Here is a 250,559-nt window from a genome sequence, read left to right on the forward strand (position 1 = left end):
TGCTCCAGTAAAGTCTATTTTGCTATCATTTATAAAGCTTTAATTAAAAGACTAATATTAGTAATAATAATAATAATAATAATAATAGCTTTGCTCAGTTTAGGCACAAAACTACCTGGTTATGGTTCGGAAAAGATAACCGTTTTGATTGAAGAAAAAACCATGCAACTGCAACAATAAAATAATATTTTGCAAAAATGGCGCTTGGACACCCACTTTATTAAAAAAGATCACACCTGAGCACCATTATGTTCGGTAGGAGTCTAAACTTTGCTTGTAAAGTTATGTTACAGCACTGAAATCTTGTCGATACTTCTAAAAAACAGCAGTATTTGACATCATGGGAATGACTGATCAGTAATAAAAAGGTTATTATGCACATTTGGCCAATATTCAAGTAATAAAATATATCAAATGCTACCTATGTTAATGTTGTTCAGACGTAATTGTCTCTCATCAACTATAAAACACCAAATAAGGCAATATGTAATTAATGAAACAAATCTTAGATAAACTGCATACATTATAAATATTATACTATCATAATCATTTAACATGAATAATAACCAATAATAATAATTCACTTAACTCACAATTTGCAAATGATGGGTACTGATTTATTTCATTATTAAATATTTAGCCAGTCATTAAATCTTGAGGCATAAAGCCTCTGATCCTGGGGAAATGTGGTCCAGGTATTTACACGTCAATGCACAAATATACAAAGATAGATTGAGAAATAGATACCTGCAGCAGATTTGCTTGAATATTAATAAACATTACAAACCCCAAGGGTCTTTTTTATTGTCACATTCTGAACCTGTCAAGTATACATCACTCATGTATCACCTACCTTATTCATCTTTAATGTGTCACATTATACAGGATTCATATGCTGCTTGTAAATCATTTACATAACAGGAGGAAAACGATGTATTTGTCACTTACAATTTATGATTGTGATCCACTTGAAAACATATGCTTATCTCATGCTCAGAAATAGTGATTTTTATGACTTGATTGCCTTGTGCAACGTCTGAGCTGTTAGGCAATTTGTAGGGAAAAAAGGGTCTTTTTTTTCCCCCTTCTGAAGTGAATCTCTGATTTGCTGTAAATGCAATTGATGTTTATTTTTTTAGAAATGAGTTATTGGCATATTCTCAAATCCGAGCTTTCCCAATCCCCCTTCTACAGCTCAGCTCAACAGCTAGGCGATCAATCACTGGCAGCTCTCCTCCTTCCTTCCCTGCTGTATCCCCTATGGTGTGTGAGTCAGCCTAGATTTTCAAGAATTAGAAACTCATATTATCTAGGCTGTGGATACAGAAATGTTTGCTTTGCTTTACTTTTTAAACACCTAGAAAAAAGTGGGCAAAAAAACAAGTTGAAGCGTTTCTAAGAAGCTGTGTTTGCAGTTTGAAATATGTGTCTTTAAAGTCATGAGGGTAGGTCTACATGCTGATAGATTAATTTACATTTTGACTGTTTATTATCTCATATGCTTGCCTAGGGAAAAAAATAGCAGCACATGCCTTCTGATAGCTCTAGAAGGTGATGAAAAATGGTGCAAGGGTTGAAATTATTTTCTTTGATTCTCCAGACCATTGGGGGATTTCTCTCAGCAGGCTGATGAAAAGTTAGACTAAAATCTATTAGGAAAGTCTCCAGTCTGATACCCGTATGGTATGAAGCTGCTGAAAATCATTTGTAAGACTATGTCTCTCTCACCCACTTCCAACTTTTACGACTTCAAAATGCTCAGCATTTTTCTTCAAGTGTGTCAAATTTGAATGAGGACATTATTCGGCTTTCTGAGCCCGTTCGTACTTTTCCAAAAGCAACGGAATCAGCTTTAATGCCTTATTAGGCTTCGCGAGAATTTCCCAAAGGATAACTATCATATCAGCCAGCTGAAATAGGAGGACAGTGCAGATGAGATTTATATCTGCCCACATGGGTTCATTCACCAGCAATGGAGTCGATAATGAAACGTTGCCTTGTCATTAAGGAAGCCGCAATAAAGTTAGGGCTTTTTTTAGAAACGCTTGTTAAGATACATCGATGTACTCATAAAAACATCCATGTAATCTATTACTATGTATTTGCAAATATTTGTTGAACTATTATACCAGTTTAAAAAAAAAAAAAAAACCATATAAACAAAGTAAATCAAATCAAATCCAACATGGTTTCATGAGCTAATGCTTACTGAAAGTTGAAGTAAATCCCATTCCTTACATTCTTCAATTCAGTTCAATTCAGCTTCATATTGTAAGGTAGACCCTACGATAATGCATGCAGAGAAAAAACCCAACAATCATATGACCCCTGTGAGCAAACACTTTGGAAACAGTGGGAAGAAAAAACTCCCTTTTAACAGGAAGAAACCTCCGGAAGAGAGACAGATTAATAACAAGTATGATTCAGTGCAGAGAGGTCTATTAACACATAGTGAGTGAGAAAGGTGACTGAAAAGGAAAAACTCAATGCATCATGGGAATCCCCCAGCAGTCTACACCTATTGCAGCATAACTAAGGGAGGATTCAGGGTCACCTGGTCCAGCCCTAACTATCTGCTTTAGCAAAAAGGAAAGTTTTAAGCCTAATCTTAAAAGCAGAGATAGTGTCTGTCTCCCGAATCTAAACTGGAAGCTGGTTCCACAGAAGAGGGGCCTTGCATTGTTGAGGATAAACAAATTAGATTTTCAGGTGAGGGGCAGTGTAGGCTTGGGAGAGAGTTTTTTTTAAGGGTAATCCTGAGTGAAGATCTGCCAGTAACAACTTTGAAGGGTATGGCAAGGACAGAGAGGCGGGTGCCAGCAGTTAGGACCATCCTCAAACAAACGCCTTTACCAGAGAGGGGATTAAGCCTTGGGCTTTGAGAGTAGGAGTTGGATTGAACTGTACAGGAATGCTGAAAATACAGCAGAAGTACCTTTTCCCCCCTGAATGTTACAGATGCCTTAGATTGAATGAGGTGTATGATAGGGGAGGAGAAAAAACAGCCCGGTTTTGCTGAATTTCCTGCATATATTCAAGTGCAAATGTTTCTATCAAGTAGATTACTCTGTAGAATCTCCCTGACCTTTCTCATGGCGTAGTAGGCCCAACCTGGAGATTTCCATCAATCTCACAATGGCTGCAGCTCAACAAATAAATCAAGAGTGTCATGCATGCAAAGCTGCAGAAATCATAGCTATGAGGGTAAAGAGAAAACATTCTATAGCTTTCGCCCAGAACCTCTCAACGCAGAGACTAGATTAACACAAGCTGTGCATCTGCACCATCTTATTTTTCACTTTTTGTTCACATCACACTGAAGGACCTTGCTACAGTGCAAAGCTGTGGGGAAAACTGAATGAACAACCTTCCCTGGGAGACTAATAATATCATGGATCCTGAGTGCTTGCTCTCTGTGATGAGCCCTAACAGAAGGCTTGACAGGAGAAAATGATGTGTTGTTCTCTGCTGGGATAACGGTCCAGGTCCCCCTCAGACGATTGCTGCTGAGATATGAAGTGTACATAAACTACAGGTTTTTTAGATCCTCGAGGGTCCACGAGGGAAGAGAAACTTGTAGAGCAGGGGAAATGAGTGACACCGAGGAGTAAATGGAGCTGCTGAGAGACCCTCAAGTACCGTGCGCGCATGTGTGCGCTCTGTCAGTCTCTCAACACATACAAACAGAGACAGCACACACACTTCAAAGCATCTACAAATTCAAGACACACTTGAAATGAAGTACAGCAAATGACTTGCCGAGTTGAATCCTTAACACTTCTGCAAATCTTTCATCACTGAGACAAACATCTCCTGCATAAAGCACAGGGGTGCACCGCTCAGAGGCCGTCCGAGGCTCTTACTTATACTTTAAAGGTATCAGTGTTAATTTGAAGCCTTAATGAAAATATGCAAATATGCAGTAACAAATAATTGATGCAAAATCATATGACTAGAGTTAATGGTGTTCTTAAGTGTCATTTAACTTCAAAAAATAACATGAGAACATAATAAATTACATTTACTTCTTGGATTTATGGCATTTCTGACTTATTTAACACTTTCTACGAATAAGACAATTCATTGATTGATTGAGGAAATAATCAGAAGATTAATTGATACTGAAAATGATTAGTTTATTCAGCCATTTTTAGTGTAATTTCATTATTAACATTAACACCAGCTGGACACCAAATGTAGCATTTGGTGTATTGGTTAAACAAAATAGTATACACTTACCAGACACTTTATTAGGTACACCCCTTTAACTGCTCTTTAATAAACATATATAATCAGCCAATCACATGGCAGCAACTCAGACATGGTCAGGGTGACCTGCCAAAGTTCAAACTGAGCATCAGAATGAGGAAGAAAGGTGGTTTAAATGACTTTGAATGCTGGTTGTTGGTGCCAGATGGTCCTAGTAACAAGCTTATTAAAATTAACTAAAACTAGAACTGGCTAAAACTAAATGTGAGGTAAAATAAAAGCTAAACTACTGAAAAGAAATGTGATTAACTTAAATAACTGAGTGAGTTTTGAAAACTATCTCAAATAAAATGAAAGGTTTAATATTTGTTACTTTGGTTTAAATATGTAAAAAAAAAAACACCCAAATTATTACAAGTTGCCTGATAAGTCACTGAAAGACTGCTTTTAAAAACTTGTGTGTTTTTATTGAAATGCCTGTATCAAAACTGACATAGGCTGATCTGCTGGGGTGGCGTGTGCCACACTAACATCATCTCTCGCCACCCTAGTTGTTTATTAAAATAAAATAGCGTTAATACAAAATTAACATTGAATATTAAATCTGAAATTCTGATGTTATGCATAACGTCTCCCTACCCCCCTGAAGGTGGTTCAGCCCATATGTCCCCTTAAAACTGCTTTATTTCTTGTTGTCAGTAGCAACCAATGCCTACGATTGGTGCCAGAGCACATTTTTTAAATCAGCACCACGGGGATTTCAGATCTCAGCACAGCTTGACGATTGTGACACTCTGGAAATGGCATAAAGGTGCTATTAGTCCCAGAAATCATGAAAAATATATGATTTTGTGACTACAGATTTCTGCCTTTTTGCGTAAATTTAAGCATGTAACACATTTTTAAATATATTTATAACAAACATATATGGCACATAAGAGAATGATAACTTCTGCAAATAAGTAAAGAAACGCCTTCGATTTTGCCATAAATGCCCACATAACTGGTTCCTTGACTACAACAGTGAGTACACTGTACTCAAATAGCACATTTGTGCTGGACCAGGAGATCCACATCACCGATCTGCAGCAACCATGTGATGCTAGCATTGAAATATGGATCAACATCTCTGAGGGACGTTGAACCTATGTTGCAAAGATTGAAGCAAACTCTGAAAGCAAAAGAGTGCAACTTGTTTCCAGCAAGGTTTATCTAATAAAAGTACCAGTGAGTTTAAAATCTTTTACGAGGCACATAAGAACAGAGGACTCAGTATTACCTTTTCGCTGCAGTTATTATCATTCTCATTACCATTCTCCTCTACCTCTCGTATTCTACCTGTGCACACTTTAATAACTGTGCAACATGATCAGCTTTGACAGTGCACAGGTGAAGATGAGTGGCACCATCCCTATATGACTGACCTATTTTTTTTCCCTCTCTAGATACAAAGGAGAGCTCCCTTTCCAAATCCGCCCGAATTACACAGAGAAAGCCTCCCGAGAGGTCTGTTTGAATCCACTCCACCTAGATTCACAAGTAAAAATAAAAAAATGTGAGTTCTGGATATGCAGATGTACAGTTTGTAACTGTGTAGCAGTAATAATAACAATTTCTATATTTATATAGCACCTTAAAAAAAGAAAACAGGTTACAGAAAGTATCACGGTTACATAAACAGATGAACCTAATGATTTTCCCTTCAGCCAGCGCTTGGCAACAGTCGGGTGGAAGAAATATTTTAACGGTGAGAAACCTCAGACGGAACCGGGCTCGTTGTGGGCGACCGTCTGGCTCAACCGGATGGATGGATGTACAATAGAGGAGATGAGAGAGAAAAGATGTAGGTGGTTGTAGTTTCAAATTTTACTGTAAATACTGCGAATCTATCATTATATAAGACAATAATGCATCACAGATCAGCGATCCGCAAACAAAACCATATGTTTATTTGCTGCTAATGATGTTTCAAAGCTCTATTTGCTGTTGACGTTCTATTAGGGCACATTTCAGGATGAGCAAGGGCAAGAAAATCTAAAGTTTGAGCTCTGAGTTATTGGCGTATACAAATCTCCCAACTTGTAAATTGGGCGACATGGGAAAACCCTTGGCAATACATTAGAAGGATGTTCAAAGCCAAAGCATCCCATCGATTTGACCTGTGTGGGCCTCGCAAGCATGAGCTATTAGTATATTCTCAGATGCTGTTTTCAGATTTGTTTGTGTAAACGAGGTCCCACGACATTTCTGTGGTAAACAGCTCCAGCTATCAATCTGCTAGATAGCAGGGACACAATAACCTGTCCTTGGGCATTCACTCTAGTCTTTTTTTATCCTGCGTGCTACTGTAATAGCCCTCATTTTCCTGTTTCTGTTTTTTTCCCTTCCGAGTGAAATGTTCCAAACATTCACTGGGCTTGTCTTCTACAATTAAATTCTGAACAGACTTGTGGTGAGTGTTTCAAAGGGCCTTTTGTTACAGACATAAGAGCTGCTTTACTAACAATAACCATTACCGTGGAGGAGAGCTACATATTTACTTTACAATAGGCCAGTGATGAGTGGAAGGAGGGCAGTTTTTCTTCGAGGATCCATGTGAGGTTTGATGTGTGGATTTATTGGTTAAAAATATCGGCTTTTATATCAATCTCGAGGAGAAAATAAACATTCCTGGGGGTCTCATTAATAGATTGTTTGATGACTTTCTATTTGCTGTACTGATGTTCACTCCAAGAACATCGCTGCTTACCAATAAATAACGAAGACCGATTCTACGCAGATTTTTTTTTTTGGCCTTCTTTCTTTTGATTGATAATATTGCTGAGCAACACAGCTGTGTGTGCAAATCACTTCAATTGCATCAGGACTTTTAGTGCATCTCTAAAAGTGAATTAAAGAGCAAAAATAAGCCTCACTGGCAGCAGGCTTGACCTGTCATATTTTAATACTCCAGAGAGGAATCTAATATCCCTGTCCACGGGATATCAGTGTTCCAGGCTTTCAGAAGTGGAACAGCACAGGTTGTAGTTGTACATAGGTTGAATATTTCCATTTCATGCTATGTTATGTGTCAGAGTGAAATATTGCATCATTGCTATACATAAATTTGACAATGACAGAGTTAGAAACACTGAAAATGACCAGTTGTTACCAGTTACAGTGGAAAAATGTTGCTTCCTCAACTAATACATTACACGTAGGTGTAGTTACTTTCAGCTGCTCCCCTATTTCCCAAGAGGTCACCACTGCAGATGGATCCACGTTTGATTTGGCACGCTTTCTAACACAACCCTCCCATTTCATTTGTGCTTGGGACCAGCACAAAAAGAACACTAGCTTGTGGCTGCCCCCAACGCTGGTTTTGGCTTTCCATAGGGTCTCAAACTGGGGATCTCTTAAGTGTAATGCAAATGTGCCCCCCCCCCCCCATTGACTCACTATATAATCTTGCATAAAAAAAACACTGATTAGCACTTCTTGTTTATCAGTTATGAGTTGTATGACTTCCAATATGTAAGGAGAGTTTGCATAAATATATTTCTACCTTTCATACTCCTACCACATATGCCGTTATTGTTCTACATGCAAGCATGTTATCCTGAGCGACACAGGTGTGATGATTTGAAAGCACCGTTGCAAAAAACATATGGCAGAAATGCAAACAAACAAGCAATGGGTAAGAAAACGGGTAACGCCAATAATAGAATATAACAATTAGCACAATAATGTAATTACACATATCAGTCATGGGCACTTCATTAGCAAATTCAGACATGTTTTTAATTAACTCAGTGAAGCCAGTTTTCCCTATTTTTAAAAGCTTTTTGTGTCATTTTGAATGTATTCAGATCCATGAACAGGATTTTTCTTCAATATCTTTGGAACAAACTTCACTGTAGAATTTCTTTCCTTCGTATCCGACCAACACATGGCCAAAAAAAACAAACTACCTTTAAGGCTATTTTGACACTCAACAGTCAAAGCACCCTCTGTTCCTCACCTGAGTACTGGGTCCAAATTGCACACAAAGAGTACTGCAGTAACTCGAGGCTTTCAGAATGAGGTTTAGACAGACTCATTTCAATTTGCTTCTACTGTGTTTGCTGTGTAGGAAAAAAAGGGGCTGTGTGATCACACTGTTGACAAAGACAGCGACATCAAGCGATCTACATTAAGCTACATCAAGCAAGCAAGACAGATGGAGTTTACACAGTAAAACAAAAGATTTTGGTCAGAGACCAAGAGACACGGTGGATAACACAAACTGGAAATAAGACCCATGTGCCTGTTCTGATCTTTTGTTATCTTTATCTCATGAATACAGCTCAAAAACACAGCGATGTGCAGAACTACCCAAGCTGATTAGTAACTGCCGGAGTATTTATGAGAAAACTTTAGATTTGATTATACATCTTCTTTTAAATTAGGGTTGCTGAATACAGAAGAACCCTGATAGGTATTGGCTGAAAAAGCAGAGTTATTGGACTTCATATAGGAAATTTGCTGGCTGAGTTTGCACATCTCTCCACACTCTGCTAGGTTCTGAATCTGAATGCTGGATAACAAGCAGAAACAGTACAAAGTGGATAGCCGCCATGCAACAACAAACCTATGTGAATAGAAGTCGAGGGATTAAATTTTAATGTCTATTTGGTTCTCATTATACTTAGATGGCGCATCGCGAAAATACAAACAGACCTGTTACAGAGACGGCTTCAGATGTTTGTCTTAGCCATTTCCAAGCCAATTTCCAAAGCAGTTGGCATTCATCAACATTCTAACAATGTGCCTTGGCACCCAAAAGCCATTTGCAATATTTCAGAGCGGGACAAAAAAAAAACAAAAAAACACAAGCGTCTGCTGTTTTTAGTTTCATTCTGTTCTCAGACTGAGCATCTGGAGTTTCTTTTTGAGGAGATTCAAGAACAAATAAGACTATGAGGGCTCCAGAGTTTCAGCAGGTCTTTGAGAGAGCCGCACCTCTCTTCCTCTATAACTCCCTTCCCACCATGCTGTGTGTGGAGATAACACTCCATACATCATACTTTACATTTTAGGAGATGCATTTATTATTTCTAAAATACCGTATATACGTATAGCGGTGAAATATTAATCATAATGCGTGTAATTTTTTCCTCACCCACCACAAAACTACTACGACAGCAGGCATCGTTCTCCCACCGCCTTCTTAACACTTTCGCTATTGAATCATTAAGATCTAGAAGGCTCGCACGCTCTCTTAAACCATCCCTTATTTGCAATGCTAATGTGACCCCAAGTCTGAGTGAAATGGATTCGCTTGAATAATATACCTGTGCTTACATCCTCCCACCTAGTTCCACCAAATCTCCACAAAAAGAGCAGTTTTGCATAAATGTGCCCCCCCGTGGGAGTGGCTGCTAACACAGAGACAGCCCTCTGAAGCCTGCTCGTCTTGATCTTTCAGTAGGGTAATCAGGAAGGCGAGTGCCACAAAAACTGAGCAAACTTCAGAGCAGAGTTTTTAAAAAGTCGACGTTTCTGCCTGAAAAAAGTTCAACATTGTAAATATATATTTTTTCCTTTTCTTTTTTTTCGCTGTGTTTAAGAAAAGTAAATTCCAGCTCCTAGAAGACAAAGACAGCATCTGATTGCTTTGCCACACCTTGCCACCTCGCAGTAAGGCTCACGTAACTTTTTAAAATCGACTTCGACTTCCCATTTTACTCCCCCGGTGAGATAACAAAAAAGCAGTTTTCGCCTTCTAATTCTCAACATTACAATTGCTTGTTTTTTCATTCTGACTCCCCGCTTATCACCTAAAACCAATCACAGGGTGGCCTGATAAAAGGGATATAATTAGAAAGTGGAAAAATAACACTTCTGCTCAGAGTGTAAAATGACTGCTGAGGGGACGCTTTGAGACGAGGGCAGCGTGCAGTCTGTTATTGTTCCTGTTGCCAAAGTGGGCCACAAAAACACACCTTGGAGCAATAGCGGTGCTGTGTGGAACCAGATGCACCCTTTTCCCTTTGGTGCCACTTTTACTTGAAATATGTGTCTGTGCGCTGTCCTACTCAGTGCTTTAAATAGGAAGTCTTCTAATTTCATTTGTGTGCATTATTGTTATGCATGAAGCCATTTGTGTGTGGGTGTATTTTGTACATGCCCATGGATAAAAGGTGGTAACATCTGTGGTTACATGTGGTGTCTAATACCACTAGATCCAGGGTTTTAGGGCAGCAAAACTACCACAAAATTGTAACTGGTGTTCCTGTTTACCAGTGAAACTCAGTCGGCAACTGAATGCAGGGCAGGAACTGCAGACACTAACAGTAATTACAAAAAGATTTTAGTTAAGGTTGTTTGTGAATCTTAGAATTTATAACCTTTTATGTACTTCTTAGCATTTGTATGTTTTTCATTTCATTTCATTTTGGAGAAAAATAATATTCACATTTTTTTATAATACTTTCTCTGTACATTATATGTTTTACTCCACATCTCCACATCTAAGGTAGGGGATCGATCTAAATATCGGTAGTATCGACCCAGCACATTTAAACAACAGACATTTAGACTTCATGTCTCAAAAAAACCCAGCATCAAAATACATGAAAAGCTGAAAAGTGTGTTTTAATGTATGAACTAATTATTGTGGCTTTCTTTGTAGGTTAAAAGCTCCAAAATTCGGAGCACAGAGCTCCAAATTCACACAGCACTACTCCACACATGCCATGAAGTTGAACTTACATTTATATCGGTATATTTATGTAATTTGAATTTTTATTCTGCGTGTGAAAAAGTATTGCCTTAATGTTATTATGCATGCCTATTAAAAATAATATATTAATAAAAAGTCCTTGAATATTTGAATCTGGGACATAACAGAGCTGCTACCTGGAGCTGCCTGCTGTAGATCCATTTCTTCCTGTTTTCTTAACCTTTCTCCTTGCTTGGCAATGTGCTGCGACTGGCTGTTAATATGCATTACTGATGTACAATATTTATGGTAAAGGAAAAAAAAGTGCATTTGTACTGTCTCTGTGAATGCTAGTAATATTTCAGTGAGCCAGTGCCAAAATCGTCCAAACTAGATGGGACATCACGCGCAAACTGACTCCATCATCTCTCTGCAGCAGCTCAGACTCACACACACACACACACACACTCACACACACACGACATGCTGCCTGTCATGGCTCACGGACTCGTGCAGAAACTTTGACGTATCCTTTCATTTCGCTTGTACTGGTGAACAATCCACTCAGATAGAAGGCTTTTCCTCACATCTTGCAGGAGGTCTCCTCTCTTCAGGAACTCACTCTGCAGGAGGGGGAGATATAGGACAGGTGGAGGAAGATCTCAGCGTCTATTGTCTTGTGTAGTCTGGAAGATGAGTGGATGACGGGGTGGGTGCAGTTTCCTCTGTGGTGGGGTCGGGTGGGCTGTCCCGGGCTCTGTAAGGCCAGGCGGCGCTGCCGAACTGGGCCCCGGTCCGGATGGGCCTGGGCCCCCTTTCCCTGGCGGGTTGCAGAGTATTGGGGTGCCTACTGGGGTTAGCGGGGGAGCTGGCCCCAGGGAGGGGTCGCATGCCCCTCCCTTCCTTCCCTCCCCATCTCCAGCTGCCTCCCTCTTCCCGTCACAATCACCCACACACGCAGGGCCTTGGGGTAAAGGTGTGTCACCAGAGTGCAGGGGAGGCTACCCCCCCTCTGTCCCCTTCTGGCTGCCTGTGCCTCAATTTTATCTCACAACTTAGACGTTCACATTACTCACACTCTCATAACACATACATATAGGATCTTGGGGGTGGGCACGATACACGGAATCCAAAAGACCATCAGGGTGTACACCTCACCCCCGGCATCGTTGCCTACCTCTCAATTTTAAATGCATGTAGACATTGAGGGCTATCAGGAGGGGCTATGCGCTTACCTGCTGCTCTCTGGCAGGTAGCTCCATGCCCTCCTGGGTTTTAAATGCACCTTAGAACACACATGCATCAAAACTACAATGAGCGGGTGGAGGGAGGTTTGGAGTCTTCTCTCACCCCCGTTCTCTGCGACCTGCTGGAGCGGGGGGGGGCTAGGAGGAGGAGTTGGCCATCGAATTGGGGTCTGGAACGTGGGGCCTCCCTGCTGCTGCCGATTCGGGGCAGTCTGCTTCTCTCCACCCCAGGGAAAAGGGTAACACCACCTGGGTCTGGGTGCAGTTTCCCCCTCCAGGGACAAGGGGACGTAGACCTAGGGTATAGAGTACGCTTGGGGAGTGTGATTGTGTGTACAGTGTCTCGGCTGCTAAGTGACCCCTCATCTGGGGCTCTCCTCAGCTCTTACTGGGACAGTGGCGCGGCTGCCCCTCTGTTGGTCTTCCTTGGTCTCTTGTGTTCTGGGGGCCTCTGGATGTCTGGAGTCTTGATCTCCTCCATACCTGCTTCATGCCCTGGAGGATGGGGCTGTGGCCCCCCCACACCGTCTAGCAGATCATTACATGAAGGAACCTTTTAAAAACAAGCGCGCTCATGCTCACAGGTGTACACACGGGTGATCACACCCACAAACTACACCCTTTTTGGCTCCTACCTCAAAGCACACTGTGTGCTGTCGATCCTACGTGCTGCACAATAATGTTTAATATTTAGTATTTACTGTTATATTCACATACAGTGGGGCAAAAAAGTATTTAGTCAGCCACCGATTGTGCAAGTTCCCCCACTTAAAATGATGACAGAGGTCAGTAATTTGTACCAGAGGTACACTTCAACTGTGAGAGACAGAATGTGAAAAAAAAATCCATGAATCCACATGGTAGGATTTGTAAAGAATTTATTCGTAAATTAGGGTGGAAAATAAGTATTTGGTCACCTCAAACAAGGAAAATCTCTGGCTCTCACAGACCTGTAACGTCTTCTGTAAGAAGCTTTTCTGTCCCCCACTCGTTACCTGTATGAATGGCACCTGTTTGAACTCATCATCTGTATAAAAGACACCTGTCCACAGCCTCAAACAGTCAGACTCCAAACTCCGCCATGGCCAAGACCAAAGAGCTTTCGAAGGACACCAGGAAAAGTATTGTAGACCTGCACCAGATTGGGAAGAGTGAATCTACAATAGGCAAGCAGCTTGGTGTGAAAAAATCAACTGTGGGAGCAATCACCAGAAAATGGAAGCCATACAAGACCACTGATAATCTCCCTCGATCTGGGGCTCCACGCAAGATCTCATCCCGTGGGGTCAAAATGATCATGAGAACGGTGAGCAAAGATCCCAGAACCACACGGGGGGACCTGGTGAATGACCTGCAGAGAGCTGGGACCAAAGTAACAAAGGTCACCATCAGTAACACACTACAACGGCAGGGAATCAAATCCCGCAGTGCCAGACGTGTTCCGCTGCTGAAGCCAGTGCATGTCCAGGCCCGTCTGAAGTTTGCCAGAGAGCACATGGATGATACAGCAGAGGATTGGGAGAATGTCATGTGGTCAGATGAAACCAAAGTAGAACTTTTTGGTATAAACTCAACTCGTCGTGTTTGGAGGAAGAAGAATACTGAGTTGCATCCCAAGAACACCATACCTACTGTGAAGCATGGGGGTGGAAACATCATGCTATGGGGCTGTTCTTCTGCCAATGGGACAGGACGACTGATCCGTGTTAAGGACAGAATGAATGGGGCCATGTATCGTGAGATTTTGAGCCAAAACCTCCTTCCATCAGTGAGAACTTTGAAGATGAAACGAGGCTGGGTCTTCCAACATGACAATGATCCAAAACACACCGCCCGGGCAACAAAGGAGTGGCTCCGTAAGAAGCATTTGAAAGTCCTGGAGTGGCCTAGCCAGTCTCCAGACCTCAACCCCATAGAAAATCTGTGGCGGGAGTTGAAAGTCCGTGTTGCTCGGCGACAGCCCCAAAACATCACTGCTCTCGAGAAGATCTGCATGGAGGAATGGGCCAAAATACCAGCTACTGTGTGTGCAAACCTGGTAAAGACCTATAGTAAATGTTTGACCTCTGTTATTGCCAACAAAGGTTATGTTACAAAGTATTGAGTTGTATTTTTGTTATTGACCAAATACTTATTTTCCACCCTGATTTACGAATAAATTCTTTACAAATCCTACCATTTGGATTCATGGATTTTTTTTTCACATTCTGTCTCTCACAGTTGAAGTGTACCTCTGGTGCAAATTACTGACCTCTGTCATCATTTTAGGTGGGGGAACTTGCACAATCGGTGGCTGACTAAATACTTTTTTGCCCCACTGTAGATCATTGTGATGTTGGTTATTATGTTGCTCTTTTTTTTTCTTCTGCTTGTTCTTTTTTCTTTCTCAACAGGTGATCCAGGTGATTGATATATGTAATTTTTTGTCTGCTTATTTTGTTGGTTTTTGTTTTTTGCCCTTTATTCCCGTCCCTCTTCCCCGCTGTTTTTCTATCCCTCTTTCTTTCTCCCCTTTCTTTTCCCCAGTCAAATCTGTCCCGTATCTAGCAAGTGAAAAGGAAATAAAATAAAATAAACAATAAAAAAAAAAAAAAGGTGAATCAAATAGACCATTACGGCAAGGCTGGGATGGTCCATTTGGAAAAGTAAATCCGTTGGGCATCTTTCTTCACCTCTAGACAATAATTCTGATGGCAAAAGAACCAAACGGGACAGGCAAGAAAAAAAAGGCGGCTTTTCCTCACCGAGCGCCCACAGTGGCAGACACCTGGTCCACTTTTTGGACACAGCAGGACTGCGCGTGTGTACTTTGTTTTCATCTGACATCTGTGTGAGTTCATAAGAGTCTAAATGATATAAAAATGATTTTTGACTAAACCCATAAGCAATAAAAAAATATTTAAAATTGAATGAGTTTTATGGCAATTTTGTACAATATAGATTATACAAAGAGTGATGATCATTTACTTATTTTTGTAGTGAAAAGAAGGGCCTAAAGTTCACATGTACATTATAGGTAGCTATTTATAACCTGATAATGAGCGATTTCGCTTATGTTTGGTTGGCTGTAATAGCACAGTAGTACATCGTTTATCGCAGGAGTAACGTTCTAAAAATAACTGGTGATAGTTGAAACCTGCGAAGGAGCCAGCTTTATTTTTTTAATAATAATAATAATAATATTAGAGATGTTTTAAGGCTGTAAAATCCCTCACTACACACTTTAGACACTTTTCTCAGCCAGACATGAACATTTTCACACTTTTCTCTCTTCAAAGTTCAAACCTTAGTAGAAAAATAAGTGCAGTATTATAGAATGAAACCAAAGATCAAACCCTGATTTCAGGTCCAGAACATGGGAATAGAGCAGCTGCCAGAGAATTCAACATTAAGGAATCAACGGTACGGAAGTGGAGGAAGCAAGAAGAATGAGTTGAGTAATGTTTGACTTGTTCCGCTTAATGCGCCTTATAGTCCGAAAAATACAGTATCTTCCTTTAGCATGTCCAGAAGTCCAACTTTTTGTGCGATAGTTAGCATCTTCCTCTGCCTTTTGGGTGCTACAGCAGGTGCCTTTCCTGGGGAGAAAACTTACAAACATACAGTAGTCAGAATCACACTGCTAGCGATCAAAGATTTGACAAGCTGAACACATTCTGTACTGTACAGGAAACACGGCACGGACGAGATTGATTGACAATGGTCTACAGCCAATCAGGATGCAGAACACAATGGGCTGTAAAAAAATAAATAAATAATTGCTTGCGAAATTGCAAAAAAAACAAAAAAAAGTGAACCAGCGAGGTCGCTGAACCGTGTTATAGCGAGGGACAACTGTATTTTGATTTCACAACAGTGTCACACATTGGCGAGGAAGGTGAACTGTTTTTCAGAGGAGCACTTATTCAGTAAGAGGTCAAAAGGGCAGACGCTCGAGTCCCACGGGAGGGTTACCTGAAACATGACATTATGTATACTATTTAGATGTAGAGCAGTGTAACTGATCACGGTATAATTAGTCATAGGGCTATTTTAAGAATTTTGTATTGGCTCTTTAAAGGGCCTGAGTATTTTTTCAATCAATGTAGATGTCCTTGCATGCCAGTATGGATGCAAGATAGATTGTCCCACTGCCAAGTTAACATCCCTTTGAGCTGCTAGCCATTTTTCCTAATACATCAACCTTATGAATAAGTCACATCCATAGATTTGAGTATGGAAATAGGTGAACAGAGGGTGACGGTGGCTCACCGCCAAGTGAAATAGGCTATACAGTGCTTAAGCATGATGGATTGGTGGCACTAGCCTGGCATAATAGCCCTGTAGTGGACCAGACCCTTGTGTAAAGAACAAGCTTATATATTATGATACTGCAGGCACCCAGCTAATAACCTCCACACCCCAACCCTTCATGCTACAAAGCTACTGGTTTCTAACTCCACAAACTTGATGGATTAAGACAAACAGGGTATTTACGGACCGAGCAAAGCTTTAGGAGCTTGGTTTTGCCTTGCCCACACATCTGTTTGCTGAAGGGGAAAGAGACTGGACAGTGAGCACCTCTGAATCTAACATTACACAGAAAGCGGCTGGCATGAAACAAATCCAAATCAAACGGCAAACTGGAGTTATGTAAAGTTGCTATGGAACAAAAGATCTGCTCTTTTTTTAAACTAAAAAGATCTTTTTCTTTAGAGAGAGTGTGTGGGCTAGATGAGAGCAGTTATAGGTGAGCTTGTTTAGACTTGAAAAGCTGAAGGGGAAAGTTATATTTTACTTTCCCCTTACTTTGCCTTTGCAACACATACAGAACAGAATTAATACTGTGCATGACAGGGAGCTAGCCACTGTTTTTAGGTCTGTTCAAGTTTCTTCAACGAAGATTATAAAGGAGTACTGACACTAGATGATATGATTGCAAAGCTACCTGTAATTTGTGTGGTCTTGCTAATTCTCCAGGCTTCTTCAAGGTAATTTGAATATAATTTTAACACATTGCTCATTTTAGCAACTGTTTGTTTTCTTAAAACCTTCATCAGAACCAATTTTACATTTTGCCACTTTGTCAACACCAATTTGTCCAAAAAATGCTCATAATTTTTCCAGTTCATTTGGTAAAACCTATGAAATACTAACAGTAACACAGTATGGGAGAGGATTTCCAAAATGCTGTTGCCCATTAGCTGGGCGCATCTTTGCATGGTGTGCAGTGTTAAAAAAATGGAGGAAACTTCTATTGTCAGCTTGATAATGATTCCAACAACGCTCCCAATGTCAAAGCAAACCTGGATAGGAAAACACAAAATGCCTTCCCAAGAGCCCGCACCTCAACATTATTGAAGCAGTGTGGGATCATCTTGACAGAGAACGGAACAAAGAAGAAATTTGAATGTCCTTGAAGAAGCCCGGAGGACTATTCCTGAAGACTACGTAAAAAAACAACAAGAAAGTTTGACTAAGAGACTTCAGGCTGTGTTGAAGAATGAAGGAGTTCATACCCAATACTCACTCTTAAGTGTTCCATGCATGTTTGCACATGTTTTAGTAAATCATTGCACATTTATAGCAAAATTTAAAGAAATAATAGGTGGCTTGAGACGTTAGCACAGTGCTGTAATTACAGTATCTTAATCACATAAGCCCTCTGGCATATTTTGTTGATTAGAAAATATAATGATGCATGAATCAAAGGCCAAGATGAATTATCTGAGCACTGTGGATAAGACCTACTTATCCTCATCACCGGGTCAGAATGAGGTGTGAAAAAACAGAGATTTATATTTCTGCTTTATCAAAACTGTAAATCAGCCTTAACGCAATGTGTCATGCTATTGAATTGGTGCTAAAAATGAGCCATTTTTAACACAAGAAGGTGAAGAACAACAAATACTGCCTCCCATTTACTGATAGTGTATGCATCTTCTTCTCTGACCTGTATTACTGCAGGATTGCTTCCTTCACAAACAGCAACCTATATCTTCTTGCATGCTAGAGCTATAGCTTCATCCTGTTTTGATATGAAATCCCCCCTTTGCACTTGTGCTGGCCAAAAATAAAAAACCTCAATAAACTCTGGATGGATTGCCATGAAATTTGGTGCAGACATTCGCAGCCCCCCAGTGGATAAAGCCTACAGATGTTTGTGATCCTCTGCTTATTTTTCCAGTATTGCCTTGAGGTTGACATTATAGGTTCTTAATGAAATGGCTCAACAACTATTTGGATAGATTGCCAGGACATTTGGTCCAGTGATTTATGGTGCCCAGAAGTTGAATCCTAATGGTCGTGGACTTTTCATCTAACAGCAGCAGGCCTAAAATGTTCACGAATACACTCATATATATACACGTGTAGTAGTTTAGGTAGTTTAAAATATAACAAATCTAAACATCAGCTTGTCAACATTATCAGGATGACCATACAGTTTGCTCAAAGCACAGCTGTACAATATGGATGCTTAGCTATGCACCAGCTAACCATGCTATGTTGGACCCATCCAAGTCAGTCAGCCAACTGGATCATAAATAACAGAAAATGAGGGCATAATTTGGGACTTCCACCCTTTTTGCTACTGCTGTTAATAGTGGTTGTCAGAAATGTTAATTTTAATAAGGGCATTTTCTATGGCCTGCTACAACAAAATAAGGTTAAATAAAAGAGTCATTCTGACAATAAATGTGGAAAAAAAATGCAACATACTGTTGAAGCTGTTTATTTTCTAAAGGCTACTCAAGCTTTACATTATGTGACTTATAACTGGACAACTCAATATATTAAAAATGTCCACAGTCTACTCTCATTTTTTTACACTAAAAGAAATATAATTTTATACTTTTTATTTTAATGTCGTAGCTGATATCACGATATGTTTACTAATCTGGCCCACTTGGGTTTAGATTGGACAGAATGTGTCCCACAAACTAAAATGAGGTTAACACTCCTGCAGTGTTGTTTTCAGATTTAAAATTGAAATTAAAATTAGTTTTTACTCAAAGGAGTTCCTGGTTTTATTGTTTGTTTGTTTTTCTTTTTCAGAAACCGTGCACTTATTCACATGTTCCCCTGCCAACGTTGTGCACATATCTATTAATTATTTGTAACTCTTGTTACATGTGAACACATGGCTACAGAAAGACATGTTGTTACCAAGCACAGGTACATCTCTGACTGATTGGTTAAGTAAATGGGAGAATATTAATATGTCAGAGGAAGCCTGATTAAAATTAAAATTGATGGGCGAGTCCGTATTCCTCTGTGCCGCGGCTGTGTATTCACAGGGTGTAATCTTTGATCATAGATCATGCATTATTGGTGTCATATTTAGAGCGCATTAACTTCTAATGCTTCACTTTGAAATTGGGGTTGCCTCACTAAGCATCCTAAACACTTTACGATTATATCCTCATTATTGATTGTTTTTGACAAATTATCCGAGGTTCAAAATCGCATATAACCGTAACACTGGAGCGTTGAGCTTATGGGGGAAGACTTAACCTGGAAATTTTTCGGAGGTGTGTTCCTTTTCCCCGAGTCTCACATTTGATTAAAGTGAGACTGCATTACTAATTTGCGGCACACACATTTCAATGGCATTACGTTTGAAGTGAGGAGGAAAATCTTCAGTTCAGTTTAAATCTCCTGGCTTGGTAACCCTTTTGTTTTCTAATAATTTCCACACCAGAGAAGGTGGGTTGAATACTCTAATCTCATAAGCGGCTTAATTCAGATACTGTGACTTCATTACATTCTCTGCTGTTTGTAAACTATTCTCCTGAAAACTGCAAGTTGCTAGGGTTGACTGGAAGACAGGGTATATAAAACTTGAGAGAAAGCCTTTGTTTCTTAGACAATGCAAGGTGTGTGGGAACACCATACTCTAGAGGCCCAAGGTATATTAAAAGTTTGACCAGGGCTGGTAATAAAAAACCTTTGGCTCCCAATGTGCAATTAAGCAGTGGCTGAAACTATTGATTTGATCTTTTGCTTTGTCCATCCACCCACCTGTTACATTACTCACATGGGAATCATCACCAACCACAAACACAGATGCCCAGAGAGAGAGGAAGAAAAAAATATGGTTGTGCACTACACACACACACACACACACACACACACACACACACACAAAAATCACCCTTTATCCAACATGGCCTATAATTCAAACTTGTGTACATATGTAACTTTCTATCCTTTCAATACCACATTATCTTGGGGATAAACTAAATATAAGAGACACCGCAGAAGAAATATAGTAGAGTAATCCAACAGCATCACAGCACAGCCTGGCTATAGGGTACATTCTGACATAAACGGTAGTATCCAGACCGAAAAGCAGCGCACATTTTGGTGCTTTTTTTTCCTGAGATGTCATACACTTTGGATTCCAGCCATATATTTTACCTTTGCAAGCGTAGTAGGCGGGTCCAGGTACGTACGTTCTTTTAGAGCAGAGCTACAGATTAAAAATGCCCAAGGCTAAGCGGTCAAAGTCTGGCTGTACTTCACAGCAAAAGATGCAAACTCAGCAGCCTGCAACAAGTGCTTTAAGGTGATACTGTGCAAAGGAGGCAACACCTCGAATCTGATGAAACACCTGGCGATGCATAGCGTTTTTTTAAAAGCCAAGAAATGCACTGTATTTGATAGCTTGCTGCGAGGCCTCACACCGAGCAGCACATCTACTGCGGGTGTGGTGCCTGTTATCGGACCCGGAGTTAGCAACATCCCCCAAAAACCCGAAGAGGAGAGTCCTGGCCCCTAGCCCTGCCAGTGTAGCAGAAATGATGACGGATGATGATGGCAGCAGCAGCTGTTCTTCTCTGCGTGAGTAGCTAATTTACGTTGAGTAGGCTAACCACATCATTAAATTAATGCATGTAAGGTGAACTAGCAAACACCGTCGTAGTTACATGCGTCTGTCCTCTTGTTTGATGGCAGATACTCCCTTCACCCTGGCCAAAAAGGCTAAAATGACCAAAGAAAAAGTGGAAAACAGTTAAACCATGAGAGGTTTTTGGACAAAGTTTGTGTTTTTTCCATTGATTAAGCACTGCTTCCAGCCAAGAGTGATACCATAAATCCCCTATAGCTGCAGAAAAGGCTAACATTGTTATCTTTTTTACAAAAAACAGCTAAACATGAGAGGTTTTTGGACAAAGTTTGTGTTTTTTACATTGTTTAAGCACTGCTTCCAGCCAAGAGTGATGCCATAAATCCCCTACAGCTGTAGAAAAGTCTAACATTGTTATCTTTTTACAAAAAAACAGCTGAACATGAGAGGTTTGTGGACCAATTTTGTGTTCTCCATTCTTTAAGCACCGGTTCGAGCACCGTTTAAGCACCGGCACCGTTTCAAAAGTACCGGTTTGGTACTGGTATCGGATAAAACCTAAACGATACCCATCCCTAACTATGACCACTCAGTTCAACCAACATCTTTAAAACATCGCCAACAAAAACTGAACATTAGAAATGTGATGTTTTAATGGAATGCACGAGTTACTGATATAATGGGTTTATGAAATGCCATGGTACGGAAAGTGATGTTTATTTTGTAAAACACAAGTAAAAACAAAGAAAATGCAGTAAAGAATTTCACCTCCTTTCTTCTGCTGCTATCCATTACATTTATTAGCTGGGTTTCAAATTTAAATAGCAATTAAATTTTATTCTCTTGAAACAAAATTTTTTTTTCCAGTATCTATAATTTTAACCTGTTTAATCTGTTCTGTACTTATGACCTACTTATAAACATAGGAGCTGCCTGTGACAGGGTTAGGGTCCTACCTTAGTAGGACATTAGGGGCTCGGAGCCAGTTAGGGGCATCACCTCCCTAAGCTTGCTCCACCTGACTCCACTCACTCCTGCTTGAAGTGGCATGGATGATTCGGATTAAGGAAACCAAATAAAAACAATAAAAGCCACTCTTTTACTTGTTGTTTTGTAGGACTGTTGCGTGATTGTTGGACGTAAGTTAGTTTATAACACAACGGTGACAAACGCTGTTTGAAGGGTCTCCCTGAAAGACTCACAAATCAACAAAACCACACATAATTTACTGACATCAGCAGTTGTTATGCTTTTCAAAACAATGGATCCTTTTCAGGTTAGTTTTTTCCCCCATAGACCCATTTACCTAATTACATGACCACACACCTATGCCAGCAGAGCTGCTATGTAAGGTACTGGCCTGCTAACATCAGGAACTCACAGTTGAGTGTCGTGCCCAAAGAGGATCAAAGCATCAACCCTGGGATTAGTGGGTTGCCCAGAGCAGCTGACAAAGCCCTACTCATGTGTGCATTTACTATGGGATTTTATGACAGCGTCTGCGTGTGATTTATTACCATTGATTCTGTAGGTACAGAAATATATACTGATCATGGCAGTAAAGCATTTAGCCACCAATACCACAAATATTACAATTAGAGATATTCACAAATAAAAGAATTGCTAATGTAATACTGTTTTGTAATAACAAGAGCAATAATTAAAAACTTCCACTGGTGCTGCCATACCCCTTCATGAATCGATACCTTATGATGGAGGGGTTGGTGCATCCCAGGGGCTATAGGGTCTCCATGGCAAATTGACCCTGGGTGAGAGACCAGACAAAGCAAGATTCAAAAACCACTATGAGTGTGAAACCCAGGAAATAGGGTTCCTGTAGCCAGGCCTGTGGAGGGTGTCAGAGGGCGAGTGCCTGGTGGCGGGACCTTAGTCCATCGGGCCAGGCTAGTGACAGCCCAAAGAGATGACATGGGCCCACCTTCCTGAGGTGACCCCATACAGTGCACTGTAGGGGTCAGGTGCAGTGTGTGCTGGGCAGAGGCAGAGACAATCCTGAGTTTATTGAGACTAGCGAGTCTACCGAGACATTGAACGTTACCTCTCTGGTGGGGAAGGAGCCTGAGCTACTGCATGAGGCTAGATATAGTCGGGCTCACTTCAGCACACGGCTTGGGCTCTGGAACCAGTTTTCTGGAGAGGGGCTGGACTCTATCTCAGTCTGGAATTGCCCTTAGTGAGAGGCAGCAAGCTGGGGTGGATATCTTTGGAGTTCTTCCCTGTCGACGTAAGGGTTTGTTCCCTGCGCCTTCAGGTCAGGGAACTGGTCCTGACTGTCATCTGCGCTTATGCACCAAACAACAGCTTAGAGTACCCAGCCTTCTTGGAGTCACCTAAGGGTGTCCATATGTGCACGTGGCACCAGGAGACCCTAGGCCACAGGTTGATGATCAATTTTGAAATTGTATCATTAGATGTGTGACTGTATGTTCTGGACACTCAGGTGAATAGAGGTGCTGACCTGTCAACTGATCACCACCTGGTGGTGAGTTGGAACAGGTGGTGAGGGAGGATGCTGGACAGAGATGGCACACCTAAACATATAGTGGGAATGCCTGGCAGGGGCCCTGGTCTGCAAGATCTTCAACTCCCACCTCTAGCAGAACCACTAGAGCTACTCCTCCACATCGAAAGGAGCCAGTTGAGGTGTTTTAGGAATCTGACAAGGATGCCTCCTGGGTGTCTCCTCGTTGAGGTGTTCTAGGCATGTCCCACCAGGAGGACATGCTCCTTACCCTCATGACATACAACTTATACTTATAATCTACTATTGTAACGGTTTGGCCAGAAAGTACATGACATTTCATCTCAGCAGATTTTAACATCACATATGAAAGAACCAGGATCTAAGTCTGAGAACGTAAAAAAACAATATTTTGTACTACACATGTTTGTTTTCTTTGATGTTTAAATTGAGAATATCGTTTGGCAGTATTGAATAAGAGTTTGAAATCCTAGTGTTTACAAGGAGAACAATAATCTTAACTTTCACCTGCTGAGATGAGAATGTTTTGTTTCTCAAAGCCCAACAGTACAGCACCCAAGGCTTTTTATCTGCCAAGAATTATATCAGTTAAAGAGACTGCTGTATAACAAATTGCGTACTCCAGTATAAAATATGAAAGTGGCACAAGTGTCTGCAAAAGCAACCAAACAATCATAAGGCAGTCTCAGAGCAGCTGTGCCTGATGAGGACAGATGCCTGCGGCAGGTTGTAAAAGGCTTCTTTAGTGTTTACAGCATGAGCCTGCTGCCTCCTCGCCTGCCCCTGTCATGCATTTTGATTAACTCTGAATGTGAATTGAGTCCTGCCAGGATTACTGCAACAACCCTAGCAAAGACCCCATGAAAAGAATAAACTGACAGTACTCCACCAATCACTCCACTTTAATTTGTCTCAATGGCAGAGGTCATCACTTAGACAAAAATACAGTAGCTCATGCTACTGTGGCTTTTCTCTGGCTGTGTCTCCCACACAGTTTGGCCCCACTGAGCTAGCAAAGCTACTAAAACATGATATAAGGAAATTCCAAGATTCATAATTGAACAGTTTGCACCCAGCTTGATAGCTCGAAATCTGCTTCATTAATCAACTCCCACGGAGTTATGAAGCCATGAGGAGGAAAGCTTTATGCTGGCACAGAATAAACATAATGGCACTGGATTGCTTTATGTCCACAGACTGCACCCAAACCAGAGTGGCCGAAGCCCCATTATGACGAAGGTCAAAGGTGATATCTGTGTTAAACACAGCCTGTGTACGTATACCTATGCATTATGCACAAGACGACATTTTTTCCATCTCTTACATCGTGTCTAAGAATGTGATGTTTTCATTTTTAGCATCAACCTGAACTGTTCCAAAATATTCTCGACACTTTGTAATTGCTCTGCCGTTTGGCATTCGAATACACGTTTCAATATGGAGTGATTCCTGTGGTTGTCCTGTAATTAAATATGTTTCCAGCTCCCTTGGATCAAAAATTAAATACTAAAATCACTCATGTTTAAGTGTGTAGAAAAAAAAGAAAGAAAAAAAAGAGGGGAAAAAAATCTGTGCTCTGTCCAACGAAGCCAATTAAGCTAGGTCATCTGTTACACTGCTGCTGTTCTGCCAGGAAAGGAGTTTTACAGGAAAGAAAGTATTGCATGCACTCATGCTCTGTGAGGATTTTTGATACCACTACTACAACCTGTTTTGCTTCTTGGCACTTGTTTACTGATGTGAAGTCAGGGAAGGATGTGACCTGGCTGCTGAAGCAAGAGCATATATTTCATCTAGCTACTTGCAGTCAGTGACTATCTGAACGAGGCATTATGAAAAGTGAAGGTGTTCTTGTTGCCAAATGTTAATAGAGGTCAGGAAGGAAACAAACAAGCGTAAACAGATTTAAATTTGAGGAGTGACAGTATGAAGGAAAAATAAAACAGCTGGGATTCCTAGCCAAAGCTGAACTGCATCAGCAATTTGCTATAAGAGGGTTTGACAAACAAACATGATCTAAAGTGCTTTATCTCCATTCTTAAAAGTTTCTGATACTAAGATATTCCGATAACGTTTGCTTTGCATTTTTTACTTGGAGGAAATTGGAACTGACATATATGTGTGCATGTCTTGATTTGCAGTCAGCTTCAAATGCTGCTGACAGAAAGCAGTTTCTGCAGGACCCATGAGGTTGTAAGGGGCACACTAACTCAAAGCATAGTTTAAGAGTTTTGGGCTGCTTTATCGTAAAAACTGAAGTCTTTGGTGGTGAATGCTGAGCCAGAGATGGGTTGGAGAGCCTGTGAGCTGGTAAGGCTGTTTGAGCAGGTGGATAACAGCAGGGAGAGAGCAACACAGAAGCTGAGCAGGTGGGGTGAAAACCTCCGAGTGGCAGTGGAGAGTGAGCTGGCAGGCGGAGGTTTGGTAAAGATGGTGGATGGTGAGGGGAGTGGTGAGGATTTGGGGTGAAAGCATAGCTGGAGATGGGTTTGGCACAGAGAATTATGCTTTAAGAACAGTGAAAACACAAAGAGTGAAATCAACCACAATATTAGCCTTGGTGTGTAGCTACCCCTGAGGGCGACAGATAGCTCTGACGAAGAGTTGAGCACTAGAAGGTGCGGTTGATATATTGAGGGCATGACTAACAGGTGTGCAAGCTGCAGGTTGTGGAAGTGGCCATTCCCAATCAGCTAGACCTATTTTCTTAACAAAATGTGAAACAAATACAAGACTTCAGTTCAGGAAAAGTTCATGACTAACAGGATAAGTTTGTAAAGGGCATTTGCGGTAAAGAGTGAGTTGACCTGGAAGGCAAAACTTTCACTTGCTAGGCAATCAAACCCTAACTCCAAATTTGATGACTAGCCCTTATGCTTTTCAATGATCACAGGACGATTGTGGTGATAGCTGCTATACCTGAGTTTTTTCTGATTTGGACCAAACGTAGCAGGCACATGCATCCTGCTTCCTGCTTCCTGGATAGACATGTACACTATGGATCAGTAAGCAACTTTCATACAACTGACAGAGCCGCCTACTTCACAGCAGTATCAAGTTACATAACGAAAAGTGTGGCTGGAGACAGTTAAAATTATTTCAACCACATACAATGAACTTGCGGTCTCGTTGCCTTTGAAATGACTGCTTCAAAGACGGGGACCTGGTCTGCAAATGAGTCGCAATCTGGACACATCAAACCAACTTTGGGACACCAGTGTGGTGATGACACGGAAAAAGACAAATCAATTCAATTCAATCTATGACTGAATAGACTACTCAAGTTTCAAACTCCTCCATAATAGTGACATAGTTGTTCCAAGGGGGCAATTAAACAGCAAAATGACAGAAGCTCATACAACCAGAATACAACCAGCTGGCAACCAGTTGAGTCAAGTCCCATATTGCAAAGAAACACCTTGCAGGTGGGTTGTGGGCACTGGCACATACTGACCCAGACTGATTGTAACACAATCTGCCTACATTTAGAAATTAGATGGCAGTTCTTGCAAGTCTATGCCAAACTGTCTGAGAGTGAAGTTTGAGTTACACCGCAACTGTTTGGATACAGGTTGACTCCCATTACCTGAGCAATCACCTTGTGATCAAAAGTGGACACTCTCCTTTGAATCAGAGTTTTTTCCAAATCACAAGGAGGTTGCTATTCTAGTGCAATTGATCCATAATATGTCATCTGTAATCTGTGCTGACATTAACAAGATATCACTATATGCTTTATGCAGGACATGAGTCCACACTGCCACCTGCTATCTTCAGCTTTTTAAATGCATGCACTCAAAATACATACTCAACACATGATGCTCCTTTCAAATGCTGTGTGTTAGTGTGTTATAGTGTGGCAGCTCACACTTGATGGTCAACAATGCTGCAATAGACTCAATACTTGAAATGTGCAATTCACTTGTATTTTTATTTTTTTTTCCTATTTATTCTATTTATCCCCTTTGTATATTTTATTTATATTTGTTTCTGTATTTATATATATGTGTGTGTGTGTGTGTGTGTGTGTGTGTGTGTGTGTGTGTATATATATATATATATATATATATATATATATATATATATATATATAAAACAATTCTGTAACTGTAACTTCGGTCGTTGCTGTGCTTTTTTTGGAAATCGAATTTCCCAGAGGAACCCACCCGAGGGATTAATAAAGTTCTATCTTATCTTATCTTATCTTATCTTATCTTATCTTATCTTAAAAATACAGGTGAAAGCAAGTAATAGAAAAAAAGGAAGTGTCTTTTGCAGTAGAAAAAAAATGTCATGCGGTGAGCAAAGCATAAGTGTGGAGATCATGTGGCTGTAGCAATGTGTTTCCTTGTCAGGTGCAGCGTTGAGGTTAACAAGGCCAGACTTTGGTGCATGTGAATCTATGCCTGTTGCCATGGAAGCCAATGTATGCCTGTTGTGAAATGTTCCCCTGAAATGCTACCATTAGGAGCATCCAATAATAGGTAAAGTTGGTGTGGTTTCAGAGTTTGTGAAAGAACTATCCATTTTTCATGAGTAAAGAAACCTTCTCATTTTGGAAGTGGGTCACTATTCACCAGGAAGAGTACTGTTTTAAAGATGGGGAAACATCATGAGTAGTACCAGAATAATATTTTTGGTTCTAAAGACATTTTGATGATATCAGATTGTTGTTTATTGGCTAGAAACCGCAGGATGTATAGGAGGGTTCACAATATTTTTAAGAAGGTTGTCACGGCAGGAGAGGCAGGCCGTGTGAAGGTGAAGTGAGGACCCAAGTGCAAGCAGAGGTTGGTATGAGGAGTAAGTTTATTTAAGGTGGAGATGGCGAGGACAGGGACTAAAAAATAACTAAACTGGGAAAACTTAAATGTATGAAACTGAAACCAAAACTCACAGAGTAACATGCAAATGAACACAGGAAGGGCCACAGGAAGGGCCACAGGAAGGGCCACAGGAAGGGCCACAGGAAGGGCCACAGGAAGGGCCACAGGAAGGGCCACAGGAAGGGCCACAGGAAGGGAGACTCAGGGTAGACATCACAGACATACCAGCAACAGGCAGGAGAACACACAGGGCTTAAATACTCACAGGAGTAATCACAGGATGGGAGACAGGAGGGGAACACACCTGGGAGAAATCAGGGCTGACGGGACACAGACGTAAAGCTGAGAACACTCACATGAGACAGAAACCTGCAGAATAAAAACAGGAAGCACAACAAGTATGCACAGACACGAGCTTAACACAAGACATGGCAACAGGGAGGCAACACAAAGATGTGGGACCAGGGCAGACACAGAGACACAGAACAAAAGGAGCTTGAAATACAAAACAGAAACAAAACCTGAGAACAAGAAATTCCCAACAAGAATGAACCTAAAATATAAGACAATAATCAAAACCAAAACCACTGAGTCCACAGACTCAGGACTATGATAAAAGTGGTAACCTGTACATCCTGTGTTGTCCCTTGAAGCATCTGTATCTTTGCAACTTTGCAAAGATAAACACACACACCAAAAAAAAAAAAAAAAAAAAATACAATTTAGCACATTTTTCACAGTTGCCATGGCAATAAAGGTGAAACATAACTAATTAACTGCATTTCTGCATACTACATGTGTGTGAAACTGTATGCTATGTTGATATTTAGAGCCAGCTTGTTTCTAGAACCACATTCAGTTCATTACTTTACATAAAAGCTGTTTTCCTGTGGGAACTTTTATCTTCCACCCTCCAGTTGAGATTTATAATTTGGATCACAGAACAGGAGATGTCGAGAAGTGAAGAAAGAAATAGAGGAAGGAGTGTGGGTGTTTAAAGACAGATAATCCATTTCAAGGCTTCCCCATAGGGAGGTTGTGTTGTGTTGTGCTGCTTATTTGTTTTTGAGAAAGAAGTTGCACTGCACCTCTTGTGGTTCCAGCTATAGGCTTGTAGTGAAAATGACACTAACACAGTCGGCTTTTGATTTGGGAGAGGATGGAGGATATAAATTCTGCGGGAGAACTGAGGGGCTTTTCTAAGTGAATGTCCCTGTCTTCAAACGTGCTTGCTTGCTCCACAAAGCAGGCCATCTATCATTTGGGACACTCATTGACAGCTGTTCTTGTTGGCTCCTAGCAAGGTGAAAATGACCACTGCATCTCACACTGTTACAAACACACATGCAATAGTGAAGGCGTATGTGCTGCTGTTTATAAGTGCACTTGATTAGTTGAAAATAACGTTCAAGAATGTACAATAGATTTGAGCATGAGTAATTAAATCCCACACGAGTGTGATTTAATTGCTATGATATTATGTTTCAGAGTGATTTATTTCTGCACAAAACACCCCAATCCTGGATTATACCATCCTCTGCTCTTCTACAACTCTTAAATGGTCTTGCTTTTAACCCATAACATTAAAGCAATAATTACGAGAGAGAAGGAGGAATTTTTATTCATGAGATCAATCAAGCCCTGTGGGGTCTCTTCATGCTAGTTTCTTGACCACCCAAATTATATTAAAGATCATATTATAGATACAAATGTATCCATTATTAAGTCAAATTCTACCTCTGAAATATGCTCTTTCATCTGCTGCAGTGAAGTGTTATGGTTTTAGAGGGATCATTAAGGAAAAAAATAACTGGACTGAAAGACTAATACAGATTTTCAGTACATCATCCCAATTTTAATATTGTATTGTACAAATTGCTGTACTGTAGTGAATATTTACATATATTAGTTATGTTTCTGTATAGCCATTTGCTGCTAGTGGGATGACACAAGAGTTAAGAAATGATGACTACATTATATTCTTTTACATATGCTCGTATTTATTGACATGAACCATCTAAATAAAACCACCTGTGCTGGACCTCAATCTTATTATTATCTCTAGACTAATAAAATGACTGGATCGCAGAAAAAATAAATGCTACTTTTGTTTGCTCCTTTGTCAGATTGCTCAGCATGTTTGATTTGGCAGAGCGGTGTCACTGTCTAGAATCAAACCAGTGACATTTTGCATGTTAAGCAAGTGTTCAAACCACTGCAGTATGAACTGGCTGCAACAATTTGATAATTTTCCTTCTCATCTATTGGACATATGTGGCTAGATTACACTTACATGTCACATTCGTGATCTGTCTGAAGCTTTTGACACGATGGATCATACATAGATAGATATGAGCTTTGCTTGCCCATAGAGCAAAGATTTGCTCATAAACGGTTGTCTAAAAAAAACCAGTTGATTGGCTTGGCTAGTTGGTGGGTTGATTATCTTTGAGTCATATCTAATCCATCTCTAATGTATGGGAGGTTAGTGTCTTCATTTTCAGGCTGCAAATCCACTAAATCATAATGAACTGGTCACACTAAATAAATTTAGGGTAATCTGTGGCATTCAAACTCTTAAATTAAGGTAATTATTAATTTTAGTAACTTAAAACCTGTATCTACTACAACCAAATCACATAAATCTCTCATTACGCTAAAACCGAGGACCAATAGCTCTGCGGCCTTAACAACATGACAAACAGCAACAACACTATTACCAACACTGCAATACACAAGTAATTCCCCCAGGCTATTCGGAGCCTGAACCAGGTGTAGGACTGGACTCTCCCAAACACGTCACTATAAGACGGGACTCTCACACACGTCACCACACGCACCACCACACATTTCCTATAATCCTATAATTCCTATAATTTATAATCCTTATCTTTATAATCTCTTCTGCTATTTGCACATTCTTTACTGTAAATTCCTAAGTTAATTTGTAAATTTTTGTAGTAAACTGTAAATTGTAAATATTGTAAAACTTTTCTTCTGTCATTTAATGGTCGGGCATTGTACAGCTACAAGCATTTCACCCCCATGTGAATGGTTGTGTGTGTGTGACAAATAAAATTTGAATTTGAATTTGTAATTAGGGTTGATGATCTTCTCCGTGCTCTGATCCTCCCATCATCCCCCACTGAGACTGTCAATGACCAATAACTTCAAAGCCGTAATTTGGTAGAGGGCAGAGGTTTTTATCTGCAGAAGATGCCAACGTGTAACTAAGATTAAATTTAATGCAAAACGAACAACAATGATAGGATTGATTTGATGGAACAGCTGGAAAACAAACTAAACAGATTGCAACAAAATTATCGTCCATTGGTGCAACCCTACATTATGCAAACAAGTAGATGAGGCCAGTCGGTTCTGTGTGAGTGCATGTAGTTGTGTGATTGTATATAATATTTATTGCAAAGAACATTATCACTTATTAGAAAAATCTGAAAATGCTTCCACCAGCGGTTGTACAGTTAGACTTGTGCAAATGCCTGTAAATCATCCTTCAGCTAATGATGATGATTTCATCATCAGCGTGTGAAAAAACTTATTTTTTATCATTGTTTATTTCTTTATGTTTTCCCAATATCAGGGGAGATTCTGAAAGTCCAGTTAAAGACAATCAATAATCATTGAAAGTCAATGAGGCAGTCAGTTTATATCAGTTATCAGTCACTTTATAGAAGCAATTACACAACCCCATAGTATTCGAGTTTTTCACGATTTTCCCATTTCATGTACCACTGGAGCCCTCCGAATTGCTGCATACGAGTCAAGAGCAGATTGATTACATAGCTGTCACTTTATTTGGATTTGTAAATTGTCTCCTCACACCTGTCATTTCAGGTTCAGTTGCTTGTTAAAAACCCAATCAACAGTTTCGCTATACCGTAATTTGTCAACAATAAGGACACAGGCCAGGGTTGACACCAGAAGCCATTCTTATAGTTGAGTTTAGCCAAAACCTGCAATTTTCTAAACAAAAACTTACATAGTGTGTGCTCCTCGGGGCGATGTTTTTCTTGTGTGAATGGTTTTTGTTGTGCATGTCGCCTGCGTTTTCATGAAAATATGCCATGCTTTGAAACAACACGAATAAAGAACTAATGACCAGAAAGGCTCCTCTATTCAATAGCTTTTCCAGTTGTGCTGGTTTGCATATGTTGAATGAGAAGAATTTGGTGAACCTTCAGCTTGCTAAACTGACAATACCCTGAGAAAGTTTGAACAGCTCTTGAGACAAACCTATGTTTTAAGCGCTAACAAAAGTTGTTTCAGCAGTTTAACAGCCTTTACAGCCAGTCGTTTTGTTTTCAAGTGTTCACTTTTCTCACCTTTAATGTTTCGGTTCAGTCTCCACCAAACCAGGAGAATTTTCTCTTCAAGTTGTTATCTGCCAACATGTTTCCCAAATTTGAGAGGCTGTGATAGATTTTTTGTTTTTTTAAGATGTGAGAAAAAGCAAAAACAGTGCCTTTAAATCAGTGGTTTGCCATTATTTTCATCACGAGGACTACATCTACACGTTTAGCGAGGCAGGCTGGTAGTCATTGTAAAGGCAAGTGAAGCCACTTTAGAACAAAAACTACTTAAAATAAGACGAATATCCTCTTAAGATTTCTCCGGTGACATTGTTCAAACTGAAAAGTGGTTGAAAACTTTTCTCCATCCCTTATCTTCCCAGGAGAGATTTGCACTCAGACACGGGGAAAGGCTGCTGTGGCCCTCCAGGCACACACTACCTGGTAACTAATGAAAATGAAACATTTGTTCTTCAGGGCACTTTACAGGCACACAGCCCAGCCTGCTGTTAGACTCACACTGAAGACTGCACACCCTTTGATAGATTGGCGGGAGGGGGGCGAGAGCTAACTTTAGCCCTTAATGGTTTGAAATATGCTTGCGCTACAGTTTTTTCGCTGTGAGGCCAAATGATATCCCCTCTCTTGATGATTTATTAAGCTCATTCAGAGGCTTCTTGTCAAGGATAAATTGGCTCCTGCCTCATGTAATGCTCTTGATGGATAATTGTCTCATTTTTCTTGATTATTCTATCTATATGGCTGTTGCTTAAAATCAAAATGAATATCACAAACATAATGCCATGGCCATTCTTGCCTCATACATCTTAAATTATTGGATGGAGTTAATAATAGTCAGTGATTATGACACTTCAGATTCCAAACTAAGTGACAGCTTACAGTGGCTGTGTTTGCAGCTTCACCTTTGACAGCACAAGCTCCGCTCTGATCAATTTCAGCTTTGAGGTATAGGCCTGCCCTAAAGTCCACGAATGTAATCAATAATCACACTTTATTCTTTTCCTGCTCAGTTCTGAATTGAGCTGCACTATCACTGTAATTCAGTGACATGTCTTGCTGGCCGACTGGCCAAGCGTCCCCGCAAAGCCGTGAGGTTTGCCGGAGAGGGACCCACGGCAAAATAGCTTCTTTTTTTTTTTTTAAAGTTTATCCATCAGATTCTGTTCGATAAACAACGTTTTTCAGACATAGTTTTGAGAGATATTGCAGACGGTGAAGTTAAAATAACAAACACTGAAAATATTGGAAAGTCTGATTATGCTTAATTGTGTCATTACTTGGCTGTTTTTGTGGACATCCATGGTTTTCAGTCTGCTTCTTGAGCCAGTTTTTCCTGTGCTGTGTCACAAATTTAATAAGTGATGTTAATATTGTTCCTTATCCATATATACCAAGCACCAACATTACATTATTTTATCAGTTTTTGTCATTTTAAAATACAGAAAATTACACAAGACAATATCAGTTAAATTGCTGCTAATTCGTAAATTTGTTATTCTTTACAACTTATTCCACAATTATGTTGTATTTCTAATTTTAGTGAAAAAAGGATTTTGTGGAATTCAGAACCGTGCTTCACTGTAATTGTCACTAAGATGAGTCTGGAGCTTAACATAAATCCAAACTGAATTAACTGGACATAGTTTAGAAAGCCTGTGCGTCTGTACAGAGTCCCACAAATCACACTGACTGTCAGGACCAAAACTGTGATACAAAGTTTAAGGAACTCTATGGAAACTGGTACAATAAAATTGTGGCATGGCATAGATCAGAGCAACGGTAATAATCGAAAGCTTTGAGTGTTCCCAGGAGCACAATGGCCTCAATAATTGGGAAAAGGAAGAGATTTAAAATAAAATGACTAGAATTTTCCATAAAGGCGACCATAATGAGGGTCAAAGCAGCCAGAATATTGTTCAGGAAGGGATCTAATGTTCATGCTAGCAGAGCTTTAGATGAGCATTATAAATCCATTAAACCTGAGCCCTTGAGTAAAAAGCACATTGCAGCCTTATCGTTGTTTGTAAAATACGGAGCCCCGCAAGGGAGAAAAGAAATCCCGAGTTTCTTTTGCAAGATTTTGCGAAACTTTTGTGAGATCCCGAGTTACTTTTGTGAGATCTCGCAAAATAGACTGCATCCTTCGCAGGTCGCATTTGAAGACTGGGTCGGTGTATCCTTCGTGACCCAACCTATCCCAGAATTCATAGCGCGGAGCAGCCAATTGATTTCTAATAATGGCGGCAGCTACTTGGTTTTAATATTACTCTTTCTGGGTCACTAAATAAACTTTTAAGATATTTTCAGGAATGAATGTAGCTGTGTAAACAAGACATCCCATATTTGCCAAAGTGCTCCGACGTTTTTAACTCAAAGGTAACGGGAGGTCGAGGCCCACTACAGCCGGGGAGAACACCGCACTCCCAACACATCATGCCTCGACCTCTTGGTCGGCTTTGAGCTGGCGGCCTCCAAAGGATGCGGCCAAAACATTTGCGAGATCTCGCAAAAGTTCATCTTAATTTTTTTTCTCCCATGTCCCTTGCGGGGCTCCGAAGTAAAGCATCATTTAAAGGAAAGAGAATTTCTTGCTTAAAGGGACAGCCTTCAGCCTAATACCGGCTCATATCATCCTTACAGGGAATCATATTAGTGGCAGCATCATCCTATGAGGAATTCTTAAGGCGGCTCAGAGTTGTGGGAATGATAAAGGCAGTCAAATACAGAAATGTCCTTGCAGGAAACTTGTTCCTGCTCTAGGCTACATAAAAGAGGGGCAAGGGTTCACTTTTCCGCATGTCAATGACCCAAAGCTCAAAGCAGTACTGGTGTGGCTTTGAGACATGTGTCTGATTGTCCTTGAGTTACCCAAGGTCCACACTCAACATCTGTAGAGACTTTCTATTCAGTCTGTCGGTGTTTGAAAGGATCTGAAGACTTGAAGCTGTAATCAAAGGGGCATCTCTAAAGTGCTAATTTAAACATTTTCTAAATACATGTTTTAACTTCATCATTATGTGTTACTGAGTGCAGTTTGGTGGGCAAAAATTACTTTTTTTCTCCTTAAAATAAAAATCTACAACACAGAGGCCAAATCGTCAGAGTGTTTTCCTACTGAAGACCCTACAATCAGACGATCCCCTGTCAGAAAGTGTTTGGTGATAGGAACAGGAAACGTGCTTTGGAAGAAAATGACACAATGAGTCTTAACTCTTTGAAACCAAGGAAACCGGCATTATTTTTGGTTCTTGAAGATGTTTCACTTCTCATTCAAGAGGCTTCTTCAGTTCTACAAACTGATGGAGTGTCCCAGGTATTCAACTCCAAGAGGGGTTACTCCCCTGAAGATGGTTCAGAGACCCTATGACCCACCACATAATCATGTCATTAAGGGTCACATGAGCCCAGAAGGGAATCACAGTGTGTCATCACCTACAGACATTGCCCCACTATCATGTGAGCTGTTAAGGTCACACAGGTCAAGTGTGACTCACATGGGAAGGGAACTCAAGACTGCGTATGGTAGGTAACTGACAGCTAGTGTCATAGGTCAACACCTCTGATAGTCGAACATTGCCTCCTTTGCTCCTACATCAAACTATCTGTCTTCTTGGTACAAAATGTCAACATTCGCATCCTCGAAAGAGTGTCATGTTTTCTTGTTGAGGTGACTCTCCTGTCCATGTGTTTGTGGAGTGATTGCTTGGTCTCTCCTACATAAAAGTCTGAGCATTCGTCACTGCACTGCACAGCGTACACTATGTTGTTTGGGTGCTTTGTCTTTTTGATGAACCAGGTATTGTCTTACTGGTGTTAGTGGGTCTGAACTTAGCTGTGATGTAATGCTTGGAGAACATTCTTCTGAGTTTCTCTAACAAACATGTAGACCTAAAGGATGACAATAAGAAACAATGTTGACAATGTTGTCATTATGTTTCTTCCTGGTTAACGTTTGAGGTGCTTTCCTATGCGGTTTCGCTGATTTAATGAAGGACTCATTGAGCTGCATGTTTTCAGTCACATGATTTAGTGATTATAGAGTGGGTCGACTCTCAGGATCAGGGTATAATCCTAGTAGGGGTTAAATACCTAAGATTCTACATCAGTTTTTAGATGAATTTTTAGCTTGGATGAGAGGTGAAATATCTTCACAACCCAAAAAAATCCAGTTCCTTTCATTTAGAGCACTTAATGCTCTCAATTACCATGACCCGGATGACTGAGAACCTACACAGGCCGGCTCAGTGAGGGGCAGCCACCTGCCGTGACTGGTTGGGGGTGAAGAGAATGAGAAGAGAAAAAGGAGAGCACTCGTAGATCACAATCAGCAAATAAGGCAAAGCTGGAAGACAAAAATTATAGGATGCACTTGTGGTACAGATAAAAAATACTTTTTTTTTTCATGATAAAGGCCTCGAACGTTTTTCGAGATTTTGCGGGACATGCATAATAATAAACACGGTGATCTTGTGACTGGAAAATATTGCTAATATCCTTTCTGTGGAAACTAATGCTCAATAATGCCTACCTTGCTTTTTGAAAAGGCCAGCTTCCCATTGACCTCTATCAAAACATCGCAGTGAACTCACTGAATGAAGAACATCATTACGCTGCTCGGTGGGAGGCATGCAGGATGAGAATATCAAAATAATAACATTTATATTGAAAAACTGATGAAAGTGACATGAGTTTACTTTATTTTCAAAGTCATAACGCAGTGTCTTTCAATTTAGAACACATTAATATCTTATTTCATGCTTTCTCTACCTGTTCCAGTGGGCCGCTTTGTCCTTTCATATATTTGTGTTTTTGTCCCAGGAATATCCTTATTCAAAATAGGCAATTTTATTTTGACAGCTATTTGTATGTAAAGTGTGGAGGGGGGGGGGGCTTGTCGTTGCTCATGTACTTTGCTATTTGCTGAAGCAGCTTTTTTTTCTCCCAGAATAGTCCAAGACATCCTCTCAGTGGATTAGATGCTTTTCTTCACAATACATTCTCAGCAAGGTAGAGACAGGAAATACAAAATAAGAGTGGAGAGCACTTTGTGGCAGCTGACTCGATTTCAGATAACTTTTTCCTCTCTTGCATTATGTCATGTGAACTTTTCTTTATTCTGTGCATGCACCTGTAAACACAAACCAACTCACTATTAGCTCACTCTTTTAGGATCATCGCTTTCATCTTTTACAATAGTGTAAAACTGAAGACAACCTCACTAGTGCTTAGCATGCATTGCATTCAATAGCCGTGTGCTTTTATTCTGAATAAACCAGTTCTGGGAATAATTTAGTGCTGTGCTTCCATTACATGTCTATTAGCAGGTCAGAGTCAATCAACCATTTAATGAAAGGAATTTTATTAGTAAGCTGTCGGCAGATATTAAGATGGAAAACAAGGAATGGGGTAGAGGAGCGGGGATAACTTGTTCTCACCTGCATGTTCAAGGACAAGGGGGTTAGATGCTTTTCAGTGTTATTTTTCAGTAAGTATAAGTATGTGGCTTAGGCATGAGATTGATAGGCAGTGTGTCCGAGATATCTGGAGTGGTTCCAGCCCACACAACCATGAACAGAACCAGCAGTTTAGAAAATAGATGGGATCATAATGGATTGCACTGTTTTGCTGGAGTATTTGTTGTGGTTCTTTTAGGTACTGTGTTTACATTTAAACTTTGCATATTTTTCCATTTCATCTCGTGCCTGCATTACTTGATTTTGAACCAGCCACACCAGAAACACAACACTGGCACACTGTATCACCACAGTGTTGAAGTGAAGTTCTTTAGCATTCACATGGAGTCAGGATTCTGTCCCCCAGTGGGGATAAATCCAATTTTTACCAAAACAGTAAGCTAAAAGATGATAAAATATTCCAAACTGCAAGTTTGGGTGCTAATTAGATGTGGCTTCAACAACTGTTACCTTTCACATTACTCGCGGTGGATTGTTTCATAGTGAAATGAATAAGCAAAACTTTTAAATGCCAACTTACTTAGTTGTGAGATGATAAGATTCCAACACTGAGCAGTGCTATAATCAACAGTTTCACTGATAAGTAACAAATAACTGTCAGAAATGTACCAAACAATGTGAAAATATGCTTAAAATAGGTCTTAACACATTGTTGGCAAGAACAAAGTTCACTCTTTAAAGAATCAGAATCAGAATCAGAATCAGAATACTTTATTGATCCCTGGGGGAAATTATTTTTTGTTACAGTGCTCCATTTTAAACCAACATTAAGACAAGACAGACAATACGCTAACTAAGAATAGTACAATATATACATATATATACATACATACATACATAAGTCACTTATAAATAAATATTTGGAAAAGAAACATGTGTAGTTGTAGCAGCAAACAGTGTGTTAAGTGGATGCGTTGTACAGGGAGATGGCCACAGGCAGGAATGTAAGGTTTTACATATCTGGATTTAATAAGAGGAATTTAATCCTTAGCAAGTCTTAAAATTAGATAAATTCAACCTCGGACGAACTACAAAACACAACATGTCACTCTATGTCATTATTAATTTAAATGAAATGAAAAATTAAGCCAAATGCAGCAGCAGTGTGTGAAAAGTTAAGTACAGCCTAACTGCTTACTGAGAAATTAAGAGGTTAAGTAGCAGCCAGGTGCTGCTAATCAAAAACAGTTGATTAATTGATCACCAGTAAGTGTGAGCACCTCTATAAAAATCTAATGTTTTGCATTCAGGTGTGTGTTAGCATACAGAGGAAACACATCATCAAGGAGCTTAGAGAAGCAATTGTTGCTTCTCATCAATCTGGAAAGGCCATTTCCAAAAAACCTGAAGTCCATCATACTACAGTGAGAAAGGTTATGAGAGTAATGAAGTTTAAAATACTCCATGAGCAAATTCAACCCAAGGTCAGACCGTGCAATTAGAAAAATTAAAAACAATTAGAAAAATTACTTCTTTGGAAGTGATGCCTAGAGAAAGTGTCTTCCCTCTAGAAAAAAACATGGCAGCACAGTTTAGGTTTGCAGACTTCTGGACAGATGAGAACAAAGAGGAGACGTTTGGCACAGGAGTAGATTTAGAGGAAAAAATAACAGACTATGTCAGCATTCCAACTTTCAAGCACGGTGGAGGACGGGTTATTATTTGGGCTTGTAGTGGAGCCAGAGGACTCAGTCATTGAGTTAACCATGAACTCTTCTGTATACCAAAGAATTCTAGAGTCAAATGTGAGGCCATGTGTTACAAATATCAGTCCATCTTCATACAACGGGACAATGATCCCAAGAGCAGCAGCAAATCTCCAACAGAATGGCTGAAAAAGAAAAGAGATAAGGTTGGACCAGTCAAAGTCCAGACTTCACCCCAACTGAACCTGGACAGCTGTACATAAACTAATGTCCTGTCTGAATCATTGGGTCTACTCAGTTTTTCAAACACTGTTTTTACATTTTAGCGTAATTTTTTATTACATAAAAACAATACAGTGTAATATGTCATGTGTTGCTCATCTTAGGTTGCATCTACCTAATTTTAAGACTTGGTAAGTACTAGATCATTTCTAATTATCTTCTAATCTGTAAGATCTCAGAACTGAGAGAGGGTGTGTTTTCTTTTTTACCATGGCTGGATTTTCTAATCATGTAATTCATCATTATAGCCTGTCAGCTATGCTGGTGATCAGGATATCCTAAGTGTTAACTGAACAGATGGCAGGCATCTTAAGGTGCAAACAACCTGCCACTGAGGACGGATGAATTCACAGAAGCAGCAGAAGAAGAAAAAGCAAGCGGTTCCCAATATTGAAGGATTATACAGTAAAAACTGCTTGTATTTTCTCACGGGTATACAGGTTTACTGATATTCTAGAAGTACAGTGATACTGTCAGAGCAGATTAAAGAAACCGAAATTCTGAAAGTGTACTTATATGATTTTGTTTGTTTTTTATTAGATTAATACTATGAGAGAGCTAATACTTATTGTTTGAGTCACTGGTAATCACAAGATTTGCAGAATCAGAATAAGAATCAGAATCAGAAAGGGTTTTATTGCCAGATGTTGAGCAGGTTTACAACATTAGGAAATTGCTGCGGTGCTTCAGTGCAAACATACTGTCATAAATTACGCTTAAATAGACATGAAAATAAAAATAAGAATAAGAATTAAAAGTGCTAAGTAGATAGATATATACATGAGTGCAGGTGGTGATCAGTGCCAAACATGGAATGATGCAGTGAACACAGCGTACCATAACAGTCATATGGTTATTGTTCATGTGTCCAACAGCAGAGGGGAAGAAACTGTTCTTATGGCGAGAGGTTCTGGTGCGAATGGACCGGAGCCTCCTGCCTGAGGGGAGCAGGTCAAACAGACTGTGTCCAGGGTGAGAAGGGTCAGCTGAGATCCGAGCTGCACGCCCCAGTGTCCTGGAGGTGTACAGGTCCTGCAGAGATGGGAGTCTGCAGCCAATCACCTTCTCAGCAGAGCGCACAATACGCTGCAGTCTCTGTTTGTCCCTGATAGTAGCTCCAGCGTACCACACAGTGATGGAGGAGGTGAGGATGGACTCAATGATTGCAGTGTAGAACTGCATCATCGTCCGTGTTGGCAGGTTGAATTTCTTCAGCTGCCTCAGGAAGTACATCCTCTGCTGGAATTTCTTAATGACGGAGGTGATGGTGGGCTCCCACTTCAGGTCCTGGGTGATGGTGGTACCCAGGAAGTGGAATGAGTCCACAGAGGTGATGGGGGTGTCAGTCAGGATGATGGGGGGGAGTGGGGCTGTGTACTTCCTGAAGTCCACAATAATCTCCACTGTCTTCTGGGCATTCAGCACCAGGTTGTTGTGGCTGCACCAGGACACCAGACGCTCAACCTCCCTCCTGTAGGCAGACTCATCCCCGTCCGAGATGAGTCCAATAACAGTGGTGTCATCTGCAAACTTGATTAGCTTGACAGAGTGGTGGGTGGAGGTGCAGCAGTTGGTGTACAGGGAGAAGAGCAGAGGAGAAAGAACACAGCCCTGAGGGGAGCCGGTGCTGATGGTCTGGGAGTCCGAGACATTCTTTCCCAGCCTCACATGCTGCTTCCTGTCCGTCAGGAAGTCAGTGATCAACAGAGTAACAAAAACAAACAAAAACAGTAACAAAAACTGAATATCAACACATCTACAGCTTACTAATTAACATGTTATACATGTAATGAGATGCAAAAAAAACTAAGCCGTGGAGGCAGTCGTAAGGCAAACAGATAAGGCTAGAGGCTATCATACATTGCTACACATAAGTCTTCCACATAACCTGAGACAACGCGTTCTTGTATTCTTGTTTTTCTTTTCCTAGCATATCAAGTTGAGTTTTTTAAGGTGTAGACTGATTTTACCTTTAAACATAGCCAAGTTAGCTGTGCCTCTACTTTCTAGTTTTTATGATAAGCTATGCTAACCCAGTTCTTAAAAGTAGCTAATATAGCCAAACATGTGCTTTTGATGACCCAACAGAGAGTCATCAATTGGCTTTATGGTGATTCAGAGTGAGCTTCTACTTACTGTTTAGCCACCCAGCCCTCAACTCAAATGTAGCCACAGCTGGCCACTTGCTTTCACCAAAAAACAAGAAGAAAACCTACCTGTTTAACGTCTTGATGCATGCTCAATCATCCAGGTAAGTAAATCTCCAAAAGTTGATACTGTTGATCTGGACGTAGCGTTTTCAGTGGGAGAAACGTTCCTGAGACTGAAGAAGTCACTTGGATGAGTGACGAAACGTTTCTCCCACTGAAAACGTTACATCCAGATCAACAGAATCAACTTTTGGAGACTTCCTGTTTAACATTAAATAGCATGTGGAGACAGTTGGAAATGACTCAAATGAATAACAATGTTGTTTGATGAACCAACAACTGTTTCCAACATGTGTGCAGTATTAACTTTAAAACATGTTAGTGTTGGGTTCACAGTAGGGTTGCCAACTCCCTGAAAAATAAATAAGGGACACCTCGTGGCCAGGGCCGGGCAACCTAGTTGTCTTCACCCTTCCCAGTGTGGTAGCTCTTTTTTGTGTGTGTGAAATTATTTTTTAACCATTTGACTTGAATTTGATTTAAGCAGATGCATATTCTTTGTGATATGACCATATGGGAAACAAATGATCATTTAGCTATTTATTTTTAGCTCAAAATGACAACATTAACACAGTAAAACAGGTCTCTTTCTTAAACAGAAGCCTGTCATGCTTAACTTTTGAGAATATAAGTAAATCTTTCTTTAAAAGAACTCTGTCCTGCTTAACTTAAAATTATATAAATTAATAGAAAGCAATAGAACGAAAAATATTCTTGTAACAGTGCACATTTAGTGCATTTAGTACAATTGGCTTCAGTTGAGGTATTATTTCAGCTTTTCTAAAGCTAATCAGCTGCTCCTGTTTGTAAACCCACTTGTTCCCATGATTACGCATCTTAACTCATCATCATTATTCATCTATGTATTACTTTTATGTATTAGTCATCTATTTGTTGTAATCATCTATCCTTGGAGTTGTCTATTACACAAAATAAATTATATTATTACACTTCTGGCCACATAGCGCTGATATTCACTGCACATGCCCATATTAACCTTAACCAGAGGGTTTAAAAAACAAACCAGTGTTTACATACCATATCTGCTTCTGCCGTGGCCTGGTGGACAAGAAATTGGTTAAGGGTTCCCCGAGCTTTCACGCCCCTCATGTTCTTCATGTGCCCACCATTAGAAGCATGCCTATGGAAAAAGTGCGCCGGCACACAGTGCAGTGCGCTTTATGGGTGTTATCGTGCACTTTTCCAGCCAGGTGTTTCCCTTTTCCCAGTCCTCCCTGTACTTTTGCAGCCTTTTTTTCTTTCTCTGAGCGAACAAACATTGCTGCTCTAATGCTGGGCTCACACTGTGCGATCTTTGGTCCATTTTGAGACGATTTTTGAGTCGTGCGACTGATTTGGTGATCGGCCCGATTTTGGCCTTCATCGTGCATCGTGTAGTATACGTGGGGTAACGAGAAGCGATTAACACCTCGAGCAGCTCCCGATCATCAATCGCTCGTGAGCCGCTCACACTGCTCACGCGCAAACACGTAAACGTCGGTGAAAAAGACGGTGCAGCACGGCTGTGCAGCGTGTGATCTGGACACAAGCGATGGAGGCACAACTTGTAGAACTTTGGAATGCTCATCCGAGCCTTTTTGATGTGGCATCACAAAATTATCACGACCACAACAACCGTTAAAATAGTTGGATTTACACTGCTGCTCAATCACAGCTGCCTGATCAATGTTTTTCATTAGCAATTTAGCAAAGTTGATGGTGGTGGTGTGCGTGTCTGTGTGAGTGAGTGAAAGACAGAGAGAGAGAGCGACAGATTTTCTGTTATAACCTTCATGTTAATTCCATAAACATTTATAGACTACTTTTGATTCTCACTGTATTACGGGACAAAGTGCGTCCCTTATTAGCTCAATACGGGACGTGTACTTTTGTTTCTAAATACGGGACGATTCCGTTTTTTAAGGGACGGTTGGCAACCCTAGTTCACAGCTTGTTGCTGTAGCTTCCAAGCTGCCAAAGAGTGTTTTTTAATAGATTTAAATGAAACATGAACCACAATGCAGTGGAAAAGTTTGACTATCTTTGTGTGTGATAGATAAGCTCAGCTTTCATACGTGTCAGTTCTGGCAATTTACAAATAATTTGTTCGGCTGACAGTTCAGATAGTGTCAGTGTAATATGGAAAGTAAGAAGCACAGAAAAGCAACTCTGACTTTGAAACGCATGCATTTTTATTGGAATGCTGTCTGAAAGTTTGTGATATAAGCATCTGTAAAAGGTCTCTGAAACACAACCTTTGCGATAGTCGTCTTCCCCATGTCGGCTATTTCACATTGACCTGTCTGAATTATATTTCTGTTCGGATTTCACCAGACAGTTGACTTTTTGCTCTCTGTCTTACATCTGTAGTTCATCACCATTACAGAATTTGAGTCTCGGGCAAATTTCTGCAGCAGAAAACCCTTCAGTCAGTCAGTCTCAGCCCACATGCCACGAAGCAGTCCTCGGCCGAAGCAAAAGATAAAAACTTTTTGTGTAACTTTGCAACAGCCATTAGACCAGGAGCAGCTGAATAACATCCACCCCTTAATTTTGGATGGCACTTTTCTGTTCCTCTATTTTGTTCATATTCTTGTTTATTTCTGTGGCAGGAAAAAAAAGGTGCGCAGATAAAGAATTTTTTTTAAATTATTTTATTCTTGTTGGTCATACCGTTCACTGTTTGGCTTGAATTATGCATGTGGTTCTTATCTATGAATGTATGATGTTTGACTGTGCAGAAAGCACTCAGCAAGCACTTGTATGAAAAAAAAAGAAAGCTTTGGAGTCTGAGAGCATGCTACTGCAAGACTCATGTGCTGCACAGTCATGTGTATACAATAGGGACCAGCAGTAGCACTTCAGGATTCCACTTAACCTTTTTGGTAATCGACTCATGTCACCTGAGTTTTTATTAATACTTGCAGATGCACATCTGTGATTTGTGCCCTGCATCAGAAGCGGTACCGTGTTTAAGTGCCAGCTGACAGGCCCCCTTCTGGTTGAGGAGCACTATTGGTAATGAGTGGAGTCCACGAATATGGCACAAGAGACCAAACAGACGCTGTAGTGATGGAAGGATTTAACATCTTTGAGACAGAAGAAGGCATGTGTATCATGAGTGTGACCAGCAGCTTGTTCATATCTTTGACATTCACAGGGTTGTGCACTATCCTTACCTTGGCTCAGACAGATAGAAATCATATCAAGAGAGCAGGTTCTTACACAAGCTTTTGGCCATGCTGCTCCATTGTGCCCTGTAAATGGTGAAGGTATCTGTAACAAAAAGGGCTTCCAAGGAGGATTCCAAGTGATGCTGTTGTGTGTTAATGCACACAGCGACTACTTTGCAGTCAGTTGAGCTGCAGCTTTTGCTTTTTGTAGGCACAGTTACTGACCTTTTTGATTGGTGTTTTGCATCAAGTAGCCTGCTGAGTAAAGGGACCTATGCACAGCTGCGCCAACATGTTGTTGTTATGTAGTGTCACCAGAGGGCCGTGTCTAAAACATGAGCAACAGCTGGTCCGTGGGCTATTCCTATTCTTGTTGTAGTTTGCCCTTCTATAGCCTGCCGCAGAGACGACCAAAATCATAATATACAAAGACTTTAGTAGTCTTTGTATGTTGTAGTTACACGAAAGCATTAAAACGTGCTGTTCACTGTAGCCACTGTCTGTGCTTCCCTTTACTCTAAGCTTTGCTATCATTTCCTTTCCTGTACAGGCAAACTTTTCAACCAATCAAAATTCACTGGTAGTGTCTTCATTGGGCTATAAACTGGACATCTGCACAGACAAATACAAACTGACCAAAATGTGGCACCTCTAGTTTAGCCTCTAGTTAAAAGGGGAAATACTTCATGGTTTTCCTTTCTGTGATGAGACTCTCTGTTGTGTGTGCTGATCATTGTGGAAATAAAAATTTAAAAAGCTACCATCATTAGATCAAAACCATTGTTTTCCAGATTGCACATCAAAGAACGTTATCCCTCGCTTGCTCTCCACACGAACTGTTTACCTGCATACAACCAAAGCATACTGCTTGGTCAGTAGATCGTGGATTAACAAAAAGCTTGTTTCTTCCTTTCATATGAAGACATCTGCTCACAGCAAACTTTAGGAATAGTGATGTTTTTGTGCCTGAGTTAGGAAGTAGCACAGTATCTCCTGTTTGTTCCCCCACCCCTACCAGCTAGTGCAGATGGCAGCCCTCGCTGAGCCTGGATATGGTTTCTTCCTGTTAGATAGGAGTTTTTTTTTCCACACCACTGTCATCTGCTGCTTACTTTAGTTGAATGATTGGTGTTCTCTTCAGTATTCCAAACTCAGAGATAAGCATTGTTGTGAATTGAAGCTGCATAAGTTAAACTGAATTGTGTTATTCATAAGTTTTTTTTTCCAGTGCGCCCCAGACATTTATTGATATTACTCAGAGGAAAAGAAAAAATAAGTTTGAAGGAATTTAGACATTAAAGTGAGGCAATAATACAACTGAATTGTCCATGCTTTCTGTGCCTGTGTTTTTCCTGCGCGTAGCCATCTGTAGCATGCACGTGAACACCGACTACGGCACTCTGTGATAAGATCACAAGCGAGCGTTCCAGAAAAAGCATGGATATTTTTGGCATGAATATGGGGGTACGTGAATGCGGAACGGTAAAGCGCTAGCGAGTGCAGACGTGTGAAAAGCACTGAGTGTTTGTGGTGTCAGGTTGAGACACAGTGTCCACAGTGTATTCAGGGAAAGTCTGATGCAGGCAGGGAGGCAGACCCCGTTCTCCTGAAGCACTTCTATGTTTTATTTATCAGGGGTGGCAAAGCAAGCGGTGTGTTTAACTCAACAACAACAACCGCACCAGCAGCAGAAATCTCAGGATACTCCCTTTTTTTCAACCTTCAGCGATTGGTGAACTTTAGTTTTACAAAGTAACGTGCTAGGAAACGTCTGTCCTGTGATTTATTTCCCTCAATGAGCAGTTTAGCGGCAGCTCCGGCGTAACTTCTGCCACAGCACCCACAAAGAAAAAGGGACGAATGGCAAATGTCCTGTTTTCTTAAAGAAATAACACAAGAAATCAGAGTCATATATGATGAATTTGGGTTTTATAGTTTAGGTTTTATAGTTGTATAGTATAGCATGAAGATTGCAGAAGATGTGACACGAAATGCAATCGTGCGCTCATGGACTAATTCCATTTCTATATGTTTACTAAGATCTAATGACAATTACACCACCGGCTGGGATTATTAACCCTACCATCCGGGTTATTAACTTGTTCTTTGATAGCCACCGAAACAGATATCCCAACTAGCGTGGAAAAAAGAAGTCATTTACTTTATAATTAAAGGCAATTAGTGAATCAATTAAAGCTCCATCAAACCTGATGGAAGAGAAAACAAAATGGCACGAGCTGGGATGGGCAGTATTTGCAGATAGGCATCATTATTGTCCCATCAACCTCAATAATTGAACCCAGGGTTAAAGTAAAAAAAAATCAATTTCCTATCATGGCTTGTCATATCCCACCCCCTCATATGCCCATGCCAGCATAGCACCTATTTTTCCAAAAATAAAATCCCTGCCGAGGAGCACATCATGCTGTCTTTGAATAAACTTGTCGATATTTGTCACTTTCAGTCCTTCAAATGTCAGAGACAATGCAGCCAGGAGAGATGTATAGCATGCAATAGATATGAGCCAGTTTCTTCAAGATCCGTGATAAATAATTCCAGTCGCTGGAAAAAAAAATAGTTCTTGAGTTTTTGGTTTGCTAATATAGTTTATCCCTCATCCCATTCTACTCGGATCCCAGTTTCATCCTTTTAAAACATGCTGGTTAATAACCCTAATTTATTAGCATCTTTTAAAAAAAATCGCTTTTGATATTAGTGAGATTAAAGCTATAGCTGAAATGCAGTCAGTCCAGTTTTCCCTGATGGCAGCAACTTTAAAACTGTCCTTATCTGTTAAATCTGATACACTGCAGTGATGTGACAAGGAAAATGGAATAAAGGAAAAATGCACTTTTTTGATAACCCAAACTCTACAGTGAAGGCAAGTAATAGTGCCTGTTGGTCTTTGTGTTGTTTCGTGGGTTTTCTGTTCAAATCAGCCCTCGCACAGCCTCGGGCATTGACGCCGTTTGCTGAAAAAAAAGTATAAAGCTTGAGCTTCTTCTGCCACGTCAAACTTTAACTCTGAAAAATGGGGAAAAAAATACAAGGTTTCATAACAGAAGAGTGAACATCTATCTTTCACAGCTGTGGAAATATTTACATTTTTACACTTGGAGTTAGGTAAAGGGTGGCAAAAAAATGTATATAAAATGCCTGTGCTGATGAAAATTGCCTCTATTTTTATATATAGTGTTATATATAGTCTATGATAGTTTACGTTGATGCAGTTGTTAGAGATGTGGCGTCACAGGAAGAAAGCTTATTGGCTGGGGCCTTTCTGTTTCCTCTCGGTGCTCCAGCTTCCTCACGCAGTGTTAGCACTGTGATGGACCGGTGACTTCTCCAGGGTGTACCCCACCCCTTACCCCTATGATACAAACCCCTCTGATTGCTCAGAATCATCTGTTTCTTTATTATAAACATCAATAAATGGTAATAAAATTATCACTAAATACAATCTGTGTGTCAACGCTTAACTAAGGCATCATTTTTCTGTGTCTAACACGATGTGTTATCAATCTATGGGGCTATAGGGTTATTCCAGGAAACAAGAGGAAATAAGGGTGTGCTCCTGTTTTCATTTCATATTCACCTCTAAGGACCTCAAGCTTATTTACACGAAATAATACATGGTTCCCACTACAGATGAAAAGGGAACTTCTTTAAAAAATGAAAAGCCATATTTTTCATTGTAATGCACTCGCTATTTAGAGCATGTCACGGCGTGTATTGACACATTTTAATAATGTCGGTTACCCCGTGATATCTGAGTCACTTTGCCGGCGTTGTGACTCCTGTCTGCCGGCAATACTATTAGACTAAAGGTTGGGAGTTAATCTTTAGTAAAGCATTGTTTTATATGTTTTTGTTGTGCAAAATAAAAGATTTGAGGTAGATGATCGAATGCTTACACATAAATGTGTTTCCTTTATTGCAGTGGGTGGGTATTCCTCTGTCTCTGTTTCATGAATAGCATATACCAATTTAATCACTGAGTGCTCAGGACATGGGATTTCATTCATTGTTAGATTTAAAAAAAAAGACTGAATGTAATTTTTCATGCTTGAGCAAAGATGCTTTATTATTTGCTGTTTATGTGCTGTTGCAGCCCTAACTGCGTTGTGCTGATATGGTTTCTTAACTTAGAGTACGGAAACTGAGCTATCAAGTGCTGCAAGCGATAAAGTGATAAAATAATATGTTTTTGAAGGTGCTTGTGAAGTGCATAGGCTTACATCATCAACAGACGGTCTCATGCTAGGCAACAAGCTGCTCAAAGTTGCCTGGGTGTGAGTTAATGATTATTTGCTTTTCCAACAGCTTTTGCTGACATGCCAAAAGCTCTTCATAGAGTTTCAAGTAACAAATACAAGAGAACATGAACAGTGTGGCTACTGGCCACCATATGCTGCCGTACTGAATGTGACTGTTCAGTTCACCTGCCATTTTTGCTCTTGTTCTTTGTGCTTTTCTCTCAGAGTTATGATGGCTCATGTTGCTAAAGAGACACATGCAAAAGTCTTAGATGCTTTCTTCAAGTTTTTTCCCCTCGCTTCAAATCTGCGCTTTGCAGCAGAGGGTCAGGCTGTGCAGGTTCATACTTTCCACTTAATGCTCGTCTTTTCCGGCAGGAGCAACATACTGGATGAATTGGATTGAGGTAATACTGACATTGAGGTCAGAAAGGAGCTAAAGACCTCTTCTTTGGGTTTGCTCATTATTATTTTTTTCACCTTGTTAGCCTTAACACATGGCCAAAGCTCTGTTAGCAAGACCACGCTACTCTGATCAGTCCCTGCGGATAGTCTAAGAAGAAGCCATGCGTGGCAGCCAAACAAGGAGCAGGAGGAGTGAAGCACCAACTTTTTTCGGGTGGGAAGTTAGCGCTTTCAGGCATTTTACCCATCACAGCAATGTGAAATAATTGGCGCGGGGTACAACGATTGTTACACTGTTTCAGCTCCTCATCACTCGGCCTTGTTAGATCCCTCACACCAGTGGCGGGTGCACAAAAATGTAAGAATTCTTCAACACCGAGCTAGAGAAATGTAATAAGGGCTCTCATTCACTCTCAGCGTTGGGTGTTTAGAGTCACTTGGTGTGACACAAGTGAATTTTACATTTGGACCAGACAGAAAAATGTGGATTGAGACTGGTTATGAATGAAAACAGACAAGATTTATATAAAAAACATCAAAGTCTGTTGCTGGTGTTCTTGATGATGAATAGAGGCCTCTTCGAACAATGCTTTACATGTAGGCAGGGAACTGCACTGTAGTTCATTGATATAAATGGGGGATATTTACATAGCATCGCAGTCTCTGATGTACTGTGATGTAATTCAATGTGCTGATACATGCTTTTTTGCATCGCTACTATTACAACATTACTAACAATATTCGTTTTCGGGCATTCAAGTTTCATGTCAGACGTTAACGTGGCATTAAAAGAGAAAGGTCATATTTCCACTGCACTACCTACACATGTAATGTTTGCATAATCCATGTTTGCATGATATTTTGTGTGAAAGCCACTCGAACATTAAAACACGAGCTTTAATCAAATGCATGTTTGGCTAAGAGTATAGCAAGAAAGCACAGGGGGAAATAATCAATAAAACAAGATGATCTCTGTGTAAAATCATTCATAAAGATTGTGTGTTTACTGAATTATTGATTGCCTGAGTGATTCTATACTTGTCTTGCTTGGGTTATTTTGAATTTGGGCGTTATCTCTGATGTGTGGGATGTTTGAGTCACGTAACATTACACAGTAGAATGTGTGGATTAAATCTAGTCATGTTCATACATGGAGATGTGTGAGGTAGAGTAACTTTTGTTGCCACTAAAAGCCCATCCATCCGTTTTCTTCCACTTCTCCAATTCAGGATCACAGAGGAAGCTCTGGAGGCCATCCCAGCTGCCATAGGGTGAGAGGTGGGGTACATCTCAGAAAAGTTGCCTGTCACAGCGTCAACACACAGAGACGGATGCTCACATTTGCAGCTACGGGGAGTTTAGAGTCACCATTTAAGCTAACCCCATCTTTAGACTGTGTACAAAACACTGCACCGCCGTGCGTCCAAAACTAACTGTGGCAAATTAATTTTAAAAAGACAGTTAAGACATGACATGAGAATCGATGAGGGCTTCCTGGGGATTCATCCTGGGGTGGCGATGGCGTCATCTGTTGACCGATTTGGGCAATAGGTGAACTGCAGTGGCCCCAGTGTCAGTGGCAGCCGGGTCTTAATGTGCCCCATGACGAACCTCTCGAAGCACTTCTTAATGATGGGTGTGAGTACAACAGGACAGTAGTGGTTGAGGACACTGAGGACTTCTTTGTGGGGGCCTTGAGGCACATTGGGACAGTGGTTAGAGAGAGGTTGAAGATGTCAGTGATGATGTCTCAGTATCAGAATTAATAATCATAGTATCAATATATGGACTCACAGATGTCAGCAAATCCTGGAGAGAGATTGCTGAAAGTATTAGAATGGACAAGTGGGGATGTGAACTACAAAGAAAAATATGATTGCCCCCAAAAAACCTGACCATAAAAAAGAGCCCCAGCATTTTATTTTTTCTATTATAACTGCCATTGCATATTAAACAGTGGATAGTTCTGTAATTATAACATAGCAATCCAAGCAAGGCAAAAATACTGGCAACGGCCCGTACATAGGTTTCATTGTAGACTCTACAGGATTCCCTGCAGAAGTCTGAATCAGGCCTTAGTGTAACCTGAAAATATAGTGAGAATGACTCGCTTTTTTCATTTTATTCAGCCTGACATTTTTCTTTTATGACATATCAATTCCCAGAAACATACATACTCTCAACTACAATGCATTCTGTGTAAAAGAAGTGCTGATAGAGCAGTCGAGAGGAAAGAGAATGTAGAAAAGCAACTGCAACTATCAGCTTTCTGATAGAAATGTTACCAAGAGCTCCGGCTAGATATCAGGTGCAGCAGACCAACTGATCTAAATAACATCCCACAATACTTAAGGCTCAGCTGCACCTTATCTGCAAGCCAATTTGCAACCCACCTCCACCCCAGGTCTTCCTTTTATCCTGTCGAACTTGATCAGCATCACATCTGTTGTTATTAAGGTCTGTTCTGGGCAGTAGTCTTGCTGCACACCAATCTGTAAGGACTCTGAAAAAAGCAATGCATAGTACATAGAGAGTTAAATGCAAGCAAAGCAGATAATCTCACATTTAATTTGAAAAACAGAGACAAATCTAGAAAATAATGAGGTCTGTACGATGGTTTAAGAGAAAAGCGCCTACCTGCTGTCAGGATTTTCAGTTATGTGGGGTTTTGACTGCATGCATAACTGTGTTACTTTTCTGTAATGGTTCCCGACTGAGCGGCTGGTAAAACACATCAGATCCACCCAGCACATCGTCTCCCTGGGTGCTTGTCTAAAAAAAAGAAAGAAAAGAAAATGCAATAAATCTGTGGGGTAAAGGCCATGGTTCATCAGATGCCTCCCCACATGCTTTATATCTCCTCCAAGTTTGTGTCCCTCCTCTAGTTACACCTCATTAAAGTAACAAGTTTACCCCTGGTGATCACGCGCACCGTCACACACCTAACCTTTAAGTTTAAACAAAAAAAATCATCTCGCAACTTGTTTTGGCTGTGGACCCTCCTTAATTAACTGCAATCATATGAATGTGGCATTTCAATGTGACTTAGATCATGTCTGCCTCTATTTTTCCCCCATTGTGAATCAGGGCCTGAGGTATGGAGGGAGCAATGATAATTATGATAAGTGATTTGGGCCCACTCATGCAACTCCTCGAGGTAAGCCTCTTTGATGTCCTTTGCTTAGCTGCCTCACTTATTTTCCTCTGCTAAGCTTGCATTCTCATAAAGACACCACTTACTGCTCTAATAGTGCTACTTTTAATCTCAGGGGATTGGCCCTTTTTCTTTTCTTTCTTTTTAACCTGATTGGTGTTTTACTGTGAATTGGATTGTTTTAGGGGAAAAGCTACTTGTTCCAAACTCTGCAATTGAACTTCAGTGTTTCAGTTTGTTTGACTGAAATATGTGGAGGGTTTTTGGGGGGGGACAATGAGAGTAGCAGCAGCATCAGCCACCAGGTGTCCATTCTAATGGCTACACTCTGCCACCCAGCCCTTCACTTCTCCTGCTCAGTGTTAAAAAGAGGCTGGCGGGCATGCATTTGATATGTTAAAGGTAGATGGCTGAAGAGTGCTGACTTTGCATAGTACTCTAAAGATAGAGGAGGATATATGGAGGTAGAGGGAAAGGGAGGGGGAGGTGGTAAAGAGATGCTGAACTCTCCCTCTCGTCTCCTGGAAGCAGGCCAAGTGTGGGCCTTCAGAAGGCTTGTTAATGATGCAGTGTTGCCAAGTGGCAGATTTTTAAAAGCTGCTTGCCATAAATCTTGCTCTCCATCTGAGCGTACATGTCAGCACAGGCACTGACAGGTGCCATGTGGCGACAAGTGCCATCGTCAACACCCATCTCCCTCATATAGCCACCCCCCATCATCCCCTCCTCCCGGAGCATCACACAGTCCGGTAGCAAAGTATAAATAACACCTTGAGATACTGTGAGAGGGCTGGAACAGTGCAGAATTTGTGTCCAGGTCTTCTAATAATGAAAAGTTTTCGAAGTGTCCCTCAAATTTGGCAGCAATTTCCTTCTCTGCTCAGGTGTCAGCGATGAGGTCTGTGCTGGGATGTAGTGAGCATGTTTGTCCGTACGAGCGCATGAATAATCCATCCGTGTTGTGTGCATGTGTATCCGAAAAAGAGCCCGAGGTACAACCAGTTCCTGCCCTCCTGGGAAAAACGATCAGGTTTGGGAGAGCCATCAAGTTGTGCAGTACACTGAGCAGCTCAGTCAATATTTCCACTGTTAGCGGGAGTGACTCACACAGGTTTACTTTCTGGAGCATTATATTTTAAGCTGGCAGGAAAGCTGATGTACCATCTCGCCACAATACGCTTATTGTCTTGCCATTGTAATTTTGCAAGCACTATAACAACTGCTCATTTTATGTGAAAGAAAGTGAGCGTGTGATTCTCTCTACCACGTTTTCATTTTCATCTCATTGCTGTGGATGTTTGGTCAATCTTCAATAATAGATGTATTTAAGGCAAAAACTGTCTTTAAATTTTCATGAATATAGAATGTTTTCAGATGAAATCACAATCGATAAGGAATCAGATACATGGGAATTCAAATCAGTGGAGTGATGTTCTGATGCTTGTAAGGCCTAATGTTAGCGAGTGGTGTTGTTGTGTCACCAATGCTGCTAATCCCACTTCTTCACAGAAGCAACTTTGTGCCTCCTATTATACAAATGCTGTACTTACAAAGCAATCATTGTTTTACTTCTGCTTACCATTTAGTCAAGTCAATTTAATCTATATATCACATTTAAAACAACTGCATATGCTACCGCAGCGTTTTAGCTAGGTAAAAGGAGTGCTAATATTAGCTCTGACTAGCTCAAAATAGCTCACTTACCCATGATGTCTTAAAATACAGCCCTCAGGATGGTTTATAACCGTCAAATGGTTTGTGTGGAACAATTAATTCTCACCTGTTCAAGAACTGAGACCAAGAGGACACCTGGTGTAACTCAGTGCCAGCGCTAGCTAGCTAATATCAACAAATGCTTGACAGTCATGGTATATGTTACTGTTTTCCTGGTATCCTTGATTTGACAACAGATGCTGTGAATCCAGATATTTAGAAGTTTAGTGTACCTTATGAAAGCTATTAGCAGCAACAGTTCAGCAATAATTATAGCCTCCCTCCTGCTCAATTTAGCTAAACTGTGGAGGAAAAATAAAGAATGAATGACCTCATTTTTATCGAAGTATCTGGCTCTCTGTGAATTTCTTTCCTTTTTTTTAAACAAAACTTGTTTCCAAAGACAGTCAGAGGAATACTTCCTGAATAACTGTTGTATTTTTTGCAGTACCAGATTTCCGTTGCATATGGCACCCTCTGGGATCTGACCGTCTGTCTGCCATTATTGCCAAAATGCACTCAAAAATGGAATCTGGTCACTGGTCAAGAAGTAAATGTAGAGCAGGTCTGTCTGTAAAATCACACTTTAATAGTTTTATATTTATATTCTGTGTGGATAAAACAAATCGAATATGCAGAGGCACCTTTAAATCTGCCTCTGCTCTGAGCTAAACCAGCTGTGTTCTGCTACTCACAGGCTTATGCTAAGCTAAAGTTACTGCCTACTAGTTTCCCAAACATGAGAGTGCATACAGTTGTACTTTCAGGAAAGAATATAAGAAAATTTGCCAAAATTTCACATAATACAGTTTTGCTAGGAGTTAAGCTGTATTATTGACTACAGGCAACTAAAGCTTCATTGCTAAGACGTATTTGCTGTAATATTATATGCTCTGGCTCTATTTCTAATAGCAGGGTTTATACATGAAGTTCTTCCAGACTGCATGCACTCTACACATTTAGTCTGGGGCATTAAAAGTATGTTAAAAGGGCATTTAACCATGCAACCAACCGCTTCCTCTGTAAATGAGAATGTAAACCCGTGATAAGTGTTGGACAGTGTGGAGTTTTTGATAGAAAGGCAGCTGAGAAATGGCTTCTTTACCTCTTCCTCTCTCTCTCTCACTTTTGCTCTGACTCTCTCTTCAATCTCTGTAATGCAGAGAAGAGCCCTGAGATCTTTTTTTTGTGCAGACACAAGCAAAAAGCTGCATTAAGAGGACAGAGGACATGGGAGAAGTAAGCTGATGAGGAAAATCAGGGAAGAAAAATGGGGAAGGATGTCTCCGCTTCACCTTTAGAAAGAGAGTTCTGTAACTGCAGGCATAGGCTGCTCCCCTAATATAACACAGTCTTAAACAGGCTTTTAGAAACAGTAGTGAAATGCACTTCCCTACTCATTTTTTTTAAGATTATAAATCCAGCCAGTTTGATTCCCAGGGAATCAAATAATGCTGCTTTGTCATTTCCCAGATATGTGCATCATTAGATGTCTTGGATTGGGAGCCTGGATGCTCTTTACGTCAAAGTTGGAACTCCTAAAGTCTAATTTGAAAAACCAGCATCGACTGCATATGAAATTTGGATCCAAAGACCATTAGTCAGAAAGCAATGGCATTGTTCTTGATTGGGACTCATGTGTAGCAGTTAGTTTGTGCTTTTTTTTTTTTCAATTTAGGTGCCAAAATTACATGGTTAGGTTGAAGAGTCCATCTTGTTTTGGATTAAAAATATTAGTAATATTAACCTTGCACATAGCAAAATTATGCTTATGGCTACACAGTGACAGAGACTTGTACAGCATCATTAATGTGGGTGCATTAAGGCATCAGCACAAAAGTAAGTATTTGCCGACCTGAGAAGAAGGACGGCCTCCTCTTTTGATTTTTTCCCATATCTGGAGGCTAGAAACTCTGGCATAAGAAAGCAATGCATATGGTAATAACACTATAAGGATGGTGGGTGTTTGTCTGTCAGTGTGTGTGCATGAGTGTGGGTGCACATACTGTATGTACAAGTAGGCATATAGGTGAATCAGTATTTCTGAGTCACCCGCCCTGCCTTGTATTGTTGGGGGACGCGTGGGAGTGATTCACCATTGTGCCTCCGTATCTCTGTTGCCAGCTTGGCTGTCCCTTCACTGCTGATCTGTGAGATTTAGAATTGCTCCCAGAGTGCTTTTCTAATCTTTTCTCGTTCTCTTTTCAGGAGAAATGTAACCTGCAGTCAGAGTATTTCCCTTTGGTGGCTTCATACATGTTTACTGGCTGTTTTTATTTTTTTATTTTCTTTTTAAGTTCAAGGGTAATGGATTGAGATGTTCGTCCGGAGTATAAAAAGCGTTACATTGTTTCTCTTTTTATTTCTATTAAGCTCGCCACGAACTTCCTCCTATTCCTTCCGAACTTGATTTAAGAAACGCAGTGAGGTGCTGTGTCAGATGTCAGTGCAGCAGATTTTTTTAATAAGCTTGTTAATTTCATTAAAACAGAGCTTGAGGGATTTCTGGGAAGAGGTGCTTGACATCTCACAAGCATCACAACCCTGGGCTTCAGTCTGCTCTGTAAGTGGTCTGCCAGCTCATAAAAAATACATTGGACAGTGGGCAGTCTGCTGATGAGAGGCACTTTCTTCTGTCTCTGTTTGCCTGACGTCCAATTAGCTTTGAGAAACAAGCTAACCCATAGCTGCCATTTAGCCCAAACCACCAACAGCGCCTCCAAGATATCGAGACATGACATAATGAATGCAATCAACAATAATTAGGGGGAATGATGGCCTCTCACTTTGAAGCGTCATTAAGAAGGAAAGGCCGGTGCTGCACTGCCAGTGACCTCTACCTCCTTAAACACTCCCCGCCATCAGGAAAACGGACCTCCCGCTGTGTCATAATCTTTCATGTAAGACACTTCACAAAACTAGGAGATTCTTAAAGGGACTTAACACCACAATAAAAATACTACTAATAAAGCTGTTCTGCTAAAGTTGTTTGGATTAATTTCTTAAGCTTAACTGGAATTATTTAAGAAGCTTATAAGTCTACTAGAGCTTAGATAAGGTACAAAACCCCGAAACACTGAAACATACAGTATAAATGACAACATCTTATGAATTCCCTGTTATTGTATTAGACTGGAATGATTTATTTCAAAGCTGCCTGAATGCATAGTAAGCTTGATTTTGGGGGACATATGTGGACTAAAAGTGGGTTTAAAGATGCTCGTTGTGAAAGTTTATTCTTCACAATACACTCAGTGGCCACTATGTTAGTTACACTTTTTCCAGTTTTAAAAGAAATATTTTATCAGCCAATCAAAGTCCAGCAACTCAATTTACTAATGTTATCATGGTCAAGATGACTTAAACTAAGCATCAGAGTGACTTGGATGTGACATGGTTGTTGGTAGTGGTGGGCGGATTGATCCAAATATCAATCCGATACCAAGTGGGCATCAGTATCGGATTGATAATAGCTTGGTGAGATCCATTCTTTACTTTAAGTTCCGCTCTTGTTTGCATTGTTGTGGTTTCAGCAAAGACGAAACAGCCAGGTCGCCGGGCTCGCCGCTCCTGTGTCAGCGCAGAGCAGGCACACTCTGCTCCCCCTCCCCCCTCTTGTGTTTATATGTAGCACCCCATCACATGACATGACTTACACGCTTTGGGGGGATTTACTGGTTTGTGTGCATTTTTATTTAAGATTTTCTAAAATAAAAAATTATAATATAAATTTTCTATAAGCATTTTCTATTTAATTATAAACTTTGTCCTAATTATGTCCTGGGTTTTAAGTATTTAATAATAAAACAGGACACATAATAAAAAAAAAGACACTTAATTATTTACAATTATAGACAATTAATTGAGATTTAGCAATTCAATGACCCATCCACCTTATTTATTGAAAAGTATCGGAAAAAGCAATACCGGCCCATATTTACTTGGTATCGGATCGATACCAAAATATGCAGCATTGCACACCACTAGCTGTTGGTGTGAGATGGGCTGGTCAACTATTTGAGAGACTGCTGGAATTTTCCCCATGCAACCATTTCTCGGTTTTTAGAGAATGGTCGAAAAGCTAAAATATCCATTGATCGTCAGTTATCTTATAGTAAATGTCTTGTTGATGCCCAAGTCAGATGTCAGAGGAGAATGGGAAAATTGCTTTGAGCTAATAGAAAAGAGCCATAACTGAAAAAGCCACTCAATGCAACCAAGGTATGCAGAAGAGCATCTATACAGCAGCAGAAGACCACACTGGTCGCCACTCCTGTTCGCTAAGAATAGGAAAATGAGGCTACGATTCACAGATGCTTACCAAAACAATAAGAGACTGGAATAACTGGTCTGGACTGTGAGACGCTAACATGGGCCGAAATGTGTAGAGGAATATTTCCGGCACCTCGTTTAATCTATGGCACAAAGAATCAGATCAACTGGTTTCCAAATCACTACTAGCAAGTGTGCACTCATACAGTTATTGGAGTGAAAGAAGAAAGTTTCATTTAAGTTAGTTTTTACTTATGATATTTGATCTCATGGCTCTTGTGGTGAAAGAATCCTTCAAACACTCCTTTATATTGTCAAGATGGTTATCTATTAGAAAACATTCTGAGATGGTTAAAATCCATATTAGGTAACAAATAGAAAAAAAAAATTTTTTTAAGTTGAATCGCTGTTTCACAGGCTGAATGTGAATCACGCAGACTGTCCACTTCTCTGGACTGACCTTAACTGAGACTGTTAGTTTAGAAAAGCAGAACAAGGGGGTAGCCAGGTGAGGAAGGCCAGGACACAACCACACTCCACCAGAATACCAAACAGACGGTGTAACCTGTGGGTGAAAAGGAGAGAGCATGTCCGTGAAAGGTGGTGCTTGATGCTCCGCTACAAAGGGTTTCAGGTTGATGGAGATCAATAAAAAGGGGTGCAAAGAGACACCACAGACATGAACCATCTCAGATGTGTCTTGAGACTTTCAGTATACTAGATTATTGTTATTTATATTTTTAGAGCATTCATAAGGATCTGATTTAAATTTCACAGATAATCTTTTAGATGGAAAACGTAATTGATCTTTAACCAACCTCAACCTGTATTGAGACGAGTGACATTTGGAAAAACACACGTATGAGTGAAAGATGTGAAGAACGAGCTCTGATTAGAAGGCCGTGGGTGTATTCTCATGAGCCCTGAATATGAAAGATGTGAGACCGCAACTGTTGTGAAAGAGGGAAAAGTTATTACTTGCTGTCTGAAGCAATTTGTATTAAAAGCAGTTTGCATCTGAATATCTGGCTATGTGAATGCAATTAATGTGAGCAGTTGTGCCATGAAATATGAACCGGGTGGCAGAAAACATTTCCACTGAGATTCACTTCCCACAGTTTCTGTCTTATTTATGCTGAGTTTTTAAAGTCAGGGGTTTGGTGACACATGCACGGATTAGTAAATGTTAAGCAACGAATTTACTGTGGAATACCATCAGTCTGTTCATACTAATGAGATTAAATCACATAATAACTGAAGATTTATGCTGAAACTTCACTTTTCTTATTTAATAACATGAAAAATACATTTTCATGTATTTAGTTGGGGGCTTTGACTTGGCGTGTCAAACGGTACATGTTTAGGTGGTGACAGGGCATCCTGTTTTTTAAATGATTTTTAACCCCTGTTTCTCTATAACAAAAAATAAGACATGATTTATTCATATGTAAAAATAAGGAGTTGAAGTTTTAGGCACATGCAACATAATGCAATTTTTTAAAAAGCACTTCTTCCACGCACCTGCTGAAACTCAGATTAAAAAAATTACTACAAGCATAAAGGCATAGCCTTTTCTTTGCATTCAAGCGCATATGTTTAATTCAATTTTGACTGTATTTAATATTAACATATTGCTGGGAGAGGTTCTTTTCTGCTGCTGCAGACAGCCTTTTAATCAGTTTAATTTTCTCTCCTTCACTAAGTATTTTCCATTCACAGCACAGCTTTTGAAACATGTGGCTCATGCAGCAGAATTAGAGGTTATTTAATTTAATCTGTGCTACATGCCCTCTCCCTCCCCTTCCTGCTTAAATTACCCAAAATGCAACACAAACACCAAAAGTTGGTCTGATTTTTTTCATTATCCTATTACCAGCTAAGCAGCAACCTCCATAGCTAAATAAATAAATAATGCATAAGAAAAATGCCAAGGAGGAAGTACCAAAAGCTGCAGTTCTTGAAGTGACCAATTGAGGTGTTGCAATCGCATGACCATTAATAATAATAATAATGGATTGGATTTATATAGCACTTTTCAAGGCACCCAAAGCGCTTTACAATGCCACTATTCATTCACTCTCACATTCACACACTGGTGGAGGCAGCTACAGTTGTAGCCACAGCTGCCCTGGGGCAGACTGACAGAAGCGAGGCTGCCATATCGCACCATCAGCCCCTCTGGCAAACACCAGTAGGCGGTAGGTGAAGTGTCTGTAGGGTAAACAGAGGGTTAATCACGTGACGTTAATTTGTCCACCATTTTGGACGTGTGACAATTATGGTGAAAATGTAGGAACAAGTAAATAAGGTCCCAAGCACAGAGGCTGGGAGATAAGTCCGTGACCATCTGGCAACTGTCTATTACCCAAAAATGTCTGCAGTTGTTTTCATTCCTAGCAGATTGCAGCAGTTAACAGTAGTTTGCATGGAACATGCTGACTTGAGTATGGAAACCCAAAAATTGACATAGTTTACTTTCAAAGAGGAAGTTGCCCTTTTTGAAATGCTTTAGCGAAAGAACTGAGGCATTCGTTTTACTTTAAAGGTGAGTGTGACGTGTTTCTTTTTTCAGTCGTAGTGTTTCAGGTTGTACCACTGCTCAGGACTACTTGCAAGTGTTTGCAAACAAGTAGCCTTCTTCTGCGCAAACTGCAGGCAACCATTACAATCTGCTAGTGATCAAAGCAATCATGACGAGGTTTTTGATGTGACGCCGTCCTTTCTTTCGCCTCGTGACAGCAGGCAATCAACAAAAGCCAAGAACCAGTTGAAGAATATACATGTTTTCCTCATGATCATTGCCGTCATTGTTATATCATGGCAGACAACTCACTCAAGTGCACATGATTTTACATGAGTCAAAGTTACCATACAAATAAGCAAATAAAGGAACAGTTTACTCTACAGATAATTTTACCCTTCACTACAATATTGCTAGGTGATCTCCTTATAGGTCACCAGATTAAACCTCCTTAAGGAAATACTGGTAATTTATTCAGTAGTTAGCACTTAGTAATTATTTCTTTGTCATAGAAAGTATCAGAGATGGACAGATGTATCGTGATATTGTCTGTGAAATCTCACTGTGAAGTCTCAAGATGAGAATTTCTCTGTCACCATCTCAATCGCAAAAAGCTGTATGTGATAAGGTTGTTAGAAAAATAGTATGCGATTCCATACCACAGCTAACCTTTAGTTTGTAAACATAGTATGATCAAGAGTTAAAATATAGATCTATTTTTTTATTCAGTTTGTCCCAAGTAGGACCAACTGAGCCCATTATCTCAGTATCAGAGTGTTTAATAAGGTCAAGAAATGAAGACTTTTTCCCAAAGATTTCCATAGGACCAAAAATCCTTTTGCATCCAAAGCTATCTGATGGCCTTCAGATGCGTTTCAGGATTAAGGCACTTCTTAATTAGCCTCATTTTTCCAGCATGGAAGCAACATCCATGTTAATACGTCCGCATTCACTGCTCCCTCAGAAGGACACTAAAAATGTTCTACATTTTTTAACTGATTTACTAGCACTCTTCCACACCTGCAAGCACATTTTTACATGTGAAATCAGCAGTGTTACCCTTTAAATAAAGGTTAGTTTAATTGAGTTTCTTTCTTTCTTTTTTTAAAAAGAAACTTCAGCTGACTAACACAACTCCTTTCATATATGCTGCACAGATTCTCATTCAAGCTGAAATCCATTTTTCCCTTTTTTATTAGTCCAAAACCATATGTCTCTCCTGCCATCTGTGTGATGGTGTAAAGCAAGGATGGAGCATATTATTGAACGCTAAAGACATCAAATAAAATGATGAATCTCAAAGAAAAAAAAAAACTTCAAGGAGATTAATTAGGCAGTGCAATGCTGTTGATTGGTCTATAAAAAAAATTGAATGGTATTTAAGGGAATGTGCAGACTCTCAAGCAATCAAAACATGTCCTGCCATTTATGTGCTCAAGTTTTAAAGGATAATCAAAGAAGCCAGCACTGCCAGGGTGCAGAGTGTGCCAAGAAATCACTGTAATGTACTGGGTTTAACATTCAATCATATTTTGCACGAATTGGGTCTTGATCAGTGAGTAGCTCTGTTTTTTGAAAACTGAGTTAAAGAGCCAAGACTGAAATCAATCAATATGCTTTCGAATTATGCAGAAAATCATATAAAACAATGGACAACTGTGTACAACTAACCTTAATGTATGTTTCCAAGTCTAAATAAGGCTTAGGGTTAGACAATCAAGTTACAAGAGAATTTTGCTAAATATACCTCGTGTTTCTTCGCAAAACTTTGTTGCTGTTCTACATAGTTTTGTTAGCACACGTCAGTATAGCTGGATTGTGAAACCTTTGTCTAGGAAGAATGATGCAAAGGTGAGAAAAGAATTAGAAGAACCGTCACAGCCATCCTGTCAGTGCGATGATAATCAAACTGAATTGCTAATGATTTCACATTTGTCATTTACTCAGACATCACTTTCAGCTCATATGAAAGCCATATTAGGAGTGGTTGAAGTGGCACCTCTTTTGAAAAACAAAAACTATTACAACGTATGTATCTACTGGTGAACATAGCTCACGTAACTCAATAATCAGAGCTTGGTTACATATAAAGGACACTGTAGCACCTTGTTCAGCCTCTCATGGCTTATTGTCACTGACTTTGGTGGTTGCAGGTATGTGGATCAGTATGCATGCACAGACTAATTGCTCACAAGTTCATTGTTTAGTGGCTTCTTTCTTACTCAAGCTTGATCCCGATGTTTGTGGGCCAAGTACGCCTCTCATCCCTTGGTGACCTTCTGTTTTGCTGCGTAGTGGTCGACTGGGGTGGGAAGGGGTGCAGCAATTCAGTTTGGCATTTTGGACTGTGGTAGAGTGGGCCCCAGATAACATTTGTTTTTCTTTATAGATTTCCCCGCTGTTTGGCCTTAGGCCTGTTATTGTATTTTTATTTTGTCTTTTATCTGCTGTATCGTTAGCAGTACAAGTATCTTGCATTTTATTGCAGTGTTTTGCTTTGCTGTACCTCTGTTCATTTGATTACCTTGAAAAATTAATCATGTTTGTCCGAGTTATAACTCTCAGTTTTTTATTTAGTTTCTCTCCTTGGTGAGGTGGTGTGCTGACTTGCTGGGGGGGCTAGGTAGCTCTGGTGAGGTCCCCTCCCCATACTTATGCATATGAGCGAAGGCACTGGGACACAAGTATAAAAGGTATTGTTTGCACTGAAGTGGAGCGCACACGGTGAATTGTTGGCAGTACCCGTGAGCACCCCACGGCATAGACTGCCTCCCGAAGTGGAATCTGCCTAGTTGCATTAATTTTTAAGTCAGGTTGCTTTTTGTAATGATTTTAGATTTTTGCGTGCGTGTGTTCTAATAAAGTCACACTATCTGAATTTTTTTTAACCAGTTTACTTTTTCTTAGTAGCTCTTGCCTTGTCCTTGGCTTATCACTTCGTGTTAAATAAACCTTTATAACACACAATATGTGGATGTGTTTTCTTTGACTTCTTAGTACCTCTTAGTTCCTTTAAGGTTCTTATAGCAGACAGCATGATGCCATGTTGCCTAGCAATGAGCTACAGTGACTTTTTTTTGTATTAATGCACCAATATCACTTATTTTTTATGTTTTTTGTGGCCAACAGCACAACCAGACCAAGCAGTACTGTAGCATCAACACGTAGTAGTTTGAATTAACTTGTCAAGTCTCTCCTTCACCACTGTGTGAGAGAGTGTGTGCGTACATGTTTTGCTAACAATTTAAAATCTACATGGTTTGTTAAACTAATATTTCCTGGGGTTCCGTTTCCGCAGGTGGCATTATTTGTCTCTTCTCCATATTGTTCATATTGCTCTCACCACACACTCTAAATCCTGTTACATACAATCGGTTTCACAGTTTTGATTAAATTGTTCCCACATTTTGATTGATCCTGTCTTCATGTTTTCATGTATTCATAGTGAAAAATATGAGCCTAAAGAGTGCTGTGCCTGGTACTTTACTGGAAAAATTTCAGAGTTGAGAAATTGTTTTCTCTATCTAACCAGAGTCAGAAAAGCTCCAACATTTATCAATGTGAGTTGACTGTACAGTGATCAGATCTACTCTTTTAAACGGGACTGCATAGCATTTTAACCCCTCGGCCAAAAGGCTGATAGGGTATTGTCGTCACTCTGGCGAGCGGTAAACGTGGACACCGAAGTTTGTGAATGGGATAACTCAAGAAGGAAGTCACTTAGGACTTGAAAATTGATACCATAGGTGCATCTACTAAAAATGTGGTTGGCCTCAACCTCAGGGCCAAATTTTCTGAAAATCTTGTGAAGATGATAACAGAATGAAGCAGCATAGGATTTTCATATTAATACCATAAAATGGTAGGCCCATTTGTGAAAACTACATCAAAGAAAAAGAAGTGCAAGAGAAATTATGACATGAAATGACAGTGTTTGAGCCATAATTGGCTACAAATTACTGAAATTGTCTGATATGGCTCACAAAAGTTTTCTTATCTCTGAATGTATCATTATTGAAACTAAAATTTGATTACCAGTTTGACTACTAAAAAAATGGTATAAAAACATTTAATAACTTTTATTTTTGTAAGAAATTTGGAACTATTTCCGTCTTAAGCAGCCCCTGTGGCTGTTTTTGGAAGCTTAAATAACCTAGCAAGTGCAGGAAATGTAAATTTCCTAACTTGTTTAAAAGGTAGTGTTCAAACTATTTTACCTAAACCTAGCTAGATAGTTTGTGTGTGGGTGTGTTTGTGTACTCAGAGTGTGAGCAATTGATTTTTTTACATCACTCAGTCACTTAACAGTCCACAATAAGGGATTGCTAACATTAGCTTATAACAAACGGTACCTAGCTAAGATAGCATTAGCAAGGTTGTCTTTTCTAATCTAAATCAAACATTTTTATATACATAGCTGTACTTGCCATAAAATCACACAAAAAACACATTATTTGGTTGGGGGTGCTTCTTCATGTTTGGCTTTTAAATTTGAACTTTCTGCCCAGTTATCGATAAATATGATTTAGTTAATAAAATTTACACTCCTTCAGCCACACCTCTCTCCTGCCCACTTCACTTGAACTAAGAAATGAACAGTTGGCATCAGGAACAAATCCATTTCACTCAATTTACCCAAAATATATATTTGTGTCATTAAAATGTTCATGACTCAGACAACTCTTGAAGCTGCAAATGTATCCTTTCCTGCCCATTTTTAGGTGAGTGACACCATAATTCACGTTACATCAACCATGACAATTCTGATTAGATCCTTCATTTATAAATTACTTCTAGGTCTCATGTCTGGGGATTTGATTTTCTAACATTTATGCTGAGCCTAATCTTGAATTACATCTTTATTCCATGAGGAAGGGTAGAAATGTCAGCCTAGCTATTTTTGCGTACTTTGATCAGCAGTGTGAACACCTATTAGTTTCTTATGTCTGTCTTGGCCTTCTGATCTACATTCATTTTATACTGAATGCCAAAGACATATCTCAACCTTCTTATTTGTGTGTTCGGTGGTTAGTAGACTTTACCTGGATGAGCCCGCAACCCTTTCCCACAGAAATCAATTAAGTCTGCCAATACCTGATTGATCTGCAAGCCAAGGATCGACCCAGTCGTTGGAAGATTAGAGGCGTCGAGGGGAAGGTTACTGTCTTAGCTTTAGCATCTTCATGAACCTTGACATAAATGCATACCATCTCCTCCCAGCTTCCTGGAATAGGGTCTTGTTGGCCTTTGCAGTCTCCAGGAAGCCAGCTGTGCTGTAATTAAATAACAGTAAGGCAGCTACATGAGTGGGGCCCAGGAGATGTGTTCCCTCCCCTGTCAATCCACTTAGATGATAAATGGTTCTCACAAAAGGTTTTTAGAGGGTAAAGCTGAAAGGTTTTGCTCAGTGTGACCAGTGAGAACAAACACTCAGCTTGTAAGATGAGGATTAGCGTGAAATGACAACTGATAAAACAATATGAAAAAGTATATATATATTATCTATCCTTGTGAGGAAGTTTTTTATGATTGCATATTACTTTTGTATAAAACATATAAAATACAAGTAATTAAAAAACAGCTTATACAGTTGGTAGAAAAGTAAAAGTAAGTGGCTGACTGACTAATATTTCATATCTATGACAGGATGTATGTAAGTAAGTATGTAAGCTGCTGCTTTCAGTATATAGAGTGACACCGATATGCAACAGAAACTCCATCTAAATGTATGTAGTAACTATCAATCAGGGCAACATATCAACTTGGAGAAATTTTTGTTCATTCTTTAACTCAGCGATGTTGGTGGGTTTCTTCACATCAGCTGCTGTTATGGAAGATGGTAGATGTTTCTATGACTTTTATTCAGCTGTGTGAAAACTATAACTTTAATCTCAGCCAAACCGATTTATTCACAAACAAATAAAACACTAAAAAAAAGCCAAACAATAAAATGTTTAAGTTATCTAAGTGACTTATTTATATCATGTTTAACCCGAAAGACCGCGGGGGGGGGGGGATTGAAAACGATGCACCTGGAGTTCGCTGTTCTCGCCCCTGCTAGCTATTGAGCTGGTGAGTAACAGACGTCCACGAAAACGTTGGAGCAGATAGTTGAAGTTTACACAGCTACATTCTCGCCTGTAAATATCTTAAAAGTTTATTTTATGACCCAGAAAAAGTAATAAGAGTAATATTAAAACTTCGTAGCGGCCGGCATTGTTGGAAACTGGAATTGGCTGGGCCGGGCTATGAATTCTGAGATACGGTGGGCCACGAAGGACACACCTGACCCATCCTTTAAATCTGGGGGAAAGGAGGACGCATTTGTCGGCTGCATTTGGAGGAGTCTACGAATTTGGACAGCCTTCATTGCGTTGCTGTGATGTAATTGGCCTTCAAATGCGGCCTCAGGAGGATGCAGCCCATGAATTTGGACACCCCCAATGTGTAGTTTTAGTTCATTTCTAAGGGGTTGAAATTTTTTTTTACATACATAAAGGCTAAAAACACCTCATTTTAGCCCAAAGCCTTCTGGTTGCCAGGCACCACAATGATGTTACTCTCATCAAAAAGAAGTCTCAGTACTTTAGTAAGATGTTATAGGCGGCTAAATGCTAAAAAAAATTCATTTTAGCCTAGTGCTAGGTGGTTGTGAGGCAATATAGTGAGATCATATTAAGTGATTTAGGAAATAACTTTTCAGTGTCTAAGATATGCCTGTGGACCAAGTCTGGTTCTCAGTATCTGATGGTCTAGGAAGAACATAGAGAAAACCACAGAAACTGACATTTTTTGTATTGCGATTCCCCTTAACATCATGTTCTTCTGCTAAAAGCCATTTTACTATATCATGTACTTTCTTAAGAGTCACTTCACAGACAGGTCATGACAATATCTTTAATAATTTGCTATTGTCATTCAGATTTCATTGTACCATAAAAAAAAGAAACTATCTGTCCCAGATGCATCAAGACAGCTCAAACCATCATACTCCCACCACTATTTTTTCACAGATGGGATAAAGTTTCGATATTGATGTGGTGTATTCCTTGCTCCAAACAGCACAGTTGTCCTTTAAACCAAACAGTTCTATTTTGCTCTCATTCATCACAAGCCTTGTGGCTTGTCTATGTGATTGTTAGCAAACTGTAGACTTGGAGTGGTATGATTTAAGGAAAAAAGTATCTTTCTCTTTGCAAACCACGCACAGTAGTGTTGTTCAGTGTTCAGAGGCTGAACTCGTAAACTTTAATATTACCCAATGGGACGGCACTCTAGTAGAAGTTACACTGGGTTTTTCTGTGACGTGCTCTGGTTTTGACTTTCCTTATTTTGCAAACAGTCAGATTCTTAAGAGTTGAGCATCAACAGCTATTTGAATGAAGTGCTCATAAATATGTGTTTCTATGGTGGTGCTCTTACATACACGTGCTCTGCACATAGTGCCAACTCCACTGTCATTCCTCTTATTGTTAACATCAGTTTTTACACAAATTCCATAGGTTTACATACTTTTGCTACTCAATGATATGCAATACTGGACCACAGATTAATAAATAAATGGCATTTAGTCAGTGATGCCAGTAACGCGTTACTAAGTAACTACTAAGTAACTAAGTAACTCTGAATATGACCACTTTTTCAGTAACGACTAATCTAACGCGTTACTATTTCCATAACAGTAGTCAGATTTAAGTTACTTGTCCAAACCACTGTGCGTTACTATTTTTTTTTTAAACAAGAAGATTTGGTTTCTTCTTTTCGTCTCGGTGGATGACAAACGCATACGTGTCGTGAAACGTCACATAAGCGACAGGTCACGTTTCCCGCTCACAAGCAGCCAGTGACGTAAAAAAGTGTAAAGAACAATGGAGGGAGAGAGATGTTCGTTCTTTAGCTGGAAATATAGTCACTATTTTGAGTTTCTGTCAACTAAAGATTTCAATATTAAGGTTCGTTGTACACTCTGTGTTGGCGAAAAAGTGTTATCTACCATCAAAAACACTACGTCAAACTTAAAGAAACATTTGGAGTCGCAGCACGGCACAGTCAAACTCATAGAGTCCCACCAAGTGGTCCGAAGCAGAGAGCCGTGACTTCCGCAGAAGGTCCTACACCACCCAAACAACAAAAGTTGGACTTTGGTGCAAAACCAGTAAGTGATGAAGAATTGAAGAAGTTGGTCGCGCAGTATATTGTAGAAGAAATGCTACCTATAAACACTGTTGATTCGCCCTCGTTTCGTGCCATAATAAAAAAGATCCCTACTTCTGTTAATTCCGAGCTGCCTCACTGAACGACTTTTACTTCTTACCTGGAGAAGGAGTTTACAGAAATGGAGAGAAATCTGAAGGCCTCACTGAATGAGATTGACTTTGTTTCAACTACCGCGGATATTTGAAGTGCTAACAACAGAAGCTATATGGGAGTAACGCTCCACTGGATCAGTAGAACCACATTAGAGCGCCACAAGTTTGCATTAGCATGTAGGCGAATTCGTGGTAGACACACGTAAGATGTCATTGGTACAGAAATCGAAAACATTCACTCCTCTTATGGGTTACTCAACAAAGTAGTTGCAACAGTTACTGATAATGGATCCAACTTTGTTAAGGCGTTTCAAGTTTATCATCCTGTCACGGAGTCCGATGATGAGACGGAGGAGGAAGAGTCCACCCCCAAAGACGATGATGTCACTTTTTAGATCTGTCAGAAATCCTCTCGGCTGAGAATGAAAGTGATGGTCAGCTGTCTCTTCCCCCGCACCGCAGGTGCAGAGAGCAGAGCTGTGTATAGGAGCAGCACAGCAAAATGCACAGCTCTTTGGACCAAATCAAGTAGACCTGCACTTGCATCAGAAACAGTGGAAGAAATGGCAAAAGAATGCTCCTCATACCAACATCCACAAGGTGGAATTCCTTTTTTGATGCTGTAAAGAGAATTGCAGAAATCCCCATGGGTGAGCTGAATACTGTGTGCACAAAGCTAGGACTGAAGTGCTTCAAAGATCAAGAATACCAGTCCCTGCATGAGTACTGCATGGCCATGAAACCTCTGACTGCAGCACTGGACATTTTACAAGGCGACTGTCCATATTGAACTTTACTACCAACACTTGAAGTTCTGATGTAGAAGACCCTGGCTGTGAAAGATGACCTCTCCAGGATGACTGCAGGCCTTCCAGATGCCTTTGTACAGGTACGCTCCATTAGTCAAACTTTTTTGCTTCATACAATTCACAAACATGGAACAGAATACTAATTATCATTGCAAAATAATATTAAAACAATTAAAATGTTTAACCTAAAACAAAATTAAATCCATACTACTGATCTCATATTAGGCATGGTTTGCAAGTAATTCAATAACATAATAAATTGTAGGCATAAAAACATTGATTATCGTTTCGCCGGTGTGCTGGACGACAAAGATGCCCTTCTCGCAGCTGCCAGTTGTCCAAAATTCAAACTCTGATGGCTGAGAGATGCAGGAAGGAGGGAGCGAGTAAAACAGCTTCTGACAGCAGAGTGTTGCACCACTGCTCCTGTTGCAAAAAACCCTGCCAGTGTGCCCAGTGCTACTACATCTAGCAGCCAAGGTGAGATGGACTTTTTCACTTTTGAGGCAGAGCCAAAGGAGGAGACCCTTTCTGCAGAAAAAGAAGTTATGGACTACCTGATGTCAGGCTACGGCCTTCAGATTCTGCATGTTTTCAAGCATAAAGACAAGTTTTTTAAAGTATAACACTCCAACCCCATCAAGTGCTCCTGTGGAGCGACTTTTTAGTCTGGGAGGTTTGGTGCTCACGCCTAAAAGAAATCGACTTTCTGACAAAAGGTTTGAGAAGCTTCTGTTAATGAGGTACAACCACTGGTTTAGTCGCTCCACTCTACTGTTTCCCCCATAACATGCGATGACAACATATACTGAAAAAAAGAGAATAGGGAATCCAAATTAAATAACTATTTGCAAGTAAGTGAATTAAGTTTATCAACGTTACTTAATAAAGTTATTAAAGTTGCCAGGTTAATTAACTTAAATCAATTACTTGCAAGGAAGTAAAGCAATTTATTTAAGTTTGACCTGAAGTCTCTTTTTTTTTTCATTAGATTAGTCCATAGTTACAAAAGTGGACAATAGTGCTTACATGTGGATGATATAAAAAGTATCTTAAGGGAAGTCAAGAAAGACTCTTTGGGGGTTTTTTTATAAAAAGTATTTAAGTCAAAAAGGACTTGTTTTTTATTTTTATAAAAAGCATTTATGTGAAATGAAGTCGACTTATTCTTTTTATATAAAAAGTATTTATGTTAAGTGAAGTAACAAGACTCTCTTTATTTTCATAAAAACAAGTATTTCTGTCAGGAAAAAGTTTTAAGTTCGACTTCAAATGTCAGGAGATATATTGTTGACATTACTGTTAAAATACACTTCCAATAAAGTGAGTATTGGCAAAACCGGTTGATGTTTTTATGTTGAGGCAGTGGGGAGTGTTATTGGCAGCTTCTGAAAGTAACTAATAAAGTAACTAGTAATCTAACTTAGTTACTTTAACAACAAAGTAATCAGTATATTAACTAAGTTTCTTTTCGAAGGAGTAATCAGTAGACAGTAATATATTACTTTTTCAAAGTAACTGTTACAACACTGCATTTAGTTGCATTAACGAAATTCGATTCATTTTAAAAATGTTTAGATTTTCAATTTTTTCTTTTCTGGTATTGATGCAAAAACACAGTGCTTAACAAATTTAATACAAATACATATGAGGTAAGTTATATGTAAGGTTTACTCCCTAAATTAACAGTATTTAAATTAACAGTAATTATTGGTAATTGCCAAATAAATTGTTTAATTTTCTGTAATGTTTGCCCACCGGTATCCATAAGATCTTTAATCAAAGTGCTGTTTTTAACACTAAACTATAATTACAGCTGTTGTTCATGAATGTTCAAATGTACAATTTCACAAAGAAGCAGAACATTTTTTTTTTTATTAAGATGCCAAATTACAGTTATTCATTTGAATTCCTGTAGAGAAAAATTAACGGTTGAATGGTACTCCTGATTAATTTCTGACTTCTTAGAGAAGTCCAGTAAAACATGAATTCAGTTTATTTGCATGATACATAAAAATATATCTATTTTTTAGCTTTAACAAGTCGCTGAATGATTTCTAGATTTTCTGTTGTTTTTATTACTTCACTGTGTGAAACGTATACGGCCTCACAAACTTTTTCCCGCACAGGAATATATCATGCGTGCATCACTGCACCACCCAGCCACAACAGAGTCCTTGTGCTAAGAGGAAATTTAGCTTTATGTGTAATTACAATGAACTAAACAACAATGAAAATATATCAATTCCTGTGGCGGGCCCTGTAATTGCAGGCGGTCAGTGCTTGTGACAAAGTAACACTATACCCAAATAAACGACCGTGCGCTCATGCGTGTCAAAGTATAATGCTTTTGGTTCACTGACTGATGAGATCCATTACTCTTAAAATTAAGTTTAATGTTCTTGTAGGCAGCAGGTGATTTTGTCCGTCAGGGTGTATGCACATGCCCGGCTCTGCAACGATAAGCATAATCAAGAAATGATAGACATGAGCACAGATGAACACGTGCATGAATGTACGCAACCATGTGTGTGTGAGCGGGCATAATGCAACCTGAGTGCTGCCATATCTTTATCAAAATAGGGTGTGAGTGTTGTTTATGAGGAAAAAATAATGCAGTAGTGATATTCGAGCAGTGTTTAACTGGAGCATTAATGGAGACAGAGACATTGAACCAAAATGTATTATTCAGCACTTAAAAGCACAGAGCATCTCATTGAAGCAGTTTAAAGGCCCTGTCCAATTACACTGCTGCTTAATATTTCACACACTGATGGGGGGGGGGTGCATTACTTCAGGAGCTAATAGAAAGGAATCATATATTATTCACTCATTGGTGATCTTGACAGAGTCCTCATAGGTCAAGCAAGGTCAAGCTGGAGGGTAGTGTGGTGTCGGTGTGAAAGGCGGTTGTTGTGGCGTCGTCCAGTTTATTTAGCTATAAATGTTCCCTCAGCTCTGCATTAGTATTTTCTTTTCTCTTTGGCAAACACACAGGCACACAGGAGTGATCCACGTTCTTTTGTCTCTGTTCCCAATCTCCGACGTTCCTTTTATTCAAGCCGACCTACAGTATTTCTGTTGGATGACAGAGCAGCAACAGCAAACAGATTGCAGCGCCAGGATGTATCAGCTATCTCTAGGAATCTGACATTTATGGGTCTTGTTTTTCTCCCACATTTTTGCATAGACTCCTTTCAGCTTTCGCTGTCCTTGCATCACACCTGACAGCTGTCAGGAAAAAAAAGTTTGAAGTTTTGACAGAGCTGTTGCTAGATTTGAAGAAAAGCCGGTCAGAAAAAAAAAGGTATCCTCATTCTATTATGTGGTGTTGACCAAATTTGTGCCCTCGGGGATACTACAGGAGAAATGTGCATTTGCACTTGTACTTGACTGCACATCGCCTGAGGCAGACACCTATGTATACCTCCACTCTCAGCATCATCAGACCTGCAAACTGCCAAATAACAACCAAAAGTCTGTGTACAGCTCTTAAGTATTTTTGCTGGAACAAGAGGTTTGTGTTTTTGATTGATTCATTATCAGGTGAGACTGACAAAATGATGGCTGGTACGGGGTTGTTAAAAGTAACTGATTGAGTTATTACAGCTTGTTTACACACACAGGGCAGGACCACGCACCACTATCAATTGTTTAAATGCAAAGAGAAAAGATAAGCTTTAGAAATACCTGCTTTGCATTCTGCAGTAATGTCATGCAAGTAAAAAAATACATTTTGATATGAAAATAGGTTTATTTTTAAAACTTTTTGCACTTTTTGAGTACCATTCAGAGACCACTTCTGATTTTACGAATACAATATGAACTAAAATAATCTTGAATCTTGTGTTAGTGTGTATTGTGTTATACCCAAGGTAGGTACATTAAATTACTTAAAAGATGCCTGCAAGCCCTTACCAGAGTGGAAATAATTGTGTCCGCTTACTCATGCAACAATTATGGTAATGTGCTGCTTTCCCATGGTTATGTTATTATCACCATGATTGAACTCTATGCGTGACTTTGCCTACATCAAGAGCTTTGTAGAGAAAAATAACCTGCTTCTGGTGCTGAAAAATGGTCTAAAAGGTGCAGGAGACTCAGCTGAATGGCAACTAATGTTAGCAAATGACTGAAAGATTCCCACTTTAGCTTGGCGTAGTACTAAGTTCATAATGTCCTCCAAACATCGCACATGAAAACAACATTTTGCCTTAATTGTGTAGTAATGACTTTAAGGTAATTTATGGGTGATAGTGCACATTTACGTACATTTCCGAAACTATTTCCTACACTGTTTTCAGTAATGGTGATAATAACCATTACCTTTTTAAATGCTGTTCAAATGTTCTACTCTGAAACCCAAACTTATCCCCTCACGTTGTTTGGAGTGTTCTAACTTAAGTACAACCAATGATAATCACAATTGTTTTATGAAATACAAACACCCCAAGTCTTTCCCACTCAGTGTGCCAGGAGCATTAATAGGCCCACAGATATTGTTTGAGTCACATTTGACTTTTTCAGCAAAATTTAATTTTACATTAGGAGTGAAAGAAGGTTAGTATTACATCATTTGGTTCAGTCTTACCATCAAAATAACCAATTGCTGAACCTTAAATAAGGAGAAAAGAATGCAGTTGACTACAGCGTTCTTATACTGAGTTACCATTCTTTTTGTTATATTTCTTAAAATTTGTTATAATATTAAAGTGGTCTTGAGCAGTAATTCTCCAGGCTTTCTTCTTTGGAGTCTTTCTTTCAACACTGACTGACTTTATCTGACTGTTTATTAAGCTACTTAATACTTGTGTATGAATCATTCAAAATAAAATGTAAAAGCTCTTTAAAATCCATCTACAGCAGATGAATAGAAGCTGAAAGTCATGTCCTTAAGGAACAGGTAAAAATAACGCAAAGACCTGACACAGGACCTGAGAGTTGATCTGTCTGCTATTCACTGAAGCCTCATCCGAAGTAGTCTCAGTGGAAGGGTGGCTGTCAAGAAGTCATTCTAAAGGAAAGAAAGCAGGGAGAAAAGCTCGAGGAATGCCACAATACAGAAGAACTGGACTAAAACTCAGCAGCAAAAGGTCTTACAGGTTGATGAATCCAAATAAGAAAGCTTTGGTTAAATCATTCGTGTATGTGGAGGAGTTTAGGATTACAGTAGTTGGTTTCTCATCAAAATTGATGAAATTATTAAGACAGAAATTTGGCATTAAATTTTGATCCACCATGCAGTACCATCATCAGTATGTATGGTATGTACATTGGGTAGGGCTGGGCGATATGACCAAAAATTCATATCTCGATATTTTTTAGCTGGATGGTGATATAAGATATATATCTCGATATATATTTTTTTAAAGCCATAAAGTAAGAACAAAAAGAGAGTTCTTAGTCAAAGCTGTGTCCCAGATGTCACACAGGCACTTTTATTAACATAGAACAGATGTACATAAAATTTACTCAAAAATAAATTATGAGCATTTATTAAATAATAATGCTCCATAAATAAAAGAAAACAATGTTGTTTTTGTGCATAACAAAAAGCTCACAAATGTGCAGTCAAAATGTAAACTAAAAGACGCCGAGCACAATAACAAAGACAGATTTCACAGCTGCTCTGTTCCCAACTTGTACTGCGTCACTGACAGCCTGGAGTTTGTAATCCGATTCGCAACCACGTCTCTTAACAGGTGCCATTTATGGTCCTTATACACAGTAGGGTAATATTACGTTGAAGCACAGTACGTATCACTCCGCGAGGCTCAGCCGTAATGCTCCGACAATCCATCAAGCGCTGCAGCTCCGTAGCTTACCAAAGTCGTACTAAAACATTTTTTGACAGATTGCTGAGCGCCGTGTTCCACATAAAATCGGTTCGCGGCCACCAAGCACAACCAGAATTCATACATAAGGTGTGCTGTCAACTTTTGAGAAAATGAAAGGATTTTAGTCCGTGCAGCACCTCTGGGCTGCATGGCGTTAGCGTGGTTAGCTCGTTAGCGTGGTTAGCTAGCTAACACGTTGACGCCGTCCAGCCCCACGCACGGGGCGGTGTGCAGTAACTCGTTAACGGAGATTTGCCATGTCTATCTTGTCGCTTCCTGCAGGTGAAGCGATGGGGGAGGAGGGGGAGTTGTGTTCAGTGAAGGAGAGGCGAGGCCGAGTAACATTGCGTAAAGACGAAAGTGGACGAAAGAGAGGCAAACTTGCGGCTCCACAAGTATAATTATAACGTAACATAGACTATATCGATATAAAGGATATTGTCACATCTTATATCTCGTATAAAAATATATCGATATTTTTTAAAAACTCGATATATCGCCCAGCTCTAACATTGGGTACATACCAAGGGGGTTGGGAAGCGCATCTGTAACCGGCAGGTCACCGGTTCGATCCCCGGGCTCTCTGTCCTGGTCGTTGTGTCCTTGGGCAAGACACTTTACCGCCTACTGGTGTTGGCCAGAGGGGAACTCTATCAGTCATGGATTGGCCCCAGAACTCAAACCTCAACGTTATTGAAGCAGTGTGGGATCATTTTGGCGGAGAACACAACAAAAATGCAGCACGGATCCGAAGAACAGCTTTGATTGTCCTTTAAGAACTACTTCTGATCGCTACCTACAAAAATACAGGTTGTACCCCTCAGCCTCCTAGCACCTGCACCTATGGTGTGAATTTCAAAATCCTACTTTGCCCTCGTGTCAAGTCACAAGATTTTTAGAAAACTTGACATGGGATCCTGACCCATGAGGTCACTGAGATTTAAACTTAGCTGAGATTTCTCAGTAGATACACACTGGTATCATATGACACTTGTAGGCGTCTTCCTTCTCGAGTTATCTTTGAATTGGACATCTGACCTTGACTTTGAAGTCGAGGTCACTGAGATTTAAAGTTGCACGTGATTTTCAGTAGGTACACCTATGGTATTCATTTGAAACTCCCCCATTGCTTTGTTGTCTCATTCACAAACTTGGGTTTCCATGTCGCCTGCCTGGCAGCATGATGACAGTACCCTCTGTGGCTAACAGAGTTCAGACTGTGTGACAATAAAGATGGTCAAACCAAATATTCACCTTCAAAACTGTTAGAATTCTATAAGCTTTTGTCTTTTGCCTTATGTACTGTAAGTTTCCATACTTGTCTGTACACATTTCTATCTCCCATCTTCCTAGCAATATATAAAGAAATGAGAAATTCCTTAAGACTTTTGTTTATACATTTCTGAGCTCAAATTAGATTATAAATCCAATTTGCAACAACAATTTCCTGTTGAAGGCCACGATGTGTGGAAAACTTCATAGGAAAAAAGCAACACTAAAACACTGGCCTTCAAAAACACAGCAAACCATCCAGATTATTTCCTGATGTTCCTGAAAACTAGATTTAGACATACAGATCAGTAGCCTTCGCAGATATTAGTATTAATGCAGTGCAGACATTAGGGTTACAAAATGTCCTCATCAACAGTTTTTAGAGATTTCACCATACACTGTGATCAAATATTAAGAGCACCGTGAGGACTGAGAGCGTAATTTGAATTTTCACCTCTACCCTTAGAGCTCTTCGTCTACTCCATAGCTGGGGAATTCTTACATTAGAGATGGGACAAGGTCAATGTTTTGCAAGGCACAGGCCGTGTTTTTGGCACTGAAGTCCAGAGCTAGGTCCCAAGTCAAGTCCAGGTACTTTACTTAAAGTTTTGAGTCTTAAATCAGTTATTATGCACCCTTCACCCAATGTAACGTCATTTTGCATTTCAGGTCAGCCCTAATCACAAGGCCAGGGCACACCACACAGTGGCACAGCAAAATTAATTCACTTATCTTAATGAAATATTTGGTTTAAAAGCTTATGGTCCTGTGAATTTTGCAGTGAGTTGGTACAACTTTTAGCTCAAATCTTTCCCCGTAGAACAACATTACAAAATCGACTTATACACACAAAGTTGTATTATTGTACATTTCCTTCAGTAGAACTATTACTTCGGTTAGTATTATATGAAGACTTTATATTCTGCTAAACATCATATTTTATAAAAACAGTGGAGTGGCTATCCTCTGAGTACCACATATCCTAAAATAAACAGCTGAGTTCAGAAACTAAGACTATAACAAAGAGGAACTGACATGGTTAACTGTCAGTTTCTACAGGGCCAGAAAACTTTTTCTATCAGCCAATTGTCAGTAAACTTGTTGGCTTTGTCACCTTTGGGACAATAAATCTATAGAATTTATTCAACAATGGGTTTTTATCACAATCACTTAATTGCAGCAGTTTAAAGTACAAATCTTTAAAAAGATTTAAACATTGTGTATGAAGCAGCACGGTTAAAATACATTAACTCTGGCTCTTCTCTCAAACATCAGCACTATCAGCTCCCTGTTAGTCTTCACACTTCCAAGTCTGAGACCGACCAAAGTTAACTTTTCTTAAACAGTGGCTGTTGCACCCCGGCCTAGGCAACCGGGGTGCAACGTAGAAAAACAAAGATAAGGAAAATAAAACGAAGAAAAAAAACACTAAGGCTCTCCACCAAAATCCCAAAACGAAAGTGTCTCAAAACGAAAGTAGTGACAAAACCCATTTACAGCTATTTACAACAAACTATTTATTTACAACAAAACACCAAACTATTTACAACACGGGGAAGATCGCGACCATGACACACTGAAACACAAGGCTTAAATACATAGAAGGAGCAATCAGGGAATGGACCACAGGAGGGAAACACAGATGGGGCAAATTAGACCTGACGAGACAAGGAAACGTAAACTGAACACACTAAGATAACACAGACTTTCAAAGTAAAACAGGAAATACATGACAGTCACGGAAAAACAAAACACTGACAACACCGAATCGTAACAGTGGCATTTTCATCTCATTTTGCCATCAGTTATAAGTCAAGATGGACAATCATTAAGTCAAGTCATCAAACAAAAATCTGACACAAGTCCTTCAAAGTCAAGAGGAAAGTATTTCTTTTAAGTTGTTGTCATTGTTGGCTGTCAGATGATTCCGATTTGTGTCCTCTGCGGAACACTGACTCGAAAATTCCCTTCTACTCTCAGCTGGAACACCGTGCCAGTTGTCACCTTCACTGTGAGTTTCATTCCCTCTAATCAACCACACCTGGCGATACACCTGGCACTTTTGTCATTAGCTGAATTCCCTGATTGCACCGAGCTGCTGGCCTCCCTGCGTTTGATTCAGGTCTTTTGTTCAGCCGAGCACACACAGGATTAGATACAGTTAGAGATTAACTAAATGTTCGGCTTAAATCAAACCAAGGCGGTGTTGCAAATCCATTTTCTTCTTTATAAGAAGTCTTCAAATTGGTCAAACCTGCAATTTCCTCCCTCATTTTCTTAATTTGAATGTAAATTTAGAGATGTGTATTATGTGGGCGCAGTTAGGGGCAAATTAACTTCGGAGCTAACTCACTTACGGATCTCATTAAGGCAGAGCTGCCTGAGCAAGCTGGTGTGTACCGGCTTCTTCCCACCTTCTTTTGCTCTTTTTTTTCCCCCTCTCCTCCTCCGTATTTGCTTCAGTCCTCTCTAAAATGTGTCTTCTTTGTTGCCATTAGACCTAGGGAGTAAGGTGACTTTACTTGAGAAAAGCTCGGAAAGAAGTTAGCTGCAAAAGAGGCCTTGGGGAGGAGGAGGGAGGGAAAAACAATCATGAAATGCTGCTGTGTCTTAAGAGGGCTTCCCACTGAGAGAGAAGAGAATGAAAGGCACGCTCATTCTTCCTCACACTCCTTGACATCCAGGAGTGAAAGAAGGAGGAGAGTGAGTAGGAGGGGAAGGAGGGCAAAAGGAGACAGTGTTTTGGGAAGAAAATTGTGTGCCCTGTGCCCTCATCAACAGGCCTCCTTACCCACTGGGGTCCAACAGCTCCGTTGACACTATGAATAATTCCCAATGTCCTCTGGCCCTAGCAGTGACCTGAAAAGAAGATATAATTAATGCATAGGCCTCGCACTCAACAGTCACAGATGAGAAGGACTAGATCCAGATTTGGATTATTAGATAATATTGTAAGAAAAACTTACATTTGCAGCTGCTTCTTTGTCTCAGTTGTAATGCGTGCAGTACTTCCACAAAAAAGCCATTGTTTGGTATGCACACTGGTAAGTGCTTGCATAGGCACACTGCAGCGGTTAGTTTAACGTGCCCAATGTCATACAGATATCCAGCAATGTCAAGATTTGTATTTCTCTGTGTTTCCAATTTCATGAGACAGTGATGCGTGACAGCGGTGACAAAAACTCCAAGGTGCTGCTGCACTGCCCAGGTATTCACTGAGCAGTGCTGACATAGCTGCTGAATTTTTTTTTTCTTCTTCCTGTTTTACTTTTTCGCAAAAGCTCTCACAAATTAGATTCAGCCTGTCATCTGAGTGCAAAGCAAAATTTTATACGGGTCATCTTATACCAGAGTGGAACTCCTCAAAGTTCGGGGTGAGAAGGGAGTGTCTTCTGTTTTCGTTAGTTCATTATTTATAATAATCTAATCTAATTAAATGCAAAACACATTGTGATTCCTGACCTACAAATGTCACGTACTGCTGCTATCAAATATTTATAGACATTAGTCAACATTCATTAGTGAAATAAAAAGATCTACTATGTCATTTGACCTGCACGACCTTTGACCCTCCTCAGTTTAACTACAGGGATAATTCTTTTCTTCTACGCTGTCTCAGCACTGATCACCCATCTTCTACAACCACCAGGTGAAAATGGTCCTTTTTTTTCCCTCGCTCCATTTCATTTGTTATTATGTTAATTAGATTTTCCTTCCAAAGTCAGCTTTGTATCGGGTATGTCTGTTGGTGATTAGCTTCCCTCCTATTCTGAGCTGTGAGTTGAATGCGATATCGGGCTGCAAAACAGTCAGTCTGAGAAATATGTGCAGTCCAGCCTCCTTCCGCCCTCAAAAGGTTTGCCCTTGCACGTATACTGAAATAAGAAAATTTCACTGATGTTTGAATTATAGCTGACCCATATCTGTGAAGAAAGATCGGGGTTATATTTTCCTTCAATATGTTTTTCTTTCAACCCTCATGCATGCAAATGACGGCCCAGTTGAAACATGCTGGGAAGAAAAAAAAATAAAAGAGGCACTCATTTATATGTTCATTTAACTGCTGAACTCTGACAGTGCAGCTGGTTTTCCCAAGAGAGTCTCGGAGTCTATTTGATGATGTTTTGAAATGTATTCACTCAAATTAAATGCTGTGCTAGTTTTAAAACTTTGGAGGTAGTAAAAGGATTTTTCAAAATAGGCATCTTTCCAATCAGTCCACGTAGCAGCTCTTAAAAATGTACCATCAAATGACAATTTATCCTATTAAAGGGCACTCCACCAATAAAGGTGAATAAAGGTCAGGTCACTTATCATGCTAAGTGCCACTCAGCCTGTGAAATGAGTCTTTTCAAAGTTTAAAAAGGAATAAAACAATGGTGTCATTAGGGTTATCTCAGCATTCGCTTGGAGACTTAGACTTTATGCAGGGTTTTTAAACAGGGGTGTTTACTATGCATGAAAGGAGCAATGTCTATAAAGAGATTGTTCATGAATGTGTTGAATAGGTTTGGGGCAAGCTGTTTGTTCATTTTTATAGTCCACTTCAGGGATGATTTTCTAGTTGTTTATAAAGAAATATTCGACTAGAAAACCTGAAGGAAACAATTAAAATTGAGCACATTTTAAATGAATGCCGTTCAGTGTTAGCTAAACAAATATTTAGCATGTTACTTTGGAAGCTATATGATAACGTTAATCATGCTCCTTCTTAATGAAATAATATTTTAAATGACACTGAAATGTTTTGCACTTTTTGCAGATGTAAAACGTTGCAAATACACATGATATCAGATCAAGTTTGTAGATTTTGGCTAACATTAACAGTGCTAGCAGCATTTGTCTTGGCTTCTCACATGCTAGCATCCTAGTGCAGATGGTAGCACCTGGGCTCAGCACTCTAGTTAGCCGGTTAGCAGCTGTCGTGGCTGTGGGCCGCATTGTAATATCTTTGTAACTGCCATTGTGCATTATATTAAAATAAGAATGATGTGTTGAAATGTTTCACTAGTTGACTGGTTCCAGTGCCAGTTAACAAACGTTTAAAGTGTAGTCGACTAGACACTCGCATGCCAAGTCCCATTGTAGTTCAAATTATACCAGCCCATGATATTTCAGCAGTTTTGAACTACATGTAAACATTACATGTTTTTTTTTAATTGGTCTTCAATGATCAGAAAAAGAAGAAGAAGAAATAAAGAATATATCTATCTGCAGGCTGCATATTAAACCTGGCTGTTGCCTAAAAAAGTTAAGTAATGTAGTAACTTTTGCAACTACCTTAAACAAAAAGGGACATCCAGGGATGAACTGTTAACCTTAATTTGTCCTCTTTGTGCAGAAAAGACAGGCAGCTGTGTGCCTATAGACGTTATTGCTCCGCCACTTGCAGGCAATCCAGATGCTAGAAAGCTGTCGAAACTGGCTTGATCCAGGTTTGGGGTTAATTAAACTTGCAAACCCTGCGGCTTCCAAGGCCAGAACTGAAGAGGACACAAGCTCGAGGTCAGCAGGACCTTGTTAGGTGGAGCACGGGCTTGACATAACAGCGATGGGAAATGGTTTGCAAGGTTCAGAGAAGGGGCAGAATGAGTAGGCCAGAGCTACACTCTGGGAAGGTGAAAAACAAAAGTGTTTTAGCGGAGCTGACGACTAGGTCGCATCGCAAGACAGATGATTGCCAGCGACCCCCTCCTTTCAAGCCGAATGTCGGTGAGAGAAGCATGTTGGATGAGCAGCTGTACGGGAGCTTTCTACTTCCTGCCAGCTTGTTCAGCAAGGTGACCTTAAACTAGTTTGGCGGTGGTCCCAAGGCTCAAGCTGTGAATCTCACAGGAGGGTTTAGTGGCAACAGAAATCACTCTGCCACTCTTGCCAACAATTATGAGGGCCATGTCTGTGAACTCACCACAGTTTTTACTGTCCGCAGCCTCTCAGCAAAAATGAAAGAATACAACCGAGTGACAGCGAGAAATTATACCTTTGGTTTAATCTTCGTGTTGGCTGGTGGAAGATTTCACCAGCATCTACAGCATGTTTTATCACATCACGGGCCATTCCAAGCCTGAAATAAATCATTGTTAAACAAGGGACAGGTGCCTGCAAATTCAAGTGTCATGTGGAAATATATCAGCTAATTTTCACAATCATGTGCCTGTTAAAACTTTTAAAGTGACTTTGTTTGATATACAGTTTCTGTGCAATGGCTTAACATCTGCACCACTGTTGCAGCTGTGTGGTTTTCTCACCTGAAGATCAAGAGGTGTTTCTCTTCCGAGTTGTCTCATTATCACTCGGTACAGGAACATGGGTATGAAGTGACATACTGTGTAGTGGCAGACATTACCATAGGCTAATAGGTCTCTTTTGACATTTCTATGTAATTTCTGGCATGGGGCCATGACTACTGCGAGAATAACAACTAAAAAGTGAGCCTCTGGGACACAGAGCCGATCCGTGCATCACTATGTATCAAGGACCCCTGTCTCAAGGGTGCCCTATTTTTCTCTAGCAGAAAGGTCTTTGTGTTCCAAGTCTCACTTAACACACTGCAGCTCTTATATTTTCCCAGGAAGACTACAATAACTACAGCTAGTCACAGTTAGATATTCTAACATTTTATCATTATCACTTTGGGGTGAGTTGTGTGTCACTGTGCATTTGTCTGTGTGCATTTGTACACCTTATTTTAGTGATGCACTAATGAAAATCTAAAAGTCCTGGGAAGCTGAAGTAAGACTCCTGTTAGGCTCCTGTTCCATAGTGATCTCATAAAAGCACAATATCCTAAAAATGTTGTTTTTAGGATATTGGTTTATTTAGTCAAATAATTAATATGAAGGGAAAATATGATTGGTATGAACTGAATATATACCAAACAAGTAAATTTAAATTGATCAGATTTGCCTAAATTTAATATTTTACGCTGTACTTATGTAACAAAATTGCATTGAAAATTTACATGAAATCAAATTTGCTTGAAGTGAGCATTTTGGACACACACACAGATACATTTTTTTTTTTGTGTGTATACACGCATTGGTCACATAAACACAGTTCATGATACCTATACAATGTAATGTAATTCTACAAGAATAAATCACTGTCAGTGTCCCAGGTTCTGTGCCAGCCTGGGTGTTTGTAGGAGTTCAGGTCTGGTTCAGCAACATTGGGTCATCTATCAAAGTTTCTGCTGACAGCATCTTGGTTTGAGTGTATATTAAAGATCAGTAGTGTCTAAATGTTCCACTGGACTTTAGATCTACTGCAAAAACAAGATGTAATTGTCAATAGTGATGCTAAAAATCAATTCTCAAACCTTGAGTTTTTTTGTATTTACTCTTTTATTTGCTGTAACTAAAACCCCTTGCGACAAACCCATATGGAAAAGAAATAGTAAAAACTTATATGATTTACTCATGAAAGTGGCCACTTTCTCATTACTTTCATACATTGTTTTAGTAAGTATCCAAAACATACAAGTTTCATTATATAATTTTTCAAGGGATCTTATATCTGTTTTCACTCTTATATGCTTTTCATACAAGTTTCACAAAAGACAGATACAAAATTTATAAGATTTATATATATATCTTTTCCATATGAGAAGGATCAGCTAAAAGTAGTTTTGCATTAATAATTTGTGTTTAAATATCAGATTTTCCTGAAATTGTGCCATCAACACTCAGACAGTTGTCCCTTCCATTTCATTTTGGGCAACATGAGAAAATCACATATTCAGTTTTCATTCATGAAACATTCACTGTCACTGTGCTGAATCTGAGAATTTGTGTGTACAGAATATCAGCAGAAGTGTTTCTTTGGAAGATTAAAAAGGTTACCTCTAATCATAATATTAAATCAAACGGCTATTGCGTTCATGTTGACTAAAATACAATAAACTGGTGCCTGGGAGGTGAAAAACACACATCATAATGTTTCCTACTGAATGAATGAATTTAAATGAATTTATTTCTAAACATTTACAGTTTTATTGCACGCATTAAATGTAATTAAAGAGTACAAACAATAAAAAATACATTGAAGGATAAAATGTGCATTAAGGAACACAATAAATAAAACCAATATACAGATACAGTTAATTAAGGACAAAACATCCAGCTATGAGAAGCAAATCAATATAAGCAGGTACAGACAGAAGCTATGTGGTCTGAACGCAGCAGCAGAAGATATCACAGTATTTAGAGTTTACTTAGCTAACAGTCAATAAATCAGTGGTTTTCAAAATCCAGGGGCCCTGACATTCGGGAGGAGCTTTCTTTATACCTAACCTTTCGTTGCTTCTGCTGCTGTGTGAGACAGACAGGCGAGCAGAGGCAGCATTGATTGCTCGCCATGCCAGAAGGCTGCGCGCTGTCCACACAAAAAGAAGGCTGCGGAGCTTGCATACTAAAGGATGTTGCTCAGCCCTGCCCACTCCCGGAGTTTCTTCACAACTACACACAAGTTGGAGATTGTTAGAAGATGTTTTACTCTTGTTTTTCCCTCGTTTTTACAGAAATATTCAGGGCATGTCGAACAGCATTCCCAGCCAGAGGCCCGGAAGTGTTGACGATGCTTGCGGTCTGACCTCTGTTTTGTGTTGCCTGTTTCTTCGTGTCACATCACATCACATCGAACCACTGGATGTTTTAAGGCTCTGTTCCTGATTTCACTGAATGAAGCACCGACCCAATATCAGTCTCATTGCATTTGTTCCTCGTTGCTTTTTTTTTTTGCACACTCTCTTTTCTTTCTGTTGTCTTGGTTCCTGACTGCTGTCCCAATTCCCGATTGCTCCTGTTACCTGTCTGTCTGCTTTGCTTATCAACCTGCCTGTGAGCCTTTGTTTTTCCCTAAAAAGAAAAAAAGAAGCTGGTAATTCCTCCTGTTCTTATCACAAAGTTTCCCATTTGAGCGTACTCACTGTTTAATATTAATGCTCTACTGTATATGGTGGTGGTATAGTGCTGAAGTAGTTTATATTAATATGTGAAATCATATAAATGTCTCAGATTCAGACTCCCGTGTTTGCAAATGTGACGAGGAAGACATTAATAATGCTGAAAACACAAACCATAGACAAACTCCAATGCTCCTACTATTAATAATAAAGTTTAAGTTATAAACAGTCAGTGTCGGTGAAAAGTGGCCATTGTTACCTTTGCTGGATTAAGTCTTGTGCATCCAAACTCAACCACGTTTTGTCAGGTTTGACGTGCACAAGTGTGCAGCTGTGTGCGTCGTGATTGCTCAGCATTGACGTGGATTTGTTTGTGAAGAGAGGAAGTTTGAACTGCTACACAGGAATTATCCTCTTCCACTCTGTTTGGCTTTCCATCCTAATGTGACCTTTAGGAGAATTCCCCATTAGCCAAAAGGAGGCACAGAGCACATTTTGTACAAAGGCCACTGTGAACGAAATGTAGCACCTACAGGGAGCCAAGGTGTCGCAGGAGCCTCACTACAGACACCTTAAACAGTCAGATTGCTGCTATTGATTTCCATAGAAAACATTCATGGCGCTTGCACCCCACCTTTATACTGAATGAGACTGACTTTGCAATATCCGCTCATTTATTTGCAACGACTTTACCGCAGGACGTGAAATTCTGCACTCATAACTATTGTATTATCTTCTTTCTACTATTTGTTTGCATAGTAGCCTATCCTCACATTAAAGAACGAGTGAAAACATTTGTGCTGATGTAAAAAAAAAATGTTTTGTTATGTTCTCTTAATTTCAATTTTTTTTTCATCCACAATCTCGTAGAGGCAATAAAGTGGAAGGTCATTTTGCTTTAACACATCTTCACCGCAGTGGAAAAGTCTTTGCTAGAAGTAGAGATAAGCAAAACAAGCCCGTTTTTATAATTCAAGGTAATAGCTTTTTCGCTTCATTTACATCAGAAAACAACAGTTAAGCAGGGAGTGTGTGTGCCAGTATTTTTCGGGGGGGGGGTGGGTGGGTGCGAGTCGTTTCAGAGTGCGTGCATGTTTCTGAGAAAAATCCACTTAGAAAATAGAGGAGAGAGAAATAATTAAAACTTGAAGGAAAATTGCCATTATAATTGTTGTTTTTCTTCTTCGTGTTTTTTTTCTTGTTATGTTGTTTGGCAGTCAGACGCTGCCTTGCTAAGCGTAAAGCAGATGAATGGGGTCTCTTTTTTTATGTTTTTTTTCAAAAACAAGCAAAGTGTTAACAGCAGCAGATAGATGGGGAGAGAGTGCACTGGTGTTTTGGGAAAATGAATGCCACTGTAAGTAGTAACTGATGAGGTGTCTACTTTTAGTAAAAAAAGTGTGAAGTCTGTTTGATGTGTCCAAGAAATAATAAATCCAATTATACAGCACCTGCAAAGTTCTGTCATGATGTGAAACATGAAAAGCACAACACTGTGCTTCCATGATATACAGAGTATATTTTAAGCTCTACACTACATTGGTAAAAGTATTCGATGGTCTGCCTTCATACGTTTATGAACCACAGCATCTAATATGATGTTGGCCCACCCTTCGGAACTATTAAACTTCAGCTCTTCTGGGAAGGCTTTCCACAAGGTTTTGGAGTGTTTATGGGAATTTTTTGATCGTTCTTCCAGGGCACATTTGTGAGGTCAGACACTGATGTTGGAGGAGAAGGCCTGGCTCACGGTCTCCGCACTAATTCACCCCAAAGGTGTTCTCTCGGATTGAGGTCAGGACTCTGTGCAGGCCAGTCAAGTACTTCCACACCAAACTCACTCGTCCATGTCTTGCTTGTGCACTGATGACCTTGCTTTGTGCACTGATGTGCAGTCATGTTGGAACAGTAAGGGGCCATCCCCAAAAATTCTCGGTATGCTGAAGCGTTAAGTTCCTTTCTCTGGAACTAAGGGGCAGAGCCCAACTGCTGAAAAGCAACCAGACTCCATGAGCCACCCTCAACCACACTTAACACTTGGCACAATGCAAGTATCATCTCCTAGCGACCACCAAACCCAGACTCGTCCTGGTTACATCGTCCAGACTCGTTAAGTTTGATGAACAGAATACCTTCTGCATCCTCTACTGCATTGGCTTTAATATTTTGCATTGTTGCCTCACAGATTACTCAACCTAACAAGACTGTATACTCATTATCCAGTTTATACTTGTTTGTTTCTTTGGATGAAAACTTTCTAATGTCATAAAACTTGCTAACATATCTCTTTTTTCTTTTTTACAGGAGTGTGTATACGTATAGTCGAAATTTAGGGTCGTGGTAGGTTCATAACCCCCTATATATATCATTGTAGGTTTTATTAATCTTTCATTTTTAAATTCTACAGTACTCAACAAACTTATTAGACCACCATGAACAAGTCATAATCAAGAAATCACATATATTTTAGATTTCTGTCAAACACTTGTTTAAGACAGCCTGAAAAAAGCCTAATATTATTAGTTAGTTAGTCAAAACTAATTTCACATTATTATACCAAAATTTGAGCCAGCACACTGGACTTCTCTAAAAAGTCAGAAAAATTAATCAAGCATAACATTCAACCACCGAAACTTTATTTTCTTTTTATTCAGGAATGCAACTAAAAAGCTGTCATTTGGCATTTTATTCAAAAATAATAACATACTATTTTGTAAAACGGAAAATTTGAAATTCATGGATAACGACAATAATTATATTTTAGCAATTTTAAAAAATCTATTTAATTAAAGCACTTGTGAAGACTGTTGATTAAACATTTCAGGAATTTAAAAATGATTTAGGACAGCTGTGGCATAAAGCTTAGATTGTATGTTGGCCTTATACATTTGCGCACGCTGTACATTATAATGTTTTGTTGTGACCTTTACCTAACGGACCCACAGATGTGAAATCTACTGCTGCAGAAATCTTGAGCCAGATACTCAAAGTCAAAGGTGATTATGAAACCAGCTCAACTGATGGATGTAAGATGAGTTTACTCAAGTTTAGAGTTCTTTAGCAAGATTAGGAGTGTAATGAGGGACCCCACTCTGGTATTTAAGTCACTAAACTAACTTGGTTGCTTTAAGGTTGATATATTTTTTATATGGTAGGGTGATGCATGAGCAGTAGTCGTATTATGAATGCACACGTATCTGCATGAACTGGATGTGCTACATTTTCCTGCTTTTGTCAGCTTAAACTTCAGTCTCCCTTTGTACTTGAATCACCTTAATCAAAGACTATTGTCAAATGCACAATGGCAGTCACAGACATTCACACATAAACACGTCCTAACACCTGCTCATTATCATGTAGACTTCATCTAAAATGGAACCACTTTAGCTACATCAGAACACAGTGTTAAGCAGTGGTGTGAATGTGCATGCCTCTGTACTTTTAAGAGGTACTCGCATGGAGCTGTGACTGGAATAGGTGTGTGATTGGATAACCTGTTCCAGCCAGACGGGGGAGGGAGAGATCGAAAAGAGAAAAAGGGGGGAAACGAGAAAGTATGCTGGATGGAGAAAGAGGAAAAAGTTAAAGAAGTGAAAAGTAGATCTGATGTTTCAAGGCCATGTTTGACCATGCTGAGCACATGATATGTGCATCCAATTTTTACATATATAATTTATTTGCATAAGATCTGTAGAGGTTTGTAGGGCCTTTACCTTACAATATAAAGTGCCTTGAGACCACTGATGTTGTGATATAAGTTGATATACAGTGAATCTATAAACTTTCCATAATAATGCATAACTATGTATAACACGACTTTTTTGGAGCTGTATTAGCAACATGCTTTTTTTTTGTTATTGTTATAAATTTTAGTTTTTCATAGGCTATGCTAAAATTAGCAGTAGTGTAAACACATAGCTTTTCTTTCTCCTTGCGACTTGCATGGATGATGCCGAAAGACACAGAATAGCATCTAATTTTTATTTTCTCAGTGCTTAATCTGTATATCTGTAAGTCCCAGAATGCAAAAAGATGCAATCCCATGGAGATTTCCTGAAGATTTCCACATTTATTGCTTTTTTTTTTTTTTTTACCAAGACCATTTATAAATATAAAGCAAAAGTGAGCAGCACTCCTTGTTTTTAACATTAAGAATATATACAATATAAGAGACCTGATCAAAAATGTAGAACACAGATATTTACAGTGCAGTTGATAAATGGTGATATTTTTATGACGACAACACGCGTCTGTCACGGTGTGAAGCGTGCACAGTCTCACATGCTCATTTGTTTTCTATGTTAGGACTCAACGATGCCTGGTTGGTTTCTTTGCATTTATAAATTGTAGATCATTCTAGGATTTAAACTGTAATGCACATTGATAGGTTTAAGAATTTGCCTCAGAGTTTATGCAATACTGGACATAGGCTTTGATAATAAATGTTTATATTGACCTCAAATTCTTCTAGCTCTCCATTTTATTCTTGACTTATTTCTTGTTTGCACACCGAGGGTCGGAGGATGAGGATTTTTTAGTCCTGTGCACAATATAAGCACAGTCTGGATTCTTGATCTTTCAAAGAGGAAGAAAGAGGAGATCAGTAACTTGTGGTGTTTTAACATATACCTCTATTTCAGAAGAATAAGTAAAAGAAATCGAATACAAGATTCAGTTACAGTCCTGATAAAATATAAATTAATTTTAAGGATGTGCACTATAGTCATAGTCTGTGTTTACAATTGCATTACAGTGTATTTCATATGAGTAATGCAATGTTTTTTCCTTATCTGATAAAACTAGCTCTTTCATTTACCGTACATGTTGATTTATTTGTTTCATTTGATTTATTTTGCTCACCTACATACTCTCTCGCTGGGTCATATTTGCATCAGCTTCAGATGCTATGTCGTACATCCGAGGTGCAATAGAAGCCTTTAACTGTGCTGCTATCTGGAGCAAGATTACATACAGTGAGTGAAGGTGTGAGACATGCCCTTAATCTATGTTAATATTAAAAGCCTGATAAATGTGAGAAGGGTCTCAAATGGGAATTGGGATGATTAATACTGTTTTATTTATGGCAGTCATATTCTGTGGTGTCTGAAATATTGTCCCGAGTAGATTACGCCAGCGAAAGATGAAAAGCAGGGCTGCTGATCCAGTTACTTCAGTAGCTGTGCTTTAGTATTTTTCGTTTTGTTTTTTTCTAGTAGTCGTCCATGGGTATTTATCCTTTTTACGTGGACTATTTTGGCTGAAGAAAAGAGGCTATCAACAATGTTTGTGCACCGCAGGCTGACCTCCTTGTGTCTGTGGCGATCACTGGAGCTCTCCCTGAGTGCTGAGCACGTTTCATCATCGGCGCAATGCTTCTGTGAAAACATCTGGGCGAGAAATGATCCATCTCAGCGTTGTCATCCATCTTTCTTCCTTCTGCTGCCCTGTCTCTTTCCATCTTTTCTACTTCATATACTGTTGTCACCGCTGCTTAATTAGGGGTATCAGAGGTGGCATCTCTGATATGCCAGGTTCTGCCTCCCTGTAGTGCCTCAGCAGTCCAAGTTGTGTAGTTTGAATATGTAGCTATGCACTAACAATGAAATGTCTTTTCCAACAGTTTTGCCCTCTGTTGCTTTTTAAAAACAGTTTTTCTGGAGAGTCCCTGGAGTCTTGCGTTATTGAATGAATAGATTTTTTTCTTTTTCCTTACTTTTTTTTTTTTAGATTGGTGACGTTGGCTGGCAACACAACAATTGACTCAGCTGGCAAACCCTCTTTTTTGTTTTCAAACAAAGAGAAGGGGAAATGGTGTGTAGGCAAAGTTATGCGCTGATAGCTCTGACAATCAAGACTTGTTTAAAACTTGGATGAGATAACTCAGAAGACATACAATCACAGTTGTGGGAGTTAAGCTGCAAAATGATTGCAGCATTCTCACCTGAGGCATATTTGTATTGTTGCATGTTGAATTGTTGTTACAGCCCACCTACCTATCACCCACTTTTATTTTTTAATCGCACAACTACCGCAGGCTTTCCAGTGATATCCCATAATGCTTTGTATACTATTCTGTAGTCCTGCTTTATCTATATGATCCATTTTGGCAGAAGGGTTTTGTCCCAAGCTCAAGACTGGCTCTTCAGCGTAAACAAAGTACACCAGTTCGCATGTAGCTGTCAACCAACAGCTGTGTTCTGTCATTACTTAAGACTCTTCACTCCCTCTGCAATTAACGTGACAAGAAAAGTACACTTGCTAATCATGTTATTTACATATTGTCATGATTGCCATTATTTCGCTAAGATAACATCATGCGATGCTTTGCTTGCACTTGTATTTCTTTCTGCACTCACTCCTTGCACTATTAATCTGCTCTTAACATGGTAACTTTTAGGATCAAGAAAACCTCCACAACTTCAAACTGAGCATCAGAATGGGGAAGAAAGTTGATTTAAGTTACTTTTAAAGTGGCGTGGTTGTTGGTGCCAGTTTTTCAGAAACTGCTGGCGTGCTGGGAATTTCCCACATGACCGTCTACCATCATTTACAGAGAATGGTCTGAAAAAGATCCAGTTAGCAGTAGCTCACTGGTACCAACGGAGCATTGTCTAAACACCACAGAGTATTGTTGGTGACCATGTCCATCACTTTATGACCACAGTGTGCCCATCTTCCGATGGCTGTTTCCAGCAGGATAAAGCATCAAGTCACAAAGTTCAAATCATATCAAACTGGTTTCTTGAACATTTGAGTTTACGGTACTCGAATGACCTCCGCAGTCACCAATAGAGCACCTCTGGCATGTGGTGGAACAAAAAATTTACATCATGGATGTGCAACCCACAAATCTGAAGCAACTGTATGATGCTGTCATGTCAGTACATACAAAGATTTCTGAGCAATGTTTCCAGTAACTTGTTGAATGTTGATCCAACCTAGTCCTAGCAAAGTGTACTTAAGATAGGATCTAGTGACTCTATACTGAATCTGTCCTATAGGCTAATCAAATAGTTTCTTCGTTTGTTGGTGGGTTTTGTTTTTTTGTCTATGCAGTCCCTGCTGTAAGCGTGTTTTTGCAGCCAGTAAAGAAAAAAACAGACATAGCCTAACCAGTTTATTTTCCCTTCTGTCTAAATATTCAGATTTATTGACTATTTAGTTCCGCTCAAGCTGAGACAATCACAGGAGATCATTCGGTGAACAAAATCTATGGAGAAAGCAAAAGACTAGGGCTGTCAGCATTAATCTCGTTAAAATGACATTAAAGCCATAACCCGCATTAACGCGCCAAATCTCTGTTAGCGAGTTAACGCGGCTCGCCCCATGCGTGGGGCTGCACGGCGTCAACGCGTTAGCACAGTTAACTTGTTAACAGCTAACCGAGCTAACTGTATCACCCCACAAACGGGGCGATCGCTAACGGAGATTTGCTGCGTTATTTGGGTTATGGCGTTAACGTCATTTTAACGAGATTAATGCTGACAGCACTACAAAAGACATGAGAAGTAAAACAGGTAGTTTCTATAGGTGAACCTGCAGATGCTCAGCAGGTTGGACATGCCTAGAACATTTCATCTGCCTTGGAGGCTTCCTTTTCAAATGTCCGAACCACCTCAACTGGGTGGATTTGAAACAGAGGAGCAGTGGTTATACTCTGAACCCCAACAGAATGACGAAAATGTTAAACCTATCACATTTCCACCACCTGTATCTCGCTTCTTTTGGTCACTATCCAGAGTTCGTGGTCAAAGATGAGGGGAGAAGCTTAAGTGTACCAGCAGAACATCAGCTTTGCTTTTGGATTTTCCTTCATGGTGTGTATTTCAATCACTGCAACATCATCTGCAATACTGAGGACTGTCCCCTCATTCGTACTTGAACTCCTCTTGAACCAGCAACTGATCTCTTTACCTAGAGTGGGGACTCCACAGTTTTCCAGGTAAGATCTATGAAGAAGGAGAACATCCACTAAAAGCAGAAACTAAATACTGACACCAGCAAACTCAGTAATGGCTCTCTTTCACAGCATGTCTGTTGTACTGTCTTCCTTCTCTCACCCCAACTGGTCGCAGCAGATGGCCGCCCCTCCCTGAGCCTAGTCCTGCAGGAGGTTTCTTCCTGTTAAAAGGGAGTTTTCCTTCCCACTGTTGCCAAAGTGCTTGCTCATAGGGTCTACCTTACAATATAAAGTGCCTTGAGACAACTGTTGTTGTGATTTGGCGCCAGGGTTTTAATAGTTTTGCAATTTTCATTAGTTTTTATTTTTATTTAGTTTTGACTTCAGATTTTCAATTTTATATCAGTTTTAATTAGTTTTTACCAATTGTTTGCTAGTTTAGTTTTTATTTTTTTGAAAATCCTTAGTTTCGGTTTAGTTTTGATTAGTTTCAGTTATAGTTTTAGTTGTGTTTGCAATAATTAAGTGCAACAAAATCCCAGTTTCATCACATCAGTCATTCTCTTCTGCTTATCCTTGGGTATGTTGCTATTCCAGCTACCATACCCTGCACTCTGGACAGGTCGCCTGTCTGTCGCAGGGCTAACACGCAGAGACAGACAACTCACATTCCCACCTATGGGTTCTTTAAATAAATAAATAAATTAGGGCAGATGAACAACCATTGATACCAGGCAACTATAAAATTTATATCTTGGCCCCATTGAGACTATTAACTCTTGCAGCACCAGGTGTTCGTAATTTTGCTTCAAGTGAATTGATAAACTTTTTGAAGGCAATTGACTCACACAGTTATGTAGATATCCCCCGTCCTGTTGTCTCAGGATGCATCACGCTGCCTTGCCTGGGGTTAGCTTCTGTTTTCTGGGGATGAGGGTTGAGTGTGCTCCCTTACCTTCTCAAGGTAAGCTAGCTTAGCCTTCTTGTGTGAGCTTTTCAAGTGCACTTTAAGGTTTGTGGGATTTTTTTCCCCTTTAGAAATGTCCCTCATAATTTGTCTCTTTCCACTACAAGACACTTGCTTTATCCAAAACACAGTCATATTCAAAGTAATCCCAAATTGGACTCCGGCGCTTTCTCCCGACTTTTCCTGACATGATTCTGCGCGTGGACGGAGCAGCAACACAGACGACTCGACTAACATACTGCCACCTGCTGGCATAATGAGACACAGCAAGAAAAAAATCTGGAAACTAAACTTCATTTTCACCCTTGACTATTGTACGACACACACACACACATCTACGAAAACTAAACACATTTTTGCTATAAATTCAGTTAATTTTAGTTAGCTTTGTGAACACTCATTACAGTTTTAGTTAGTTTTCCTTTTTTTGTTTTTATTTTTATCTCCGTTAACGAAAATGTTTTTTCACTTCTAGTTTTCGTTATTTCGTTAGTTTTCGTTAACGATAATAACCTTGTTTGGCGCTATATAAATAAAACTGGATTGAACTGAATAAGTTGGGGAAAAAAGGTCTTTTTTGCCTCATTGCAACATAGTCATACACAGTTTTGAAACTGCTGCTTCCAAATGACTAATAAAGTTGCTCTGTTTAAAAGTCGAAGCTTTCATTAAATTTTTAATTTTGATTTGACCTCTCGTGATGTGCTGCTGTGTCTGGGATGAAACAGGTAATATGGGGTTTTTTGATCACTCATTTGGTGCTTTAATGAAACTTTATCACACTCTTATTACAAACTTCTGAACTATCCATCTTCTTATCTGAAGAAAAAAACATTTTCTGTTGTTTTTTTTTCTTCCATGCAGTGTCTGTCTCTCTCTCTGAGTTTACTGACTTTCATTTCTTCCTGTCTATTTGAGCAAGGTTTATATTTAGAAAAAGCATAAAGTCTACACTGTTCCAAAAAATAGTAATGTCAAAGTATCTTACTGTATATATTACAGTTTTGTACTGTCTTTCCAGAATATCATTAAATTTACATAAGTAGACTGTGATTTTACATGTCAAAGGTAAAATAACGTAACTTCACTGTAAATATAATAAAACACAATTTTTTTGTTTTTTAAATATATTTTTTGTACATATGCCTATTTAGATTGTAAAAATACATTCAGAAATGTATCATAATTTCACAAATGTTTGACTGTTATGTGAGAGAATGATCTGTTAAATTCAAATGTAATACTATGGAAAAATATATAAAATGATCGAAATGAGAATGAGAATAATCAATAATTAAAGGAGTATTTGAATTATAAGTTTGCTGAAAATTTCATGTCATCTTGGTCTGATTCAATAATTCAGAGGTAACAAGTGAAAATATAATTAATAGGAATAAAAACAAAAAAAAAACATATACATCATTGCACGACCACGCTGTGCTAATTATCTATTTTTAAAAAATAAATGTAGAGGTAGGAATTGCAATTAATATAAATCTCAAAGTGTTCACAACATTACCATTTTTTAAGATGTTTTTTTAACAGTCTAGTTTGTTAAGCTGCAGGCTTCACCTGACATGAACCTTATGCTATTTCTTAACTTATTAGCAATTCCCATTCTGTTTCTCACATTTGTCAAGTTGAAAAGGGAATTGCAATATTTTAAAGTTTTCTATTTATACAGCTGCATCTTCACATCACTTGCACGTGATATATTAAAAAACGAACTAGAGTGCATGCACTTCTTACTTCAAATATGAATTATTAACCTCCTAGGACCTGGTGTCCACATATGTGGACATCACATTTTAGGTTATTTAGACCAAAATACTAAATTTTGCTCTACATGGGCCTGATATCCACTTACGAGGACATTATACTGCTACTGTTCTATCAAAATTTTAAACAAATATCCTCATATGTGGCTCTTATTTTTATTAAAAACAAAAATAAGGAAAAAAATTCTTTGTTTTTACATTCATCGGGTCCCAATCAGCCCAAATATCAAAGCGAAATTAAAAATGCATGTTGTGGAAGAGTTCGGGTCTTAGGAGGTTAAATCAACCCTTTTCTCACACTAATTAACTCACACTTTTATTGCAGCAACAACTTCTAGATAATTGTGCCGGTGTCCGTGATCACATGCTAAATTTAATATGCAAATCAGATCAAAACTGTTTTCCTTTATGATGTGTATTTGAATTAAATGATTTTATACCCATAATTACTGTATTGTCATTAATTATAACCTGTTTGCATTATTCTTCTTTCACTCCAATTAGAGGCAGATTGTAATGTTTTATTTATCCTGCTTTGAGTAACACTGGCCAAAGGTATGAAAATACAAATTTAATTACAAATGAAATTCTAAAAATCAGGCATACCATGAATCATCTGGAATTTTTTGACACAACAATGTTGTGGTCCCATGATAGTTGATTTTTATGGAAATAGTTCTGGTTTTTGATTGTGGTATTTAAGAGGAAAATAGACCCCAAAAAGCTGCATTTGTGCATTCTATAAAATTATGATATAAAAACCTCGTAACCACACAGAATGTGTTCTGATAAAAAAAAAAAAGACTGTCTTGTGATACACGAATAATTAGTGTTTCATTGGATGTAATATAAAAAAGGAAAAACACAACTGTAAAAAAAAAAGAAGATTATATAATATTGTCTAAAATGCTGTCATACAATTGAATTGTGACAGGTATTGCATTACTTGTTTAGTCCCTCACTATAACCAGTTCAGCTTTCTAGGTCTTACTGTTTCGCAGATTTTTTTGTGTGCAATTTTCCACGTTTTTTTTGTTCTGTTTTGTTTTTTACAGCGCATGTATGTGTTCTGCGTCCTGATTGGCTTGGTCCTGATTCTGTAATACTGGACTTATTTTTCTATGAAGGTTTGAACTTTGAGAATGTTTAAACAAGAGAGAAAAGTGTGAATATGTTCATACCTGTCTGAGAAAAGTGTATAAAGTGTGTAGTGAGGGGTTTTACAGCCTTAAAATATCTATAATAATCGTAAAAAATAAAGTTGGCTACTTCACAGATTTCACCTGTCGCGGGTTATTTTTAGAACTTAACTCCTGCGATAAACGAGGGACCACTGTGCAGCTATTTTCATACTTAACCCTTCATTTTCAGAAGCACAAAAGTGTTTTGACAAACCAACACAGTCTTTAACTTAGAAACTGATTTTAATATGTCCTGTCAAATTCTTTGCAGCTTGGTTTCTTCAGTTTTTACACTTGTGCAGGCTCTTTTAGATTGATTGGCCTTTTAGTTCTTGAGTGATTTTGACCTCGTTGTAAACTGTGTGACGGCGTCTCTTGGTTGTCTCTGATAGTGGTACATTTACGGGCTCGAGAGTGGTCATTGTTTCAGTTAGATGTTGTGAAGCTGGTTGTTTTTAACCATTGAAATTATTCTGCAATCATCCACTTTAGTTGGTTAGTTACAAGTGCGTTCATTCTTTTTAATGCTGCACGAGATTGTCTATTTGGTGACTCTTAACACTTTGCGTCTCTGTCATATTATGTTTTCTTTGGATCTCATGTTGAAATTGATACTTAAAAGCTACCAATTGCAAGTTTAACACTCGAAATCAACTCCAGAGCTTTCATCTGCTGAATTTGCCACGGAATAACGAGGAAACAGACCTCAGGTTGGCTATGAAACTGCTTGTCCAGTCACTTCTGTGCTTCTGAAAATGGAGGACTGTGTATAAAAACGCCTCAAATTCCTAAACAGCTAACTCAATACTATTGTTTTAAACCCCTTGAATTAAAGCAGGGAGTCTGCACTTCTATCATATCTTGTTTTGTTTTTTTCAATGAAAATTTACTGTGGTGCTGTACGGAGGCAAAATTGCACATAACAGAGTGTCGCTGTCCAAAAATGAGCTGGGACTGGAATGTTTAACCTTTGAGTCCCATCCATCTTCAGTCACAGCAGGTTTTTCCACTTTGCATTGCCACAACACATCACTGCTTTTTGTAACACTAAGTCATTTAACGCTCTCAGTCTCAGAGAGGAATATTTATAGATTTATGGCAGCACCAGTCATCGTGTTGCGCCTTAATTACACACCTTACATTTCCTCCGCATGATTAATTTCTTCCTTAATTTAAATGTTGTCAGTGTTCTTTAGCTACAATCAGAGCACTCTGCCTGTAGTAGCTACAACTTGTAATAAAATACTAATTATCTTATTGATTTCCATGTCATGTCATGTATTTACACTTTTCTTTGGCTGCTGGTGAAGCACACAAGAACATTAAAATGGGATTTGTAAAGGGGAGTTATTTACTTCAAAGTTGGGACCATTGTTCCCTATAGCCCGTGGGGCTTGTTATAGGAGGAATATGTTAAAAGTCTCCTCAAACTCTGGGATAAATTTGAATAAGTCCACGCTTTGAAGTGGCAGTTGTAGCAGGGATAAATCTCGGGCATTGGAAGCTGTCAAAGTCGACAGTGAATGCGATAATGAGGCGTTTTGGCAATGCACACCGCTTTCTCTCCACCAACAAGTGATCAGCATCAGCGTGTGTCACACATAACGCATGCATGAACACACAGTCGCAAAGGTAAAAAGGGCAACAAGGTTAACGCGGGAGGAAAAAAACTGATTAAGAAGCGCTGAAGACACAAATGGCATTACTGCCTCGCAACTTCTTTACTCTCAGCGGGACACTTCTTTTTTTTTTGGCTGGTGACTGGCCCTTCCTCTATCGCAATGTCTAAAACCACACCAAATATGGAGATATTCTCACCTCCTTGTTGATTATTTTAATCGAATCCCGACTCTCTGGGATTTCACAGAGGCTTATCAGGCGGCAGGCTGGCTGGGAATCCGTCTTGCTTGGTGAGGTGTAGAGTCCCAGGGACACAACACCTTTCTGAAGCGCCACACAAAAGCCCCCAAGCGCTGCTGAGAGTGGCAGATATCATTGCACCCTGCAGCTCCACAATCATAAATACATACATTTAGTAAAAAATACAAGGGACTTTGCTGTTGGGCAGATAATGACACTGCCAATCCTGTGAAAATGCATGACTAAAGGGGAGTAAAAATAACCAAGGTTATGGAAATGGAAAAAAAGAAAAAAGCTGTCAACAGAAAATATATAAATACGGGTTCTTTTTTCCTATAATCTTCAAGTTTTTCACTGTATTTTTAGTTCTGTGTAAGATGGCCGGTCAGTGAAGGAAGGCTCTTAATCTGAGCAGCAGCACTTATATAAACCAAAATATTGTTTTACTGGCTCATTCAGAGCTTCTTTGCAGACTAAAGCAGTCAGAAAGGAATAATGTACACAGACAAGCAGACACTATAGGCTGTCTGTAGACAGCTAAAAGGAGGAGGTGAATTTTGCTGAGATGTGGAAGCAGAGAATGGGACACAGTGAGTAATTGAAAACATCCCAGACAGGATGTGGTTACAAGGGAGATAGATTACATTGTGTGGAAAAGGATGTGAAGGAAACTAATGAGTCAGTATTTCAGTAATTGTCCTCAGCTAAGAATAAGCATCGACTTAGACAAGTCTGAGACAGTGTGCCTCTCTTTAGACGGCATTTAGATTCCTATGTCACCATACCCTAATTGCAAGGTGACCGTTCTATTTGAGAAACCAGACAGTGACGCCAAACTTGGTGCAGCTTTTAATGAGCTGCGCTGCTGTAAACAAGCTTTCATGCTTTTCACTGGCAATTACAATAAAAGAAAGAACCTTAAGGCATATTTTAATCCTTCTCTTTTATTATTCTCTAACTGATGTTGTTTGTTGCTGCTGCTCCTGTGTGCAAGTTAATCAAAAGTAAGAATAGTTTAAGTACACTAGCTTTAGCTCAGTCGTAAATTAATGCTTTGAACGCAAATCTGTTAAATGAAGATATTAGAAGTGCAACACACACAGAATGTGTCACCTAGCATTGTGTTTCATGTGTCAGCTGACATGCAAAGATGGGATTAAATGTTTCAGTTAGACACAAGAATTAGTGAAGCCAGAGTTGCCTGGACTTTCAAACTTGGGGAGCAGAACTAGCATCTCTGTTCCCACATTAACACCAGACACAAATTTGTCATTGTCTGGCCTTGCATGGAATTAATGGCTGCAAGTTTTTTGATGCATATGAAACGGCATTGAAGAGATGAAGTAATAGAGGATTGTCATCTATTATTTTAGCCTTATTTCCATCTAGCAGCTTTTCACTGAGCAAGCTGTGATCAACGACTCGCCCAGTAGCAAATTGCCGATAGTCACAGTTTTCAACTAGCTGGCCAACATAGTCAAGCATTCTTCAAATCTCTTAGGCAGCGTTCTTGCTATTTCTTAAAGATGTCTTCATGAATAGTTCTCCAGGCTTCTTGAAAGACAGTCAGAGCTCTTCTTTGAATGTTGGTGGCCTTTTGTTTAATTCTCTATCAAGATGATCCCAACTCCGAACTCTGGGGAGGCCTATCCATGACTCATAGTGTCCCATTGTGTGTTAGAATATCCAGCTATGGTTTTACTGCATTGGCAATGTTTTGGGGATCATTGGCTGAAACGCAACCACAAAACTTCACATTTTAATCTTCATTCATCTTTTCATGAAATCCATTGCCTCTGATTTTCAAACAAGTTCTTCTTTAATTTGGCGTACCGCAGCTTCCCCCCCCCCCTTTCAGTGAGGCTAAATGGATTAGCTGAACGGTCAGATGCACCTCTCAAGTCCTGTGTCAGCCCTTTGCTGGATTTTTTTCCTACATGTCTTAAGAAAATGACTTTCTGATACTATTCACCTGCTGTAGATTGAAAATGGGCGAGCCCTCATCTGGGACTCTCCTCAGCTCTTACTGGGACAGTGGCGCGGCTGCCCCTCTGTTGGTCTTCCATGGTCTCTTGTGTTCTGGGGGCCTCTGGATGTCTGGAGTTTTGATCTCCTCCATACCCGCTTCACACCCTGGAGGACGGGGCTGTGGCCCCCCCACACTCCCTAGCAGATCATTACATGGAGAAACCTTTGGAATGCAAGCATGCTGATCCACACAGGTATGCACACATGGGTATTCACAGACGCGGACTAAAGCTTTCTTGGCTGCTGCCTCAAAGCACACTGTGCGCTGTCTATCTTGCGTGCTGCACAATATCGTTTATTATTTAGTAACTATTGATATCTATGACTAGCTAGTTTATTGTGATGGTGCTTTGTTTTCTCTATTATTATGTTACTCTTTGTTGTTTGCTGTCTCCTCTGTTTGTTTTTGTTTGTTTGTTTGTTTGTTTGTTTTTTTCTCCATACAGGTGACCCAGGAGTTTTGTTTTTTTTTTCTCTCTCTTCCCCCCCCTTCTCACCGTCTCTTCTCCCCTTTGGTTTTCTTTCTTTCTCTCCCCCTCTTTCTCTCATTCATTCCCCCTGTCCTATTTATTAAAAAAAAAAAAAAAAAAAAAAAAGATTGAAAATGAACAGTAGAAGTAGCAATGTCAAAAGAAAATACAAAGAAATGAGGGGGTGGCTCAAGACTTTTACACTGTACTATATGAAAATGCATTATTTTCCATTGATAACAATTGTCAAACTGTCAGGATGAGGTCGTGGACGAAAGAAGGAGGACCCAAACGCTGGACTCACAGGTAGGTGAAGATTGGTGTTTTATTGTCAACGGAGTGAACAAACAGAACAGAAGTAGGAAACGGCTGGCCGGCTGGACGACTGACTGAATGGATGAATGAAAGACTGACTGACAACTGACCGGCTGACCTGACGGAACTGAACAGAGGACAACCTAACAGCGGCGAGAACAACATCACAATAACATCAATGACACGACATTGGACTGGTTGAACTGAGGGACATAAATACACAGGCTGAGTGATGAGAGATTAGAACCTGGTGAGTACACAGCTGAACATAATGACCTAATGATAAACGGGAAGAGGACGGAACATAATGCACATGGACCAAGGCTAACACAATAAAACAGGAGGTGAAGCAGACAGAATATAAACAGTGAACATGAACTAAGAATACTGGGTCAAAGACCCAGAAACCCTGACAGTACCCCCCCCCGCAAAGGCCGGCACCCGACGGCCAAAAGAACGAAAAACCAGAACAGGGCGGGCGGAGGGGGCCCAGGACGGAGGGACGGAGTCCACACAGAGACAGTTCAGGAGGGCGGCCACGTGGAAGGCAGCAGTGACCACTGAGCCGGTCCGGTGGGCGGCTGCGGCGGTCGAGACGAGACAGTTCAGGGGGCCGACCGTGCGGACGGCAACGGCGGCGACGTGGACACAGTTCGGGAGGCCGACCGTGCGGACAGCAACGGCGACGATGACAGCGCTGGTCCGGGGGCCGACCGTGCGGAAGGCGACGGCGACGATGACAGCGTTGGTCCGGGGGCCGACCGTGCGGAAGGCGACGGCGGCCACTCAGGCGAAGAGGGTCCGGGGGCCGGCCGTGCGGAAGGCGACGGCGGCCACTCAGGAGAAGAGGGTACGGGGGCCGGCCGTGCGGAAGGTGACGGCGGCCACTCAGGAGAAGAGGGTCCGGGGGCCGCCCACGACGGCGATGGCGCCCGGCCAGTGGCCTAGCCAGCGGTCTAGAAAACGGCCGTTTAGCTCCAGACCCAAACGAGGCTGGGCCAGGCGAGGCTGAAGGCACTGAGGCTGGGCCAGGCGAGGCTGAAGGCTCTGAGGCTGGGCCAGACGAGGCTGAAGGCTCTGAGGCTGAAGGCTCTGAGGCTGGAGCCGGACCAGGCGGAGCTGCAGCTGAGGCAGAGGCCGGGCCGGGCGTGGGTGCAGCTGAGGCAGAGGCCGGGCCGGGCGTGGGTGCAGCTGAGGCAGAGGCCGGGCCGGGCGTGGCTGAAGCGGAGGCCTCTGGCTGGAGATAGGCAGGGCCAGTAGGCGCGGACGCTTCTGGCTGAGGAGCGGCCGGGCCAGCAGGCGCGGAGACCCCTGGCTGAGGAGCGGCCGGGCCAGCGGGTGCGGAAACCCCTGGCTGAGGAGCGGCCGGGCCAGCGGGTGCGGAAACCCCTGGCTGAGGAGCGGCCGGGCCAGCGGGTGCGGAAACCCCTGGCTGAGGAGCAGGAGAGCTCACAGCTGGCTCTGGGTGCTGTGGCTGCAGGTCCGGGAACTGGACGGGATGGTGGACAGGCGACTGGGAAACAGGAGGCAACTGGACTACAGGGCACTGGGCGGCAGACTGGACTACAGAAGAGTGGATGACAGGTGGAGACTGAGCTACAGAAGAGTGGAGGACAGGTGGAGACTGAGCTACAGAAGAGTGGAGGACAGGTGGAGACTGAGCTACAGGTGACTGGAGGACAGGTGGAGACTGAGCTACAGGTGACTGGACTGACTGGAGGGCAGCAGGAGACTGGACAGCAGGTGAGTGAACTGACTGGACTGAGGAGACTGATGGATAAACAGAGGCCGGTGAGGCTAATGGCTGGGCTAAAGAGTGAGCTAGTGAAGGGGACAACAGTGCAGCCTGGACTAATAAAGCTGGGGCCTGAGCAGGGGACACCTCAGCTAGCCTAACCAGTGATAGTGCGAGGGCATGAAAAGCTGGATCAGGAGGTGGATGAAGAGGTGAAGTGGCAGGTGGACCGGTTAGCTCTTCCAAGCCTCCAGGGGGGTCAAGCTGGGTTCTGGTTGCCCTCAACCTGGGCGCTGGGACGGGCACGGAAGGTGGCTGGACACCAGTCACCCCCACCTGAGAAACAGAAGCAGGTGTGGAGGCAGACCGGGTCACAGCTGCCCTCCTCCTGGGGGCTGGCACTGGTGTGGGCGTAGGCTGGGCCCCCATGCTGGTGGGAAATGGCTGAATAATGGGTGTGGAAATAACGACGGTGAGTGATACTGACGGGTTTATTGGGGAGTGTTCTGGTCTTCCTGCCACCGCTATTTACAGTCTTTAACTGAGCTGTCTTTGGGGAAACAGAGCAGAAAAAGTCTACCCAGTCCACATTGTCGTCCAAGAGGGACGTTCCCCATGAATCGGAGAGGCGTCTATTATTTATCTTATGTGAAGAGTCAACTGAGGAAGGTGGCAAACAGTCACTGGGACTCACCGCCGGGAGTGGCTGGAAATAGTCCATGTTACGGTGGCGTGTGTGCCGCTTTCTTCGGGTAGAGGAAGCGGGCGGGGTAAACAGATGAGCCTCTGGCACGGGAGCCTCCATTGAGCCGAGGTGGTAGGCGGAGTCGCTGTGCCATGGTGAGGTTGAAGGTCCGGTGAGTAGAACGGCTGGCGGGCGAGCGAGGAGCGGAGCAGCGGGAGAGCGAGCGGCCGAAGCTTGGCCTGTGACGCCCACTCTCCGCGGCGAATGCTCCGCTGCAGGTGAGGCAGCAGGTGGAGGACCGCGGCGTCTCCGAGGCCCGCCCAGAGCCAGACGAGTCCCCTCGAAGACGTGCTCCCTCTCTGAGAAGAGCCGCTGTTTCCACCTGAGCTTCTCCGCCCAAATGGAGAGCGCTGCGTCCTGCCGCTCGAAGAGGTCCGAGTCCGCTGGGTCCACATCGTGTCTTCGTGGCACGGGTCGTGTCATTCTGTCAGGATGAGGTCGTGGACGAAAGAAGGAGGACCCAAACGCTGGACTCACAGGTAGGTGAAGATTGGTGTTTTATTGTCAACGGAGTGAACAAACAGAACAGAAGTAGGAAACGGCTGGCCGGCTGGACGACTGACTGAATGGATGAATGAAAGACTGACTGACAACTGACCGGCTGACCTGACGGAACTGAACAGAGGACAACCTAACAGCGGCGAGAACAACATCACAATAACATCAATGACACGACATTGGACTGGTTGAACTGAGGGACATAAATACACAGGCTGAGTGATGAGAGATTAGAACCTGGTGAGTACACAGCTGAACATAATGACCTAATGATAAACGGGAAGAGGACGGAACATAATGCACATGGACCAAGGCTAACACAATAAAACAGGAGGTGAAGCAGACAGAATATAAACAGTGAACATGAACTAAGAATACTGGGTCAAAGACCCAGAAACCCTGACACACACATAGTCAAACATACCACAATAATCTTCTCACCAGCAGCAGAAAGTCTTGTTTGCATAAGTTTAGCTTCTTCCAGCAATGAGTCCAAGAGAAATCATAAAAAGACATGGTTTTTAAAAAAAAGAGGGAAAAAGCTCGGACTCTGCAGGCCAAATCAATTGATTTTTATGATACCAGAGAGACAGATGAAGGAATGTGTGCAGAGGATGTAGATACTGATGAATTGCACGGCCAAGTGGATTTCCACAACACCTGACAAGATCACGACTCGAGATTCACCACTTCCAATCCCCGGCAGGTGAAAGAAATTGGCGAGGCTAGAAAAATTGTCCAGTGGTCAAAACGAAGAGATAAATCACAGTGTGAAACCATTCTAATAATGAGAACTGGTTAAATATTATTGGCCGTGAGCAGAAGCCATTAAACGTCTGATGTCCTAACATGACAAATGAAATACTGTGAAATACAGCTGCTACCTGCTGTCATAACCCTGTTAACACATCCTATCACAGGTTTCTCTTGCACAAACAACCATTTGGAGAAGCTGTAAAGTCTTCAAGAATTTTCCCTCTTTTTTTCTCTCAAACCACAAAGAGATTCTTGTTTAAGAAGAAGAATGACATGGTCCTTACTTCAAAAGGTCAAGGACAGCCTCAACGGCCAATCATCCCAGTCAGACGAACAAAATTGCAGCCCAGACATGGAATAGACATAAATGTAATGATTAGCTGACCATACTGTGTACTGTAATCTAACCCATCCAGGTCGGAAAGTTTTCTGCCACGTATACTTCCAGCATGAACTCCAGGAACTCTGGAAGGACCCAAAACCAATCAAAGTCACTGTATTAACTAAGGTGAAGTTTTCAGGCACCTTTTGAAACATTAGCAAATTAGCCATTCAAAGTGTATGCAAAGGTCAACACTGGTCAGGAAGAGGGCGGTCAGCATATAGCATGATTCATGACTATCATTTGTATTTGAAAAATTAATAGAGGCTGCCTAGATAAATCATCATCCAGACTATCCTTTGACAAAAATCACAAAACCGCCATAATCTCCTGTGCCCTTTGAATGGAGACACATGCTGACTGCAAGGTCAAGATGAATGAGGGAAACTTAAGCACTTCTCAGTGAAAAAAAGAGGGCACAGAGGTGGTGTGTCTATCGCTCAATAATGACATTTAATATCGACCACTTGTTGTGGTTCTGAATAGGCCTCTCCTGAACTGGGCCTTAAAGAAAAGTAGAAATGTGTACTCTTTTACTCACTTAACCCACGAGAATGAAAAAAAATCTCACAACATAATGTGGCTGCAAAAAAGTGACTCTACTGCTGAAACAGTATATTGGCTGTATAAACTATATATTAAAAATCCACTGTTGTTAGTATATATTTTCTTTCCTGCACAGTTCTGATGGTTTAGGGTTTAGGACAGCTGTCCTGCACACTTGCTGAGAGAGCAAAACTACAGAAGCTGCAAAACACGGGTTTTTTAACCAGCACAGATGTGCTAGAGGCTTTTTATGCCCAATGCTGCAAATCACGGCGAGGGAAAGCTTCCATTGTAACAAAACGCACATAATGTTCCATGCAGTAGCAGCTAAAGAGCAATGTCCAGCTCAATAACTGCCATGTAACGTGTGATTCCTCTGTTATCCAAAGTAAAAGAAAAAAAAAGCCTGAGTTCTCGGCCTTGACACCAGATTAAACTTCAGCGGTGTTGATGCTAAGATTGAATTCACTGCAGTCTTTTTAGTGCTGGATGATGTTTGATTGCGCTTTAAAATATTGGAACAGCTGGAGAATTGCTTGGATTATCTTGCCCACCACCTGCAAAGTTGGAAACGTTCCTGGCAAGATAAGATGAAGTGTCCTGTAAGTTTTTTTTCTTTGCTTTTTTTGTAACCACTTAAATGTGTTTTTACACCGTGGACTGCAGGACAAAACGAAGAACATGCCAGATAATCATTAATAAGTGCAAGCACACACATACTTGCTAATGTGCACCTGCAGCCTGTCTAAAACATGTGCACAAGTGCGCGTGCACACACACACGCGCGCGCATGAATATGTTCATATTTATCTCTGTCTCTTTCTCCCTCGCTCTTCCTGTGTTTCTAAAATAGGAATATCAGTGATGAGCAGTGCAGCTGGAGACAATAAACTGGTAGAAGAACCAATTACCAGCAGGTGACAAGCTGGTGGTTCAGGGCTTTCAGCATGTCATTATCTGCACATCGACATTTCCAAGAGTCCTGACAGGGCCATTTCTGAGGCTGCCATGACGAGCCACCTTGATAAACCCTGGAAAGAAAAGGAGGGTGGCGGGGGCGGGGGGCACCCATTGCAACGTTCCTAAGTTCACTTACTCACCTTCAGAATACAGTAATGCAAGCATAGCGTGGAGGGAAAAAATCTTTCCACTTATTTCTAAGCGTATGCAAAGATATAAACTTTGCTAAAGTCTTTAGTCATCTCTTATATCTTTGTTTATTTTGCAGGGAAATAGTGACTAAGTGAGGTGATTTATTGCAAATTGCAAACATAGATGGAAATACAGGATATAAGGCAGAAACAGAGTTTATACTCGAATAACCTTGAAAGTTAATCTTTAGTATTACCATCTTTGTTTTTTACCACTGCCTGAACTTAGGCTTTATTGTCATTTCTTTAAGTAGTCTTCGTGAATAGCTCTCCAGGGTTCTTGAAGGACATTCAAAGCTCTTCTTCGGATGTTTGCTTACTTTTTTTTCTGTTCTTTGTTAAGATGATCTCACACTGCTTCAATGATGTTGGGGTCTGGGCTCTGGGGAGGCCACTTCATGGCAGGGAGTAGCAGATTCTCCGTTTCACTTCCTTAAGATTCAGAAGATTCGAAATTCAGACCATTTCTGATGAGGCTTCAGTGAACAGAAAAGGATCAACTGAAGGCAAAGATGCATCTCTCAGGTTTTTTTCTTTATAAGGACACAACTTTAACCCTATAATGCCCTTTTCTCATATTTGATACATGAGTTTCTGAGACCTCCATCTCATCAACATGATCAATACTTGCCATAATTTCAAAATGTTATGGACAAAACTCTTTTTTTGTCTAAAATTAACATTGTTGTTAACAAAACGAGGCCAGAAACGCCCAATGTATGAAATGTGATACAAAAATATATAATAATTATATAATAAAATATATCATACATAACATGATATAGAAAAAAAATGTGGATTTTGTTATAAGGGTTAACAAACATCTCAGTTAAAAAAAACAAACAGGATTTTCTGGCTATTTTTTGATAGGTTGGGTCTTACAGGGTTTAGACATCGTTCAATTGCTGTAGATATTTCTTCAGGTTTTGTTCTCCATTTTTTCAGTTTCCTCAATTTTTTTTATGACACACTGCACACCATGCTAAGATATGCCAGCTTGTCCACTAATACCTCTGTGAATGACCTTATTACAGCAAAAATACTATTTCACTCCTGTCAGTCTATGTTATCTTTGGCAGTTTTCATAGATTCAACTAAAGACACTGAAATAAAAGATGTGTTTTTGCAACAGGCCGCTAGTAACAAAGTACCTAAAGATACTATTTAAAATTAGTTTATTGATAACTTGTTCATTACATCTGTAGACAGAACAATGGTTGATCCTGTAAGTTTGGTGCCTTTTTTTGCTTTCATACTTTTAAAAATTAAAAGACATTCTGGCTTCTAGGAAGCAAAATATAAGGAAATGAGGGGTGGCTCAACACTTTTGCACTATAATGTATATACATAAAAATAATGCTCACTTCCTTTCACCTCCCCTGAGCTGATGAGCGTTTCAAAGAGTATTCCTTTTATATGTGAAATGGTAATTGTATTCTCTAATCTAATCCCATTAGAACCCTGTACCACCTCTGCAAACCGCCCTGAGGCAATTACACAAAATGTCAATGAATTAAGTAATAGCTTGGTGCCAAGCCAGGGGTGCTCACTGTTGATCACTGCTGTCAGTAGAAAAACGCCCCTGTCAACAGTAGCTCGCACACAGACACGCACATACACACAGACATGCAAAGTGTACAGTCACTGGTGTTTTTCCGAGAACCATTTAACCTCTCTGTAGGACACACACTCACACATTGCTGGCACTCTACCACCCATTTAACTCATTTCCAGGTCACACAAGTGTGCGCGCACACACGCACACACACAAAGAAGAATAAAATGCAGCAGGTGAAGCTGAGTGTGTGTTGCTCTTGGCTTGAAATGTGTCTTCTCCCAGCTTTGTGCTGACTTCACCTGTGTTACAGATAAGACCATACAGAAGGCAAAATATTCTCTGGACTTGTTTGGAAGCATGCACGAAATACAAATGTGGGCGATCTCTGTTTGTAACCACTGTATACAATAAAGCCTGGCGGCTATTGAGGCTACTTTACACGAGCATTTCCTCATAGATCATGCTTTCCTAAGCACTCAGCTGGATAAAGGAGGCTTTGTGTAAATGATAGAAGCGATTGTGGGGAGATGAATAGAGTTTGATTTAAAGTGTGCGTGCCACAGAATGTGATGATTCATCTCGGACTGGTAAAATGATCAAACTGAATAAAAATTAAAAGATATCGTGTAAGAGTGTCAAGTGCAGAGGGCTTGATTTATGATATGCAAAGTTTCTGTGAAGTGATTTTTGACCACCAGGAGGCAGAAAGACTGATATTATGATAAGTTATGCTAATATGCTTGTCTGAGTATGTCTCTCAGGCTTGCAAAATGTTTCTTCACTGGCCATCAGAATAAATTCAATTACATCACCAATGCCCACCTGAGTGGGCACTGAAAACCCACACTATTACTCTTTCATGAATGACTGAGTTTCTGAGTTTTCACCTATTAATCAACATAACGAAGATCGGGGTTTGGTTACAAGACAGGATTGGGGTCAAAGTTAAGGGTCAAAGTTTAAAGAAACTTTGCCTTTCAGTTTCTTCTCCTTCAAGCTGTTCCATTTAGGGCTAGATCATCTCCCTCCATCTGATCCTATCAGTACCATTGCACCAACCCTTTGCATGTCCTCCTTCACTGCATCCATGAACCTCCTTGATGGACTTTTTCTTTTCTTGCTTGGCAGTTCCATGGGGCCAAAAACCAGTGTACTCCTAATACCAATACCAAGCCTGGATAAATGGCACAGGGAAGTCCAAACTCTTTGCTAAATCGAGCTTTATCGAAAGCAAACCTGTTTCTCCTTGTGATGGCCAAACCCATGGCCACACTCGAAAAGTCTAAGTAACTCTTGTATTGTATTCTTTATTTCTTCATTTAATATAACACACTTTAGTTTGCAGTATTGATTGGTTTGGATACATTGGTTCTATTTGTAAGCGTGCACATTTAGTTTACTTATGTATTCATACCAGCTTGTGAGTAATCTTTGTTTCTCTTATGTTTCTTACCTGCCATGATCCCTGGGAGAGCCAGACAAAAGGTGGTGGCCAGGGTTTAAAGCACTTACAGCGGTCTCTCGTTTATCGCGGGACTTACGTTCCAAAAATAAATAAATAAATAGGTGAAATCCGCAAAGTAGCCATCTTTATTTTTATACACTTGTCTCAGACAGGCATGAACATTTTCACACTTTTCTCTTTTGTTTAAATACTCTCAAAGTTTAAACCTTCGTAGAAGGTCCAGTATTATAGAATGAAACCAAAGGCACCTGCGGTTGCCTTTGATGGTTCAAAGTGTTTCATCAACATTGTTGTGTTTGTTGGGGAGAAAACTTACAAACATACAGTACAGCACTTCAGAGTCACACTGCTAGAGATCGAGGATTTATGTAAATTTGATCAGTTGAATGCATCCTGCACTGGAGAGGAAACAAGGCACGAGATTGATTGACAACGGTCTACAGCCAGTCAGGACGCAAAACAACGAGTTTGCAGTTCTTCGCCTGAGTTTAGTTTTGTTTCTTTGACCTCTTTTATGAGCTCAACATTTATTACTTTTGCAAATATAATTTTGGGGGTTAGATAAATGAAAACCCTATTTTTCTAATAGTTCCTGTGACGACTCCTGCTTTTTCAACCATCACACTCCTATTGAAGTCCAATGTTTTGCCAACCCATCCATCCACCCACTCAAACATTTACTGTGGCCAGCAGAGGGCATTGTATCAATAAAACAGTAATATGGTTGCTTTTAAAGGAGGAGCGGGAACCCAAAATTTCCAGAACAAAACCTGAAAATCTTCAAACAATATGACTGGGCAATTATTCAAAACAGACAAAAATATCTCTTTTTTAGTATAACAATTCTAAACATGAAATCCTATCGTTAATCACGGGATAGTTTTCAACAGCTTTCACAACAACCAACAAAATTAGTCCACAGAATGAATTTGTCTTCTTTTAAAAAATATGCTAAAGAAATCTGTCTTGTTTTTGTCTTGTTGAGTTGATCAGTTGTATTGTGATGTATTTTAAGTGTAAATACAGTTTCATTTTGGGTGTTTCCAGCTACTGCAAATGCAAAATTCTGTTTTGTTTCGGCGTTTTTGTTTTTGTTTTCTTACAGCGCTATCAAAATTGTAGAAATACATCCAGAGACACGAGTTGCATTGCTGTAGTTCTCCTTTTAAGATTATTGTGATGTGCTTTTGCGAGGTTCATGTGCTTATCCTCCTCAGGTGCAGTGGCTGTGCATAAACATTTGAGTTTCTGCCAGTTTACGGGTATAAAATCGAGTTAGTGGCTCTGTAGTGCGGGCGGAAATAAATAAATAAATGCAACACCACTCTTAGAAAGCTGGAGTACTTTAGCGGTGAAGCTGTCACTATTCATGAAGGAATGATTGGGGCTAAGAGAAACAGAGAGGAAAAGAAAATAGCAAGTGGCGCAGATTCGAGTGACAAACTTTAGGAATTACTTTTCCGTCTTAATGTGGGAGCAGAGTATCCGCTCACTCTGTGTTTATCTGTGAAATTGTCCCGCGAGCAAGTTTCCCCTTTTTTGTCACCTTTGTAATTCTGTGCTTAAAATCTGCATCTTGTTTTCATTGGGAGAACTACTCATTTATTTCTTTTTGATGAAGTGATGAAGGGTATATTTGAATTTTACGGTCTGCTATATGTGTCACATGTATGTCGTTTACTGTATGGCAGTTTATCAACTCGATTTGTTTTGAAACTAAAATAACTAACAAATATTACAATATCAGTCAAATTCCTTGCTTTTCTGAAATTGGCTGAGGTGTGAGCATCAAATGCAATTAGGTGACTATCACAGTGACACTGAGGAGCCTTCAGCTTTCAGGCCCCTCTTCTGTGGAACCAGTTTGTCACATTGTCCCACTTTTAAGATTGGGCTTAAAAGCTATGCCGCTGCAGTATAGCGCTCCTTACTAATGTGTACAGTGAGAATAAAAGGCTATTCTATTATATTTAATTCTAAACTTATAGTTGGAGCTGGATCAGGTGACCCTGAATCCTTCCTTAGTTACACTGCAATAGGACGAGGCTGCTGGGGGCTTCCCGTGATGCACTGAGCGCTTCTTCTTCACTCACCTCTCCATGCTTTCATACACCACTCTGCGTGTAATCATTCCCCAAAGATGGCCGCCCCTCCCTGATCCTGGAAGTGTGTCTTTTCTTACCACTGTCACCGCGTCTTGTTCAAAGGGGGGTCTGATTGTTCGGGTTTTCACTTTAATATTTTAGGAATATAAACTTTGAGGCAACTGTTGTTGTGATTTGGCGCTGTAAAATCAAAACTGAACTGAATTCAATGAGTTGCAATGACTGCAAACCAGGAATGATGAGAAAAATGGTATGTTTGGGCAAAAAAAAAAAAGTTTTGATTTTGCCTCTCCGCTGGATTGCTCGATCTAGGACGAGCATTTAATTTGCTTTCCTGGCTCATTTATTTCACTTCCTGGTAGTCAGCTAATTTTTTGGCCCTCGCAGCAGCAGAGGATTTGCTGTTTAGCGCCGTTGTTTACCATGCCTGCATATGCATCTTTGCCTCTTATTTTTTTTAATCACAGCAAAAATGCAGTGGAGCACAGATGATACCATTTCCTGCCCAGTGGCACCATCTGGCTGTAGAGGATTCCCTTAATTCTCTTTCTTATCCTTCCTGCTCACCTCCTGCTCGCTTCTCTCACCGTTCTCGAAATGCTTCCTCCCTGGTCTCTCTAGCTTCACAAACATCATTAGACGGCACTCACAGTGTGCTTCTAAGTCCATCTTCTGCGTTCTCCCTCTCTCCCTCGCCGCATGCCTCTCCCTCAGTATTCCTCCCCCTGCCTCGCTTTTCTCTTTCTCACCTCGTCTCTCCGTTCGTCGCTGACAGCTCCGCTCCTGAGGAGCACTGAGGGGAGCAGAGAAAACAAAGATTTGGTTCAGTGGCTCTGATCTTGATTTTCTGCAGATTGGATGGAAGATTAGGAGGAGCTTTTATTCATACACCGCACAATCACTTCCCCTGCAACTGCAAACCATGACTGCAGACCACAGGGGTTGCAGCTATCAGCACAAATGTGCCATCTGTGACAAGGCGTCTCTACGTTTCCTACCTACAACCATGACTAGTCAGGGAACACACTGTACCGAACACAGATCCCAAGAAGCCGGTACGAAATGCGAGACAGGAAAAAGAGTGAAACAAAGGCACAACGCGACTCACACAAGCCTGAAGTAAAAACTCTCACATCACAAGAGGAAAGAAGAAATGAATCAATTTTCCTGTAACATCTCTGTTTTGCTGAGCTTAGGCACCTTAATAGCGACAACATTTCATCCTTTTTATGGATCCAGCTGTTCATTTTGGTGCAACTTCAGCATCTATCCGTCAACCCACAAAGGCAACGGAATGGTTAACACTCGGAGGGATTCATGAGCCCAGATCCTCCTGTTGAGAGCTTCTCACTGAGAAGATGAACTCGAGAAATAAAGAGAAGTCAGCAGTAATCTGGCGTTTTAAGGAGGTAAAGGCAGCGGAGGACACTGTCGTGACAAACCAGGATAGATGTGACCTGTGTTTCAGGTCATCAGCAGTTTTTTATTTCATAGTAAATACCCTAATGTGTAATTTTGCCCAAAAGTACAACCAGTGTTGGTATTTTGTGCTGATCTCATGTGACGAGCGAATGCTTGAGAGGGCACGGCAAGTGTAAAACAGTGACCCTAGCAGTTAGGAACCTCATTTCAGTTAAGCACCATCTTCCCAGTGCTTGATTGTGCCTCTGTACTAGCTGTGCTTTACTCTCTACAGTACATTTGCTGGAAAGACTGGAACGTTTTACTTTACATTTTCCCGAGCGGCAAGTGGCAATAAAATCATGACAATTTCCCTTTTCTACTCGAGCAGGAACTGTGAAAATAACAGGAAAGAAAAGACAAAGGAGAGAAACCCGGCGCAGTCATCAGACAGAGCTCTCTGCCTCTCCTCTTTCATCTCTGTGGCATTACTTCTGCTTTGATTTCAGATTTTTCGAGCACCCGAACACATTCTCAACAGCTGGAGATTCCATAGCCTTGGTGGGAAAGATTGCAGCAATAAAGTCTTGTCTTGTAGCACAAGCAGTGTAACCACTTGATTGGCTAAATAACAGAGAAAAAAAGGCGGCAAGGCTGAAGTCAAAAGAGCTGCGACAAGAGCAGTTGATTTATCACCCCAGTTTTTTTCCTTATCTATCCCTCCACCATAAAAGTGCATTAGCTCTAGGCATGTCAGTGCTTAACAACTATTTGATATTTTCACTATGAATTGTTAGACATAAATTCATGGCCCTCACAGGATTAACAGTACTGTATAAAACTGACTTTGATCTTCTCTAAATGTTTCTCTAGCACAATCAGCACTCAGCAGGTTGACTCCTTTTGGCTTTTGGCATATACTTCTAATTAGCAGATGTCAGCACGTTAACATGCTGAATGTGGATTATACTCACTAAACGTCTGCTAATTGTGAACATGTCAGGAATCCGTTCAAAATGGAGCAGAGCCTTAGGCAGCCTCACAGAGCAGCTAGAGGTTGTAGACCTTGAGGGCCAATTCGTGGTCAGCCAGTGGACAGTGGAACACTATACACAAAAGAACTGTTCCTTTAGCTGTCAGGGGGTTTGCCATCATGGTTTCTTGTGGGCCCGAGTGGAATCTGTCTGTCTATGCAGAGTCTGGGAACCCACTGGCTAGCCTGCTCACTTAGCCTCTGGGACAATGGTTAGTCGTTTCTTTGAGATTGTCTGTGTAGCCGGGATGTTCAGAAAATGCATGATGAAGATGTGGTGCAGGAGTTCTTGTTCAGGTAAATTTCCAAAAGCTAAAGGCTAATAAAAGGCTTGATAATTCCCCGACTATGGTAAAAAGTTTCACGACTGCATTACAGTAAATGCAGCCCCTGATTCTGTCTCCACAGTGACTGCTTGTTCGGATGGAAACAAAGCATGCTCATCCTTGATTATTCAGTCGAACTCAAAATAGCTTACCATCCAAAAATGTTGCTCAGTGCCTGCAGACTTCTGTTTGTTTAATAATCAGGTATCTGTTTATAGAGATAAGGTTGGTAAGCGACAGTAAAATTTACTACCTAAATTTTGTATAGATTTTTTGCAAACATGCATGACATTAACTTGTCCACCATTTTGGACATGTGACAATGTTGGATCAGTCACTCAGACCATCTGGTAACCACCGGTCATGAGGGGAAAGTGAGTATTCCCCAACTAGTGGCGAGAGCTTTCTTCAGGTAACTAGGGCTGTATCCCAATTCAGGGTCTGCAGCCTTAAAGTATGCATTTCAAGGCCGATTACGTCACAGCGGCGCACCGAAGGCTGTCCCAATTCAAACGCTGCTCGAAATGCGGCCCTGAAATGCGTCCTTCATTTCCCTGAATTTTAAGGCTGTGGCCCAACATATCCCAGAATGCACAGCGCGGCGATGGGTGTGGATAAATTTGCAGAAAAAAACGGCGGATGAGGGGCGCCCGAAGAGTAAACTTTAAGTACTGAATATTATGTCACTTATTTATGTGCAAATGTTTACTAGCGAAGAACATTAAACATTACTGTTGGCCACATGTCGGCAAAGTTATGTGACATTAGTGACGTTTGTACTAACTTGGTTTTAAAGCCTTTACTTTAAAATATACGCCGTTCAGTAGCTGAGCTTAATCTTACAGAGAATGATCAAAGCTCATGTAGAAACAAACAAACTAATGAACAAAAGATTTTCTCCTTCATTTCTGTCAAACAAAGCTATGACACGTTTCCAGTGGTTAGTATTATGGTTGCTAGGCAACCTGGGCAGCGCAACGGAGGCTTTTTTTTTGTTTTTTTTAACTTTATTGACAAACAACAGTATCAGCGCAACGGAGGCTAGACCGTCCCATTACACAAGCCTCGCACTTCCGGCCTTAGCGGTCTTTGAGTACGCGGCCCTTGAGGATCGTTGAGGCTGCGTACTTTAAGGCTGTAGACCCTGAATTGGGATACAGCCTAGGTGTAACTGGGAAAATGACTGAAGCCTACGGTGGCCCTGAGAGGCCAAACGGACTGCAACTTAAGAAAACAAGAAAAATGCTGCAAAAGAACACAAAACACAACAGAAATAGGAAAAACGACAACAGAAATTGGGGGGAGGGGACAGAATTAGGAAAAACAAAAACTGTAATAGGACAAAAGAACAGAAGTACAAGAGAAGTGTTTCTGGGGAGACAATAACCCGACGGACCAGCTGCAGGAACCAAAACATGCTAGGTAAGTGTGTTTTAATCTCATTATTCATATATAGTGATGAAGGATTTGTAGGCTAGAAGTTAGGCTAACACACTTACTTCACATCTTTTCTTTCCTCAAAAAAACTATAGATCCTCCACTTCTTTTAAGTGTCTCTCAGTTCAAAGTCTCCTAATTCTTAGCATAAATTTCGTTTCTGCAACTGGTCCGGCGGGTTATAGTCTCCCCAGAAACACTTCCCTTGTACTTTTGGAAATCTGTTTTTTCCTATTTCTTTTTTCTGTTTTCTTTTTTCCTATTTCCGTTGTGTTTTGTGTGCTTTTGCAGTGTTTTTCTTATTGCTGGCGTTTTCTTAAGTTGCAGTCCGTTTTGGCCTCTCAGGGCCACCGTAGAAGTCCCAGTCACACAGGCCTACAGATGTGACAGTGATACCCTTCACTGCTTTGGTCGCTAGCATGCTCCTGTGATCGTTTGCAAACACTGGCCAGCTACCCTGTGAGCTGCAATGAAAATGTGAAATGTTGCATTCTTTGAAATATGTTGGTTGCAGTGCTAAGGCACAACAACTCTTACTCTGAAGGCAGTTTTTGAAGCACTTTATTAAATTACACTGCCACTCATTAGTAGTCACCAAGCATTTCCAGACGAACAAGAAAAACTTCCATCAACTGTGGCAATCTGCAACCAAAGGAACTACTTGAGAGTTTTTGATGCACCAGCTTCTTTCCAACCAATTTTATTTTAGCAACAGGTATCTCCACCATTACACACAAAGCTTTTATATACTTATTACAGATCGGACAGGTTTCTTTAAAAAAAAAAAAACACCTAAAAACCTGGTGTAATAGTGACATGGGCAGTTTAATATTGGCATAAGTAAGAAAGTGTATAAGGGCTGAACACTCCAGCTCTGTCAGGACTGCAGCTACCTACTGTGTTTTTTTGGGAAGCAGCCAGCATCACACTTTCCTGAAAAGCCTAAATCAGTTCCTAAGGCACTTAAAATCTTAAACCTCTCAGATTGTGAGGCGAGGAGCACATGGCATGATAATCTCAGTGTTTAAACAGAGGAAATGGACAGGCAGTTTTTGATCCGGGCAGAAACGCTGGAGCCATTTATAGATAGATGAAAAATAAATGGAATGAAGTCAAAGAAACATTGTATGTAGCAAAAGGTACGACAACTGCCTCCTTAGCCCCATGAGATGAGAAGACGGGGAAAAAAATCATAATGCTCAAGTTTGAGTCTTATTTCTTTTCCTGGCCTTGATATAAGACATCCCCTGTACCTGCTGCTTTCATCGTTTCTAAATAACAGCTCAGGCTTCTCACTCTTGATATGATTTCTGGGTTTTGCTTACTTCACTGCAGCACTTGGGGTATGCACATAAGAAAAAACACACTCAACTTGTAATCTCCCTTGTGCCAAGAGCTGTGATGTGACCTTAACAGTACAATATATTTGAGTTTGGAAATCAAATTACATATGCCTTTCACATAAATATACATTCAAATCATGGGCAGTCTGGGAGAAAAGAAATGGGTAATTTACATTTACTGTATTGATTTCCCCAAAAGTGCCCTGGCAGCAAATCAACTTCTAAGCTCATATACTTTTCTTCGCCGTGTCGCCACTTACAGACAAAAAAAAGCAAACTGTTTTGCACTCTCGCTTTTATTTCATTTTGGATTCAGCATTTTTATCCAATTGGGGAAAAGATATTTCAATGGTGCAAAAAGTCATTCTGAAGAGTCAGTCATCTCTCAGTCCTCCCGCCTTCATCCCTGCTTTCTCTCTTGCTCTCTCTCCTCCCTGGCAGTAATTGTGTCCAGGGCTAATAGGTGCTTACATTAGCATGTTTATACATTATTCATACGTCTCTGTTGGAATGCACTGTACTGCTGATGTCTTATGAAATCAACATAACATATACTTCTAAACTCTACCTGAATTTGATTAACATATGGTTCGGGCCAGATAGGGCTAGAAATTTATGCTAGCTGGTGAAAAATAAACTTGAAAAAAAAAGAAAAAAACTAATGGAGAAAATAAATCAATTGGACTTTGGTAAGAGGCCGAAAGAATCCACCTGCCAAGCTCGCACTTGACGACATGAGTCCAAAGCCCGTGTCCGTGTCCGAGTGTATTTACATTAGCACGTACATCTGTACACACGCGCTTGTGAAGCACCCCTGTCCCAGCCTGTTCGCTTGGTACGACACGTCTGACCTTGGTGTCCTCTGCGCTTGGCACTGAGACGAGAGCCCTGTCTAATCACACTGAGCCATGCCTCAGCTCCTGCAGGATTTGGCTCGCCACCACCCTGACAATTTTTGACTCCACATGGCCCTTCTGTGGCTCGACAGCTAAATACCAACACATGCTGCCATCAATAGCGTTAAATGCCAATTACATGCTCTCCCCCAGACTTTACTGGCAATTAATGGCATTGGAGCAAAGCTGTCCTGTTATAGCTTTAATTGATGTATGCTCCGTTCTCTTGTTGTTGTTGTTTGTAACCTTGCCACAGTCACGTTGACCTTATATTTAGAGGCTTGGACAGTACAGCTAGAGGCAGGATAATTAAAGATGAACTATTATACTCATTTCCACCTCCATATATATTTACTTGAGAGCTGTACCAGGGTAGCTTTGCATGATTCCGTGTTGAAAATAATCCCTATTAATTTGACGCCATGACTTGGTTCTGCCCCTCAATTCATCTACTGTCTGAAACAAGCCATTGTACTGTCCTTCCTTCCTACTATTTTAATAGTATATGCAGTATATGAGCAACCTATGGGACAGGCGTTCTAGGCATGTCCTACAAGGAAAAAATCCCAGGACACATCATCAGAAGAGAATACATCATTCAGCTGGCCCGAGAACGCCTCAGTGTTCCCCTGGAAGAGCTGAAGAAGGTGGTTGTGGAGTGAAGTTTGGGCTTCTCATTTCTAGGCAGTAGAAGATGGATGGATGGATGGATGGATGGATGGATGGATGGATGGATGGATGGATGGATGGATGACATAAAATAAGGAAAAGGATTTGCCTTTTCATAGGCTCCAGTGCCCTAAAATTGGATAAGTGGAAGGTATTCTTATATGTGAAAGATATCAAGCTTGTGACCAGGTGGAGACACAAATCCCATCTGAGGGAGGGGTCATCAGCCAATCTACAACCAGTACGAATAAATACAAGGGTTGCATGAGTGTGAAGTCTGCTGTGGTGACCATTTGGGGAATAAGGGAGCAGCTGAGAGTCTCTTCTTTAATAAGTCTCCTTTAAACGTAATATATCCTGGATGATGGTGTAGTTCTTTTAAAACAAAACACTTTTACCTTTTAATTGACTTTTCAAATTCCCAACAAATCACACTGGAGGAATAACAGAACATGTTGCATGAGTAAAACGCTAAAATATGCAGAGCTGCTTTCACAAAAGAGCTTGAGCTCTCCTCCTCTTTAGGAAAAAGAAAAGCTGCGTACCATGCACCTTCCGGATAAATTTGCATTCGCTAAAAACTGTTTTTGTTTTCTTTAAGCATTTACACTGAAGACTTGTCCCATTTTCACTATTATGGCCATCAAATATAGGTTTTCCGAATGAAATTATATAAATGCATTTCTCTATTACAATGTGATTGTAGCCAGCCTCTTTAATGTGCCCTGAAAAAAGGATAAAATGAAAGAAGATCCTTTTGTTTCACTGTGAAACAATGCAGTCCTCCTGAGATTGATCTGATGCTAGAATAACTGCAGGCACGACAAATGGGTAACAGCTTATTTCCCCACTTCATCTCCCTCTCTTTATGGTCAGTAAAGATTGCACTGGACCAAGAGCGTCCGCACATGACGAAAGACACGTGTGTGTGTGTGTGTGTGTGTGTGTGTGTGTGTGTGTGTGTGTGTGTGTGTGTGTGTGTGTGTGTGTGTGTGTGTGTGTGTGTGTATTTGGCTGCCTCAATTGAATTCTACTGGAAATGTTTCCATTGGTTAAGATCAGATTAATGGGAGGCAGGAAAGGAGCAGTGGAGTAGAGCTGACAGAGCTCGAGCAGCTGAGCTAATACAGTAATTTGAAAAGTGCAGGGAAGACAACATTATGCCATGTTGGATGAAAAATCCAGTACGTGCGCTGATGCATTTACCTATGCTTCACTTGTCAATAGAGTAGTGCATGAAAGTAAATTGAAAAATGCTGAGAATGTACTGACCAACTCACCTGGAAATGTTTTCTCAGCACTCGCACTTTCATAAATTTATTACAAAATATCTTTCAACCATGCATTATTTAACAGCACATTGATTTATCTGCACCTTCTTTTCAACGATGCAATCTGGAAAACTAACCAAAGCTGAGGCGTGCCTCTGTGCAATCTATACAGTTTGTCATTCACTCAAAACTGGCTTGATCCAGGCATTCACATAACAATGCCAAACACGGTATGCTGGGTGGGGGGGGGGGTAGAGACAGCTAGGAGACAACCGATGAAAAATATGGGCAGTAATAAGGAACAATAACACATGCTGGAAGGTGGTGCAGACTACACTGGCAGCCAACCTCCACTATTTGCTCGGGGGCCTGGCCGGTCCACTTGCCAACTTATTTTTCTGTCTGTGTTTGGGAGAGAATATCACGTCAAACTTTCTGCCAGAATTTGATGATTTAACACGTCCTCTGTTAGCAGAAAATATGGTTACTTGTAAAACAATGAGTGCTGTTTGATTTTCTGAAACAGACAGAGATAAGAAAACAGAAAGTGCGGGTGATCATTTTTGTCATCCAACACTGATTCCAAGAAAAGATGGAAAGTGGGGAAAAAAAGACAGAATGAAATGATTTTGACTCTGTAATTAAATTAAATTAAAAAGAGTGTTCAGAAATGTTTTTGCTTTTTCAAAATACATTTAAATTTGGTGCCAGCGACATGTTTGAAAATGGCAGAGACAGCTGCATGTTGCATTACCTCTTCTTTAACAATATTTTCTAAGCATTTGGGTTTCAATAAATTGTCACACCCATTTTCGTTTCCCTAACACACTAAAGAAATGATAGGTAGCTGAAGTCTTTTGCACAGTGCTGCAGCACAAGTTGGCCAGTTTTAATTATAAGATACGAAAATTATAAGCTTGAGTTGTCAATGAATGTATATACTAGGGCTTTAAGCGGTAATTAGGGGTGCAACAATACTCATATCGATATTGAACCGTTCGATACAGTGCTTTCGGTTCGGTACGCATATGTATCGAACAATACAAAATTTTTAATTTATTTTATCAATTTTCCTTCTGACAATGCTGTCTGTGTTGAGCGTTCAGTGGATCTGCGTTCGACTACTCCGCCTAGGCTGCACTGTCAAGTGTCACGCTACCCGAAATTGAGCCTCCCCCACCCTCATTCAGATCTGGCGTTTGGAACTATCTTGGTTTTCATGTGAAGCACGACCCTGATGGTAAGCACGTCACTGTTAATACGGTTATCATGATTAACACGATTAACATTTTTAACTCACTCGACCCATCTTTAATGCAGAATTGACGAACTTTGGACAAACTGTCCGAAATGCGTTGACAGAGACATTTCAGGGATTTTGAGCCAGTCTGCGCGATGGGTTCATTGTAAGTCGCGTTAGTTGTGATGACAGCATTAACGCGTTAATGCCGAGTAACCCCTTAAGTCGTTAATGCAGATTTGCCCATTTTAATGCGTTAATGCTGACAGCACTAGTTTAGACCAAATTTTACAGTAATGTGTATTTGACTGTAATCGAAAATTTAGTGTCTCTTATTGAGTGTCCACACAAATGTGATGCTATGACTGTGTTCTCTTGTGTATACAGTATGTAAATCAGATTGCATCAGCAGGTTTAGAGTAACATCACAAAGTTGGACTTTAATGTGTCTTTAACAGAGCTCTTGTAGACCTAGAAGTAACTTATTCTTTTAGTGACACAATCCTATTGTCTTTCAGAGAAAATGTTGCCAATAGCCGGAATGATGTAGAGCTCAGCATTTATAGAAAATACAGTGTATTGTGGCACAGAACTATCTGCAGGAGGTTGTTTGTGATTGTACAGAAGTGCTGCTCCATTTTTATCTCACAAGTTCCTCCAAAACAGCAGTGCCATCTGTCTTATTAGCACATGTGTGAGTTGGGGTGTGGATTCAGAGGAGAATCCACTCAGCAAGAAAATAATGGGGATCACTTTCTGCCTTCTTAGAGATGTTTAAACTCGGGGTAAAACTATGGAAATATCATACAATTACAGTGTGACATCCTAAAAACACAAAAGTACCAAAAAGACAAGACAAGCTGCAAGCTATTAGAGCAGCACCTGCAACTCTAATAGCTTTGACCTGCAGTGCAAATTAGCCAACTTCAAAACTAGCTATTTACAGCGCCAGGCTTGCTGACATAACTCATATTTGTTCTTAGGACGACAATGAGAAGAACAAGATAAGGAGAGGGAGTTAGGAAGTCGAATCCGGATTGTGCTTTTCCACTTGGTGAGGGTAAATTATGGAAAATCAGCTTACAGTAATCCCAGCACTCGTTGAAGGGGGGATCATCCCAAGCGACTTGACACCATTGTGCACTTTTGAAAATGATGTGCTTGTTAGTGAGGAGGCATGAAAAACAGTCAGTCTCGTGTTTGTACCTTCATAATCATTTGACCATATTTCTAATACTTTCTGCCTCACTGGTGTTTATTATGAGCGTTCCACTCATGGGCCACGTTGTTTTCCCCCTCCCTAAAGCTAAAGGTATTGAGCACACGCAGTGCATAAAAACAAGCGATTATTATCCACAGTGATTGTTTGTGTTAGTTGCCATCGAACCCAAATCAAGCAAACATCTGATTTCATTAGCTTTTGCAGCAATGAATGGACAACCTGTGTAAAGATGGCTGCCTCCTGCGCTTCCCCACAGTGCGACCAATAATTCTCAGTCTCCCTAATACCTTCTACCAGATGTTGACGCTTGCTCACAATGAGGGGGGTGGATTGCTGTGTCACATTAGAAGCCCACCATATGTCTACAACTAGGGCACATTTTCACCTGGTGTGTTTAAAGCACTTTGCTAAAAAGCAGCAGCATTAAGAGGAATAATCACTGTTTTGGTTAGAAACATGACAACAGTGCAATTTAAACTTTTGGCTAAACAGTGTAAACACAACGCGGAGTATGAACTAACATGACTGTTGTCCTACGTTTTAATTTACGCTCTGATATATATTCATGTCAATGGCATTCAATCAGGGCAAGCAAGGCAGACACTGCTTGCCCAGTGAAACCTAAAAACAGACATCAATTAAACTGTACCCCAAAAAGCATTCTTGCTCATGTCATTTTAATTCAGCTGTGATATTTTTATTTTAGAAATATATTTAATATAGTTTTTTAATCAACATCTAGTCCTGTGTTTCTTAGCACATTAAAAGCTATTTATTTAGATAGAGCTATCATTTTATAGATTATTATTAAATTCAACAGAGTACAAAGTATTTCAAATGACCTCAACATTAAATATCTGTAGCAATAATAATCACATATGACTGTTAGGGAACATTTTTCTGCAAAATTATAAAAATAGTTGCACTTCTGATATTGTATGTATGATGAGTAGTGAGGTCTATTCGTAGTATTTAACGAATACTTTCACTGCTAAGGAATAATTCTAAAGAATTCCTCCACCACTCATCATTCTCAACTAATAGTAAATATTTTGATGACTTCTGTATCTTGAATATTTTGACTTGATTTTATTTCCTATTTTTCTTTTGTTTCTATCGATTTCCTCTTGCCTGATTGTGGCCACCTGCTCCCCATTGGCTAATATTGTATGTCTGCATCTGTGAGTTTTTATTTACTGTCAGATATCAACACTACATATACCATGAGCACAAAAACATAGTAGGCCTGCTGACCTTCCCTGGCTTCTGTTACTCCTAGCCTACTGACTGGCGCTGCCCTTGAGCTGACTAAACTGAGGTCTGCTACCTGTCTCCCTGCTCCATTTGCTCAGTTAAATAACCATCGGCCTACTAGCTACTTAATTACGCCAAAAAACCAACTTTGAGTCATTTCTTTCCTTCTTCACTAAGCAAACAGTTGAGCTTCTTCAGCACAAGGTCCTTGGTTTCCTTGCTTTGTAGTCCAAAGTTGTCCCTTGTTACCCTGTAGTCAGGCTGCTACCTAAACCTTTGTAGTGATTCCAGTTGCTTGGTTTTGTTCCCTGCATTTTTATTCATTTTTTAACTTTGTTTTGTTTTTTACAGCCAAGGCTGACTGCAAAAGAATAAAGAACAAATACAAATATAAATGATATGGCAGTAACATGATATTGATCCCTGCAGACCTTCTTATCGGTGTTCAGTTTCAGTGCTTTAAGGAGTGATTAGGTAAAAATACTTTGCTTTTGCGCTGTAACACTATACGAAAAAAGATCTAAAACTATAATCTGTCAGTAAATCAGCAGTTGTCCATCCTTTGTATGCTTTCTACTGGCCTTGCCTATTGCATCTTCCTTCAAGCTCCAGTGTCATTTTCTTTATGTGATAAAAGCTACACACCATCAGCATTAACACACAGACAGCTTTTTCCCCTGAGCTGTTTAATCTACCTGCAAAGTGTAAAGATAACAGAAGTCATTTCAAACCACCACTTTCATACCAGGCAACGCTCTGAAGCAATTGCTCCTGTTGTTAATTTTGATTTCTAACTACATAGTGCACATAGTTTGAAGTAGTGTGCTCTCATTCACTCAGATGGTACTTTTTTATCAGTGGCACAATACACTTTAATTTCACAAGGAACAGAGATTAGCACTGATTTAAGAGGGGCCAGTGAGCTATTGAACGCTTCTTTTTTTGTGTGTTTCCAAAAAGTGAACTAAACTATTGCAAGTTTTCATTTTCTTGCTTTACCCTCTGAGAGGGAGTTTTAGTCAACGGTAATTATGCCAAAAAAAACAATTGAAACAAAACAAGGGGACTCTGAGAGCATTTAAAAAGCCACTCTGCTGAAAGGTACTAAGTGTCAAATGTCTAATTACAAGAGAAGAATGCTTCAGTAAAATCTCTTGACCATAGCCTTGAAGTAAGTGCTAAAGACAGAAGAAACCTGCAAAGTAAAGCATTTCAATCCAGCATGATGTTAATGAAAATGATGTATAAACAAAATGCATTTAATTACTATAGCTGGGAAAGCACCCAGCTGTAAATGGTATTAAATCCATTGATGCAAACTTTGGAGGTTTACAATTAGAAACGACTGTCAAATGTATATCAGTAGTTCTGTGTCTGTTGTCCAAGTTTGGGCATATTTATCATATCCACTGTACTGTTTGATCTGCTTTTTGTTTATTTCAGATTGAGTTACTGTCTTGTTCTTTTCTTCCCCAACTGCGCTGTTTACAATTGTTCACTGAAAACAATCCCAGATTAAAAAAAATAAAAAGCTAAGCTAATTAAAAAGAGAGCAGATTCCTGGAATGCTTTTTGGGGATAGGGGAGCAGTGAATGTGGGCCTTTGGAGGCTGGGAATAGGAAGAGGGATTTCCTGTGGGTGTGCAGGCTGTTCTTTTGAAACGCCAGGATGCACAGTTGACATTGAGGTTCTGACCTTCACCGGGATGTTATGGAGGCAGTGCAGGTGAATTAGCTATTGTTAAGAGTTGTGATGGCAACTGTTTATATGGCTTGTGTAAGATTTTTCTAAAAGATGTTTTCACTTTCAAAATTAAAGAGATATTTTTCAAGTCTCTTTCAAAATTGTGAATAAAAGCTATTTAAACCCATGCAAACAGGTGTTAAAATATGCAGATTTACTCATGCAAATCCAAAGAAGATCTTCATATGATCAAAATGTTTTAGAATATACATTTAAAAGTTAAAACATATTTTATCTCATGTTTGAAATGTAAGTGATTTAATCAAAAACTAAACAGGAAGAGAGCTGGTGATAAATACTTTCCCTCTTTTGCATGAGCAAAAGACAGACGTTACGTATATATATAGTAATATAGAGGTCTTTTGTGTATAAACCATTGAAAACAATATACCAAAATACATTATATATAAAGCTGCACTTTTTTTAGTGATCAGGTATAGGAAACTATTCCGCGTGTTGATAAAACAGGTCCGCGGCTCCGAACCGTAGTAAAGGGACCTCTGGCTAATACGTCGGGTCCCGTGTCTGGCTCGTAGCTGAAAACTAGCTTTACTTTGTTGTCTGGGTCAACTTCGCTAGCAAGAGACAGACATATATATATATATATATATATATATATGTATATGTATATATATGTATATGTGTATATGTATATATATATATATATATATATATATATATATATATATAGAGAGAGAGAGAGAGAGAGAGAGAGAGAGAGAGAGAGAGAGAGAGAGAGAGAGAGAGAGAGCAGGCAGAAATATTTGATAATTTAGCTAGCCGCTAATACCCAATGTAGCTAGCTGCATAAAATCGAGTAAATGCTAGCATGTTGGTGTTTGTGGTTTGATGTTGCTCCTGGTTTTTTCTTCCTGTAAAACCACTACTCCTTTTTCCCATTAGCTAAGTATAACAGTTTATCACATATTAATCTTTCAAAGGGTAGGCTTGCATTCTGAGGCGCATGCTAGCGCTGCTATGTTTGCTGACTCACAGTGTGCAGACAGCGATATCAATGACTGAATAATGAAAGATTGTGACTTCTTATCTTATTTTTGCAAACGATTCCCTTATCGATTCCAGTTTTCCCGAATGACGTCACCACGTTGCAGAGCGCCACTTACCTGGCAGGAAACATGGCGGCTCAAACGCTCGAAACTTTGGTTATACTTTAGGAGAACAGATGACAACAGGGCAACTTGCAATACTTGCAAAGTAGATATTTCATTTAAGGGAGGAAACACTACAAATATGCAAAAGCATTTGCTCACAAAACACGCGATAACCTTAAATGAATGTCGTGTTTTTAATTCGCTCTGGACTCGTGAATCTCAACCCAGCAGCAGCGGTAACGTTTGCACGTCCTCTCCCGTTAATGCAGCAGGTAAATAATCAACTAACAGTGCATATTATGTTAGCGCGATCTGCCTTATTACAAAACCTGCCATTACTGTGCATTTAGGTGACCATGATGAGAGAGACAGAGTCTGGCTCAGATGCTGGCAGTTCTCGCTGCAGTCTACTGGTAGCGTCTCCTTTCAGGCCAGGATAGACGAATGTCACCGAGCAGTGACTAAGTTTGTGGTCAAAGGCTTGCACCCATTTGCCACAGCAGATGCCCCCGATTTTCGGTAAGTGAATGTGTTTAATTGTAGGCAGGGACATTACTGGATATTCTTGTGTAATTGCTACAGAATAATTTATGTTATACTTTGTTATTGCTACAGAAGAATATTTATTTTATTATTTTACATTTACAATTTTTTTTTCCTGGGGACCCTGTGACACCCCATTGAAGAGCCGTAGGCTGTGGATCTCTTAAGATCTTGTTCAAAGAGAAGATATAAAACAAAGTTCTAAGCTAATCGAGCTTATTGTTCTCCTTTTTAAAAAGAATCGATAAGAGAATCAATAAAGAATCGAATCGTTAAACAGAATCGAAAATGGAATCTGAATCGTGAAAATCTTACCCATCCCTACACATACAGCATTTGAACACAGTGTCATGTACTGTATTAAACCATAAGCACAGTGACAGCAGATTAAAATTTCATTTTTAACTTACTCGCACGGTCTGTAATTAATTATCGACTGACCCACACGGGAATAGTGTTTCAACTAGCATTTGTCTAACACTCACAAAGGCAAAAGAACATTTTACGTTTACAGCCCACTGCGTTGTGAAGCCTGCTGTTTCAAAGCCATTTTGTTGTTGTTTTTGCTCATGCTCGGATTATACAGTAGCTTAAAGGGACAAACAGCGAGCCAAACCCAATAGACTTATCAAAAGTGAAAAGCAGCTTTGATATATCTTCACCAAAATCAAATCTGATCAGCATTTGGCAGTAGGTAATGGTTTATGAAGCACACTTTGTTTCATCAAGCCCCAGACCCACTGTCCTTCCCAGTGATAATACTTTTCATCTTTCTTCAACAAACTCTCTCCTTGCTGATTTCTTTTCTCCTCTTCATCCAGCTCCCACATACTTTTCCTTCATCTCCAGTTTCAATTTCCAGATCTGTATGTGTCTGTGTGTATTGGTTCTACTGGTTAAAACAGAAAAACTCAAGGCCCATGTGCCATTCATAGGGAGGTATATTTTTGATTGATGGACAATTTTGCAGTGTTCAGCATTTCCACTAGGGGCTGGCATACCACGTTTGGGGATAATATATGGAGATGTATAATCCAGTCGCTCACTGACTCACTCAACATTTACTTGCGGAATCAAACAAAGGTTTTCTTTCCAAGTTATCGCACAGTGGCTAGTGTGCAATTTCACAGCTCACTAACACATTACCTGAACGTGTAAAAGATTTCTGTGTTTACCAATACGCTTTACAGCATCTGTTCAGCACAATATCATAGCACCTTGCCTTCTGTTTTTGAAATAAACAAGCGTGGGAGAGTGAGCACAAGCAATCAAGTTGCGCGTGACAGAGAAAATTCTTATAATGCCCTCATTTCTCACATTGATAACCATTTTTTCCCCAAACACACACTCAGTGTCACTCAATATTCCAGTTCTGATGTCTGTTCATTTCCACAAGAAAGTCACATAAAGTCATCTGATCCACATGCTACGCTTCCTTAGATGAGCCCCTCAAACCTCATGAATTGCTGATGTATTGCAGGTTTAACAGAGCAGCTCCAGTTCTTCCAGTTATAATGCCTTTCAAATGCTGATCCAGGATGCCCTTGCCACAACACAACCTGCAAAGCCGAGAAAGCCTCAGGACAGAGTGGGTTGCATAAGACACTAACAGAGAGCAGAGAAGAGAGCAAAGCTCTATTGGATAACTGCCTGGCTTTTTCCACACCACTTGACCCTGGCACATACAGACAACCCCCCACCCCTTTCCTCTTCTCCTCCACCTTTTTCCTCCTTCTTAGCACCGGCAAATGAAGTGTCCTAGCTCTCGGCTCTGATCCTGAGAACCTATGACAGCCAAAGCCTTCCTCCTCTCTGAAGTAAGCCTTCGCAGTGATAGGCTAGTTTACTATTCCCCACTCCAGCGCAAGCCGCAAGGCATGGACACAGCTGAGACAAAAGCCCTGTGACTGCAGTGAATAGAAAGAGTGAGCTAAATAATAGGAAAGAAAAAAGGGTGCTTGACCTTACCTGCCAGAATCTCCCTTTAAGTGTACTTTAGCTTAGAAACTCTGCACTCTCACGCAGGGATTTAATACGGGAAAGACAGAAAACAAAAGCCAGGACAATTAACTTAGCATGCTTTAAAAATGTATTTTTTTTTTTTTACTAAATTCTGGTAAGTCATGTTCCATAAAGTTGAGTTTTTTTTCCATGTTAATAAATCATGCATTAATGTATTCTATTTAAAACCACAGTAACCCTTTTATTATATTTTAAAAGATTACACCCATAAAAAATAGATTTTTATGGACTCATTAGTAAGTGTTAATTGAACATTGCTTATTTACTACAACGTGTACAAATAAAACAGTTAGAAATGTCAAATACTTAAATCAATAATGTTTAATGAATGGTCGTAACATTAGCATCTATTAATTCTTCATATTTCAGTAATGAGTGATAAGGATTCTCTCTGTAATTCACCTATATTGTATATAAGAAAGTAAGAAGCCTTTTATTATTAATGTCTTTAAGATTAATTAAGCCCTTAATCGAACATATATGTTAATGTTAACATCTGTTATGCAGTAAGCCCTTTATAATGTATACTTTCATGGTAAGGTGGCACTAGAGCTTATTGTTAAACATATAGCACTCACCGATGATCCGCTTGTTTTGTTCCAGCCCACGACTCTGACCGACCACCTGATACAACCCGTGTAGCCTTTACAAGGCTCCTTACAAACAGATTGTCATCAATCCAAAGTGGTAAGGCAATCATGTCTCTCTAAGACAGATTGCTCTGTTAAGGTGCTTCATAATTTAACATCCTTCTCGTTCTTCATCTCCCTTCAAACCCCCTCCACACGCATCTCCTCTCCCCCCGTCAGCCTGGCAAACTCACGCCGAGTTCCTCAAAATGCATTAAATTATGATGTGTCATGAAAGTAATTCTCTCTGCAGGGCATGAATCACATGACAAATTCCTCTCCAACCTTACCTTTGACACACTGTGTGCACATCGCAGGTTAATAGATTAAAATTAGCTTCAAGTTCCTTAAATTATTGACCCTGGCCCTGTTTTTTTTCTTACTTTCTTTTTTTTTTGCTTCCTGCCAGCAATCAGTTTACAGGGAGTGGTTCGTGCTAATGCTAAATGGAAGTGTGGAGGGAGGAATGGTTGGGGTACTTTACTTCACCTCGCTGTCAAACTGGCCCGTTAGTCTTTCCTAAAGACTTTTTGTCGAGCCCGGAGGAAGTGAATGGATGGGTAGGTCGGACTTAAGTTTCAGCAGCGCAACACTACATCAATGAAATGGCTTGTTGGTGCACTCTTAATAATGTACCTTTAAAAATTCATGGATGGAATTTGAATTAATTCAATTTTTAATAACCAGCATTTATTATTAAGCCTTTCCAATGAATATTTCACATCCTAATCTTATTAACAGGATAGAGTCTTAAGACTTTCTTTGCCACACAACAGATTTTCCCTTAACTCGTGTTTACCCACGACAAACCCATTCCATTCCAGTCTCTGGTGAATTTAATCAGATACAATGAAAAGATTGGAACACACGGTGCTCGTATTAAAAGGACATTCCTGCCAGTGCCAATTGATGTGCTTTATTAGGTCTGAATATGCGCTGTATCTCTCTCTCTTGCCCTTCAATGTGGAATACATCTGAATGCCAGATGATATATTTTCAGCTTGAGAGTTCTTCGGCCTCTTTTAAGCTGAATCTTTTTGGATCTAAATGCCTCTTTAGCAAAACATATACTCGAGTCATTTTGGTTCTGTTAGCTGGAAGGTTTAATTGAACTTTTCTGTATCAATTCTGTGCAACCTGCAGCAGAAACAAACGCTGCATTTTCTCTTTAATATCCAACTTCTTGGCTGTCTCCATAGACCTTGAAGATACCACAGGCTGTTTTCATGGATGTCATACTGTTTTCGCTCAGTTTTTTTTCCCCCTCCTCTCAGGCGACAGAACATCTTTGTTTATGTGATGATATCCTCCTAGAGGGTCAGATCACCTGCGTTTGTATACACAGGTCAGATCAGTGGGGAGTTGTCACCAGCTCTCGGTGTCTCTAATGAACTCCAGCCGTTTGACTGACAGATGGGTTATAGGCCGGGAGTAAACTGCAGAGCGACGTGCCGAGCTGCTGCGTTTGTGTGTGACTGATTGGATACATTCTTAATGAAGACACACACACACACTGCACAGTGTCACAGATCTGTTTGAGGGTATGTTGGAATTGCAGCACTTCTGTGTGTCACGCGTAAATGTTTGTGTAGTGCTATTTACAAGCGCAGAAGAGAGAGAAACACACTGTATTTGCAAATGTGTTTAGTGTGATAGTGTTCTCAGCTAGCTCGTACCCCAGAGGGCCACCTCTCCAGCTGCTATGGAGTAAGTGTAAAAACTATGGATCATCTAACTAACAAAAATAAATGAAGACATTAAAACACCTGCTTATAGTATATATAGTAAGCAGGTGGTTTTTCTTTGTTTGTTTTTTTAAACTTAAGAAAAATGCAGAAGCAGTGCATCATCATCATTCAACAGTTTGTAGAACCACCTTTATCAGGAATAACTTGAATAAATGATTTTCTGTAACACTTTTTTCAGCCATTCTGGTGCAGATTTACTGCTGTCCTTGGGTTCATTGTCCTGCTCATGACCCATTTTAGCCCAAATATTAGCTGACAGACAGGTGGCTTCACATTTGACTCTAGAAAGCTTTAGTATACAGAGGTGTTCATGACTGTCAGTGACTGCAAGGTATCCAGGTTCTGTGGCTAAAAAGAAGCCCAAATCATCACCCCTGCACCAACAGAGTTTACCATTTAACATGCTAACTGAGATGTAGCTTTTGGGATTTGTGTACTTTCTCTGAGCCTTGCACGGTCTTACCTTGGAGGGAATTTGGTGGGTCACTCCTGTGAAGATTCTCAACGGTCTTTTCCTCTTGTAATGTTTCTCACTTTTGAATGATGGACTATGTTTTCTTCTTGGGGTTTTGTTAACACATACCTGAATGCTCTAGAACACAGCTTGGGCTTTTACAGAGACGCTCACGTTTGCAGATGATCAAGTGTATTTCATCACCAGTATCTGTTTCAAACAATATTTTATCATTTAACATTTTTACATGTATATTGTATAATGTATATATTATACAATATATACTCCTTAACTCCTTAACTGAAGTTAGAGCACTAAAATAAGAAATCCTACAGGAACATCTTTATTGATTCTTGATATTGTAGCGATTAGTTGTCATCAGGAGATTCAATTCAGTTTTATTTAATTCCCAAATCACAACAACAGTCGCTTTAAGGCGCTTTACATTGTAAGGTAGACCCTACAATGCTGTTTGGGGTGAGAGAAGGAAGACATGATAAAAAGACATGCTGTGGAAGAGAGCAAGTACGATTCAGTGCAGAGCGGTCAATTAACACATAGTGAGTAAGAAAGGTGAAAAAGAAATCCTCACTAAATCACGGGAATCCCCCAGCAGCATTCAATTTTGGATTTAACAGGGAGCCAATGAAGATCAGACATGCGATGCTCATATCTCCGAACAACAGACAACAATGTAACATTATAAGCTAACATTATGCCAGCAAATTTTCTCTCTTTAAGTACTGTTCCTCTGATAAAACTTTTATTATATTCTCATATCATATGAAAGTTTATTTGCTAAGTGCAAGTTTGTCCACATTAGATCTATCTTTAAAAAGGTTTAAGTAATAGCAGCGAACTGGAGCTAACAGTAGCTAACAGGGATAAAGACTGTAATGTTTGTCAACAGAAAAACATGGATACACTGTCATCAATCACACATGAGCTTGCTGCTTTTTCCACAATGTAAAGAATAATATACAGAGAAGTGTCAATATAATGCTGTAATAAAAATCAGGTAACTACCTTAGCAGTGACCAGTGACCTTGGTCCACTTATTCCAGTGACTGCGGTCTGTACCCATCTTGAAACAAACTACTAATAAAGATCCAAACTTTTGTAGGGCTTGAGATTTCGCCCGGTGTAATTTGAGGTGTTGTTGATAACATAATGATACAGTGTAACTCGTGTGGCATGCTGTCAGGGAGAGTGCCGGGGTTGCACTTAACATCAGTAAACACACTCGGAGGGACTAAGTAAACATCCATCTTCAGCCCCCCACCTTCCCCAGTTTCTTCACATAACAAGCGAGATGCTTGCCATGCAAGTGTTTTACTACCTCTGAGAGAATATATGCACTTGTTTGTTTTCTCATATTTGCCATAGTTTATCGCATCTACATAAGGTTTAGTAGGTTTTTTAGACACTTGGATTGCTACGCATCCAATATGGTCGACAAATAAATGTCACGTGATAAGTGATCATGTGCCTGCAAAATCTCAATAGAGTTCGGCACCACTCGTGGTGAGTGAGGAAAGTTTGGCCACAATGAAACACGGAGGTTTCTATTTCTGCCTAATTACTTGCATATGAATATAGCTATTTATGGCTATTTATAGTTTAGTTGTTTATGGGTAGTGCAAGGAGAACACAGACTGACATTTTAATAACAATACATAAAATCAGTATTATTCTTACTTCTTTAATGGTATGTCTACATAGGCAATTTGAATAATTGGAAGGACCCTTGGTAACCTTGGCAACTGAAGTATAAACACCGATCTTCTGAATCAAAAGTACATATGAAAGTACATCTTCACTTCAATTTAGTCTTTTTGTGTACCACTTCACCACTTCAGGTACAACCACTATTTTTAGATTGCTTGTACACAGTAGTACGGAAACCTAGGCTCACCCCATAGAAACTTTGTGCAGTTTTGTTATATTTGAACAAGCAAATACTAGATAATCTTTGAAACTGTCTACAGATACAGATGATTCGCTAAAGAAAATGTCACACAACTGACATTTTGTAGTCATTTTGATTCGTTAATTTTTTAAAAGTGGACTAGTCACATGGAAAGGCAAGGCAAGGCAAGTTTATTTGTATAGCACAATTCAACAACAAGGTGATTCAAAGTGCTTTACAGAGACATTAGAAACAAGAACAAATAAAAAGCATGATTTAAAATTGATTAAAACAAGCAAATAAACTAACTAACTAATTAACAAACAAACAAACAAACAAACAAACAAAACAGTATATAAAATCAAAACAGATAAAATCAGAACAGTAGATAAAATCAGTAGTTAGTGTAAGTTTTGAAATTTAAGCTTAAAGTGTGGATTTGGTGCTTTATTCAAATGCAGCTGAGAACAGGTGAGTCTTCAACCTGGATTTAAATAAACTGAGTGTTTCAGCTGATCTGAGGCTTTCTGGGAGTTTGTTCCAGATATAAGGAGCATAAAAGCTGAATGCAGCTTCTCCGTGTCTGGTTCTGACTCTGGGAACTGATAAAAGACCGGATCCAGATGACCTGAGGGATCTGGATGGTTCATACTGGGTCAGGAGGTCATTGATGTATTTTGGTCCTAAACCATTCAGAGCTTTATAGGCCAGCATCAGAACTTTAAAGTCTATCCTCTGACGGACAGGCAGCCAGTGTAAGGACCTCAGAGCTGGACTGATGTGGTCCACTTTTTTGGTCTTAGTGAGGACTCGAGCAGCAGAGTTCTGAATGAGCTGTAGTTGTCTGACTGATTTTTTAGGTAGACCTGTAAAGATGCTGTTACAGTAATCAAGCCTACTAAAGATGAATGCATGGACTAGTTTTTCCAGGTCCTGTTGAGACATCAGATCTTTTATCCTTGATATATTCTTGAGGTGATAGTAAGCTGACTTTGTTATTGTCTTAATGTGTTTTTCTAAGTTTAGGTCTGCATCCATCACTACACCCAAATTTCTCGCCTGGTTTGTGGTTTTTAGATGTATAGATTGAAGTTCTCTGGTGACCTGTAATCGTTTTTCTTTGGCGCCAAAGACTATTACCTCAGTTTTGTTTTTGTTTAGCTGGAGAAAGTTGTGGCACAACCAGTCATTGATTTCCTCAATGCATTTACCAAGAGCCTGTACAGGGCCTCGGTCTCCTGGTGACATTGTGATATATATTTGTGTGTCATCTGCATAGTTGTGATAGTTTATTTTGTTGTTCTTTATAATCTGTGCCAGTGGGAGCATGTAGATGTTAAACAGAAGGGGTCCCAAGATGGAACCTTGGGGAACTCCACATGTGATACTTGTCTGCTCAGATGTGAAGTTACCTATTGATACAAAGTATTTCCTGTTTTCTACGTATGTTTTGAACCAGTTTAGTACAGTTCCTGAAAGACCTGTCCAGTTCTCCAGTCGTTTGAGTAATATGTTGTGGTCAACTGTATCAAATGCTGCACTGAGATCCAGTAAAACTAGGACTGACATTTTTCCACTGTCTGTATTCAGACATATGTCATTAAACACTTTGGTCAGAGCGGTTTCAGTGCTGTGGTTCTGTCTAAAACCTGACTGGAAGGCATCGTAGCAATTATTCTGTTTTAAGAAGTAACTGAGCTGTTGAGAAACTGCTTTTTCAATGATCTTACTTAAAAACGGGAGATTTGAGATCGGCCTGTAGTTGTTCATTTGTGTCTTGTCAAGATTGTCCTTTTTCAGTATAGGTTTGATTACAGCAGTTTTTAGTGATTCTGGAAACACACCTGATAATAAAGAAAAGTTGACGATCTGTAACAGGTCTGACTCTAAAGTCTTTGAGACCTTTTTGAAAAAACTTGTTGGCAGGACATCTAAACAGCAGGAGGAGGAGTTCAGTTTACCTAAGATGTCCTCCAGGTCTTTGCTGTTAATAGGTTGGAACTGTTTCATGGTGTTTAAACAGTTTTTTGGTGGACACAGTACATATCCTGGATCTGCTGTTGATGTACCAATTGCTTGTCTAATTTTTTGGATTTTTTCAGTGAAGAATTTGGCAAAGTCATTGCAGGCCATGGTCGAATGAAGTTCAGCTGCCACTGACACAGGAGGGTTTGTTAGCCTGTCAACTGTAGAAAATAAGACCCGAGCATTATGGCTGTTTTTAGTGATGATGTCAGAGAAGTAGGACCTCCTTGCATTCCTCAGTTGTAAATTATAATTGTGAAGTTTCTCTTTATAAATGTCATAATGAACCTGGAGGTTTGTTTTTCTCCATCTGCGCTCAGCTTTCCTACACTCTCTTTTTTCTTTTTTCACCAGTGTGGAGTTTCTCCATGGAGACTTTTTCCTTCCAGAGATAACCTTCACCTTAATGGGAGCAATAGTGTCCATTACATTTAACATGTTAGCATTGAAGCTATTGACGAGCTCATTGACTGACCCTCTGGGCAGAGTAAAAACACCCACCTTTCAGACCTTAAAAACATTATAAAATTGCAATGAGGGATCCAGATCACTAGATAAGAATCTCCTTTCAGAATAACAGGTGGAAAAGGTTTTGTTTAAACACCCAACATATAAGGTCTGTAGTTAACGTCGATATAAAAGTAAAGTATGTGTAGATATGGTATGCCAAGATCTAAAGAACTCTATAAGCAGTTAGAAAAAACTGTTTGTGAATGCCTTTTGTCATGATGCCAGAACAACAGGGCTTAAAGCCTTTACACAACAGAACTAAGCTCGATTTACCGGATAGGAAGAAACAGAACAGACCAATCAGATTAATGCATTTGGCAACATTTAGCACAAAATGCACAAAATCTTAACAATGATCAACATATTCTCTATACTCTATTAATCGACTACATATCAAGCCTTCAAGCTAGCTGTAGTCAAACGAGTACTTATAAAGAGATCACTGGACCCAGCTATCTTAGATAATTATTCAACATGTGATAATTAGCCAACCTTCCTTTTATCTAAAAAATTCTTGAAAGAGTAGTTGTAAAACAGCTAACAGATCATCTGCAGAGGAAGAGTTTCAGTCAGGTTTCAGAGATCATCACAATACAGAAACCGCTTCAGTGAAGGTTACAAATGATCTTTTTATGGCCTTTGACAGTGGACAGTGGTTTGAATCATATCCATCTAACAGACTAAGGTTAATTATGGAGTTCCACAGGGTTCTGTGCTAGGACCAATTCTCTTTACATTATACATGCTTCCCATAGCCATATCAATACCATGCAGATGATACCCAACTTTATCTAACCATGAAGCCAGATAACACACACCAATTAGCTGAACTGCAGAAATGTCTTAAAAGTACAAAGACCAAGATGACCTCTAATTTCCTGCTTCAAACAACAGATAAAGCTGAGGTTATTGTACTGAGCCCTAAAAATCTTGGAAATGGTATCTAACCGGCTGCGTACTCTGGATGGCATTACCTTGGTCTCGATGAATGCTATGAGGAATCTTGGAATCATTTTTGAGCAGGATGTCTCTCAATGGGACTACTTTCTTCCATAGTTCACTATTATGAAGCTGTACTAAAAACTCCCTGAAATCCTGAAATACCTTCAATTGATCCATAAAACAGCAGCAAGAGTACTGATAGGGACTAGCAAGAGGGAGCATACTTCTCCCATACTGGTTTCTCTTCATTTCAGTTCAAATCACATTGAATTGAACTGAACACAGTTTCAACTCCTGGAGCAAACCATGAAATTCTCCCTGCTGCTGCCTTCTACTGAGAAATGGACGAACCCAGAATCTCTGTTTCTACTTTTTTTTGTTTAGAAGCATCAGGACCAGTTCATTATCGCTTGATCTCAACTCCATTTGTGTTTTTAAGGGAAAAATATTCCATTGAAACGCTATATTTTAGGTGAAAAATACTGAATTTTATGTCTCATATAACTCAAGGAGGAGTTTCCTTTCGAGGAACAGGTCGTGTTTCACCAGCATATCAAGTCTGTTCTTGTGCCTTCACTGGAGGGGAAAGGCAGGCTATATCCAAAGGCCAACGAACGATGATGGAGAGTGGGTAAACAGGTGGGTTTAAGGTGTTTCAGTTGAGCGAAAGATTCCTTTAGTTTGCGGGAGGCGAACAACTTGGAATTACCAGATGAGTTTTCCTTTTATAGGTGAAAACAGCTTGAAAACTGCAATCAAAGAAATTAGTAGAAGTGAGGACAAGAGAACAAAGTCAAGACTCTGAAGGGAACAGATCACCCAGTTACTTAGCCTGATCAAAACCACACAGGTGATAGGTGGAAAACCTGAAAACCAGAGTGTAAAGTCTACTGTAAGGAAAGAAAACTGAACCAAAAATAAGTCTCCAAATGTCATTCAGTAGACGCACTATAATCACAAAGTGACTGCACAAATTTATCCTGCATGGGAGATGTGCCGGACTTCTGTCCAAAAAGAACATTAGAGCAAAAGTAGAGTTTTGGTAATAAATACAAAGCGGACTATTGTTCTCTGGACAGATGAATCAAAGATAAAGTTGTTTGGCCAGTAAACAGCAGAAGTGTTTGGCACGCATCCAGCACAGCTTTTCAGGAGGAGAATCTCATATCAGTTGTGAAGTATGGTGGTTTCATGTGCTAGACTATGAATTCTAATGAAATGAAGATGAACCAAATGTAGACCTTTCACAGGACAGCAATCTTAAGCACATAGCAAACCCACGGAGGACTGCCTCAAAAAAAAAGGTTTGGAGAGGCCAAATCAAAGCCCACATTTGAATCCCACTGAAAAGTTGTGGGAGGATTTAAATGGGACGTTACATTCAAGGAAATGTAACGCCCCCAAAAGCCCACTTGACCAGTTGATGTCAGAGACTGGAAGCTATTTCTAAGGTGCTAAGGTGGGGAAAGTAGAGCACGGTTTCTAAAGCCAACGGTAAATTAGATTTTTAAACAAATAAATAAATTATTGCCGCTGCTAATCGAATGCCCTTGACTATTATCCATATCTGTGGGAATTATTTTCAAGAGGATGAATGATTTGCTTTTTTTCAAATGTGCCACATAACCCAAAACACATTTCCCTAGAGACTTACATTTTTCACACTACTCCACAGTGTGTGTGTGTGTGTGTGTGTGTGTGTGTGTGTGTACTACAGTGAATGGTTTAAGTTCTTTGAAGTTTACAGTTCTTTTCAGTCATTCCTTATTAGTCATTCAGTACATTTAGATGGATCTGATTAGTGAAAAAAGCATGAAAACAAGCCAAAGTTATAGATATATATGCAACACACAGAACAAGGAGCAATGGCAGAAAGTAACTTTAAAATCAATGCGAGAAAGGTTGTGCTATGCAGCTGAAAATGACATGGTTAAGAAAACTGCATCTGGCCTTTTATAGTTTAAATGAAGGCTTTACCAACAGCCTGGAATTACTATTGTAAAAAAAAGAAATAAATAAAAGTAAAACGACTAAATCAATTGGTTTTCATTTTGTATGTACGTAATAGACTTGCAACTACTGGCCTCCTGTTGTAGTATCAAATCCTTACAGTACTTGTTTTTCACAGCGTGAACTTTGTCCTCCCTCTTTAAATCTGCAATCTAGACGGCGCATTCGATGCACAGGACTGTCCTTGAAAAAGCATCACTCATATCTTTTATCAAAACAACTCTTTTGGCAGCTGACTCCGGGGAATCCAGGGCAATATAACAGAAAATAGTCAACATCTCATACTGTCGCTGTTCTGCTGCCACGCGTCCTTTTTCTTTTAACTCTTTCATTTTTTTTTCATTTTCCTCCTTTAATGACGAATACTCTAACCTCAGGTGTGTAGTACCTCAATCTGTGCGGCTTTGTTGTCTTGTCAGTGTCATGACTTTGAAGTCATATTTTATGTTGCACAATGCTCATTTCCTTTCTTTTCATATTTATTTATTTATTTATTTCCCGTGGCAGTCCAATATCATTATTTCCCCCCTCGAATGAAAGAGAATGAAATGATGACGATAAAAGAAGAAAAAGAAAGCAAAGAAACCGAGCCCGTGCCAACTTTTCTTCCGGTTCTCGACTCGTCTGAAAATTCAGTTACTCTTTCAATTATTCTAAACTAGAAAAGATCTCTCCAAAGGGGTGACAACACTGACAAAGCTAGTGTAACATCTATCAGCATGGAAATAATTTGATGTCAGTCACTTTTTATTTGTTGCATATCGAGGATAGTGGTGCTGGAATTGATTCGCCGTGACATATTTTGGGAGGCGGCGAGGGGGACGAGACGCGAGGAAATGAGAAAAAGGTTGTGATGTACTATGCAGCGATCCCTTTATTCTGTCCCTCAGCTTAATTGGAGTAGCCTAGCAAGTGCTTTACATAGCCCGTCAAATTGTTAGCAGTGAAAACAGAGACTTTTCAATGTTGTCTTCTTAAGAATTCTAAAGGTGTTGCGTTGCCCCCTCAAGGCAATGACGCAGCTTTGACTGAATTCCACAAAATGGCAGCCGCCGTTCAAAGCAGCTCGTCTTTTGGGGTTTGACTGGCTGACTGGAGTCCAGACGATTCAACATCACAGTACATTGGTTTACAGCAAGCTCTCGATTTGATTTGATGTTGCTCCGGCCCGGTTCATTGCAAAGATCTGAAGCCGGAGCAGAGACTGAACTGGAGAGGTTATCTTCTTGTCTGTGTGCTGCAGGTGTAGCTGGCACTAGACTCTGACGTGTGATATTTAGAGTTTCACTCTGCGAAACAAGCTGTGGACATAAACGCACATTAGCACTAACATTGCAGGTGCAATCGTAAACGTGCTTGCTGTTTTTCTTAGTCATGAACGCACAGTACAGTGTGCTGTATTCCTCGCTGTAATGACTCTGTTTCATTCTTTGTCCGTGGCTGTCCGACTCTGACTGCTGTTAGCGCTGCAGCTGCTGTGTTAACGGCAGATAAATGGCACCGCTCGTAGTTTAGATTACATTATATCTCCAATCAAGAGGTAATGGCCGTTGTCATGGCAACTAAATCGAACAGGCAGAGGAGGGCAGGCGGCGTGAGCGAGGTTGAATATGCCAGGACTTGAAATACATTACATGTGCAAAAGTCTTCAGCCACCCTTCATTTCTTTAGATTTTGTTTCCAGCAGCCAGACTTTCAACATCTCCACTGGACAAGCGAATGAAAAAAGGGCTATCTAAAGCAGATGACCACTATCTGAAAGTAATTTCCTTAAGAAATAGGAAAGAAAATCCAGCAAAGACCTGACACGGGACCTGAGAGATGCGCCAGACCCCTCAGTCGATCCATCTACTGTTCGTTGAAGCCTCATCAGAAATGGTCTCAGTGGAAGGCTGGCTGTCAAGAAGCCACTCTTAAGAAAGTGTGGGGTATGTCAATTTACACAAGAACTGGACTGAAAATCAGTGAAACAGGTCTGATGGTGTGATGAATCCATCAGACCTGTTGTTCATATGTACGGAGGAGGGTAGGGAAGAGGTACAACAGTGAGTGTGTATCTGTAAAAATACAATGACATCTAGAAAGCGCCCGATTGGCAATGGTTTTTATGCAACAATGTTGCAGAAAATGTAGCACAAACTCACTGCCAATGCAGTAAAACCATACATGGATAGAAAAAACACACAGTGGGACACTAACAGTCATGGATTAGCCTCCTAAGAGCCCTAACCCTAACCCTCAGTATTACTGAAGCAGTTTGGGATCATCTTTACAGAGAGTAGAACCAAAAGCAGCAAATATCCAAAGAAGAGCTTTGAATGTCCCTCAAAAGGAGAACTACTCGTGAAGACTACTTAAAGAAACAAAAAGAAAGCTGCCTCAGGCTGTGCTGACAAATACAGGTGGTTACGCCAAATGTTGATTTTCAAGCTTGTTAGAATTGTGTAAACTGTATTTTTGCCGTTATATACTGTAATTCCATATATATTTGCACGTTTCAATAAATTGTTGCGCCTATTTCCCATTTTCCTAGCAATCCCCTCTAACTTTAATAGAATAAGAAAACAAAATTCATGTTGTAATAAAAAATAAAAATGCATACTAACTGACTTATACAGGCCACACAAACATATACTGGTCCAAACAGATCCTTGTATCTGGGCCAAGCAGTTTAGGATGAATTACTGAATCTCATTCTTTTCATACTTCTTTTTTTATACATATCTGAAAAACTTCCACCCCTCCGGTTACTCTATACTGACAAACAAAACATGTCTGACTACCTCCTTTCAGGACTGTCTTTTATTCCTCCATTTGCGCTAACCCTCGCGGACTGACTTCAGGACAAAGATTCAGCACACACTGAACTGACAGCATGAAAGGCTTGATAATGTTTGCCCCCGCAAGATACCGATACATTTTATTGGACTGCTTTGTTTCACATGACCTGATGTAATGTGACAGGAAAGTGTGGGATTGTGTTGAACCAAGAAATGTGTTTGTAATACAGATGAGCTGTCTGACTGTTCTTTCTGGAAGTCGAGTTCTCGTGGAATAAAGACTACGACCTGAGTCCACGGTGGATTCCTCTGTCGCTGTGCTCCTGTGTGCACATCATATTGCATTCATGACAGTGCCACGGCCATATTTAAGCCTGCAGACATTCAGAGATCCTGCTCTAGAAAGGCAGGAAAATAATATCTAAATTCTCTTAACCAGAGTTGGTCAAGGATCACTTACTGTAATTCAGTATAATTGCAGGGTTTATAACTGACGTGTGTTTGGACTGAACTCTTTCTGCATGACAGCTGTCTCACGGACGCCTCCAGCCCAGGCCCAACAACTTGGACGGAGGAACTGCATGGGTGCTAGTTACCTACTTGAATGAGTCCTGGGTTTGTGTTTTTTCCCACCATGACTGAGCAAAAACCAAAAATTCAGGTTTGTCAGTTTCACTGAATAAAATACAATAGCTCTGACTCTTGAGCTGTAGCGCTGTTCTCTTTTTCTCTGAGGCCATTTTACATGCTGTTTTCATGACATGGTAATAACTACTTTCCCCTTTCACGTGGTATTTAACTGAGTAATTTATTAACTACTTCTCAACATTTGAATCAGCCTCTCAGATCAAACGATGGTATGTCCCCTCGAGGGACTGCCACATCGTACGAGACAAAGGTCACGTGACAAATGCATACAGCAGAAATACGCCGTTACTTTTGCAGTCAGGAAGTGATTAATGCCAGTACAGTAGGTCACATAGTTTGCATGGTTCCTGAAATGCTTCTGTAATTTCTGTTTCTTATGAGCAGTTTAAGATCTAATTACATTTTATTGAATGTGGCATACATATGAATGTAAAAACATGCATTTTTACTTAAAGTCATTGTGGCTTTGCAACTTCAAATCCTAGAATCCACATCTGCTCGATGTCCCCTTTAGTGCTCAGTGTCTCGTCTTGCGACTTCCACCAATCATAAACCAAATAAAAGATGGGCGTAGCTATCGTGGCTCCACCCCTTAATCTTTGAAACCACGGTTGCCATCTTGGTTTCAGAAAAGAAAAAAAAAAAACAGTGACAAGGAGGGGCGGGTCTAACTGTGAAACTGGATGCTTATCGGCCAATGATTTGTGATTAACACATCGTTAGCCAATGAGTGTACAGTTTCATAGCATAGATAATCGTTCATTTTATAGTAGCCAAAGAAAACTTTTCAATTCAGCACGACCCAAAACAAGTGAATGAGTCCATATACTTAGCAGGGAAGTATTTACAGAGGTCAAGACAGAAAGCTATTTATCCATAGACATTTACAGGACCGCAAAACTTTGTGTAACTACAACTATCGCCATCCGATGGCCAAACAGTAGAATGCAGGTTAAAGGCAGTTTTCTGACCAAGAAGCAACATCCATGGATTTTATTATGTTGAAATGCATGAAAGCATTGCTACGTAGTGTTCCTAATTGTTTAAACATTTTTTTAATATGTTAAAGAAATTATCTAGATTTTTAATTCAACATATTTTTGTTTTTTTAATTGGTGGAATGGCTCTACTAAAAAATACTGTTTCTCTTTTCTGAGTGTCTGCCTGGTAAATAAATGCTAATCACTGAAGCAGAGGTGGAAATACACATGCAGACAGTACAGTATATTATCTCTGACGAATTGGCCAGAGAGGTGTTGTTTCGTATTATAAATTCACGCATTAAAAGCCAGTCTCTTTACAAGCTGTTTTTCAATTATGGATATTTTTTTATGGTCAAAACAGCAGATGCCCGGGCGTAAAAATAAAAAAATGCAGAGAGTGAAGGATAGTTTCACCGTATCTACATTTGTGTGATTTTAAAAGGTGTGTTTACTTATTCAAGCAATTTCTAAAACATCTTCATTTGCACAATGTCTTTAATAAACACCATTTTCAGACCTTGACATTTACTTTACTGTTTTCATCCAATCAATGACAATAACTCTTTCAAAACTAGGAATAACTGCTTATGTAAACATCGAGGACGAGATCCACGGTGCTGCTGACATCTGACTTGTCAGTCTAAATTCCACTGCAGCACAGATCCCCCCCCCCCCCCCCCCCCTTTTTCTTTTCTGCTGGCAAGCGACAACAATGCGCATTTATCTCCTGCTTTTCTTTTTAACCGCTCCCACACACTCCTCTCTCTCTCTCTCCCGTCGTCTTCCTCTATCGCACTTGCGAGAGAAGATTACCTCAGGTCTCACCTTTCAAAATTTTGAGAAGAAGCTTGCAACCTTGACAGAAGCTCTAAACATTTTACCCCCGTGTAAATATTAGGCTTTGTGCGAGATTTAAATCTTGGAGGCAGCCGACACAGAGCCGGAGGGCAAACATGCAAATCTTGATTAACTTGTGTAGTGCCTATGTACAGATCTTTCTTTTTTCTTTTTCCTTCTCTCACTGCATAAATATGCTGCTTATCTATACACTGTATCTTGTATGTTTCATCTTGTTTTATTTCATAATTTAAAGAAATGCCACTTCAGAAGAAGGAGAGGAATGAGGCAGGGAACAATGGAAAAAGAGGAGTAGAAGAAGGCTGCTGAGAGTGACTATAGCATTACTGAGTATGAACATGATTGAAATTTTATCTTGCCCAATGTCATGAGGAAGTTTACAATGTTCCTAATATACTGTCAGATAGGTAATAGAATATGATTTCAAAGGGTTTCAAATGCACTCCTGTGTACCACGTCCATTCACAGTCACTCTGATAGAATGTTATTGGTGGGAATATACTATATCCAATATCTGTACTCAGGCAGCAGAGAGCATAAAATAAACCTTTAATCACCGAAGAGTGAATGCAATGTCCACAGAGCTGCTAAGCTGTCCAGATAAAGGGGCATTGTGTGTATGTGTGTGCCTCTGTCAGTGTGAGCTCATGTATTTTACATTATTTTGCCTGCTGCTGTCTATGTTTGTGTAGTACTGTGAATTCACAAGAGTCGTTTCTGTCTGTAACTTGAGCATGGATTAAATATTGTGGGCAAAGACTGCGGGAAAAATCACACAAAAATTTCACGCAGCAGTGAAAGGGTGGACAAGCTCAATTTGGTTGGGCAACTGGTGGTAGAGTGGGTCACTTAACAGTTAGAAGGTCCAAGGCATGTCAAGGTACCTTGGGTAAGATGCTGGACCCAAAAGCTTTGAGGTATAGATAAAAGCGCTGTATGAATGTGTATGTGACTGGTTCAGTGAGACCTAGAAAGTAGAAAGGTGTTATTTTCTAAAGGCGTAGGGTATTGTTACAGAAAATTCATTCACTTATCTTAGTTTAAGTGTAAAAATTCATCACCAAAAAACCCAAAAAATGAAGTCGACATCAGGCGATGATGAGCTGATCCTGATGTTTCGGAAAAAAGAAAAAGAAGAAGAGGAGATTCTGGGTTTGTCCAATTCTCCAGAGAAGGCAGCAGCAGGAAGAGTTTCACGGTTTGATCCAGGAGCTGAAGCTGTATGACGGCCCCTTTCGTACATATTTCAGGATGTCAGCAGGGCAGTTTGAGCTCCTGTTGGCAGAGTTGGGACCACATCTGAGGAGGCAGAGAAATCATTTCAGAGAGCTGATTGACCCGGAGCAGCGTCTAGCTGTGTGTCTGAAGTAAAATAGTGTTATTTTACTATTCATATATTGTTGTGTATTCAGTATCGGTGCACTTTTGAGCTGTGAGCACAATTGCTGCAAAATGCTGTGGTGTGATTGGCCAGAAAACTGGAAAAAAAATTGAAGAAAAGTTGGAAAAATTCATCTTAATTCGTTCAATGAAATTACACGATCAGTGCAAAAAGGCTGTTTAACAATAGGTGAGTCCAAGAAATACCTTTATGTCTGGTATTCAGGTCTTTTTCCTCCTGTTTTTAAGACTATTTGTGTGTGTGTGTGTGTGTGTGTGTGTGTGTGTGTGTGTGTGTGTGTGTGTGTGTGTGTGTGTGTGTGTGTGTGTGTGTGTGTGTGTGTTTACAGAGTATTTGTGCGATGGCATCCAGTGGAATCGCTTCATTCTGACAGTAACTAATGGACATTCCAGGTTCTGGCTGCCTAGGTAACCTAATGTATTTACAACCCTCTCTTATATCAATCAACAGCATCTCGCTCTGTCATTGGTAGTCGCTCCAATTGCTCAACTCAAAATTGGGGAAATAAAACTGGACCCATCCAGTTTGCGTCACCAGTGGTTACGTCGCCCACTGTCAGCTGAAGTTCCCGAATGTCTTTCTATGGACTGAATTTACTTCCTGTGCATATGATCCCTTGGGAAATACAGCATGATCTTTATCATGTAAGTTATTGCCCATTTGGAGATGTGGCGGAAAGTTTAGGGACTGGCTCCCTTGTGGTTTAGGGAGATGCAGTGGTTAGCAGTGGCGCCTCAGAAGACATCATAGATTCAAATCTACTGGCTGAGGATTGCAGGTGCTTCGTGTGCCTCTCCTTCCTACTACAGTTCAAAGAGATACTTTTGAGACTAATTGCCTGCTTTTTCTGTTGTTTTTCTAAAAAATAAACTCTGAACATGAATGGTTGCCTGTCTCTCCCTGTGTTAGCCTTATGACAGACTGGCAACCTGTTCAACAAAGGCATTATTCTTTTATGTCAATAATCAGTAAACTTCCTTAAAAGAAGCATCTGTAAATGTCATTTCTCTTCTATAGTTGCTTTCTTATTTACTTTTACGAGTACAATCAAAACTTATGATCCATACTGTGCATTATGCTGCTTGTATTAGCGCTGCAGTCTGTCACCTGCGATATAGAATTCAGCAAACAAAAATAACGCTTTGACAAACATAGACATCTTGTCTTACAACTGCCTTATCACCGTGTAACCTTTTCATGCAGGGACAGATGTTTCTAATTTGCAGTCAGATTACAAGTGATTTTCATATGCAGGCAGCGTTGCCAAACATAGACGCGTGTATGTTTTCTTTACAAATTCCAGTTGCACTGTAGTGTTTTCTGATTAAAGCCAAAGAGAAAGATTGTGAGAGTAGGCATGTAATTTAAAGGGTGTGAATTAAACAGGCGTACGTTTTGACGCAGGCAGGCATCTACACCACCCGTCAACAAACTCACACATGGATGCATAGATGCGCTGACGTATGGCATTATGCACAGACAAAAACAGGTGCCATCTCCTTTGTTTTGGTTAAAACTTTCCAACCCCGCTAGGGCTCTTTCCTTAGCCAAAAAAGGCACAGTAGAAGACACTTGTTGGATGGAAAATAAGTGAGAGAAGTCAGCAAACGGGGGTAAATTGTACCGATTTCCCATCGAGCACTCATACACTGCAAGGAAATACACAGTATCACTAAAAAGCCACTTATTTACCTGCATATAGAGTCCATATTTTCACTTGTCACCGAGCTCATCACATGTGACATGAACAGAGAGTTCCTAATCAAAGGGTGTTTTCAGATACCTCCCCAACTACGCCTTTTGAAAGATGGTTTCATAATGAGAAAGTATAGTTCACAGTGGATGCCTGGCTTCTTTGTCCCCATGACAGGAATAATGCCTACCTTCATTAATTATGACTTAATGAAATACAAAATTGCCCCAGGTGCTGTTTGACTGACAGCTAGTCTTACAACAGAGAAACCCCCTTAAATGTATATAGGCTTCGCAGTACAATGTTACCCTCTAATTGGCAATTTACTGCCCGCTCAATAGCCAGGCTTGCTTTCTCGGTGTCAGTCGACGTATTAGCAATGGTGTTTTTCAACATCCAGATTAATTTCTTAAAAGCCTGCCTTTAAAAACTGTTGGGTTTGCAAATAAAGGGATATGATTTAAGGGGTAGAAAGTGCTCATGTTGGAAGTATTGTGAAAGGGCTCTGAGGAAGTGAGAGAGTGAGAGTGGTTGACAGAGCAAGACAGAGAGGAAGGCGACGGAGCAATGGAGAGAGAGAGAGAGGCCGGCAGCATTAAACTCTAGTGAAATAAATTTGCTTAGCAGGTACTTCTGTTGGAGTCACCTCCGCTCAAAGAGGAGATCAGTCTTGCTGGTTCTGCATTGCCATTTCATCTAATCCCTCTCCATTTTTCATGAGCTTGGGAATCTGTCATTCACAGGCCATTCATTTTAAACACACGTGCCATTAACAAAATACTATAAATACTCTAATTTGGCTTTCTATGGTCTTGAATTGCTAACAGATAAAGGGGAAAGACAGCTTCATTAATAAATCGCTGTTTCACTGATTATTTATGAAGTGATAACACTGAATGGATTTTAAATTATTTTCGTGATCGTTACCGTCCAAACATGAACATTGGCTTTCATATTCCATGACAATAAAAGTAACATGAATGAAAATAGGGCATCTGGATCATTTTCTATAAATCTCGTTTCATAACAAAACCCATGATACCCCTGTCCTCATGTCCTTGACTGTTTGTTTCCACCTGTGTCTCCTCACCCAATCAACCGCTGTGTGAATATACATGTCCACCTGTCCGTGTCATGTTATCTATTGTTTTTTTTTCCCCTTTTCACCCCTAGCTCTACTTATTTTGCTCTGTATTCTGCATTTGGGCTGCCTATAGATCCACATTAGACTTCTTTAATCTGATAGGAAGGTAACAATAACTGCAAATAACCACTTATAAAAAGGTATGCAGAAGACCATCTCTGGAAGCACATCATGTTGAATATTAAAGGAGCTACAGCAGCAGAAAACCACATTGGTTGCCACTCCTGTCATTTAACAACAGGAAACTCAAGCTACAATTCACATAACCCTTTCGCGCATAGTGGTCACTACAGTGTACAGTGAATGCCAGAATTTGGTGTGAATAACATAAAAGTATGGATCCATGCTGCCTTATATCAGTGGCTGAGGCTGCTGTGGTGTATTAGTGTGAGGGATGTTTTTGCTCCATTTTTGGGACCTTTAATACCAACTGATCATCTTTTAAACCCCACAGCCTACCTGAGTATTGTTGCTGACCATGTCCACCTCATTATGACCACAATACGTCATTTTCCATTCCAGAAATACTCAAATGAAGTGGTTTAATCATGTAAGTTTATACTTCTTCTTACTCCTTTTGAATTTGAGTTGCTTATGAACAGACAATAAACAGAACTAGTGAGTAATATATTGGGTATTTTGCTTTGTTGACTATCCATATATGTCATTTTTATTCTTTTAAATGTTCAAAATAAACTCAGATACCCAAAAACTCAATACGTCCACAGTTGCCAGATCTCAGTTTAATAGAGCACCGCTGGGATGTCGTGGAACAGGAGACTCTGCAGCATTTGTCTGATGCTGCCATGTCAACATGGACCAAAATGTCTGAGGAAAGTTTCTACGACCTTGTTTAATCTGCGCTATAAAGAATTAAGGCAGCTCTAAAGACAAAAACATGGGTCCAACCTGATACTAGCACAGTGTAACCAATGAAGTGTCCAATGAGTGTATATTAACTGTTACAAATACATTGTAACCACTGGTTTACAATATGTGCTTTTTAAATGTGTTTGACTTTTGCTTTGTTTTTTTGTGTCTGTGTAATGGTTGATCTCTCCAAGTACTTAAAATGTAAATCAATAAGACGTAAACGATGGATGCCTTTCTTTTGTCTGTTTCGCAGAAACAACCACCGAAGCACAGCATGGCCTTCTAAAAATTCTGGTCTCCCGCAGCCACTCCCCATCCTTCGCTTGTTGTTTGTTGGCAGTGGCCGAAACTTTTTTCTTTTTAGTGCACAGTAATTAAAAGTAGTGTGAGGTGAGTCAGTTGCCTTAATTAGTTTAGTCTTTCTTCTACCTCTCTCGTGGAGTCATTAATGTCGACGTGAACATTTTTCTCTCATTTGAATGCGTAAATAATGAAAGCAGAGTGACAGTTGGGAGGTGAGCTAGTCACAACCTTTTAAAGCAGCGGGAAGGAGGCAATTAACAGGATGTGACAACCCACACGCAAATACACACATGGAGGCGCACAACAAACACTCAAATAGATTCCATACATACTAACATAAAGACCTGCAGCTGTGAACTTTAGACCAGTGTATTGTTTGAGAACTTGGAACAAAAAAAACACAAATTTGCCGTCTGTCACTCCTGATTCACCTCGTGTGTGTGTGTGTGTCAGCCGTGTGTTTTAAATAACAGAAATCACACGTGTGCGACATATCCCAAGCTTGTCAGTTTGTCATTGAGATTTTAATCTTGACTTTATTTTCTGTCACATTGGGTCACCTCATATCGAGCAGCACCCATCCCAGCAGAGAGATAGATGGACGAAAGTTCAATTGACAAATCAAAGCTGTAATTGTTTGGATGCTTCTCTCCTCTATAAATTTAGCAGCGATAATTAATTATAGTGAGTAAAACCACTCATCAGGGAGATGACCCATTAGAGTGTTAGGTAAACAAACCCTTATCTATTATGGGTGAGTGGCTAAGGAATGATGAGAAAAGTTTGATTTTCACACAAAAAAGCCTCGTAGCTTTATTTCAGCCTCAATACAGAGTCAAAATACCAGCAAGTCATCGTGATAAAGTTTTAATTGCATTAGTTATTTTATGTTTATCAGATGACAGAATGAATGTGTTTGCAGTGTTTGCTCATCGGTGAAAGTTTACCTGGCTGTCTTGGTGCTTTTGTTGTCTATATTAATTAAGCCGATTTTGTCCACTGTCTTGATCTTTCTTTCATAATAAGGCAAATGCACATTAAGGAGCGCTTAAGGTAACTTTTCTGACATTAATGGGAAATAACGTATCAATGTAGAACATATTGATGATCATTTGTTCTCTTTCATATCAGTTTTTACTCAAAGTTTCTTTAAGTAGAAACTGTTTTAAGTAAAAAGTTTTTTCAAACCAACTATTTGCTACTGCTTCTGGTATATCCAAGGATAGACCAAGGTATTGCCACCCAGCTTAGCACTGCATTTGGTAATGAAGAAGGTTATATTCTTCTTTGATTTTTAATTGATTTGATGCACACATAGAAGGAGCCACAGTGAAGAATGGGAGACTATTTTTTATCAACGTTTTGCAGTTTTCATTTTTCTTAAAGAGGTGTAAAGTTTTTCAACAGAAAAGCCATTTTTAGAAAAAAAATTACAATTTTCCTCACAATTAAATGTAAGTCACGCTTTTTATAAATTGATACAAAAGCGAAAATTAGCACAATTACATAATGGCTTGTTGTAATGAGTCCAAAATGCTCCAGTACTTTACAGAAATGACTGAATTAGTTTCCTTTCTGCATCTATCGCAAGTTTTATGGAGACGTTACTAAATCAGTTATCGCAGGTTTAGATATTTTGAACGTGTCGACAAATGTTACATTTACTGATTCTTAATATCTACCTGAAAAATGTATCTTACTGCCTAAAAAGCACTGCCTGGTTGTCTGGGTCGTTTCACATTCATTATTCACCGGGGACTTACCATAAATTAGCTAAGAATTAACACATGCAAATGTGAAACCCACTGTAGTAACATTCATTTTTTCTCCTCCACGATGAGCGGTTATCACATGTAATGTAATTAACACCTATTTTTTATTGTGTTTTATGCTTTAAACATAAGCAATAAAGGGTAGTAATGCTTAAGCTCTACTACGATGTGTCCCTAGAAGCTTATGTTAACAACAAAGTAATCCTTTTTCAGCAACATGAGTCATTACTCTTCCCTCTGAACATGTTACATTTTTTTGTCAAGATATTAAATTAGTTAATGCTCATTAGCCTCAACATTACATATGATGGTGAAAATTAAATATTCAGGTATCTCAAACCTCAGCAAAGTATGTCACCGAGAAAGAATGGGGACGAAAAGAAAGTTGAATGAGTGAGTGATGGCTGGCAGAGCCAGAGGGAGGCCAAAACAGAGGAGCGAGGGAGGAAAAATGGAAGAGAAGATGGAGACTGCTTGATTGGAAAATGGATCTGTGACAAAACGCCACAGCTTGGAGCTAAGATTAGGATTCCATCTGTCTTGAATGAAATATTCAAATATACGCTGACGAGAGGAGGCATATTACTAAAAGGATGGATGTGGAGAATATGTGAAACAATGACAGGCTCTTTACATCCAGAAGGGTCAGCGCTCACCCAGACTGTTATTTAGCTTGTGGTAGATGAGCTCATATGTTCCTTAGGCATATGTGCTGTTTCGTTTGTGAAGTGAGTAATAGGAACAAATTAAATGCGTTGAATGAAATGTTTCCATACACTGTTGCTGCAAACAGCTGATTATACTCAGTATGAGTATTTCATATATGGGAATTACTGCGCGTTCAGAAACAGAACATCCATGTGTGTCAAAAAAAATGACAGGAACATCTTGCTACAGAATCTGGTGAGATCATTAAATATGAGCCAGGAAAACATAATAAAGTATTACAATTACAATAATCAAAAATCAGCATGATAGCTCCATGATTTATAAGATGTTTTGGATGACAAATCAGTTATAAACTCAGAGGAAGGATTTTTCAAATTTAAAATGGGACCACCGTGATCGTTTGTGCTGCAGGCCAACAGTAGAAATATGGAGTTCATGAAGGTTCTTTGGCTGTGTTAAAATAAAAACTGTTACTTAGCTCTGCAGTCCTGTGAAAATGTATTTGCCTCTTTAAGATCATTAAACAAATTTTAATATTGATAAGTTGAGTAAATGTACACCCAGGCACGATTACAGTTAGATCTGATGAATCAGGAAATCATGTAAATAGAAGCTGTCTGGCAAAGTAAAGTAGCCTGAAAGATCTCAAAAAGCAACAAATCATGAAACAATCTAAAAACTCGTGAAAAAGTCATTGATCAGTCTGGAATGGGTTGCAAAGTTATTTCTAGTGGCACTGTGATGGTGTGGGGCTGGTGTGGGGTGGTGGTGCTTTGTGACCTGGACGATTTGCCGTAATTGATGCAATCATGGATTCTGCTCTCTACCAGAAAATGCTAAAGCAGGAAGTTCAAGTGGTGGAAATCAATCAGGAAGTGAAGCAAATGCTTTTTGCAACACAAGGCAAGGCAGCTGATCTTAAATAAATATTTAATATCTAAGAGGAAAAAATGATTGAATTAATTAATGTACTCGGTTTTTTATTATTTTGACCAATTCTAGTATATTTTTGTTAGCATTAGCATAAGCCTGTGTCGAGACTTAGCTGTTCTATGGCTACATATCGCTGCCAAAACAAAAACAGCAGCAAATGTAAATGGTTACAATTTTACCAGTCGGCTTCAAAATAGAAGTCCTCAAACCAGTGGGGTATGTTAATCATTTATATACAGTCTATGCATAAAGATAATATATCTGTCAAACAGTTGCAGGTTTCTGACAGATCATAAATTATATTCTCCTTCATGAATGTCTGGCTCACTTTATTCCCAGCCACATCCTTTCCTTTTCTTGTAGCCACACAAAGACCACACCACTGCACACACACAAATTGAGAGTTGTTAATGAAGATTACATGTTGTCTCCGATGAAAATAACTAGTGTACACTTTTGCTTCCCGAGCATGTTGATGCCAAAATGTTTGAGGAGCTTTTCAGTTCTGAGACACTGAAGATCATTATCAATCTAGCCACAAATGCACGAGTGTTGTCTGTATTTCACAGAAAATTATTAACTTTCTAATGCAATCCTTCTCCAAATGTTGTGTAGCTGCTGTACTAATCTCCTGATTTTGAAGCCAAAAATCAATTAAATCTGTCATTAATCATTTCTACTGCAGCTTTCATAAGGCTTGATATTGAGGGTGGGAAGCAGAATGAAAACAACCCCCCTTGGCATCATTGAAAAAATAAACACAGAACCCCAAATTATTGAAATGCGTCTTCACATAAGTTTAATATAATCAGATGTCTGCTGTTTGGCAAAGTGTGGCTAGCAATTTGTGGTGGATTTCCTTATTGCAGGATCAAGAGCACAGACGACCTCTGAGGTTATGACAAATCACAGAGAACCAAGCGTAATAAAAGCCCTGTATAAATAGTACTTTTAAGTGGAAAAATTAAAGGGCACCACTTACAAGAAATTGCTCAGACGTTCAACGTCATTGTTGAAGATGTCACAGCCACCACATGGAAAGTTGTTTAGCAGCCGAACCCTGACCTCCCTGTGGAGTATGACAGTCAATATCCATGTAGGTGGAGAAGGAGGTGCAAGGTGGGATTGGCTGGGTGGGTATGTGAGGAGACATAATTAGTGCTAAATACAAAAATGCATTTAGAAAAAGAAGTCGTGCCATGATATTCTTATTAGTTGCACCTTTCAGGAGAGCCTGGGCTTGGTCCAACTCATCAAGCATTAAAGGTGGATTGTGGACATAGTGATTTTCATGCTTTAAAGTAATTTAGGAGTGACCTTCAAAGAGAAAGCAAAGAGTGCAAAAATAAATAAGGCAACCAAAATGTCAGGACTGTTATGGGAGATGGGATGTCATTAGGAAATGCACCATAACAGATCCGCTTTAATTCCAGAGAATGGGAGTCTATCAAATGAACAGTGAGCTTTAGATGAGATGCATTGACACATTTCCAAAAAGTTAACATTGTATGAGGAGCTGCTGTGGTGTGATTTTAAATGTCATAATGTAGCTATGGGTGGATCATTGAGGACTATGAAGATTGTTATTATTATCATTGTTATTATTATTTACCACATGCTTTCAGCGGCGCAAACAATCCTAAATACATGGAACATCCCATCTCGAATTAACATAAAAAGGACTCAGTAAGTGTCTTTAACAATCCGTTACAATTTGTGATGTTTTACGTTTAAAAATTGTTTAAAGGATTAAATAATTAGCTAAAGTTATAACATCAATATAAATGAATGGTAGCTATGACATTATGGCCAATATCGTTTAGAGTCGTTCCTGGTGGCTAATTTTCATATATAACATTGCAAACACACATAGTTTTAGATTAGTTTGCAGGGTTTAGCTAACATTAGCAGTGCTAGTAGAAGTAGCCTTGTTGTCTTTCATGCTAGTAACCATGTGCTGGTGCAGAATGTGGCTGGCTATTTTCCACTTTATTCTGACAATGTTGACGAAGCACCTGATAGTGGCCAGTAACTCCTATTTTACATAAATAAAACATGAACAATGCATTTAACTTACATACATTTCTGGAACATGCTAGCAAATACAGAAATGTTAAAACATCTAGACAACTAGGTGAATAGTTGCACACATCACTAACAGCTATATGTATTTTTAAAAGCTTCAAAGATAGCAAAAGAGCTAAAATAGTCCTTTACACTTGCCTTATAAATGCATACAAGAAGATGGTCCAGTAAGTTAACATAGCCTCCAGTCTGTACTCAATCTAACGCAAGATGAAAAGCATTTTTCCTCAGACCATCATCATCAACATTTGCTCCTAGTAAGATGTTAGATATTAAATCAAAGAAATTCTTCTAAAAGGAGAGTGAACTTCAGGATAACTTTCCACACTAGAAACAGGAATAAAGTTTACTGCTTGACTGAATTTCTTTTACACTGGTAAACAAGCAGCTTCCAGAGATAACACATAAATCTAGCCTTTAAAGGGGGCTTACTGTGTAATGTTACAAACAGTGTTAATGTAATTACTTAGTAAGCTTGTTGTTTATAAGTAGCTGAGACAAAATGCAATCACTGTATATGAGTAACCCAGTTATCACTTAGCCATCAAATTGAAGCACGTAGTAAACAAACCAACAGGGCACAGTGACCTTGTTTGGGTGAATCAAAATGGATTTTAAGTGTTGCTGACGCCAACACAGTCCACAAATGTAACAAAAAAAACTTTGTGTAAAAATGAACAAACATACAAGCATAAAAAATATCAAATGTACTAATGTGTGGTACTAGGCAATTTGCACTTCTGACCATATCGTGTTGAAAACAAAAAGACAGTAATCAGCGCTGCTGCAATGTGTCTTGTGGGAAACATGACTGTACAGAATGTTAGAGATCTACACAAATAGGGTATGTGTAAGATATTTTACCTCCAGCTGTTATTAGTAGACATATCTAAAAGCGCACACACAAGCAGCAATGAAAGACAAAATAAGCTTTCTAATCTGTAAATCTGGAGCCCAACCAATAGAACACCGATATTAGCTATTTGCTGATATTTGAGTGTTGATGTTGCATAGTTTGTCCACTAGATGGCACTCCTTGTGTAAATGCCACAAACACAATAATCAGCTACTCTAAGAGCCAAAGCATAAATGGCATATAAAAAAATACATATTTAAATGATTTTAAAACCACATTACAATGTTATCTTATTAATAACGTTGTTGCTTTACCAGGTGTAACAATTAAGTTTATCGCCCCGATAAACTTAATTGTTACACCTGGTAAAGCAACAACTTACAAGACGAACTCTTGAGCCACGATCGGGGCGATCGTGGCTCAAGAGTTCGTCTTGTAATCAGAAGGTTGCCGGTTTGAGCCCCGGCTCCGACAGTCTCGGTTGTTGTGTCCTTAGGCAAGACACTTCACCCGTTGCCTACTGGTGGTGGTCAGAGGGCCCGGTGGCGCCAGTGTCCGGCAGCCTCGCCTCTGTCAGTGCGCCCCAGGACGGCTGTGGCTACACTGTAGCTTGCCATCACCAGCGTGTGAATGTGTGTGTGAATGGGTGGATGATTGTGTATAGTGTAAAGCACTTTGGGGTCCTTAGGACCAAGTAAAGCGCTATACAAATACAGGCCATTTACCATTTAACATCCAGGCATCCAAGAAAACAGAATTTATTAAATTTAACAGAGTTAGAGGTTAGCAGGAAGTTAGCTCGCTAGTTTCCACCTAAACATGATGTAGCATGTTCTGACTGGGAGATATCTGAAAAAATTAAAAAGTACAGCTCTGCTATCATTTCCAACATAAATGAAGACAGAAAACTAAACAGTGAAGTTTGTAGGGTTACTGAAGTTGGACTAGCTGGTATATAACGATGTGCTATGTGAAAACTGGTCAGTAGAAGCAATTAATCACCACTTTTGAAGAAAGTGTTTTTATTGTTCTATTTTGTTAGAAGAGTTTTATTTATTTATTTATTTTGAAATGAGCTTTTTTCCCCCTTCTATCCCACTCGATAAAAGCAATTAGACAATTCTGCACCCATGGATCACACATAGTTGAATTATGTCAAGGTGAACAATTATCCTTTTGAGATGAATAAATTAGAAGAATGTAATTACCAGCCCAATGCCAAATAGATGCAAACCCAAACTCTGGCATTTCGGAAGTGAAGATTTAATCACGGTTTGGGTGGTTTGAGAGACTGTGGCTTTCATTGGCTGTGACAACCGTGAGCCTGCAGGGGAGGAGGGCTGGAAGTTTTGGCAAAGCAAAACAGGAATAAGAAGCTGTAGAGTTGAGGTTCGGCGTTGGCGCTTTGCAAAGTCTAGACAGCAATCACTCAAGGTGAGATAAAGCCAGGCTGGACCGGCTCTGGGGAGAGTGTACGACGGGAAGGGGGACTTCCATTACAACTCGTATCACCTGTGAGATAGAAGCTTCGGATAAGAGAGCTTCATGTTCTTTTTTTTTTCTTCTTTTTCTTCTTTTCTCTTAATCGTTTCGGTCCCCTCGTACTTTCATGTCAGCATTTGAAAACAGCAGCCTGTTTGGTGTTTTCTTCACAGCTTTCTTTCTACCGCACAACTCGCCGGGTACGTGCTCACCTGTAATGCTTCTTAACCAAACCGAACACAAGGCGTCTTTAAGAACAACAAAAAGAAGATGACAACAAGTAAACAATCTCACTTCCCTTAATTAATGCCTCTAAAGTGTATTTCCTTTCCGTCTTTGATAGAATCACTTTTGTTTACGCTTCTTCAGAACACAACTCTGCGATGTGAAAAGAAGCTCATATCAGTGTCACGAAAACAAACAAACTAGTGCTTCATTTGATCAAACTTTCTTCTGTTTTTTTAAGGGATGAATTTAAGTGTTTAATTTATGAGAATTTTCGGTTCAAAGAATGAAAGAGTACGTGTAATTTATTCAGCAGTCCAGCGTTCCGTATCATGTAGTGTTTTTGCATAATGCAGAAGTTGGCAAATAGTGAATTTAATATAATAATTTAATTGAGGTCTATTGTTCCATCAAATGTCACTCCGTTGCTTCTATTACTTTATACTGTGTTTTCTGAAGCAAAATGAGCCGCTGAGCTGTAAGTGCTCCGTGTTAACAATACTTTAAATGAAGCAAGTCGGAATCTTTTCAGTGGGTTAATTGGAATATTCACAAATGCTTAAAAAAGAAAAAAACTGCTGACGGTATGCTCTAATGGCACAAGAATGACTGACGCTGGCCAAGTGTAAAACACCTCGAACGCGCAGAGCCAGTCATACATTTGACCAGGCGTGAAGATCAATTTATTTATTTGCACTTCAATAAGGATGGAGGGGAAAGTTAAAGGTTTGAGACAGAGATGTGTTTAGTTTGTCCTTGGAGGAAATGTGAGGAACAATTCAAAGAATGTGGATACAAGACAAGAAATATCTCCGTAGCCCCCTCCTCCCCGCCTGGACCCAATAGAGTACTCTCAACTGCCCATGATCATAAATCCAGATCTGGGCTCTGCAATATAGGGTAGCTCCGTGCTTCCTCTCCGCCCCCCCTCCCGTTTCCTTTTTTACCTGCACCGTACCTGTTGGCGGAAGCAAAATACGTCCTACATATCAGCGAGGAAGAAGGGAGGCGAGCCACCAACTCAAAGGATGTTGATCACTTGTGTCTTATCACAGGCTGAGCCAGGCCACCCCTTGTGAATTAAAGGAGAAATAGTATCTCGCTCCCTCATTTTTCACCGCCCAGAGATGTTCAGTTGCTCCCTTTCTTCCGGCTCCTGCGCCAGAGAGATAATCCGGGCCCATTTCGGGCAGCGGAATCCATCTTTCTCTGGATACTGGACCGCTAGTCCTTGGCTCTCCTGAGGTCATCAGTGTTGCCAAGCAGAACCTCCTTTTTTATATATATGTATTGTTTTTATTCACCGATTGTTTTGCTCCGAAAGTTTGGGACAGATAGAGCAAGGACCACAGCGCTGAATCTTTTAGTTATGTGCAGAAGGGGGAACTCATTGATTACATTTTTTAATTCCTTCTCACAAAGCCAAATCATTTATGCTACATTTTACTGTAAGAGATATTAAAAGACAACATTTCATTCTGTGCTGGCGGAGAAATGTATGGAATGGAAATACATACTCTAAATTTTTCATAAATTGTCAGGAAGTCTTTTTTTTTAATTTAGTTATTTAGTAATTAGAATGCAGTTCTGCTTAGAATGAATAGTTTACATTGTGCTGCATGCTTTTGATTACGTGGGAACAGGGGTTAAAGAGGGATTAGTTGTAGTGGTGCAGCGGGGTCATCGTCATCTGCGTTGCGAGCTTCATTGATACAGGCCATGATCAGCTGACTTGTGCTGGTGCCACTTTGAGAGTCACTGCTGAAATCAAATAGGTATAAGGAGATGTTACATGAGCTAAAAGGACTGACAGCAGAAATTAGTATAAAAGAAAGAATTCAGTGAGTCTAATCAGCACCATCTGCTTAAACTGATGCTCGCTAACCTTGATGTGACCTTACACTGGCCATAAACATCACAGCCTGCACTGGCGTCCAACATACAGTAAATGCTGCAAACAAAGCAGTTTAGTCTTCATCAAACAGCCTCATATTTCCTCATGCAGCCTATGAATAACACGCGATTATAGTGCTTCAGTTTGATGTTACACAGATCACTTCAGCACTGCATCATGTATAGATCCAATATGTGACTAAACAAGTGTAAAATGAATTAGGACACTACAAGAAAGATTTAAATTTCCAATGTATCAAATGTCACTTGCTGAGCAGTTCTCACCGATGAAAATGACTCCTCGTCTTCCTCTCCTGTCCTCTCTTTCTTACATCTTTCTCCATCTCTGATGGTGTCATATATTAGCTTTTATTCCTCTCTCTCCCTGGGAAATACAACTGTGCAGACACACTGTGGGCCAAACAGAACAGAAATTTGTATTTTTGCTGATATTTGTCACGCTGTTAGAAAAGTTGCATTTGAAATCACCCGTCACTTAAAAAACCTTACTGGCTTTATTGCTGCTCTTCTTCTGTAGTGGTAGCTAGATGCTGAGTACATCGACCAGTAATAAGGATGAAATGTGCTTACTATTCCCTGGAATAGCCTCCCACTGTCGTTCTCTAAAACGTAAAAGAGAATTATGGATTTGATCAACTGGTCTCTGAATGCTATTGACACCCTTTTCTCAACGAGAAATCTGGGCTCGGGAGAGCCTGAGTGCCCTGGAGGGACTTTCCCTGCCGGATACACGATGGACGGGTGGCAGAACTGGAGGATCATGTGCCTGGCGGGACTGTCGATCGAGGACGCTGAAGATATCTATCTATTCGGAACCATGATAACAGGGTTCATGCTGATCGGAGTTGGCTTAGCCCTGGTTTATCGGAGAAATAAGAGAGCGGAACCGGCTGTTCAAACCCCCCCCAAGGCTGCCCGCTGGAATCGAAATGGAACGAGGCGCAACCTCTCACAACGAACGTAATATGGTCAACACCTTGGAGACGTTTGCAGCTGCTGTGAAGGCTCAAAACAACACCATTGAGCGTATGAGGGGAAACATCAGAGAGAGGCCTGCTCAAAATGAGACCCTTGAGCGACAGTTGGAAAACATCACGGAACGGATCATTGCAGTTGTGAGGTCTCAGAATCAAAAGAACGATAACACCATGGAACAGAAGTTTGATACCATCATGGGGAGGCTCGCGACTCTCCAACGGGAGATTGAGAGGCCAGTGTCGGAGTGTTAAAGAGCAGCCTGAAAAATTCTCCTGGGCTGCTCGCATGAAATTAACAAAACCAACATAAACATTGCGGATCCCCATCACGGCGCCAGCTGCAGGCCCAAGGCTGGAGCCGAACAATCACTCCCTGATAACGACTGTGTTACGGCTATTCTTCCCATCCCATGCAAGGACACCTGGATTGGCTGGAGTACTGTTTACTTAGCCTGATAGGCCGAAGGACACTGTCTCAGCTAAACTATGGACACGCACAAACACACACATACACTGATATGCACACACTGATCCCCCCTCCCTTTCCAACGCCTTCGATGCTTGTGCCCTACCGGGGAAGATAGCAGTCAACTGGACCAGCACAGATGCTGCAGGACCGGATGCGCTGTCTACACCGGCTCTCTCTTACCCTTTACCCGCCCCTGTTGCTTGTGTTTCTATGGTGTATGGATAGTCATGTGCTTTTGTGCTGAGGTGTTTTTTCTGTTATCAAACTGTTCTCCCACTAGGAGCTCAGTCTGAGTGGAGTTTTTTTTCTCCTCCTCTTACCTCATGTAGTGTATTTTCGTTGTTTTTTCCTATCAGCCTACCTTTCTGACATGTCTGCCCAATGTGATGTTTGTGTAAAGTTGGTCAGAAGGTTCCTTTGTAAGTGCGCATGCGCCATTAGCGTGCTGCCTGCTGTAACCCTAATTTCCCTCGGGATGAATAAAGTATTCTGATTCTGATTCTGATTCTGATTACTTGCTAATAATCTAATCAAATCAAATCACTTTTTATTGTCACATCACATGTGCAGGTACATTGGTACAGCACATGCGAGTGAAATTCTTGTGTGCGAGCTTCACAAGCAACAGAGTTGTGCAAAATACAATAACATAAACAGGCTAAATATACGAATGGCTAAATCTGGAACTAATAAATAATAATAGGTTATTATTTATTATTATAATATTATTATTATTACAATATTATATAATAATATTATTATAATAATAATAGGTCAACGAAGCATGTTTATGTTTATAGTTATTATTAATATAGCTGTTAATTACTTCATATGGTGGATCAAATTATATATCATGTCACTTTTGTGTTATGTTTTATTGCCTTTTGTGGGTTTTTTCTATTGTGTCGACATATATTATGTCGACACAATAGAAAATATATTATGTATATATTATATTATGTTTGAATGAATATCTCCATGAAATATATCTTATATATTCCAGTTTTTTTCTCCTCTGTTTGTTGGTTGTCCTTTTAAGCTGGTATTCAGCCTTCACTGAGTGTATGCGATGAAGACTTTTTTGGTTGATGCAGGTAGGCTGTTTCATATTTGTATTATTTGTATTAAATAATTTTATTATTCCGACCAACATGAGAGCCTCAGGCATATTTCTGCTTTTATATATCAATGAACTACTTTTCAAATACATTTATATTTCGGTCACAAATATCTATGAATTGTGTTAGTTCATTATAAAAATGAGTAAACGTTGGTATGCAATATGTACAAAACAAAATGTGAGAGGAATCTTATAGTTTCTTTTTTCTGCCGGAGTCTGTTAGAGAAAGTGCTGTTGTTGTTTTCTTTTCTTTTCATTAACTTTACCTGCATAGAAATGGCTTCGTTTTGTTTTGAAAGTCTTGTCAAGGCAAGTTTTGTGTTCCTATGACTTGGAATTGGAGAATCTTTCCCGGCGGATCCTACTGGTGGTTCTACTACACAGACCCCCACCCCCCCACACACACACACACACACACAGTATCTAGTTGAGAATGACCAAGCTAACATCCTGTGTGACTTCCAGATACAGACAGACAAACTGGTGTTGGCCAACCAACCAGACATAGTGGTGGACAAGCAGATGAAGACGGCTGTAGTGATAGGCGTAGCGATACAGACCAATAGCAACATCAGGAAAAAGGAACACGAGAAGCTTGAAAAATAACATGGAGGGCGAAGGCAACAGTGGTCCCAGTGGTAATCGGAGCACTCGGTGCAGTGACCCCCAAACTGGGCGAAAGGTTTTAGTAGATCCAAGGAACAACATCCGAGATCTCTGTCCAGAAGAGTGCAGTCCTAGGAACAGCAAAGATTACTGCAGGACCCTCAAGCTCCTGGGCCTCTGATAGAGGACCCGAACTTGAAGGATAAAGGATATACTCTCTATATAGTAACTAGTTATCCTTCAATTGTTTATTCCATCATCTTCATGCAAACATCTGTGCGCTCTGCATCATTGCCCCATAAATATATATGTTGTTATTGTCTGCTGTCTACTGTGTAACGTACAGCGAGAGCAAAGAGCTGGACCTCGTGTGCGGACGCACACTTAGTCAGTAAAGCTGATTCTGAGCGTAGCTTTTCCTAAGTTAGCTGCTATAATATAATAACTTCCCAATTTTCTAGATAAATAAAGTGTATCTTATCTCAGCTGGCCTGTGCTCATGAAATTTTAGATTGTTTTTACTCCTTGGCAGGGACCTGCTATGTCAATTGAAAAGAGGTTGTTTTTTTTCCAACATTGTTCCAAATTTTGCTACAAACAATGCTATTTCATTCCTCCCCTCATTGGATTGTATATATTTTAATATAGATAGCTTTCCTTGCAGGGTCTTGCTCAGCTGACCTGTTGCTTCCACTTACAGAACAGGGAGATACCACTTGGTTGGAATTTCTTATTTATCTGTTGTGGCTGTAGTGTACAAAGGTTTGTTTGTGTGTGATATATAGAAAAACGCAGGATTGACTGGATATTGCTGTGTGACTTGCTAAGCCCTTGTCCTTGGCTTCTCCTCTGACAGCAAATAAAAAAGTCAGACATCCTAGAATCCTGGATATCAGCACCTATGAAGCCGATGAAAACTGCCAGGATTGTGTGGGCGAGGGGAAAAGAGAAGTAAATAAATAGCTTGGAAAAGATATTTTCTTCTAAGATTTTATGCGTCTCAGAGAGGCGACACAGTTTCTTTGTAAGGGGAATATTGGTGTGACTTGACAGGAGTTTAAAAGATTTATGAAACACACAGTGAGTGGTTGTGTGTTCCTGTATGTGCAGCCTACCCTCTACTCCTGTAGAGGGTAGAGAAATATCTCTTTCCCCCTTGCTTTAAATTCAACTGTGATGCAAGTCTGGAAACTTACACTGTAAACTATAGATGTTAAGGGACAAAATGTGATTACTTTGGACTTGTGGACATGTGTTTTGCCACTTTCTATGCTTGGCTTCAGATGAGTGCTTTCAGGCCACTAATTGGACAGCAGAGCATGCCTGCTGAATGGCATATGTTTCTGCCTATAATGACCCTCCTGTAGTAGCTCAGAGTGGACAGGAGGAGAAGAGGGGATGCCGTCTGACCTGTAAATGTGCCAGAACCCCAGCTCATTGCATGTCTTTGATGTGGCATTTTGTAGTCCAAATCGTGCTACGACAACTTTGCTCCCAGACCGGAGTTCGTCACACGGACATGTACTATGTTTGTGAATGTTTCTGACTCCAATTTCAATAAAAATGCCTTTACTGTGCTGATTAACACGGCATAATCAATGGCCCTCGTCTCCACTCCAGAACTTGGCCCTAAATTAAGATGATATTCATTGTGAGAGTTGAATTTCAGTGATGACACTCCCTGCTGTGTCCCCTATTCAGATGTCGAGCGTGGATACATTATTGAAGGTCAAGATAGAGCCTAAAGCAAATGGTCTGAAAGGATAAGACAGAGAAAAGGGGAGAGAATAAAGATCTTCAGGATCTGAAGATTCTCTGTCTTTCAGCTTTCAGGCCTGCTCGAGGATGAGGACGGCCATTTCTTTAATTGGTACTCCAGATTTTTGAAGCTTTCTCCTTTTGCTCAGTCACGACACTTCATAGGATCATCTCAGCCAAAAAGACAGTGGAAAAACCGAAGGAATAGCGATAAAGGGGTCTTATAAAGAGATTAATACCACTAGGAAAATTACCAACGTTAGGTGCAAGTCTTCTTTTCAAACGGGGCTCTTTATATAGTTTCCCGCACAAGCATTTGCATTTGATTTAACGTGCCGGATGTTCAAATTTAAACAATGGCTGGAAGCTTTATCTCGTGGGAGAGCATTTGTAAAGGTGTCGCTGCACAAACTGAAGTGTCACAGCATGACAAAAGTACAATCATACACGAGCGCCACCATTCATCCAAATATCTGTCCAGGTATCAGCTCGCGAGCAGCTTGTTCCTTCAAACTGCTCATGCATCACGTGTAATCTTGAAGGAGGACTATCCCGTCAGTGTCTGCAACGGAAGAGGTTTACTGGCGATTTGCTCTGAGGTTTTTTTTCCATTAACTGAACTGTGTTGCTTCCTGAAATCAGAAGCCCCAGACTCAGATAACGCAAGTGGATGTACTGTGTATGTGAAGGGGAGGGGGACCACATGCAAAACAGAAGAGAGGCAGACTGAATCAGAGGAGAATTCATTTGATTGGTTTTAGTTTAAATGCCAACAAATTAAGCAAAAACCGATGACTAGTGCTCCTGTGCGATATATACACATATTATTTTAACGAGTAGCGTCTTTGACACAGCTTTTGTTTAATCATTCATTTCCAGTCACATACACACACAAGACACACAGGTATGAAAGACTGTGCTGAGCACTCAAGTATTGACAAGCAGTGTCTGACAGCAACAGGAAGTAAGTTCATTCCAATAGAGGGAAAAAGATGGAGAGCAATGGACTAGCACCACCTTGTGGCCTTTGGACCATTTTCCTGACCAAGTAGAAAAATAGAATTTTCTCAAATAGCCACTAGAACCAGTTTTGTTCTGTTTGCGTGTGGAAAATGTGAATGTCTGAAATCTGCGGATGAGCAATGCATGATAATGATATATGGTATAATGTCACCAGCAGCAAAGGAGCTGCACTGGATTGGTCTGAATGTGGAGATGGCATCGAGGGTCAGGTAGCTCCATGTGCTGTGAGACTTGTTAGAGTGAGTATTTTTTATAGGCACAAGCTGCATGGCTTTATGACATCACAGTCTGTCAATCGGTCCGTGCACAATTTCAGTTCAAACAACTATTAAACATGGATTGCCATGCAGTTATATATATTCATGTACCCCTGAGGATGACTCTTAATTGTTAGTGAAGCCCCTTTTCTACCATCATTATGAGGTAGAGTATGTGTTTATCCCATTATGTCCACCTCACTGGTGCAATGCTTAAAATCTATCCAGAGATTAAGCATCATTTAAGCATAAGGTTTTCATTGGTATAAAAATGGGACAAAAGCATTGATTGGAATGAGATTTGGTACTCACATTCATGCACAACTTCAACTCATTAGATATAACTTTTGAGGTCCTTTGACTTTTTACTTGGTGTCACAATAATATTTTCTTTAAACTTTGTGATCAATAGATTGCAGCTTTAATTAAATTTCCATCAACATTTGGATGCGTAGTCATGTGAAAAAGAAAGTTAAAAACAAATCTATGTAGTGCTGTGAAAAAGGAAGTAGCAGCCAGATGCTGAATATATTTGATGCGTTTGATTAACTGATCGTCAGGAAGTCCGACAACCTCTATAAAAGCAGAAGTTTTGGCAGTTTGCGGGTCTGGAGCGTTCATGCGTGTATTCACACAAGGTCAGATTGTCAAGCTACATATCAGACTCAACAGGTTGCAGCCAGCATGTGTAATGTTAAAGTTCATGACAGCACAATTAGAAAAAGACTGAACAAGTATGACTTCTTTAAGACGCTTACAAGCCTCTTCCCTAAAAGGAACATCATGATTAGATCAGAAAGTTTCATTGGAGAACAAAAACAGAAGACTTCTGAAACACTGTCTTTTCAACAGACAAGACCGAAGTGGAGACATTTGACCATAATGTACAGCGACATTTTTAAGGAAAACCAAACACAGCTTATCAGCACAAATGCTTCATACCAACTATCGAACACGGTGGTGGAGGTGTGATGATTTGGGCTTGTTTTGAAGACACAGTACCTGCACCTTGCAGTCATTGAGTCAACCACAAACTCCTCTGTACACCAAAGTATTCTTGAGTCAAATATGTATCTGACAGCTAAACTTTGACCAAAATTAGGTCATGCAACAGGATAGTAATCCCAATCCCAACATGACTGGCTTGCTTGTGTGGGACTTTAAGAGAGTCGTGCATAATCGTACACCCGCAAACCTCGATGAACTGAAACAACGTTGTAAAGAAGAGGCCAAAATCCTCCACAACAATGTGAGAGACTCATAAAGTCAAAAAGAAAATGATGACTTCAAATTATTGCTGCTCAAGGTGGTTCTACAAGCTATTGAAGCAGGGGGGGGCACTTAGCTTTGCACAGGACTGTATTGTGAAAATACTTTCTTTTTCACATGACTGTGTTGTTAATTGCCATTTAACCACACGGTTTACATAGTACCTACATGTATGTCAGCAATATAATTGTAAACAATGTTAGTATACTCATTGTTATTTAAGACAAAGCACCACTGTGCTGAAGCGTCTAGGGTAACTTCAAATATTAAGTCTTACAAGTCGATTTATTTAGACAAATAGTTTTTTTGCGTTAGCCACTCACTTTAATATATAGTATATTATTAAATATTATATATATCCATCTGCATTTATTCAGGGAATACAATACCTCGGTCTGTGTTTCAAAGGGTTCATGCACTCGATGCACAGTCTGCCTGATAGGCGGACACACTTGACGGTCAAAGGAGGCGGTTGTCACAATCCTCGAGTGACTCCTGTGATTGACAGCCAGATAACAAGTGTCACGCAGACCATTTGCAATTGTTCCATGTAATCAAGTCTTTACCTGGCATCTGTGAAGTGCCACTGTGGTCACTGGCAGCATGCTTTCTCAAAAACCCTTGACACTTTTGTTATGCACCTTGCCATTCCCTCTATTATCACTCTACACCTCCCGCTCTTGTTATTTACTCTCTAAATTCATCTGCATTTTTATTTATTTATTTTTATGACTTTTTTTTTAAATTTCAAAGCTGCCTCACATTACAAGCATCAAAAAAATAACCTGCACATTCATCATCTTTCAATTTAGAGCCACGAGATTCAACCTCCAAGATGCACTAATACTCCAACAGGGACGCAGATATTTGCATTTTGATTAGTGGGGGGCCAACGTCTCCTGTCTCTCTCTCGTGTTCAATTCCACCGGCAAAACTGGCAACAGTCAAACGGCAACTGCACAGATTGAAATGATACAATTAAATAATGAATCGAACGGGAGGGGTGTTTCGGTGCCATGTTTGATGATTACTTTAGAGTAGTGTTTCCTTGTCATTTAGTGTCAAGAGAGACTCTTAAAAATCTCTTATGCGCTTGCTTTTCAGCTGCAGCCAGCTTTTTTTCCCCAAGGTTTGGAATCTGTGACACCTCGTATTGTTCGGCGGTTTAAATAGGGGGAAGGAGAGCAGTTGTTTGAGCTGTCTTGTGTCACTCATAAAAAGCACGCTATAGGGAAAAACCTGCTAAATTCAAACCAAACCTTGTGGGAGTCGTTTATTGCTTGTATTAGTAAGAGCTCTTCTTTGATGTTCCATCTCCTACAAGGGCTTGGATGGGGAGAAAGGAAAACTGCAAATGAAATAAAACAAAAGTTTTCATCTCCCTCATGCCTCGCCATAATTCAGTGTGCCAGAGGAGCTGCGCGCTGTCTCCAAATACTTTGTTTGTGTTGCATTAATTTCACAGGGTGTCTTGTATAGAGAGAAAGAGAGGAGAGAGAGAGGAAAAAAACACATCTCTTTCCAATCAAATCTGCCTGACAAATCGGTTCATTTGTGTATGCAGACAAGCTTTTGCTCACATGTATTCTCAGCCAGACCTGCGGAAAATGAGCCACCCCACCCGCTGAACAAAAGGCTGACCGTTCTCTTTAGGGAGCACAAAAGAAATCAGAGTGGCATGTGTCAATCAAAACTCCGGCGTTGCCATCTTGTAACTGTAATCGGGGTGAGCATGGTTATGTATCAAAGGATGGAGAGTGAAGTAATACATTGCCATATGTTTGCATAACCTTGGGACTCTGTAACCTTGAAAAAGACAGCTGTTTCTCAGCTTGGATGCTCAGTCATCGCGCAATAAGATTTCAATTACAAGGTGTGATTGCAGAATGAGAAGAATGAATTTCATGGCTCTTTCTTCAATGCCTCACATTCCCTCTGCTTATATTCATTGATTCTGACCAGAGTTTGAGTCTTTTAGCGACAATTATTTTTAATTAAAAGCCAGACGAGAGTTTTAGTTGAACTATGTACTATCCCTCGCTCTCTCTTTCTCTCTCGTCCTCCCAGTCCTTCTCCCTGAGGCCTTTCCGGTTCCAGTCGCTGTTTGTCTTGGGGCATTGTTTTATTACCTTCAAAACTCTACTGGGAAAATCTTAAGACAGCAGTTGCCTAGCAACAAGGACCTGACGGTTCCGCCACAGGAGCGGAGTGAAGAGCGGCCCGGAGCGAAAGGGAGACATGGAGGGGAGGGGAGGAGGGGACGAGGTAACAGTCTGACTGGAACAGCAGCAATATCGTCACAGCCGGAGCCGTGGGTTAGGACCTGGTGAAGGAGCAACAGCACGTTGACCTGTCCCCTTTTGAATCGCTGGTGGAGGCAGAGAGGGGTGATAAGATGAATGTGAATCAGTTTATCTGGGCTTGTAACTGTTTTATCAGAGGGTAAGTGCTTTAAAGTCACTTTGTTAGAGGTATGATTACAGAAAGTTCAACGTGCAGCTATCGCCTGTTTTCTTTATTGATTAAGTCGTTGTTCAGGGAGATGAAGTTTTTTAACGCAGAGACTTGAAGCGAGCGAAATGAAATGCATCAATTTAGTTAGCTGTGGAGGTCCACAGAGGTTTGTTTTTCTTCAGACGGGTCAGTTATCATGGTATGTTTGTACATTGTTGCTCAATTTCAACAATTCTAGTGGCACAACCTGAATGTCGTACACTAATGATGTCCGCACGAGGAGCAATTCACTTGTCTCCAGTGCTGGGTGTAAAACTGGGTGTACTAAAATTAGTACTGCAACACACCTTCATCTGTTTGCTAGCATTTGCACAGGCCACATGCTAACACAAAAGCTAGCTGAGAGCCAACATCAACAGTTCACAAAGCCATTGAAGAGCTTGTAGCTGCCATTGGTACCTGTACGTGTTTCCACAGTATGGTCAATATGACGATTGAGCCGCTTTCAACTTTGCGTTTTGTTGTCAGTTTTGTGTTCACACATAAAGAGAAAGATCACACATCTGTGCAGGCGCCTTAGCCTCGTGTTTATATAGTTAGCTAACAATTATGGGTCAGTGCAATTCAGGTGACGCTCCAGAGTAATGTGAAAGTAATGTAACGTGTCACTTTCTTCAATGTGTACTATATTACTTTACTACTTTACTGTATTACTTGCCACCACTTTAAAGGACTTTGCTTTGTCACTGACACTTGGTTGCTAATGAATTTTCTAGTGTAAACTTCTAATATATTTAGCACCCTTTTACATGTCAATCAGTGGTATGCTGCACTCTCATTGGCAGTCGCTTTTATTGCTCATCTCAGGGCTAACATCTGCCCACTTTGCATCACCAGTGGTTATTTTGTCACTTGAAGTCACTCAATAAGATTGCTTCCCTATAACCACTGGTTACCATGACGCTGCAAATGACTTCCTGTGTGAATGGCCCTTAATACTAAATGATGACAATCAGCAGTGAGGATTGCACAGAGTTAGACACTATTTGACCGTTTAAACACTATAAGACAACATCTGGGTACTTGTAGCACATATTACGTTGCTGTACTTTTCAGGGTGAATGTATTTACACCATAAAAACAGTCAAGCGTAAATACAGGAGCACACTGTTTGATACTAAACACCAGATCTTATCATGGACATTGTGAAGGATGGATATGATTTCCAGGTTTAAACAGTGAGGCTAGTGCAGGAGGGCTTTAAGCCATCATTCTTAGTAATTGTCACCGAGGGGATTCCTCAGGTTGCAAGCAACTGTAAACATTTTCCTGATGAGAGTGTTTGTTAAATTGCTAGTTTTGGGTCAAGAAAACATGAAGTCCATTTTGTAAAGGATAAGTAAAAGTCAGAAAAGGGAGATTATCTAGGATGCCCTCATTGTGAGGACAACACACTCAGTGTGGGGTGTCCTTGGTTGCCCAATCAAATCTACTGGTCACGACATCCAGTTTGAAACTGGTAAAAAATGCTAGGCTTGGGGGACTTCACAGACCACACCGATTACATCATGGTGACTACATTCATATTTAATACTGTCTATGGTCACAATGTGGGTGTCTGTCTTGTCATCTAAATTCTACACGGCAGAACTATCTATCATAAGCTCCAAGTCTACTTTTGTTTTTTCTGACAAACAGCCCAAAACCAAAAAGACAAAAAAACAGATTTGCCATTTGCAGTTAATTGTCCTGTAGACCTGTTTTCTCAGGACTGGAAGTGTGAATTGTTTTATATTATTCTGACTATCACCATAAAATCAGATAAAAGACTTTTCCAGTGGAAAGTCAAACTCTTGACTCGCTGTCAATGTCTTGGATTTGTTAAAGGAGATGTCAGTGGCAACTGGTCTTTTTCAGTGAGGACCTGACACGGTGTCAAGCCAGGAGGCTTTCTCTTTAACTGCTGATGGAATTTGCATTTGTGCTACTTAAAGTCCCCCTCTTCCCCTGCCTCTGTATCCACCCTTGCTTTCACCCTTTTGGTTCAGGAGACTTTGATAAGCAGCAGCCTACAGGCAAAGAAAAATCAGAGCTGTGGTTACAAATTGAGGTCATGAGAGAGAACGCAGTGTTTGCGGGTGCACCTATTTAAGCTTTATCTGTGTTTACAAGCATGAAAACACAGTAAAGTTCCATGCATTCACTTCACTACATTGCCTTAAACCAATGCAGAGTGACTCCTTGACATTTGCACTACTGCTAGCTGCACTAGAGATTGCTTTGCTGGCACCACACCAGATATTTAATCATAATTAGCCAAACAATTACCAGGCTAATTGTTATTGGTGCGATATTGGAGTGCAAAGAGGACAAATGTCAGGTTTATTGGCAGGGGATGTTCATCCTCTGGCTTGCCTTTGTCTCACTTCACTTTAGAGTGTCAAACTCATCTGATTCTTCAACACAAACGTCTGTACAGACACGGCGCCACAAAAAGACAAGGTAACGCACATCTGTACATCGTCACCACTTGGTCGAGCCTATTTGTGACTGTTCTCTGAAGGAAATAGAAAAGAGGGGAAAAAAGGAGTAAAAAGCCATTTAAAGGCCAATGTGAATGGCAGCGCCTTTTGAGTATCAGCATTGTGTTTTACAAAAAAGAGGTCAGGCTCAAAACTGTGTGACTGATAAGTGTGGATGTTTCAGAAGGGTCACGCAGTGCTCAGTGAAGTGAGGCCTTTGCTCTCGCTATTGATAGCTCCACCAATACACCTCACGCAGGGTGGAAATCGATGTTATCTGGTGACTGTGAACTTTGTTTGTGCTTCTGAACCCCTGACTCACATGAAGGCCTGGAAGATTTTATCCAGAAAAGGTAATTATTTTTATTTACTGCAAGTGCTTCGCTTTGCTTGTTAAATGAAATAACCCAGCCTTTTTTTTTTTCCAGAATTGCTTCGGTGCACTTTTAGTGAGAAACTTTTTGCTCTGTGCAAAAAACAGTGGCTCAATTGTATTTTCTGTACAACAGAAGACTTGAAAGAGAAACTCTTCATTGTTCTGGCACATTTGCATTGTTTTTTCTTTCCCCTCATAAATTCTGCTGAGCTCTTACAGTTTACACTCACTTTGATTCTGCCTCCATCTGCCATTCCCATGAAACCCATAATTGCTCATCTATTCATTTTGTCAACAGTCTCTTTTAAAAATCATCTTTGTGAAACGATTAGCTAAAGCAGAGGAAATCATAGGAGATTTAAAGCATATGATTAATTCATTCCTTGTTGTTTTATCAAATGGAAGATGACAAGGGTGTCAGATGACAGTTTATTAGATAGATTTCCTTTCTCCATCGAAATTACAGGCTCATTGTCATTAGCCTTTGGGAGGCCGGTTATTGGTCTAAGAGCTAAATTGCATAATACTATGTATTTATGCGTGCTGCTCCACTATGATTTAAGCTCAAATTAATACAAAAGAACAAAAAAGGCAATATTTGCAATTGAGATTAGAGTGATGCAAGTAATGCATGATGGAGGCCAAATGGCGATCGAAGTTAGAAATGTGTGATTTAATCTTGATTATGACTTAATACACCATACGCTTCTTGCAATTAGCTGTCCGTGGATGACCCTCCTATCATTTGTTAAGAGTTCAATGTAGCGTAAAATCTGGGGCAGGTCAATCCCAAGTGTTTAATCTGTTCTTGGGTAAGGGAGATAAAAAAAAAAAAAACGGCGACGTCAGCCGCGCAGGGTAATTAGCCGGGCGCATCATGTATGAGAGGCTGTATCCCGCTCCCGTTCTTCCATTCGGGCTCATGTAATGAGTTTAGCAGGAACGGAGCAGACGTGTTGAGAAAGGGGGGAGAGACGTAAAAGAAGCAGGAGTGCACAAGGGTAAGGGAGAGAGAGGTGCAGTAGAAGATGAGACATTCTCAGAAGACCAAAGCAGCTCTGCGGCCTGTCAAGAACAACTGTGTGTCCATCCCCATATCAGAGCCCCAGTGTTCCAATTCTGATAAGATAAATCCTCGTATTAGTTTTACTCTTGAACTGTATCACAAACATTGTTGCAGAGCTCATCAGCTCCGGATTTTCCTGTATTATCTGTTTAAAATGTAGGGAAAAAGGATCTGAGTACATGTAGTTTGAATTTACCCATTTAAAATTTCCATTGTGTATAAACTAAAAGTGATTTATGGGATTGTTGTCTCAGTTCCACAGAATGGGTTTAGAACGACCTATAAGTCCAGGCTGGATTATAACATGAATATGATTATTACAAAGGAAAATGTGTTTCTCAAAGATTCAAACATCAGGACAAAGCACGTCAGACACAAAACTTTTCTGCCTTCTAACTGTCAAAATGTGAGATCTCAGAGTACCCCATAGAGCTTTGTTTTCGTTGTTTTCTATGAGGATTTTCTTCTTTTGTTTACCTTATACACAAGTATGCTCACACACACACATATAGGAAGACTGTTATCTAGTAAGCCCAAAAAACGTATATATTTCCAACTCTGAATGTAAAATACTTTCAAATAAAGAGAACAGTAACCAAACAAACAAGCCCTGAGCAGAAAAGTATGAAATAAAACACAGGAAAGACTCAATCCAAATTCTAAATATAACCTCCATGTCAACAGAGAGGGAAGAGGCTGTGTGTAGCTCGCAATCCTGGCAAGGAGTTAAAGGTATGAAAATGTGTATGTGTATGTAAATTGGACCAAATTTTCCTTGGTTTTTGTGACCATTAGCAGGACTTTGAAGCAAGCATAATTTAACCGTGTGCTTTTCCATTTTCTTCATCATGCAAGAAACCAGGAAACTAGGAGCTGTCAAATAAAAAAGCATACGAATAAAGAAACTGTAAAAATGTTAGTCCTGTGTGGGATTTGGGTGAGTCAAGTGCTGCATAGATGACTCTTTCATCTGGCCAAGCCACAGTTAGCATCACCCTGGTTTTCTAGATAAAAAGCCAAACTACTTTTCCCATTGGAAAACAAATTGAACATACGTACATGTATCTTTAAATAAATCGACACCACATTTTGATTGTGAAGAAAGGACAATGTAGGGTCACCCACCAGGTGGGCCAGTGGTGCAATGGATAACACGTCTGACTACGGATCAGAAGATTCTAGGTTCGACTCCTAGCTGGCTCAATTCTTGAATCCAGAAGAATCTTAAATCCTGGATTTATGGCTCCGGATAAAAGCAAGTGTTTTTAGCACATTACTTCATCATCGAAGATTAGATTTCCATACCAAAAGAGCAAAATTGTTACCTCGTTTCCAGTTTTGTTACTATAATATCATCAGGAGTTGAGGAACCAAACTTCTCATGTGTGTACATCTTATGTCATCAATATATATATGACTTCATCATGTTGCCTAGCAACTACCGAGAAACACGCTAACAATACAGATTTTTAGCATTTATGCATCTATATCAACTGATTTAATTTTTATGGCAGTAGCATCTCATTAATAGCCACTAAAGTTATGTTATGCTATATAATATACTATGATAGTATCAATTTTCCTTGCAGCCATATTGCAGTGGGTTAAAAATTACCCGTTTTTAGCATCTACCATCGATATTTTTCTGCTTTTCTCAGCGTGATCAAGTATATCAGCCTGTGGTCTTAAATCATGAATACAAATTAATAAATAAAAGTTTCAGTAACTATTTTGCCAAATGCTTTCAGACTTTGCAGACACAGTTTTGGTGCAAAAAGAATTCCTTTTCCTAAATGTGTGTCAGCCGATCCAAACATCTGTCAAAACAGTTAACAAGCAATCAAAAAGATTAAATTTATAATTAAGTATTTATCTGCATGCGACCCATATGGGAAAAAAATCAGTAAGAAATATTTGTTTGATGTATATTTTGTGTTCTGTGTCTGTACTAGACTTACAAAACCTTTATTCTGAAAGAGTTACTACTGCAGATAAGGGATAATTGTGCTCTTTTTCAATATAGGATGATTTAATCTTTACTCCGGTCATTTGTTCCTATAACTCTGCACTGCCTCTTTGATTAACTTGCACAAAGTGAGCGCTAGAAAGTTGGTGTAATTCCTCGACCAACTTTGCAGACCTCACATGACCAGTACAGCCACCAAACACGAACAACTCCACAGCGATCGCGTTCTTCAACCTGGCCCAAAAGCACGACGACAGCAGCTGAGCCCCCTCCCTCCTCCGCACGCTCGCACCCTTAATCAAGGTTGGAAGATGCATTTGGTGAATTCAGAATTTCAAGCACCTCTCTACTCTACCAGTGTCTCGACTTCGCCTGATTAAAATGATAGAGGGGCTGGAGAATGTTTGATCTCCAAATCAATTTACATTTAAGATTCAATTTTGCACCTGCAAGACTTTGATTTTGGAACTTTACGCCTTCCCCCCGTCTTGCGAGGACGGAGATTAATCTACACCAGCTGTTGAAGGAAATATTGTTGATTTTTTTTCTCTCTCCTCTCTTTTACTCACAAATAAATTCAAATAAATTCTCACAGATGAATCAGCCTGTGTGATATGTTAAACTATTTTTTTTTCCCCTCGATTAAAAACGTGCCTTTAAAACTTTGTCTGAGGTGAATATTAACACGGAGTGTGATCTAAGACTATCTGCTGCTTACAACTAATATACCCAGGGACACACATAGATGAGAACATGAAAACTCTCACACTCACATGCACAGAGAACAAAGAAGCAATCCAGGTCCTTTGAAGCATAGAGGGAGTTATTTATTTGGAAAAAAAAAAAAATCCAAAGGGGTGGAATGCAATCGATGCTGAGAGGTGAGAGAAGAGGAACTGTGGGTGCAACAAACAAACAACAGGGCCCAACACTAAATCAGAGCTTACAGTCTTAATGTACACCTCCAGGGGGACATATCTGTTTTAGAACAACCACAATGACTTATTGATCCTGGAATTGAATTACCCGTGCCCTCTCCCCCTTTATACATGCCCACAATATTAAGACATGTTTGATGTTTGCATGCATTTAATTAAAACAGTTCTCAGGAGAAACACTTTAAGAGCTCGATTTGCAGTGTTTCAACAAAAAAAGAAAAGAAAGCAAGCTTCACTTCATTGCTTCATGATTGCAAAATTATTAATAAATAAAGTTAATACTATAAAGCAGATATCCAGTTAGTCCTTCAGCTGAATTGTGGGAGGAATGTAATTGCACTGTTTTATTTTTTAAGTCTATTTTAAATGTTCTGTTTTGTCAGCTTGGAGCTAAATTATAGTTCCACCTCTAAAAAGAAAAATAATCGCAAAGCAGTGTTTTCCATCATGGAATAAATGGTATGCTTAGACAATGATTAAAAAAACAGAGTTTCTTATTTGTTTATTTAATGCAGTTTGGTTTTGGCGTGGACGTGATTTACAGATTTTTATGTCAAGGATGCTTTTGATTGATTTTTCACTTTTCCTACCCGAATGCAGACGTTAGATTAGACCGAAAGGTTAAAGCTACTTTGGAGTAAATATTCCTGTCAAGTTGACTTGACAGGGATTTGATTTGCAGTTTCGCTGGGAAATGTTGGTGAATTTAAAGCATGTTACAGAATATCATAACTAGACTGAGAGGTCTTTAGCCATGATTGTAGCCCTGCACTCTTTGCGCTGACAAGCTGCCAATAATAAAGCTAATATGATGATGTTAAGCAGGTAATTACCATGGTCACCATTTTAAAGTGGCGTGTTTTAAGCCAAATATTGCTGAATAATGTGTAATTATTAGTCAAGGCAAGTAGGCAAGTACGTCAGGGCTGACTGGGATTTGTTTCATGAACGTGCGGTAAAAAACAGACTCATAAACATGAAGCAATCATTTTGAGTAAAATGCAGCTGAAATATATAAAATCAAAGGTTTATTTATTCAAATAATTTATCATTAAGGAGAATGTGCTTGGTATACTGTAAACTCAATCTATAAATGTTGAGGAATTATTATTTTCCCGATTTATTAAATTGTACTTACATACAAACATGTGTTAAAGAATTTGGGGCATAAATATTGTTTGGGGTGAAATACGATGAATTAAAAACCACAGTTCATCTGGGGGATGTAACGGGGATGGATGGAAATTTCCTTTCACACTAGACCTTTCTCTCTCATGGTGAATTAAAAGCAACCAAAGAAATTACGATATATCATCTGCCAATTACAACATTAAGCACAAAATTCGGTGCTAATCTCTCTTGTTATGAATTAAAATTGCGACATTACTGTGGCAAAAACAAAAGAACGATGTGCAAGATATTCCTCTTGGAAAAGGACTTTTTCAAGTGCTTTTTATTTTAGTAGGGACCAAAATGGTTGATTGATGGACGGACCTGTCATTGGAGTCACATGTCAACCTGCACATACTTTTACAAATTTGCAGTATGCATACATTAATGAATTCTACATGTGCAACTGCTTAACAAGAATAACTTATGAATACGGTAAATATGTGTTCTTTGAGATGCCGCTGGTGTGATAGAAATATGCGCATGGTGTCCCTTGACGCTGGTGCTTCGATGCACCAACAGCAACAATGTTGGAAGGTGAAAGATAACCGTCCCTTTTTTAACCTTCTAGGACCTGGCGTCCACATATGTGGACATCACATTTTGGGTTGTCTCGACCAAAATACACAATTTTGCTCCACAAGGGCCCGATATCCAATTACGAGGACATTATACTGCCACTGTTCTATTGAAATCATATGTGGAGCTTATTTTCCTCAGAAACAAAAATCAAGTAAAAAACAAACAAAAAACCATCAGGTAATTCTTTGTTTTTACATTCATCAGGTCTCAATCAGCCCAAATAGCAAAGAGAAATTAAAAATGCATGCATGGAAGAGTTTGGGTCTAAGGAGGTTAAAGAACGATAATGTCTGCATGAGCAGACTGGACATGCAGGTCGCGGTTTGTGTTCCATTTGGGAACTTTATTCAGTTTAACCTTTTATCAGGTGGGAATCGGTATTTGATATTTGGTAACTTTAGTGGTCTACCTCTCCAACCTGTCTTCCCCATGTGTGATGTTTGTGTACTGTATGTACGGTCGGAAGTTTAAGGTGGAGCTGGTTGCCGGCAGCCTTAACCCAATTTCCTTTGGGATCAATAAAGCATTATCAATCAATCAATCCAAATTACCGCCCCTCTCCTCTGTTTTAGGTCATAGAACTACATGGGTTTCTCCCAGCCAATCAACAAAGATCATCTGTCCCCCTAAACCTAATCTTATCTGTATAGCAACTTCATTGACCTTGATAAAGATAGAAATAGAATAGAAATAATGACATAATCTTGTAATAGATTAATTTAGAATTTCCCAGTATTTTAATGAGTACCCTGTAGAGGGTTACCGGAAGATTAAGTTAGATTTTTTTTTCCTTTTACATCATTAGTGCTAAACATTTTTATCTAAACTGCCACACTTACCCAGAATGTTTAAATGTGACACAAAGGGGTCCTTTGTAAACATCAGTGTTGGGTAAGTTACTTTAAAATAGTAACTTAGTTACATTACTAGTTACTTCTCTCAAAAGTAACTCAGTTACTTCAAGTCACTCGTTACTTTCAAAGTAACTAGTTACTAGGGAAAGTAACTTTGGTTTTACTCAGAATTCTCTTGTTAATGTGTTTCTTCCATAACTTTGCCAGTCTTCTAGTTTGCTTACTTGCCACAAGTGCACTGTGCCACCTACCAATAGAAAGGAAAAAATAATGTGCATATTTCCACGGGAGAAATCCCACACCTGGACCGTCATTGACCGCCGCCATGATTCTAGCCTACATCACAGTGTCATGTGCGCCTTTTACATCCAACACAAAAACTGCAGTCGTGGTGCTTTCGATTGTACTCAGAACTCGGAAATTCTGCCTTCTGAATAGGAAGATGTAGGTAACACCAGACTGCAGATGAGCTGCATACAGGGCTGGACTGGGACAAATAAATCGTCCCGGGCATTTTGACTGACCGGCCCGCGATTATAGGAAAAATCATAAAGCCTTTGAATGAAAATAAACACTGTTGTGACAGTGATGTACACTGTTTTGATGGTATATATGCATCAATCTATCAATCGTTTGTTGTAAGATTCAGATAATTATTTTTTAAAAGCGAGACATTTTAAATGAGAATAAAAAAGAAAAGTATTTCTTTGTGCCCACCTCTCCCTGTTAATGCCCTACATGCCCCCCTGGCAACACTTTGCTAGACCCGCCCCTGTACAGTTACCAGCTGTCAGCTACCTAAAAAAGGATCCTGGTGTTATTTGTCTCTCAGAAACAGTTCATAACTTCCCTTCAACTCATTCATGTCACCTAAAAGGTAAACCTGTTTCACCATCACAGCTCTGATGATCCAGTAAGGACATCTCCTGGTTTCATCTTCATGTTTCCCTCTCACCAGATAACCAAACCAACATCATGACGAGCAGCTTTTTTGCAGCTGTGGCTCCAGCAAACATCAGCTGATACTAGAAATTAATATTAAATAAATTCTAACAACAGCTGATCAAGCTTAAACGTGCTGCTGTTGTTTAGCGCGACATCCGCTGGTTTCCTCTTTCGGCGCAAAGTGGGCGATAAACAAACAAGAGAGACGATCAGCTGATCATTGATCAGTTTTGAAAATCTTAGAAATATGATATCTAACCAGATTCTTACTCTGGATGGCATTACCTTGGCCTCCAGTAACACTGTGAGGAACCTTGGAGTCATTTTTGACCAGGATATGTCCTTCAACGCACATATTAACCAAATATGTAAGACTGCGTTCTTCCATTTGCGCAACATCTCTAAAATTAGAAATATCCTGTCTCAGAGTGACGCTGAAAAACTAGTTCATGCATTTATTACTTCCAGGCTGGACTACTGTAATTCATTATTATCAGGATGTCCAAAAAACTCCCTGAAAAGCCTTCAGCTAATCCAAAATGCTGCAGCAAGAGTACTGACAGGGACTAGAAAGAGAGAGCATATTTCTCCTGTTTTGGCTTCCCTTCATTGGCTTCCTGTTAAATCCAGAATTGAATTCAAAATCCTGCTCCTCACATACAAGGTCTTAAATAATCAGGCCCCATCTTATCTTAATGACCTTGTAGTGCCATATCACCCTATTAGAGCACTTCGCTCTCGCTCTGCAGGCCTACTTGTTGTTCCTAGAGTATTTAAAAGTAGAATGGGAGGGAGAGCCTTCAGTTTTCAGGCCCCTCTTCTGTGGAACCAACTTCCAGTTTGGATTCGGGAGACAGACACTATCTCTACTTTTAAGATTAGGCTTAAAACTTTCCTTTTTGCTAAAGCATATAGTTAGGGCTGGACCAGGTGACCCTGAATCCTCCCTTAGTTATGCTGCAATAGACATAGGCTGCCGGGGGATTCCCATGATGCATTGAGTTTTTCCTTTCCAGTCACCTTTCTCACTCACTATGTGTTAATAGACCTCTCTGCATTGAATCATATCTGTTATTAATCTCTGTCTCTCTTCCACAGCATGTCTTTTATCCTGTCTTCCTTCTCTCACCCCAACCGGTCGCAGCAGATGGCCGCCCCTCCCTGACCCTGGTTCTGCCAGAGGTTTCTTCCTGTTAAAAGGGAGTTTTTCCTTCCCACTGTCGCCAAAGTGCTTGCTCATAGGGGATCATATGATTGTTGGGTTTTTCTCTGTATCTATGAAGCGCCTTGAGGCGACTTATGTTGTGATTTGGCGCTATATAAATAAAATTGAATTGAATTGAATTTTCATGATTGAAGTAGAAACGGGAGAGGGAGGGGGAGAGGATGAGAGAAGAAGAGGCAGCTGTGCAGCAAAGACACAGAATAACTCCAGCTTTGTGCTTTTTCATTGTAGCTGAATTACGGGACAAACTGTTCCTTTTCACCTCAATAAGAAACGCGTAATATTTTCTCTGAATACCAGGCGGGACAGTTGGCAACTCTAATAACTTATGAACAAAATAAAGTTCAACATCATTAACTTCATAGCACCCACCCAGCTGTATAGAAACTCCATCATGCTAGCTAGCACGCAGTACGGAAAAAGTCAGCACAACGAAAATAAACTCCACCTAAACTTGGTTTATATCTGACCCAGATAGACTGCAGGTCATAACTTCTTACCTGAAGTTCAGTTCACACTCGGACCAGCGGCTGCCTCGGGTCTCTTTTCCTTCTGCGTCCCCTTTCCCTCCTCCAACTGCTGGCCTCCACCACTTGCTAATGTTACTGAATCTGTGGAAGCTCCGCGATAGCCACCACACGAAGTAACGAGTAACGACCCTATCTAAATCCCAGTAACGAGTAACGCGTTCCTGATTTTGGCATAATAACTAGTTACCGTGCTCGTTACCACAATAATAATGTAGTTACTGTAACGCGTTACTTAATAACGCGTTAGTCCCAACACTGGTAAACATGCATATGTAAGCAGTTCAGAGTGGCAGACTCCTCTCGCTACAACCCACCATGTCACAGCACAGACACAAAAGGAGACCATATGTGTATCTGTGAGATGCCAGCTGCCTTGACAAAAAGGCAGTGTTTGACTGGGAATGAAGCAGGCTGACACGTCATGGCATACATGCTCGAGGAGTCAGCCTGTTCGCTGTGTGGACGGTGCTTAAAATGTCGGGCTGCATGCCCTTGTCATCATGGGCAGGAAACATAACTTTCATATTGATCCATCAAGTCATGCAGAAGTGAAAATGATGAGTTTTATGTAGTTTATATATACAAAAAAACTGTTTATTGTAAAGACTTTTATTCTTGAAAGGTGTGGAGTAGGCTGATGTTCTGGAAATTTATGGAGGATGACAGTTAATAATGTGTATAGGAATTACAGGAACCAGGAGTTGTATTATCTTTAAAAGTCAACCCACTGTCAAAACTCTGCACGCAAAGAAAGAACAGATGACCACAGAGTCCTAATAATCTCCCAAGTTAGCAATTATCCTCGCAGACAGATGTTGTACTGGAATGATGACAGAATGTGTGGGTGGCCATAAGGCTGTCTTATGATCATGGCTGTGCAGTAAAGAGTATTGGGTCTTCAAAATCAAACCCATTTGGAGCATTAATGCACACACGGAAAATATTACGAGTTGTGAGGTACAAGTGTCACATCTCACTGACACTTTGAATATCGTCAATATTTGCCTCTCTCCCTCCTGGGAACACAACAAATGCCTTGCCAACAAAGCTATCAGTGTTTTGTTGAAAAGTTAAGTTGCCTAATGGAAGCGCTAGAGAAAAGGACGCACAGTCACCATAATCAATAGGGTTCTTCCTACGAGATGGGTGAATGTGAGCCACAAATTTCGTGCCAGCCTGGCCGTTTGCTCCTTAGATCTGTCAATCATCAGTACTGAGGCTGAGGACAACGAGGTCATGCAGTGTATAGGTTTTTCTTACCATGATTAAAGTAATAACTTTTTTTAAAGACCTTGTCTGAATGATGAAATGGCTGCATTTATTGGCCACCCACCAATACTAGTGTCAAATGACTCTTGTTTTAGGTTGACTTTAAAATGTTCCCCAAAGGCTCGTGTAACCCAAAGATTTAAACTGCATTATTTATTAAGTATTGTAGCAATACTTGAACGTCTATCACTGATTCTAAGGAGCTTGGAAAGAAAAGCGTCTGGACTTGTTTAGGTTCCTTGAAGATGTGTCACCTCTCATCTGAGAAATTTCTTCAGTTCTAAGAGCAACTGTTGGAGAGTCCCAGATTTTAGGCACTATGGGAGTTTCCCCCCCAAGACGGTCATGGACCCCTATTGATCCTCTACCTAATCACACGAGCCAAGGTGTGAAAACAGGTGTGGGTCACAATCAGCCAAGGATTCAGGTGAACCCATTGTGAAACATAGCCCCGCCCTATCATGTGATTTACTGAGGTCAAAAGGCCCAGGATGTGAGTGGGTGTTGAGCAATGGTCCCTCTAAGCTGCACGCGTGCACAATCGCGTGCTGCTGACACGGTCTCTGCACCCAGAAACTTTGCGTTGCGCACAAAAAAAAAAAAATCTAACCTGAATTGCAATTAAAATAATTATGTTAACAACTCATTCTGTTTTGCAGTGTGAGTCAGCAAGTAACCGGTGACTGGCTGCTCCAGCCAATGATGCGATTCACATTCGTATTTAGGCAGATAATCAGCGTCGTTGACAGGCTATGACAGCGTCCTTATGTGCCGACACCGGTGTTTTAGCGAGCAAAGCAGTGTGGCTGATGAGGAGTGAAGCCATGTCAATAACAACGTGTACAACCATTGGAGTTGTGAGCAGGACAGACGGAACAATTGACGGGAAAAGTGTGGACTTTACACCAGTTTTTAAATTGTGTTGATAGGCCACGTACAACCAGAGTTATGATAAAAATATGCAATGTTTGGTTTTCTTCCTGAATACTATCGTTGGTTATATTTACTGCAGAAACAGTAAAAACTGCGTTTTATAAAGAAAACGCTCGAAAGCACTCTCCACCTGTGAGAAAAGCCAAAACCAAAAAACCCCGCCCTTTCCTATTGGTGGAAAAATGTACCATGTCCACCAATCAAAAAATGATATGGCAACATGGCATTTAGTTGTTTAGGAAGGGGGGAAGTTTTAGGAGTGACGGCGGTGTTTTGAGATGCGAGAGATTTGTGACGTTTAGCGTGTTTTGAGTCTAAAGTTAGTGTGTTGTCTTGTGTAGTTAGTGTGTAGTGTAGTCAATAGTTTTGTTGTGTGTCAGAACAATGAGGTGACTGCTGAATGTTACAGGTGTTACAGGAGTGATACATCTCCTGTTGTCAGGCCTGCAGGTATCAGGCTTGTGATGTTCTCCTTTATCTCATAGTGGACAGAAATTATTTTTTGTGGCACAAATAATTTGTGTGGCATCAAATTTGATGCAGAACAGCTGATTGTTCTGTAAATAGTTTGAAATCTTTATTTAAAAAACGCCTTGGCTGCATTTTTAGGTAAATAGTTGCAAAAAACTTTGTTTGCAAAACTCAGTTACTTTTTTGAAGAAGTAACTATATAATTAATTGCCCAACATTGGTCATTATATACTGTATTTTGCAGACAGAGAGTTACAGGACTCTCTCCCAGACCACAGACTCATAATACAAGTCACAGCTTTCAAAAATAAAATAAGAAGAAAGTTGTGTTTTTAAAATTGGAGTTCAAGTTCTTTTTACTTCCAATAGTGTTAACATACTACACAGGTCGTGAACAAGATTTAATTTTCATTGTAAGTGGGCTAAAGCAGTTAATTAAAAGTAGTCTAACATAAATGTAAATGCTGTAATTTGATTATTTTAATAAACCATGTAACTTAGATGGATTCGATGCTGGCGTGACCACAGTGCACACGCCTGCTGTTGCTCACAGTGGTCCAAGGGACCACTCAGGGAGTTTGTGTGTTCACTCAGACACATGAAAAATTAGAGGGAACATTGGTATCGAGGCATCTGGGAAGGGATCTCAAAACTGGATTATAGATGGCACACAGTTGGTGGCGTAAACCACCGCCTCTGTTCAAAGATGGTCGCTCACAGTGGACATAAATGGCTTATTTCACTCCTCTTTCAAACCATCTGTCCTCTCTGTCCAAAATGTGAACATTGGCATCCTCGAAAGAGTGTCCTTTATCCTTTAGATGCAGATGGACAGCTGAGTCTTGTCCCGTCGAGGTGGTTCTTCCATGTTGTGCCATGCGTTTATGAAGCTCCTGTTTGGTCTCTCCAATGTAGAGGTCTGAGCATTCCTCGCTGCACTGCACGTAGTGTATGCTGCACAGTGCAGTGCGGAATGCCAATGTTCAAGGAAATACAGTCTATAAAATAAAAACAGACTTTGTACAATCCTAATGTGCTTGAAAATCAATGGTTGGTATGACCACCTTTATTCTTCATTGCAGTCTGAGCTCTCTTAGGCGGTCTTCTTCTCATTTAAAGGCTCTTCATTGGATGTTGGCTGCCTTTTCTTCTGTTCTTTGCCAAGATGATCCCACACTGCTTCAATCACATTGAGGTCAGGACTATGGGGAGGTCAATCCATGACTTATAGTGTTATATTGTGTGTTTTTCTATCCAAGTGTGTTTTTATTGCATTGGCTGTGTGTTTGAGATCATGGTCATGGTGTAAAACGAAGACAGTCAGATGCTTTCTAGATTGCATTTCATGGTTGGTCAAAATCTAACATTAGTTCTCTGTGTTTATAAGCCCATCAGTTTCAACACGATCTTCAACACCCACTGACACCAAATTATGACCTTCATTGTGTTTTATAAATGGCTGCAGGCACTCATCCTCTAACCTCCCCTATACATAGTAACAATTTGAAACACCTGATAGAGTCAACTCAGTGCATTTAGACATCTTGACATGGTCAAGACCTACTGAAGTTGAAACCAAACATCAAAATTGGGAAGAAAGGTGACTTTCATCGTGTTATGGTTGTTGGTCCCAGATGGGCTGGTCTGAGCGCCTGAGAAACCTGTTAAAAGAGAGATTTTCCTTCCCACCATCACAAAGTACTTAATCATAGGGGATCGCTGGGGTTTTCTCTCAAATATTGGAGGTTCTTTACCTTTTAGTATAAAGTGCATTGATATATAAATAAACAGGAATACTTTCTTGGCACACTTCGGGCCCCATCGACCTAACTGAGCATCACTTAAATCCCACCGCTTACCTGAGTATTGCTGCTGACCATGTCCTTCCCTTTATGACCACATCTTCTGATGGCTGCTTCCCAAAGGATAACTCACCATATCACAGTTCAGATCATTTCATACTGGTTTCTTGAACATGTCTGTGAGTTCACTGTACTCAAATGAACTCCACAGTCGCCAGATGTCAATATAACAGAGCACCTTCGGGATGTGGAAGAACGGGAGATTCTCATCATGGGTGCACATTTGCAACTGGCATGCAGCTAATAACACAGTTCACTCTTAAACATACAATTTGGAAATTATTGTCCATCAAAATATAATAAGAATTCTTATTTGAACTCATCAAACTGTGACAAAGATGATCAATGGCTTTTATTTGCCAGACGCAAATTCTTTATTACGTTATTTTGATGCTGCAGAAGGTAAATTGCCTCCTATTTTTGGCCAGTAATTTCCAAATTGACACCCTGCATTGTTGAAAGCCAAGCCGGAGCAGCGACAATCAAAATATCAGCCTGCAAGGTATTATTTAGAAAATTATTTTTAAGCCATGTTTGCCTGTTTGTTAGAGAGTACAAAGTGAAAACAGGCACAGATGATAGGGGAAGAGTGTACGAGCACAGAGAGCATGTAGGGCAACCGTGGTCATGAGTCAGACTCAAACTTAAAATGCACCCAGGGATGTATTAGGGTTTCCCATAAGTGTCCCAGAAGTGTTTTCACAGAAATAGTCACCAGTGGTAGATTATTTGACACTTTGGAGATAAATCCAGATGTAGAAAAAGACCAAATGATCATCACTTAAACCGAGAGTTCCACAGATATGTTTAAATTATTGTCAGCAATGTTAGTATGACAGACAAACTTTCAGAAATATTTCAGTTCTACTTTTAAACCCATCATTATAATGAGTTGGAGGGCCTTGAAGGTTAATATACTACACTGTGCTGTCCTATTCTACTATACTGCACTATTCTACTGCACTATTCGGTGTGATCCCAAAGGAAACATCTTTTATCTAAATGTCGATAGTCTCAGAAAGAATTCACTGCAATGTACCTGCAATGAAACTCATTTCTGTTTAAATTATAACTATAACAGTACTAAGAACCCAGATAGGCGTTCTTGCATTCAGAACATCTACTGGCACATTACAAACCCTTTCAAAAGGCTATTTTCTAGCTTTTTTTCCAGGTTTTTGCAAGTTTGAGGAGGCGATAGGTATCCCTCTCTTGTCTGAAAGTTGAACCAGTTAGCTTAGTTTGATCCACAGATAAGCTCTGTCTATCCAAAGCCAAGCAGTACCTGTAAGCCAAGGCAACAATCAAGGACCCTGTCCATGTGATAGTCCTGTAAAACCTCAATGTATTGTTCGTAGTTAAATGACCTGTTACATGTTCACTGTCACATGCACAGACATGCAGCTATAAGTTATATGGCTCTTATTTCAGCAACATGTTAGCCATATTATGTCCATTCTAATTGTCTTAACTAAATCTTGTCAAGAAAATGAAACAGCATGGGTTTTAAAATGCCCAGCTATTTTTTAGCTAATATGCTAAGTTAGCCAGGCTTAGCTTAAATGCTGCACAATGTGGAATGAGCGATTTTTACCAGAGTAAAATGCAAAAGTACATTTGGCCCCATGACGCAATCGGCAATCGTGCAGCACTTCATACATCTTTATGCCTAGTTTCACCAACTGCCTGCCAGAAACCTCCAGCAACCAGTCGGGGAATACACATTTTTTTCCCAGCAGCCGGTGGTTACTTGCTGGTCACTGACTGGTCTCTAGGTCTGTGTGACTGGGGCACTAACCAATATGTAGTATACATTACCAGAATGCTAGAGTTTTATGGGCAAAATCAGCTTCCTTAACTTGTGGCATTCCAAGGCAGGCAGTGTTAGCTCAGTCAAATCTAAAAATAAACACACAAATGTGAATATCACAAATAGCACATTAGCAAGCAGAGCTTTGACAACAGACAGGATACGTAAAAGCCAGTTTAATAAAACGGGCAAGGTGATAGGTGCAGGCTCAGCCAGCACTTTCTGTTTTGCATATCTGAGAAACCAGTACTAAGTTTCAGCAGCACACCACCTTCCCTTTATCTCCCTGTAGATACAGACATCTGACCATATCACACCCCTTTAATTCACCTATTTGTTTGTTTTAATTATATTTTAGTATTGTTGTTTTAAGAGATGCAGGCCTGTGTTTTCAAATGATTGAAAAGAATGTGATGCATAACTGCAGACTGAACAGAGCAGCTCAAGCTTAACCATCTGCAGCAGTAATACTGATCCATACAACAGTAATGGGGAACATTTATCTACAGAATAAATACTTGTACTTTTGATGCTTTATGTACAACTTTCCAGTAATGCAGTTTTATGTGTAGTGTTTTCATAGTGTTTGCTAAACGGATAGTGAATAATTTTGGCAATACAGTAGAGATAGTATTTTCCAATTCTTCAGCCAGGAGGAGTTCAGAAAGGTGAAGACGTCCAGGAAGAGAGCAGCGAGCTGTAAATATATTTGGCATAAGCACAAAATAGTATTTTGGATTTTTTTTGTGTAAAAGTCACGCTGCCTGTAACATAAATACAAGATAATAGTATTGTTTCAATTCAGGTCTGATATATTTCCAAAACTTTTTGTCTACAAACACTCATATTTAACCAATTTTACTATGACAACAGGGAGTGAACAGACTTTCTAATCCCTATCTGCATCAAATCACTGTATCCACTCTTATTAAAATGGTAAAGTTTTGCAAAAAAAAGTAACTACACTTAATAAGTGAATGCATAATTAAATACATGCTATTTCTGGCTTTACAAACTTCCTAGCCTATATTGAAAGCATTTGCAGTTTTAACTTAGTAAAAGATAACTTTAAAGGTTAGCAAACTTACTCTGTTCTTGATCAGCCTCATGCTTTATTCAGCCTCATATCAACAAAGTAGACCATGTGACCCGGGGTTGAGTTGACTCATCATCAAGCCAAAGCCATGTTTTCCTTCCTTTCTGCTGATGGGAGCAAAAAATAGATTTCAGTTGGGAGGAGAGAAAGACTGTCAAGGATGAGAGGGAGCGTCAGTTTGCCAAGATCAATAGGTGAATCAAAACCACTGCTGATGTTTCACTCTTCAGTATCCCACTTTCATGTATTCACCTTCCTTTTTCTCTATCAAGTCTTTCTTCATCTGATGCTGCCAGAAAGCCAAAACTGCTGACAAACAGTTGTCTGGGTGCTTCCAGCATCTTTATTTGCACTCGATCCAAGAAGAAGAAAAAGAGGAAGATAAAGAAGAAGAAAAAAAAGCAACCTCCAGTCGCCCTACACCTCCTCTTAAACACTTTGTCTCTCCCACACTCTTGCAAAGCTGCTCTCCATAGGTGAGCGAAACTTAAGTGCTTGTGCCCCGGAGCTGAGGAACACCCTGGTCCCAAACCTCTGTGCAACCAATTCTCTTACTTTGCTTCGGTCTCGTCTTCAAACTTTCTGTTTCTGCAGCTAGCCTTTGCTTTGTCCACCCACACCGCGAGCTTGCTGCATTGATCAGTGTTTGCCGTTATGCTTCCTTAACGCATTTTAACAAATTAACTTTTTGCTTGTGTAACGTATTTTTGCTCCTATTATTAAAGCTTCCCCCTTTTGTCTTGAAAAAAAAAAAACACAAATTAAGAAACAAACAAGTTCTGAATTAACTATGGAGAGATTCACATATGTTAACCATGCAGGGCATGGAGAAGTGACTGTCATTTAGCAAAAAAAAAAAACCCCAAACAAAAACAAAAAGACCTACACCTACACCGGAAGAATAGACTATTGTTTCCAGGCTTTCGTTGTCACTGCAGTTTGAAAGAATTAATACAAACCAAAGGGGTGTGTGGGAGACACTCACAATGCTTGATCTGATTTTCTTCAGGGAAGCAACCGTCCTAAGCTACGAGCCAGCGCCTCCTCCACCGGGCTATTCACGCTAGCGTTGCTGTTTTGACAAATGGGCAATAACAGCTAGTCTGCTTTTCTAACTGAAATTGAATTTGTATAGAAATGAGTGGAACAAGGGTGTAGGCCCAGGACAAATAACTTAACTCCATCAGATGCTCCTGGCAAAACTGCATTAATTTGAATCTATTAAGAAGAGAGGATAGAAAGAGGTGCAAGCGGACCACACTCCTGCTTTCAGTTCCCTGTAGTCGCTTAACAACGAAAGGTGAAACCGTCTTATTGGTCTTAAACATGACCATAGGATGAGTTTCACAATAAAAGATTCTGCATATGCAATAACTGCATAAGAAAAAAATACAGCATATATATATATATATATATATATATATATATATAATCTCAAGATATATCGTGAAAAATTATAGATTTATGTGACACAATGACACAGTGCAAGCCACGCTATATATTTAAAGGCTAATAGGTTATGGGCCATCACAGGTATGTGGCGATCCCATACTGTACCATAAAGCACTTTAAATGCAGTACGTCCTGGGGCAGATGGATCCCATAAATGGCCTATATTTTTGAATTCACACATGCCAGCACACACCTGCAGATCATTGTCAGGTGAAAAGCTTGTGTTGTGAAAATTTGAAAGAAACAGGCCCTTTTTAAGCCATCCTGCAAAGCTTATTAGATATTCTCTTATATTCTCGAGAATTTTAAGATTAGCTTCTAAGACATAACTAAAATGGATATATAAGGACTTTTTGTGCCCTAACCGTCTACGCTGACCTCACTATGTGGACACACGTTATTTTATAGCCTTAAAAAAATACTTTAACATGAAATAAGCCTTTCACATATTGCCCCATGCCATTTTATTAAATATTCAGTATATGAATGAATTATTCTGAATCTCATCATCTGGAAACCCCCAGGTAAAACAGCCTGCAAGGTCTTACTGTATGTTCATCTTACTAAGGCTGTGAGGAATAACTTGATAAGTAGAACAAAATAAGGGGGGAGTTAATGTTCACGAATTGTAGTGATATATATACATGCATGGTAAAAAGAAAGAACACACTCTTTCATTTCTTGGGTTATAAATAAAGAAAATTGTTCAGTCAGATCTTAAAAATTATTGAAATTCGACCTCAGATGAAGAACAACACATGAAATATTACACCATGTCATTATTAATTGAAGAAAAAACTGAGCCAAAGTGCAGAAGCAGCATGTGGAAAAACTAACTACACCCCATGATTCAGGAGCTTGTAGAACCAACTTTAGCAGCAACAAGTTGAACTTATTTCCTGTTTGGCTCGTGGTCCACTCTTTTTTACAGCATTGCTTCAATTCATTGAGGTTTGCAGGAATTCATTTATGCATATCTCTTAAGGTCCCACCACAGCCTTTCATGCAAGGTTGAGATCTGGACGTCGACCGGGTCATTGCAGCACCACGATTCTTTCATTTTTCAGCCGATCTGTTATAGACGTGCTGCTGTTTCACATCATTGTCCTGTTGCATGACACAGTTTCAGCCACCTCTTAGCTGTCAGACGGATGATCTCAAGACCTGCTGCTGCAAAAGAAACACTAATATCACAGCTCCAACCATGTTGTGCTGATATGCTGTTTGGTGCTGTGCATTATGGCCAACCATCTTCACCTTGGTCTCATCCAAAGGACATTGTTCCTTATGTTGAGATTTGCTCAGATGCAACTTTACAAACCTAAAATTACAAATAATTGTAATTTTTTTGAATACTACTTGTTTTTTGTTTTTTTTTGCACAAATGGAGCCAATGCAACAAAATCTCATTGTGTACTACAAGATGTAAATTTGAATGACAATAAAGTATGTCTGTGTTAAAAAGGCTCTCTCCTGATAGGCTTGTTCAGTCTTGTCTTAATTGTGCTGTCAGGAAGCATAACAACAAATGACAAAACACACCATGTACATGTATGTTCATGTATATAGTGTAGTACTGGAATTATATTACTGGTAGGGTGCAGTAGGGTAGTAGTGCACTGGGGCTACGACATACAAACAGAATGAAAGAACATAAAAAATGATTAAAATCTTTAAAAAATAATTATGCTACTAAATGGGTTAGACTTTTACTAATGAAATGAAAACAACTGTGTGACCTCGCTCTTTTGTTTTTACCTTTGAGACCTTACCTATCCTTTATCTGGCATCTGGAATAATATGGCTGTAGTTCACTAAAGGGAGCATCTGTTTCTGTTTGCAGATGTTCGTGGATAGATTCTGCAGATGTGTAAAAAACCTGCTGGTGAGCCATATTAAACCGACCGGTAGTAGACTTTGCCTTTATTACAGTAAAGTTGTGTTTTTATTCCAATTTATTTGCAAGAGATGTGAAATTGTAAAGTGTTCACCTCCAGCAAAGTAAAGCAAAAGGAAATCCAAGCACTCTCCTTAACTGAACAGCAAGCAGCTCGTCAGTGCAATTACTCTGACATTACCGTTAAAAGGATTTCATTTATTTTTTTGAGAAAGAAATTCAGGATATTGGATCTATCCTGCTCACATTATAGACTGCACATGCATTTAATACAAGAAAACTTTATATTGAAAAAGATATAACCTTTTTACGCTGTAATAACACTTTCAGTGTTCCCATGACTCATAAGAGCTTTAGCATACTGACACAGTAAGGAGTCATTTACAGCATAGTTTGGCAAACATTGCCCCCAAACGACTTATAGAGCGTCATTAAACCGTCCTTATGGTTGTATATGATCTCATTGTTTTTCTGGCTGGACTGGCAGCAGTGCATGATTTGTTTTCTTCTCATTTCCTTTTCATGCCGATTAAATTTGCATGTCGGAGAGAGCAAGCTATATCATCTCTTGGATTTGTTCCAGTGTTGAATGTTTTTCTCTTTTCCTCAAAATAGAAATAAAGTGTATTGTTTGCACCATGGCGTGAGTGGATAGTAGGTGTTTTGTCCATACTGAAATTGGACTTGTGGGTAGCTTCTATTGCTGAAATGGAGCTAAATCCAAACATATGGCTAAAATAGAAATTGATAAGAAAAATGAATAAATGTGGTAGGAAACGGTGGAGAAAATACGGAATTAGTGAAGCAGATTTGGAAGCGATGATAGGTGAACTTTAAATTTAACACAGAGGCACCTTCTCACACAGATGGTTTATCATGAAGCAGTAGCATCATAATCCAACGAATGGATTAAAGTGATTAAGTTCCAATTGTGGAGCTAAAAACAGACTGCACACGATTCCTCTTGACAAAAGTGTGTGTTCCTGTGAGGCAGAGCGAAATCCGTGCCCCAGTTTTGGATTCTTATCAAATTTAGACAAACCTTGTCACATCAAGCTTCACTTATCTCTCCGAGAGCTCCGCTCCCCTCTGTCCTGATGAGACCTCGCCCCTCCCCGCGACACATTTCATCTTTTGACCTTGTCACCGGTTCACACATGACCGGCATTGGCCTAAACCCCTGTCAACATAAGCTTTATCTCTTCCGATCGCTAAAGTTTTTGACAGACATACGGGTCTCGAAGAGCCACGGTTGGGATGAATCTGCCACAATTTGACCATGGATCATGCTTGATCCGGGATAAAACACTGCAATCTTGGCCCTGTCATGAAGGCTGACAGATCTCCTTTGTTCGCGGGGACCAATCGGACAACCAAAACTCTTTGCCGTGGCAACAACTTTGCCTCCATCTTTGGGCCACAGGGGTCCATTTGTGCTGTGAGCTGTCAGTTTGACGGCGCCCTGGGCGCACCGTGGGACTGGAGATCCACACACTTTGCACAGAGTTGTCACTCTGTCAGAAAAATGTGCCGCTGAGTCGTCACGAGCGGTGGCTTGTGCGCCGCCGCCAATGTTTTTCATCAGATGCGGTTCACCTCACACGGTTTAGGAAATATGTTTAGCGGAAAGCGCAGGTTGTAGCCAAGGTCAAAGGTCGTGATGAAAGTCATTGCAGCTTATCTTGATCCGTGAGCACTCCATCTGACTTCAGCATCAGCTCGAGATTTCCTCGCTGCCGCTTGCTGAGAATGACATCCTTGGAAATTACGATTTTTTTCAGGAAGTTAACTAATACTGCAGAATGAAAAACACTCTGAAATCCTGAAAAGATGGATGGAGATGGAGAACGAGAATTATTCAGAGGTATGGAGGAGAAAAAAAAATGCACCATAAAAAAAATATATAGGAAAATGTTCCCACCTCTTGGTGCTGCAGTGTGCACCATCAGATTCTTCACCCGGGGACTGTGGAGCACTTAACTCCGTGCTGTCGTGATTTCTCCAATTACGGGTGACAGCTTCCAATCCGCGTGGGAGGTGGATCACCTCTGGAAGTGCCAGGCAGAATACGAAGCGCACCACAACATTAATAATTCACCGGCAGAACATTCATATTCAGTCTAAGCACTGCAGTTTGGGGCCCATTAGAGATAAAGGCGAGCCGACGCTCCCTTATACCTTTCCGCTTGATGTTCAATCGCAGGTATAAAGCCCACATGTTTGATTTTTAAGAGCTGAAATGCTTTTATTTCATTGCCTCACACCAGGATGCAACCACGGGAACAAACATCACGAATGCTCCTAAGACTCCAGACTACAGGTACTAAAATACTGCAGGGAAAGTTTGTTATGATCCTAAATGGGGTTGAATGATTTGTTAGGCACTGTTTTCACTACGGACACGAAATTAATCCATCAGTGGCTTAATTATTTACAGAAAGAGAAGTTTGCAAAGACAAAATAAGTCACAGAGAAGTTTGAAAGACATGCTGAAGTTAATTGTCTGTTGGTAGCGATTACTGGCATCGACGACAGACGGCATCGGTTCCCAGCAAGTACATGATGTACCCAACCAACTGCCTGGGCTCAGCAGGCTGCAGCACACATTGCTTTTTCGTACAAAAAGAAAAAAAAAACAACACACCTGTTCTCCAGAGGACCAGAATAAAACGAGCTGAAATACAATACAGAGCAGGCATGAAAAATGGATTGCATGTGGGTGCGCGGGAAAGAAAAGCTGGGATGGCAGTCATAGCAAAGCGATGAGCTTCGGTCTAGACGAGCTTTTAAGCAGCCACGAGTTTAAATTATAGCCACGACACTTTCGAAGTCGGCCTTTAGGAAAGATGTGAATTATGTCTCAGAGTTACATTCAGTTAGAACCTGTTTTGTTGGGTATTTGCAAAATCAGCAATTACAAATCTGAATATAACAGTTCATAAACCGTTAATAATTAAGTGTGTGTGCAAACACTTTACATTCTTATTGAGTCCTTCGAAGTATGACCTCAGGCTACAGCGTTTCTTACCGTCTCCTTAGTCAAAGTAGAAGTTTAGTTGTTCAGTGAATAACACTGACAATAGCTCTGTGCCCATGTAAACCCTGACAGTGAAGCCTGCACGCACTGGTGGACCTTGAAACGCAAAAAGAATTCCTTCATTTCACTCATCATTTCTTTACACCTATGCTTTTTCTACTGTGACATGTCAAAATGTCTGGTGTGAAGAAGTAGAAGACAGCTAATCTCGGTCTGTCGCAAGAAAAAGTAGCGTTGAAACTTCTGGGAGACTAAATGTTCTCGAGCTGCAACTAATTTGCTTGATGAATGCGTTTTTGACAAAATGCTTTACGTGTTGGCAAAAATGCCCCCGCGTTCGGCAGGTGTGATCTGCACGATGAGCTGCAAGCGTGTGGGAATTTAGGGGTTAATTGTGTCAGTTAATAAAAATGCAAAGAAGTGAAGGGTTTACAAATAGCCAAACAATAACTGTAACACAAAATAGTGTCAAGTGCAAAGAAGTACAATTTGCATACAATTTCACAGCCTCAGCACAGCTGTACCGCCTGTGTATCGGCTTATTTATTACTTTTCCCTTGTTGTGTGTGTGTGTGTGTGCTTCTCAGTTTTTGTATAGGCTCCTTTGTTGTTTGCATTTCAGAGGATGGACTTTCCGTTAAATGGATAAATGTTCTAGTGGTGGGGATTCGGCTCCATTACAGTGCTTGTCACGTTAGCCGACATTACTTTTAAGACACGACTGGTAGCATCCTATACAAATTTTTAAAAAAAAGTATAAAAAACTATTTAACAATTTATTTTTTTCCACAGCAGCCGAGTTGTTTTGACCAAAAAACCCAAATTAACTAACAAAAGCAACAGACTATTAATCTAATACGGCCACAGGTGGAGTCTCCCAAGTAAGTTATTTTGAGCTTGTGCAGGCCACCTAGGACTGAGAGAGATGAAGCAGCAGCCTGGCTGCCCACCTCCTTACTGCCCTTCCTGCAGGCCCACTCATACCTCTCCATTCCCACAGTGAGAGAGATGGAGCAGGAGGGTCTATTTTCCTTCCATGTGTATTCCCCTGACAAATCACTACACAGATGATGTCCCTCCCCTGTTAGAAAGGACACTGAAGAAGAGCTAAGGAGTCGAATTCTGCCATTAACCCCACCTTTCAGTAATGTTCTGGGCTTGTTGCTTCCCCAAAAAGCCAGAGAGCAGTGCTGCAGGATGAAAAACCCTGTCTCTTCAGGGATAATGACTGTCCCTCAGTTGAAGGAACTAAAAATATTATCAGCTTTTTAAAAGTTTTTTTATTTTATTTCTAGTTTGGCACAATGGTGCAGTAGTACTGTAGCCTCATAGTAAGAAGATTCCTGGTTTTAACCTGATGAGCTTTTCTGCGTGGTCCTCATCACTGCCTCCCCTCCAACACAACAACACATTACAGCCTTTTCAATATTGTGCCAGACTATTGGCTTGACTAAAAGTCACGTATTACAGATTACTCATTACTTTCTTAAAAGCAGTGCAGTACATTATTACTCACTGGAGTAAATTAATTTTGCGCGACTCCATCAAATGGCCTGAAACGCACACAATTATCAGTTAACAATGTAAACCTCAGTCCTAACGAGGACACACACTGGAGCTTTGTTGTAGTTTTAATGTACGAACACAAAGCAACGTTGAAAAGCAGCTCAAAGAGCCTTTAAAGTCACAGTGATTCTATTCCAGAAACATCCAGGAAGAAATGGAGACCATAATGCTGCAAGCCTGGCTTCTCATCACTGCATATGTTACCTGTTGAAGATCAGACTGGTTGCTGAGTTGGAGTTGACATGCAATCTGGGTTCTTGGCTAGTTTTGTGTTAGCAGTGTTGTCTGTGCAGATGGGTCCAAGAAGTCATGGATGCAATTTAACTTTACCATCATGCACTTTTGTGCAGTAGAAATAGAAATAAAATTAATTTCCAAATCTTCATTCCTCAAACGCTGTAGAGCACAAGTTTTTTTTCTTGTATTAATTTTATTTGTGTAAGTGTGATATATTGACATTTTGCAACTATTAAGCTGTTCCCTCCAAAGGAAGTTAATGCATGTTACCCCATATTTGAAGCGTCACAAAATTTAATGCCTGTTATTAAATAGGCTTGTCCATGTATCCTGTTCAGTCCTGTTTCATTTATATAGTAGCAGTTGACAATAATAGTCATCTTCCATGACCTCTCCATGATAAATTACTCATACAAAACATAAACAAACTGTAATATAAGTGCGCGCCAGGAGAGATTAGTCATTATGTGTGAAGCAGTATACGAGGATGAAAAATGTTTATTATACTGAAGGCACTTTGAAAATGCCAGTCAGTTATCGACCTAGAAGAGTAGTGACTACTCTCTGTAGGAGCTTACTAGTTTTTTAATTCTAACCAGTTAAGAACAGGCACCAATTAAATCCTGCTCCTGGTGATCATTCACTGATGAGTCCTTCTGATGTGATAAGCATTCCCCATCAGTCCTGCCGATGCTTATTATTAATTACAGAGCAAATGACACAATATATCGGCATCCACTTCACACCTCAGATGCATTACAACAACTAATACAAGAGCCACAAAAGAGCGTTCTTGAGCAGCATGCTCATCCCAGGACAAATAAACTACCTCCAAACTGCCTTTCATGCCACGAGCTTGGTTACTGTTTCAGAGTTACTGATGGGGAACAAACAACCACTGCGCTATCCTCATTCATCAGAGCAGAAAAAGAAAACACTTGAGCACCCCAGAGTCACAGATAAGTGAATTTTGAAACCTATTTTTGCTGCCAGAATAAGTCATTTTTATGACAAATGCTACTTCATGAACACAGTTTGGCTGGGAAGGAGAGATTTCTGACACCGGTTACTGAGTTACACTTTACAAAGTCCTTTTTTTGCAGTGGAAATATACATTCATTGCGAGCAGGGCTTCGGGGCTGGGAATGCTAATCCATTTACAGGTCCAGCACTTTGGTCCAAACCGACATCTCAAGAAATCGGATGGTTTTCCTTGAAACTTAGTACAGACATTCATCATTCAGTGCAGTGGTACGCAGTGACTTTTACAGAACGGCAAGTAGAGACGATGACCTCATACAACACTTCCTCCACTGTTTAGCAAGACAAATTGGTACAGTTTCATAATTTTGTGCTGCCCAAATTTTTTTTTTTTTTATATACATTGACAACCTTCTGCATCTTGCTGAGCCTGTTCCACTTGCTTGCTTAATTAAACCCGACAAGACAGAAGTTTCACTCTGTATCACCAAGTCTTTCCTTTCTAACAGAGTTATTAAAAACTTCTTCACACTACAATATAACTCCTTTAGATCACATGCTGGGCAAGTTGGTTAGCGAAACCAATCTGTTAAGATGATGCATCACACTTGTTTACTTGTCGATGGTCGCTCTATTTCCACATACTGTGCAGATCCTAAATCAGAGTAGTGAAAGCAGAGCCAGTGACAATCTATCACCAGCCTCCTAACAAAGACTAAAGGTTTATCCATAATGTGCATGCACAAACAACCAGTAACCAATATAATTAGAAACAGACACCCAAATCAAATCAGCAGATACTACAGATTCCAATGACTCAAAGTCAAGCAGAATTAATCCTGCTTCCAGAGACAGCAGCCAACTGTGGGCACGCGATGGCAGTAATCTGTAGACGACGCCATCAACATGGCCCTACACTTCATCCTGCAGCATCTGGACTCCCCAGGAACCTACGCCAGGATCCTGTTTGTGGACTTCAGCTCTGCCTTCAACACCATCCTTCCAGACCATCTCCGAGACAAGCTTTCCCAGATGAATGTGCCTGATCCCATCTACCGATGGATCACTGACTTCCTGACGGACAGGAAGCAGCACGTGAGGCTGGGAAAGAATGTCTCGGACTCCCGGACCATCAGCACCGGCTACCCTCAGGGCTGTGTTCTTTCTCCTCTGCTCTTCTCCCTGTACACCAACTGCTGCACCTCCACCCACCAGTCTGTCAAGCTAATCAAGTTTGCAGATGACACCACCGTTATTGGACTCATCTCGGACGGGGACGAGTCTGCCTACAGGAGAGAGGTTGAACGTCTGGTGTCCTGGTGCAGCCACAACAACCTGGTGCTGAATGCCCAGAAGACAGTGGAGATTATTGTGGACTTCAGGAAGCACACAGCCCCACTCCCCCCCATCATCCTGACTGACACCCCCATCACCTCTGTGGACTCATTCCGCTTCCTGGGTACCACCATCACCCAGGACCTGAAGTGGGAGCCCACCATCACCCCCGTCATTAAGAAAGCCCAGCATTGCGGCGTGCAGCTCGGATCTCAGCTGACCCTTCTCACCCTGGACACAGTCTGTTTGACCTGCTCCCCTCAGGCAGGAGGCTCCGGTCCATTCGCACCAGAACCTCTCGCCATAAGAACAGTTTCTTCCCCTCTGCTGTTGGACACATGAACAATAACCATATGACTGTCCCCGCCACTAACACATGACCCTACGCTGTGTTCACTGCATCATTCCATGTTTGGCACTGATCACCACCTGCACTCATGTATATATCTTTCAACGTAGCACTCTTAATTCTTATTCTCATGTATATATCTCATGTATAGCTCATGCACATATCTTTCTACGTAGCACTTTTAATTCTTATCCCTACTTTTATTTTTTCATGTCTATTTAAGTGCTATTTATGACACTATGTTTGCACTGAAGCACCGCAGCAATTTCCTAATGTTGTAAACCTGCTCAACATTTGGCAATAAACCCCATTCTGATTCTGATTCTGATTCTGATTCTGATTCTAATTTAAAGGACGGAAACAGGCCAGATGTTTTTTTCACAGAATGAAGTTTGAGATGCAACGAAAAAAATTGCTTTAACTTTTTTTTTCTTCATGTAATATCTTCCAACCAGAAGTGGATATGGTGGCATGGTAGAGTAAGGTCTTTGTGGTCCATGCCTGAAACCTGAAAAAGTATGGGATGGATTTGGTTTAGGCATTCATGTTCCTCTCAGGGAATGCAGCATCTCCTGAGTTATTAAGGACTATTAATACATAGGGCTGTGCGATATGACCAAAATCTCATATCCCGATATAAGACATCTATCGTCCCGATAGTACGGAGCCCCGCAGGGGACATGGGAGAAAAAAAAAATTAAGACGGACTTTTGCGACATCTCGCAAAACAAACTCGGGATCTCGCAAAACAAACTCGGGATCTCGCAAAAGTTTTAGCCGCATTCTTCCTTCGACCTCCCATTAGCTTCGAGCTGACGGGAGGTCGAAGGCCGAAGACCTACTACAGCCGGGAGGAGCACCGCTTTCCTGGCACATCGTGCCTCGACCTCCCGGTCGGCTTCGAGCCGGCGTCCGAAGAATGCGGCTAAAACTTTTGCGAGATCCCGAGTTTGTTTTGCGAGATCTCGCAAAAGTCCGTCTTAATTTTTTTTTCTCCCATGTCCCCTGCGGGGCTCCGTACGTATGTTCTAACGTTTGAGTCTGAAGTTTATTTTTTAGCACCTGCCGGCTCTTTTTTGCTTCTCATCTGTAAATACTTTGTGTCATGGCTCGCTGCGTGGCAGGCAGGATGAGGACCCAATCGCAAAACTCACGGACTCAAGGGATGAACTCAAAAGGCAGCTTTATTGCTGACAAGCTGACAGGAAAATACAAAACTAAAACTGGGAACAATAAACTAATACTCGGAGAGAGACACAGGGAAATCCACGCAGCATGAGGGAGAACGCGACACAGAACTGAGGAAGACGCAGACATAAATACACAGAGGGTTAACGAGGGAAGTGGGAGCACACAGGGAACACAGGTGACACTGATAATCATAACAAGACACGGCAGGAGTGAACGCAACACTAACGGGAGACGGGCAAAGTAAAACAGGAAGTACAGAGGTTCAGACAGGAGGAGAGAGAGCACGGGGAGAACACAGACATAACGGGCTGGGGAAAACATGGAATAAAACACAAAGAGAGACGAGGGCTCATGAATACACAGAGGGGCACACAGGGGGTAAGAGTCACGAAGGGAAAACACTTAGGGAACAACACAACAGGGCAAACCAGGAAACATGGCCTAAATAAGGAACGAAATACAAAAATGCAAGGAACTAAGAATACTGGGCCCACATGGCCCAGGACCATGACAACTTTGCATACTCTTTCACGTGATTCAGTTTATTTTGAAAAGTCTCAACAGGATCTTGAGCTTTATTGTGAAAGGTTTATGTGGAAAATAAATAAGCGGACACGCGAGGGTTTTACCGTCGTTGTTGCTAACAACAACGCATAAAAACAGGCGCTTGTCCGTCTGTAGTGTGGTTATATGAAATATAAGAGAAAGAGAGAACTTTAAGAAATTAATATAGCCACTACAGTGACCATCAAAACGATGAAAAAATATTGCCGTAAACAGCTTATTTTGCGACACCACGAAACAAACGATAGCGTAAAATGAAACGATAGACGTTTTTATATCGTCATATTGAACAGCAATATTAATACATGATATTCTACATTTTTTCCAGTATTTGTTTACACACCCTATAAATGTCTCATCAACCTTTGCTTGGAAACATTTAAACGCTACGGCAAATGTTAGCATTGTAACATACTACAATACTGTAAACATACTAATGCTGTTAGTGATATGATTTCTAGGTGTTTCTAAGTGTTGCTAGCATGACTTCTGCATTGTTTATACTTTCACCAACGTGCCAAACACAAGAGTAATATCTGCATTGTGTGTTTGGTAATTAAATCTTTCTTAGTTTTACTGGCATGTTCATTTGTACTCGGAACGTCTGAATTTGACCTAATTAGTAATACCCATGACAATGTTAATTCGAAAAAAACAGACAGGAGAAGATAAAGGAGAGAGATGAATATACTCTTACCCTGAAATTCATGTTAATAGATGCCCTCAGTGTGCACTGTTATGTCTCATGTACGCCGTTTCACATACCCACGGCTGAAGAGCACAGAGAATGTTTTTAATAACAAAAAAATATTCCTGTCGGCAGTGTTTAAAGCCGTGATCTCTATAGATGTTGCACTTTAAAGAAAAAAGAAATCTGTGTTTCTTTGGATCCCTAAATGAAGAGCTCGATTTACTCTTTTTGACATAATTATACATTTCATCGCGTGTAGCATATAGTTTACATATTGCGCGAAGATACTGAAAAGAGCAGCGCATGGCGATGCTTTAGCCACGAAGGCGTGTAAAAAGAGTCATTACTAAGTTTAAAGGAAAGTGATGACATTCGTCTGTCAGCAGGTGAGTGTGAGCTCCATGAAAGCCATATGACCTTTTCACACAAAGCCTGCTCTCCACTTAGAAAGGAGTGAAAAGGGTGAAGAAATTGCAAGAGGAAGAAAAATATTTCATTTAAGATTATGAACTCCGTATCAATGGTGGCTGCATAGCGACACCTGATTCTTAATAACATGATTTCTTCAAAGGTATTCAGCAAATCGCAGTGCATTTACATTTCAAAAGGAGAAAAATTGCTTTCATTTCACTCTCCCTGTACCCCCCCACACACACACTCTCCTCCTCTAAAGGTGACTTTTATTTCTGAAAGTGTGTTTTTAAGAGTTTATCTTAAAGTAGGTTTGTCACGAGTGATGTCACATCAGCATATGTTTGGGACTATCTCTGGAAAAGTCCTTGGGAATCATCGCAAAACAGTGACACAAATTGGTGGCTTTTACATAAATGAGCATTGGTTCAAACAGTTTTGGGGGAGAGATTTAAAGAGAGGCACGAGTACACATTTTCCTCTGCCGGGGTTGCACAGTTTTAAGTGTTACTTTGTGCAGCACGACACGATCTAAATGTACTAAAGTCTGCTTGATCTGGCAAAGCCATATTCCACAGTCATGCTGTATGTGAACTTTACCTTTACTTAGGTAGTCCCTATATATGTCTATGACATAACTGAAAGCATGGTTTAGCTTCTGTAGTGGTTACAAGTCGCTTTTGCATAGGCTCTGCACTTGAATTCACAGCACTGTTTCAGACAAGTAGCATCACGGGTTCTGAATATGATTGCTTGAGGTTGAACGAGGTGTTTTTAAAAAAAGGAATACATTTAAAAGAGTAATTAATCATCTTAATCTCATGGATGCAATGCTCCACTTTGGTATTTGCCTGAAACGCTGTGAGCTGTTCATCAAAGCCAGCCATGTAGGTAATAACTTCCTCAGTGCTTTAACACCCTTCCTGAATTTGCATTTAGATCGCAAGATGATCCCAAGCAAGCTCTTCATAATGTCCATTCATCCCTTATAAAGCTGCAGCCATGCGGTACGCCATGCTGGGTGGATACATACTGTAGTTTGATACAGCAGTAAGTACATAAATGCCAATTGATTTGTTCCGTCTATTGCTTGTTTCTTCCAGGGCCGAATGAAAGGTCTGTTGTACCTTTATGACGTGCATCGTAGCCGGTGAGTAAGCCTTTGCGGGTAAATGTCACCAAAACAATATCTTGTGTTTTTATATATCTAACGCAAGACCGAGCAAACACGGAGAGCTGACAGGCGGGCTGTGTGCAGACAGGTGAGAGATCGTGACACGCTCGCCATAAAGAGAAGCGCGCAGCTGCTTAGAGCAAGCAGTCAACAGGGAAATCACCGCTTTTAATTTCATCTTCGCCAGTTAAACACATGCGCCTCACTTCCTCTTTTCTCCTTGTACTCAAAGAGAGGCACGCTGGGGGATCGTGCACTGTTTTGTGGGTCGTTACAGAAGGTCACAGTCATGGACCCGTGCCAGCTTATGAATTGTGCCAGGATGTTATGGGGAGAACAGCCTGAAGTGTTGCTGGTTGACAGCACGCGTTGGATTTCTGAAATCTGATGGTTTCTTTAGTTGTGTATGTGTACTGTGTGGCTTAATACAAAATTAGACAGCCAGCAAAGCAAGCTAACTCATATACTGTTACTTGATAGGGACTAGCATTTGCATTAGCTGTGTATAGAGTCAGGGGTCTGTTATTTCTTTAATAAATTTATAGTTTAGTCAATGCCTGCAGTACAGTAGGATTAGTATCTCCTACTGCAGGCATTTACATTTGGCAAATGGGCTCTGTTCTGTGCATAGCAGCAAGACCCCCTATATAGAGCAGACCATGCATCACTGACAACAGATATCAAACTGACACAGCATAAAAGAGGCGGGGAGGTTGAGGCAGGTTGTAGATGAGCGGTAAGCTGGCTAAAGCAGCTTAAATAATGCGCCTTATAATAGATCTGTCAATTGGATGTGCAGAAGGATATCAGTGGAGTCATCAGCTGATGCGGCCTGGCACTGCAGCTGATTTTCATGGATTCGATGTAAAAACTCTATTCAGCGTGGCGCTAAAATGTCATACAATTTGTCCGACTCCACAAGAAACAACCGCTACACAAAAATATCACTGAAATATTATTTTAGCGTAAATTCTTGTTTTATTGAAACTGAACTCTTTCAGTGTTCCAATTCAGTGCTGTTTCTTGCATGAAAGTAGTACTGTTTTATCACTCTGTTCTTTTTCATTATGGTAAAACCTTTTGCATCCAAATACGTTTCTGCCTTTCTTTCAACTTGGCCCCAAAATGTGTTATATCGTCAAAGAAAGTATAGTCAAGAAAATGAGCTGCCGAGTTAGTTAGAAATATACTGCTATTGTACAATATATATTATATAATCATCTGAAGGTATTCATGTCCAGTTATTTACAAATCAATACCTATTATCCGTCACCTACTCCTACATAATGTTTACAGTAAAAATATAATACTATTCCCTTTAAAGTAAATATTGTGCAGAAAGTGAGGGGTTTGCTCTCTCTGAGTGCTTTTTGTTCTATTCTGTGATCTCTCTGTTTTCTGACAGTCTAATTTACCTGAAAATGTTGACTTTAACATTTATTCCTCAGCTTTAGAACTTTAACAACAGGAAAAAAGTGTCCCTGTTGTGTAGTGGTTTAACAAATGAAAGATCCTGAGTTTGATCCCGGGAGGAGACATGTTGTAAATCCCTTTGACAGTTGCAGCAGGAAGGGCATCTGGTGGAAAAATCTGCCAACTCAAACATGCAGAGTTACCTGCTGTGGTGACCCCTTGTGAATAAAGGAGCAGCTGAAAGTAGTTTTACTGTAACAACAGTCAAGAAAAAATAGAAAATGTCTATAATAATACAGGAAACTATAACAAGTCAGTGTTATTTGTGAATACAGTAAAATACTGTAAATGTTGATGAAAAAATATGAACCCACATGCAGGTCGTGGATTGTTCACGAGTCAGTGTTGAACATATTGTGAGTGTAGCAGGTTAAAACAACCTGCTGCACAAACTCAGGTCTCGCTCTGTTTGAATCCACCCAAAACCCGTCTGCTCAAAATCAGGTTCACTAATCAAGCCAACACACACTCAGCACAGACTGAAGAAAGTGCAAACTACTGTAACAATTCGAAGAGGCAATTTTTGTGCTTGCAAGCTCAAAGACTGTAACACCCACTTAACTAATAACTTATTACTGGATTTTCCGGACAATAAGGTGCACCTAAATCCTTTAATATTCTCAAAAATCGACAGTGCACCTTATAATCCGGTGTATGAATTCTGGCTGTGTTTACTGACCTCGAAGTGATTTTATGTGGTACACGGCACTCAAAAATCTATCAAAAAAGTTTTTAGTATGACTTTGGTAACCTACGAAGCCGCACTGCTTGATGGATTGTCGGAGCATTTTGGCTACAGCTTTAAATGAGCTAGAAGTTAGCATGAAGTTAGCTTGCTAGTTTCTACCTAAACATGATATAGCATGTTCTGACTGAGAGATTTCTGAAAAAATTAAAACGTACAGCTCTGCTATCACTTCCAACATAAATGAAGACAGAAAACTAAACAGCAGTGATGTTTGTAGGGTTACTGTCATGGTCCTGGGTCGTTGACCCAGCGTTTTGTGTTTTGTGACTATTTCCCTCTGTTCTAGTTATTCTGTGTCCTCCCCCCTTGTGTCCGGTTCGGGTTCTAGATTTCCTGTTTTACTTTGTAGGTCTGTGTCTCGTTATGCCCATTAAGTTCCAGCTGTGTCCCCTCCTGTGTGCCATTTCCTCATTACCTGGTGTGTGTATTTATAGTTGGTGTCTGCCTGTGCTCCTCGTCGGCTCGTCTGCACTCATCCGTGTATTTCTGCGTATCTCTGCATTCATCTGCGTTCCATGGTGTCCTGTCTCTGCGTCCCTCTGCCCCGCACCCCCTTTGTACGGTCTCAGGTTTGCTTTTTAGTTTCTCCCAGTTTAGGTTTCCGTTTGTAAAGTACTCATACCTCGTTGCCTGTTTTTGTCACCGCCACCTTTGTAAATAAAACATCACTCGTATCATCAGTTTGCTGCATCTTGGGTCCTCCTTTTCCTCCACACCACACGGCTCCCTCCGCCAGCCGTGACAGTTACTGAAGTTGGGCTAGCTGGTATATAATGATGTGCTGCGTGATAACTAGCGTTACAGCTATGTTAGCATAACAAAAACACAGTGAAGCTGGAGGATGAATGCTAACTTTTTTCAACTCGATAAAAGTTAACGTGAGGGTTCCCGATGGTTAGGGACAAATGCAATTGCATGGCAGGATGCTGTAAACGGACCAAACTTCAGTCAGGAAATAATCCATCCATAATATGAGGTTAGTCAGTAATATACTGCAACAACATGGGAATAGAGCAGTTGCGAGAGAATTGAACATTAATAAATCGATGGTATGGAAGTGGAGGAAGCAAGAAGAATGAGTTGAGTAAAGTTTGACCTTTCTGACGGTTTTGTTTCGCTTAATGCGCCTTATGGTCCAAAAATACGGTAGTTAATAAGTTCTGGTTTTGGCCTGGCTAAGAACAGTGAACGTTCAACTAGCACTCGATCACCAGATCACATTCAGGCAACCAAAGCCAAAGAACTGACAGTATGATACCGTAAAGGCACTGTTATAGTTTTACAATAATAACAGAATAATCCTGTAAATGCTTAACTTCTTAAACTTCTTACAGTATAATGGAATTCAATTCAATTAATTCAGTTTTATTTATAAGGCAATAAATCACAACAACAGCCGCCTTAAGAAGCTTAATCTTATAAGGTAGAGACGCTACAATAATACAGACAAACCCCAACAATTACACGACCTCCTGTGAACAAGCACGTTGGTGACAGTGGGAAGGAAAAACTCCCTTTTGACAGGAAGAAACCTCCAACAGAATCAGTCAAGAATTAAAGCCATGTAGATCCTTAACAATGACTAATATTTGCTTGCTTTTCCAGCCGCACCTGCAGCTTTTATTTGACTTTTATTTGATCATCTTTTATAACTCTACTGTACCTTAAACATACTGAAAGAATACCATACTGATACACAGTGTGACTTTTCATTTGAACTGTTCCTCAATACCACTCATGAAAGTTTCACTATAGTTCAGCGTTTGGATTTGATAGTGTTGTGATAAGATGTGAACACTAATGCTGTGCTGAATCTGAATCACTGCGGTCCTCGGTGTGATTTAGTCACTTCATTTGCATAGGTTAATTTCAAACAGCACCTCAAATTAGGCTTGAAAGGGTAATTACTTAATCTTACCTCTACTCTCCTTTTCCCCTTCTGCCTCACCGCTGTATCTTTTTTCCACCCGGGTTATGTAAAGGAGTCCTCCAACATCTCCTTTCCCCAGCACCTGTTTTCACGCACGGACCAATCCCGGCTCTACTCCTCTCTCCCTCATAATATTGGTTGGACTTTCCTTTAATTCACTCCCACTCATGCACTCTCAAGCACATTGCCTACACAAACCAGATCATTTTCTCAGCATACCTGAAGCCATCCGCTGCAATTTGACAGCACAAGGGCAACTCCATTTCCATTCAGTCGCGAATGCAGCGAATACGCACATCTGAGGAGAACAAGCACGTTAACTTAGTTGCGGTCAGTGACAGTAATTGTCATTCTTTGAGCAGCAGTCGTGCAGCATTCATCTACGTTTTTCTTTAGAAGAAACTCCGCACGTGTGGGATGAAAGGCAGATCCATCCTCAAATCTCAGACTACAAGGAACGAGCAAGACACAAAACAGTAATGTAGATATAAAGAATTCATTGACGTGCTCGCTGTACTTACTACACCACACTTGTATACGCTTAAGCTCATATTGATGCCAAAAAAATACACAAAAACAACTGAACAAATATTTTAAGGTCGACAAAAGTTCACTTTTTTTTTATTTGGCATGAAATAGATGAACTTTGAGTATGCTCCAGTAACCCTTTTTGCAGTGCTGAGATGACCTTTAACCCCTTCCACACGGCCAAAATCACTACAGGACTTTAATTATACAACAGTTTTGATAAAAGAGCCCAGAATGCAAAGCATTCAACAAATGCCCCAAGGCCACAAGATCCCAAATTCTTAAGTAATCAGACTGTATAGAGCGCAGTACCTCCATTTCTTTTGATGAAACGTGTGCATTATTACTTAAAGTTAAAACCTTTGTTCTTTGTTTGATTTGACACGAGATCATTGTTGTTGGGTTTTTTTTCCCTCCCTCCTCAGAAGTTAGCAAAGCTTCAATATTCCCAAAGTACCTCCCACACTGCCTGTTCCCTGCTATACTGGTGTTAAGATTCAAAAAGATGATGTTTTATCATTCAGACTGAAGATCCAACCTATTTACAGTAACAGCAGGTAGCCACATCAAGGCCTTCAGTCTGACTGCCTTCATCTTCAGTCCTGAAGTCAACTCCCGTATCAGTGAAAGGAAAGAAGGTGAAAATATTTTACGTTGTTGGAAGAACTAATACTTATTGTATTTTAACAAAGAAGGTGTACTGTATTATTCTGGGAGAGTGGAGACCAGAAGCTAGGTGTCTACTGCCACTCGTCTAAGCGATGGACATTTAACGTGTCCCCACTGGAAGGGCGACAGATTTAAGCAGGAAACTCTTAGTGTAGTCTCCGATTCAGCAGCTGTTTTATTTGTCTGAAAATCTTCACAACTACTAAAGTACATAGTTAAGTCCTTGCAACTGTGTGTTTTGTTTGTGGTAGCCTTCAAAGATAAAGTATAAAGCAGAGATGTCCAAGTCATTTGTCCCACATACAGCCCAAATGACCAGAAGTGGGCCAGAATGGTAAAACCCTTTCATAAGAAAGCACAGTTTTAAAAATGAGATGTCTGAAAACTGAATTTAATTTATATTTCTTTCACAGTACTGTGCAAAAGTCTTGATTCTGCTCTAACTGCTTTATATTTGCTTCCAAGGAGCCAGACTGTCTTGTCATTTTTAATAAGAATGATTTGGAAAATAGTTCTCTGGGCTCTCTGAAGAACTTTCAGCCATTGTCCAAATTTTTTCAGTGGACAATGGCTGCTTTTTCACTGATTTTCAGTTGAATCCTTGTACCTGACCTTTTTCAGGGGAATGTTTTTTTTTAGTCTTTTAAGCCACTTTAATAGGTCACACTGACCTATGACTCATTCAAGCATAAAACAGCACTTAACTCGGTGGATAAACCAGTGTTGTGTCTACGCATGACGGACAATTTAGCAAAGAATCAATTTTAAATTGTATCTTTTGGCACTTTGTTACTAGCAGCCTTTCAAAAAAATACATAAAGAAAAAAATGAAGAAACTGAACAAGTAGAGGACAAAAGAAGAAGTGGCAGGCCTAAAAATATCTACAGGAGATGAACAGTATCTGAAAATCGTGTCTTTAAGAAATAGGAGGTAGAGACAGGGATGTATCTGGACCTTTAGTAGACACAGCCACTGTTCACTGACGCCACATCAGAAATGGTCTCAAATGGTCTTCTTTCATAAAGAAGGAAAACAAGGAGAAAAGACTGAGGTGTGCCAAATGACACAACTGAAAATCAGTAGCAACACGTCTGATGGAGTGGTGAATTCAAACTTTATGTCGGCAGCCTTAACCCAATTTCATTCGGGGTCGACCGTCAGGATCAATAAAGTTTTATTGAATTGATTTGAATTGAGACACCTGAACAAAATTGAGTGTCTACAGCCAAGGTACACTGTGGAGGCTCCGTTATGGTTTGGGGCTGTGTTTAAGTCAGTTTTGGTGGAGAGCTTTGTCAAAATTGATTGAGTAATGAACGCAGCAAAGTACCATTTTGATCTGTCATGGAAAACCATCTGAAAATGATCCGATCGGCAACAGCCTCAATTTTCATGAAGATGATCCCAAACACACTGCCAATGCTGTAAAAGCAAACCTGGATAGAAAAACACCCAGTGGAACATTATCAGTCATGGATTGATAATAACTTACTAAATCTATTGCCCATTTCCTTGCAAAATATAAATGCCGATGGGGTAGTTTTAGACTTTTGCACAGTACTGTACAGTACAGGCATCACATGTAAACTATTAATATTCATAAGCAAACACAAGACAGCCAGATGATTGGTTGCTGGTTGGGTTTTGACTAACTTTTAATTCATCTCAGAAATGGGAATCAGCCTTCCCAAAGAGGCTCAGATCAGTCAAAAGTCCACTTTTTTGTCAAATCCACAAGTCAACAGATCACTTCTTCAGAGTAAACTTTTGAGCTTATAGAAACTGGAGGAAAGACAGAAAATGTGGGATAGAGAGAAAACAACTGTGCCTCCCACTCACAAGTAAATAACAATTGTCTGTTTTAACCCAGGGACATAAGTCAGCAGTTTAGCAGGCAAACATCGTGATGAGCCACCTGCAGCTCTCCCTGCTAATACTATCATTACAGGGTTGATATACACTTTATCACTTACCACCCCCACAGACACCATCTGTCCCAGCACACATAAACACACATACGATTATCCAAAGACAAGCAGCCCCTGCATTGCTTTGGTCAGAAATTAAATCTTAATCACATTGCTTAAAGGAGAAACAAAAAGAGACAAAGAAAAGTGTCTTCATTTTTATCCTGGCTACCACCCTGTGCTCGACTCTCAATGATTTGTTTGCTTCTCTTTGTCCTTCAGGAAGCTAATCTTCTGCACCCACACTCTGTGGAGATAGCCAGACCCTCCGAAAGGTTTGTGTGTCGACGTGACGCTTCCTTCGCCACATACGTATGCGCTCCATTCACCTTGCAATCAGAGCTTTTGCTTGTCCAGACCCCGAGCGCAGGTGGTCCATACAAAGCTCTTCATCAGGACACGAGATGAAACCCCTGAAAACGCCCGTGCTGTAGCCAGAATGGATTTGTGTGCTCACAGAGCAGCAACACTCATTTCAATTTGGGGCATGATAACACAGTCGTTTAAAGTACAGAGAGAAGCTTCAGTGTCATGTGATGTTGGCATTTTGAGCTGTTTTGCTGGTATGTGGTGCATTTGAAATACGACACAGCATAATATGGGGAATTGTAGGCCATCTTTGTCTGCTGAGAGATGAAGCATCCCCACATGCTGCCGTCTCTTTCTCAGCCCTTTTATGTGCACACATCTGACAATGGGCCTCGGGCACAAACCGCAAACTAATTTACTCTTAAGTGATAAATACATGAGATCTAAGAGGGCTTGCCAATATGTGACGAAACAATGTGTTGCTGAGAGTTTCGGCGATGTTGTTTCTTTTGGGTTTTTTATATGAATATCATCATTTTTTTAAATCTCGTGGATCATTTTTATTTATGATGCTTGCACAAGCACGAGGTTTTGTTTATGAGGGTAAAATACGTTCAAATTTCCCATATTTATCTCCTTACTCCACAACTGCTCCTTAGTCTATAACTGCTGAACTACATGCATGGCGTATACGTAGTAAATGCCCAGTCCTCAACTCTTGATGAATGATCCTACAATTCCCATTTAGATATAGTCTTTTTTCTTCTCCCTCCTACCCTTCGGACCAGTACAACAGCAATCAATAATTCCCCGCTGAGTTGTGCATTTATGAGTTCTTTGATCCACTTTGGAGATTATGGATTTCGTGTCAAACAATGTTCTGCGCATTATTCCTCTCCTCAGTGACCTGTGATAAAGGTAGACTGCAGTTTGGAAATCCAAGTGGGAAAACCGAGAAGTTGGAAATGCCACGGATGAGAAATGGCTCAATGAAAGTAAGTAAAACGCCTCAGAACAAACAGTGAAACTCGGTGGGAAAAGGTGATCAATACGCAGTGATTAAGAGTGCTAATTCAAATGCAAATATTCGCATCACATGTCACGGCTCAGTGCGTGTGCTCAGAAACTGTGGAGAAAAAAACCCCGAGTGTGTGTGAGAGAGGACGGAAAAATATGGCATTGGAAAAACAAGCGGTCTGACCACCAGGGTAATTAGTCAAACAGACCGTTCTCCTCATCAAAGAGGGCCAGCGGCCATGACTCTGCTGCCACATTATCAGCCTCGCCTTTGTCCTCAGAGGTAAACAAGCAAACTAAGGCCAGACAACATCAAAACTAAACTCCAGAAATCGCTGCCTATAACGAATGGAGAGCCGGGGGGCGGCTTTTCTCTATCAGGTATGCTAACAGGGTAATTTAGAAGCAAACAACAAAGTAGATGAAATGGCTGCTATGGCGACGGCACTTTGCTGTTTGCAGTCAGTGTGTTTAAAGAGATGTGGTATCCTCTAAAAAGATTTAGCATTCTCCACGCACGATCCAAAGAAGTAGAGATAAGTAAAGTCGATTTTACTGTAAATCGTGTTAGATTTCCAGTCAAAGGACAGGTTCAATATCAGCTGCTCTAAGGAATAATCAAGCCACAGAAGGAGTGTTTATGATAAGACACTTAAACGCATCACATTTCATTTCAAGGCTCACTTGACGCTGACCCACTTAGGCTCGCTTTAGCCTCGACGAATGTTGCCCTCACACTTCAGCAACACAAAGTGGCTGAATGAAGACTTTGGTGGGGGCATTGCGCTCACTCTTGAAGGTCAAGAAGGTCGTGGCAGAAAGTGACAACTTGAGGTGAGATTGTCTCATTTACAGGTGGCAGCCGAGGTGGAAATCACGCGGGACGTCTCAAGGACAAAATCTTTAGCTTTGATTATGGGCCTAGACGGATACGCTCGATAGTGTCTCTGCTTTTAGACAGTCTGTTCTGTGCTACACTGTCGAACCTTTTATATACTTTTTAAACGGCACGAGAGAGAAAAAAAGTCATTTCCATTAAGCAATAAGCTAATTCAGTAAGTCTTTTTGAACTAAAAGCAGGTACAATGAAAAAAATTGTCTTATTTGATTTCTTGCCAAGACTTTGATGAGAAAATAAATACTCACTAAAATATTATTACACACTGTTTACAGCCCTGCACTCCTACCAGAGCCCCGAGGTCTAGAAAATGACTGTTTGGCATTGCTACATCCAGGTTTAACAACAGCTGCAATACGGTCTATGTGCAATGTTAATGTTAAATGCAATGTTAAAACAAAGTAAATACAAGCAATTTTAGAAACGTATGTTATGATATTGAAGTTGGTGTAACTGCATTGTATTATCAGCTGTAACAATTTTACAGTGTAGATGTAAGTGTTCTTCAAAGATTGATTAAAGAGGGGCTGTGGTCGAATATTTCCATGCTAGTGTTACCTCATTTGGAACTCTGAGCGGACATTAGTGGTGTGCGGATCGATACTGACATATCGATTCCTCCGATACCAGTCATTTATGTTGTAGAAATGATTCTCATATTAAAATATCAATATTTTAGTAATTTGGGGTAAATTTCTAGTTTATCATTAACAGGAACACAGTGGAAAGAAACGATATCGTTCGGATCGTCTAGCTTGGAAGGAACGACTTCCTTTTCCGCCTTTCTTAGTCATATGCGAAATATGACTGCATAAAGGTGTCGCAGCCCCTTGGCACGCACACTCACGAGTCATGTGTGGACGTATTTTACCTCCACAAACAGCCAAGACGCGGTTTGCGATACATGGCAAGACAGTGAGGTGTTGTGGCACCACTAACCTCGTCAAACACCTCAGAGTAAATCATATCACAGAATATGATGAGCTTATGTTGAGGCGAACTGAAGAGGAGGAGAGGGACAGGTGCTGCTAGGGCGAGACAGACGTCTCTCGCGGAGTCCTTTAGTGCTGCAGGCAGGTGTTCAAATAGTGCACAACTCCAGGTTTTTGATTTCTATATGATAATTCTGCATTATTTAGCAATAAGAACAAGTAGTCTGATGTCCTGTAATCATTATGAAGCTATGATTTGAAAAACAATAAAACATCACGTTTTTGTATAAAGTATCGATAGCAGATCAGTATCGTCGATACCACCCTGAATTTTACTTGGTATCGGATCGGAAAGGAAATCAGTGGTATCGCACATCTCTGGTAAACATTAGGATGACAGCAACCCTGCGTGCAGTCTGCTTTGGGTGCTAGCGGACTGCACGGAAGACACCGCCTTACCTGCAAACTTTCTCTAACTACTCACCAGCGACTAATGCACCTGTGAAAAGTGCAACTGAAAACTGGAAATGGAGACTGCCCATCTACAAAGTAAAAGCTGCACCTTTTAGTTTTTATTTTGTTATCGTATTGCCGTCATCAGAAATAAACAGGTAGTTGACGGAAACTATGAATAAAATTGTTGGTCAGCGAAATTGAGACTGGCAAGTACAAGTACTTAACCCATGTTTGCACAGAAGTCAACACCAGTATGGGCAACTACAGTAACCTGCAAGCAGCCAGAGCGATTATAAGGAGGTTGTAAAAGCAGTGTCCTACACCTACACCAGGAGATGCCGGACTAGAGCAGCGCAGATACTGAAGGACCCGTCCCATCCTGGCAACAAACTGTTCCAACTTCTGCAATCTGGTAGAAGGCTCCGCATCTTCCGGGCAAGGACAGAGAGACTCAAGAGGAGCTTCTATCCCCAAGCCATTCGTGCCCTAAACACACACACCCGCCCTCTCACATCATCTATAATTGACTGAGACAGGACTCTCTTCCAGACACTAAACCAAGGCACAATGTACATTTCAATTCCTTTAATTTTAAATATGTTTATATTGTCTATCCTGTAAAATAGTCAGATATCTATTCATATTAATGTACAGAATTCACCTGCTTGCTGCTACTACTGCACATTCACCCAGTGTATATAATATATGTATGTGTATATATATATATATATATATATATATATATATATATATAATGTTCTTCCTCTACACCCCCCCCCCCCCAAATTTTTGCACATGTCGTGGAGCGTGTCAGGCTACATTTCACTGTGTGTTATACTTGTATAACTATGCATGTGACAAATAATAAAGAACCTAGAACCTAGAATCCTGCAGACAGCTAGCAGACACTTTCCTAAGCTAGCTCATGAGTACCTAAACTGTGAAAGTCATTTCTAAGCAAAGAACAAAATAGTATCTTCATTTATTACTACAATATTCAGAAAACTCTGTATACTTTTGGTAATGATTTGAAGTCCTGTCCTGTTTTGCTGGGGATAGTAAATGCAGATTTGTGTGGTGATATCCACAGCCTTACCAACTGAAGTTAGAGTTATTTATCTGTGTAAGGCTAGCACATGATTTGACAGCAGAGAACTAATATTGTTGTGCAACATGCCATGTAATATGCCTCAGCTTTTGCCCACTCCCTCATCATCATAATGAGCACTTCAGAGGCTGCTGGCTGCCAGCGTGTTTTTGTTGCGTCCTCGTGTTCTGAACTGAACACTTCAGCTATGTTGTCTGTGCTCACTGGCGCTGGTGTAGTCTACAGGGGCATCTGTAAGCCTGTCTGGGTGTACTCACAGGATTAGCCCCAGTAAGGCACAAGATGGTGGTGAGACTGGATGTAGGAGTGTGTGTACATTTACTCTCACACGCTGCCACTCTGGAAATCCATGCACCTGAAGTACCTTAAAAAAAACACTGTTATTTTTAAATCTGCACATTTTCAGCCCCTCATTTTCTGTTTTGCTTTTTGTTCACAGTCAATGACTAACCTGGGCTTTGGGATGCTCTAATCCCCTTATTAGGTAGCAACTGGATTTTAGAGAAGCATGTCTGTATCTGTGCGTGTGTGTGTGTGTGTGTGTGTGTGTGTGTGTGTGTGTGTGTGTGTGTGTGTGTGTGTGTGTGTGTGTGTGTGTGCCATTGATGCTTTGTCACCCACTGATCAACCTACCGCTATTTCCAAAGCCCATTCAGTGTGTGAAATTACAGTTAAATTTCACTTTCCTTTTATTTCAAAGGTTAGATTGCAGATTACAAAAATCAGTGACTTTAAAGTTACAATTTTCTATATTTTTACCATGGAGAAAATTTTCTATATTATTTTGATAGCGATGTTCCCTTTGCAATGTGACATTACAAAAGGAACATCGCTTATAACGCTGAGTCTTTAGAGAATAAACAACCAAATTTGCAGCTTCCCACGTTTCACCGAGCTTCACGGCACATTTTAGGTCACCTGTTTCCCTGTGGTGTCTTTTTTTCCCCCATCCTCAGCAGCTTTCATCAGCGACAAAGAAAAATCACATCCAAACCACATGTACACAACTTCATACAGTACAGTACAGCACAGCCAAATGGCAGACTGACATAGTTGGCAACTAAAAATCGTGTCGCCTGAATTTTTTTAGGCTAATACTAGGTTTACAATTATGTCAAAGCCATGCACCATTTTCTCTATTAGGTTACCTGGATAATGGCCATATACAGTAAACATAACACATACAGTTGGAATATACAGTCCTGTGAAAAGTCCTGTGTCCCTGCTCCTTATTAAAGGCTATCCAAACCTACGTGATCCTTTGTGCCTTTGTAAATCATGAATTAACTATGATTAACCATGTTTTCTGGAAAGCTAAGTTCAATTTCACTAGCAACTGTCAGAACTATTGAATCAAGAAATCCCTTAAATTGAACCTGTCTGACAAAGTCTCTCGAATACCAACACATCATATCGCGATCTAAAGAAACAAACTCACTGACATCTAAAATCAGTGTTGGGAAGGTTACTTTAAAAATGTATTCCACTACAGATTACAGAATACATGCCCAAAATGTAGTTTGTAACATATTCCGTTAAGTTACTTAATGTGAGTTTTGTATTCCGAATATTTTGGATTACTTGATATATTGCGGTCCTTTTTACAACTACATGAATGTACTATTGCTGTGTCATTTATTACTATTACTGAAGGCTACTTGCCACCGAGCTAACATTGTTAGCTAGCGTTAGCTGAGGTTAGTTCACAGACCTCAGACTGTTAGACTTGAGGGCGTTAACAACCTGCTAGCAGGAAATAATCATGTATGTTCTGAAAGCAACACCAACTACATTTTTAAATCTTAATATAAAATGAGTAACGGTAGGGTGGACATTAGGTAAGGCTGCATTTTTTGCAGTGATCTCATGTAGAAAACTATTTCTGTTGCAGTAACATATTTCTTTATGTCTGCTTTCAGAACTGCACATGATTATTTCCAGCTAGCAGGTTGTAATGCAGCCTTCTTTAATAGTAATAAATCACACAGTGATAGTACATCAAAGATACTGAAGTGGCACAAAACCCAGGTAGCTACCACAACTAAGGTAGCTGCAGTGGGCTAATGTTAGTTTTTTTTTTTAAATGAACTTCCAGATGTTTCTTTAGGTTGGAGTCTTTTGACGCTTAGAGCAGCGTGGTTGCTGGCAAACAGAGTTTGCATTGCACGGTCAGATATCCAGTCAGAGCCTCTTATTTTTGGTTTTGTTTGGGTTCCCGGCAATAGAGAAATGCCAGCCTAACATATGAAACAGGTAAAGACCGTTGTGCAGTCCATTTATTTCAACAAAGTCACTGTATTCTAATTATCACCTATTTACACTGTAACTGTAACAGGATACAGCTACTCATATTTTGTATTTTAAATATGTAACGCTGGTACATTTAATCCATTACTCCCCAACACTTACCAAAATTAATCCAAGAGCGCTTTGACGACTCATCCAGGAGGTCACAAAAGAACCCAGAACAACATCTGAAGAACTGCCGGGCTCACTTTCCTCAGTTAAGCTCAAGACTTCATGGCCAAAACACTGCCAGCTATCACAAATGCATGATTGCACTTCTTGCTGCCAAGGGTGGCGCAAACTTAGTTATTAGGTTTAGGGGCCAGTTTTTCACTCCGCACCAGGTAGGTATGGAAGTTTTCTTTCCCCTTAATAAATTTACTCAGGTTATCTTTGTCTAACATTAAACTTCATTTGACGAGAAACGTGTGAAAAATATGAAAAAAGGAGATTAAGAAATCAAGAGATGGGGGGGCAAATACTTTCTCACAGCACTTTAGGCGAGTGCTGTTAAAACTGTAAATTAATAAAACTGGGAAGGTGAAAATGGTAGATGGGTATGGAGAGTGATGTGGAGTGCAGGTGAGAAGCACAAAGAAAAGGAGCTGGCTGGGGACGTCAGTGGTTGGTTACACCGATACGCCCACATGGATCTGTCCAGGGGATTGGGATCAGATACTTCATTTGAGCAAAGCAACACTACATCAAAGACATTCAAATGAAGTAGTCTTCTATTGCAAATTAAGCTCCAGGGGTGTGTATGTGTGAGGATGTGTGGGCAACTGTGTGCTCGAGAGTAGAGAGCAAGTGACGAGAAGCAGGGGTGTGAGGCAAAAATCAAGAGAGGAAGAGGCTGAAAGAAAGGTGTGTAGGCCTAAGCTCTTTATCCATATCTAAAAGATCTATAAGAAGTGTACACACTTCATGTCTGTGCTCAAATCTCTGTAAGATGTTGAGAACAGTATGCAATGCGTGCCCGTGTGAAGATATAAAGCACTTTGATGGGGGAAATTCTCGGCAAACAACACAGAGATTTGACCGTGAAAGTGTTTAAATAGGGAGATTTATTCATTCTGACCCACCAGATATTAGTTTTTTTGATAGTTTTTTTTCTTGATGACTTCGTCACCTGGACAGTATTACATGTCAGCACATTAACGTAGACGATAATGCACGGCTGCTAAAGCCCGGTGCTCCTCTCTGAGGTAAATAGATCTACAATTAATTCTGAATGTGTATTTAACGTTGGGGGGGCGGGGGAAGCTTTAGGTGGCAAAGTAATTTCCACATTCCTGCCGCTATCTCCCCCACGCGCCTCCACGCCAGATCAATAAGCTTTTAACTGATCAGCTCTGACTCTAGCAAGCAGCCAATCTTGTGGTTTTTACACAGAGAGCTCAGAGCAAGCATAAAAGCTACTTGTAAACTTTTACGAGAAACAAGGAGCAAATCCTGACATACAGCGGAGAAATTTCACGACTTCTTTGCTCCGAAACGCGCTGGTTCTGGTCACTCGGCGTGGGCGGTAAGATTCCTGCTCTTTAGAGGGAAAAGAGGTTATTTCATTATTAAGCACACTGTTCAGAGCTGCCCCTTGGAATATTAACACATCCAAGGGAGGCCTCGAGCAGGCGCTAATCGGCTAAGGTGCTTTAACGTTTTTTGCTGAGTGTGTCATACAAAATGCCTTTTTCTTTAATATCTCCATGTTCAAAGTAAAATGTCGACTAAATAGGCCAGTAATAAGTGTTTATGGGATGTAGGTACGTGACAGAGAGAGAAGCTTAAATCCCCCAACCCCCACTTTTAATGTTTATTTCCTCCTGAAAGATTAAAAAGTACATAAGCAAACAGGACTGGGTGTGTTTTGACTGGCCCCCACCTTGGCTAATGTGCTCTAATCGCACGAGAAAACACCCGTCTCCTTGTCATGTGTGACGAGCGTCCGACTGGCCAGAAACTTCCCGTGTGGTAGTATCTCGGGCAGGTAATACCATCCCGTCGCAGCTTTACACCTTCAAAGCTCCAACGCTATCTTGTTTCACCAGAGACAATCGCAGGATTTCAAAGGAGCTGCTGGAACATTTACAGTACACACACACACACACTGGAGTAAATCCTTATATTTCTGACGGAAAGTTAGAGAGGAATTTTTGGGTGCTTGAGGAATGCACCTCTGTGCTTTGGACCTGCAGATAAACCAGCAAAGAAACTAATCTTTTAGTAATTTACACAAAACCTTTTTACTGCCGGCGAGCATCTCCCGGCACGATTAGCAAAAGGATTTATTTTTATATTCACCAGACTGGGAATTAATATTTAAGTCCCCCTGGTAGCAGCATTGTGTCATTTCGAAGCTGATAAGTGTATGGATGTGTCTATGAGATTTCTCTCCACTTGCTGGTGGCACAGAGGAAGTAATCTTCCTCTGTCTTCAGTTTAGACGCGTGAATTTATTGTGGCATTTATGAGTTGTTGTTCTTTTTTTTTTGTATTTTAATGAAAAGTCACTTTCTTTAAAGAACTATCAGGATAAGGAAATGTCCTCGCATTTTTACCGGCTCGTGTTTTGCGAAGCGTTTTACTGGCTCGCTTACATCGGTTTCGGAGACGGGTGAGGGAGGGGAGCGTGTTGTAACTCTGTAATCTGCTCAAATAAGCAACACGGTTTTATCACAAGCTCTTTAGTCATGCATTAAAAGTAAACACGAGTCGCATTCAATATACTGATTAGATGGAAGGTCATAACGAGGTTAGAGTTCTCGTGTTTACCTTAAGATTGCAAGTCTCTTTTGCATGGTAGACACACTTCACGTTGACTGATGAATCTTCATGAGTGGCACCTTAAAGGTCTTGGAAACGTGTGCGGATAAATGGAGAGAGAAGAAAAGACATCCCCCAGAGAGATGTGAGGAAAAGTGCATGGAGATGGAAATTAGCTTTCAGGCGTGGTGCATTTCTTTGTGTGTTTTTTGTGATGGCTGGATGTCCTTTGAATCCATATGCATGCAGAGCGCATAAAGAGTATGTTCAGCAGTGTCAAGCTCAATGGCCCTTTTGTTAGATACACCATTCTGGTACGGGATTGGACCTTCTTTGGTCTTCAGAGCTGTCTTAATTCTCCATTTCACAGATTCAACAAGGTGCAGGAAGCATTCCTCTGAGATTTTGGTCCATGTTGACATGACAGAATCACACAGCTGCTGCAGATGTGAATTTTCCCACATCCCAAAGGTGCTCTGTGGGATTGAGATCTGGTGACTGTGGGGGTCACCTGATCACTGGTTTGCTGAACATGACTCGTTGTCATGTTCAGCAAACAGTTTGATTTGAGCTTTGTGACATGCTGTGTTATGCTGCTGGAAGCAGCCATCAGTAGATGCACGACTACACTGAGGTCATAAAGGGATGGACATGATCAGCAAAAAATACTGGGTGATGGAGCCTCGGCCTCTCCGCTATCATAGGGCGAGAAGTAGAATACACCCTGGGCAGTTCACCGGTCTATCACAGGGCTAACACAGAGGGACAGACACCCATTTACAACTATGGGCAATTTAGAATCACCGATTAACCCACTCAACCCACAACTCACTCACTCAATCTCTTTCAGACCAGTGTCTGTAAACTCTACAGAAAATCCCAGAAGAACAGCAGCTTCTGAAAGGCTCAGACTAGATTGTCTGGCACCGACAACATCGGCACACTCCTTAAGTCGCATAACATCTACCCGTCTTTTAGCCTGTCTCATGTCTTTTATCCTGTCTTCCTTCTCTCACCCCAACAAGGTCGCAGCAGATGGCCGCCCCTCCCTGAGCCTGGTTCTGCCGGAGGTTTCTTCCTATTAAAAGGGAGTTTGTCCTTCCCACTGTTGCCAAAATGCTTGCTCATAGCAATCAAATGATTGTTGGGTTTTTCTCTGTATGTATTATTGTAGGGTCTACCTTACAATATAAAGCTCCTTGAGGCGACTGTTGTTGTGCTTTGGCGCTATATAAATAAAATTGTATTGACTGAATTGAATCTACCCCATTCTGATGCTCAGTTTGAACTTCAGCAGGTCGTTTTGACCATGTCTACATGCTTAATGCATTGAGCTGCTGCCATGCGACTGGCTGATTGGATATATATGTTACTGAGCAGTTGAACATGTGTACCTAAAAAAAGAAGGCATTTAACAGCAAAAATGTATATGTATTAAGAATGACTAGGTGGTCAGATTTAGTTATTTTACAAGGAATAAATAAATTTTGTTTCACTGCATCTTTAATTGTCATAGTTTTGTCCTTCATCAGCTATGATGTTATTTCTCATTTTTCTACGAGAGTTCCTCCTGAAAACTGTGGAAACTGCTGCAGCACGTCTGAAGGGCACACAGTTAACAACCAGACAAAAATAATTTGCTAAAGAAGACACACAAATATGACAAATTCTCAAATCCAGAGTTCAACCAGAAAGTTAGTAGATGACCTGATTTCACAGTACCGGTAACTCCTTTACTTTAGTTTGATCTTCAAAAAGTCTCGTTACCCTTTTGCACCTGTGACTCATTTCACAGGCTCCTCTTCACAAATGAAAGGCGTTGTAAATTAATGCGCGAATCACAAAGTTTGTTTCGCTTTGTTGTGTGCGCGTCGAAAGTACTGCTTTCTTTTGATCAGTCAAATGTGCGGAAAAGAGTTTAAAGACCAAATTATCTCGTGTTCCAAGTCGCAGCTCGTGTGTCGCAAATTTGGCGAAACGAGCTTGTGTGATCCTGTGACCTCTTGCTGTGTTTTGCCCTGCTGGGTTTCTTTTAAGCAATGTCACCGCACTCCAAGGTCCCAACAGTTATCTTAATGAGTGCAATGTTGTTACTAATGATAAGACATAAAGGGACACTCAAAACACATAACCGTATATAAATGTGCCTTTCTTTTCTTTAGGGGAGCACTACTCAGCCTGTAACAGCACTCTAATCTCTTGATTGTGGCTAAGCTTTATTAGGCCTGAGAAGATAACATTGATTAAGACATCAAAATTATCTGTGGTTAGACCTTACATTCTCTTTTACATATTTTTAAATTAAGATCTGTTTTATAGGCTGGAGGTGTGGTCATTTTTAAACATAAGGATATTTAACAGTGTCAAGCAGTTTTGAAGCTACATTATAGCTGTTTTAACACGTGAACTGAAGACAGTGTTGAGTTTTTCCTTTCACATATGAGACACACTACAGTAGATAATCCGCTTCAGAGCAGGGGCCTCAAACCCTTGGCTCATTCACTCATCTCCTTTGACTTCCTGTGGTTTTTACAACAAAACTAGACGAATAAGAAAATTAACCTCTTAATTTTACTGCACGTGGTAGGCTAAATTATATTTACAGCTGCTTAGAGTGTCACCTTCGTTACGATATGGTAAGAAAGGACAAGATAAACATTTTTTGATAATAAAGTTTGCCGGCTTATGGCTTTAATCAAGAGGCAACTTATGGGACTGAAAAATGAGTCCACCACAGATGTGCTGTAAAATGCAGTTCATGATGTGGCCAAAAGTGAGTCCATCCTCATAGACTTTTATATTAAAATGTCGGTTTTGGTCTCTATATCTTCTGCCTTGATAAAAACTGGACATAGACATGTCTGCCTTTACTGGCTGGTTGCAGGAGCCAGCAGCTCTCTGCTCTCTGGACTTGCAGTGCCGCCCGGTAGAGCGGCGTCCTCACCCGAGGCTGGTGCGCCAGCAGGACCTGCCAAGCTGGAGACGGAGGTCATTGCCCGCAGGGGTCCTGCCAAGCCTGAGGTCGGCTTGCTGTCCTGTTCGGCCTCTCTTCCATCAGAGGCTAGCACGATGTGTGGTCCTCTGCGCTGGCCGCCTGCCAAGCCGCCGGGGAGCCTCAACTCACAGTCCTTATCTGCTAAACTTTAGTCCTTAAACTGGATCTCGCAACCATGTTTGCAGTCTTGGTGCCATTGGATAATATTGAAACCAATTATCTGATATATAACAAGTTTGGGCGGTGAGTGAAATTCTAGCATTTTATTAGCCTATCGGTTAACAAAAATTAGCCGGTGTCATTCCAATGCACCCATGAATGCTGTTGCTAACCAGGCTTGCTAGGGTCAGGCCTAAATATTGTTACGTCTGGTTTGAAAATAAAATAAACCTCTATAATAATATGAGCAGGCGCTTGGCGACAGTGGTATGGAAAAACTCCCTTTTAACAGGAAGAAAGCTGACTTTTGATGAAACAGGGGTAAATAATGGGGGTTTCCCATACCCGTTTGAAGCGAATGGTCCAATCCGCATGCACCCAGTATTAAAAATGTCTGACACAGGACCGGTTCCCTACACCCCAGAGCCAAGCTGCTTGTCTGCTCAGTTACACAGTAAAGGTTAACAAGGAATAACGAATCCAGCATCTTTACTAAGCATCAAACATGGAGGATGTGTAAAGCGCTTTACAAATACAGGCCATTGTGGCAATTTTGTACCACAGCAGAAGCCTGGCATGTTAAAAATCGCTTAATTTCTGATGCAATTGTGCTAGAACATTTCCGTTTTCCCAAGCAGCTCATGTCAAGAAAGTCAAAGCTCTTATGCATGTGTGAACACAACGTTTTGTGAAAATGAGTTAGAATCTCAGCAATCTCGACCTCAGGGTCAAGGTCAGAGGTGAAGTTTTCTAAAAATCATGTGAACGCAATAACTCCATAGGTGCATCTACTAGAAGGGTTTTTTCTCTGTCTTCAGTTCACCATCTTTATGGAAGTGCTATACTTACAGTAATGACTGGAGAGCCCATTTAGGTTCTAATAAAACCCGATTATCCTTTAACTTGCTGTCTGTACTGACACTGAACTGAAAGTGGCCTAAGAACCGGTGGTAGCGGGATGTAAGCCACTCATCAGCAGCTTCTGTTGCTGTGCTGATACTGCTCACACTGCACTCCTCCACACCAGAGGCAGTCGTAAAGTGCTTTAAAATAATAAAAGCATTTAAAGTGGCCATTAAAGTCAATGTCACTTCAGATTAACACGTGCGCCCCTGCGGTGTGCGCGCGCATATGAAACAGACATGACGCTTCATTTATTAAACACAGTCACAGCTACAGTGTCGACTGATCTGCTGATTAAAAGCCGCAGCTAGATGAGGTTACACACGCGCGCGCGCGTTCACGGGACGAAGCAATCGTCAGCACTGCTGAAGTGCATTTTAATTGAGGGCAAATTTGCACGTTCTCTTTCCCCGAATGTATCGCCGCTGCGTCCCTCTCGTCGGCATGGTGGGTGGGTGATGAACTTCATCATCTATCATCGTTCTTCCTCCCGTACCATCTTGCTTTCTTGCATGAATTAGAATAATAACTGAGCTGACCGAAACTGGTAGAAAGGCAAGAAAGTGTGGAAGGGGCAGGGGGCCCCACTTCACACTTGAAGAATTTCTATGCTGGACACATTGGCTGATGCCAGCCGAAACACGGAGGAGGTTAAGTTTGATACAAATGCTGCGAGACATGTGCCCGGACTATTATACGTTTTCCTTACCACCGTGGATTTCTTTCTCTTTTTTTATGCTACAAGTTTCTCTCTTTTTATCTTTCATATTTTTTCTGTTTAAAATCCTCTCCCTCAAGTTGGACTTTTTTCTCCTTGGATGAATTTTCTTTTTCCCCACTATCCCTATATTCCAAGTTACAGCTTGCAGACTCTAAACTCTCTCCTCCTTTTACTTTCTCAACCTCCTTTGTCCTTCTATCTCCTTTTCACATCCTTATCTAAAGGCTGTGTCTGATAGATGGATCCGCTACATTTACTTGAATCTGACAAATGCAGCGCTTCTCTTCACAAATCATCACACGCTGTGGTGTGACGTGGAGGGCGGACAGTAGAAAAACACAGCATCGTCGGCACCTCCATGAACATGAAAACAAACACCGGGGCTCTTGGAGGTAGCTACATGCGTGCATGTTTGTGTATGCTCCACTGCCTCCATTATCAGAGCTTTTTTCTATTATTTTTGCCCTTTATTTGGCAGCATGCTACAAAAATATGTTTTTTTTTAGCAAACTAAATTATTAAAAGCTATTAATAATGCAACCTTCAAAGCCACAGTGATTCAATCCAAGTTACATTCATTTCTCATTCATATCCTTTGACTTCACTAAGCAACAGCTTAATACATACAATAAACTTTTCAAACAACTTTTTAAACATTTTAATTATTTGATTGTGAGGGCTGCCAAATGCACACCATAAAAAAAGAACCCAAAAAATAACAGTAGAGCAGGTTCCCCTTGTAATTGTGCACTGCTGTTTATTTCACTGAGCTTCAGGAGCAGTAACATTTACACCAATCAGCCACAACAATAAAACCACTGAGAAGAGAACTAAATAACCTCCATCATCTTGTTGCAAAGCAAGGTAATGCTTAGAAACCCTGAGTCCTGCTTGCATTCACTTTGAGCTTGTACCACCCAAACATTGTAACAGACAAGCTGAGGGGCAGGGAGGGGTGCCCAGCGGCATAATGCACCACAAAGACTCCTTAAGAAGAGCTCAGGGAACAAAACAAAGCAGTAACACAGGCTCCAACCTCTCTAGACTCCAGTCAGGCATCTAGTGTACACCTGAACCAACCCACCCCACAATGAAAGAAAAGTCTTCTTTCCGCTGCTCTCTTTAGGGGTCACCATGGTAACATCATCTACCTCCACCCTATCCTCAGCATCCTCCTCTGTCACACCAACCCTCTGCACTTCCTCCTCCACTACATCCATGAAGCTCTTCAACATCCTTTGTCCAGTATATCCACTATCCCTCCTCTGCACATGTCTCTAACTTTGTCTCCAAACTGCTGAGCCTGAGCCGTCCCTCTCATGTCCTCATTTCTACCTTTGTCTATTCTGCTCACTTCCAATGAAAACCTTAGCATCTTCAGCTCAGCCTCATGTACGGTAACCGTCCCGTATCTTTACTCCTTGAATCTTCACTGTTACACCTGTCTCTCCCTCTCATTCACACTTGTGTTTACATTCTGTTTTTTTTTCTGTTGACTTTCATTCTTTTCTCTCTCCTGGGCATACCTCCACCTCCCACTGCAGATCACAGCGTCGTCTGCAAACATCATATTCCACAGAGACGCTTGCCTGATGTCGTCTGTTGGTCAATCGGCCCTGCAAACAAGAACGGTTTCAGAACCAAACGCTGAGTAACCGTGTACTTTTTTACTCTAAAATGTTGTACTTTTGTATATTTGTTATGTATAAGTTGCAGATCTCCCGACACAGCCATGAGGTCCTCAGCCAAGGCCCTTGTAGTCATCCCACAATCTCGGCCAAGGATGATCGGGGATCTGATGGGTGAGTTCACTTTCATCTTCTAAATCCCTTTTAAATACCTATTTTTATTAGCAGGCTTTTTCTGTGCTTCCATTTTAACTTATTGCTACAGTATGTTGCTCTTCATAATTATTTTATCACCTTCTCATAGTGATCTTTAACTTATCTTAATTCTTCTATATTTGCTTTTAATTGGCCTTTTTTGTTTTGATTTTCTTTATTCCATGTTTTGCATTTCATTGTGTTGCCAGCATTCATACACCTGATGTAGTTTCACCTTCATCTCTTAAATATTTTATTTGCTGTTTGTTTCCTATCGATCAACCACTCTGAGTTTAATTATTATTAATTATTATTTATCTCTGGCTCTCTTCCACACCGGATCTTTTCGTTGCCTGGTTTTTGGGGTTTTCTCTGTTTATTCTAGAGTCCTTATTTTAAAGTATAAAATGCTTTTCTATATAAATAAAATTGAATAAACTGAAACTGTTTCAGACTCATTTCTCTTGTTGTTGTTTTTTGCACTTGCTTCAGCCTCCTGTACTCAGTCCTGGACAGATGGCCACCAGAGCCAGAAGTCCTTCTGGTTATTGTGCATTTATAGTGAGTTCCTCTTTTAGGTCCCTCATCTACTTCACAGTAGCCACTGTTATTGTCATAGAGAAAGCTGATGTTACGGAGACCCTCCACATCTGTCTGGGGATGTCAGTAACTAGGGTTAAAAGGTTTCGCTTGTTTTACACGTAGGTGTCGTACATGTGCCCCTCGTTCAAGCTTATCAGCTGCATGTGCATGTGGGGTAGAAGACAGTAAGAGAAACTGATGCGGGGCAGTAAATAGGATGGTGCATAATGGGTAAATTTTTTCCTATATGTTGGTTTGATTTCCTTTGACCAAAAAAAGCGCTTTAAGTGGATTTTGGAAAGACGGGATTTTTGAATGAGGGATAAAATGATGAGAGCATGACAAAAGATTATGCACATACAAATGGAGAAAGCCATTTTTAAAACAACTAAAGCACTCAGTGTGAGTCAGAGACAATAAATCCAGCAATTTGACAACGTGCGTGAAAGGTGCCATTTGTAGCATTTTTTCCATTCGTTGTCATTTTGTACTTTAAAACATTTAAGACACAATAGACAACCTGGCCGTGACAGCGGTTGGTAGCTTTTATTTCAGGGTATTTTTTAATTTGCTTGTTTTGTTTTCTTGGTTATTTTAGTAATTAAAGCTCCGTGTCTATTAAAACATTTCCAGTTTTACCCCCTTAATTACTCAAAAACGTGCTTTTTCCTTTGTTGATTACTCGTCAGTCTCTTCAGAAACTGCAGAGACTTCTGCATTTTTTATAAAATTCAATTGTCAGTAATAAATTCAGTTAAATTAATAATAATCGGATTGCATTTTTTGTGCATAACATCATAACTTTAGCTCTAGAATGAATTAAATGAATGCATGTAGTTTGAAAGAGGTAGTCTGCAGATTAATCAAGGTCTACGTGTTGGTGTTTACAACTTTAGTAAGAGGACAAAGAAACTTCTTTCTTCTGGTCACACTAAGAAAAAATGTGGGGAAAAAGATGTAGGTTATGATGTGCAAATGACCTGTGAGTCATGGTTCTGTGTCGTGCCCTCAGGTGTATCTGGTCTGGCCCGATGAACTAAAAGCCAATAAAAAGGAGGCAGGACGCTGGTTCTCTGTCTCTCTCCCTTGCCTCCTCTCCCTTCTGGCCCCTGAAACAGCAGCAGTTCGTGCTGATTTAGCCTTTGTTTTGCTGTTTTTTTCTCTTTGATCCATCCTGAAGTCCTTTACGTTTTCACACTGGGTTAGGTTAGAAGGAAAGACAATCAATCTTATGGAGCTTTTTTGGCTGGTCTGACTGGATGAGCAGCTTCTCTTATTTTTGTTAATTTTGACCACCCCACCAGTCTTCTGTTGATGTATGGTAATTCTTTACTTGATTTTAATAACAATAAAACTTGTGGCTTTTTTGTATTTCTTTCTAGTACCGAGACCTCTGGGGGCTGATAAGCAAAAACCAATTACAGCAGGCTGATTTTTGTAGCTTGCAGTGTATCTCACTCTAGTATCTGTATCAGTATTGCTAACCTATCTGGTTAGGACATATTTGATCTTTCTGCGTCTGGTTTGCGAGCCACTTCCAGGGCTGGATTCTGTGTCTTGGAAAAAATAAAAAATCCCATGTAAACATCTGCACACATTATCAGGCAGCAAAGCCAAAATTCTTTATTAGGTACACCTTGGTATCAGGTCGGGCCCATGTTTTTGCCTTCAAGACCGCATTAATTCTTCACAGCGCAGATTCAACAAGGTGCTGTAAACATTCCTCAGAGATTTTGCTCCATATATAAATGTCAGCATCACACAGTTGCTGCAGATTTGTCAGCTGCACGTCCATGATGTGATTCCCCTGTTCGACCACATCCCCAAAGGTGCTCTACTGAATTGAGATCTGGTGACTGTGGAGGTCATGAGTACTGTGTTCAAAGAACCAGTTTGAGTCGATTTGAAATTTGTGACCATCAGAAGATGGGTACACAAAGAGGTGTTCGACAATTCTTATGTAGGTCGTGTTTAAATGATGTTCAGTTGGTACTAAGGGGCCCAAAGTGCGCCAAGGAAATATCATCCACATCATTACACTACAACAACCAGCCTGAACCGCCGATATGAAGCAGCAGGCTTTCATATTGTTAACAAATAATGTTGCAGCAGCAATTGAGACTCGTCAGACGAGGAAGCATTCCTGCTGTCCACTGTTGGTGAGCCCGTGCAAATTACATCCTCAGTTTCCTGTTCTTAGACAGAAGTGGCTGACTGGTGTGCTCTTCTGCTGCTGCTGTAGCCCACCTGCTTCAAGGTTCAACATGTTGTGCATTCAGAGATGCTCTTCTGCACACCTTTGTTGTAACGAGTGTCTGTTTGAGTTTCTGTTGGTTTGAAGCAGTTTCGTAATTCCCATCTGACTTCTGGTATCAGACATTTTCTCCCAAAGAACTGCCACTCGCTGGATTTTTGTCCTTTTCTTTCTCTATAAAACCCAAAAATGGTTGTGTGGGAAAATCCCACAATATCAACAACAGTGACACAGTCAAAGTCATCATGATGCTCAGTTTGAACAACAGCAGCGCATATTGTCCATGCCTAAATTGAGTTGCTGCCATGTGTTTGGCTGATTAAATATTTGCTTTAATTGCCAGGCAGTGCGTATATATGTATCGCTCACATTATATACATATACATATATCAAGTCTAAATAAAGTCTGTTTGAAAGTCTGCACTTCTACATAGGTCTAATTACTCTTAGCCCAACAGATGGAGCAAACTGTTTTAAAGGAGGAAGAACTGCACAGGGAGCACTGGGGTGTCATGTACGACTGAGCAGGGTTGGCTACATCTGGGTGCCATCAAAAATGTGTTAACACCATCATCAAACAGCCAAACCCTAGTTAGTCACTGATTCACACTGGCATCAGCAAAAAACTACAAAGAGGGAATATAGGACTTCTTCTTGACATGTGTGAGACATGAGCTGATCACCTTTCCCACTTTGCATGTAACATGTCATTGTTGTTGTTGTCAGGCTTGTTCTAGGCTGAAAAAGAAATCACATTACTCCTTTAAAAAAAAAAACGCCACTCATGCAAATAGCACTGAAATTCTCATATTTCTTATTATCTGTCCAAAAAAAGTGAAAATACAAACACCCCCGTGTTCCTTATCTGACATCTCATAGCAAAAAGCAATGTGAGCGCCGCAGCTCTGTGCCTCCCATGCAGCGTCTGTAGCCAGTAAATGGGCCCTCGCTGCGCTGCTGCTAGTTGTGTGACCAATTTGACCAAAAAGCCCTATCAAACCCCTGCCCCTCTTGTTCCAAAAGGTCACAAGCACTTCAAAGGGGAACCCTTATTCAGCCAGCAGTGGGGATATGAAGGAGTAAGTTCCAGTGCGCGAGCTTCCTGCCTTTTCCGCCGCCGTCCAGGCTGTATTCAGAAGCTTCTCAGGGGGATATGATCTACAAATCAAGCCTTGCTCGTGAGTCATACCACCAGCCGAATCCCCCGCCCACCGCCCGGTATTTTTTTTCTCCTCTTTTTCTTTTTGAGCAAACAAAGGTGTTTTGCTTTTCATCTCAGCCGACATATGGGAATACAGAAGGAGAGTAAGGGAAGAAGAGAGGATTTGTAAGTAAAACACCATGGGGGGGTCATGAGATAGATTGTGAGAAAAAGTGGATGGGGTATTTTATATGCTTAGGAGTTAAAAAAGAAATACAAGCAAGCCCCCTCCATTCTCTCCGCAGATCTGCTATAGTGATTGCAGTCTGCGTGGGTTGGGGGCATCAAGTTGATGCTGCGTGTATTTGTGTTTAAAGTGTGTGCGAGATCAAACCCACACCAGATCTCAGGTCGTGTTTGATCAGATTTTCAAGATAATCAAATGCGGGGATGACAAGGCGATCCAGGCTGCACGTAATAAAGAACAAAAAGGAGGATTAAACGACCATTAATGCAGTTCGCTTTGGATTCGATTCCCATGAACGTCACTTTGCAGTTTTCGCACCGTGCTCACGCTGCACCAGCACACTGTGTTCTGCACATCCTGACTGAGGAGTGCACGTCTTGTCTACAGGTGGGAAGATCGATCCAAATATCAACCGTATCGATACCAATGCATGTATTAGTATCTGATCAATACTAGCCTGGTAGGATCGATCCTCTAAGTTCAGTATGTAGCTCACTGAAATTTTCAGAAATTAAAAAGTTGAGTGTTGACTGTGATGTCTAGTTTACTTACAGCCTACGGCACATTTAAACAACGGAAGTCGACCCAAAGAGCCTTTGAGACAGGCACATTTACATTCACGATTTCCAGAAAACTCAGTTTCAAAATACATGAAAAGCTGGAAGTTCTGTTTTGTTGAACTAATTATTGTTAAAAGTAAAAATCGCAGTGATTTAGTCATAATTAATATCTATGCATAAGCTGGCTTCAAAAGTATCGGTATTGGTATCGGTAATAGTGGCCCTATATTTACTTGGTATCAAATCGATACCAATATTTGAAGTATTGCACAGCACCAGTCCTGTTATATGTGTGTGTGTGTGTGTGTGTGTGTGTGTGTGTGTGTGTGTGTGTGTGTGTGTGTGTGTAACTCCAGTAAGAGATTTTAGTTGGACAGCCTTCACGTTGATTGACCCACTAGCTTCCAGTAAGCCCCAGTCCAGTATAGAAGTGATGGGAAGAATTCATCAGCAGGAATTTTAATTATTGCAAATTCTGCTTCATTTACTTTTTCAGGCCAACCCCCTTTGTGTTCATTTGTACTTTGGAATTTTATTCTTGAAATACTTTGGTGGCTCTCTGTCATTAACTCGGGCTTAATTGCACGCCATTAGTTTCACAGGAGACTTCCCTTTTTATTTGGAAAAGCAGAGAGGCAGTTCTGCAAAGGAGGGAAAAAAACGCTACTCAGCATCTTAGCTCTCGCTAAAATGCACCGCTAATACAACATTAATTAGAAAGAATTAGTGTTTGAACCTTTTTTTAAAGAGTCGCTCTTGCGGTAGATCGCGGTGGGGAAAAATCTTTACCTGGAAATTGATTTGTGAATGGAGCCAAGTGTAACTATTTCATTAGACGCACTGTAGCACCGAAAGAAGCTCCACCATCAGTGACTCAATTTCCAGAACCCTCTTCTTCTTTTTTTATATGCAAGTAAATTTGCACATTTAAGCATCAGAATACACACAGTGAGCATTAAAGGGCTTTTCTGCAGATATCTGTGCTTCACTTCGTCCCTGTCCGTGTCTCCAAGAGTGTTAAATACACCCAACTACATCAGCAGACCATTTTCTGCCTCCGTGTATCTCCATAACCCTCCCCACCCTCCTGTCAGAAGACTGGACCGCACAAGCTTCACCAACACCAGCTCGCCTTGTGTCACCTGTCCCCCCCCCCCCCCCTCTGCTCTCGCGCTCTCCTCTCTCCGTCTCTCACTTCTTTCTTGTTTGTTTTGTTTGTGCCCCTCTCCTCTCTTCCTCCTCTTTTCCAATAAGAACAATAGGTTATGGAACGCATTTTCCTGCGGCATTACTCACAGGCACCAGCCGCCACATGCCATTAGCCTCAGCCGAGGGGAGAGAGCGAGAGAGGGGAGCGTTGGGCGGATGGCACTTTTGGGGCATATCGTTTCTGCCATCTAGTGGTGCGCGAGCAGAAGTGAACGCAGAGAAATGTAGGGAGGGAGAGAGAGGAGATTGTGTTCATGAGCTGGTTTCTAGATGGCAAATTTCCATCCAATTTGTTGAAAGCAGAATACAATACTTGTTTGTCAAGTTGTTCTTTTTTCTCCAGCTGAACAGGTATGATTGGATCTAGCTCCAACCCGTGCCGTTGCCATGTCAGCCTCTATTCAAAGATATTGCAGCGCAACATGGTTTTACTTATTACCAATTATTAAGAGATATTTTTTAATGGGATACAGATCCATTAAAGCAGTACCCCACCCCCCAACCCCACACGTGTTTTTCCTGATTTTCTCAAAATTAAAAAAAAAACAACACACACTCAAAAAGCTGGCAAACAGTATAAATTAATTCTCGACTGTGACATTTTAATGACATTAAAAGGCACCATGGGGATTTCAAAACAAAAAACCCAAACATTTCATGATGTCTTGGGGTTCATTAAGTATAATTTTCCTGTCACATATCAAAAAATACCTTCAGCACGTTGGCAATTTGTAATCAATACCGTTAATGGCTGTGATTACTCTGCCTTGAACTGAGCCCGAGTCTTTCTGATGTCACTGTCCAGCCCACACGTGCACAGAAGCCTCTTCTGTCGGTTGTTTTCCTGCAAACTGCACGCTACTTTCCGTGCATGAAATCAATCGTTTGGTAATTTTTTTTGTACCTGCAGAGATCCATTGACTTGCACAGCGGGTGGGTCGTTTAGCATAAGCCAAAGCTTTATGAGTGGAAGGATAAAAGCTCTGTCATATAGGAGATATTATGTTCAGCATGTAGCAGCTCCCGCTGATACACATTGTGGCCACTCTCCAATAAATATCACTTGTTTTTTCAGGGGGTTTTTTTGTTTCTGGTAGCTTATGAAAAGCACCTGCCTGAACATGACCATCAGATTTCAGGACTTTATTATTAGTTTGTTTGACTATGCAACTTGGCTAAAGCACCGCATTTGTGCTGAGTGCTGCAGCTTGGGTTACGGGGGCAGGGTGGGCGGTAGCTGTATGGGTCTTTTTTGTGGAAGACATCTAGACGTGACAGCGGTCGAGGCCAAATCAAATGAGTCATAGCAAAAATTCGCTATTATTAGAAACTTGTTATTTTCCACTGTCACACTGTTCTGCCTTACTGGGACACTTAAATAGAGAAAAGATCCATTTACTGATTAGCAGCACTTGTGTTGACAGTTCAGGCCTTTAGAGCCAGTTTCACACTATCACATGTTGCACATATTTCGAAATAGCCCAGTTAAGACAGGTTTTATCATTGCTGGAACAACTCTGTGTGGGGTTTTTGTGAGGGTGCAGAAGGCGGGACAGTGGAAAATTACACGTTGGCTCACACTGGTGCAATCCAAAACATCACCCGGACTTTGGACAAGGGAGCCAGCCACTAAACAGGGAAAAGTAGCGTATGTCTCTAAATAGCACTCATAGGTGTGGTTAGTTTTGCTTCATGTGATTTGCAAAGGTTGCACAGTTTTCTAAACCAACTTCATTTTCACATCAAGCACAGAAAATAAGTGGTGCTTTTTTCAGTGTTAAATATCGGTGAAATTACCAGTATTAACGCTAATGCTAATAGCGCACCCAGCTTAAATATTCTCCTCTCTGTTTTGTGCCATGACAGAGGAACTGCCAGAAACACAAATGCAACATGATCAGTTGTAGTGCTGTACGATAATTTTGGTGCCAAACTGATACAAAGAATATATATGGCCAGTATTGATGATACCAATACCGATACCAAATGAGCAGTTTGTGTAGGGGTTTTATTTATGAGATGAATCATCATCAATTTCATCAATCACTATGATTTTTACTTTCCACAATACTTAGATAACACATGAAAACACACATTTCAGCTTTTCATGGATTTTGAAACCATGTTTTTTGGACTTTGGGTCAGCTTCTGCTGTTTAAAAGTGATATAGGCTATAAACAATACATGTGACAGTCAAAACAATAGGTTCAGAAATTATACATAGTACATTTTCATTTATTTAAGACAATTCTGTGGAACTTAAAGAATAGAAACAAAGTATCGATGCTATTGGGCTAGTATCGATCCAATATCGATACCAGTGTTGGTATCGATATTTGTAAATACAACTATGATTTTTTGTTGTTGTTGTTTTTATGTCAAAAAGGCATAACGCATTAGTAAATCTGGGCCTTAATGTCTGAGGCAGCTGCATTTTGCACCTTTTGCTGTTTCTGGCAGTTAATCGGGTAATCGTGTCTTTAAAAGTTTCAGGCTCTGCTGCACATGTGAAAGTGGCTTCAGTTGATGGCCTGCAGGCTGCTGGTGCTGGATCATAGGTCATGCTGTGACATAGCAAATATGTCAGGCTGCACAGAGGATAAATACAACAGAATACAAGTCAGTGCAATGTTCATCAGAAATGTTGAGGCTCAGTGTTACGTGAAGTGGAGAAAGCTACGTTTCACTTTTTTTTGTTTGTTTGTCTTTAAACATATTGTCCATAAGCCATTTCTTTCATAGGTAATTATTCCTTCTCTTTCTTCTCATGTTTGCTGTTTGCTTCAAATGGTCGACCTACCAAATAGAGACAAAATGCAGGATTACATGTACTTAAGTTGTGTTTTCCACATTATTTGTAATAGCTTCAATATTCTGGGTCTCCATTAAAAGGCTAACATTAGCCAGCTGCAATTTCTGCTGCTGGGAGTTTCAGGTTCAATCATTTTAAAAATATAGGGCCAGTTACGCACTTACAGTTTAGTCACTCTGAGACCATGTGTCTCTAAAATCTTCTATTTACTCTTGAATATGCAGAGAATCAAACAGGAGTTACCCCCACCACATCTGACTGCTGGATTCAAATCACATCAATTAGAAATTGTGTGTGTGTGTTAAAGCTGCATGAGCGAATGTGAGCAAGACACGGAAAATGGGTGTTAATGTCAGCAGAGAAAGAAAAAAGCGGCGCAGCACCCCTGAGATGAGGGAGGTGGGGGCGTGTGCAGACTTCTCAGCCCCCTGTTCTCGTTAATCTGACGGGGAGAACAATCCACGAGTGAGCGTCAGCAGGCAGCCTGCAGACAGTGGGTGAGCTTTTTCTATCTCCCTCTTGTTTGGCTCCCCTATCTCTTTCCCTCCCCTCCCTCCCCTCTCCACTTATGCCCCTTCTGCCTCTATCTCTTTCTTTAGCCTTGCCTCTCGTCTCTTTCCATCTCCTCTCCCCCTCTTGCCGTCTCCTCTGATAAATCTCCCCCCCCTGCTGCTTTTCTCCTCCTCTGTCTCTCCCCATCTCTCTTCTTCCCTCTGTTGGCCGCTCCCATCTCGCCTGTATCTATTGCTTTATCTCCTCCCTTCCCTCCCTAAGCCTCTCCTTTTGTTTCATCCCCCCCACCCCGCACATCTCTCCCATCCCTTCGCCCGCTCAACGTCTCTTCCCATTTTGCGTCCTCTCTCCTTCGCTCATTTCCTCTTTTCCTCTCTTTCTCACTCGGTCTCCGCCTGCAGGACTATTCAGTAGATTAAGTTCAGCGGTGGCGGCAGTGTTGCTGATTCAGCCATATTCTTTCAAATGACCTAAATCCTCAGTCTGGAGAAACCTCACACTGATTGCATTCTTCTCCTTCTGTCTGTCTCGCCTTCTTTTCATGCATGCAGTCACACACAAATACACACCTCTTATTGATCTCAGAGAGTTGGCCTCTTCCTTTTCCTTTTTTACATTTTTTGGCCAAATCCTCGCTCTGTTTCTAAGCAGTGTGCGTGTGTCTGCGTGTTTGCTCTCTCTACAGTTGCTATATCAATATCAGTAGCAAACCTGGAGGCTTATTTCAAGACTATTTTTCTTCACCGTCTCCAATCTTCTTTGTTTCTCCTGATCACAGTCGAGCTGCGTTGGCATGTTCATGAAGATAAGGCCATATTTTTCCCCCCTCTTCAGCCGCAACGTCAAAGCTGCTTGATAGAGAATGTCTTCACAGCCGTGTCTACAAATGAGTTTTGAATACCGCACATTGAATGTCACTTGCAAATTGACGCCCCGACTACATACATTTTTGCTTTCTTTGATACACCCCATATTTTGCTTTTGTTCTGTCAGGAACATGGCACTTTTATTGGCACGACTTGAAAGGAAACAAGAAACCAAATCAAAATTTGCATATGTTATTCCCATGACATTAGACAGCCCCGCGTCGAACGCAAGAGAAACAAGAGCAAGAAAGTTTTACAGAAAGTTGCTAAACTAAAGAAACAAGTTGTCACCACCAAACTGCAACTCTGCTCCGGTAATAAGGTGCCTTGGTCAAGCGCAGGTGACAGCAGCAGCTCTGTCAGGCTGTGTTTAGGCCTGCGCTAACATGACCTTTCACTGAACCCAAAATTATTTCAAGCACATTTCTAATATGTGGTTGTGGGAACACTGCAAATGTTCAGTCTGTAGCTGCATTAATAGAAGTGTGCTATAAATGGACTACATTCATCTACGCATAGATGGAAGTATAAAACGTACCACAGCAGGTGGGGCTTGGAGGACCAGAGTATAATTAGTTATGGAGTGAGACTAATATAATGCACAGAGTTATATAGAAGCAAAACTTTGCTCATACTACAATGCTCTTAGTTCACTAACGCTAAAGTCATACTGGTGACAACAGATGTGTCTGTGAAAGTTCTCAGTCATCCAGGTCATCATAGTCTAAGGAGCTTACAAAGAAAAGCGTCTGGACTTCTTTAACTAGCATCCCCAGGCTTCTACCTTTCTACCTATAAAACCCGAGAGCAGTCAAATGGTGGAAGTGGAAGCTAAATTGGCTAGTCATTCATATGTATATTAGGTCATTACCTAGGAATTCTGGAGGGAGGGGAGTGGGGGTGAGTGATTGGGGGGGGGGGGGGGGGGGGGGGGGGGGGGAGCTGCTAAAAGCTGTGAACTTCCTTTTGTGTTTCATCTTGATGCATTCTCAATCATCCAGGGAAATAAATCTCCAAAAGTCACCAACTTGGAGTGTTTCAGTTTGCCATCTTGGGGAGAAATCAACACACATGGGTGTATGTCCTTTGTTGCTGACATTTATTGATAAAAACAGTACAAAAAACCAACCATTTGTACACATATTTACAAATAATTCAACATTGTCAGCAATCACTCACAATCCTGGCACTGCCACGGTATCTGTCGTCTGCATTTACCACATGTGTACCTGTAGCAGTGAACACATCGCACAGTGGCCTGATTTTTTTTGCATCTGTGTTTGACCTGACACGTGGCCCTTTTTCCAGGGCTCGGTGTGGAGGGTTCTGCCCGAAGCAACTGATCTTTTCTTGCCTTCTTCGCAGCTACATGAGAGTGAGCCAACTCTGTTGCAAGCGCCACCAGGAAGTCCACCCGTCTTTCCTTCGTCCCGGTGCATGCTTGATACAGCACATGTGCATTCAGTGCTGCCATGTCAATCATGTTATAAAACACGGCGACTGGCCAGCGCCGTGTTCCTTTGCGGACAGTGTACTCCCGAACCATCTGGTCCATCACATCCACGCCACACTTTGTTTTGTTGTAAAGGGTGACAGTGTTTGGCTTTCTTTTGGTGGTGTTATCAGTCTGAACCACGCTGTGCATGCTGCTAAGAATATAGACTGTCTTCTTCCGTTTGGCCGCATACGCCGTCAGCGTGGCAGCAGAGGTTGAAAACACCTAAGAAATAAGATAAATTGTTATTTTCATAGCCCTTTTACACACAATGAAACACATAAACATAGAACCACAAAAGACCTGCAACATACCTGAGTGGTGAATTCATTGCGATCTGTCTGTCCGTACACCAGAGGATTCTTCTGGTGTACGGACCTCCTCTCCAAGGAAAGAAAATTCATCGCCCTGCCCTGAAGAATCCTCTGGTGTACGGACCTCCTCTCCAAGGAAAGAAAATTCATCGCCCTGCCCTGAAGAATCCTCTGGTGTACGGACCTCCTCTCCAAGGAAAGAAAATTCATCGCCCTGCCCTGAAGAATCCTCTGGTGTACGGACCTCCTCTCCAAGGAAAGAAAATGCAGAGAAGACTCACCACTCAGCAAGCCTTGGAAATGATCCTGACAGAGGTCGACCCTTGTGACTCGGATGGAGAAGACCTAGCAGTTCAGCCGGATTCGGACTCAGAGCTGTCTGATCAGTCTTCCGGTTAGTTTCATTTCATGTTATTTCCTTTTTCATTTCAAACAAGTAAGTGGATGTAGTTAGTAAGTAAGATATTTCAGACATTATTCTGATACAGAGGAGGAGATACTGGAATTATAATTAGTATCTATGCATGCATTTGTGATTTTCCCATTTTCCCATTTTCCCATTTTGCTCACAATTTGAATTTGTTCACACTGCAGATGAGGAGACTGCTTCTCCACCGAAATAGAGACCTTGTTTGGGGACTGAGACAGCGAAAGATGGCACAGTGTGGCGTGAAGAACATGTGGGGACCTGTCTCCCTTTCACCCCAATAGAAGCGTACGCTGCAGATGGAGAGCCAACGGCTAAGGCCAGGAGAAGTATCTCGACTCGCCTTCAGAGCTTCCTGTGTTTCGTCACTCTTGACATGCTTCGTAGCATTCAAGAATGGACTATTCAACATGCACAGGAAACGGAGGATGTTCATTGGTTCATGGACCTCCCTGAACTAATGGCATTTATTGCAATTGTGATCTTGCGGGAGGTTTGCAGGCTTCCATCGGTAAATGACTGCTGGTCAGCAAACCTGGGAAACCCACAGATAATTGGAACTATGGCACGAAACCGCTTCCAAAACATCATGCAACACCTACGCTTTGATGACAAGTCCACCCGCTGTGATCGAGCAAAGACTGACAAGTTTGCTGCAATTTCCAGTGTGTGGGGATCATTTGTCACCAACTGCATCACGTGCTACAACCCTGGTCTGCATATCACCATTGATGAACAGCTTTTCCCATCAAAGACTCGGTGCTGTTTCCTGCAGTATATTGCAAGTAAGCCGGACAAGTTTGGGATCAAGTTTTGGGTGGCTTGCGACCTAAAATCCAAGTACATTTGCAATGTCTTCCCATATCTTGGCAAGGACCCCAGTCGTCCCACCGGGGAGAGACTTTCTGAAAATGTAGTAATGAGGATGATGGAACCATTCCTAGACAAGGGCAGAAATGTTACCACGGACAATTTTTTCACATCGCTTTCACTTGCGCAAAAACTTCTTGGACGGAAAACCACCATCCTCGGCACAGTCAACAAGATTCGCAGGGAAATTCCTCAATCCACTAGACAGACAGATCGCAATGAATTCACCACTCAGGTATGTTGCAGGTCTTTTGTGGTTCTATGTTTATGTGTTTCATTGTGTGTAAAAGGGCTATGAAAATAACAATTTATCTTATTTCTTAGGTGTTTTCAACCTCTGCTGCCACGCTGACGGCGTATGCGGCCAAACGGAAGAAGACAGTCTATATTCTTAGCAGCATGCACAGCGTGGTTCAGACTGATAACACCACCAAAAGAAAGCCAAACACTGTCACCCTTTACAACAAAACAAAGTGTGGCGTGGATGTGATGGACCAGATGGTTCGGGAGTACACTGTCCGCAAAGGAACACGGCGCTGGCCAGTCGCCGTGTTTTATAACATGATTGACATGGCAGCACTGAATGCACATGTGCTGTATCAAGCATGCACCGGGACGAAGGAAAGACGGGTGGACTTCCTGGTGGCGCTTGCAACAGAGTTGGCTCACTCTCATGTAGCTGCGAAGAAGGCAAGAAAAGATCAGTTGCTTCGGGCAGAACCCTCCACACCGAGCCCTGGAAAAAGGGCCACGTGTCAGGTCAAACACAGATGCAAAAAAAATCAGGCCACTGTGCGATGTGTTCACTGCTACAGGTACACATGTGGTAAATGCAGACGACAGATACCGTGGCAGTGCCAGGATTGTGAGTGATTGCTGACAATGTTGAATTATTTGTAAATATGTGTACAAATGGTTGGTTTTTTGTACTGTTTTTATCAATAAATGTCAGCAACAAAGGACATACACCCATGTGTGTTGATTTCTCCCCAAGATGGCAAACTGAAACACTCCAAGTTGGTGACTTTTGGAGATTTATTTCCCTGGATGATTGAGAATGCATCAAGATGAAACACAAAAGGAAGTTCACAGCTTTTAGCAGCTCCCCCCCCCCTCAATCACTCACCCCCACTCCCCTCCCTCCAGAATTCCTAGGTAACGACCTAATATACATATGAATGACTCCAGCATTTGACTGACTGCTCTCCGGCTTTTAAAGGTAGAAACGCAAAATGATGACTCCGCGGGGGTCTAAGGTAGAAAACCAAAATGACTGCTCTCCGGGGGTCTAAGTGTTAAGTTGCTTGAAGACATTTCACCTCTCATCCGAGAAGCTTCTTCAGTTCTAAGGTCAAATGGTGGAGAGTCCTCCACATGAGCCAAGGTGTGAAAACGGGTGTAGGTCACAATCAGGCAAGGTTTCGAGTGAACCCATTGTGAAACCTAGCCCCACCCTATCATGCGATTTCCTGATGTCAAATGACCTGGGATGTGAGTGGGCGTTAAGGCGTCTGGGAAGGGATCTCAAAACTGGATTATAGATGGCAGACAGTTAGTGTTGTAAACCACCACCTCTGTTCAAAGATGGTCGCTCACAGTGGACATAGATGGCTTCTTACACTCCTCTTTCAAGTGTCTTCAGACCTCGAAGACAAAATTATAGTGTGCAATTAACAATCTCAATACTCTTAAAATGATTGCCTCATAGATTTGGAAATTATGCCACAAATAGTGATGCATTCAGCAACCTTGCTATTATATAGGAATATAACCAGAAAACCACCAGTTGAGTCCCTTACTGTAAAGAGGGGAGCACAGTTGTGCACATCGTGGAGGCTGGCATGTAGGCAGTCTGTTTGCATTTATAAATCTGACGGCAGTTGCTTGGAGACCTTTGCTAATCTATCTGAGAGTGATCGCAGTCAGTCCAAGCTGGAGCACAACTGTTTGGAGACAGGTTCCCTTCCACCAGGCGACCTGTGCAATGGCTCTGCAATCAAAGCGGTCATTCATAGAGGTTGCGGGTACTGTGCGCTGAAGGTCTTGGTAACCAGATGCATTCAAAGCAATCACCAGGTAACCACTAATTTTCCATAGCTGATCTGTGTGTAGTTGTCCTATTTTTACTTTGCAATCGGTAACTGAATGCAAAAAATTCAGTACAGATGAGAAAAATATAGTTTTATTATCCTGTATATATCAGTGCAGTTATGTTCTCAGACAGCTGCATATGTTCACTGATTTACTCCAAAGACAGGTGCCAGTGGAAAAGCAGTAGTGTAACCAAAGTGGTTAAGGTGCATTGCTGAAATGCTTTAAACGTCCAAATCCATTTTTGGAGCTGTCTAAATAATTGGGTGTGATCTTTGACCTGCTAATAGCACTAACTTAAGTTTCATGGGATCAAGAGTTTATTCAGTTTTCTGAGCATCGATTTTCTTAATGTCATTTTTGGCATTCAGTACAATCAGTCAAGCATTTTACTTAGAAACCAAAAAGTCGCCTTGTTGATGATGTTAGAGAATAACTAATTATCAGAGGCTTCAGGGTTCCTTCTCTAAGGAAAATAAATGCTTGCAGTTAAATGTTATGGTAAGTCGTGTAGCTGACATGTTACAATGTGGGCCAGGCTGGTAGAGTCTGACATTTCCATCCCTGGAGCTACACTAACAAAATACTTGAGTTTTCTAATGTTGCCTATTTATTGTTAAAACAGCCTGAAAAGCACTTTTCTCATCCAACACCAATTATTGTCAAGTTGTGAAAGCACTTAAGCCACAGTTGCTAAAGTGCTTTCCAACTGTGACCAACCAATATCTCTGATTAGTAGCACTTAAGGGTGTTTTCACACTTTGGCTAATTACATGAGTCTGAACTGAAGTCAATATCTGTGATAATACAAATATCATTTGTTTGAGTCTTTCGGACTTATTCACTCATGCTAACTAGGCACTGAAATTGAATATTTGAAACAATCAGGTCGGCTATGTTCGTCTAACAAAACCGTTTAGACATTAACCGTAGCGTCTGAATGTGGAAACATTGTTCAAATTCCTTAATTTGATCTTTACAGAAGAAACGTCATCACTTCTAACACATCTAACCCTTTTGTCCTCTATTAGTATGACTTTTTCAAGCTATCCTCTGATGAAAGGAGACACTTGTTGGTTCTGTTTCCATGTTGGGCAACAGTTCTTCCCACCCCGCCCTCCAATTCACTCCTCACACTCTCATTAACATAAGCGGTCATGGATACATACACACACACCCCCCCCCCACACACACACACACACACACACACACACTTGAAAAGTAAAATTGGGCAAAATTGGGCTTGGCATACATGAGCCAGGTGAGGAAACACTATCACACGGAGCCGTCTGCACCGGGAGTTGGTCACAGATCGCAGTCTCCAGGCCGGGCACACAGCTGGAGGGAGGCAAAGAAGCCCCCCAGCTAGGCCTTTGGTTATACTGGTAGACGTGCCACCAATGAGGAGTTGCTAATATAATATAGGTATAAAAGACAGTGAGGGCAATGCAGAAGTGCTTTAAACCTGCATAATTGCTATTGGACAACAGAAGACAGCTCCCGTGGATATAAAATTAAGTCTGATTGTACACAAGTCTTTGATTAAGTGTTCCTACTTTGATTTATGACCGCAGTAAATACTTTCATGATCAGTTTTTGATGTTGCTAGTGTCAATGATTATTTTTTTGTCAACCCAGCACTGCATTCATTTTCTAAACCAGGGGTTTACAGCTGTCTAAAAACTAATTTCTAAGTCAAATTAGAGAAAAAACAGGACAACCTAACTAAGATCAGCGGTTGCCCAGTGCATTGAACGTTTGTTCCTTTTGGCAACTGACTGCAAGTAGCTGCAGCGACCACTTTCCATCACAAGGTGATTGGACAGCTCGGCTGGTGGGAAGCAACTTGTTTCAACTGAAGTCTATCTCAGACTGTCTGGTCTGCAAATGATCACTGTCTAATTTATAAACACAAAGTTAGTTTGATACGGGATATGTCCCTTTTTAATAGGGGACTCAAGTAAACTGGTGTCCAACTGGTTGGACTGTGGTTACATTCCTATATAAAAGTAAGGTTGCTGAGCCCTGTGTCATTTTGCAGTTTATTTGGCATCTAGCAGCAACTATTTCACTATCTGTGGAGGAATTTCTGTTTCAAATCTCTCTGTTGACTGTTCAGTCTCTTTACACATTATTAAATATGTGTTAAATGATTGCTAATGCACCTTGTGAAACCTTCAGCTGCTGATTAAAAGCGATTACCTGCTAAAACACAAGCTGGCTTTTATTGAGAAGCAAGTCTGTTTGGCTGTAAGCAGACACGCTAGTTTGCTCTTGTGTTGAGTTTCTCACCACTCAAGTTTTTGATTGGGAGTAAACAGCTAATGTTATTGTGGTAACCACAGGTTTCACGAGTGGCGGGCTGCTTGTCAGGTGTGCCGAGACATTTCCGAGTGACTTAAGGGCTGTTTTAGCTTGAATCATCAATTTGATGTTATAGCAAAAAGGAGCAAGTTAACAGAGCTCCTAGAATCCATGCATAAGATGTCATCTCGACCGTACACTGCTCACGCTCTCACTACAGCCTAAAAACACACATAGCCTGACGATGGAAGAGACATGGAGAGTATCAAGATGCAGACCGAGATGTAGCTAAATACTGAAAAATAAATGCGAGTTATGGACCTGGCCAGGCAAAAACAAACAAAAAACAAGCTAAAACTAAAGCTATTTATATTCAGTCATCAAGCAAAAATATCAATTTGAACATCTGACATACAAAACAAACAGCCTATACCTTTTAAACAGATAATAAGATACAGAGTGAGAACAGTGTCTGCATGTGTGCATTCATATGTGCTTTGACTGGTGAGTTTTTGGGTGCACCCATATCCTTTGAACACTTTCAAAACCCAGTGTTCATCTTTAAGAGAGTTAGTATATAACTATACTAGTACGGATGATAGACGTGTTATTAAAAAAAAACTACATTCAAAAATATAAATTACAAATTGTTCTTTTTGTATGCTTTTGGAGAGTTATTGGTACCGACTCTCTCTCAAGTTCCTGTCACTCATACTTTGAGTGCAATTTAAATGAAATGGGCTAAATTAAAGGTGAATTTTACTATTACTGCTTTTGTTCTTTTTTCCATATTTTCTGTAGAAGGTATCTAATATCGTTACGGTGAATTAATTTAAATGGTCATGTAGAGAAACTCGGAGACGGCCTTAAATTGCACGCCTACATAGTTGATTTGCATTAAGAGATTTGGCTCGAGTGGAGTTGAATTTCCAGCCTGAACTACTGGGTGTCACCAAATTAACAGTGACTTTTAAGGACTAAAGTTTTAAAAGGAGAATGTGTGTAAAATCTCACCACTAGATGTCAGTAGATTACAGTCACTTGACTTCTGTTTTCTTACTGCTAGCAATTTAACTGCTAGCTATCGATATATGTTCACGTCTATTTACTCTAGAGGAGGCTGTAAAATTTGGTGAAATGACTCTGATACAAGTTGATGAGTCAGTAAAACTTACTTCTGTCTGATGAGAGTGATATTGAGGTGAGTTGCTGAGCATATACGTACTTTTTCTGTCCATAAGCGCTGCTGTTTTTCTTCTGTTACCCTGCTAGCTGTTGCTAGCCGGTTTTAGCTGACGCAAATGAAACTTTCTTTGAAGTGGCTCTAACACTGTAGTCTGACTCGGACACTTGGTGAATAAAATTTCATATGATGCGAGAATGTAATAAAACTAGGGATGTGTGAATTTAGCAATTAAAGTTAGCTTAGCATATAACCAGCTATTGATGCTATTTAGCCGACTCCTTGTCAGCGATCTGGAGACAGGAGAGTCACTCGCCTAATCTGCTGACAATAAGTAGTTTTGACAATATCGGGAATAAATAAGCATTTTATACAAGTTTTTGTGTATTAGAACTTTGACTTAAATTCAAAGCAATGAGGCATGAGGTGAGGAGGAAGAACCTGAGGTGGAAACGAGAGAAGAGCAAGAGCAGGGCTGGAGGAAGAGAAGGAGATAATATACCTGTTCAAATGTTAAATGGTCATATATTGTTTTAAAAAGAGCTATTTGTGATCTTTAAATTAAAAGTAACTAATAAGGTATGCTACATATGTATGTGGCCGGTCTCAAACAACACAAACAATTCGCCGCTCCAATGTATTTTTAATAAATTAATCCAAAGTTAATGAGAATGCGTCAGTTTGTTGGAAGATGTTAATTAGCCATCAATCAATGGATATTTATCAGTACAACGCTCTGTTTTTTCTATTAAACAACTTCAAATTGTGCAGATTGTAGCTTTAAGAACTTGTCTACACATTTAGAGAAGTAGAAAGCATTGTGAAAGAATGTGTTTCCAGGCTGCATGCAATTTCAGAAATTCAAGCTCAATTTAAACTCTTCGGGGGGGGACTAAAAAAAAAAAATCT

The 250,559-nt window shown here is 40.4% G+C and overlaps 1 protein-coding gene and 1 non-coding gene across 2 annotated transcripts; both read left to right on the top strand.

The window, feature by feature from the left end:
• The first annotated feature begins 121,284 nt into the window (after nucleotides 1-121,284).
• LOC113013203 (serum response factor-binding protein 1-like) lies at nucleotides 121,285-243,398 on the top strand. The gene is made up of 3 exons (XM_026153927.1): nucleotides 121,285-121,386; nucleotides 242,818-243,169; nucleotides 243,370-243,398. The coding sequence occupies exons 1-3, from the start codon at nucleotides 121,285-121,287 to the stop codon at nucleotides 243,396-243,398; spliced, it is 483 nt and encodes a 160-aa protein (XP_026009712.1).
• On the top strand, nucleotides 177,691-177,763 carry trnar-acg (transfer RNA arginine (anticodon ACG)). The gene has a single exon. It is a non-coding gene; the product is annotated as a tRNA-Arg (tRNA).
• Nucleotides 243,399-250,559: the final 7,161 nt, after the last annotated feature.

The sequence above is a fragment of the Astatotilapia calliptera genome, chromosome 3, assembly GCF_900246225.1.
Source record: "Astatotilapia calliptera chromosome 3, fAstCal1.2, whole genome shotgun sequence".
In the NCBI taxonomy this organism is placed as follows: Eukaryota; Metazoa; Chordata; class Actinopteri; order Cichliformes; family Cichlidae; genus Astatotilapia; species Astatotilapia calliptera.

Coding starts and splice junctions, on each gene's coding strand:
- LOC113013203 (XM_026153927.1), top strand. CDS start 121,285: ATGTCCTACAAGGAAAAAATCCCAGGACACATCATCAGAAGAGAATAC. Junction 121,387..242,817: donor CCCTGGAAGAGCTGAAGAAG/GTGGTTGTGGAG, acceptor TCCGTACACCAG/AGGATTCTTCTGGTGTACGG. Junction 243,170..243,369: donor GCTGTCTGATCAGTCTTCCG/GTTAGTTTCATT, acceptor TTCACACTGCAG/ATGAGGAGACTGCTTCTCCA.